We start from the raw sequence: 223,421 nt of genomic DNA on the forward strand, positions 1-223,421 counted from the left end.
TTTTGACTGTTATGCCTTCCTTTAGGGCAGGGTGGGGAACCTTTCTGCTCTCAAGGGTCACTTGGATATTTAAAATATCATTAGCAGGCCAAATGCACCACAGGGCCAAACCATATGATTTTGCAGGCCTTGTTTGGCTATGGGGAGAATGTTTCCCACCAAAGCTTTCGGAGGTCATACTGTCTCTTCTTTCCTTTAGTTAGTAATAAAGATGAGGGAGAATGTACAATCAGTACTATTAAAGAGTTTTGTCATTTAATGACAAACGCTTAATTCTAGGTGACTTTTCCTTTTGCCACTGCTGAGTTACTTGAAAGTAGCATAAGAAAATATCAGTGATGCCCAAGACAAACAACTGGATCACCTGAGACTTTTCATGCGAAGAGAAATATATCATTTGAACCTGTTCAGGGCAAGAAGCCACATTCACCTTCAAATAATAACTTTACAAAAGATTAAAAGCACATAAATTGCAAATATCACATGGTATAATATACACATCTCCTGCCAAAGCATGTAATTACCTGAGAAAATTAGAAATGTTTGTAGAAGTTCCATATCTTCATCTCTCATATCTAGGTGGCACACAAGATAAGTACACATTTTCATTTTCTTTTTTCTGGAAAACCAGGTTTATAATACAGTATACATGGGTTCATATAAATTCAACCTCCAAATGGCCCCAAAGGTTTCACAGATGGGACGGAAGGGGGAGTAAATCACCCGTTGGTTAGGAAATTATGTTAGCTGTCCCTACCTTGGGACTATAACTACTTCTTTCTTGTAGAACCAATGACGAATACACATTAATTTGATCTGTAAAGTATATGACAAAAGCTTTATAATATGATTCATTGTGTACAATTGAAAACATAGATTACTTAGTTGCTCTTCTCTAAGAGAAACATTTCATTAATGTGCTACCCATGGCATATTCGGTATACCAAAAACAGTAACAATAACGGGTCTCATTCCTCTGAACCTGAAAGAGCTTCCAATATGGCAGTGTTGGGAAAGACCAGTAAGGAGAAACTACTAAAATCTAAAATCTTAGGTCTGGGATTAATGGAGATGTTACTGGCGCCCACTCGAATAAATCAATGAACAATGGGATGAGAGTGATACAGTGAATGTGATTTACATAGTTATTTACTCTGAGAATTTTTAATACATTTACTGAATTAGGGCTAGAGAGATATCACAGTGGGTACTGCGTTTGCCTTGCACACAGCCAACCCTGGTTTGATTCCTCCACCTCTCAGAGAGTCTGGCAAGCTACTGAGAGTATCTTGCCTGCACAGCAAAGCCTGGCAAGCTACTCGTGATGTATTTGATATACCAAAAACAGTAACAACAAGTCTCACAATTTGTTGTGAGATGTTACTGGTGCCCGCTCAAGCAAGTTAATGAACAACTGGAGGACAGTGCTACAGTGATTGAATTAATAATAGATTTTTACTTTAAAATCTAGTCTACTAAATGCAACCTGCTTTGAAAAAGTTAAATCAGCATTAGAAACAGTTAAAAATTGTTCATGATAAGGTTTTAGTTATATAATGTTCCAACATCTCCTTCTCCAGTGTACATTTCTCACCACTATTGTGCTCAGTTTCCCTCCCACCACCATCTCCAGTCAGGCTCTGTGCAGGCACTTTTATTCACTCACTCTGACTCTCACTCTCTCTCTCTATCCCTCTCTCTCCCTGACCCTCTCTGTCTCTTTCTCTCATCTCTCTCCTCACTCTCTGTCCTCTCTCTCCTTTTGGGTATTATGGTTTGCAATATAGGTACTGAAAGGTTATCATGTTTGTTCTTTTACCTACTTCCAGCAATCAGTTCTTGACTAGAGTCTTCACTTACTTCTTGAGACAATAGCCTAGATTTGGGACAGTGAACTCAGTCCCAATATGATGGAGTCTGGAGGCATGGCAGTGATTTTGGAGTGTGGGAACAAACAGCTGCCAGGGCTCTGTTTTGCAAAGCATGGGGCTAACCCACTCCTCTCCGGGGTGCCCCAGATGTCTCAGACATAAGTGGGTGTCCTAATACTTTTGGCAGCTGGTTCATCTATTTTGAGATTTATTTCTGAGTCTCTGGAGCAGAGTCAGTAGATGAACTTACATGGTGGTGCCAGAGGTGGTTCATCTCCGGTCCCACATCACTCTCAGTCCTGACAAGCAGAGACTTGCCCTTCAGTTCCTCTACTTAGCCAGATGACACATGGCCAGTGCCCTGTTCGTCCCACTGCCGGTCCTCATTAAGCATGTACATCTTCACTTGCCATCTCAGTCATCCTGTCACCCTGCAGGCCAAGCCCAAGCTCCCCCCTGAGTCACCCAGGAAGGGAAGCCAGGGCCGGGCAGGAGGTCACTTGCAAACCGAGGGGTCCCCCTGCCTCACTGCCAACATTCACCATCTATGAGCCAAGCTGCCACTGCTGGCATGGCCAAGTCCCAGGGCCTACACCACTGCCTCAGGGTATGCCAACTGTAGCCACGTGGTACTCCGCAGCTTGCAACATGGCTTTTGATATGATACATATAAATTGAACCATTCATTTCTCAGAAATAAATCAAATATAATCTCACATCTTCGGCTATTTAGATTGAAATGGAGGAAGGAGAAAATGATGACTGGGAAGAGGGGTCCATGCTATAATTTAAAGCTGGTTTTGGAATATTGGAATCTACATGCAGTCTTCCCTAGTGAACAGTAGCAAGATGGTTTCACTAAGCACTGAAACAGGATAGCAATCCTGAATCTGAAAAAATATAATCTTAAAAATTATCATATGACACAGGACTAATGCTCAAATGAAATTGGCCAGACGGGAGCTCCAACTTAGTAATGTTAATCTTAAGTATTGTCATAAATATTTTTATTCAACAGGAAGAAAAGAATACACTGCCTTGTTTCACATAACAAGAGGTTTAGCCTGTGACCTTTGCTTTGATAGTGCATTCTTTCATTCATATTTTATGAAGGAATTGCTGACACAGAGGTTGTTCTTTAGCATCAGATCTGGTCTACAGTTGTCAGTAAGTAACTGATATCAATATTATTGATAGTGATTGCTTTAATAATAAAAAGGTAAAGGTAAAGGCCCTCCCATTGATCGTCGATTTGCTCGAGCGGGCCCAGTAACGTCTCCATTGGAGACTTTGTTGTTACTGTGTCTGGCATATCGAATACTCTCGGTAGCTTGCCGGGCTCTCCGAGAGGGGCGGAGGAATCGAACTCGGGTCGGCCATGTTGGCCGCTTGTAAGGCGAATGCCCTACCCGCTGTGCTATCGCTCCAGCCGAGCCGGGTTCAATTCCTCTGCTTTAATAATAATAATAATAAACTAGACTACAAAGGATTTTGAGTAATTCATTCAAGGTCACATAGATGATAAAGATGGGACTTGAAACATGGTCTTTCTGATCCAAAAGATTGTATTTTCTCTGCAAAATACTGTCTTATTTTGGGGGCCACATGCAGCTGTGCTCAGGAATTAGGTTTGTCTCTATACTCAGGGGTCACTAGAAGGCTCTAAGGACCACACGTGGAGCAGGAGTCAAACCTGAGTCATTCATTTGCAATGCCTCTGCCTTAATCCTCATACTCTTTCTCCAGTCCCAGACTGCTATACACTATTGCAAAAGCGGAAAGAGTGCGGCATTAACAGTTCGAGATTTTTCAATCTTTTAGCAATGCTGCCTCTATAACTGTCTACTTGTGGTTTTCAAGTACCTAATAATATGCTTTGTCTCCCTTTCTCTCCTCATTCAGATTTTCAAATTGTAATGAAACATGGCCCAACTATACTACAAAAAGGTAAACTACTCACCATATAGAGACCGGATTCCCTTGCAAATTGTGAGGGCCGAGACGGAACTATCTGCAGCAGAGAAGGCCTTTCTCAATGCAGTAGAGAAAGGAGACTATGCCACCGTGAAGCAAGCCCTACAGGAGGCTGAAATTTACTACAATGTCAATATCAACTGCATGGATCCTTTGGGCCGGAGTGCCCTCCTCATTGCCATTGAGAATGAAAACTTGGAGATCATGGAACTATTGCTAAACCACAGTGTTTATGTAGGTGACGCATTGCTCTATGCCATCCGTAAAGAAGTGGTGGGTGCTGTGGAGCTTCTGCTCAGCTACAGGCGGCCCAGTGGAGAGAGGCAGGTAAGAAAAATTTTCATAGGTTAAAATAGAGTCAAGAACAACAGGATTCCAGGGGCAGAAGCCTTGCAGTAGGAAAGTTATATAGGTTGGGGTTGAAAAACTTTATCAGTGAAACTCTTTACCCTCAGAAATTGCATTGGTGATCTCTGGGGTTGTACTTGGAACTACCCTGCATGCTCCACACTGACTTTTACTTACTTTTTCCTTATTACAATTTTACTGTGTTTGGCATATTGAATACATCACGGGTAGCTTGCCAGGCTTTGCTATGCGGGTAAGATACTCTCGGTAACTTGCCAGGCTCTCAGAGAGGGCAGAGGAATCGAACTCGAGTCAGCCATGTTGGCTGCATGCAAGGTAAATGCCCTACCCGCTATACTATCGCTCCAGCCCATATATATATTCTTATAGGGTATTTGCGGGCCATACTCAGAGGTGCTCAGGGCTTATTCCTGTGATGCTAGGGATTGAACTTAGGTCTCTTGCCTGCCAAACACACAAACCAGCTCATTGAGCTATCTCCTCACACCTGTATTCAACTCATGAGAACGCAGAGTATGATCTCTATTTCCAAAGTATTCAAGCTCTGGGCAAGAAAGATAGTAAAGAGGTTAAGATTCTTGCCTTGCATTACCTTATGAATACTCAAGCCTCAGATCAATCCCTGACATGACAAGTTCCCTGAACACCACTAGAAGTGACCTCCGAACACACAAATGGAGGAGATCTTGAACACTGATGGCTATGACACAAAAATATTCAAGCTCCTTCTACTATCCCTATCCTCTGCATTGTTCATTATTAATTTTACTCAAAGGCTATATTCTAGACCAGGAATATCCAGGCATATACCCGATAAAGGGACTCACATATTTTCCTAGGATTTGTTATGAAACTGTGTTATAATACTGGTTTCTTCCCTTCCTGCATTTTTATCATACTTTTCCCTCTCTCAGATCCAATCACTATGCCTGTGTTTTCATAATCTCTCTCCTAGTTGAATGTTTTTCCATACCATCATCATCATCATCATCATCATCATCTAATAAGTTATTAGAAATGCAAATGAAAATTCTCAGTCCCCACAGACTGAATCATAAACTCTGAGACTGAAGTCCATCAAGCAGCCTCTTAGCAATTACTTGATAGGATGTTGAAACACACTCAAGTTTGAGAGTCATAGACTAATGGAAAGTCTTCTAACTGAAATTGATGCCTTTAGTCTCTTCTCTTCATTCATAAGCCATCCTGAACAATGAACCTGGCTTTTTCTTCCTAAAGTAGCGTAACAATCCTGTCATTCCTGTCCATCTTTCATTACCTACAATATATTCTCATTAGAACATATTAGAAGCAAACCCAAAGAGTATTTGATACCCTTTATTAATAGTCATTTCAAGCTCTGTTTCCTCCTATTCTCTTCAAAAATCCTCTCAAGTTGGGCAGGTCACTTCTTTATTTCTTGTTTTTTGTAACATAGCATTGGATACATAGTAGGAGAAAGGGATATATAGAGTAATAAAATCTTCAATATCTCAGTATGTCCCCAAAAAACAGAAATGATGCAAATCAAAACCCAAATTGTAAAGTGCCCTGAATACAATGTATTATAATATTGCAGGGTCACATAGATAACTCAGGAGTCAGAATCATGCCTTATATGTATAAGACCCTAATTTCTATCCCTGGTGTCATAACACCCCCTCCCCCAAACTCCACCAAGTATAGCCCTCAATGCTATTAATCATTGATAGGTGTGGCTCTGGTGACCTCCAGTTCTGCTTGGCCCAAGAAGCACTGTATTTCTCATCCTGTTGGCAAAATATTGCAAGAAGTGTGCCCTGGATCCCTTGAATACTGCTTGTAGACCACTCAATAAATAATAAGAACAAAAATAAATCTTTGGTGCAAACTGGGTTTAAAGGCAATTTATAATTGTAATATTTGTCTAAATAAATAAAAATAATTAAAATAAGCTAAATAGCACCTGTCAGATTAAGAATTGAAATTGATATAGCACATTTGTAAGTCTACAACTGTGCCTCATGGTGTTTCACTAATAAAAATAAAAAATAAATAAATAAAAATAAATAAATAAATAAATATGCTATATTATATAAAAAATAAAAAAGAAATTGATATAGCATGAAGCAAGAGAGTAGACTAAATTTCTTAATTCCCATCAACAGTTAACTCAAGTGCTAAGAGGTAAGATATCTTCTCTGTCTTTTACAACCACAGTAAACTGGCACTGAAAAAAAAGTGCCAACAACATTACAGGCTTATCAATATTTACTTTATAAATTAATAGCATGCCACTGGCACTGCTAAACATCTTACACAGGTTGCTAACTTAATACTTTTAGCAGTTCTTTTAGCTAGACACAATTATTACCATATGTATTTTACCAGTATGAAGCAATTTTTAATATATTTTTATTGAATCACCATGAGATACACAGTTACAAAGTTGTTCATAATTGGGTTTCAGTCATACAATGGTCCATCACCTGTCCCTTCACCAGTGAACAAATGTACCCAGTTTCCCCTCAGCTCCCCTCCTCCCAGTCTACATCTATAGCAGGTACTTCTCTATCTCTTCTCTCTCTCTCTCTCTCTCTCTCTCTCTCTCTCTCTCTCTCTCTCTCGGCATTATGGTTTGCAATACAGGTACTGAAAAGTTATCATGTTTATTCCTTTACCTTCTTTCAGCATTCGGTTCTTGTCCAGAGTTATTATTTCCAATTATCTTTGTCATAGTGATCCCTTCTCTGTCCTAGCCCTCCTCTCACTACCACCACTTGTGGCAAGCTTCCAACTGTAGCCTTCGTTTCCACTGTATTAGTCTCATACTATGATGTGAAACAATTTTTTATTTTTTTGGCTTTTTGCATCACATGATGCTCAGGAGTTATTGCTGCCTCTGCATTCAGGAATTACTCCTGGCAGTGCTCAGGGAACCACATGGGATGTCTGGGATAGATCTCAGGTCGTCTGCATGCAAGGCAAACACCCTATGTGCTGTACTATTGCTCCAGACTACACTATTTTAATTTTAATGAGGATTTGTGGATTTTAATTATCCAAAACCAGTGCGGTTAAGGCATTGTCCAAGTTCATAATAAGTAATAGAGTAAATATTCTAACTCAAGCATCTAACTCTTAAATCCACCCCTTTAAACACTAGGTTATACTGCTTCTCTGGCAATCTGAGTAACTCTTAGATTTACTAGTGTGAGTCCTGAAATAAGAGAGATTATTGAATATGAATAATTTCTCTGGAAATAATAGAACTTCAGGATTCAGATCAAATAGAAAAGCAAAAAGGTATAAGCACATTGCCTACCTTGTTGACACCCCAGTCTCCATCATAACCGGATTTTTTCCCCTATACCTCATTTTCTTCAGAACCCTGCTAAGTGCCTGAGTTTTGTTTGTTTGATTTTATGGGTTGTTTGTTTGTTTGTTTGTTTGTTTTGATTTATCAGAGATTACTCCTGGCTATTTGCTTCAGGAATCACTTCTGGTGGGATTCAGGGGACCTCGTGTGGTGTCAGGGATCGAACCTGGGTGAGCTTAATGCAAGGCAAGCTCCTTACTCATTGTACTCTCTCTCTAGTCCGTGATGAGTATTTTAATATGCTAATCTAAGAATTATCTGTCTATTCTATTCCATGATGATCTTGCTTACCTCTGACATTATGTAGCTATTGGCTCAACCCTTCATTTAAAACTAACAGCACTCAACTTTATACTTTGATCAGTCTTACTCTGTAATTTGATATTTTCTTATATGTGAGGCATAATCTAATGCCTATCAGTTTCCATATTTCCCTATTATGACCTAACTCACTTCCTAGTATGCAATGAGTGGCATATATTCACTGATGAACATAAAGGAGTTAAGTATATCTCCTGAAAAAGTACACATATAATTAAAAATATACCCCATATTTATTCATTTAGCTTCATAAATATTTTGAGAGAGAGGAGATAACAGGGAGGTCCAAAAGAAAGGAGTAACCCCATCTGAGATTTAATAGATAATAGAACTTATTTGATGTTCCCCCGCCCCCATCTTGTCCATCTTTCTAGAATTGTATGGTAAATCTATGGAAGAAAAGTATGAGGTAACCTTCACTGTATCACTGTATCACTGTCATCCCGTTCGTCTTCGAATTACTCAAGCAAGAGCCAGTAACGTCTCTATTTCTCCCAGTCCTGAGATTTTAACAGCCTCTTCTTATTCATCTTTTCCCAACGATTGGAGGCTCTTTTGGGGTCTGACGAATGAGATCTATTGTCGTTACTATATTTGGCATATTGAATACACCACGGGGAGCTTGCCAGTCTCTGCCCATGTGGGCGAGATACTCTCGGTAGCTTGCCGTGCTCTACAAGTGGCATAAATGGGTAGGAAGTGTAATATAATGTGTTGCACAGAGGCTTTGCATTGGCCCAGTCCGGAAAGCAGCCTAGAGCATGGCGGTGGTTGGGCAGTGGAGGTCGACTGCCGGCGCTGGGTCCCTTGGGATGGGGAGTACTCTCACCTCACCTGCCCCACAGCCTGGAGTGGAGTCTGGTGGCATGGTTCTGGGAGTCTCCTTTTATACTCCCATCCGGGAGGAGCATCTGTGAGTTCTGGAGGGTGGTGGATGAGGAGATTATCTGGTGCTGACAGGGTGTGGCTTATGGGAGTGATCCCTTAGTCACCAGAGACTGGGAGAAGCAGGCTGAGGATCTCTGTCCTGGTTCCCGTTGAGCCCAGAGTCCAAGGTCACGAAGTTCCACATTATCTGGGTTCCGTGGGACTTCATTCTTGACTGAGGCTTGGCCTGAGCATCCATAAAGCAGCCTGGAGCATGGCGGTGGTTGGGAAGTGGAGGTGAGAGGCTGGGGCTGGGTCCCTTGGGGTGTGGAGGGTTCTCACCCTCCCCACAGCCTGGCACGGAGTCCCTAACTACTAGTAATGAAATGTCAAGCACAAGGACCTGGCTTACGCTATTTGAGACAGACTCTCTTTTACTTTCCAACAGACTGTTAATAAAAGACACCTTTGTCTATACTCAAATCTTACCATATATACAAACACATAAAGATTTTTACAAAGTTCCAAACTCAAATGTCTTCAGCAGCTTTCTCTTCCCTTTATCCTCTCTCTCTCTAAACCCCAAGCACTAGTCCCTGCTAAGTTTCATCTTATTCATTGCTCTGACAATTGCTGTGATATGTCATACGTCAGTAATTATAACAACAGGGCACCACAGTAGAAGAAATCTGCCATTCTGGGAGGTGGAAATGAGATCTGTTTACCTGAGAACAATCAGGGATATGAGCAAACACAGGCCTCTTGAAATCCACAGGTCTTATTGGGTAGGCTGCTCTCAGAAAGGCTCTTCTCTCACACACAGAATTAAAACAATTGTCCACTTTCACAGAGATTTTCTCCCATCAATCTAAGTGACTGACCACAGTTCACCTCCATTAGCCTTGAGTGAATAAACTAGTGTCATTCTTGGCTTTAGCATTAAATCAAATTTCACCTCAGGTGGCAAACTTTTGCTCCCTCTTTACCCAATTCCCCACTTGATACCTATCAAAACTGCTCACAGAAAATTTGGAGGATAAATAACTAACACTGGCTGCATGTACCAACAATGTCATGGAGATTTACATTTCTAAGAGGGATTAATTACTTTTTGGGAAATCAAAAAGGTTTTTGCACTGTGTGTGAGAGAGAAAGAAAGAGAGAACACAAGATTGTGTTCTTGTTGAACACAAGAGGTTCAAGAGACAACACAAGATTCTCCAAAGTGAAAAGCAGCAAATTTTAAGGTAAATAATGTACCATATCAAATATAATTTCCTATACCAGACAAAAAAATCCAAGGCTGTGTTAGTGTGTGTGTGTGTGTGTGTGTGTGGAATGTTACTCCTTTGTCTTCTTGTGTGAATTACTCTGTAATGTTTTGCTACTCCAGAAATTCAATGTTCTTTGCAGAAACCACTACTTATGATAATGAACCAGTTGCTTAGAAGTAACTAGATTTTTTTGACCCAAGGAATATGTGATTCCTTGAGGTGAACACGCTTAAATTTTTCTCATAATTCAAAAGTCTTGGAGTACCAAGGTTTTAATCCAACCTATTTTGTGTCAGTAAGGCTTATTCCTTTCAACCTTCTGAGTCTGGGAATCACTGAAAGTAGGAGAAGCAACTATAAGCACAACACACAGAGGAGTCCTAAGTGTTTGTATCACCAAAAGTAGCTCAAAAACCGTCTTGTATTTGGAGACCATGTCAAAATGCAGGCTCTTGAGTCCCAGTGTGAACCTAAAGAATCAGAATTTTGTAGTTCAGGCTCACTCCTACCAGTTCATATTAAGTTTACTAACATCTTCAGATTTTTTTTCCTAGGGATACCGTAGCAAGTAAACATTAGCTTGGTGGCCTAGAAGGAATATGGTCTCATAATGCATGAAGCTCAGAAGTTTAAAATAAAGGTTCTATCAGGAATTATTACCTTTGAAGACACTAATCACTAAAATCTTTGCTTAAGTTGATACATAGAACTTCTTATGTCTCTCTTTTTGAATATACATCTCCATTCTTCTAGGAAGACACCAGTCATTTGGGTTTAAGGCCCATACTAGTCCAGAATGACCTTATTTTAACTTTATTACATCTGCAAATAGCTTTTCTTTTTTCAAATAAAGTCATAATCACAGCTTTTAGAGGTTCAGATTTGAATAAATCTTCGGGGGTAATGTAACTAAATACACTTTACACTATGAGATACTGGTGTATGCTAATGGTTTTCAAACATTTTGACCTGTCTACATGTGAAATAGACTAAAATATCCAAGGAGAGTTTCCATAGTTTGGGTAAAAGTTAAGTTCGAAAACCCTGCTTTATTCTCACACACATACACACCCATTTTCATACCTCCTTGGCCCCTAAAGAGAAACAAATTCTAGAAAAAACATTGTTATAAAATACAAGGTAGTAGAGGTAGTAGATTCTTATGTAAAGTTTAAGGTGCTAGCAAATGTGTGACCTTGGTCAAGTTGCACATTTTTAAGTTATGTGCTGTAAATTTCCTCATCTATAAAATGAAACTAAAAAGACTTGTGTCTACCAAATACAGGTACTTAGTATAAATCCTTGGATTAATGAGGTACAGACATTGTTAGCTTAATTTACAAATGTCAAAGTTCTTTGAAAATCGTTTTAATTATAGTCAGAAGTCACTATTATTTTCGGCTTAACACCATTAGTTTGACTTAGCTTGTCATATTGTGAGTGGAGAGACCAGCTGGCAAATGGCACTAACTCATTATAAGACACCACCAGTACAGTGAGAGAAAGAGCCTGGTGAGTGAGCTGGCCTAGTTCACAGATTGCCTCCTTCTGCCTAGCCTTCATGGCAATGGTCTCCCTTATGTTGCCAAACAAAGCGGCATGACCTCAAAATCATGCCTCATTCACTGGAGTCTAAGGATTTGAGCAACAGGGAGCTAAAACTGCTGAACTCTACATCAAAAGCCCACCTAAGTAATTTGTTTTCTTGGTCACTTGCGTCAATGCAGGCAGGCGGAAAGAGGCTAAGCCAACCTTCTCCCCATGGCCCACCCCTCTGGGCTCTGAAATAATTACTCATTTGTCTGTGGCAGATGGCTCCAAATTAAAACTGGTCTCACAGATGAGCTAGTGAGATTAAGGCTCAACAGCACTAATAAGTGCTTGTGTTGGGATTGTAGAAAATCACCAATAAGATATTCTATTTACTCTTTTTCTATTTGAACATTGATCTCTTTGGGAGTTAGTGCATAGTGTTAAAGGGGACATGGAGGGCCCAGGCAAAGGTGACTCAGCAGAGGGAACCTCATAATTCTCAAACTCTCAATATGAGAGTGGAATATGAAGTAGAGAACTGCAAAAGTCGCCCTGTTATTAAAGACTTCCTGCAATGGTAGAAAAAATACATGCTTTGAAATCAGCCAAGTATTAGATGTATTTCCTTGGACAAGTCACTTAATATCTCCAAGATTCTGTGTATCTCTAAGTGTAAATGGTAATAAAGTCAAATTAATAGAATTATACTTAGCATTAAATGAAATAACACATTTATACCACTTTTTGCATTTTTGAAAATTTTTGGTTTACAATACCATTAATAATGATTCCTCATGGACATAATTCCAAAACCATGCCCACCACCAGTGCATTTATTTTATCTCTCCAATAAACCACTCCAGCATTTCTCCCATTATGCTGCCTTTAGATATTTGTTGCTACATTGCTGTGTATCTTTGAGTCTCACATATGAGCGAGATCATTCTGTATCTTTTCCTTTATTTAGAATGACTTCACTAAGCATGGTATCTTCTAGTTCCATCTATGTTGCTGCAAAGTGTATGATTTTCCTTAGAACAAATGCCTAACATATAGTAAATAAATAGTGTCTGGTATGACGTCTAATCCTACTAGATGAAGTCATGCTAATTCACCAGATGGATAACCTCATTTAATATTTTTTTAAATTATCATGTACCCTCTAGAAATTTATAGCTTCTTAGTATATAGATTTATAGCCCCTTAGCTGAAACTATATGACCAAAGGAAGCCATTTAGCCTACTTGAGTATGTTTCCTTACCTATTAGTGTAAGTGAGGATATTACTGACATTATAACTTGTTTTGAGATTTAAATAGACATTTTAAATTTGCATATTTGTAGAATGTAACATCCAATATATTATATTCATATTTGGTATCAAGATTATTAATTTTTACCTGAATTGCCAATAAAACAGTAGGCGTTTACTCTGTAATAATATGACCAGTAACTTTATTTCTATGGTCCTCTTCAATCCCCTAACCAAAGTGAAAATTTTGAGAGAGTTTGTATCAACTAAAAGAATAAATCAGCCACTTTATTCTTTTTGGGGAAAAAGGAAAGTTTAACTTTATGGCATCATATTGACTTAACTACTAAAATAATACTTCGTCTCATGCATCTATGCCGACTTTCTATACAGTCTAACTTGTATAGCAAAATTTTAATTTAGAAACCATTTGGTCAAGTAAATCCAAAGTCATTCAGGTGAGTGTGAACTGCAACAAATTTTTACTACCCAACTCTGTCTCTAAGAAATTATCAGAAGCAGCAATATTTAAAACAAAACTGAAAAATAAATAAAGCATAGGAAAACAATGTCTATCTATACCATGTCTTGAAAAGCTTTGGCAAATGATTAATTCAACTAAATTATATTCAAATTCCCAAGTATTTTTGACTTACTAATCACGCCACACAAAAAACTGAAATACACCGTTTCCTCAAGATATTTATAGCCCTGGGACCAAAGAGTTAATACAATGGTTAAGGTGCTTATCTTGTAAGCAACTACCCCCAGGTTCAATCCCTGGAAACACATATGGTCCTCTGAGCATCACAAGGAGACATTTCTGAGGACAGAGTCAGGAGTAAGTCCTGAGCACAAATGATATAGCCAAAAAAAAGTGAGAAATTTAGTCTTTGGAGAGTAAAAACATGTATGCACCTCTTTTATTAAGCATAGTTTCTGTGTTCCAAAAGACACAAACTATGTAAATAGAGATTTTGATTATAACCTCTCAAAAATAAAAAACAAGTACTTAAGATTGGTCTTAAGTAAATAAGGTATCTGGCTTTATAATATTTCACAAATAAGATGTCGTGAAAATCTCAAAAACAAGCCACTAAATAAAACCGCCATTTTTTTCAACACGAATTCCAGCTCATTCAAGGTTACTATCAACTCACAGATTTCTTGTAACTTCATGATCATGGCTGTTTATAACCTAACCAATGCACACATATAAAATTAGGAAGCTACCTACACTATTCTTGGACAAGCATATCTCATCTGTGTATGATATCATCCATTCATCCTTGAATTTATGTGTACAATTTCCTAGAGGAAATACCATTTTTATTTCCTTTTTGAGCCAGGTTCCTTGTTATTGATTTGTTTCTAGTTTCTTGTGAAAATTTAGTTCCAGTGTGAAATATAAGTGAAAACAGAACTCTCCCTCTATCTCCCCTCCTGGTTGTCCTATGTCAGTGCACCAAACACTTCAGAGAATTGATCTCTTTCTATAGTAAAGTAAAAGTAAAGGCCCTCCCGTTGATCATCGATTTGCTCGAGCGGGCCCAGTAACGTCTCCATTGGAGACTTTGTTGTTACTGTGTCTGGCATATCGAATACTCTCGGTAGCTTGCCGGGCTCTCCGAGAGGGGCGGAGGAATCGAACTCGGGTCGGCCATGTTGGCTGCGTGCAAGGCAAACGCCCTACCTGCTGTGCTATAAACACGGGACAGAAATATAATTCAAGAGGATGTCATTCAGAATTTGAAATGTGTACAAATTATCCACATCATCCGGAATTTGTAATATATGGAATATAGAGGGCCACTCTGTATATAAACAGACAAATTTCAAAGATGGGGTGTGTTTAGAAAAGAAATAGGCTTTATTTCTGGAAATGAATAAAGAAGATAATGGTACACAGGTCAAAAGGAAGTAAATGAGAAATGGTGTGGGAAATAGTGGATTGTCCGTAGCTGGTTCTGGAAAGGGGGGTTGTAGATGAAAGCCACGCTACTTAGGTTTGTATTACCCTCATTAAGACTAGTCTCATAGAGGCTTACACAGTTAGAACAGATACCTTAATAAGTACATTTGTATAGGTGGATCCTTTCTTATCGTGAACGGTAATTATTGGGTCCCTGTGTGCATCTGCTATTTCACTTTTTCTTTCATATAGTTGGGATAAAGGAGAATGAATCTATAGTTCATATTTAAACTTTTTTTCCTCAACTGGGACCTTGTTGAAGTCACTGTGCTCTGGACTGGTGACGTTACAGGTTCTCTGACTCAGAGTGCTGGAGTGAGGTGAAAGAAATAAACTGGACACTGTGATCACTTAGAGTTCTGGTTGAATATGAGTGCCTTTTAACAGATATGGGTGAGTAAAGGTAAAAAAGGTAAAGGCCCTCCCGTTGTTCGTCTATTTGCTCGAGCGGGCCCAGTAACGTCTCCATTGGAGACTTTGTTGTTACTGTGTTTGGCATATCGAATATGTCACAGGGAGCTTGCCAGGCTCTGCCGAGCGGGCGAGATACTCTCGGGAGCTTGCCGGGCTCTCCGAGAGGGGAGGAGGAATTGAACTCGGGTTGGCCATGTTGGCTGCGTGCAAGGCAAACGCCCTTGGCAATATTGATAGTTGATACTTTTCTATTTAATCTGTTTTTCCAAGTGATACTCACTCTCTCCTCTTCTCTAATCCCTCTCAGATACACAGGTACAATGCCTTTGTCCCATTTTAATCTTATTAGTTGATAATGTTATTGTTTTCTATATATCATGTTTATGTGCTAATTACCCTTCTTCTATAATCATGCTTATTAGTGTCATTTTTAGAATCCATATCATTTCCTCAATTAATTATTAGTTTTACCCAGAATTATGTCATTTTCCATTAATAACATAGCATCTTTCATGAGCTCCAGTTTAATGTCTAATTTTAAGTAGATACAACCATGACCTTTGCATTAAGCCAAATATTCACAATTCACTATTTCTAAAAATAAAATAAATAGAATTGACAACACTAATTTAGCACTTACTATGTTCCAGGCACCAATTTTAAATACATAGCATGTATTACCTCATTCAATACTCACATTGATACTGTGATGTAGAATATTATAATCAATTTTTACAAATATAAACAAATATAAACAAAGATCAAATAATTTAAATTACTTTTCTAAGTTTTTGCATCTAAAATGTAGACTAGCTGGGATTCAAATTGAATGCCAGTGTAATTTGGGTGAAAAGTCTGTTCTTAATCCCTTTAATAGCCTTTTTTGGGGCTCTAAATCATCCCATGGTGTACCTACCCTCAACTGGTGCTACTTTATCCTTCTGGTCACCTATACTTTACTTTCATAATTTTTATGAGGTAGCATGGTATATAATGATGTTAATATTTATGCTTTTGGTATACAAATTTACTAAACTACCACCACCAACAACAATGAAGTGCCAGAACTCTTCAATTCTGAACATTCCATTATTTTATCTTTATCATCCTTTAGGCACCCACCTACAGTTGGATGCCAAATCCTAGTGAATACCTTAAATGGGGTGAGGAGACAAATAAACAAATAGTCAATATATAATTCTTACAGAGGTAATAAATGTCACATATGTGGGACCATATAACGCAAATGACCCCAGTTTCTCCCTTTTTCTACAGGGTAAACTCAAAATATAGGCATGGACTGATAAATTTAGGAAGAATCCTAATTAATATTCCCTCAAATCATGCTGAATTTTCATTGATAAACCTTAACCCTAGGATTTGAGAGACAATGAGACCAACTAGATTAGACAGAATAAAGAAAGTAATTCCTAGGGTCATCAGAAGATCTTTAGAGTGAGTGACTCACCTAGTGTGTGTCATCCTAGATTTAGAGACTCGCTGATAAATTCATACTTTGTTGACTCTCTCAAAATTAAGTGACCCCAATCCAGGAGTTATCCATTCTAAGAAGTATTTTAACTCTCTACATTTCTCATAGATGAAAGGTAATCAGCAAAAGATACTAAGAGCTTGCGTGAAGTAAGCTATCCTTTTCTACTTTATTCTCAGTATATTTTCATTGTCTGTCCATTAATAAAATAGGATTGTGAGCCAGATAAGAAAATGGTACTGAAAAAATATTGCAACAGAAGTCAAATTAGAGACAAAGAAGCCAGTAACTGAATCATCTTCACTTCTTCCCCCAGAGAATGGGGTTGTTCATTTAACAAATATCTCAATAGATGGACAGTAGAATTCCTAAAAATCCTGTTTGTCCAAGGGCAACCTGGACTATGTTTCTATCTACAAGTTACATTTTCCATGTGGGAATCCTTAAAGTAAAAAATTAACTCTAGAGTAGAATTTTACATCTAGGGGTCATATAAATCCTGGTGAAGCCCAAGATATTTAAATATAGTCAAAGGTGTAAACGGGGCACATGGCACCCAGGAGCATATGGGGACTACAGGAAATAATGAATTTCAAAAGAGGGCCACAGTAGGAAAAAGGGTAAGAAATGCTGTTATAGAGCCCCAATCTATCCCTTTGTCATCAAATAGTGTTTTGCTACCTTTCAAATGTACCTGCTTAGCAAAGATTTAGTCCTCCATGAGTCATTCATAATTTAGATTAGTTTAGGCATTCTCTACCCAACAAAAAGAAGACATGTGTTGTATTTACTGAAGCAAATTTCTCTAAGAAATAAGGAGGAACCCATATTTCTTTTTTATTAGTGGAACACCATGAGGTACACTTGTAGATTTACAAATTTCTGTGCTTGGGTTTCGATTATACAATGATCAAGTACCCATCCCTACACCAGTGCCCATTTCCACCACCATGGATCCCAGTATCCCTCCCACACACATCCCCCATCCCACAGTGCCTCTGTGGCAGGGCATTCTCTTTTGTTCTCTCTCTCCTTTTGGGTTTTGTGGTCTGCAAAAGAGGCATTGAGTGGCAATCATGTTCAGTCCATAGTCTACTTTCAACATGTATCTCCACTCCTAGAAGGATCCTCCAAACACCCTTCATTTGGTGCTCCCTTCTCTACCTGAGCTGCCCTTTCCCCTAGAGTACACAGCTGGCCTCTAAGCCATGGAGTAATCCTCCTGGTACTGATCTCGGCTGTTCGTGGGTATTAATTTCCTATTTTGTTACTTTATGTACCCCAGATGAATGCAATCTTTTTATGTCTATCCCGCTCATTCTGACTCATTTCGCTTAGCGTGATACTTTCCATGTGGTACCACTTGTATGTAAAAATCATGACAAAAAAATTCTAACAGCTACATAGTACTCCATTGTGTAGATGTACCAAAGTTTCTTTAACCAGTCATCTGTTCTCAGGCACTCAGGTTTTTTCCAGATTCTGGCTATTGTAAAGAGTGCTGCAATGAACAAACAAGTGCAGATGTCACTTCGACCATACATCTTTGCCTCTCTGGGATATATTCCCAGGAGAGGTATTGCTGGGTCAAATGGGGGCTAAATTTCTAATTTCTTGAGAATGCTCTATACTGTTTTCCAAAAGGGCTGAACCAGTCGGCATTCCCACCAACAGTGAAGGAGTGTTCCTTTCTCACCACATCCGTGCCAGCATCGGTTACTTTGGTTCTTTTGGATGTGGGTCAGTCTCTGAGGTGTGAGATGGTATCTCATTGTGGTTTTGACCTGAATCTCCCTGATAATTAATGTTGACGAGCATTTTCTCATGTGCTTTTTTGCCATTATGATTTCTTCTTTGAGAAAATTTCTGTTCATTTCATTGCCCCATTTTTTGATGGGGTTGGATATTTTCTTCTTGTGGAGTTCAACCAATACTTTATATATCCTTGATATCAACCCCTTGTCAGATGTGCATTCAGCGAATATCCTTTCCCATTCTGTAGACTGTCTTTGTATTTTGGTCACTGTTTCTTTGGAGGTGCAACAGCTTCTTAGTTTAAGATAATCCCATTTATCTATCTCTGTTTTCACTTATCTATCTCTGTTTTCACTTGCTCGGCCAGTGGCGTGGCATCTTTGAAGATACCATTAGCTTCAATGTCATGGAGGGTTTTGCCAACTTTGTCTTCAGTGTACCTTATGGTTTCTGGTCTGCTGTTCAGGTCTTTAATCCATTTTGATCTTTCTTACTTTTGTACATGGTGTTAGGTAGAGTTCTGAGCCCATTTTTTGCATGTAGCCATCCAGTTTTGCCAGCACCATTTCTTAAAGAGGCTTTCCTTACTCCAGTTCACATTTCTTGCACCTTTATCAAAGATTAGATGATCATATGACTGAGGGGAGACGTCAGTGTATTCAACCCTGTTCCATTGGTCTGCAACTCTGCCTTTGTTCCAGTACCATGCTGTTTTAATTATTACTGATTTATAGTAGAGTTTGAAGTTAGGGAGGTTGATTCCTCCCATTTTCTTTTTCCCAAGAATTGCTTTAGCTATTCGTGGGGGCTTATTGTTCCATATAAATTTCAGGAGTGTTTGCTCCATTTCTTTGAAGAATGTCATGGGTATCCTTATAGGGATTACATTCAATTTGTACAATGCTTTGGGAAGTATTGCCATTTTGACAATGTTAAGTCTCCCGACCCATGAGCAGGGGATATCTTTCCATTTCCTCATGTCCTCTTTTATTTCCTGAAGTAGCGTTTTGTAGTTTTCTTTGTATAGGTCCTTTACTTCCTTAGTTAAGCTGATTCCTAGGTACTTGATTTTCTGGGGAAAAATTGTGAACGGGATTATTTTTTTCATGTCATTTTCTTCTCTCTCACTGTTTGCGTATAGAAAAGCCATGGACATTTGGGTATTGATTTTGTAGCCAGCAATTTTACTATAAAAGTCTATTGTTTGTAGGAGTTTCTTGGTGGAGGTTATAGGGTTCTCTAAGTATAGTATCATATCATCTGCGAATAGTGAGAGCTTGATTTCTTCCTTTCCTACCTGAATGCCCTTAATATCTTTTTCTTGCCTAATTGCTATTGCTAGTACTTCCAGTACTATATTGAACAGCAGTGGAGAGAGTGGGCATCCTTGTCTCGTCCCTGATCTTAGAGGGAAAGCTCTCAGTTTTTCCCCATTGAGGATGATGCTTGCTGTAGGCCTGTGGTAGATGGCTTTAACTATGTTGAGGAAATTCCCCTTTATACCCATTTTGGCTAGGGTTTTCATCATAAAGGGGTGCTGGATCTTGTCAAATGCTTTCTCTGCATCTATTGATATGATCATATGATTTTTATCTTTTAGTTTGTTGATATGATGGATTATGTTGATTGATTTCCGAACGTTAAACCATCCTTGCATCCCTGGGATGAATCCTACTTGGTCATGGTGTATGATCTTTTTGATGAGTAGTTGGATTCTATTTGCTAGTAGTTTGTTGAGGATCTTTGCATCTGTGTTCATCAGGGATATCGGCCTGTAATTCTCTTTCTTTGTGGTATCTCTGTCTGCTTTTGGTATCAGGGTAATATTTGCTTCGTAGAAACTCTTCAGAAGTGTTTTTGATATTTCAATTTCGTGGAAATGCTTAAAGAGTATTGGAAGTAAGTCCTCTTTAAAGATTTGGAAGAATTCACTAGTGAATCCATCTGGGCCAGGACTTTTGTGCTTGGGGAGACTTTTTATTACCATTTCAATTTCCTTGATGGTGATAGGTCTGTTCAGGTATTCCAGGTCTTCTTGTTTCAGCCTTGGGAGTCTATAGGAGTCTAGAAATTTATCCATTTCCTCGAGGTTTTGATGTTCCGTGGCATAAAGCTTCTCAAAGTATTACTTGAGGATCCTTTGAATTTCTGTAGTTTCTGTTGTAATGACCCCCTTTTCATTTCTGATTCGGTTTATTAAGGTTTTCTCTCTCCCTTTCTTTGTGAGTTTTGCTAGAGGCTTATCAATCTTGTTAATTTTCTAGAAGAACCAGCTCTTGGTTTAATTGATCTTTCAGATTGTTTTTTGGGTTTCCATCTCGTTAATCTCTGCTCTGAGTTTTATTATTTCCTTCCTCCTGTTCGGGGAACCCATTTTTCTTAGCTCTTAGACATATTAAATTATTCAAGTATGAGAGTCCTAAGTCACCACCAACTTTTACCACTTTAATTTGTTTATTTCTGAATATTTTTTGTTATAAAAGGGCTACATGTTGCCTGTAGGAGTTAAAATAGTATAACAATGAGAGAAGAAAAACATTCCATTTACCACTTTTGAAAGGCATAAAAATGTGACTATGAACAATATGCGCCGTCTTAGATATTTTCTATGGATTTCCAACAGAAAAATATCTACACACAAGACTTCTTTTCACACATTCCTGCAACTTATTTTTTCCTTGACGTTACATTGTGGATATCATTTTCTGTGAGAATATCTTAATCATATTCTTATAAATTATACTTTTGTAATATATCAGACATATGTGTCTATATATTTAACAAGTCCTCTATTAATTAACATTTCAATCGTTTCAAGGATATTTAAGTTACCCGGGTTTGCCTTTTTTTAAACAATGCTTAGTAAATATCCTCATAGAGTCGTCTTTGAACACTCGTGTGATTATACCTGTAAAATTAATTCGTAATAATTATATTATGAAATTACAATGCAAGTGTGTTTTAAAACATTGATATACAATACCAAATTTTTCTTACACTAGCAGTGCATAAAATTGTCTATGCCTCACACTACTCAATTATGAACTACAAGAATAAATGAAAGATTTTTTAAATAGTTATCAATTTGACTGATAGAAACTTCTGTCATTATTGTTTCACAGGAGACTTTCTTTTCCTGAGTTTCTATGTCTTTCATATTATAAGTAATTTGTTTTATTCTATGAATTAACTTTTCAAAACCATTTTCTACTATAGTTGCCCTCTTTTGCTAATTTGTCTAAACTCTTTGTTTATTCAGGTCATTAGCACTTCATTTTATTTTGAGGCACACCCAAGCAGTCTCAGTACTTTCTTCTGACCCTGTGCCCAGGGATTACTCATGGCAGTGCTCAGATCATTATTAAAAATTTTACCACAATTCATTAGAGAGCAATCATTTACCCAGGTTAATAAGTCTGAAACACTGAGAAATGTTTGTATTTTAAGTCTTTGGCTATTCTGCTGAAAGGTATTATTTTAAGTGATGCTTAAAGTGTTTCTCTAATATAAGATATCCATGCTTTGTAATTCTTTTGTGCATAATTTTCCAATTTAATTATTGAGTATCTTAGCTTTAAAAATAAATTATATATATATATATATATATATATATATATATCTGTTATAGATACTTGGAAGCACAGAAGAAAACCAAAAGGTCTCCACCACAAGCCCAAGGGAAGTAAAAAAGAGAGAATAGAAGAAGGCTTGGTCTTTATTAGAGCTCTAATATCTAAGTAGTAGCAAAATTTTAATCTGTTCTTTTTCTGACTTTGTTAACAGCATAATTGATACTTTAATGAAGTGACAAAAATACAGGAAATAGTTTTCCTTAATTTTTGTGAGAAAGGCAGAATTTCATGAGAGAAAATATGCAAAATGGCAGGTCTAGACTTTTTCTTATCTAAACATCCAAATTGTCTACATTAGTAAGATGAATAGAATAATTTATAAATTCTTACTTTATTTATATAAATTATTACTTACTTTATTAAATTAAGAATATTATTGGGACTCCAAAACTATCCAAGGGAATAATAGGAATAAATAGGTATAAATCCCTATTTCAAAATACAGTAAACAGGTAGCTATGACTAACATGAAATAAAATAATTAATATTGTAGTGCATTTTAACAACTTCTTTAGGAGTCAATAAAATGGCATTCGTATTTGGAACAGAACAACCTAACTATCTCAAAGAGGAAATCCATCTCTAGATTAATATTACTAGCAACTTAAATTGTCTATTCCCTGGGTTATTTTTTCTAACTTGATTTAAGGACAGCTAGTAAGTTTGAGGATTCAAAAATGAATAAATTTGTATGCATCTTTGAGATATGAGTACTGAAATTGTAGACTCATAATATCTGAAAGTTGCTCTAAGGTTAAAGAAAATCATGAGACTTCTATAACATGACCCCTATAATTTGAATATGACCATTTGCTAAAATCCCTACCACTTTACATAGCCCAAACCATTTTTATATCTTTCTAGTTTGTTTAATTAAAGAACAGTGATTTACAAAGCCATGGATAGTTGAGTTTTAGGCATATAAAATTTTAGCAGCAAATTCACAACCAGTTTCAGCTTGCTCCCGATGTTACCATGTTCCGTCTTGTACCACCCCCGCCTCCACTTGCCACCATGACTGAAGCATTTCAAAATTTGGTGGTTGTAGTTTGGATCTCATATTTTCAGTGCAGTTGAGTCTGTGTTTTGGATATATAACTATACCATTCTCCCACATTACCAGTGTTATCTTCTACCCTGGATTCCTAACTTACTTCCCTGCTTTCTCTTTCAGCATCACTAATCTTTTTTAAAAAGCCAGGGACATCCTCTTTTAAAACGTTAGGCTACATTACTATACCTAAGTCCTCCTATCTAGTAACTACAAGGTCCTACATAATCTGACTTCTAATATCTCTTTACTTTCATTTTCTACTGCTTTCTGTCACACTAGATCATCTCCAGCTATAAACATGTTTTACAAAAAAATATCCAGTCTCAGTACCCTTTCCTGAAATATTCCTCATCAAAGCAACTGCTTGGCTGACTCACATCCTTCCTTTAGATATCTGCTCCAATGGTCCCTTACCAAGGACTTGCTTTTCTTTATCTCCTTATATAAAACTAGCATCACCCTTTATTGCTTCCTTTTTCCTACTTCAGTATTATTTTTTCATCATTTTTATTTTATGTTGGGTGATATACCTCGTGGAATTCAGTGAGTACTCTTGGGGAGTTGCTCAGGGGTCATTCCTTTTGGTGCTTAGAGACATGCGGCATCCTGTGTGCAAACCATGTACATCTCGCTTTGAGCAATTTCCCTGATCCTGCTTTAGGAATCTCAATAGCATTTATTACTACCACAATTTTATATACACATGTTTGACATGCACTCATATGCATAGGTATTTGCTTAATGGCTCCTGTGTCATTGTCCATTAATAAAATAGGATTGTGCGCCAGATAAGAAAATGGTACTGAAAAAAATTTGCAACAAAAGTCAAATTAGAGACAAAGAAGCCAGTAACTGAATCATCTTTACTTCTTCCCCAGAGAATGGAGTTATTCATTTAACAAATATCTCAGTAGATGGATAGTAGAATTCCTAAAAATCCTGTTTGTCCAAGGGCAACCTGGACTATGTTTCTATAGTTTCTAACCTCTCTCTCTAACTCATTTCACTTAGCCTGGTACTCTCATTTCATCATTTCATCGCCCCATCCTCTCTAGAAAAGGCATTTTGCTATTTTATTAACTTTTGAGCCTACTGAGGTGCCTAGGACAGTTTTGTTTTGTTTTTTACTTTTTTTTTATTTTTAGTGAATCACCGTGAGGTGCAGTTACAGACGTACAAACTTTCCCGACTACATTTCAGTCAGACAATGATCCAGTAAGCATCCCTCTACCAGTGCCCATTCTCCACCACCAATGTTCCCAGTAACCCTCCCACCACCACCCATTCCTTACCACACCTCTGTGGCAGGCACATTCCCTTTTACTCTCTCTCCTTTTGGGTGTTACGGTTTGCAACACGGGTACTAAGTGGTCATCATGTTTGGTCCATAGTCTAGTTTCAGCACACATCTCTCATCCTGAGCGATCGTCTGCCATCATTTACTTGATGGTCCCTTCTCTTCTCAGCTGCCTTTTCCCCCACCATGTGAGTCTGGCTTCCAAGCCATGGAGCAATCCTCCTGGCCCTTAGCTCTACTACCCTTGGGTATTAGTCTCCCATTATGTTACTTTATATTCACAAATGAGTATAGTCATTCTATGTCTGTCCCTCTCTCTCTAACTCATTTCACTTAGCCTGGTACTCTCATGTCCATCCACTTATATGCAAATTTCATGACTTCATCTTTGTTACAGCAGCATAGTATTCCATTGTGTAAATATACCAAAGTTTTTTTAACCAGTCATCGGTTCTTGGGCACTTGGGTTTATTGTAAATAGTGCTGCAATAAACATACAAGTGCTGATATCATTTATACGGACTTTCTTGCATCTCTGGGATATATTCCCAGAAGCAGTATTGCTGGGTCAAATGGGAGCTCAATTTCTAATTTTTTGAGAAACGTCAATATTGTTTTCCAAAAGGGCTGAACCAGTCGGCATTACCACCAGCAGTGAAGGAGAGTCCCCTTTTCCCCACATCCACGCCAACACCAGTTGCTTTTGTTCTTTTGAATGTGTGCCAGTCTCTGTAGTGTAAGATATCTCATTGTTGTTTTGATCTTCATCTCCTTGATGATTAGTGATGAAGAGCATTTTTTGATGTGCCTTTTGGTCATTTGGATTTCTTCTTTGAGAAAGTTTCTGATCATTTCATCGCCCCATTTTCTGATGGGATTAGATGTTTTCTTCTTGTAGAATTCAACGAGTGCCTTGTATATCCTTGATATTAACCCCTTACCAGATGGTTATTGGGTAAATATCCTTTTCCATTCTGTAGACTGTCTTTGTATTCTGGTCACTGTTTCCTTTGAGGTACAGAAGCTTCTTAGTTTAAGATAGTCCCATTTGTTTATCTCTGTTTCCCCTTGCTTGTTCAGTGGCATGTCATCTTTGAAATACCTTTAGCTTTAATGTCGTGGAGGGTTTTGCCTAGTTCAGTTTTAAAACAGTTGTTGTAACGTGGTAGTTATCTCATAAATAGTTTTTAATAAGTCAAATTAATACGTCATACTTAAAGAGGTGGTATATTTCATTTTATAGATTGGGACACTGAAATTCACAGAGTGGAAGTTATTTTTCAGGCTCAACAGTGAACTTAATATCTGAACAAATGATGAAAACTCCTACATTACAATTTAACATTACTTATATTGTATTAAAATTAAGGTATTCTATCATGAAAGCTATTTAAAGTGAATTCTATGTCTTATCATGAGCCATTTATGGAATCTTGAACCATGAATTGTCTTCTTTGAATCTAACCTAAATTCTTCTTATTGTAATGCTTTAAACATTGTGTTTTATTTCAGTTCTTGACAAAGAGGAAATATATTCTAAAAACGTACAAATATTCTTTCAATAGAATATTTGTTAAATTAAAGAACTTATATTTGAACCAGGCGATATCTAAATAGTACCATGAATTGTCTTCCTTTAATATAATCTAAATTTTCTGTCTTAATGATTTAAGTATTTTCTTCTATTTTAGCTCTTTTTAAAAAGGAAAGAGTTTAACAATATACAGACATAATTTTAATAAAATGTTTATTGTATTTGAGCCAGAGAAAAAGCTGAATGGGTTGAACACATGATTTATGTGCAGGAGGTTTGGATTTAACTTCAGCACTACATTGTCTTCTGAGATCTGCTCAAAACATCCCTGAGCTCAGATCTGGAAGTATTCCAAAATCGTTACCATATACTTCCCCATAACAAATAAGAAAATACTGATATTTTCTCTAAATAAAAGTCACAGCAAGATTTGAAATCTCCATAGTCCTCCCAAAATACATATAACAACCCCATGAAACAATCGTCAAGAGAGCAGAGATCTAGAGACCCAAGTTAGAAAGATCATTAAAGTACCCATTTAGAAATATCTTTGATTGTTCGTTACTGTGATATAGTCATGAAAGCATCAAAATTAGTTCTCAAAAAATACATTTGTGTCTAAAAATCAAATCAATTCAATTTCTAGCCAATAGCCCTAGGCTTTGTAATTAGAATATTTATCCTTGATACTGATGCAATCATAATTAACAGCTATTTCTGGCCAAATACTTGACCCTTGGACTCTGGAGAAATTACACTATGTGTAATTACTCTTTGTATATAATTACTCTTTGTGTCATTGTTTTTCTGTATTCACTGTTGGAAGCCTGTTTTTTTCTTTTACAACTTAAATCTCCATAATTTTAATCAGAGATAGATATAATTTCTCCGTTACCTAGCTACAATTGCAAAACATGAGGTGGAACAAAGTAGACTTATATTTTCTGCTGCAATTGCTATGATTTTTGTGTTCAAAATTGAGTGGAAGCCTGGAAATCACTTGGGGGTAAATGCTATAGATACTTGGAGAAGCTACTAATATGGAATAAGTCATCTATATGCATAATTCTTTAGGTCATTCCAATTCATTTAGGCTACCTAGGAGAAAGATTCAATTAAAAAGTTCAACTAACTATTTAATAATAGTGTCACTGTCATTTCTCTTGGACTTCAAGATTAGAGAACATAACCAGCAACAAGATAGGACTGAGAGGAACACTGAGCTAACATTTTTTCCTAAACTCTTTCTTTGGAACCAGGCTGAAGTTTTCTTGAAATTCTCTAATCCCAGCACCCATTAGTTCATCGAATAAGCAATGAGCTGCTTTCTGTTGTACCTAGAGAGAAAGAAGAATAACTAAGAAAACCTTCTATTTCACTCTTTTAATTGTCTATCTGGCTTTATTAGATAAAAGGAGTAAACTATTATCACAAAGGGATTAATATAAGCATCCTTCTTGCCAATGGTGAATAGTACATTGATGAAGCTATGTTACAATGCACGTGACTTATCCAATAATTGTTTCCTCTCCTTTTCCCTACCCCACCTTTTTCTTACATTTTTTGGCACTCCAGAAGTCTGTCACCTCACTTTCTCAAAATAGCTACGATATTATGGACTTTACCTCCACACATATGTCTAACTACTTCAAAAATAATCGGGACACTATGCCACATTGGCTTAGAGTATTTTTATTGAATCTCCATGAGCTTCAGATACAAGTCTTTCATATTTGAATTTCAGTCATATAATGACCAAACACCCATCCTTCCACCACTGTACATTTTCTACCACCAATGTTCCCAGTATTACTCCCTCCCCACCCCTCCCCTCCCCCTCACATCTATGGCAGACAATTTCCCTCTCACTCTCTCTATACTTATGGGTATTATGGTTTGCAGTACAGATAGTGAGAGGCCATAATATTTGGTCCTTTATCTACTTTCAGCACACATCACTCAACCAGAGCAATTCCTCCAGCCTTCATTGACTTAGTGATCCCTTCTCTATCCCATCTGCCTTCTCCTCCAGCTCATAAGGCAGGCTTCCAACCCTAGATCAATCTTCCTGTCCCCTGCCCTTACTGTCCTTGGGTGTTAGTCTCAAGTATCCATGAACAGATGACTGGTTAAAGGAACTTTGGTACATCTACACAATGCCTTGCAGCTGTTAGGAAATATGAAGTTATGAAGTTTGCTTATAAGAGTATAGTCATGGAAAGTATTATACCAAGTGGAAAGTGAAATGAGTCAGAAAGAGAGGGACATACATAGAATGTCTGCACTCATTTGTGGCTTAGAGTATTTTTGTCTTCCAAAGTGTGCCGGCCAGGAATACCACTAGATGGTCCATGATAACATCTTCAAGTGAGGGGAACCATAAGCTTTGATCTAAGCAAATGTGTCTATCAATTATAGGTTGTAAAATTCCAGGAATAGAAAAATAAACTTCTGGTGGCTATTCAACCAAACATGGTTATATCTGTCACGACTGAGGATGAATCAAGAAATAGGAAATATTTAATATTCTGTGTTCCATGTCACTACTCAGGAAATCACTCTTAATGAAGAATTCCCTACCAGAGACAGAAGTTTGAGCATGTTAAGAAGTATGAATGCATTTATGGTGAGGAAGTAAATGTAGTCACCTGATTTCAAAACCTAATTTTTGCAGTAGGGAGAAATGTACAAGCATATCACCAGAGGGTATGTCTGAGTAGAAGCACAATGTTCATTGGGCAGGAGAGTTGCCAAATGGATCAAATAAACATCTATTATAAGAATTGACTATGATATTTCCAAAGTTCTTCTAAACCTAAAATTCACAATGTCCTTATCATCGGTGTAAATTCTGAGAAAGGAGTTCTTATGTTGTCTCTATCCCTCAATTATTATGTAGATTTATTGAATAAAACAATGGTTTTATTGATTTAATTCTCACAAAAGGCTTTGTAGTTGAGGGAAAGAATGGTTTCAATGAGTTGAGGGCTCCCTACCCAATTTATGATCCCAGCCATTTTGCAGCCATTTTGTAAATAAGACAGATGACAACTTATCCTGGAGCAAACATTCTTTTATAAATATACAATGGATGTTTTATAAATGTGAAATTATTATACCAAGAATGCATTTTGCTTGTACTGGAAAGCAATCCTGCCCAAGACCCTTAAAGTATAAATGCAGTATTTGATCAGTCAGGATATTAGAAACTACCAGCAGTCCACCAAAAATATAAATACTTTGTCTCTTCTTTATTTCAAATGCAAATTTCTCATCTATTGAAGATAACCTTCTTGTCAAAAGAATAATTACCTTTTTTGAATGGCACAGATTCTGCAGAACGTTGTCTGACTTCTTCTTCCAAGCGTCCCCAGAACTATTAAAGTTTTCATTTTATTCAAATGCAAAAATGATTTTAGTTAACAACTTAGACCAGTTATTTAATGTATCTGTATTTTAACCTCTTACTATTGAAAAGTAAAGGGATAAACACAAAATAAACCTTTAAGATGTTATGCTGAAATCTGTAATGTTTTAAAATTATTTTGAGACTACTGTACAAGCTGAGATTAAAGAGGAACTTTACCTGGCACATAACTCATTCAGTGTAGATGCAAGAATATAAACACCCAATATATGTAAAACCACAGGAGAGTTCACTAACATCTCCACAGGCAATTGGATATTTGAACATTTATAGAATAAAACCTCTGAAATTATGGTGGATATACATTTGGCTATGGTCCACTTAATAATAGAATCAAGAATAAATGAAAGGTAGTGGCATTCTAGTGTAATCTGTTGCCAGTATAATTGATTCAATGGGTATTGATCTCTAGTCTCTAGAAAGAATTAAATACTCCAATGTTAATTTGATGGAACACAACATTGACAGGGTATGAACAAAATCTCAAATCAATTATATGCGAATGCTAGTTACCTTGAATTCTCAAAAGTGTATCTGGGACCTCCGGGTATTAACAAGTTATGAATGAATTGCATAATGAGACCGCAGATGAAGACTACTTTGCTGGGAGATAAGCTTTTTCCTTGCATACAAGATCAAGTATTCTACTCTTTTTGAAAACAGACAAATAATTCCCTTTATCTATGTAGCTCTCAAAGAATTGGGTTCTCCAGTGGCCCAACTAGAATTGGGGATGGAATTACCAAACATCTGGGGACCTTGTCACTACCATTTTAGTAACTTTTATTAACTTTAGTATTGAGTATTCCTATTAACTGAGTATAAGGGAAAAATTTAGCAGTCATGAATTTAATTCAGAAATCCAGTCATAAGGTCTCCTTTCTATTTGTCCTGACCTGTATTCCAAATAAAGATGCTACAGAGTCAAAGACTTCACTGAAATCATCACTTAATCACTTAATCACTTAACTTCCCGTTAGTCGTCGATTTGCTCGAGCGGGCGCCAGTAACGTCTCCATTTGTCCCTGTTGCGTGCTAGTGTAGCCCAATGGCATCTCTTCGCTCCGGGAACATGGAGGGCCTCAAACCGATCGTTCATGATCTTGACAAAGAAGTCTGACCATCTGGTAGGTGGGCGGCCACGCGGTCTCTTGACATCCCGTGGAATCCAATCAGTAACAGCTCTAGTCCAACGGTCGTCTTTAAATCTCATTACGTGACCAGCCCATCTGATTTTCGACACCTTGGCATATGAGACAGCGTCCCTGATCCTTGATCGTCGACGGATGTCAGAACTCCGGATTCGTTCTCTCATTTGAGTGAAACGTGATATTCCAAGCATAGCTCTTTCTATTCTTCTTTGGGAGACCTGAATAGCGTTCTCATCTTGTTTGCGTAGGGCCCAGGTCTCTGAGGCATATGTTAATGCAGGAAGAACAGTGGAATCAAAGACATGTGCCCGGAGCCGGAGGTTCTTCGTCCTCTTAGCTATTTCTTCGACGTTCTTGAAGGCGTTCCAAGCCGCTCTCTTCCTCCTGCGCAGCTCGGGTGCCAGGTCATTTGTCATGTTGACCTCTCGACCTAGGTACACATAGCTGTTGCATTCGGAGATGGTCGTTCCATTGAGAGCGAATGGGGCGTCAGGAACAAGGCTGTTTCTCATAAACATTGTCTTCGTAAGATTCAGCTGTAGTCCTACCTTTCCACACTCACGGTCAAAGTCGGCCAGCATTTGTGCCGCTTGGCTGATGTTTGGTGTTATTAAAACAATGTCATCAGCAAAGCGGAGGTGGTGTAGTTGCCGACCATCTATCTTCACTCCCATTCCTTCCCATTCCAGTCGTCGCATGATGTTCTCGAGGGTGGCACTGAAGAGTTTCGGTGAAATGGTATCACCCTGCCGCACCCCTCTCTTGACATCAACGATCACTTCTTTGTAGAATGGTGAGATCCTGGTAGTGAATCCGCAATACAGCTCAAGGAGGATCCTGATGTATTGGGCTTGAATGCCCTGATTGGCCAGGGCTTCAATGACCGCTTCCGTCTCAACAGAATCAAAGGCCTTCTTTAAATCAATGAACGTTAAGCAGAGCGGCATCTTGAACTCCCGAGAAACCTCAATGAGCTTGGTTACCGTGTGGATATGGTCGATGGTGCTGAATCCTTTGCGGAACCCGGCTTGCTCGCATGGTTGTCCTTCATCTAGTGTTCTGCCAATCCTATTCAGGATGACTCGAGTGAACAACTTGTAAATGACAGACAATAGGCATATCGGGCGATAGTTGCCAATGTCATGGATGTCTCCCTTCTTGAACAGTAGTACGGTCCTGCTGGTTTTCCATTGGGACGGAACCTTGCATTCAGACAGGTAGCGAGTGAAGAGCCGAGCCAGTGTATTGATGAGTACTGACGGCAGGTTCTTCAGGTGTTCAGGTCTGACCTTGTCTGGGCCGGGTGCTGTTTGCTTCTTTACCAACGAAATGGCGTGTCGGATTTCGGAAGGGAGAACGTTAGGAACGACATACCCATCCTGTGGAATTTGGTATGTCGGCAAGTGGACATGGCTATCGAAGAGATTTGAGTAGAAGTCATGGATAATCATAAAGTTTTTAATTACGTGGGTTTTTCAGAGAGTAATCACTTTGTAAGTGATTAAAAAGTCATGCTTATGTTTAAAATATTTTTGCATCTACAAGTTTCAGGTCTGGGGTATATTTCATTTACGTAAATAAGGAAGAGGCAGATGACATTTTCCTGATATCATTACCTAGCTAGTCCTTCTTAGGGAAACAGCATCCCATCCACTTAATCTGAAAGTTTACTGGAAAACAGACCAGAGATAGTGCAATTCAGGTTAGAGGCCCAAAGTATTTCTCCCTTCTCCTGTTTCTAATCACAGACAACCATACTCCTACTCTTCTTTAACACAGAGGTTCCCAAACTTATTTGGCTTACTGTCCTTTTTAAAATAATAACACAATGCTCTCTGGATATCTACTTTCTTTAAGCAAACAAGCATAAATGCCTCTTTCCAGTTGCACCAAAGATCCCTGGACTGTTTCAGTATCTCAAAGGTGTGGTATCATGTACTTTGGAAAACACTGCTCAACACTTAATCTGTTCTGACAAGAACAAAAAAATTTTTTTCTTGAGAAGGCAGTATTGACAAATAAGCTAAGTAATGAAATTTAAAGTAAAGTTCCTGAGTTCCTGCTGGCGATAAAAGGATATGGACAAAATGCCGGAGCGAGATAGTGAGCCGTTTTCCAATCCTTTGGCCCCAGATGGCCACAATGTGGGTGATCCTCACTTCTTCCACCAATCTAAGCTCACCAATGAAGATTTCAAAAAATTTCTCATGACCCCAAGGGCTGCACCTACCTCTGCACCGCCCTCTAAATCACGTCATCATGAGATGCCAAGGGAGGATAACGAGGATGAGGATCCAGCTGCACGGAGGAGAAAAAAGAAAAGTTATTATGCAAAGCTTCGCCAGCAAGAAATTGAGAGAGAGCGAGAGCTACCAGAGAAGTACCGGGACCGGGCCAAGGAATGAAGAGATGGTGTGAACAAAGATTATGAGGAAACTGAGGTGATCAGCACCACGGCAAACTACAGGGCCGTGGGCCCCACTGCTGAGGCAGACAAATCAGCTGCAGAGAAAAAAAGACAGTTGATCCAGGAGTCCAAGTTCTTGGGTGGTGACATGGAACATACTCATTTGGTGAAAGGCTTGGATTTTGCTCTGCTTCAGAAGGTATGAGCTGAGATTGCCAGCAAGGAGAAAGAGGAGGAAGAACTGATGGAAAAGCCCCAGAAGGAAACCAATAAAGATGAGGACCCTGAAAACAAAATTGAATTTAAAACACGTTTAGGCCGCAATGTTTACCGTATGTTCTTCAAGAGCAAAGCATATGAACGGAATGAGCTGTTCCTGCCGGGATGCATGGCCTATGTGGTGGACCTGGATGATGAGTATGCAGACACGGACATACCCACCACTCTTATCCGCAGCAAGGCTGATTGTCCCACCATGGAGGCACAGACCACACTGACAACAAATGACATTGTCATCAGCAAGCTCACACAGATTCTTTCCTATTTGAGGCAGGGTACCCGTAACAAGAAGCTCAAAAAGAAAGCAAAAAAGTAAGCTGGAAGAGAAGAAGCCTCTGAGGCTGACATGAATATATTTGAAGACACTGGGGATTATGTACCTTCTACAACCAAGACACGGTGGGACACGGAGCGGGAAAGATACCGAGAACAGGAGCGTGATCGTGAAAGGGACAGAGACCAGGACAGAGAGCGGGAGAGGGAAAGGGGGCGAGAACAGGAGTGGGGCCGTGAGAGAGAGGAGGAGAAAAAGAGACACAGCTACTTCGAGAAGGCAAAAGTGGATGATGAGCCCATTGATGTTGACACAGGACCTGCATCTGCCAAGGATTTGATCAAGTCCATCAACGAAAAATTTTCTGGTTTCACTGGCTGGGAATGCACTGAATCGCTGAAGAAGCCAGAGGATAAGAAGGAGCTTAGCGATTTCTTGGGGATGTCCAACAGTTATGCCGAGTGCTACCCAGCCACGATGAATGATATGGCTGTGGACAGTGATGAGGAGGTGGATTACAGCAAAATGGACCAGGGTAACAAAAAGGGGCCCTTAGACCAATGGGACTTTGATACCCAAGAGGAATACAGTGAATATATGAACAACAAAGAGGCTTTGCCCAAAGCCGCATTCCAGTATGGCATCAAGATGTCTGAAGGGCGGAAACCAGGCACTTTAAGGAAACCAATGACAAGGCAAAGCTTGATCGTCAGTGGAAGAAGATTAATGCAATCATTGAGAAGAGGAAGTAGATGGAAGCTGATGGGGTTGAGGTCAAAAGACCAAAATACTGATCTCCATTGATGTACAGAAAGAGTCTCTCCAAGGGAAAAAAAAAAAAGAATCTCTCCAAGGATGTGTGTCCCATTGCTCTTTCTTCAGTTCCCAGAAAAGTCGCAAGTTTTTTTGTGAATGTTTATACGTTTTACTGTATAATCATTTGGCTCCATTAAAATTGGTTATCCTGGGCCCCAAGTGGCAGGGCACATGGTGTGCATGTGTGAGGCACAGGGATCAGTCCCTGGCTTCGCATTCCCTGTCTTTTCCCCCAGCATTGCTGGTTGTGGCCTTAATGAACTCTGAACACCTCCAGAAGTAGCCCTCACTATAAATAAATAAATAATAATTAAACCTGAAAAAAAGTAAAGTCAAAAAGAGGAAGATACTATGGCAGGTAAATTCTTCTTGAATTTCTCCTCTTATAATGCATTCCAGTGGAATAGATAAGAAATGCATTCAATAGACTGTAAATGCAGTCTATTGAATGCATTTACCTATCTATTGAATTAGTAAACTTCCATAGTCAAAGATTTTATTTCAAATAAACTTGCGTACAATTGATGATGTCAACATCATATAAATAGGTTCAGTCACAAAATGACTTCTAGTTTTTCCCTTTAACCAAGTGAAATATTTTTTCAAATGAATTTTATTATTTTTATGTGACAACAATGTTACCCCAGCCATTGTATACTGAAAAACTAAACTGCTCATGATGCTATATGCCATCACAGTTGCCAAAGACTTTTGAATTATCTTTTTCTGATAAAGAAAAAATACATATTTTATTTCCAAAATGAATGCTGCAATCTATCTATACTAAATAAACTTGTTTCTTGTCATTGCCCAGGCTTGAAATTTTCTCAAAGGCTCTACAACCCCATCCAATAGAGTGAAGGGGTCTTTGGCAGCATGGGTGTTTCTGAGAGAAACTACTCAGGAATACTAAGTGAGGAGTGCAAGCAGGAAAAAATACCTAAAATATGATAGTCACCCAGAATGCCTCCCAACCACACCCAGCATTATTTCCTGATCTGAATAGTATTGCTGTTTGTCTTGTGCTTTCCTTCAACATACGTAACTCATTCCAATAATTAACAAAATACTTAGCTAGAATGCTGTGAGATGCATATACCCTAATTCAATTTCAGTGTGACTGAAGATAACAGAAAAAGAGAATGCGGTAAAGGTTTTTTTCTATGACCTTCCCCATTCCCTGTCAATATTGGTCTTCACTCCTCCCACCCCGGATGCTCTTGAGGACGCTGTTCCTATTTTGGGGGACTATTGGAGCTAAAGTCCAGCATTTCAGTAGTTTAGCATCTGGTCAGTCAAGCTGCTAGTGCCCCCAAATTGTTTTTGAAGCTTTGCCTGAGACCTTTCCTTGTTGCAATATAATTAAACCTCTGCCTTATACTCTGCTTCAGTGATTCTAAACTGCAATATATTTTTGTCCCCTAGAGGGACATTTGGCAAAATCTAGAGATGGTTCTGTCTGTTACACATTGGAAGGAATTGAAAATATATCAAGTGAACAGAGGCAAGAAATGCTACTAATGAACAAGACCACCCCCCTCATCTTCCCCACAAAAAGTTCTATGAGCCAAATTTTAAAGAATGCAAAGACTGAGATACACTGGACTAATTCTAGAATTAAGTTTCCTTCTTACATACTCTCTAGTAACTCTATTCATTTTGCTTAACCCTCACAAAACCAATCACCTGCCAAACAGGCAACTGCATACCTAATCATTCCCCAGATATAAAGTTTTACATATATACTTAGAAATCTATCACTTCTGACATTTTTTCTATCTCCATAATAATCCACACCTTCTCCTTTAGATTTTTTTAATTTCTGCATAATTTTTACAACTTTTTGATAATTGTCATTACTTAATCACATACAGAATACCCTCACTAAAGAATGGACCCCCACCAAGGACCACCTAAAAGAGTATCCCTTTCCTACTTTGGCTTCTTATTGCTCTTCATTTCTGATATCTACTGCAAAGCTCATCTTACTTTGCATTTTTATCATCATGATTATTCATTAAAATCCACATTTTGCGAAGGAAATGTATGGAATGGTTCATTTAACCATTTTTGACAAGCTATATTTGACAAAATTGCAATTCCAGCTTTCTTTCAAATGGAACCCTGAATTGATAGATGCTTACAACATATTTAATTGTCCATTTGTTACTTTTTTTTGCACAATTAGCTGCTATATTTTTAGTCCCTTAATGAGTTCATATAATGGGAAATCAAATTTTGAGCATGCTATATAGTGCATATATTGATTTAAATTAGAACAATGATTGCAATAAGCATGTATTGCTGCAGTGCATGATACTTTAAATAAGTATGAATTTAAATAATGTGGCTGTGCATGCTTGAGGTGACATTCAGACACTGGAGTAGGTTCCTGGGAACATAGGTGATGGTGGGGTGCAGTAAGTTCTACACTGATAATCATAAGTTTTAACACTATTGTAACAACCTATAATATAAACAAGAAAAAAACTCAGAACACCTCAAAATTTGTGGTTGTGGATTTAATCACACTGATTCAGTAAATCAAACTTTGAATCTTCTGTTTGGTTAGGGGTAAAGTATAGTTGCTAGCAGTACAGCTTTTGAAGCCACACTGCCTGGGTTCAAGTTCTAGATACATTACTTCCTAGCTATGATATTTGGGGAGAGACTTTTAGTTTCACTATGGTTGAGTTCCCTATGCTTTAGAATGGATCTAATTACTGTGCGGTGGTGAGAACTAAGTGAGATACTCTAACATGATGTATCATGTTACATAAAAGGATAAATAACCTAAAAAGTGTGTGTGTGTGTGTGTGTGTGAGAGAGAGAGAGAGAGAGAGAGAGAGAGAGAGAGAGAGAGAGAGGGAGAAGTATATGCCATAGAAACAGTCTGGAGGAGGTAGGTAACTGGAGACATCGGTTATGGAAAATGTGTACTGGTAAAGGGACAGGTGTTAGAACACTGTATGACTGAAACCCAATCATGAACAACTTTGTAATTGTGTATCTTGTGATGATGTAATAAAAAGAGGTAAATAACCAATTATAATTAATATTATCTTTTCAGCTACTCAGGCATTTTACATAGAAATATTGAGTTTTTTTAAAACCTATGTACTTTCTGTGAAATTTTCTCCAAATAATTTTTCCATTGTATTCTTGTAATCTGAATTTTGTATAAACTGAACTTGAAATCAGGTAAAATAATTCAGTCAATCCTGATTCTGATGGCTCTATTTTTCCTCAGAGTCAGAAAAACAGACATTTCCACTATGATAGAAATGGATGCTACAAAATATCTTGTGCTCACTCTTTTTGAGGGTAAAGTAGAGTGGATGGCTAGTGGGGGTGAGATACTCTAGGTAGCTTGCCAGTCTCTCCGAGAGGGGCAAGAGGAATCAAACTCGATTTGGCTGGGTTGGCCGCGTGCAAGGCAAATGCCCTACCTGCTATGCTATTGCTCCGGCCCTACAAAGAAAAATAAAATTTCATCTACAAAAGTCCCATGAAGTGCCAAAAAGTACTGGACAATGATTTTTATCTGCCATGTTAGAATCGGAAGGAAGTGATCCAGCAGGTGAAAAAGAGAATTGCAGTGTTACTAAACTCACAAGATAGAAGAGTCAATTCTATTATGATACAATCAGACTGACAGCCTGAGGAAATGCTCGTCAAAGAGGTTTGGTCTCTGAACAGATGGCATTATGGGTATGAATGAGGTGGCTCCTGATAAGGGGTTGCACATTAATTACAAATGGGGGATTTCATTCCAGAAGGTTACAATTAATAGATCAGGGTATCTATAGCAAGAGTACCTGCTTAATACTGGTATAATAATAAGGTTCAGATAAATTTCAATGAGCAGATTGTGTCCAGTGGTGAGGTTAATGGAAATAATGAATCATTTGGGTCGCTTGCGAACAATAACCTTCAAAAGCTCTATAAACCTTGAGAATGGGGGAATGTGGAACACCATATATTCATCTGTTTTGCTTCCTAGCAATAGAATTTAGCTTAAAATATAAAGAAGCTGGCTTTAGTTAGGTCTGCCACTCTGCTGCAAGTATTTTATGTAATGAGCTCTAAATCAAACAACTCTGTCTCGTACACAATAAAACAAAGGATCCAGGAATGTAATGTTAGCCTTTAAACAAGGAAATTTAAGGTATATCTAGAAACAAACTCATTTGGACCTCAAAGCAAAGCCCCAGGGAAAAGCAGGAAATGAAACCTCTTTACTGTCTATTTCACAAACACAGAGAACACATCATTGCACATTTTAAAATTCAATCAAGTCAATTTATGATCCAGGTATCATTAGAAGTACGGGTATATATAAAAGAAATTAAATCTAATTTCTTGATGCCACTTCCTTCCCTTCTTTCATATCCCACTATTCTTTATTAAAAAAATTAAAAATATTTGCAAAGTTGCCTATAATTAAGTTTGAGACATACTGTGTACCGGCACCTAGATCACCCCAGTGTCTTCTTCCCTCACCCAAGATTCCCAGGTTCCCTCCCAACCACCACAGCATCCCCAGACTGCTCCTTTGGATATTTAGCTATACCACCCCTTTACACGGCTGATGTACTCAGATCCCCTTGACCCGTGCTCCTTATTGCTTCCTGTTTATCTCTTTCCCACCACCTCCACAGTATTTGTTTTCTCTGAACTTCTCCTTGTTATACTCTGGGGCCAAGGGTGATCTATGCATTCCCCCCCTCCTTCAAGCATTTTAATCCCTTGTGCAGTTTTCTATATACCACACAGAAGTGAGATCAACTGTATTTATCATTCTTATTCTGGCTTATTTCATTTAAAATATCTTCCAGTTCCACCAATGTTGCAGCAAATTATATGATTTCATTTATCTTTCTTTATGGCTGCAGGGTATTCCATTTTGAATATATGCCACATATTCATGGTCTGTACTGGAGCGATAGCACAGCAGTAGGGCGTTTGCCTTGCACGCAGCCAACATGGTCGACCCGAGTTCGATTCCTCCGCCCCTCTCGGAGAGCCTGGCAAGCTACCGAGAGTATCTCGCCTGCACGGCAGAGCCTGGCAAGCTGCCCGTGATGTATTCGATATGCCAAACACAGTAACAACAAAATCTCCAATAGGGACGTTACTGGGCCCGCTCGAGCAAATCGATGAACAACGGGAGGGCCTTTACCTTTACCTTTTATTCATGGTCTAAATATATTATTTCAGCTATTCTTTTTTAAAATCTTCACTTAATCACTTAATCACTTAACTTCCCGTTAGTCGTCGATTTGCTCGAGCAGGCGCCAGTAACGTCTCCATTTGTCCCTGTCGCGTGCTACTGTAGCCCAATGGCATCTGTTCTCTCCAGGAACATGAAGGGCCTCAAACCGATCGTTCATGATCTTCACGAAGAAGTCTGACCATCTGGTAGGTGGGCGGCCACGCGGTCTTTTGACATCCCGTGGAATCCAGTCGGTAACAGCTCTAGTCCAGCGGTCGTCTTTAAATCTCATTACGTGACCAGCCCATCTGATTTTCTACACCTTGGCAAATGAGACAGCGTCCCTGATTCTTGATCGTCGACGGATGTCAGAACTCCAGATTCTTTCTCTCATTCGAGTGAAACGTGATATTCCAAGCATAGCTCTTTCTATTCTTCTTTGGGAGACCTGAATAGCGTTCTCATCTTGTTTGCGTAGGGCCCGGGTCTCTGAGGCATATGTTAATGCAGGAAGAACAGTGGAATCAAAGACATGTGCCCGGAGCCGGAGGTTCTTCGTCCTCTTAGCTATTTCTTTGACGTTCTTGAAGGCGTTCCAAGCCGCTCTCTTCCTCCTGCGCAGCTCGGGTGCCAGGTCATTTGTCACATTGACCTCTCGACCTAGGTACACATAGCTGTTGCATTCGGAGATGGTTGTTCCATTGAGAGCGAATGGGGTGTCAGGAACGAGGCTGTTTCTCATAAACATTGTCTTCGTAAGATTCAGCTGTAGTCCTACCTTTCCACACTCACGGTCAAAGTCAGCCAGCATTTGTGCCGCTTGGCTGATGTTTGGTGTTATTAAAACAATGTCATCAGCAAAGCGGAGGTGGTGTAGTTGCCGACCATCTATCTTCACTCCCAATTCCTTCCCATTCTAATTAAAATCTTAATTTTATTATTTAAACATAAGCAAATAAGTTCATGTATTACAATTTTGGAGTTGAAAGAGAAGTCAAAACAAAACACAAAGAATAAAAATTTTTCCATCCTGCTACAGTCTGAATGCAAAATGGTTGTTAAAGGACAATAAAATAACCCAAAAGGTTATTTGATGATCCGCATACAAATTGTAAGTAAATGTATGTGAAAGATTTTATTTAGCTAATTGATTAAAGAGAGAACCAGTAGTATAATTATCTGCAACTGGCCAACAAACCAATCCAGCCTGCAACTTTGTTGCCAATGATAAATTTGGGGAGCTAGGGAAGAAAGAATTAGTAGCCTTGGCAGAGAGGATACTACTACCCTCTTTCTTTAATTAACTTCAATCTTAATAAGGAAGTGCTTGGGGAGCTTAGCAATGATCAAGTGTAGAGGAGGACCTGCACCTGCACAGTGTGGCCATAAATTCCATCATTCCCACAGAATATCACATTGATGTCATTTTGTGACATCAAACTTCAGTTGAGATCTATTTGATGTTCATGTCATGAGAACTTTCCTACCACCTCAGTTTTCAAGGGGTCCTGATTCTCAGGCAGAAGGGAGTCAATCTGCCAGGAAACTGAAAGTCCTGATATTTACCCAGTTTTCCCAGGTTTATTGCCTGCTCTGGTAGAAAAAAATTAGAACAATACAAATGGTAAAGCAAAATATGAAAGAAGCAAGAAAAGGAGACTCCATAAAATATAATAAATTTATTATGAAGCTCAAGCTGGGATATGGGTAATCACAGTAATGCATGCCCAAGCCTGCCCACATACACACAAGAGCTCCTTGCTAGGATGTTATCAAGGGAACAAAGAATGAATTTTTGTGATATTATTTCATATTCTTATTATGACCTTTTGTTCCTGCTGAAGTTTCTCATCTCCTGGGGGGTCCAGCATTCTCTGTGCTGTCATTCAATCTTATGCTTCATATCCAAAGGGACTCCAGCCTTTTTCTTTGGGGTTGGAAAAACAACTAGAAGCAAAGTAACTTCTTTTCTAGATTGTGTCTATTCTATTACTTCCCAAAATCTATTGCCAGTTGCCCCCTTCCTTATCTACCTGCCTTACTGTCTTCTTGTTTTAAAAAGAAAAGGTAAGGAGTGCAATCACACTTGTTCATCAACCTCTTTCCTAATTCTTCTGGCTGTATTCTCTCTAAAACAGCAGAGTTTTTTGATCCACAGAGCCTAACTTATGTGGTATTTTACAGAAAACAAAACCCTGGCCTTTTACAGAAAAAAAATGTTTTCTGGACCCTATGATAGCCTTATCAAGAATGCTAAAACAAATTTACAAATGTCAAAGAAATTACAAATATGCATACACATATATAATACAGGGTAATAACCAATAAATAAGAAAAGAAAATCTGTCCATTTACCAAAAAAAATTGCTGAGCCTTATTGTCCTTATTAAAAATGCTAAAATTAATTTACAAGTATAAAATTACAAATAGATATACAAGAAGGCTATAATCAATTGCCTACACCAGACACAAAATATTTGCATTCCAGTTTACAGAACTGTAAAATAACTCAAAAAAATCAAAGGCATGGTTAATCCAGAAAATATACTATCTTTAGTTATTTGGTCAGTTATATGAACAGAAATTCAGACTAGGGATACAGTTTGTTCCAAGAACTAAAACACAGGTAGGTTAGACACTGGAATTTAGAAACGTTGACAAACGAAAGGTCCTAATGCAAAGTCCCACTAATTATAATTTGAAATGGAAGAAGCTACTTGAGCACTTCCTACATTAAGGCTTAATTGCTCTGAAAACTGGGACAAGATTGAGTCCTAGATCTGTCAGTCCAACTGTAGGAAGGGCCCAGCTGTGGAGGAGACAGGACAAGCAGATGTTCATTCCCATCTGTTTTCTGGATTTCAAGTACTACTACAGGCAAATAACATCTACATTTTCAGCTCTGACCTTTCTTTTGAGGCTTGTTCTAGAGTAATACAATTTCTTGCTACTTTCCTTAAAGGTGACATGTTTAACATCAACATGTCCAAAATGATTTTTTAATTTTCTTTTATTGAGTCACAGTGACATACACAGTTACAAGGCTGTTCATGATTGAGTTTCAGCTATATAATGATCCAACATCCATCCTTTCACCAGTTTATATTTCCCATCACCAATGTCCCCCAGTCCCCCCCACCTGCCTCGATGGCAGTCACCTTTCTTTCTTTCTTTCTTTCTTTCTTTCTTTCTTTCTTTCTTTCTTTCTTTCTTTCTCTCTCTCTCTTTCTTTCTCTTCCTTCCTTCCTTCCTTTCTTTCTTTCTTTCTTCTTTCTTCCTCTCTTTCTCTCTCTCTCACCCCTCCCCCCTTTTGGGCATTATGGATTGCAATACAGATACTGAAAGGTTATCATGTATATACCTATCCACTTGAACACTCAGTTCTTATCTAGAGTGATCATTTCTATGACTGTTATACTGGTCCCTTCTCTGTTCTAACTGTCCATTGTCCAGCACACACTTGTGGAAAGCTTCCAACTATTTGCCAGTCCTTCTGGCTCCTATTTTATATGGCCTTGGAATTTAGTCTCATGAAAATTGACTTTTCAAATCCTAAGCCTGATCTTCCTCCATATTTACTATCTTAATTGGATATGGTATGATGCGTGTGGAGGACAGAAGGGAGGACTTCCAGATACACTAGTTAATACAATTGGTCATTTTAAATATCACCATCGTGTGGGATAGCTAGTCAGTTAATAGAAAGAAAGGGTGTGAATAATAACACTTTTAAGGGGGACACAGGTCAGACATCCTTATCTTTGATCCTATGCTCAGGTCTAGACAGACAATAACTTCTTTTTGACCCCTCATCTCTGTCTAGTTAGATGACAAGAAAGCAACAGTTCTCAGTCACATGACATCAACGTTAAGAAAAGAAAGAGGCAAAGAGCTGCAGGGCTATGGGTCTTGAAAAGCAAGCTGCAAGCCCCAGCAAGAAATCAGGACACTAGTGTACTAAGAAAGAACCAAGAAGACAGCAGAGTGTAAATGGAAGGACAGAATCAATCAAAATCCAGTGTGGACCAAGGCCTACATATAGGGGACCCAGCAAGTAATCAGCGTGAGACACAGACATAGAGCATTAGGGGATCCAAAGACACTTTAACACTATTAAGTAACTAATAACTTCATAAACATCTAGAACTTTACATGCTAATCTTACATATTTAATTCCAGGACCCACTCAGACAGGAAATAAAGCAGTTTCACTGTAATGGTAATATTGATACAGCAGGAGTAGAGGGCGATTGCTTTGGTCAGTTTAATCTCACTCATTGAAAAGGTATCCAATAAGAATAAATAATGGGATGACTGGTGGTAGTAAATAACAGCAAATAAAAGGAATTCTCCAACAAGACTCTTTCTTTCTTCACACACTCACCTGCACCCAGTTGGACTGCAGTATTAGGTATGGTCTGTGTGCCCAGACAGATGGCAGGATACAGACAGGGCTTGTATATCCAGGAAGGTTCCAGAATCAGGCAGGGCTCGAATGCCCAGTCTATGACAAGATATTGCACATGAGAATCTCACCTAGGAGCACTGAGGCCATGGCTAAAGACTAGGAAAGCCAGTAATCTATGATAAAAATCTCTGGGGCACAGTTGTAGAGAGGCCCAGAAACAGTTAATTTGCATAGGAGTATCACCCACATGCACAGTGGCTATAGACAGAGACTAGGAAATCTGGGACAAGAGGAAACTGCTGGAGTTCAGTCCGGAGAGGCCCAGGAACAAGACTTCAGACTAGAGAAGCATACACTGGACGTGAGCAGATGGTAATGGACAGTATTTGGAAGTTATACATTGGGCCAGGAGAGGTCTAGACATTGGAGAGGCACCTAGACCCTTCTACTTGAATTTTAGAATAAACTCTAACTTCTTAATTTTCTGAGTTGTGTATGCAAATCTTTCATACATTCTCAAGAAAACAAAGCACAGTAAACTCCGCTTTGATGGCAACAATATCACCATTCAACTCAATACAATTCAAAAACATGATACACTCATTTCTTTTTTTAACCTTATTTTTGTAATTTATTTATTTTGGTTTAGAAGGGCACCACCCAGCAGTACTCAGAACTTTTTCCTGACTCTGTTCTCAGAAGTCAGTCACTCTTGGCAGTGCCTGTTAAACCATATGCATTGCCAGTGAATCAAACCCAGGTTGACTTATGTGCAAGGCAGAGCCAACCTCGACTGGCTATGTGCAAGGCAAAATTCTTACCTCCTATAATATCTCTCTAGCCCCATATATCTTTATCTCTTACCCATTCAGTACTATCCAATACATCCCCGAAAAGTCTTAAATCTGCTCCTTCCTGTACATATAGAACTAATGCTCAGTTTAAAATGTCTCCATCTCTTCATGGAGTAGTGATATATTTCAATTATCTTTCTGAAAATGATCCAGATAACCTGAGGTGTGCTGCCTGACTTATATCAGTTAGTTACAGCTGATTATAAATATCTCTTTTCAACTCTGCTTCCATGAAGTCAGAGTGTCATCACAAAAGTGGTTTAGCTCCTATGGGTGTCTTTTAATTGTATAAGTAAAATTCTCACATAAGATTCTCTATGTTTATGTTAAAGTTTCTTCATTGTACCTCTTAAATAGTTAGAGATTTTTCTTGATGTCTACGATGTTCTCTCTTTCACCTATGCATGAAATCACTTGTGCTTTATTTTTGCTGACTCTACATTGAATGATTTCACTTACTCTGCCCCTCTCACTGGCCTCTTCTTTCCAGGATACACTGACATTCATCCAATCCCAAACTTCTGAGAAGCTCTGTGTCCTTTTCTGTCCTTTTCTGTCTTGTCTCTGCTACTATATAATCCCTTGCTGTGGATCTACAACATGCCTCTCAAAGCCCATAGTGCAGTGGCTTTATGTGTCTTCTGCTTTTCTTTGTTTTTAGGTCTCATAGATTTAGAATTGGTCTGCATGGACACTGGTGAGGAACCTAAGAGCAAGTTCCTTCTCCTGTGTTCCCTCTAATAAGTGTGCTAATTTCCACCCCCTAGCCATTTGCATTATCTATCATGTTGGCAATATTTTAAATGACTGTCTTTACTAGATTACCTGGCACCCTTATTGTACCCCTTCACTACCACTATAAAGACAGTAGTAGATTTAAATTGGTCACAGTGAGTGTTTACACCAGATAAATTGGTAAGTGCTACAAAGTATTTGTTAAAGTATTGCTCCTGGTTAAACATTTACCACTACATTTACTAGTGCTCATTTCCCATATTTTGAACGAACTAGTCTCCATAAAACATTTGTTCTACTCTGGCATTCTTCTGATTAAAATTCTTCAGTGAAGAACCATGGCCATCAGATAACATTACCTTCTTTAATGTGGCACATGAGGCCTTTTTATCATCCAACTTATTCTCCTGTCCCTTCATAACTTCAAGGTTTATATATTAGTTTAAAGATCACAGAGCAGCTTAATCAAGTTCAATTTGCATCAAATATGTATTTTGTTGTATGTTGGTTTTTTGTTTATATTTATTAAGGCAAATGATTTACAAAGTTATTCATAGTTGAATTTTAGGCATATAATTTTCCAGCACCAGTCGCACTATCAGTGTCAACTTCTCTGTACCAATGTATCCAGATTTCCTTCCATCTCTACTCCCTGCCCAGCATGCTTTCTTGACAGGCATTTAGTTTGTTCCATATACTATCTTTAATTTTTTTGAGTGAGACAACTTTTGTTTGTTTTTGTTTTTTGGCCACACTCTGCTATGCTCAGGGCTTACTTCAAACTCTGCTCCTGGCAGGCATGGGATCATATGGGCTTCTGGTACCTGAACCAGAGTTGAACAAGTAAAAGGCAAGCACCTTCCCAATTGTACTATCTTTCTTGGTTCTAAGTCAAACATTTAAAACTTTAAGACAGTCAACAGTATGATTTATGTTTTTACTTCTTTGAAAATTTTACGTGGTGCCATCATTCCTGGTTATAATAATAATGATTCCTAATTCCTAACAAAATCTGTTGCCCCCTTTGCAAATGCCCCCTTTGAGAGTATCTTAGCTGTATAAATAAGCATTTCCTACCATTCACTCATCAAAATTTTATGTTCTCAAGTACATATTTTTGTTATTTTCATGATTATTGCTGCTGCAGTGTAAGGGAGTTGGGGTCCACTTGCTGCAATGTTAGGGTTCAAGTTAGTAATATGCATTAGTTCCTTCATTGAACCCTGGGTCTCATATATGCAAGGTATGCACTCTACCACTAAACCCCATTCTAACATTGCTTTTTTGGCCCTTATCATTTGCCTTATCACAACTATTATCAAAGATTTTTGAACTCATTATAGAATTTGTTTTTCTTTACCATGTTTGTGCTGTTAGTAATTCATGCCCAAAAGCGGTCCAGAAAACACAGACAGCAGAAAAATGAAAAAAAGAAGCACAGTGTGGAACAGGAATATAAATATATGGTTTTTGAGTCAAAATCTCTGATTTTGAAACAACAGAACTATGAAAAGGACGGATAGGTATTCCCTCCTAGATATTTATGGCCTCATAATAGTCTCATGAGTATCATGATAGTCTTCTAACTCTCCTTGACATATGCTTCCATTTAGCAGAGCAACAGAAGGAAAAGTAAAAAAAATCACATTGTCTCAAATTGTGAGATGTGTATTGACAAATGAGAGTCAATTTCTTATTTAATAATAGCTCAGTTAAAAGGTGATGCTTTAATTCAGTGCTAAAGTACTTGTTTTGTATATACAAGGTCCTAGATTTGATTCCTGGCACCACCACAACAAAAAAATCCAAGAATTGAAAAATTAGTTTTTATTGTTAATTGTTTGCATTTCTCTAGCACTATGCTAGTTGTTATGAAGAAAACAAGAAAACACTGAGACAACTTTCCCTTTAAATAAATTACAACCTTATTGAGGAATCAAGAAATACATATATGAAATAATAAAATAAAAGTGTAAGGCAGCATCAAAAAATATGTTGTATGTAATCTGGTGCCCACAAATATGGGTTAAAAGAAGTAGGATTAGAAGATGGAGAGATACTATAATGGGTAAGGCACTTGCCAACATAGCCAACCCTGGTTCAATCCCCAACATCCTATATGGTCCCCTGAGCACAACCAGGAGTGATTCCTGAGTGCAGAGTCAAGAATAACTCCTGAGCATTGCTGTATTTGGCTCCTAAATAAAAAAAATTACAGTAAATAGGATTGTTAGAATGAAGAGCTATTGAAGAAGTTTGGGCTTGAAATGACCTTTGGTCTGTTCAGAAAAATGAACAAAGGATCCCATAAGGATGTATACACAGAGAATAATTAATGAGGCATATATGGTGGCTTATTTTTAATAAGGTTGACTGGAGGAGAAAAGCAATCTGTTTGGTCCCTGCAAACCAATTTTCCTCTTGAAAATTTTGAAAATTTTTCACTTGAAAATTTTACTCAGGTGTTAAGTGCTCAGAAAGCTAAATAAGGAGTCAGCAGGGCCTTGTTCAGAGCAAAATCAAAGACTCAGGTCATTCTAGAATAAATTTTAAGTTCTATGTATAAACAGCAACTTTTAGCCTCGTGACATGAAAAGCAATACAACATTTATACATACTGTTGTGTTTTAGGTTGGCAGCATTGATAGAAGGATAGAAGAAAGGCAAGGAAGAAGAAAAATAGACCTAGGAAGGAGGGTATAAAGATGACAAGAAGTACCTACTGTATTTAAGAGGATTGAAGAAGCATAAGGCTCAGGGAATTCTGTGTGGCAGGCTACCTATCCATGATCTTCCCTCTACCTCCTGCTTAGACTGATAGAAGTTGATAAATATCCTTGGCCACTCAGAAGGGGAAGACCTTTCTTCTTGATCAGGCTCTGATACACTGCTCATCTATTATCAGTCCAAATCCTAGTGTTGATGTATGTTGTTTTACGTTCATTATCAGGCTCACTCAAAGCTGCTTCTTCCTTAGTCAACAGACTTACATTAATTTCTTATTATTCTTTCCTGTGCCCTATTTGCTTTATCAACTTTTTGTTTGTTCAATTTGTTCAATTTCTGCTGCCTCATTTGTGGCAGATTCCCTCTAAATGTTTCCGCTATGCATCATCTAAGTAATTGATAGCCAAATACATAACTTTTTCTAAACTCTTTCGAGCCCTTTGTAACCTTCCTTCACTCTGTGAAGGAAACAAACTTGATCTTAACTCTACTCCATTGTTTTCCTGTGCCTATCTTCAACTTCCTGTCGCCTGGCTATTTTTCTGTTCTGAAATATTCATTAAGGTGGGGGGGGATAAACGAAATGAAAACACAAAGAATAAACATATCCCTATGTCATTTTGCTAACAACAAAGTTTTATTTATTTGTGTGTGTGTGTGTGTTGGGTCACACCTGGCAATGCTCAAGGCTTACTCCTGGCTCTGTGTTCAGGGATCACTCCTGGTGGGGCTTGGGGAATCATTGGGTTTCCTGCGATGGAACCCCAATTGGCTTCATGCAATTGTAAATATTCACTGTACTATTGCTCTGCCCCTCCAGTAACTGAATTTTTAAATACAAAATATAAGAATTAAAACTACTGACTTCATAATGTTTGTCTATACAATGAGAATCTTAGTTACTCATGTTCTTCTCTTCCAGTTAAAATTAAGTATTTGGAATTATTTATTATAGTAAGTTAATGTTAACCGTCTGGATCTACTTCTAAGGTATGTTAAGATAAATATTTCACAAACTCTGGGATCTTATCCACAAGTTCAATGTTCAGCTCTACTTTACCAGGAAGCCTCCTTGGACTATTTCAGTTCTCATTCTCTAGCTCTAGTTTCTAGCATATTGATACTGTTGTGTGGCTCAGGAAAAGGGACACTCCTTCACTGTTGGTGGGAATGTCCACTGGTTCAGCCCTTCTGGAAAACAGTATGGACGATTCTCAAAAAATTAGAAATTGAGCTCCCATTTGACCCAGCAATACCACTTCTGGGATTATATCCCAGAGAGGCAAAAATGTATAGTCGAAGTGACATCTGCACTTGTTTGTTCATTGCAGCACTCTTTACAATAGCCAGAAACTAGAAGAAACCTGAATGCCCAAGAACAGATGACTGGTTAAAGAAACTTTGGTACATCTACACAATGGAGTACTATGTAGCTGTTAGAAAAGATGAAGTCATGAAATTTACATACAAGTGGTACAATATGGAAAGTATCATGCTAAGCGAAATGAGTCAGAAAGAGAGGGATAGACATAGAAAGATTGCATTCATCTGGGGGATATAAAGTAACAAAGTATGAGATTAATACCCAAGAATAGCTGAGATCAGCACCAGGAGGATTACTCCATAACTTAGAGGCCAGCCGGGTATCCTAGAGGAAAGGGCAGTTCAGATAGAGAAGGGAGCACCAAATAAAGGATGTTTGGAGGATCCTCCCAGGAGGGGAGATGCATGTCGAAAGTAGACTATGGACTGAACATGTTTGCCACTCAATGCCTCTTTTGCAGACCACAACACCCAAAAGGAGAGAGAGAACACAGGGGATTGCCCTGCCACAGAGACAGGGGAGATGGGGGGATGGGGGTGGGGGGATATTATCCATGGTGGTGGAAAATGGGCACTGGTGGAGGGATGGGTATCTGATCATTGTATAATCGAAACCCAAGCACAAAAAATTGTAAATCTACAACTGTAAAAAAAATAAAATAAAGGGAAAAAATAAAAAAATAAAAAAATAAAAAGAGCCTCTGTTTCCTTATTAGACTGAGAAATAACTGGATACAAATAGACTCCAATCAGGTAAAAAGAATAATTAAGTCTTAAATACACACTAGAGAGGTCCTTAAATACCCATATAACCCCATACTTTTCACTTACAGCCATTCTATAGAGCCAAGCTTAACACCACGGATAAAGAAGTTTTATCAAAGATTCTTTTGCCTAAAGGCTCTTATTTGTGAAATATTTACTTCAGTCAGTAACTTTCTCTACATTCCTAGGACTTATAAGTTATTTTTCTACATTTCCAGAAACAGTGTCTTAGTATTTTTCCAGGTCTTTGGTCTTTGGTTCCCTGAAGTCCTATGTACTTATAAAGTCAATGTAATTACTTGAGAGTGGTTTTTTTAGCACACCAAGTTTGATTTGGTGGCATGGGCTTTAAGATTACTACTTCTCTTAGCATTTCAAAAAGTATTCCTAAAATCTGTATTGCTCATTTGGAACTTAACATATGCTATTATGTAGTCATACTTGCCAATTTCATATGTTTTTAATCTGATCTATCCAACTAAGCTCCAGAAAGTGAGGAAATAGTCCTTAACTTTTCTCTATTCCCCATTGTGTCCCAGATAAATTGGACATAGTGCAGTTGCATAATTTAAGATCCAAGCCCTAGATTCCAATTGCCTGGGAATTAAATTTGGCTCTGCTACTAAAAGCTAAGTAACCTTGAGTATGTTCTTTAACCTCTGTACACCTAAATTTGTTCAATTTTGGAAAATAATTAACACATAAGATTGTTGTTGGGAGTAATTGAGTAAACACATAAAAGTACTGCAGATTGGCTATATAATAAGCTACCAAAAATAATATAAGGAGCAGGATTGGTTAAATGGTTGTGACCCCAATCTTTACCACTAATATTGTGATGGCTTCTTTGTTCCTTTTATTACAAGTCTTAATGCCTCCCTCTTCTACTCTTTTCTTTGCTTGTACCCAGGTCCCAACTCTGATGATGGACACCCAGTTCTCTGAGTTCACACCAGATATCACACCCATTATGCTGGCCGCCCACACCAACAACTATGAAATCATCAAATTGCTTGTTCAGAAACGGGTCACTATCCCAAGGCCCCACCAGATCCGCTGTAACTGTGTGGAGTGTGTGTCCAGCTCAGAGGTAGACAGCCTGCGTCACTCCCGCTCCAGACTGAACATCTATAAAGCTCTGGCAAGCCCTTCACTCATTGCTTTGTCAAGTGAGGATCCCATCCTAACCGCCTTCCGCCTAGGCTGGGAGCTCAAGGAGCTAAGCAAAGTGGAAAATGAGTTCAAGACTGAGTATGAGGAGCTCTCCCAGCAATGCAAGCTATTTGCCAAAGACCTACTAGACCAGGCTCGGAGTTCCCGGGAACTAGAGATCATCCTCAATCACAGAGATGACCACAGTGAAGAACTTGACCCTCAAAAGTACCATGACCTGGCAAAACTGAAGGTAGCAATCAAATACCACCAGAAAGAGGTAAGCTGAGTTATCTTCTGCTTTGGGGATACTCAAGGCTTCCTAAATCCAGAATAGTGGAATGGGTAGATTTTCAACTGTTTAGCTCTCTGACAAGCAGGCAAAGTTAGATAGGTCTCAGAAAACTGTAGGTCCACTTTTCCAAGGGGCATAAAGCTTCTACATATTTTCTTTATGCCAGATAAGTAGGGGATAATACTGATAGACTAATTCTTTAAATGAAACTCATTCATTCAGCAAATGCTTCTACAGTACTGTTGGTGACTAAGATTTAGAAAACAGAAACTGACCTTGCCTTCAGAGAGATTTTTTAAATTTTTATTAGTGAGACATCATGAGGTACAGTTGTAGACTTACAAATTTTGTGCTTGGGTTTCAATTATACAATGATCAAATTCCCATCGAGTTGTCATATTAGTACAGAAATAGAAACTGAAGTAAGTGATCAGAAAGAGGGCTTCTTTAACATGTAACAAAAAATCCTATCTTTAGTCTGGGCACATGGTTAGCCATTGTGACAGAAAATTCGTTTTGGGGTTGCTAATAATTGATGACAAAACTAAATCTTCGTCAACCTCTAAACAATAAGGCTGAAATATATTTTTGAAAAATGGAGCCATACTCTGTAGGAGGGTAAAGTGCACCTTCAAACTATTAGGGTAAACTTTGAGTTTAGTTTAAGCAGATTGCAGGTAAGAGTTTGCACTGTAGATTAGCCACACTTAGATTTTAGCAGGTGCTATTCTATGTCATTTTACCAAATAATTTTGGGTATACTTGTAGCAGGTATAATTTAACTGTAAGAAAGCAACATCACTGTCCTGTCCTCCCGTTGTTCATCAATTTGCTCGAGTGGGACCAGTAATGTCTCCATTTTGAGACTTGTTGTTACTGTGTTTGGCATATTGAATACATCATGGGTAGCTTGCCAGGCTTTGCCGTGCGGGCGAGATACTCTCGGTAACTTGCCGGGCTCTCCTAGAGGGGCGGAGGAATCAAACCCGGCTTGGCCAGGCTGGCTGTGCGCAAGGCAAATGCCCTACCACTGTGCTATCGCTCTAGCCCAAGAAAGCAGCATAATATAGTATAAAGAGTAGAAGCTTTGTGACTGTTTTTTTCTCATTAATTTCTTGTAACTATGGTTTCTTGATTTCATGGGGTTATTGTGGGAAATATGTGAAAAAAAACGCTAGTTCAAGTGAAATATAGAATGGGAACTTTAATTTTTTTCCATTATTCTTCCAATGTTATCTGGAGTCATATTCAAACAGCTTGGAAAAAGAGTTGCTTTCTGTCTGAAGAGCAACTTGCAATAACTTCCCTTCATAGATTTAGACTTTGAGGCAAATGATATTGTATGCCCATATGGTCTCTTTCTCTCAAATGAGGGAAAAATAAGCCCTTAAAATGAGGTGAAAATGGGTACCTCAAAAAATTGAAGAGCATGAAAAATGACATAAGAGCAACATGCAGATTGAAAGTGCTAAAAAGGAGATAATGGGGTGACCCAACCATGAATCTCCTTATTCTATTCTTTCCTTTATTTGCTTTAAGTTATTTCATTGAGCTTGAAGAAACTGAACCTCATTTTTCTCTTCTGAAAATTGAGATAATAATAGTACTTCCCTGGAGAAATTTAAAGTTTAAAAAAGTAGAATAGGTAATGTGCTTATGTATAGTACAGTATTCAGCATATATAAGGCATTGAATAAATACTAGTTGCATAATGTTATTGTTATAGTATAAAGAGTAGACAATAGTATATGGTCTGATTCTGTGTACTGAAATTATAATAAATATAGCAAAAGCATCCCTTACCTCTCTCTTCTCCCTCCCATGATCATTCTGTTGATATATACCTTGCTCTTGGTAGCTGGATTAAATGTTCTGTTTTAAGATCTAATAGATTTTGATTTTACTCTTTTCTTATTAAATGTTTGCATTCATAATATATTACAATTTCTGTATATTTTTGTCATTACATAAATTGTAATATTGTGGAAAATTACATGTACTTTCAGAACATGAATTGTTTCCATAAAAAGATAATTAAAGATTATCATAAGATAATCATAAGTGCTGTAAAAATTAGTATTATGGCCTAAAAAAGTCTTAACTTACTATAGAGCATATAACTTCCATCCTGTCTTGAAACTTAAGGTTTATTTTTTAAAAAGTCACTGCAGCTTTTCATCAATTTTGTATTGATAAACCAGCTCCCAACTACATTATAACTTGACCCCTTCTGTTCATAATCTTTATTTGACAGTTTGATACTGCTGAATTTGGAAAATGCTTTGATGACTTCTTCACTTTAATGATACTTTTTTTTGGCATATGACCATGAAATCATCATTGGGCTCTGAATTTATTGCCCTCCATTATGTTCCCCTCACATTTCATCTCCATTCTTTCATGAAAATTTATTCTCTGTGTCTCTTATTTTCCTTATTTTTATTATTATTATTATTATTACAGAATATTCCTAGGATATTTTAGTTTACAAGATATTTTTTTCTCAGTTCTCATTAGACCAACCAGAATGTACCAAGGAGTTATAAGTCTTTTGCTCTCTTAAAAAGCATCAGATTCAACATTTTTTTAAGATTTACAATTTTTTGTGCTTGGGTTTCGATTATACAATGATCAAATACCCATCCCTCCATCAGTGCCCACTTTCCACCACCATGGATAATATCCCTCCCCCCCCACCCCCCATCCCACCCTGCCTCTGTGGCAGGGCATTCCCTTTTGTTCTCTCTCTCCTTTTGGGTGTTGTGGTCTGCAAAAGAGGCATTGAGTGGCAAACATGTTCAGTACATAGTCTACTTTCAACATGCATCTCCCCTCCTGGGAGGATTCTCCAAACACCCTTTATTTGGTGCTCCCTTCTCTATCTGAGCTGCCCTTTCCCCTAGAATGCCCGGCTGGCCTCTAAGCTATGGAGTAATCCTCCTGGTGCTGATCTCAGCTATTCTTGGGTATTAATCTCATATTTTGTTACTTTATATCCCCCAGATGAATGCAATCTTTCTATGTCTATCCCTCTCTTTCTGACTCATTTCGCTTAGCATGATACTTTCCACAGATTCAACATTTTTTCAGTGTCCATTTGCTCTGTACAAAAAGGGCTTTTTGTGGTAAAAAATATACAAAACATAAAAATGTCACATTAACCATATTTAACTTTACAACTTTGTTCGTGGTAATAAATGCATTCATATTATTGTGCATCATTACCTTTAGGAGTCACTTTCTGGGGGTGTCAGTGGGGGTGTCAATTTTTATTTCAATAGTGATTCCATTCAATTAGTTTCATAATTCTCAGACCATATTATTTCTAATCCATAACACTGAGAAATTAGTACATTTTAACTTTTCAAAATTATGGATATTCAGGGGAAAGGCAAAAGTTATCTAAAAACATATTTATGCAGATTGTTAATTTTATACTTGCTAGCATTTACTCATTAAGTAATCAATTAAACAAGGGCAATGATATAATTTAATAGATTGAATTCTCGAAAGAAACCCACGTCAAGTCACGTCGGGATTCTGGAGAGAGCCAAAGAATCCTATTTTCCTCCCCAAGAGCAAACCCTGTCCGCAAAGAGTTGAGTCCAGTCAGCCATCCAGGCTTGGCTCTACTCAGCTCAGCACAGGTCTCTAAGAGCTAGAGAAAGGCTGGGTCGCATCCCATCAGGGTTCTGGACAGAGCTCACGAACACCATTGTTCCTCCCCAGGCCAGGAGTGAACCTCGCCTGCGAACTTCATCTCTCCATAACACACCATCAACATGCTTAATCATCCTAACTGTAGGTTCATAAACACACAAGAACACACAGGGAACAACTCCAAACTACAAGGATCATAATGGCAAAGCAACGTAGGAACCCACAAGGCCTAGTGAGTGCAGACGACCCAACCAGTAATAAAGAGCTCTATAACCTCTCTGCTAAGGAATTTAGAATGGAATATTTGAGAATGCATAAGGATGTACATGCAAACAATGGAATGTACCACAAATAAAATAAAGAGTATATGAGAGTAGAAATGAGGAATTTTAGTTTACTTCAAACTAAGCCACACCAGTTCGCAAGTCAATCTTGAGAATTCTGATATACTTCAAGGTTTACACTTTATAGGTACTGCTTCAATAATGTAAATGATGATTTACACTCATTCGAATCTATAAATCTTTTCCAAATTTGTTTCCAAAAGAGATCTCTACTTTTCCCATTCGGTGAATTTTATGTATTTAAAGACTATGATTTCACTGCATCGCAAATATTTATAGTCTCTAATGGTCCTCTATTCAATCTACAGGTCTGGTTTAAAACTGAATAATCTCATTGTGAACATTAGTAATGCATTATTTTGGAGGTGCTTTTGTCATTTTAAATTTAGTATCTTTTAATAGCAGTGTTGTGGGCTACTGAGGTACCCACATTTCAGGTATCTCTCCTCAACTTCATTCAGATCCTTAATTTCAGTATACGATTAATACATCTTTTCAATAAATATGCATAATATAGTTTTTAAACATGAAACATAGCACTTTAAGTCCAAAATTTTAAAAATGGTTTTAATCCCAATACAGCAAGTCCTGGAATGCTGTCATTTCCTTTAAAGTTGTTGCATTATAGAAAATAAATTTAAGCCCATATCAAACAAAATGCATTATTTGAGAACTTGGATTCCTTATGTTACAACACCACAGTTTCCGAGAACTTATAAACAAAGTTTAGTGAGAATTAATTAATGTTCGGTAAGCCAGGTAGTTATTTTTATCATATGTAAAAGTGTATTACATGATCATCAATTTTCACAGAAAAAACTATTCATGTAGGATGTGATGGAAATAGGAAAGCCAACCTTTTCTTTAGAATACGCACACAAAGAATGAAAACTGACGTTATCTTTCCATTATATTTATGTTAAGTGAACTCAACTTTTATCTGTTAGATAAAAGTCTCCAAATTCCTAGGAGCCATATGTTTTGTGTTTACTTATTTATTAAGGAAAAATAAATATTAACATGATACTGTCCATAAACATCCACTTACAAGCAAAGGTTGGGGGTGGCAGGAGGGATTCAGGGGACATTGGTTGTGGAAATTGTACACTGATGGAATGATAGGTATTCAATAATTTTATGACTGAAACTCGGTTATGAAGGCTTTGTAACTATCTCATGGTGATCCAATAAAAATCAAATAAAAAATAAATAAATAAATAAATAATAAATATTAACATCTTAAATGAGTCACAACACATACTCTGGTGGAAAACATTAAGTTTGAAAGTTGCATCTTGAAATTATTTTTAAGTCAGACACTTTGAGGATGGGGAATGGCAGGTTTCCACAGTTGACTATGGTTGGGATTTACTCCATGTTCTGTGTTCAGGTATTACTTCTGGTACACAGGCTCCTTAACCACTATACTATTTCTCTGGCTAGAAGGCATGATTTTTAAAGGTTATTTTTCCACTTAATCATCAGGTATTAAAGAAAGCAAAAAAAAATGATCGGCCAGTATCAGTATTATTTAAAGAAAAAGACAATTTCGTATGTTCTTGATGGGTGTCAGAAAACTGGTTTAAAAGTTATCTTCTTTTCTACACTTTATTCCTTTTGGGCCATGAGCATTACTTTCAAGGGCAAAGAAGATATTATGTATGGTGAAATAAGTAGAGAGAGAAAGACAAGTGTCATATAATTTTACTCATATGAGATATATAGGGAAAATTAATAGATGAACTAAACTAAACAAAAACATTTAGACTGTAGAACAATGGGTTACATTAAAATTAGGATTGATATTAATACTATTAATATTAATAGTATTTTGGAACAGATTGATAGTACAATGGTAGAGTGCTTGCATATGGATAACCCAGGTTCTATCTCTGGCATCCCAGATGGTCCTCTGAACCCTGCAGAAGTGAGCTCTGAGTGCTGAGCTAGAAGTAAGCTCTGAGCACCACCAGGCATGGTCCCACATAATAGTATTATTAAATACAATAAAATTGCTTTTTATATGCTTTAATACAAATTTTTAAAAGAGCAAATTAAAACAAATTATCAATTACCAGAAATAAAAAAGGACTGGGGGCAGGTAAATAAGATGTCAATTGTACAGTGAAGTATGTCATAGGGCACTTTCATTGCTGTTCTTCCTAATTATTATCTCTACTAGAACTGAAGTATACTCACCAAAATATTTTAATTAGATACCTCAAAAAGCTAGAAGAATGAAACACTAATTAATTCTGGAATCAAAACATTTCAGTTCCGCTGCCACCTAAGAGTCAGTTAATACAGAGATATAGTGTCTAGTAACAAACGACCCTCATTGACAACAACACAGCAGGTTGGAAGATGATGGACTCATGTCCTGAAAGCAACTCTCTTGCCCACACATTCACAAGAAGGGTTTTTATTAAAAAAAAAAGGAGGGGGGAAGGCCAATTTCACCAGGGTACCTCAGACGGGTGCAGATGTTGTCCCTCCACCTGACCCCTAGGAAACGTGGCAGCTACCAATATCCAAAAACCAATGAGAAGCTCAGGTATGCATGATCAGTCACGGCAAATTCCAGACCTCAAGAGATATGGGATGGACTGGTCCTTCTCATCTTCCCATCCCTATGGGACCCTGGAGGTCACACCCACAATCTGCCTCTGGCTGCTATGTAGCACCTTAAAAGCCTCTATCCAGAGACACACAAAAGAATCTTGGAACTGAGCAGCTTGCTGCAGATATTTCACTAGACCCTAGTTATCTAAAATTTTAGAATTCCTGGAGTGCGCATTCTCTCTTGTCACCACGTGACATCTTATGACAGTCGTAACAAGCAATACAAAATAATCTAGCATCTGCCTTTTCGGCAGGTTTGAGTAGTGGCGGGAAATTTCAAAGTAATTGTGGTGGGAAGGTGTAATGGCAGTGGGACTGGTGTCAAAATATTGAATGTAATCCATTACTGTGAACAACTTTATGAAAATAAAAAAAAGAAAAATGGAGGGGGTTTATAAAAGAAAAAAACAAGGGACAAGTGGTGGGTTGCAGATTGGTAGACACAGGCTGGAGCGATAGCACAGCGGTCGAGTGTTTGTCTTGGACACAGCCAACATGGCCGACCTGAGTTCGATTCCTCCGCCCCTCTCGGAGAGCCCGGCAAGCTACCGAGAGTATCTCGCCCGCACAGCAGAGCCTGGCAAGCTCCCCGTGACGTATCCGATATGCCAAACACAGTAACAGTAGACACCAAGGTAATCAATTTATTTCCTCATAGCCTGGATAATCTTTTACATGTTGCATAGACTCAGGCATGTCATGTAATGTCATATAAACGTTTTCATTGCTACTAAAAATTCTGATTCCATATAGAAATCACAGAAATTGACCACAATTTTTTCAAATGTTTAATACATTAAAACACAATATAATGACATGGATCAATAGCTAATAAGGGTTTTATTTCAATAATAATCATAGTGATCACATACAAGTATATAATTATGTTGTTACAATAGCTCATATAGGTTTTCTTTCTGTCAAATGTAATGTGTCAAAGTCATTGAAAACTGCACTATTTTATTTGTTCTTAATTACCATTGAACTTACATAGAAAGATTATTATGTCTAACTTACAAACAAGAAAGAACTATAATGTGAAAGATTTGTTTAGGATTGTATGACGAAGTCAAGAGTATAACTTCAGGTTCTGGTACAATTTGAGCTGAGAGCACTATACCTTCTGCTGAGTAGGGAACTTCTATGTCAGTTTGGAAGGCTCCAAATTCACCACAAGATTACTTAGGACGACCACAATTTCTTTGCTTTTTGAGATGTAGATTTCTTAGTTAAAACATGCTGAAACACATGATAAAATTGTATGTATCAATAGCTAATAAAATTTTATTCCACTAATAAATGGCAGTAATCATCACATATGATGCTATAATTATGCCATCATAGGGCTTACACACTGGACAGAGCACACAGGGTGAAGACTCATGCTTCTTGCAGCTCAGTTTCTTGGTTTTAATACACTTTTCTTTTAAATTTAATCACCGTGAGATTCAATTACAAAGGGGTTCATGATTGGGTTTTAGTCATACAGTGTTCCAACACCCATGCCTCTAACAATGCAATTTCCCAGCACCAGTGTCCCCAATTTCACTCCAAACCCTCCAAACCACCCCTCACCCTCATCTGTCTCTATAGCAGGCACCTATCTTCTCTCCTCTCTCCCTTCCTCCCTCTGTCTCTCTCTTTCTCTTTCTCCTTCTCGTTTTCTCTCATTTTAGGCATTAAGGTTTGCAATACAGATGCTAAAAGGTTATCATGTATATTCCTTTACCTACATGCAACACTTAGTTATTGTCCAGAGTTATCATTTCCAACTAATGTTGTAAAAAAGGATTCTCCCCTATCTTAGCTACCCTCCACCAGTCTCACCTTTGTGGTAATTTCCAATCATTGACCCATCCTCCAGACCCATTTTTCCTGGCCTTAGATATTGGTTTCATACTGTTTGTTGTTTTCCTAATATCCCACAAATAAATGCAGTGATTCTATATCTTTCCCTCTCCTTCTGACTCATCTCACTCAGAATAATACTCTGCAAGTCCATCCATTTATAGGCAAATTTCATGACCTTTCATGACCTCATTTTCCCTAACGACTGAGTAGTGTTCCATTGTGTAGAAGTACCATAGTTTCTTTATCCATTTGTCTGCTCTCAGGAACTCAGGTTGTTACCAGATTCTGACTATTTTAAATAGAGGCGCAATGAACATAGAAGTGGGGGTGGATGGTGTTTACAATGTGTGTTTTTGAACTCCCAGGGTATATTCCCAGAAAGGATATTGTTGGGTCAAATGGGAACTCACGATCATTGAATGACTGAAACTCAAATATAAAAGTTTTGTAACTGTATCTCACGGTCATTCAAAAAGCAATTAATGAGTAAAAAATATTTTTCCTGAAGGAAAAAACAAATGGGAGCTCAATTTCTAGTTTTTGAGATATGCTTCAATTGTTTTCCCCAAAGGCTGGACCAGTTGGTGTTCCCACCAGCAATGAATAAGGGTTCCTTTCTCCTCGCATCCATGCCAGCATGGTTGTTCTTGTTCATTTGGATATGTGCCTGTCTCTGTGGTGGTTTTCACACACAATTATATGTTTCCAAATGATGAACCCATCTCTTCCTAGCCACACAAGAGCTGGTTTTTAGTGTTGATTTTATAAAATCTAGAAAAGAGCTTTTTTTGTACAAAGGACCTGCTACTTCCCCCATTCCACTGAAGGTGAAATGAATGACACCATTCAAAGGTAGTAGACTTTGAATGATATCCCTACTGATAGTACTACCAGTAGACTGGTAGGACCAGTCAGTAGACTGCTAAGTTTGTTGATATAGCTCCCTTTAATTAGGCTTTTATAAAAGAGCATAAGTTGTGTCAAATGTTAACCTTACCTGTTTATATTAACAATCTTAGGGTTAACCAATTTGCTCATGAGAAAACCATAACTTTCACCATAAATAGCTGCATAACTCTTGAAAGAATTATTTCCTTCTGTTTCTTATCCACTACTTCGTATTACTAAATATTTTATTATTTTATACACTTCTCATTACTAACTCTATTTCTATTTTTTTCCATACAGTAACATAATGCAAAACTTTATTGCTTGGATCATGTTTATGTCTTACCAGTTCTTAAACACAATTAACAGTAAAAGTAAATATTGAAATACAGTTTATCTCATCCTGAGGTGTCATTATAGTGCAATCTTTCCAAATGAACCCTATAGCCACAGACTAGCTGTTGCACATGTTGAGACAGTAGCATCTTCTTCCTTTGACACCAAAGTCTTGTGTTAATCACTCATTGTTTCATATGTTGCTTTGATATTTAGTGTGCAATAGTTGCACATATTTCTCTGGATGTACTTTGCCTACTTGTATTAGTATGAGTATTTTCTCACTATTATTTTCAATTTTTAACAGTCTCACATCTCACAGAAACCAACTATGAAACTGTTATATTCCAAATGACTAGTAGGAGGAATAGTTACTCTTCAGTATCTATATTTGAGAGGCATCAAATCTATTTGCCTACAATTAAACTTCTCAGCAAATATAATGTGCAGCAGACTTATAGCCTGTCTTTGGATATGTTTCCTGATCTTGGCCACGTATTGTAGAACTATATGTGTTTCACTATCACAACTGGTTTTTCTGACTTTGCAAAGGGCTCTGCAGGAATTGTTCTTAATCCATAATTATATATCTTAAATTCATTAAATATACTTATCTAAAATTTCAGTGTCAAATTTGAGTTTGGTTTTACCTGTCACTTCTTATTAAAATAATACCTTTTATATTCTATAATCTACCATTTTACCTTTGAAAGTAGCTAATTATCTGTGTAAGCATATCTCACTTAAAATTGCACATATCATCTGTCCTGCTGGTTAGCTCTAAGGTCATATTATTAAATCTTTAATCTTCTTAATGATAATATACTTTATAGCTCTATATTGATTGGTATAGTCTGGGTTCTACCAGTGTGATTTGAGTTTTATTTTAACTCAAAATTATAATCCATTTTCATAAAGTGAAAATTCATAGTAAAAAGTATGAATCAACCATTGCTATTTCTAAACCTTTAATTGAAGAAAAGTTTTCATCTTTTAACTTTTAACTTTCATCCATTTCCTCTGTTATTCTTCTTGGCTGCTGCATGTGTAGAGTCTATATTTAACTGTTATCATTAATTTTCCTTGTAAAACTACTAGAATGGTGAGATAAGATTCTTTCTCTGCCATTGCTCTGCAGATTATTTTAATGTAGTCTTTTTTTGCACTGTATCTATTATTTTCCATTATGACATACTGCATATCTAAAGCTCTCTACATTGAGAAAATTGTATCATTATGCAAAATAAAGTCCCTTAATCAACTATCTGATATGTTTTTAATTACCCATAGGAGTTTCATCATGATGTAACTTTTTTTCCTCCTCTTTGAGTCTATGTTGAACTATGTAAGTCCCCTAGCTCCTCTTCCACTCATCAGTCTCTCCACAGAGAATCTATTGTGAAATTTACTCATAGTAATATTTATAAATAGCTTTGTAAATTATGATTTTCAAAAAGATCTCTGGCTTCTCTTTCTTAAATTTGTTAAATAAGACTGTTCTGAAATTTCTCAGTTAAACTTACATGTGTCTGATGTAACTATTCACCCAAGGAAGACCTGGACTTAAAGTCTACAGTGTCCTTCATTTATTTTTAAAGGTAGATAATTATCAATGCATGCAAACCTTACTTAGCAGTAGATACAGAATCCATCATATTGCTTTGCTTTGAAGCTATCACTATCACTATCACCCCGTTGTTCTTCAATTTGCTCGAGCGGGCCCAGTAACGTCTCCATTCATCCCTGTCACGTGCAAGTGTAGCCCGATGACATACTGGGGGCTCCTTCAGGGTCAGGGGAATGAGGATCATTCACTGTTACTGTTATTGACATATTGAGTATGCCACAGGTAGCTTATCAGTCTCTGCCGTGCTGGCGGGATACTCTAAGTAGCTTGCTGGGCTCTCCGAAATGGATGGAGGCTTTTGGGGCAGCCTATAATCACCTTTACAGGTGTTCCTAGTCAGGCAGATAGGCGGGTATGAAACTCTCAGCAGCCTGCCGGGTTCTCCGAGAGTAAGAACTAGAGAATAAGAGGTCACTTCCAGGAGCTTGGTTTTATAGTCTCTGGATGGCCGTTGATGGGTTACACGGCAGTTGGTGGGTGTAACTGTCTAGCTACAGGTCCCGCACGCCTGAGTTCCTCTGCTGGTTCCTCATCCAAGCGTGTAGAGGGTGGTCTCAGCATGACTTTGGCTGGGTCCCGGAGGTCTTCAGCTATTGGGGCTTTGCTCGAGGCAGAGAGGGGAAACTCAACCCGCCCTCCTCCAAGGGGCCCTGGTGAGGACAGCCAGGTGCGGGGACAGGAGACTCTGCCTTATTCTCTTCTCTTTGAAGCTATATGTGTTAAATGTCTTTTTAAGCCTTTGATTATAAAATGCTAGAGTTGTTCCCTCTTGTCCATGGAGGATAGCTTCGAAGACCCTTGTGGATACTTAAAATACCAATAACACTCCCAAAAACTACCAATAAAATTTAATTTATGAATTAAGCATAGTACAAAACTAATAACAATAACAATAAAATGGTACAACTGTAACAATATAATGTAATAAAAGTTTTGTTAATCAGAATTCTTGCTTTCATTCTCTATCTCTCTTGCTCTCTGAAAATATCTTAGTGAATTTTACATGTTAAGACTGTGGTTGAAAAAAAAGACTATGGTGAATATATGGCATAACAACTTGTGTATGGTGATACCTCATTGTCATTATCACTTTGATTTTTCCCGATACTGAGGGGAACAAATAAGTTGAGTGGCGATAACAAAAGGACAGAGATGGAGGGTCTTAAGTACATGGGTGTGTTAAGGGAGGTAACAGTATGCATCAAACCATAAATGTCAACCAACAAAAAACGAGATAGTTATGAGGGAAGAAAGGTCGTATCAGAGGTGATACTGGAATGAGGGTGGGAGTTATGGGCACTTCAGTGATAGTGGTGGTGAGCGGTAATTTTGTACATCAGTACCATAAACTTGAACACCATTGTAGCGCTATTACTTAAACTACGATAAAATTAATTTTAAAAGAAGAGTAAATTTGAAAAAACTTGTGGGTGTCCACAGGTAACTGAAACTATGGAAAGTGAAATCACAAAGAATGTTGTATGCAAATTGTGAGTCTAGTTTTCACCAATATGCTTTGGATTTTACATGTCATTTCTTCAAGGGTGATTAGAGGTCGCCCCAAAAGCCTCTATCCCTCTCAGAAAGACTGGCAAGCTACTGAGAGTATTCCGCCCGCACAGAAGAGCCTGACAAGCTATCCGTTGTGTATTCGGTATGCCAAAACCAGTAACTACAACGGGTCTCATTCACCTGACCCTGAAGGCTTCACCGACATGGCAGCACTGAGAAGGATGAGAAAGGAGAGGCCGACAAAATCTCAAGGCCGAACTAGGCTGCCACAACGAAGGAAACCAAAAATGATCGTCTGTACTTTCAATGCACGTATGCTAGCATCAGATGCATCCATTGAGGACCTGAAGGTACAAGTGAGAATGATCAAGTACGACATCATTGGTCTGACCGAGACAAGAAGGCACGAATCTCACCATGCCGTTTTCGACACTGGAGAAGAATTGTTCCTCGGAACATGCGATAAAAGAGGTGTCGGAGGCATCAGTGTCCTTGTCAACACAAACTTGGCCATGAGCATTGATTCATTTGAATGCCTAACAACCCGAATCGGACGTTTACATTTGAATAGATGTGGCTCACTGCCTGCAGTTTCTATCTTCGTTGTCTACGCACCAACATCTCATTATGATGAAAGAGAAATCAAGAAGTTCTACATGGAGCTGGAGAAGTTCTATAAAGAAGACCACACCTTCTACAAGATCATTGTGGGTGATTTTAATGCCAAGATAGGACCGAGAAGATCAGCTGAAGAACTTCACATCGGGACCCATGGCCTAGAATGGAACGAACAGGGTGAGAGACTGTCTGAGTTCATCATGTTGACCAAGACCATCCATGGTAACTCACAGTTCCAGAAGGCAGAATCTAAACGTTGGACATGGGAGTCTCCGTTCTTCCACAACGAAATAGACCACATCATATTCAATCAACGGTTTTGCCTGACCGATGTTGCTGTTGTCCCAAAATTTCGAACGGGATCGGACCACCGTCTCCTTCATGCAAAATTCTACTTCACAGAGCGGGAAGAAAGGGCTGCAAATTTCAAAAAGAGAACTCCCAGAACGACCACCAACTGGGAACTCTTTGGCACTATTGTGGCAACATGGGAAGATGCCATTGTTGACAACATTGACGAGGAATACGATCAACTGGTTCAGCACCTCCATGAATGTGCGAGGAACGCCAAGAGAGAGATAGCCACAAAAAAACACCTGTCTTCAAAAACTCTTTTTTTCTCTTTTTTTATTAGTGAAAAACCATGAGGTACAGTTATAGGCTTACAAATTTTGTGCTTGGGTTTTAGTTATACAACGATCAAGTGCCCATCCCTCCACCAGTGCCCATCATCCATCCCCATGGGTCCCAGCATCACCCCCCCACCCTCATCCCCCACCCCTGTCCCATCCTGCCTCTGTGGCAGGGTATTCCCCCTTGTTCTCTCTCTCTTCTTTTGGGTACTGTGTTTTGCAAGAGAGGCTTTGAGTGGCAATCATGTTTGGTCTATCGACTACTTTTAGCATGTTTCTCCCACCCTGGGAGGACCCTCACAACACCCTTCATTTGGTACTCTCTTCTCTATCTGAGCTTCCTTTTCACCTAGAGCCTGTGGCTGGCCTTCCATTCATGGAGCAAAATTCCTGGTACTAATCTCAGCCATTCCTGGGTGTTATTCTCCCTTTTTGTTGCTTTATGTTCCCCAGATGAATGCAATCTTTCTGTGTCTATCCCGCTCTTTCTGACTCATTTCGCTTAACATGATACTTTCCATGTAGTACCACTTGTATGTAACTTCAAAAACTCTTGAGCTAATTCACCAGCGTGGTTTGGCGCATGCCTCAGGCAACCGCAAGCTAACGTCCGAGCTCGCAAAGCAGTGCAGAGATGCGATCAAGGAAGACCTCAAAGAGAGAAGAGCAGAAGTACTGGTAGATGCGGCAGAAGCTGGGAAAAGTATTCGTTACGCCCGCCTGTCCTTCACCAAATACAAGACCAAGATGACTGCCCTCCGACGTCCTGATGGATCCATCACATCGTCCAGAACGGCAATGGAGAAGATTATCCATGACTTATACTCAAATCTCTTCGATAGCCATGTCCACTTGCCGACATACCAAATTCCACAGGATGGATATGTCGTTCCCAAAACAAACAGCACCCGGCCCAGACAAGGTCAGACCTGAACACCTGAAGAACCTGACATCAGTATTCATCAATACACTGGCTCGGCTCTTCACACGCTACGTGTCTGAATGCAAGGTTCCGTCAAAATGGAAAACCAGCAGGACCGTACTACTGTTCAAAAAGGGAGACATCCATGATATTGGCAACTATCACCCGATCTGCCTATTGTCTGTCATCTACAAGTTGTTCACTCGAGTCATCCTAAATAGGATTGGCAGAACACTAGATGAAGGACAACCACGTGAGCAAGCCGGGTTCCGCAAAGGATTCAGCACCATCGACCATATCCACACGATAACCAAGCTCATTGAGGTTTCTCGGGAGTTCAAGATGCTGCTCTGTTTAACGTTCATTGATTTAAAGAAGGCCTTTGATTCTGTTGAGACGGAAGCGGTCATAGAAGTCCTAGCCAATCAGGACATTCAAGCCCAATACATCAAGATCATCCGTGAGATGTATTGCGAATTCACTACCAGGATCTCCCCATTCTACAAAGAAGTGATCGTTGATATCAAGAGAGGGGTTCGGCAGGGTGATACCATTTCACCGAAACTCTTCAGTGCCACCCTCGAGAACATCATGCAACGACTGGAATGGGAAGGAATGGGAGTGAAGATAGATGGTCGGCAATTACACCACCTCCGCTTTGCTGACAACATTGTTTTAATAACACCAAACATCAGCCAAGCGTCACAAATGCTGGCCGACTTTGACCGTGAGTGTGGAAAGGTAGGACTACAGCTGAATCTTACGAAAACAATGTTTATGAGAAACAGCCTCGTTCCTGATGCCCCATTCGCTCTCAACGGAACGACCATCTCCGAATGTAACAGCTATGTGTACCTAGGTCGAGAGGTCAACATGACAAATGACCTGGCACCTGAGCTGCACAGGAGGAAGAGAGCGGCTTGGAACGCCTTCAAGAACGTCGAAGAAATAGGTAAGAGGATGAAGAACCTCCGGCTCCGGGCACATGTCTTTGATTCCACTGTTCTTCCTGCATTAACATATGCCTCAGAGACCTGGGCCCTACGCAAACAGGATGAGAACGCTATTCAGGTCTCCCAAAGAAGAATAGAAAGAGCTATGCTTGGAATATCACATTTCACTCAAATGAGAGAAAGAATCCTGAGTTCCGACATCCGTCGACGATCAAGAATCAGGGACGCTGTCTCATTTGCCAAGGTGTCAAAAATCAGATGGGTTGGTCACGTAATGAGATTTAAAGACGACCACTGGACTAGAGCTGTTACTGACTGGATTCCATGGGATGTCAAAAGACCGCGTGGCTGCCCACCTACCAGATGGTCAGACTTCTTCGTCAAGATCATGAACGATCGGTTTGAGGCTCTTCATGTTCCCAGAGTGAACAGATGCCATTGGGCTACACTAGCACGCGACAGGGACAAATGGAGACGTTACTGGTGCCCGCTCGAGCAAATCGACATCTAACGGGAAGTTAAGTGATTAAGTGATTCTTCACATTTGTATACACTTTGTCCAGAAGTAGAGTTTTAGTCTTCTACCTAGTTTTTGCCTATGCCATGAAATGAAAAATCCATTCTCCAGAAAAGGAGAACCATGCTGTCTCTGGGTTTGTCTTATATAAAAAAGAGTGATTATTTATTTATCTCAGAAAGGTCATCAGAAAAAGAGTAGTTATTCTTTCAAGAAAATGAGTATTTCTGCACAGCATAGAAGAGGATCAGTAAATTCTCAATACATTTATTTAGTTCCTCTGTTTAGATATGGGCTCTTACAATAACTGCATTTCCCCTTGCTGATATATTCAGAATGGTTATAGCTAAATGCCAGTTTCTGTTTGTTTAAATTTATGCTTCCATATCTTAATAGTTAAATTTTCTACATCAAAGTTGCAGCAACTTTAATAAAATAATTTTATCAGCTATCTCCTAGGAATTTTTCTATGACATAAAGGGTATTTATTCACTCCCACTTATGGACCATCATCTCTAACACCATGCCAATACGTGTGTGACTTTCTATTAGTTAATAGTCCTTGTGGGGATTTTAGTCCTCTAGTATTAGTACTCTTCTCATGTTATAATGCCTCATTTACACTAGAGAAAAGTATTGCATAGTAGTTTTTATGTTAACAAGCATTTGAGGGAACAGTCCTTCATTACAACTTCTTGGTTTCAACTTTTTCAAAGGTTTCTCTCAGGAAAACTCTATCTTTAAAGCTTCTTTCACTTAAAAAAATCTGGTAGATACTACTTCTTAGAATCATTTCTCTTCGCTGAATACGGTTTGCTGGATGTTCTCTACTAAAGACCATTTAAGTAGTTATATAAGTAAAAGTGTCCCAATATTGTTTTGTTAATGTGAAAATTTCCTTTCTACAGCTCTCCTTGTATCATAGTGTTTCAATGAACTCTTTCATAAGGTAAAATGGCAGAACACAGAGAAGCAATTGTCATTGTGTTTTTACAGAATTGTAAAGTGTTCCTAGCCACCCCCAAATAGCCTATCAATTGTATAAGTAAAACCTACAATAACATTAATGTATAGTAAAAGTAGAAATGCTGTGATATAGACACAAACTATATAAATTAGTTCCCAGGGAAGGTCTGTGGCATAGCTATCCTCATCACTCTGTACATTGCCTCTAGAACTGCTGCAAAACAAATGCTGAGAACTATTTTTGTCTTTTGTTAAAAAACAAAAGGCAAAATTTATCTTTAGATTCCTTTAGCTTGAAAGGAAATACTAATATAGGAAAGGGAAGTGGCATACACAAATTTATTAAAAGCAAATGATACCTGAAATATCATCTTGGGGGGGGTATGGTGCCGCCAGCAGGTCAATCTGTACCTGTGAGACGAGTGCATCAGCAGCCTGATGGCAACTTCAGACTTCCAGATACCCCAAAATTGCTTCTGTGCCTTTGGCCAGACCCCAAAAACTTGGGGCAAAGTTTACCAAGAAAGTAAACGGCCAAAAGTTAGGTATGTGGGAAACACACCCACAAACCACCTCCGGCTCAGCTATATAATTGTAGGCATGGCCTTTCTGGTTCCTTATTGAACTGCTTAATGGCCATGATCCCAGAGACTCAGAAACAAATCTCAAAACCCAGAAATGCATCACGTCCCTGCAGTAGGTTACTGGTGCTAGGCCAACCCAGGTGGGAATAGGTTTCGTGCTTTGGCCTGTTCCCCCTGGCGGCCCAGTGGACGCTATCCTTCTGAGGCCACTGAACAGTCAGGTTTGGGCCCACAGTGACGAGACATGCAGGGCCTCACGGGATGGGGGTGGAGCCGGTCCTGTCCTCCCCACCCCAATGAGACCCCAAGTCATCGCCCACGAATGGCCTCTCTGGCTCTGGCTCCTGATCAAGCTGCTTAATGGCCATGATCCCACAGACTCAGAAACAAATCTCGAAACCCAGTGGCTTTTGGACAGAAATATGTCCAGACCCCACAGTACATTACTGTTGCTGGGCCACCCAGAGAGGAAAGGATGTTGTCACTCCGCCTGCTCCCCCTTGGAGGCTCGGTGGCTGTCATCCTCCAGAGGCCACTGGACAGTCAGGTCTGGGCCTGCAGTGACGAGACATTTTGGGCCTCATGGGATAGGAGTGGAGCCGGGCCTGTCCTCCCCACCCCAACGAGATCCCAAGTCATCACCCACAAACGGCCTCTCTGGCTCCTGATCAAGCTGCTTAATGGCCATGATCCCAGAGACTCAGAAACAAATCTCGAAACCCAGTGGCTTTTGGCAGAAATGCATCCGGACCCCACAGTACATTACTGTCACTGGGCCACCCCAGGGAGGAAAGAGTGTTGTCACTCTACCTGCTCCCCTTTGGTGGCTCGGTGGCTGTCATCCTCCAGATGCCATTGGACAGTCAGGCTTGGGCTCGCAGTGACGAAACTTGTTGGGCCTCACAGGATGGGGGGGTGGGGAACCGGGCCTGTCCTCCCCACCCCAACGAGACCCCAAGTCATTGCCCATGAATGGCCTCTCTGGCTCCTGATCAAGCTGCTTAATGGCCTTGATCCCAGAGACTCAGAAACAAATCTCGAAACCCAGCGACTTTTGGCAGAAATGCATCTGTACCTTGCAGTAGGTTATTGTCGCTGGGCCACCCCAGGGGAAAAAGGGTGTTGCGCCCCCTCCTGCTCCCCCTTAGCGGATCAGTGGCCGTCATCCTCCAGAGGCCATTGGATAGTCAGGTCTGGGCCCGCAGTGACGAAACTTGTTGGGCCTCGCAGGATGGGGGTGGAACCGATCCTGGTCTCCCCATCCCAACAAGACCCCAAGTCATCGCCCACGAATGGCCTCTCTTGCTCCTGATCAAGCTACTCAACGGCCATAATCCCAGAGACTCAGAAGCAAATCTCGAAACCCAGTGGCTTTTGGCAGAAATCGCTCCAGATTTAAGTGCTAAAATTTCGGAATTTCAAAATCACATGGCCGGAGCGATAGCACAGCGGGTAGGGCGTTCGCCTTACATGCGGCCAACATGGCCGACCCGAGTTCGATTCCTCCGCCCCTCTCGGAGAGCCCGGCAAGCTACCGAGAGTATTCGATATGCCAGACACAGTAATAACAAAGTCTCCAAAGGAGACGTTACTGGGCCCGCTCGAGAAAGAGAGTAATGTGGAAATCATCTGCCCCACAGGTAGTGGGAGGGTGTGGGGTGGGGGTATACCGGGGTTTTTGGTGGTGGATAATGGGCATTGGTGAAAGTATGGGTGTTTCATTTTATGACCGAGACTTAGACTCGAAGCTTTGTAACTGCTCTCATGGTGATTCAATAAATAAAATTATAAAAAATGAAAATAAATAAATAAAATATCATCCTGGGAGATAATTCCCAATTAGTTCCTATCCCTTTTAAATTGGGCCACAAAGTCCCAATAAAATTTATCAGGATTTCACTCCATTTCTAGGTGAGAAGTTTCTTTTCTTTTTTTCTTTTTGCTCATATTATAGAGAGTCCTGCATAGATCAAGTACCAATAATGGAATCCAATAACATTGAATGCAGAACATTTTTTCAGTTGTGGGGCCACACTTAGCAATGCTCATAGGTTGCTCGTAACTCTGAGCAGAGATCACTTCTGGAAGTCTTGGGGATCATACGGAGTGCAAAGGATCAAACCGGGTTCAAACACCCACTGTACTATCTCTCCAGTCCAGAATTAGACTTTTTATTTTATTTTTTCTTTTATATTTTGAAAAAAAACTGGTCTGGGGAAAGGCTCCCGTGTGCTGGCCCGCAGTGCGGGTGCGGCCTTGTACCGGGCAGCACGACCTTGACCTACAGCAAGTGCCAGGGAACAGTGCCTCCCAGCGCATCTGCAGTAACAGGTGAGAGCATCCTAGCAGCAGTTTGATGATCAAAATGATACTGCACACAGAAAAGAGAGAGAGAGAGAAAGAGAAAGAGAGAGAGAGAGACAGAGAAAGAGAGAGAGACCATGTCTTGCTGGAGATACATTAAGTACTACTATTTCTAAAAGATGTTACCAATGAAAATGTATGGGGAAATAAAGTTCTTATTCCTTAATTCACTAAAATCATAATGTATTTAAAACAAAGAAATGATCAGTTCTCACAAATTCTTGGGAAATTTAGGTTCACCAACAATTTTTTTGAGTAGGATCAAATTTTATTTGGAGACTTTTAGGAAGGGGAAGGAGCGAATGAAGGTGAGAGAAATGCACTCAAGAGATAACATGGGTTTCTCTAACCCCAGGACACATCTCAAGAAGCTAGATGCAGGTGACACCTTGCTCAGGCACCACATGTGCTCGACGACTTCTCCCACTTCATAACTCATTGTTTATACCATAGAAAACATTTCAGTGTAATTCTTCATGTAACATAACAAGACCTGTAGTGAGTAATAAGTCTTCATTTTCTGTTGGTACATTGATCCAAAGTCTGAAGATCAACAAGGTCTGGTAGAAGTTTCCTTGAAAGGACATGCATTTGCTTCTGTCTGCCTGTTCACTTTGTTCTACATAAGGTCCTTTTTCTTATGAAAGCTCTGAATATATTCTTAACTGTAGCACTGTAGCACTGTCCTCCCATTGTTCATCGATTTGCTCGAGGGAGCCCAGTAAAGTCTCCATTGACAGACTTGTTGTTACTGTGTTTGGTATATCGAAGACGTCAAAGGTAGCTTGCCAGGCTTTGCCATGCGGGTGAGATACTCTCAGTAGCTTGTCAGGCTCTCCGAGAGGGGCGAAGGAATCGAACCCAGGTCGGCCGCATGCAAGGCAAAGGCCCTACCGCTGTGCTATTGCTCCAGCCCCTAAGACACACAAATCCACCAACTAGAACAGGGCTGACACTAAATCCATTCCACAATGATCTCCTCAGCAGCTAAAATATTACTTATAAGTATGGCAAATGGGTTGTTGGTCATCAAATTCTGTGAGCCTCACAACGGTTCTACGATTATTTGGTAAATAGATTAAGCTGCTGATATATTTTTGATGGTGATGAAGTACAGGATGATGCCAGTAGTTTTGTAATATTTTTAGATAACTTTGGTGAATCTGGCATAAAATTTACATATGGGACTCCTATTTGTACAGACTGTGAACTGTTGTTATAATGACCATTAGACTGTCACAGCCAAGAGAAAAAACAAAGCAGATCTAATAATAGCCAAGCAAAATATAAATATTAGTACCCATTGTACATGTTCTGCCTATAATTTAAACTAGGTAGGGTTTTCTTAACTATTGTTTCTCTTTTGGTTTGACGTTTAGGAGGTGCTACTACTATTTATACTTTCTTCTAGACTTCTCATAGTTTTTCTTCTTAGGACATTTAAAAACAAAATGAGCATAGGTAGTTGTGTTTTCTTGGATACTTTCACTCAGAGGTTTTTAATTTATTCTGTCTTTATTAGCACTTTCGCTGAATTGTCTCTAAATTCTTGCTATGTTTTTAAAAATCACTTCATTAAACATTCCAATTGCCCCCTGAAGCCTGGGAAATCTATGATAAATGAAAGTCTGACTCTCTCTTTTGTCAAATTTTCGTCAACTTCTGCTAGAGAATTTGTCCTTTGGTAATTTGCAACTAGTGCCAGTTTTCTATATCTGGCAGCTAATTTTTCAAACTTTATCTAAAATCATGGCCTTATCACTTTCATCAACATATCTGTTGTGCTCTGCAAACCCACTTTCTAAGTTGATACTTTTATAAGGCAATATGTTGTTTAAATCTGGCAACTGACACAATATAATCTACTTACCACACTGGTCTGACTTACCCTCCTCCTTTGAAAACGAATATGCTTCTAGTAGTTTGACAAATACATTATCAATCTACTTGTTTGTTTAATTCATAAGGCTTTTATTCACCCTTCTCCTCTGTTTATCCAGGACACATGTTCATTCTGCAATCTTAAACAGAAATAACGAGGAAACTGATGGGGGCCTAGGTGGAGGGGCACACAAGCTGTCTGCCATTTTCTCAAGTTGCTAGCACATGAATAAAATTTTTTCTTCATCAAAAATAAAGTATATTAGCCATATTATTTTTTAAAAATAAGTGAAAGGAGATGGAACTTAGAGACTCAAAACTGCTAAAACTGCTAAGTTTATATTAATTTCAGGGTGTCTGACTTGCTCTTCTTTTATGCTAAATAGATTGTTCTGCCTCTCCATTCTGGTAAGCTGGAACATGTCCTACATGAATTGCTAAATTGCTTTCCATTAATTGATTTGTCTTCATATCTCCCTTCACCAGTTTGCTTGCCCTGAAACAGTCAAGTCAGTAACTTTCCATTTATTAGAGCATATATTTCCAGTACACAGCTGAGCAGTGTAGGTCTAGATCTTTAGCCAATTGTTTACTGGGATAATATATATATAGATATATAAATAGTATATATATATATATAGAGAGAGAGAGAGAGAAATTTTGTTTCTAGCTACAAGCCCTTCAAATGTGGGTGGTTTTCTCTCTCAGTCCCAGTGCAGCATTTCCTCTTGGCTTGGAGATGCTTAGGAAACAGCCTTCCATCTCAGTCTGTTAGAACATTGCCAAACCTTTATTGCCCTGTTTCCAGCAGTTCTGACCAGAGTTATATCCAGAGAGTACAGGCTTCACTTCAAGACAAGTTTACTCCCAGGGCTGGAGAGATAGCACAGCTGGTAGGGTGTTTGCCTTGCACGTGGCCAACCTGAGTTTGATCTCCGGCATCCTATATGATCCCCCGAGCAACGCCAGGAGTAATTCCTGAGTGCAGAGCCAGGAATAACCCCTGAGGATCGCCAGGTGTGATCCCCCCCAAAAAAACAAGACAAGTTTACTCCCTAGACCTTTATTGAAATATAGAAAATAATCATCCAAATGGTCTGCAATATCTTACAGAACTTGCTGGACTCCTCAGGACCTGATTTGATCCAATATTATATACTGTCTCTACTTAACTAAAGTTTTGTCAGAACCTTGCAATCTTTGTCCAAAATTTTAATAAACATAAGGCTTGTCCCGATGACCACAAACATGATGACCAAAGGCATCGTTTTGGTTGCACGTCACTCTCCATCTGGATATGGGAAAACTGGTACTAGAGGGAGAGCAGTTTTATCAATTCAAAGGTCTATGCTTTTTTTCTTTTGGCTAGCAATACCCAGCAAGGTGTCTTAGTGCACCTTCCATGCAACCATCTTCTCTGTATTTTTATTAGAAAAAAGAAAGCATTCTAGGGGTTAAAGCAATAGTTCAGTAGATAGGGCATTTGCATTACGTGCTGCAGAACTTTGTTTGATCCTCAGTACCCCATGTGGTCCCTTGAGTCCACCAGGAGTGATCTCTGAGCACAGAACCAGGAGTAAGCACTGAACGTACCTGGCATGTCCAAACCACATCCCCCAGAAACAGTCTAGTACAAGGAAACAATTGAAAGAATTTGTGACATGAACTTGGCATTAATGTGGAGCATGAATAAGCTCATTAGAAAGGAAATACAAATACAAAATAAAATATATGTATCGAGTATTAATGGAAAACACCTTCACATTTTTAAAGGCAACAATAAACTATGATACACATGACTCAGGATCACAAAAAGATAAAAGAAGATATACACAAAATCTATTGAATTTCTGAACTCACATTTTTAAAGGTTTGAAATTGGCTGTGCAATTTTAATCACATGGATATGCTTTAAAATACAGGTGAATAAGACGGTTGATTTTGTTTTCAGTATTTTACCACAGTAATATAAAAAATGTGCCTGAGACAACTATTTATCCGGTACCAAGAACATTCTTCTGTTTTATTTCTGGTCACCCAGGACTACTCAGGTCTACTATCAGATTATTTTATATAAATTTTTAAATTTTTATTGAATATCCATGAGAAAGAACATTACTAAGCATTACTAAGCTGTTCATGATTGGGCAATAGTCATACAATGATCCAACAGCCAACCCTCCACCAGTGTATATTTCCCACCATCAATGCCCCCCATTTCTCTCTCACACTCTCAAGCTGACCTCTATGGTAGGCACTTTTCTTCTTTCTCTCTCTCCTTTTGTGCATTATGGTTTGTAATACAAGTACTTAGAGGTCATTGTGTTTGTTCAGGACATTCAGTATTTTTTATTGGGAAGGTAAGGCTACAGTAGCTTTTTCAACTGGGTGGCATCTTTGGGATCTGGATGTGACTGCTGAGGCTTCCAGGTGTGTCGGAATGTCGGGGGAGGTAGCCCAGGGTTCGTATGAGCTACCTCCCCCGACATTCTGACATGCCTGGAAGCCTCAGCAGTCACATCCAGATCCCAAAGATGCCACCCAGTTGAAAACCCTGGGAAAGCTTGGAGATTTCAGTCAGAAAACCAGCATACCCAAATTTTCAACAGGTTAATATCTCTGTGAGGTTTGTTCTGAGACTGTGGAGTCCAGCCGGAAACATGTTTGCAATTACAGATTATGGGAGATAGCAGCTGCCATGGGCTCTTCTTGGGTGGGCACCGGGCACCCCATTCGGATTTGCCCTGGTCTGTTCAGCCTTTCACGAGTACAAGATAACTGCGGCTTTTGATCTCTTTCAAGACTTATTTATGGGTCTCTAAGGAAAATAAATGAGTTTGTAGAGCTGAACTGGAGGTGTTTGTGGATGTGATTCCCACATACCTAAATTTTGGTGGTTTAGTTTCTCAAGAAACTTGGTACTGTGTTGTTGAGGTCAAGCCAGAGCACAGGGGAAATTTTTGGATATCAGGAAACCCAAATGCACTGTTAGGCTGCTGATGCACTTGCCCCATGGATACAGGTTGACCTGCTGGTGGCACTGTACCCCCCTGGACTTCCTTTTATATGTTTTGTCCTTTAGTTCCTTTATCTCCCTCTAGGACTCTTTTATTCCTCATTTTGTCGAACATGCCTTCATTTATTGACTTATGCTTTTCATTTTATTTCTTTTTCTTTGTATTTCACTGTACCTTTCTGTCATCTTTTCTTTCATCTCTCACATTTAGTGAAAAATTTTAGGGAAAATTTTAGAAAGAAATTATATTACAATTGTCAAATTTATATTGCACTTAGAAAGTCTTATCTAAGCATGAAAAAGTTAAGGGAGTAAAACATTTCACATTTTCTTAGATTATGAAGAAGAATGTAGCTACTTGTTACTTATACAAGCCTTGATTAAGTTTTCCCAATTGCTTGTTCATATCTGATGGGAAAAAATTCTCTGACCTAGGCTTAATCCAGTTCACTATTGTGTTAATTCTATCATCGTTACATCTTGAAATAAGAGCTAAGGAATACAGGAAGTATAAGGATGTTATTAAGAAATTATTAAGTAATGCAGTACCAATTAATGAGTAATAGCATATAGCATCAACATGTTCTAAATAAGGATTTTTCCAAAACAACCTACCCTTGATATCTTAGTTTGTCTAAAAGGGTATTTGGGGTGGTTTCTACCTTGTATGGCTTCAACTCTATTTAAAGGCCTTTTTACTAGGTGCCTGCGATTCCTTTCCTACACACACACACACACACACACACACACACACACACACACACACATACACACACAAACACACAAATTGACTTCTTGTTATATTGATCTCTGCTTAAATATCATATCAGATATCTAACCCTCCAACATAAAAAGCCCTAATCATCCCATTATCATTGCGCATAGAGTACTGTTTTTGCAAATGATATTCATAATAACCTTTTCTATTTTTTTCTGTCTCCCACTCTACTGTCACATACATATAGACTAAAATGAACATGCTACAGGATAAAGAAACTTGTTCGTTTTGTTTTCTCTTTTGTTCTGGAGGCATAGAAGAGTTACTGCAACAGTCGTTTCTGAAAAAGGAAAAAAGGAAAAGCGAATTTTTAATATTTAGATTTAACAAATATTACCAAGTTTCAATAATACATGGACACAGCCTAAGGTAAAAAGATAAACTAATCGATCAAAAACAGGGTGAATAAAATAACCAATCCACAGACTTGCAAAATCATTCATGAATAGCTATCTAATAAAGAACTCGTAGCCAGAATATATAAAGAACGTCTACAGTACAACAATAAAAAAGACCAAAAACACCCTAAATTTTTAATGGTGAAAATTATATTAATTGACATTTCACAAAGAAAAATGAATAGTTATAAAGTTATGGAAATATATGCAACATATAAAATAACATAATATGAGACTGACACCCAAGGACAGTAGACAAAAGGGCCAAGAATACTGCTCCATAGTTGGAAGCCTGTCTTATGAGCTAGGGGAGAAGGCAGCTGGATTAGAGAGGGAATCACTAAGTCAATGATGGTTGGAGGAATCGTTCAAGATGGGAGATGTGTGCTGAAAGTAGATAAAGGACCAAATGTGATAGCCTCTCTATATCTATATTGCAAACCATAGTGCCCCCAAATAGAGAGAGTATGGGGGAAATTGTCTTCCATAGAGACAGGGGGAGGGTTGAAAAGGAGGCATACTGGGGACATTGGTGGTAGAATATGTGCACTGGTGGAGGGATGGGTGTTCGATCATTGTATGACTGAAACTCAAACATTAAAGTTTTGTAACTATCTCACGGTGATTCACTAAAATAAGAAAATATATCCAGCATCATTACCCATTAGGTTAAATGCAAATTAACATCACAATAAGATACCAAGACTATGCTGGTTAAAAGTAAAGATTGACAGCATTGGATGCTGAGAAATATGTGGAGCAATGAGAATTCTTTCGTATTTGCTGTTGGCACCATACAATGATATAACCTGTATGAAAACAATTAACAGGTTTTTGAAACTGAAACAAGGTAGTTTTATTGACTGAAACTTACTTACAAAGATGTGAGAGGAAAGGAGATTAATTTGTTCATGAGAGAAACAGGCTTCTCTGAGTAGAAATAAGCAAGCAAAGAAACAGAGACAAGCAAGCTAAATGCGTGTTCAAGAGAGAACATGTGCTTGAAGAGCAAGAAAAGTTTCTTATAAAACTAATCTTGCACCTATCTATGCCTCAGGATTCCACTCTGAGGTACTTACAAATTTTTTACAAGAATGGCTATTTTAAAAAAGAACGTGTAAATTATATGCTTTGAGAATAAAATATAAATAGAAGTATAAAAGGATGGTTATAGCAGCTTTATACATAATAGCCCACCAAAAAAGAAGAAAGAGTCTGGGTGCCAGTCAAAAGGAGAATATATAAACATACTGTGGTGTATTCATATAGTGTAATACTAATTAGTAATATAAAGAAAGCCACTACTGATAGGAACAACAACATAGGTATGTATCAGAATAATTATTTCTAAAGAAAGGAATCAGAAACAAAAGAATACACGTTCCATAGTTCTAGTCATAAACAATTCCTAAAAATGCAAAAATTATAAACAGAGAAAAATCAAATGTGATTATATCTAAGGGAGTGGGATCCAATTTTGAGCAGGTATAAGAAAAGAAAATTTTCTGAGGTGACAGGATGTTTACATTTTAGTGATATGGGTTACACAGGAGCATGCATTTATCAAAACTCATTCAATGGTACTCTTAAGATTAGTGTACTTTGGTACTCAGATATCACTCAGTGGTACAGTCCCTTGGATGTGTGAACCCCTGGGTTTAATCCCTGACATACAGGAAAAAACAGAAAGATGTGTGTATCACCCTGTATGTAAATTCTATTCCTCCAAGAAAAATACCATCTTAATAAATATATGTTAAAATACTGGCAAGAAACAACAAAATAACCAAAGATTCAGTGAAAAATATCAGAGTTACCAGAAAGCAAGGGGAGAAAGAATGAGAGAAATGAGTGAAAGTGTCTATTAAGTGGTTGGATAGCATTGGAACTTGGTGGTGGGTGAGGAAACAATTACACATATATAAAAGAGGCATGAACTAAACCCCTGAAACCCAATAATAGTCTAACCTAATTGTGTCGGTGAAAAATTAAAACTAAAAAAGAAATACATACTAAATTATATGTTATGCCCATAAAAAGTTTTCTTTTAAATGTATTACCTAGAACATAGAAGCCCCAGTTTTCTTATGAGTACTTTTAGTCCTTACAATAACTTTATGGAGTGATTGGTTGAAAATGTGAGGATTAGAGAGATGTAATACCTTGCTTACAGTCACATGGGGTCACACGGCAAGTAAAGATACAAAACCAGGTCTGATTTCTAAACTCTTCTGCTAGAGATCACAAATTCAGGTGCTTACAGGAACAAAATTTTCTTTATTCAGGCCAGAGCTGACATCTCATTCTAAACAGAAATAAAACTGAGAATGTTAAATCTTATTTGCCACTCCTGGAAACTGGCTGAATTCCATGTTGACTGTGACTCCTAAGGAGAATGACTCATTACTTCCCTCAGGATCCTTAAGGATCCATTCTGTCTGCCCTTCCACTGAATTGGCTCAAACATTCACAAACTGCTTGCCCGTGAGTTAAGATGCATATGAAGGTCAAGTTCTGTCTACTAATGATTTTCTGGATATTCTCTTTCAAGTGAGATTTGAATGTTCCCATCACAGTTGAGAAATCAACCACCAAAAAAAGAGAAAAAAAAACCTCCCTCAAAGATAAACTGGGAAAAGGTTCGTAGGTTTAAAGATACGCATGAATTGTGGAATCAAGGACAAAATGACTAAAATTTCAGAGAGCAAATGAAACTTCCTAAAAAAGCTGAAACAGTTGCTAATTTGGGTCACATGTTGAAGATGAGGTTTGGCCCTACAGCAGGGGAATACTACTTAGGAAAAAGAAAGCCACATACCTATTGCAGATAGCATAATAGATTGCAAATATGAGAGGTTTGAAGTACATTGCTAATCTTTCTCACCTGAAGTTAGTAGATTTCTTGTCTCCCTCCAGCAGGAGGAAACAATAAATCTCCTTCTCCTGTTACATCAGAAACAGATTCTCACTAGAGGGAGGATGTTGCTACACAGTAACAGTTTCTCCTAAAATCATTACTTGGAAGTTTTGAAGTTGGGAAGGCACAGGAAAGTTAATGAGCTAAATTCAGACCATCCCCAAAGGGCACTTCTAAGTGAGTGATCCTAACAAAGTGATTCTAAAATGTATAAGTATGTATAACTTCACATCATCTGCTCCCAAATACAAAAACATTCATTCAAAAATTATGTGCACTCCTATGTTTGTCACAGCACCAAGTGTAATAACCAAAATAGGGAAACAACCATAATGTCCAACAGCAGATGAATGGAAAAAGAAGTTGTGGTTGTATTCTTAACGGACTGCTGCTCATTTATAAGAAAATATGAAACCTTGCAGCTTACTGTAATGTGGATGGAACTGGAAGGTATCATGTAAAACAAAAACATTCAGAGAGAGAAAGACAAATACTGTATTATCTCATACATCTGTGTTATAGAGAGAAACAAAACAAGAAATAGACAGTATTGAATAATGACAAACATTCAGTCTTGGTTTACAAAACTCAGATTACCAAAAAGCAGGGGAAGAAGTGTGAGGGTGATGAAAAGGCAGACTAAAGGTGATTTAAGTATAGTAATGAAACACTTTGGTTGTACTGAAGGTGGAGTAGCTTTGTAAATGAAAACCATAAATGTTAATACTAATATAACCATGCCATTTAACTCTAATAAAAATTTAAAGCTTCACAAAAATTAGTTGATTAAAGCATATAAGCATATATAAAAGGGGTGGTATCACCAAAGCATTTTTCTTTTTTTTAATTTAATTTAATTTATTTTTTATTAATTTTTTATTAGTGAATCACTGCGAGGTACTGTTACATACTTACAAACTTTGGTGTTTACATTTCAGTCATACAATGATCGGGTACCCATCCCTCCACCAGTGCCCATTCTCCACCACCAATGATCCCAGTATTCCTCCCACCCCCCACACCCCATCCTCATCCCCACCTCGCCTCTGTGGCTGGGCATTCCCTTTTGTTATCTCTCTCCTTTTGGTTGTTGTGGTTTGCAATAGAGGTATTTATTGAATGGCCATTGTGTTTGCTCTACAGTCTTTTTGGCAGCTCCCAAACCTAGCAGATTCTGCCAGTACCCTTTACTCACCAAAGCATTTTGAATTGAAACAAAATAAAAGCACATATACTAGCATATATCAAGGTTAAAATACAGCTAGAATAATTATGATAGCATAACATCAAGCACAAGGACAAACAAAATCATGATCATTACCTAATGGGAAAAAAATAAATGGAAATGTATCATATACCTAAATATGAAAAAAATTTCAAGGACAAACCATAGGTAAATGTCTTCATGACACTGGGTAGGTTAATAATTCCTATTCAACAGAAAAAATATCCTCTATTAAAAAAAGATTAATAAATTTGATGGAAGTTAAATTACGGACTTCTATTTATCAAAACATACCTTTTTGGGGGGTCCACATATAGCAGTGCTCAGAGTTTAATCCTGGCTTTGCACCCAAGGATCACTCAATGTGAGATTTGGGGGACTCTATGTAAAGTGGGTACTCTATAGAAAGTGGATATTAAACCCAGGTTGGTGACATGCAAGGCAAATGCGCTACCTGCTGAGGTCCAGTCCTTCAAAACATATCTTAATACAATATTAAGATATTCTCTATTTCATTTGGTTAAAAAGGCCAACTATGGACCAGGAAAAGTATTTAAATACACATATTTAACAAAGGATTTGTACATAGAAGCACCGTCCTCCCCTTGTTAATCGATTTGCTTGAGTGGGCACCAGTAACGACTCACAACAAATTGTGAGACTTGTTGTTACTGTTTTTGTCATATCAAATACGTCACGGGGAACTTGCCAGACTTTGTCGTGCTTGTGAGATACTATCAGTACCTTGCCGGGCTCTCCGAGAGGGGTGGAGGAATTGAACCCGGGTTGGCTGCATGCAAGGCAAACGTCTTACCCGCCGTGTTATCACTCCAGCCCTTGTATATAGTATATACAAATATTTTAATTGCTTCAAATCAATAACAAATCCAGATTTTTAAAAATACTTCATACAGACTGAAATGTAAGCACGAAAATTTGTAAGTCTGTAACTGTACCACACAGTGATCCATAAAAAATAAATAAATAAATGATAATACTTTATACAAAACAACATCCAAACGACATTCAAGTATATGAACAAATGAAAATTATTATTACTCATCTGGGAAATGCAAAGAGGACTTAAATATGGTACAATATCCATAGCCAAATCTGAAAACAAAATAGGATAATGGGCTGGAGGGATAGCACAGCGGACAGGGCGTTTGCCTTGTACGCAGCTGACCCGGGTTAGATTTCTCCATCCCTCTCGGAGAGCCTGGCAAGCTACCAAGAGTGTCCCACCTGCACGGCAGAGTCAGGCAAGCTCCCTGTGGCATATTCGATATGCCAAAAACAGTAACAAGTCTCACAATGGAGACGTTACTGGTGCCTGCTCAAGCAAATCGATGAACAACGGGAGGACAGTACTACAGTGCTACAAGCATTAGGAAGAACATGGAACAACTGGAAGTTTGTACATGGCTGGTGAAAGCTTTAAGTGATTCAACTATTTTGCAAAACTATTTGACAATATCTGCTAAAGCTAAATATACATTTCACATGACACTACAAGAGTACAAATACCCACAAAAACATATATAAGGATATTTAATGAGAAAGACTCATAAGCGTAAATATATAATTTTATTTAAGTAAAATGCAAAAGCATATAAACAAATCTTAGAAGTGACACAGTGGTTACCTCAAGGGTATAAATTCAGCAGGAAAATGAAGCCATCTGGAGTACTGGAAATATTCTGTATCTTGTTATGGTTACATATGTTAGAAATCATTCAGCCATACCCTTAAAATTTGTTCACTTCACTGCGTATATGCCATGTCTCAAGAATTGCTTTATTTTTTAATTTGGAGGTCTCTTTCTAAATAACCCGTATGTACCACAGGACACTGAGTTGAGTCCTACCAGGATTCCTCGAGCCAGCCGTCACAAACAATAGAAATGAAATAAAATATAAAGATTAACAGAAGGATACTTTTAGTCTACACTACTCCACATCTTGGCAGTACTAAGCATCCATCCTTGTAGATAGATTGGTTGTAATTTAACAAAAGATGTGATGACCCACATCTTTTAAGTAGCTCAAAAGACAGCTGAAGCAAGGGTCATGCAATTCATCTTATAACTAGGATCTTTAGCCCCATGGATTTTTATTAATCTCACTCATGACTTTTCTTTTAATGCACTAGTCAAAAGCAACTATTTTCCTTTTAGCTAAAAATCTTGCCCTGCTATTTTGTGATGATTGTAAGTGACAAACTGGAATGGAGAAGAAGAGACTCCTCTGCGTCTAAGTTTATAGTTAATAAGCTTCTGTGCATCAAAAAAAGGTAAAATAGTTTATTACCAAGAAGAACAGAGGCAGTTATGTGGGAAAGAATTTTTTAATTGTGCATTTTATGAGTATAGGTGACCGTTCCTATTTACAAACAGTATTTTTTTCATAATGCTCCTTTCTTTGGTACAACAGTACTATTTGGATATATGATTTCAATACAAATATTTTTTCCAAAATCACTGTAGAAATTATTTTTCATTGCCCTCTGCAGCACTGAGGAAAACACAAAGAGGTCTTATGCCCAAAGGACAAATTTTATCATTCTGATATAACATAAATTCTCAGGATGGGGAGAGGGGAAGAATACAGCAAATAAAGCAATTTAATTTTCCATTAAATTATTTTTTCTATTTTTGGTTTTGGGGAAACACTCAGTGGTTCTTAGGGCTTATTGCTGGTTCTGTCCTCAGAGATCAGTCCTGGTGGGGCTCATTACCCTTAAACTCTTTTTTATCTTTTCTAAAAGCCATAATCTGTTGCCTTAAAAATAAAATTATGTGCAATAAAGCATTTGCCTGTTATAGGATCTGACATTTAAAATCCCCATGAACCATCTTTAATTTATCAAGCAAGACTTGTACAGCTGAGGAGCTAAACATGGTCCCTGGAAAACATATAAAAATCTCAAAACAGAAACTGAAAATGTGGAGAATATGTTCAATTTAAACCAAATTCTGCTGAATTTCTTTCCATCTATTTCAAATTCAATCACTACTGTGGATAAAATTGCATGTTTTTGTTTACTGTTCAAGAAAAAATGAGACAAAAACAACCACTTTAAAGGATATTTCTTAGTTACTTTCCTAATAAATGAATAATCTCCTCAAAACACAACTCAGTCATGAAAAAATCTATCTCATCTTGATATGGTGGAACCCTGCCTGGCTTGCCTCTCATTCTTAACTGTTGTGAGAAGTCCACAGAGAGAAAAACAATAATATTTCCAGAAATATTAATTGTTTTAGCACAGTGGTAGGGTGTTTGCCTTACAAGCGGCCAACATGGCCAATCCGAGTTCGATTCCTCCGCCCCTCTCGGAGAGCCCGGCAAGCTACCGAGAGTATTCGATATGCCAGACACAGTAACAACAAAGTCTCCAATGGAGACGTTACTGGGCCCGCTCGAGCAAATCGACGATCAACGGGAGGGCCTTTACCTTTACCTTTTACCAGTGTAGAATGCAGGGTCTAGTAATGAAAAAATATTTTAAAAATTAATTTGAGCTAACAGGTAAAGAAACTCTATTCCCAAGTCTTCCTAAGATTGGAAAAAAATGTCTTTATGTTTTCTTCAAGAGATACAGTTAAATGATGAAATGATGCTAGTGATTTTAAGAGCAGGATCTTGTGTTAAGCTTATGTTTTAGTTCTAACTTTTCCACTTAGCTGGAAGATTACTGAACTACTCTTTGCTTCAGTTTTTGCATACGTAAGATAAACAAATAGCAGATAAGAGAATCACAAGTGAATAGATGCAATTAATTTAGAAATGCCTAGAACTTAATAGTTCTAGAGAAATTCTAGCATCTAGGACATAATGTATAGGGCATCCTAGCTACTGAGTACTCCTGAATGGCAAGAAGAGAGACAGATACAAGCATTACAAAACTAGAATGAAGTACAAGAAGCACAGTTGATTATAACCAATGTGACTTTAAATTTTGGCAAAGGAATAAGAAACAGGACTTCCTTATAGCTCTAGATCTGGTCCATTTCTTGAGACGTTACACCAATTTTAGCTTTTAGCTTATTTCTTACAGCTCTGGGTTTGATCTCTTTCCTGAAACCTTACACCACTGAAGTAGGGAATCAGTGAGAATTAGTGGCTGCTACTAGTTAATTTCCCTCTCACATTTGAAGCACTTATTCTCTAGATTCTGAGCTCTGGTAGGCAAAAGCTGACTTCATACTACTCATGGACAAGTTCTGCAACACATTGACAGGTGTATGAAGTTCCTATACTTGGTATTATGACAGCAATTATTTCTAAGTCTTAACTAGCTAGAGATCTTGGAAAGTAATTAATTGGCAAGGTCACTGGAGTAAGATAATGAAAGTTACCACCATGTGGTAACTTTTCACAGCTAACATGACTTCAACTAAACCAGGGGGCTTTCATATATTTCTGTGTGAATTCAGTTGGGTAAAAAAAAAAGGAATATCGTGAAAATATCTTTGTACACCTTTCATCATTTATCGCCCAAGTCTGGATTTAGTTCTGAGCTTCAAATATATCTCAAAGAGTAGAAAAAGTGAGACTTCACTTTTCTTCACTTTTTCACTAAACACCACTTGTGGCCTCATCTCCATTTCTGTGGCAAATATCACTTCCTAGAAGATAATAGATTCATTTATTTTTACGACTTGGAAAGAACATCAGAGATTATTTAGTTCTTTTCTATGCCTACAAATGAACTGTTTGTACACCAAACGAACAGTCCTTGTGATTACAGAATCTCAAAGTAAGATTCTATAAACTCCTCTGTAAACTTGTTCCAGTGTTTTATAATTTCCTCCTTCTGCTAGTTATATCCTCAGAATACTTCCATATATATTAACTTATTCTTCTAATTTTCCATGAAGAAAGGTTTATCCCTAATTTGCAAGTGAGGAAGTGAATACCCACAAAATCTAAGTTATTTGTACAGATTGAATCATTATAGTAGCAGAGGGAAAGTAATATCCCAACTCTTCAACTTCTTAACCTTCTTTGTTCTCTTAGACTGTGTAATGCTTTAGTGATACTCTGGGGACATACAAATTACCTGCCAAATAATAAACAATGTTAAGATGTCAAAAAAAAAACACTAAACAGCCTTATACACTATTATCCCTGGAGTACAACTGCAATTAAATCAGAATATCACTAGGCACTCTAGTCAAAAAGCAAAACATATGCAGACCACAACACCCAAAAGGAGAGAGAGAACAAAAGGGAATGCCCTGCCACAGAGGCAGGGTGGGATGGGGGTGATGGGTGTGAGAGGGATGCTGGGATCCATGGTGGTGGAAGATGGGCACTGGTGGAGGGATGGGTATTTGATCATTGTATAATCGAAACCGAAGCACAAAAATTTGTGGATGTACAAATGTACCTCATGGTGTTTCACTAATAAAAATTTTTAAAAAGGAAAACATATTGTAAAAATTAACTAAATATTTAAAACCACATTAGGACTATATACTGATTCATGAACATAAAAATAACACAAGCGTACTTCATCTTGAGCTGAAGACATAGTAGAGTGGGTAGGATCCTTGCCATGAATTCAGTTGCCCCAGATTTGTTCTCTGACTCCTCTTATTGTCTCTGGAGCACCACCAGGAGTCATAGCTTAATGCAGAGCCAGGACTAAGCCTTGAGAACTGCCAGGTTTGGCCAAAAACAAGAACAAACAATAAAGCACTTAAATATTTCCAACTTTTTATTTTTTACTGTGTTTGGCATATCAAACACAGTAACATTTGTCACAATGAAGACGTTACTGGGCCCGCTCGATCAAATCAATGAACAACGGGAGGACAGTGTCAGTGACAGTTATTTTTTTAATTTCTGAGATAGAATAAATTGAGTAAACAGAAAGAAAATAAAACTTTTCCACATGTTTTAATCTTTGGTATGAATTTATTATTTATTTTTTCTTTCATTTTGAAGATTTCATATCTCTAGTTCTCACAGTACATGAATAAAATGAATAAAGAGTGAATCCTACTGCCGATCACCATGGAACTCAGAAAAACACACGAGGGCCACAGCTTTGTCCTCTAGTGAGAGCCCTTACAATATCATAATAGGATGCCATACAGGTAAAAAAAGGTTTAATGTTGCTGTCCTTATATGATTTTTCACAAACATTCCTTTTATTTTTTATTTGGTGGCCACATCCAGTGTAAATAGGGGAGCCATAAAATAATAATCAAGGGGCCATAGAGATGGTACAAGGGTTCATACATTTGCCTTGCATACAGCCACCTTGGTTTAATCCCCATCACTAAGTGGTCTCCTGAATATTTACAGCTGCAGTACTGGGTGTCCCCTGAAGATGACTGGGGTAGACTTCAAACATTTTATGCATGAAACCCTAACAATAAAAGTATTTCGAATTATGGTGCATCAAATGGAGAACTATGTAGCTGTTAGAAAAGACAAAGTCACGAAATTTACAAATGGTACTACATGGAAAGTATCATGTTAAGCGAAATGACTCAGAAAGAAAGGGATAGACATAGAAATATTGCATTCATCTGGGGAGCATAAAGTAACAAAATAGGAGACTAACACCCAAGAATGGCCGAAATTAGTACCAGGAATTTTACTCCATGGCTTGAAGGCCAGACACACATGCTAGGGGAAAAGGGAGCTCAGATAGAGAAGGAAGCACCAAATAAAGGGTGTTGGGAGGATCCTCCCAGGATGGGAGAAGCATGCTGAAAGTAGACTATAGACCAAACATGATTGCCACCCATTGCCTCTTTTGCAAACACAACACCCAAATGGAGAGAGAGAACAAAAGGGAATGCCCTGTCACAGAGGCAAGGTGGGATGGGGGGAATGGGGGGTGGGAGGGATACTGGGATCCGTGGTGGTGGGAAATGGGCACTGGCGGAGGGATGGGTATTTGATCATTGTATAATTGAAACCCAAGCACAAAAATTTCTAAGGCTACAACTGTACCTCATGGTGTCTCACTAATAAAAATTAAAAATAAAAAATAAAAAAATAAAACGTGACAGTAAAACAAAATGTGAAAATAGGGGCTGGAGCGACAGCACAACGGGGAGGACGTTTGCCTTGCACGCAGCCATCCTGGGTTCGATTCCTAGAACCCCATATGGTCCCCTGAGCACAGCTAGGAGCAATTCCTGAGTGTATATCCAGGAGTAACCCCTGAGCATTACCGGTGTGACCCCAAAATAAAAAAATGTGAAAATAAACATGTGTGCATCTGTTTCAAAAAGAGGTGATGAAGCATAGCTCTTATTGAGAAGGTGATATGTAAACAAAAAGTCAGAAGGAAGTGAAGCATTTTAACATTTAGGTATCAAAGTAAAAAAAATTCTGTCAGATCAATAATAGTGCAAAGTGCATCAAGAGGAAGGTGTTTCTACAACAAAGTAACAACAGGTCAAAGGCAACATAACAGACCTAATCCATAGAACTGTATCATTTCACCTAAGACCCTTTCAGAACTTCCAGTGACTTCTATACTACTAAGTCCAATGATCAATTGACAGCCTTTTTCTTGTTTGTCCTTGAAACAATTGATCACTATTAAAATCATCTTCATCTGCTGTCTCTTCCTTGGTGATCTCATACATATAGATAGATAGATAGATAGATAGATATAGATATGGATATGAGGTAATATATAATAAATTATATAGACATTTACACACCCATATAAATGTAAGTGTGTATAAGTACACACATACATCCACACACTTATGTGTATATATGGAGATGACTCCCAGATTAATTTAGCTAGCTAAGACCTTTTCCTGTATTTCCATATCTGTATATCTGATTTCTTTCTCATTGATTTCTGATATCTAAAACTCAGTATATCCAAAACTGGATAATTTTTTCCCTCCAATTCCTGTTCTATCTATACCATTCTCCACCACAAAAAATGGCAAAAAAAACTCTAGAGGCCAGAGGTACAGCAGGAAGGGTGTTTGTCTTGAATGTTGCTGACCTGAGTTCGGTCCCCAGCATTCCATATGGTCCCTCGAGTAACACCAAGCGTAATTACTGAGTGCCAAAACAAGAGTGAGCTCTGGGCATCATCAGATGTGACCTCAAAAGCCAAAAAAAATGACAACTCAAGACTTCTAATTATATAGGATAATAATTATATGAGACCCATTGTATTTACTGGTTTTGGCATATTGAATACGCCACGGATAGCTTGCCAGACTCTGCCGTGTGGGCGAGATACACTCGGTGGCTTGCCAGGCGCATGCCTCAAGCAAATGCAATCGAACGTCCAAGCTCGCAAAGCAGTGCAGAGAAGCAATAAAGGAAGACCTCAAAGAGAGAAGAGCAGCAGTGCTGTTAGATGCGGCAGAAGCCAGGAAAATCATTCGCAATGCCCACCTGTGCTTCACCAACTACAAGACCAAGATAACTGCCCTCTGACATCCTGAAGGATCTATCACATCTTCCAGAAGGGCAATGGAGAAGATTATCCATGACTTCTACTCAGATCTCTTTGATAGCCACATCCACCTGCCCACATACCAAATTCCGCAGGATGGATATGTCGTTCCCAACGTTCTCCCTTCCAAAATCTGACACTCCATTTTGTCGGTGAAGAAACGAACGGCACCTGGCCCAGACAAGGTCAGACCTGAACACCTGAAGAACCTGCCATCAGTACTCATCAATACACTGGTTCAGCTCCTCACAGGCTACCTGTCTGAATACAAGGTTCTGTCCCAATGGAAAACCAGCAGGACCGTACTATTGTACAAGAAGGGAGACATCCTTGACTTTGGCAACTATCGCCTGATCTGCCTATTGTCTGTCATCTATAAGCTGCTCACTCAAGTCACCCTGAATATTATTGGCAGAACACTAGATAAAGGACAACCATGCGAGCAAGCCTGGTTCCACAAAGGATTCAGCACGATCGACCATATCCACACTATAAGCAGGCCCATTGAGGTTTCTCGAGAGTTCAAGGTGCCACTCTGTCTAACGTTCATTGATTAAAAGAAGGCCGTTGATTCTGCTGAGAGTGAAGCAGTCATCAAAGACCTAGTCAATCCGGGCATTCAAACTCAATACATCAGGATCCTCCGTGAGCTGTATATACAGATTGACTACCAGGATCTCACCTTTCTACAAAGAAGTGATCATCGATGTCAAGAGAGGGGTTTGGCAGGGTGATACCGTTTCACCAAAACTCTTCAGTGCCACCCTCAAAAATGTCATGCGTTGACTGGAATGGGAAGAAATGGGAGTGAAGATAGATGGTCGGCAACTACACCACCTCCGCTTTGCTGATGACATTGTTCTAATTACACCAAATATTAGCCAATCGGCACAAATGCTGGCCAACTTCGACCATTAGTGTGGAAAGGTTGGACTACAGCTGAATCTCACGAAGACAATGTTTATGAGAAGCAGTCTCGTTCCTGACGTTCTATTCGCTGTCAGTGGAATGACCATCTCCGAGTGCAACAGTTATGTGTACCTAGGTTGAGAAGTCAACATGATGAATGACCTGGCACCTGAGTTGCACAGGAGGAATAGAGTGGCTTGGAACGCCTTCCAGAGCATCGAAGAAATAGCTAAGAGGATGAAGAACCACCGACTTTGGGCACATCTCTTTGATTCCACTGTTCTTCCTGCATTAACATAAACCTCAGAGACCAGGGCCCTATGAAAGCAGGATGAGAACACTATTCAGATCTCCCAGAGAGGAATCGAAAGAGCTATGCTTGGAGTATCACGTTTCACTCAAATGAGAGAAGGAATCCGGAGTTCCGACCTCTGTCTACAATCAAGAATCAGGGATGCTGTCTCGTTTGCCAAGGTGTCGAAAATCAGATGGGCTGGACACGTAATGAGATTTGGAGACAACTGCTGGACTAGAGCCACTACAGACTGGATTCCATAGAACGTCAAAAGACCACGTGGCCACCCACTTATGAGATGGTCAAACTTCTTTGTTAAGACCCTGAACGATCTGTTTGCACTCTTCATGCTCCTAGAACAAGCAGATGCCATTGGGCTACACTAGCACGCAACAGGGATGAATGGAGACATTACTGGCGTCCGCTCGAGCAAATCGATGAATAATGGGATGTCAAGTGATCAAGTGATCAATAATTATATAGGGTTTTTTATTGCAAGTTTGCCTCTTTCCCATAAGCTACAGCTAATCCACAAGATAGCCTGTTAACTTTGCTATATATATATATATATATATATATATATATATATATATATATATTCCGATTTAAAATATATTCCGATATAAAATAACTTCTTATTTTGAGACACCAACGTTCACATTTCACCTTGATCGTTTCAACAGACTCTTAGCAAGATTTCTTTTGCACATTCTACTCTCCTCTCAACACAAATGTCAAAGTGATCTCCTAAAAATATAAGTAATGTCACTCTTCCTTTAATGGCTCTTTAATTCTTTCAGAGTAAAACCCAGGTCATCATATCCTGTAAGGTTCTTCGTAATAAAATATAGATCATCTTCTCTATGCAATCCTTGTTCCAGCCATGGCCTCTGCTATCCTTCCATTACCAGACACACTTCCTCTTACTCTACTTTTTAAAGCGTTTTCTATTGCTCATGGCACTCCAAAACTCAGTTCTATGAATCAGTTCTCCTGTTGTTATCTTGCTGCAAACACTTCCTCCCAAGGCACTTTGCACTATTATTGATCTGACAGAATTTTCTTTTCTTTGATACCTAAATGTTTAAATGCTTCACCTCCTTCAGATGTTTTGTTTACATCTCACCTTCTCAACAAGAGGTATGCTTCATCTCTTTTTAAAACAGATGCACAAATGTTTATTTTCACATTTTTTGAAGCATCATAATTCTAAATACTTCTACTGTTAGGGTTTCAAGCATAAAATGTTCCAAGTCTAGGGGCTGGAGTGATAGCACAGCAGGTAGAGCGTTTGTCTTGCACGCGGCCAACCCAGGTTCGATTCCCAGCATCCCATATCATCCCCTGAGCACCTCCAGGGATAATTCCTGAGTGCAGAGAAAGCAGTGACCCCTGTGAATCGCCGGGTGTTACCCAAAAAGCAAAAAACATGTTCCAAGTCTACCCCAGTCATCCTCAGGGGACATCCAGGACTGCACTTGAAAATGTTCAGGAGAACACTTAGTGATGGTGATTGAACCAAGGCCGGCTGCATGCAAGACAAACGTATGAATCCCTGTATTATTTCTACAGCACCTTGAGTATTATTTTTCATGGTTCCCTTCTCTACAACACGTCAAGCACATAGTAGTCAAACTTACAGAACGAGTAACAGGACTAATAAATAATTCCTTATAATTGTATAGCCCTTATACTTTTATAAAAGTGCTTTCACACAGTATCCACTTGATCTTTAAAATTAATATATAGCTTATATATGATAACACTGAGTATATATTATCTTCATTTTGGAAATATTGGTATAAAAAGAATCAAAAATAATCTATCCAGAGTAATATAGCTGTAATGTTATAGAACCATGAATTGAGTTCCATGCTTTTATCACATAGCCTCCAATGTTTTACTGCAAAGCTCACAGTTCTTGTGGAAAGGCCTTCCACTTCCTTTGTTAAGACAGAGACATAGCCTGATTATGCCATTAACCTAATGCCTTGAAACCTAATGTCTTGCCAGCTGATGGTAAAATAAACATGAAGTCATTTAGAAGCCTGAGTTTATGTGAGGAATTGCTATGTGAATGTCAGAGAAAATTATGCCATTCCCAAATGATGCTCTCTCCAAGAAGAAAAGCAACATTTGAATACACCAGCTGCTTAGTGTAATATATCATTTGTTTTTTCTTAACAGATTCTGCCTTGTATTAGCTTTACACATGAAACCATTTAGTCCCTCAAAGTAACAAATACCAAGAGGGGAAAATTATAGTCTAAAAAGGCACATGCTACTTAAAGTGTATCCTAGTGGCCTCTTCCACTGTGTTACCAACAAGTCACTAACTATTCATGTTGAGAACTCTCCCACACTTTCACTGCCACTTTCACAGAAGAAAGGTGGAAACTGTTTCCTTAAGCATAGCACCAAAGAGGGAACTGCTGTTTACTTGGCAGGAGAGAACAAGACAGTTCATACTTGGCAATCTTCTACTGTTGGCATCCAATCCAAAAGCTGCTGCATTCGGCAGAGGTGGCAACAATTTTGTACTCAAGATAAGAGTGCAAGATGAATATATATATGCATGCTTTTTAACAGAGATTCCTGTAATCCCTAGTAAGCTTACAGTAGGATAAATAAATGGCATAGCCAGGGGAAAAAAACATGACAAATTCTCAGTAACTTTGACAACTGAATTCACAATACCAGAGATGGTGGCCTCTTTTGCTGATTGCCAGAATTATATTTATATGTGTGTAAAGTTTTAGGAAGGTCGTCCCAGGATGGGAGAAGCATGCTGAAAGTAGAATATGGACAGAACAGGATTGCCACTCAATGCCTCTTTTGCAAACAACAGCACCCAAAAGGAGAGAACAAAAGGGAATGCCCGCTCAAGAGGCAGGGTTAGATGCGGGGATGCGGGGGTGAGAGGGATACTGGGAACCGTGGTGGTGGAAAATGGGCACTGGTGGAGGGATGGTTACTTGATCATTGTATAATTGAAACCTAAGCACAAAAATTTGTTGTTTGTTTTTTAATTTTTATTAGTGAAACACCATGAGGTACAGTTGTAGACTTACAAATTTTTGTGCTTGGGTTTCAATTCTACAATGATCAAATACCCATCCTTCCACCAGTGCCCATTTCCCACCACCAAAGGTCCCAGTATCCCTCCCACCTCCCATCCCCCCATCCCACCCTGCCTCTGTGGCAGGGCATTCCCTTTTGTTCTCTCTCTTCATTTGGGTGTTGTGGTTTGCAGAAGAGGCAATGGGTGGCAATCATGTTTGGTCTATAGTCTACTTTCAGCATGCTTCTCCCACCCTGGGAGGATCCTCCCAACATCCTTTATTTGGTGCTCCCTTCTCTATCTGAGCTGCATTTATCCCTAGCATGTGTGTCTGGCCTCCAAGCCATGGAGTAAAATTCCTGGTACTAATCTCGGCCATTCTTGGGTTTTAGTTTTCTATTTTGTTTCTTTATGCTCCCCAGATGAATGCAATCTTTCTATGTCTAATCCTCTCTTTCTGACTCATTTCGCTTAACATGATACTTTCAATGTAGTACCACTTGTATGTATATTTCATGACTTCATCTTTTCTGACAGCTACATAGTACTCCTTTGTGTAAATGTACCAAAGTTTCTTTAACCAGTCATCTGTTCTCAGGCACTCAGTTTTTTCCAGATTCTGGCTATTGTAAAGAGTGCTGCAATGAACAAACAAGTGCAGATGTCACTTCAACTATACTTTTTTTGCCTCTCTGGAATATATTCCCAGGAGTGGTATTGCTGGGTCAAATGGGAGCTCAATTTCTAATTTTTTGAGAATCATCAATACTGTTTTCCAAAAGGGCTGAACCAGTCTTCATTCCCACCGGCAGTGAAGGAGGGTCCCTTTCTCGCCACATCCGTGCCAGCACCAGTTGCTTTTGTTCTTTTGGATGTGTGCCAGTCTCTGTGGTGTGAAATGATATCTCATTGTTGTTGTCATATGCATCTTCCTGATGATTAATGATGTAGAGCATTTTCTCATGTGTCTTTTAGCCATTCGGATTTCTTTTTTTTTATTTTATTTATTGAATCACTGTGGGAAAGGTTACAAAGCTTTCAGGTTTAGGTCTCAGTCATGCAAATATCAAACACATTTCCCTTTACCAATACTTATTTTTTACCATGAAGAACCCCAATAAAACCCCACCACCCACCCCTCCCCGTCCCTGTGAGGCAGATGAATTCTAGTTAACACTCTATCTGCTTTGATTAGATTCATTGTTTCAATAAAAGATTCACCACTATTATTTAGAGTTTACCCCCCACCCAAATCAGACATGCTGAAAAAACTTTGTGAAGTGATTTGCTTTCTACAGCTGGGTTCAAGAATTAAATGTTGGTTTTGGATTTCTGCTATTTTACCTATTGACCCTGGAAGTATTTCTACTGAAAGTCAGATAGTTAAGAAATTGGTTTCTGTGTTCTGGAGTCGTGGCCGTGCTGGAGAGCCGCTAGTGGGGGGCAACTGGTGGCCTCGGTAGGGCGTGAAGGGCGGACCGAAACGCCCCCCTTCCCATGAGGTTTTAGTCGCCCCCACACTCCCGGCTCATACCTGCTGTCCACAAGGCTCCCATGTGGCCGCCATCTTTCTTTCCAGAGAGGTGAGGGCGAATGGGGCAACACCCTTTCCCCTCCGGCAGACTTGATGGGCTGGATCAACGCATAGTCCGTTCACTTTTCTGCTCCAAGCTGCCAGGCTCTGCATTAAGTCGTTGTGCTTCTGGGGCCGTGGCTGTGCTGGAGAGCCGCTCGCGGGGGGCGACTGGTGACCTCGGTAGGGCGTGAAGGACGGACAAGAACGCCCCCCAACCCATGAGGTTTTAGTCGCCCCCACACCCCCGGCTCATACCTGCTGTCCACAAGGCTCCCATGTGGCCGCCATCTTTCTTTCCAGAGGGAGGAGGGCGGAAGGGAGCAACACCCTTTACCCTCTGGGCAGAAATTATTGCCTGGATTAACGCATAGTCCTTTCACTTTTCTGCTCCAAGCTGCTGGGTTCTGCATTAAGTCCTTATGCTTCTGGGGCTGTGGCCGTGCTAGAGAGCCGCTCGTGGGGGGCAACTGGTGACCTCGGTAGGGCGTGAAGGACGGACCAGAACGCCCCCCTTCCCATGAGGTTCTAGTCACCTCCACACACCCAGCCCATACCTGCTGTCCACAAGGCTCCCATGTGGCCGCCATCCTTCTTTCCAGAGAAGAGAGGGCGAATGGGGCAACACCCTTTCCCCTCCGGCAGACTTGATGGCCTGGATTAACGCATAGTCCGTTCACTTTTCTGCTCCAAGCTGCTGGGTTCTGCATTAAATCCTTGTGCTTCTGGGGCTGTGGCCGTGCTGGGGAGCCGCTCGTGGGGGGCAACTGGTGGCCTCGGTAGGGCGTGAAGGAAGGACCGGAACGCCCCCCTTCCCATGAGGTTTTAGTCGCCCCCACTCCCCCGTCTCATACTTGCTGTCCACAAGGCTCCCATGTGGCCGCCATCTTTCTTTCCAGAGAGGAGAGGGCGAATGGGGCAACACCCTTTCCCCTCCGGACAGACATGATGGCCTGGATCAACGCATAGTCCGTTCACTTTTCTGCTCCAAGCTGCCGGGTTCTGCATTAAGTCCTTGTGCTTCTGGGGCTGTGGCCGTGCTGGGGAGCCGCTCGTGGAGGGCAACTGTTGACCTTGGTAGGGCGTGAAGGACGAACCGGAACGCCCCCCTTCCCATGAGGTTTTAGTCATCCCCACACCCCCGGCTCATACCTGCTGTCCACAAGGCTCCCATGCGGCCGCCATCCTTCTTTCCAGAGAAGAGAGGGCGAATGGGGCAACACCCTTTCCCCTCTGGGCAGAAATGATTGCCTGGTTTAACGCATAGTCCGTTCACTTTTCTGCTCCAAGCTGCTGGGTTCTGCACTAAGTCCTTGTGTTTCTGGGGCTGTGGCCGTGCTCCAAACTTAACTCTGATTTTCAGGGAGAAAGATTGGGTGGTTTACTTCTCATTGGTCACTTTGTATATAGAGAGATGTTGCGCGGCCGCATAAGCGGCTGCACGGTTTTGAGAAAAAGTCCTAGTTCCCGCATACTCGAGCTGTGTTTGTAGAGGCTTCTGGTCACCAGGGTTCCATCTGGGGGAGGCGGGATGCGGCACCTACCCCATCTGGAACTTGCCGGTGATCTCGGCTCTTTTTGGAACCTGTTTTTTTTTTCCCCCTCCGGGATCTGTGGTTCCCGCACCCTCCATGTGGTCCTTCTCTTAGGCTGAATGCTTCAAAGATGGCCGCCATTCGGATTTCTTCTTTGAGAAAGTTTCTGTTCATTTGATTGCCCCATTTTTTGAGGGGGTTGGATGTTTTCTTCTTGTGAAGTTCAACCAGTACCTTGTATGTCCTTGATATCAACCCCTTGTCGGATGTGTATTCAGCGAATATCCTTTCCCATTCTGTAGACTGTCTTCGTATTTTGGTCACTGTTTCTTTTGATGTGCAGAAGCTTCTTAGATTAAGATAGTCCCATTTGTCTATCGCTGTTTTCACTTGTTTGGCCAGTGGTGTGACATCTTTGAAGATACCATTAACTTCAAAGTCATGGAGGGTTTTGCCAACTTTTTCTTCAATGTACCTTATGGATTCCGGTCTGATGTTGAGGTCTTTGATCCATTTTGATCTTCCTTTTGTACATGGTGTTAGGCAGAGTTCAAAGCCTACTTTTTGCCTGTAGCCATCCAGTTTTGCGAGCACAATTTGTTAAACAGGCTTTCCCTGCTCCAGTTCACATTTCTTGCCCCCTTATCAAAGATTAGATGATCAAACGCTTGGGGGGAGATGTCAGTATATTCAACCCTTTTCCATTGGTCTACAGCTCTGCCTTTGGTCCAGTACCATGCTGTTTTAATTAATACTGCTTTGTAGAATAGTTTGAAGTTAGGGAGGTTGATTCCTCCCATTTTCCTTTTCCCGAGAATTGTTTTAGCTATTGGTGAGGGTTTATTGTTATATATAAATTTCAGGAGTGTTTGCTCCATTTCTTTAAAGAATGTCATGGGCATCGTAATAGGGATCGCATTGAATTTTACAGTGCCTTGGGAAATATTGCCATTTTGGCAATGTTATTTCTCCCGATCCATGAACAGGGGATATTTTTTCATTTCCTCGTGTCCTCTTTTATTTCCTGGAGTAGCATTTTGTAGTTTTCTTTGTACAGGTCCTTTACTTTCTTAGTTAAGCTGATTCCTAGGTACTTGATTTTCTGAGGCACAATTGTGAACGGGATTGTTTTCTTCATGTCACTTTCTTCTCTTTCACTATTTGCATATAGGAAAGTCATGGACTTTTGGGTATTGATTTTATAGCCTGAAACTTTACTACACAAGTCTATTGTTTCTAGGAGTTTCTTGGTAGAGGTTTTAGGGTTCTCTAAGTATAGTTTCATAACTTCTGCAAATAGCGAGAGCTTGATTTCTTCCTTTCCTACCTGGATGCCCTTAATATATTTTTCTTGCCTAATCGCTATTGCAAGTACTTCCAGTACTATATTGAACAGTAGTGGAGAGATTGGGCATCCTTGATGTGACTCAAACACCCCCACCTAAAGAAAATGGTGATGAGGGGTCTCCAGGGCATCACCTGAGCATTCACTTTGTCATGCTCAGGGGATCAGATAGTCACAGGAATCAAACTTGAGTCAGCTATGTGTAAGCATGCACCTTAGCCTCTGTGATATCTCCCTGGACTCACAAATATTTATTGATTACCTACTATGTACAAGATATTATAGGTCATGGGACTATGATAGAAAGCACAATTTATCACAGACTTTGCCCTTATGGAGTTTCCATTCTACAAATTAAACGAGGGAAGATCTGTACAGAATTAGGGAGAAATATCTAAGACATGTGGTCAGAAAAAAAGATAAATAGTAGCAACAGTTTAGCATTATCATATATATGTGCAACAATTTCTGTTGCTGGAGATAACTTTTTAGTGATTAGCAAAGTTAGAATTATAACCCTGAACTGAGTGACTCCAGAGTCCACAAGTTTTCTAGAGTTACCACACTACAGGGCTGATATCTGACCCTAAAAATATCAGAAAACAAAGAAAATAACTTTAAGTATCTTTATATTCCTTTACTGAATCAAATTATGACCAATTATATCAGTCCTTCCTCAATTCTGCCTGCTTCCTAATAACCAGAGACATGGTTTTGATGGGGAAAGATATATTAAAATCTGGTTACAGTGTGCAGGAGTGTGGCATAGGAAATAACTAAAAAGGTTATAATTATATAAAAACCTCTGGACTATGACCATGCTCATGAGAAAAGAATAAATCAGAGACAAAATAATAATTCATGAGAATGCTTTTTAGTAAATTGTTGATTGGGGGTGAAAATAACCAGAAAGTTTGTGACCTCCAAGGCAACAAAATTCTGTGTCTATTGACAGTGAATCCCTGGAGTTGTAGGGAATAATAATGGCTACTAGATCACATTCTGCTAATACAGTAACTAATTCTTGGGACAGATAGGTGGATCAAGTGGAGGAGCACATACTTCACATGTGTGAGAGTTCCTGGGTTTAATCCACAGCACTGTGGATTCCAGGCACCACCACCATAATAGCAATAATAAAAACTCTAATTCTTTCATGTACATACACTGTCCATATCAGGCAAAAATAAAATTTAGCCTTCAGCATGCTTGGGTCTGGTGTGACCCTGTGCATTCCTACAGTGCTTGCAGGAAAAAGATGAAAAGATTTGAGGGCTAACCCTGCTCTATACAGAGCAAGGTTACAGAAATTTTAGACTACTGCAAAAGCAAAAAAAAAAACTTAATCGTTTGGAAATAAGAAATTATCCCTGTCCTCTGATTTATTCACCCTGATCTAATTATAGTAGATTGAAGCCAAAGTTGTTCAGGATTTTCAACAATTGCGCAGTTAAATATTGGAAGATGTCAATTGTTTCTTCACCCTTCCTCCTTTCCATTCTCAAATTGATTCAGAAGCACTTTGTTAATACTATTCATAAAGCCACTATTTTTTCTTTTTTTTTTTTTTTTTTTCCCCTTTATTATATTTTATTTTTTTTAAAGTTGTAGATTTACAATTTTTTGTGCTTTGGTTTCAATTATACAATGATCAGATACCCATCCCTCCACCAGTGCCCATTTTCCACCACCATGGATAATATCCCTCCCACCCCCATCCCCCCATCCCCCCGTCTCTGTGGCAGGGCAATCCCCTGTGTTCTCTCTCTCCTTTTGGGTGTTGTGGTCTGCAAAAGAGGCATTGAGTGGCAAACATGTTCAGTCCATAGTCTACTTTCGACATGCATCTCCCCTCCTGGGAGGATCCTCCAAACATCCTTTATTTGGTGCTCCCTTCTCTATCTGAATAGCCCTTTCCTCTAGGATACCCGGCTGGCCTCTAAGTTATGGAGTAATCCTCCTGGTGCTGATCTCAGCTATTCTTGGGTATTAATCTCATACTTTGTTACTTTATATCCCCCAGATGAATGCAATCTTTCTATGTCTATCCCTCTCTTTCTGACTCATTTCGCTTAGCATGATACTTTCCATATTGTACCACTTGTATGTAAATTTCATGACTTCATCTTTTCTAAGAGCTACATAGTACTCCATTGTGTAGATGTACCAAAGTTTCTTTAACCAGTCATCTGTTCTTGGGCATTCAGGTTTCTTCCAGTTTCTGGCTATTGTAAAGAGGGCTGCAATGAACAAACAAGTGCAGATGTCGCTTCGACTATACATTTTTGCCTCTCTGGGATATATTCCCAGGAGTGGTATTGCTGGGTCAAATGGGAGCTCAATTTCTAATTTTTTGAGAATCGTCCATACTGTTTTCCAGAAGGGCTGAACCAGTGGACATTCCCACCAACAGTGAAGGAGTGTCCCTTTCTCGCCACATCCACGCCAGCATCGGTTGCTTTTGTTCTTTTTGATGTGGGCCAGTCTCTGAGGTGTGAGATGGTATCTCATTGTGGTTTTGATCTGCATCTCCCTGATGATTAATGATGTAGAGCATTTTCTCATGTGCTTTTTTGCCATTCGGATTTCTTCTTTGAGAAAGTTTCTGTTCATTTCATTGCCCCATTTTTGGATGGGGTTGGATGTTTTCTTCTTGTGGAGTTTAACCAGTATTTTGTATATCCTGGATATCAACCCCTTGTCAGATGTGTATTCGGTGAATATCCTTTCCCATTCTGTAGACTGTCTTTGTATTTTGGTCACTGTTTCTTTGGAGGTGCAGAAGCTTCTTAGTTTAAGATAGTCCCATTTATCTATCTCTGTTTTCACTTGCTCGGCCAGTGAAAGCCACTATTTTTTCTATGCAGCTATACTCTCTAGCCCATTTCCTGTATCAAAACGTGTGTTATGTTCTTTAGGCTCTTAACTGTCCTTGGAAAATTCTATAGGGACATAATGTACTCCTCGTTCAAAACTTACTGGCTAGTTTATTATACCTAATGACCTGCAATATCCACCGAGAAAGAAAATGGTTTCATCCTTTGACTTATCAGTAGTATAGAATACAGAAATTCAATATCACACAATGTCATGTTTATTTTCTGTTTCTTTATTTTCCAAAATTACTGATATCTTATTACCTAACTAGAAAAAGTATGGCAAATAGAAAATATAAGTATGATAAATAGTAAATATAAAAAAGAATGTGTTTTGTAACTTCTGTTTCTACCATTATCATCATTGATAACACATCATCCTTCACAAGTCCTGCAGAAGACAGAGTTTATTAATCTCAGTTTTCTGTTTTATAAAATGAAATAGCTTACTCATTTGAAAAAGTGGAGGGAAGCTGCACTAGATGAATCAATCAGATCAGCACAATAGACAAGGTATCCAGATTGGGGTTTCAATTTCACCTCTGTGAACATGCAGCAATATTCCCTCGTCATGTGATTTAATCTCACTATGTCTCACATTTCTTTCTCTGTATAAAGCAAATGAATACTAAAAATATTTATTTCATGGGGACGTTGTTAAGCAAAAATCCTCTTGGAAGCTTAGTTTAATAATATTCCATTCAGAACCAGGATAAATGAGCTATAATTTAAATAATCTCAGCCCTTTAATTCAACCATTTCTGGTGTCTTAAGTGATTTTAACAGATATTTTATTTAAAATATATCAAATTATTTATCTTCCCACAGAACAGTAGGAAGATTCATAGGGCTGTAACAAGGAAACTTAGGATCCTGGAAAATTGGCAATATTACAGAGAAAAATATTTGAGGTTTTAAAGGGCAATATTACCTACTAGTTGTACTTTGCAAGCAAATTAATAAATGATCCCTTGAAGAGAGGAGTTTTAGCTGTAGGAACACTACCAAGTCATTTCTCTAATTAGGTATCTCCTTTACTGTGCTTTAATTTTCAGGGTCATAAGGGAAATTTGTTGGCATCAGATAAGTACTTCATTTTCAAATGCAAATACTGAGCCATGTCCTCTCTCCAGAAAGAGGCAGAGAGAGAAAATGAGCTTAGAGTTCATAGCAAATAACCAAGGAAGGTTATACATCTCTTTATGGAGGTTTGGGATTAGACACCGATGCTTCTCCATGGGAGATGACTTTGAATTGCCTAGACTGAAGGACAGGGGAATAAGTAAGATAAACGTAGCTCACCTAGAGCAGTGGGAATCAATTGAGTGGATCACCACCACAACCACCACCCCTGGGAAATTTTGCAATTCCTGGATAGACTACTTGTTATCACAGCTGTGGGATGGGGAGGGAGATGCCATTGGCAATTTTTAGGGAGAGGTCAGGGATACTACAAAACTTCCTACAATGTAGGAAGTCTAATGTACAAGATAGTCTATTTGAATACAGACTTAATCAGCTCCCCAAACGTCAATAATGTTGATATTGAGATCAATCTGACCTAGAGAGTTATTTCATCCTTCCCAGTCTGGCAAGTAGCAAATATTTTTGTAGATCTTTCTCGAGACATTCTGGGAGGCATTGGTCATAGCCTCTACCCTAATAAAGCTTAGAATCTAATAGGGAGACCAACCAACTAACTCTCCTAGAAATATAGACACATATTAGTCTCTGTGTAGTAGGACATAGAGTTCCTTTGTGTAAGAATTTTGAGAAGGTAGGAACTACAGAAATGGAAATTGTTTTGGAAAATTTAAGAAGAACCAATCTTAAGCAGGTCTTTGAAAGATAAAACTTGCTTCCCTTCCTCACTTTCTTCCTAATCTCAATTTAATCTGCATTTTTAAATCTGATTTAGGAACCTCAGGGTCTAGGATTTCACATTCATCCAATGTTCATTTGTATGCTAACGAAAAGTTAGCATACAATGTTCATTTGTATGCTAACGAAAAGTTAGCATACAAATTACTTACCACAGTAATAAACTGTCCTTAATATTAAGCTTTCTCAGCCCTTACCTTTTTTAAGTTATCTTGGTACATGAATTTTTGTCACTGTTTTGAACCACACTCAGCAGTTATCAAGGAATTCTAAAGGTGCACTGATTAGGGAACAGTCCCAGTGGTACTCAGTGTGGCGGTGGGACATGTAGTGTCAGGGATCAAACCCAAGTCCCTCACATAAAGCATGTGTTCAGTTCACTGAGCTGTCTCTCAAGCCTAACTCTTTGACTTTGGTCCTCTTCTAAACATCACCTGTTCAAGCTGCCATTTGCCTCTTGTAGCTCAGTCCGTTTATTTCCACAGCCAGGCTACACATATAGAGGAATCTCAAACTCTGTCTTGATATCATTTTCCCAATCACCTTTTTCTCTTAATTATTTTACCAATTTACTTATATCTGGAACTACATATATTCCACTTTGGATTTGAGGTAGTTATAGCCCCATGTTATGTATACTCCATTAATTGTAAAATTCCAGTCCTTTACTTTCAGGCATCATATCCACATAGGCAATTACCCCAATCCTACCTGAATCTAATGTCCGTTTTTAGAAAACTCTCCTACCTGTTCGATCACCTGTCTCATATCCAAGATATATTAAATTTACAACAAACACTTCACCCATGTTAGTCCAGGACTCTCCTTGTTTTAGCACTGAAAATTCCATGATTAAGAAATGCCCTCAGTAGCATGCAAAATAAACTGTAAGTTATCATACCTAAAATAAAAACATCAAAATCTTATTTAGAATCAATCCTCCTCATGGTTTTCTGATTTGTAATATCACTTAATAGGATATCAACTCCTCTCTATCTTGCAGCTCTTTTCATGTGGTTGTCAAATACTATTAATTCTGTCTCCAAAATACCCTCACTACTTAGAGATGTTTATTATTTCTTTAAACTCTCACTGTTCTAATTCAGGCTTTATCATCTATTACCTGAAAAGTTCCTAATAAGTTCACCTTCCTCCAGTTGCTCCAGTTATCACACCCCCAGTTATCACACCCCCATATCTCAAGTTCTACCAATTATTACATTCCATCCCCTTTACCTAATTGTACTTCTTATAAACAAGACGAATTATTCTGAAACAAATCTCATCATGTGTAAGTATTTTTCTCATCAACATAAATGCTTTGCAGACTGAATTCAAAAAGAATAGTATGAGACTCAGGGTGGTAGCTTTGGGGTGAAGTACACATGTCTAGAATGAACAATGCCCTAAGTTTAATTACCTACATGACACGGCTCCACAAGTAGCACCAAATAATCTCTGAAGGTACCCAAGTGCTACCAACGGTGGTCCTTAAGCACCACTACTAGGATGGCCCTGTCTCCCCAAGCACGGCTGAAGCCAAGAAGGGTTACATTGCTGTCAGGTAATGTTGACATAGCATTGAACTGTCAGGTAATGTTGACATAGCATCCCCAGGAATGGACCCCAAGCCCCCTGAGTACTGCTTGGGAAGCCATCATACCAAACCTAAGAAGAAGACGAATAGTATTAAAGCAATGCTCCATAGTATTAAAGCACAATACCTATACATAAGCAACATTACCATTATGGTATCATTATCACTATCACTATCACCCCATTGTTCATCTATTTGCTCAAGTGGGCGCCAGTAACGTCTCCATTCATCCCTGTCACTTGCTAGTGTAGCCCAATGGCATATTGGGGCTTTTTCAGGGTCAGGGGAATGAGGACCATCATTGTTACTGTTTTTGGCATATCGAGTACGCCATGGGTAGCTTGCCAGGCTCTGCCATGCGGGCGGGATACTCTTGGTAGCTTGCCGGGCTCTCCGAGAGGGATGGAAGCTTTTGGGGCAGCCTCTAAAATACAGTCCTCTAAAATGGACTAAAATACACTAAATAATAATATATGAGTGTTATGTTAAATGGATAATTAAAACAAAATCTAAAAACTTACCTTTGGTATATAGAACATCAGTATGAGGGGATGAAAGATAATAAAGGGGGAATCTTAGGTCACCCTAGAAAGAAGAAAAGAGAAGGAAAAAAATTGAGGGGAGATTGGGCAGATGGGAAAGAGCAAGGGCAGGATGAAGGGCAGCAGGCATAATGATGGAGTACAGCTATGGTGTGTGTACGTGTGTGTATGTGTGTATAGAAGAGTCAACAACACTGAAGTCTAAGTAGAGGGCTTGCCTTGCATGGGGTTTCCCCAGGTTTGATCCCCAGCACCCCAAGTACGCCGAGTGATCTCTGAGTGCAGAGCCAGGAGTAAGCCCTGAGCACGTCCACATATGTCCCCCAAAACAACAATAAGAAATATGCTTATGAAGGAGGTGGATTGTGGGTGTGGGGTTGAAAGAGAGTATTGGGACACTGGTGCGTGGAAGTTGACACATGGTGGAACTCGTGCTGGAACACTGTATGCCTGTAACTCAACTATGAGTTGTAGTTCCTTAATAATATATTTTTTAATGTTTATACCTTGAGGAGCTAGAAATTTGAGTGTTTTGGTAGATCTTTCATTGCCTCATTTCATTGGGAAAGTATATGACAATCACAGTTATGGCAAGCGTTTCAGAGAATACTAGGTAGTACAGACCCAATACAGCATTGATATGCTTATAAAGCATATGTATTTGAAGTGACATTTTGCACAAATTTATATCATTGAGAGAGAATTCATGTGTTCCTCTATATTATTAGGTCTTACATGCAACCTTACTCAGCAATCGCAATGTAAATGCTATAGACTTTCCATCTCAGACTGGCAGAAAATAAAAGAAAACGTGTTTAAATTGTTTGTAGCAGTGAAAGGAAATATGTATTTCATTTCAATAACGAGAGGACTCCAATTATAGATATGAGCGATGAAACTGCCAGATGAAATAAAGGCAAATGCTTTTCCTGGAGGGAAAAGAGAACTCATCCCTTCATTCCTCAGAAAAACATATCTATCTTCTCTCTGCTTGAAAGTGAATTGTTTATGAAGAACCTCACAGATATTGAGGAGAGATGCCTATCTGAATTAACCTGAATTACCTGATAATTGTAGGAATTTTCATAGATAACTTCCTCTTCCATTTGGGAAGTTAAGAGATATTGCCATCTGACCAGCTTCCCAACTGCCTTTAGTTTTAATATTTTATTTGCAATATCTTTTCAATAGCTTTCCTGTCACTTATTAGGACATTGAACTACCAGACATTTCAATTGTCACCCAAAGGTCTTGCTTCAGAAATGTATTTCTACCAGGGACCTCTTGATAGGAACAAACACACAATACACATATGTAAACACATGCACAAAAACACATACACATACAAAAATAATTTCATTGCTTGAGACCAGAAACAGCAGCAAAATACTACTATGCCACCTCAAGTTCAGAGATATAAGCTATAGTCTTTGCCCTACTTGATCACTTGACATCCCATTACTCATCGATTTGCTCAAACGGGCACCTGTAAAGTCTCCATTTGTCCCTGTCGCGTGCTAGTGTAGCCCAATAGCGTATGCTCATTCTAGAAACACGAAGAGCCTCAAACCAATCGTTTAGGGTCTTGACAAAGAAGTCTGACCATCTCATAGGTGGGCGGCTATGCAATCTTTTGACATCCCATGGAATCCAGTCGGTAATGACTTTAGTCCAGCGGTCGTCTCCAAATCTCATTACGTGTCCAGTCCATCTGATTTTCGACACCTTGGCAAATGAGGCAGCATCCCTGATTCTTGAGCGTTGATGGATGTCAGAACTCTGGATTCTTTCTCTCATTTGAGTGAAGCATGATACTCCAAGCATAGCTCTTTTGATTCCTCTTTGGGAGACCCAAATAGTGTTCTTCAAGCATAGCTCTTTCGATTCCTCTTTGGGAGACCCAAATAGTTTTCATAGGGCCCAGGTATTCTGAGGTGTGTGTTAATGCAGGAAGAACCATGGAATCTAAGAGATGTGCCCGGAGCCGAAGGTCCTTCCTCCTCTTAGCTATTTCTTCGATGCGCTTGAAGGCATTGCAAGCCGCTCTCTTCCTCCTGCACAAATCAATTGGCAGGTCATTTGTCATGTTGACTTTTCGATCTAGGTACACATAACTGTTGCATTCAGAGATGTTCATCACGTTGAGAATGAATGGAATGTCAGGAACGAGACTGTTTCTCATAAACATTGTCTTCATGAAATTCAGCTGTAGTCCGACATTTCCACACTCACAGTCGAAGTCGGCCAGCATTTATGCCGCTTGGCTGATGTTTGGTGTTATTAGAATGCTGTTATCAGCTAAGTAGAGGTGGTGTAGTTGCCTACCGTCTATCTTCACTCCCATTCCTTCCCATTCCAGTCGTCTCATGACCTTCTCGAGGGTGGCACTGAAGAGATTTGGTGAAATGATATCACCCTGCCAAAATCCTCTCGATGTCAATGATCACCTCCCTGTAGAATGGTGAGATCCTGGTAGTGAATCCGTAATATAGCTCTCAGAGGATCCTGATGTATTGAGTTTGAACGCCCTGTCTGGCTAGGGCCTCAATGACCGCTTCAGTTTCAACAGAATCAAAGGCCTTCTTTAAATCAATGAACATTAGACAGAGCGGAATCTTAAACTCCCGAGAAACCTCAATGTACTTGGTTATCATGAGGATATGGTCGTTTGTGCTGAATCCTTTTCAGAAACCGGCTTGCTTTCATGGTTGTCCTTCATCTAGTATTCTGCCAATCCTATTCAGGATGACTGGAGTGAACAGCTTGTAGACGACAGACAACAGGCAGATCGGCCAATGGTTGCCAAAGTCAAGGATGTCTCCCTTCTTGTACAATAGTACAGTCCTGCTCGTTTTCCACTCAGACGAAACCGTGCATTCAGACAGGTAGCATGTGAACAGCCGAGCCAGTGTATTGTTGAGTACTGACGGCAGGTTCTTCAGGTGTTTGGGTCTGACATTGTCCAGGCCAGGTGCTGTTCGCTTCTTTACCGACGAAATGGCGTGTCGGATTTTGGAAGGGAGAACATTAGGAACGACATATCCATCTTGCAGAATGGTATGTGGGTGGACATGGCTTTCGAAGAGATCCGAGTAGAAATCATGGATAATCTTCTCCATTGCCCTTCTTGAAGATGTGATAGATACTTCAGGACGCCGGAGGGCATTCATCTTGATCTTGTAGTTGGCGAAGGACAGGCGGGTGTTGCAAATGCTTTTCCCAGCTTCTGCTGCATCTGCCAGCACTGCTACTCTTCTCTCTTTGAGGTCTTCCTTTATCCCTACTCTGCACTGCTTTTCAAGCTCAGACGTTTGCTTGCAGTTGCCTGAGGCTTGCACCAAGCCACGTTGGCCAATGATCTCGAGAATTTTTGGAAACAGGCATCTATTTGTGGCTATTTGCACAGCGGTAGGGCGTTTGCCTTGCATGCAGCCGACATGGCCGACCAGAGTTCGATTCCTCCATTCCTCCACCCCTCTCGGAGAGCCCGGCAAGCTACCGAGAGTATCTCGCCCGCAGGGCAGAGCCTGGCAAGCTCCCCATGACGTATTCAATATGCCAAACACAGTAACAACAAAGTCTCCAATGGAGATGTTACTGGGCCCGCTCGAGCAAATCGATGATCACCGGGAGGGCCTTTACCTTTTACCTTTTACCTCTCTTTTGGTGTTCCTCGCACAATCATGGAGGTGCTGAACCAGTCGATTGTATTTCTTGTCAATACTGTCAACGACAGCATCTTCCCATGTTGCCGCAATAGTGCCAAAGAGCTCCCAGTTGGTGGTCATTCTGGGAGTTCTCTTCTTAAACTTTGCAGCCCTTTCTCCCCGCTCTGTGAAGTAGAATTTTGCACGAAGGAGATGGTGGTCCAATCTTCTTTGGAATTTTGAGACAACAGTGACATCGGTCAGGCAAGACCTTTGATTGAATATGATGTGGTCAACTTCGTGTGAAACCGTCCACCAGAAGACTCCCATGTCTAACGGTTAGATTCGGCCTTCTGGAACTATGAGTTAACATGGATGGTCTTGGTTGACATGATGAGCTCAGACAGTTTCTCACCCTGTTCAATCCATTCTAGGCCATGGGTCCCAATGTGGGAGTACTTCAGCTGATATTCTTGGTCCTATCTTGGCGTTAAGATCACCAACAATGATCTTGTAGAAGGTGTGGTCTTCTTTTTAGAACTTATCCAGCTCCATGTAGAACTTTTCAATTTCTCTTTCATCATAATTGGATGTTGGTGCATAGACAACGAAGATAGAAACTGCCAGCAGTGAGCCACATCTATTCAAGTGTAATTATCTAATTTGGGTTGTTAGGCACTCAAATGAATCAATATTTATGGCCAAGTTCATGTTGACAAGGACACCGACACCACCGTCGCCTCTTTTGTCACATGTTCTGAGGAACAATTCTTCCCCAGTGTCGAAAACAGCATGATGTGATTGATGCCTTCTCATCTTGGTCAGACCAATGATGTTGTACTTGATCTTTTGCGCTTGCACTATCAGGTCCTCGATGGATGCATCCGATGCCAGCATACATGTATTGAAAGCACAGACAGTCATTTTTGTCCTTCTTTGTTTTGGCTTCCTAGTTCAGCCCTGAGATTTTATCAGCCTCTCCTTCCTCATCCTTCTTAACGCTGCCATATTGGTGGCTCTTTCAGGGTCAGGGGATTGAGACCCATTGTATTTAATGTTTTTGGCATATCAAATACACCACGGATAACTTGCCAGGCTCTGATGTGCGAGAGGACACTTTTGGTAGCTTCCCCGGCTCTCCAAGAGGGGTAGAGGCTTGTAGGGCCGCCTCTAATCGTTTTTGCAGGTGTTCCCATCATTCAAACCATATTTGAACCCCATCAAATATGGTGCAGTAATTTTGTATTAAGTGTTTTATGAAGTGTCTGGAAAGTGTCCTGGATCGTGGCAGCGGCTGGGTAGTCGAGGTAGTGGAGGTAGTGGAGGTCTGCCCGGCTGCTGGGAGCAGGTAGAGGTTCTCTGTTCCCGGGTCCATTGAGCCTGAAGTCCAAGGTCAGAGTTCTGCCTCCCTGATTCTGTGGGACTTCACTCATGTGTGAGTCTCGGGCCAAAGGTCCGGAAAGCTTCCTGGAGCGTGGAGGCGGCTGGGTAGTGGAGGAAGTATAGGTACTGGAGGTAGGTCGGGCTGCTGGGAGCAGGCAGAGGATCTTTGATCTTTGCCCTACAAAGTTTGGAATATTAACAAGGAAACCAAGCAAGCACAACTAAGAAAAATAAGAAGTTTAATACATAGTCATTTTTTCTATAGTTGGCATAGAAACTTGGCTGATGGGAGGTAAGCACTGGAATCTTTAAGAAAACCTCAGTACATCTACACAATGGAGTACTATGTAGCTATTAGAAAAAATGAAGTCATGAAATTTACATACGGGTGGTACTACCTGGAAAATATCATGCTAAGCGAAATGAGCCAGAAAGAGAGGGATAGACATAGAAAGATTGCATTCATCTGGGTAACGTAAAGTAACAAATTAAGAGACTAACACCCAAGAACAGCTGTGATAAATACCAGGATGTTCACTCCATGGCTTCGAGGCCAGCCGCACACTCTAGGGGTAAAGGCAGCTCAGATGGAGAAGGGAGAACCAAATAAAGGGTGCTGGGAAGATCCGCCCAGGACGGGAGATTCATGCTGAAAGACTCTAGACCGAACATGATTGCCACCCAGTGCCTCTTCTGCAAACCACAGCACCCAAAAGGAGAGAACAAAAGGGAGTGCCCTGACACAGACGCAGGGTGGAATGGGGGAATGGGGGTGGGAGGGATACTGGGATTGGTGGTGGTGGAGAATGGGCACTGGTGGAGGGATGGGTACTCTATCATTGTATAAGTGAAACCCAAGCACAAAAACTTGTAAGTCTACAACTGTATCTCATGGTGTTTCACAAATAAAAGAAATGATAAAAGTGAAAAAAGTAGAGCAGAGTCAATTTGAATATAAAATAGGAAAGGAATTTTGAAGATTAAAAAAGGAATTATCATAGAATTGAGGTGTGTGCTCTCGCGCGCGCAGAAACACAACCACAAACTATTTCAATTTCACGATATGATATTGTTCAGAATTATTCTGGCTTAAATAATCTGTTGTATTAATATAAATCTTCAGTTCCCTATCCCTCTCTAGACTAGAACAAATATGTTTAGTGCCCTATCAAGGTTCATGCATCTTTAACAAAACCCCTAAATTTTAGCCTTTTTTCTCCAATATCTATAGAATATATGTCAGCAAGAATAGAAATGAGACAAATGTAGGGATTAGAGAGCTAATAAATGGGCTAAGATAATGACCTGAATGTACCAAACTAAGGACCACACATGGTCCCTTGAGCACTGTCACCCATGAGCAGAGAGCCAGAAGTAGTGCCTGAACACTGCTGAGTAAGGCTCAACTAAAAATACAAGTATTTAGTATTTAAGTGAACATTAGATACAAGCATACAGCTATGTTCTATCCATCCTTATTTACTGCAAATAATTTAACTATCACTTTAAAAAGCATTTACTATGTGCTTGTATATTCAGACATGGTGCTAAGAACTTTTAATATGTGGTAACTTAATTCATCTTCACATTTAACCTAGAAGGCAGGCAATTTTATTAGTCCCATTTTCATAGTTAAGGAAATGTGTTTTTGCATATATGTATACTATCAATAAATGGTGAATGATGGAGTTTAGCCTCAGATACAGTGACAACAACTACATCACAAAGACTTTGTAGTATTCTTAGTTTGAACCATGGTATTATTAAATCTTTCTTGCAAGATAACAGACAGCAAATATTTTAATCACGTATTTCATGTGCTCTTTGTTGTAAATATTCAACTCTGCCCCTATAGCTCAAATAATATGTAAACAAATGAGCATGATTGTATTCCAATGAACACACACAAAAAAAAACAGCCTAGATTTGGGTAGTTTTGATCAGAATATTGTAATATATTCAGATAGATCTGAGTTCAAAAACAAGACAACTTCTTTAGAAGTCTATATTTCCTGCATAGTTTAAATAATGTGACACTCAGAGAATCATTAAAGGTTAAAGAAATGCATAAATAAAAACTACCTATCACATAGTTAAATACTCAATGTCATTATTAAAAACCTATCATAAACTGGCCCATGAAAGGACAGAGAAAGGAGAAAGGTACTGGTCCCTTTAAAATCAAGCGATGAAGAAGGACTGCACTATATTCTTGAATGTTGAAAATTAATGAAAAATCAATAAACAAAATATCCCTGAAAATAAAATCAAGCTACTAGAGCCTGAGTGGTTTTATTGGAAAAAAGCAACAATTATTAACTTGAAAGTGCACTGTCACTGTCACTGTCCTCCCGTTGTTCATCGATTTACTTGAGCAGGCCCAGTAACGTTTCCATTGTGACACTTGTTACTGTGTTTGGCATATCAAATAGGTTGCATGTAGCTTGCCAGGCTTTGCTGTGCGGGCAAGATACTCTCGGTAGCTTGCCTGGCTCTCCGAGAGGGATGGAGGAATTGATTCTGGATTGGCCAGGTCGGACGCACACAAGGCAAATGCCCTACCCTCTGTGCTGAGCGATAGCACTGCAATAGGGCAGTATGCCTTGTGCGAAGCCGGCCCGGACGACCTTAAAAGTTCAGCTAAGTTTATTCTCCATTTGCTCGAGGTAAAGGTAAAGGCCCTCCCATTGATCGTCGATTTGCTCGAGCAGGCCCAGTAACGTCTCCATTGGAGATTTTGTTGTTACTGTGTCTGGCATATCCAATACTCTCGAATCGAACTCGGGTCGGCCATGTTGGCCGCGTGTAAGGCGAACGCCCTACCCGCTGTGCTATCGGGCTGGAGCGATAGCACAGCGGGTAGGGCGTTCGCCTTACACGCGGCCAACATGGCCGACCCGAGTTCGATTCCTCCGCCCCTTTCGGAGAGCCCGGCAAGCTACCGAGAGTATTCGATATGCCAGACACAGTAACAACAAAGTCTCCAATGGAGACGTTACTGGGCCCGCAAATTGACGATCAACGGGAGGGCCTTTACCTTTATTCTCCATTTAGCTACATAAAACTTGTTCTTTTGGGAATCAACATCACTGTTTTAGGTGTTAGAGAGTTCCATACTTTCACTGAAATGCTTGTCAGGCCCTGGGATCCACACCATTGGAGGGCAGGGCTACAAGTTTGTCATTATGTTTAGGTGCTTCCTATAGGAATGAGACTTCAACAGAGGCAATCATGCTTATATCCCAGAGCCTAGCACATGGCCTGCACAGAGTACTTGTTCAGTAAATGAAGTGACTTTGGAATGGTCCAGTCTGAGAGAAAGAGATTTCTGAAAAGACCCACACGAAAACATTAAGGATTTCTGTCTTCCAGACAAACATACAAATACAGATACATAGATAGTAAGATTATGTTGGAGTGTGTGGATGGTTCAGAGAGCAGGAGAGTTCAGATGCCCTATGCCTGGGTTACATTAAATACAATGGTGACAAATCACATTGTATGTATAAAGAGAGGAATATTTATTTAGACATCTTCATGGTCCTCTTTATCCACTCTTGGTTGCTAGGTACTTTGGTGGTTTCCATGTCTTGGCTATTGAAAATAGTGTTACAATGTACAAAAATGAGAATATATTTTTTTGAAATGGTGTTTTTGTGTTCCTTGGATAGAAATCTAGAAGTGTAACTGGTGATTATGTGGTAGTTCTATTTTTATTTCTGGGAGCAGGGTGTCTTAATCATGCTTCAGGGTCTACTCCAAAGATACCAGACCTAATATAAAATAGCATAATATGAGACTGATACCCAAGTAACAATAGAGACAGGGACAGGAATATCGCTCCATGGTTAGAAGCCTACCCCATGAGCTGGGGAGGAAAGCAGCTAGAGTAGAGAAGAGATCACTAAGTCAATGATGGTTGGAGGGATAGTTCGGGATGAGAGATATGTGCTGAAAGTAGATAAAGGACCAAATGTGGTAGCCTCTCAATATCTGCATTCCAAACCATAATGCCGAAAAGTAGAGAGAGAGTATGGGAGAAATTGTCTGTCACAGAGGCAGGGGGAGGGGTGTGATGGGGGGAATACTGGGGATATTGGTGGTGGAAAATGTGCATGGGTGGAGGGATGGGTGTTCAATCATTGTATGACTGAAATTCAAACATGAAATCTTTGTAAATATATCTTACAGTGATTCAATAAAACATAAGAATTTTTTTTAAAAACAAGCAAATATACAAGACCTAGCTGTACAGGCTAAATGGTTCAATTCTCTGGTCAATGATGTGGTGCTCTTTGGGCCAGTTATACAGTGCACTATCCAATACATACCTAGTGATTCTGGAAAATAGTGTTCTATTTTTAATTTTTGAGAACTCTTCCTAGTATTTCAATAGAGATTGAAGGAAGTTTCCATTCTCACTAACAGTGAATGACAATTCCTTTCTCTGCACACCCCTGCCAGTTCTTGTTCTTACTGGGTTTTTAAGAAAATAAATAGGTCATTCTCACTGATGTGATTATTTTCTTGTCATTTTAATTTGTATATTAAGAAACATATGCTAAAACATTATTTGAAATTCAAATTTAACTGAACATCTTGCATTTTATTTACTAAATTGTAGCAATGTCCTTCCATTATTCATCGATTTGCCCAAGCGGGCCAAGTAACATCTCCATTGTGAGACTTGTTGTTACTGTGTTTGGCATATTCAATACATCACGAGTAGCTTGCCAGGCTCTCCGAGAGGGGAGGAGAAATTGAACCTGGCTCTGCTGAGCCAGCCACGCTCAAGGCAAATGCCCTACCACTGTGCTGTCACTCCAGCCCATTTACTAAATTAAACATATCTAATTATAGATGATGCCTCAAAACTCATAGGGGGGTTATATAATATAAGGTGAAGACAGCATATTATTCTTCTGAACTATGACAGATTTATGATTTTAAATTATTTCTGGTCCCAAGGTCCTTAGGATAAGGTACTAATCTTTAGTATTTTAGTATCCTCCCAGTATTTGTAATATCCTTCCAATACTGGCTTTGACCACTTAACTCTCAAAGACTTAAAACCATCAAAATTAGTTGAGTTGCCTCCTAGTTTCACTAGATTTCATCCACTCACCACTATATTCCATGTATATTTTTTCAATCACATTTTCCTTTCTGCTTTATTTTTATTCTTTAAGATATTTCCCCCTGTCAGCATCTTTATGTAAACCCATAAGATTACGACTTTTGGCTGACTTGACTATACTTCGTTGACTTCTTATTTGATTATAGTGAATTTTCAGGTTCTTTGCTATCTCCCTGAAATGTTTCTCTCATATAGAAGTTTTTCCACAGAGAAAAGGTAAAGTCATGCTTCCTTATGGAGTTTTTCTTTTTCTTTTTTTTCTTAATTTTTTTATTAGTGAAACACCATGAGGTACAGTTATAGACTTATAAATTTTTGTGCTTGGGTTTCAGTTATACAATGATCAAGTACCCATCCCTCCACCAGTGCCCATCCTCCACCACCATGGGTCCCAGCATCCCCCATGGAGTTTTTCAATGGAAACTCCCTTTTCCTCCTTTGAATTCCACTCTTTGAAATAAGAAGTGAGTTTCCACCATCTTTTGCTGCCATCTCATGGCTAGAAGAAACCATTGCGTTGGACTTAATTGCACTAGTTGTTTTTGTAGCTCACCTCCATTTACCGAACTCTAATTAGGTAATTGCTATGTATAATTGCAATTCAGAAGATATATTTTTAAATACTTATTCTAAAATGTATTTTTCATCATCTAGCTTCACATTCTTCCATTTAGTTCAAATTAATTAGGCTTAGATCTAGCATGAAATAAGAGGTTTGACTGCTAATTGACTTATTTTTTCTTATTTGTCTGCACCTGTGTTGCCACTGAGAGTGAGAATGCAGCTCAGAAACCTAGTCTACAGTATAATTGCCACAATATTAAGCTTGTAACAAAACGTTTTAGCAAATTCAGTCTAAACACGTCTCCTTTATTAAAAATTTAAAATATCAAATACTTTACAAACATAATATTAAATATGTAATTCATCACAGGTTAGTTATCTAACAAATATCAAATTGATATTGATCACTTGATAACTTGATCACTTGACTTCCCGTTAATCATCGATTTGCTCGAGCGGGCGCCAGTAACGTCTCCATTTGTCCCTGTCGCGTGCTAGTGTAGCCCAATGGCGTCTGTTCATTCTAAGAACACGAAGAGCCTCAACTCGATCGTTCATGATCTTGATGAAGAGTCTGACCATCTGGTAGGTGGGCGGCCACGCGGTCTTTTGGCATCCCGTGGAATCCAGTCTGTAACGACTCTAGTCCAGCGGTTGTCTCTAAATCTCATTACGTGACCAGCCCATCTGATTTTTGACGCCTTGGCAAAGGAGACAGCATCTCTAATACTTGATCGTAGATGGAGGTCGAAACTCCGGATTCTTTCATTTGAGTGAAATGTGATACTTCAAGCATAGCTCTTTCAATTCCTCTTTGGGAGACCCAAATTGGGCTGGAGCGATAGCACAGCAGGTAGGGCGTTCGCCTTACAAGCGGCCAACATGGCCGACCCGAGTTCGATTCCTCCGCCCCTCTCGGAGAGCCCGGCAAGCTACCGAGAGTATTCGATATGCCAGACACAGTAACAACAAAGTCTCCAATGGAGACGTTACTGGGCCCGCTCAAGCAAATCGACGATCAACGGGAGGGCCTTTACTGTTTGAGTGGGGCCCAGGTCTCTGAGGCATATGTTAATGCAGGAAGAACAGTGGAATCAAAGAGATGTGCCCGGAGCTGGAGGTTCTTCGTCCTCTTAGCTATTTCTTCGACACTCTTGAAGGCGTCCAAGCCGCTGTCTTCCTCTTGCGCAGCTCGGGTGCCAGGTCATTTATCATGTTGATTCTCGACCTAGGTACACATAACTGTTGCACTCGGAGATGGTCGTTACGTTAAGAGTGAATGGAGCGTCAGGAACGAGGCTGTTTCTCATAAACATTGTCTGCATAAGATTCAGCTGTAGTCCGACCTTTCCACACTCACAGTCGAAGTTGGCCAGTATTTGTGCCACTTGGCTAATGTTTGGTGTTATTAAAACAATGTCATCAGCAAAGCAGAGGTGGTGTAGTTGCCGACCATCTATCTTCACTCCCATTCCTTCCCATTCCAGTCGTGACATGATGTTCTCGAGGGTGGCACTGAAGAGTTTTGGTGAAATGGTATCACCTTGCCGAACCCCTCTCTTGATATCAATGATTACTTCTTTGTAGAATGGTGAGATCCTGGTAGTGAATCCGTAATACAGCTCACGAAGGATCTTGATGTATTGAGTTTGAGTGCCCTGATTGGCTAGGGCTTTAATGACCACTTCAGTCTCAACAGAATCTAAGGCCTTCTTTAAATCAATGAATGTTAGACAGAGTGGCATCTTGAACTCCCGAGAAACCTCAATGAGCTTGGTTATCATGTGGATATGGTCGATGATAACCATATCCAGAACCCAGCTTGCTCTCATGGTTGTCCTTCATCTAGTGTTCTGCCAATCCTATTCAGGATGACTCAAGTGAACAACATGTAGATGGCAGATCGGGCGATAGTTGCTAATGTCATGGATGTCTCCCTTCTTGTACAGTAGTACAGTCCTGCTGGTTTTCCATTGAGACGAAACCTTGCATTCAGACAGGTAGTATGTGAAGAGCCGAATCAGCGTATTGATGAGTACTGACGGCAGGTTCTTCAGGTGTTCAGGTCTGACCTTGTCTGGGCCGGGTGCTGTTCATTTCTTTACCAACGAAATGGTGTGTCGGATTTTGGAAGGGAGAACATTGGGAACGACATATCCATGCTATGGAATTTGGTATGTGGGCAGGTGGACATGGCTATCGAAGAGATTTGAGTAGAAGTCATGGATAATCTTCTCCATTGCCCTTCTGGAAGATGTGATAAATCCATCAGGACATTGGAGGGAAGTCATCTTGGTCTTGTAGTTGGCGAAGGACAACTACAAGATTGATATTACATAGAAAATATAGGGGCTACTTCCAATCATAATCTGCTTACCCAAACTTATTTCCTCATCTCAGATGTCTGCTGCCATGGTGAAAAGCCAAATTGCTTAATGAAAGTAGGGTTCAGAAAACTCATTGCAATAGTAAGTGAAGAAAGTAGTTTTGAGCATGTTCTTGAAAAAAAATTTTTTACCAAGCGTTTCCTCTTTTGAGTATAATTCTTCTCATTAATCCCAGCTTAATTGACAACTACAAAACAGAACTCATTGTGTCAGCAATCATTTCTGCTAATTGACATAAATACATATCCTTCTATCCAACCCATTTTTTTCTGAAGAATTAGCATCTGATGCAATAAAGTTGGGCTTTTCCTCTTTAACAAATTGTGCTGGCATCACTGGATGGCTACATGCAAAAAAATGGGCTCAGAACTCTGCCTAACACCATGTACAAAAGTAAGATCAAAATGGATTAAAGACCTCAACATCAGACCAGAAACCATAAGGTACATTGAAGACAAAGTTGGCAAAACCCTCCCTGACATTCAAGCTAATGGTATCTTCAAAGATGCCACGCCATTGGCCAAGCAAGTGAAAACAGAGATAGATAAATGGGACTATCTTAAACTAAGAAGCTTCTGCACCTCCAAAGAAACAGTGACCAAAATACAAAGACAGTCTACAGAATGGGAAAGGATATTCGCCGAATACACATCTGACAAGGGGTTGATATCCAGGATATACAAAATACTGGTTAAAATCCACAAGAAGAAAACATCCAACCCCATCCAAAAATGGGGCAATGAAATGAACAGAAACTTTCTCAAAGAAGAAATCCGAATGACAAAAAAGCACATGAGAAAATGCTCTACATCATTAATCATCAGGAAGATGCAGATCAAAACCACAATGAGATACCATCTCACACCTCAGAGACTGGCCCACATTCAAAAGAACAAAAGCAACCAATGCTGATGCGGATGTGGCGAGAAAGGGACACTCCTTCACTGTTGGTGGGAATGTCGACTGTTTCAGCCCTTCTGGAAAACAGTATGGACGATTCTCAAAAAATTAGAAATTGAGCTCCCATTTGACCCAGCAATACCACTCCTGGGAATATATCCCAGAGAGGCAAAAATGTATAGTCGAAGTGACATCTGCACTTGTTTGTTCATTGCAGCACTCTTTACAATAGCCAGAAACTGGAAGAAACCTAAATGCCCAAGAACAGATGACTGGTTAAAGAAACTTTGGTACATCTACACAATGGAGTACTATGTAGCTGTTAGAAAAGATGAAGTCATGAAATTTACATACAAGTGGTACAACATGGAAAGTATCATGCTAAGCGAAATGAGTCAGAAAGAGAGGGATAGACATAGAAAGATTGCATTCATCTGGGGGATATAAAGTAACAAAATATGAGATTAATACCCAAGAATATCTGAGATCAGCACCAGGAGGATTACTCTGTAACTTAGAGGCCAGCTGGGTATTCTAGGGGAAAGGGCAGTTCAGATAGAAAAGGGAGCACCAAATAAAGGGTGTTTGGAGGATCCTCCCAGGAGGGGAGATGCATGTCGAAAGTAGACTATGGACTGAACATGTTTGCCACTCAATGCCTCTTTTGCAGACCACAACACCCAAAACGAGAGAGAGAACACAGGTTATTGCCCTGCCACAGAGGCAGGGGCGGATGGGGGGATGGGGGTGGGGAGGATATTATCCATGGTGGTGGAAAATGGGCACTGGTGGAGGGATGGGTACCTGATCATTGTATAATCGAAACCCAAGCACAAAAAATAGTAAATCTACAACTTTAAAAAAAAAGTTGGGCTTTTCACCTACAGAGCAAAGAGACGTTAGTGAAAATTTTCTTGAATCTCTCTCTCCCTCTCTTTCCCTCTCTCTCCCTCTCTCTCCCTCTCTCTCTCCTCTCCTCTCCTTCCTTCCTTCCTTCCTTCCCTCTTAAAAATTATTAAAGCATTATAATTTAAAAAGTTATTCATAGTTGAAATTTAGGCATAAAATGCTCCATCATCAATGCTGCCACCAGTGTCAACTTTCCTCCCCAATGTTCCCAGGTTCCCTCCCATGCCCCTCACAGTCAGCCTGTCATCTTGACAGACCCCTTTTCTTTATTTTCTTTTATTTTTATTGAATCATCATGAATTACAAAGCTACAAATATACAATTGAGTTTAAGGCATGCATTTTCCAACACCAGTGATGTATCAGGGCCCACTGCTCTCCACCAATCTCCCCACGTTCCTTCCCCCCGTCCCAGATTACCTCTGTGTCAGGCACTTACTGCTCCCCCATTGACCTAGTCCTCTCTTCCCTAACTTATTCTCCATCACCCTTGCCCAGTGCCAAGCTTCCTACTAAAGACCGGTTCTGCTCTTCATTTCTATTGTCATTGGTATTTAATATTCCCATACAAAATTTGTTTGTACCACGCATAAAAGAGAGATCATTCTGAGTATGTTCCTCTCCCTCTGGCTGATTTTGTGCAACACAATATTATCCAGATACATCCATATTGCTGCAAATTGCACGACTTTATCTATTTAAGGCTGTATAGTATTCCATTGTTACCAGAGTTGTACCATAGCTTCTTTATCCAATTATTCATTCATGGGTATTTAGGTTATTGCCAAATTTTGGCAATTGTATATTTTAGGATAACACTGGCTTGTCCTTCCTCCCTGGCTGCAGGGAGCTTGGGTTTATTGGGTTACACCTATCACAGTGCTCCCGAGACACTCCTATTCCTTTGTGTTTATGTTTTTTTCATTTTTTTATAATTTTATTTATTGAATCACCGTGAGAGCAGTTACAAAGCTTCGGGTGTAAGTCTCAGTCATACAACGAACACCCGTACCTTCACCAATGCCCATTCTCCACCACCAAAAACCCCAGTATAGCCCCATCCCACACCCTCCCCCTACCTGTGGGGCAGATGATTTCTACATTACTCTCTCTCTACTTTGATCACATTCAATATTAAGACACTAGACCCACCATTATTATTTGAGATTTTACCCCAACACTCAGATCTGCTGAAAAGGCAACAGTAGACAATTTGTGTTCTATTGCTGGTTATGAATAACATATGATGTCACGTGGCTGCAGTGGGGCCATGTGATTTTGAAATTCCAAAATTTTAACACTTAAATCTGGAGGGACCTCTGCCAAAAGCCACTGGGTTTCGAGATTTGCTCCTGAGTCTCTGGGATCATGGCCGTTGAGCAGCTTGATCAGGAGCCAGAGAGGCCGTTCGTGGGTCTCATTGGGGTGGGGAGGACAGGACCGACTCCACCCCCATCCCATGAAGCCCTGCATGTCTCGTCACTGGGGGCCCAAACCTGACTGTCCAGTGGCCTCTGGAGGCCAAGGCACGAAACCTATTTCCACCTGGGTTGGCCCAGCACCAGTAACCTACTTCAGGGACCGGACACATTTCTGCTAAAAGTCGCTGGGTTTTGAGATTTGTTTCTGAGTCTCTGGGATCATGGCCATTAATCAGTTCAATCAGGAACCAGAGAGGCCATGCCTCCAATTATATAGCTGAGCTGGAAGTGGTTTGTGGGTGTGTTTCCCACATACCTAATTTTTGGCCGTTTACTTTCTTGGTAAACTTTGCCCCAAGTTTTTGGGGTCTTGCCAAAGGCACAGCAGTAATTTTGGGGTATCTGGAAGTCTGAAGCCGCCATCAGGCTGCTGATCCACTCGCCTCACAGGTACAGATTGAGCTGCTGGTGGCACCATACCCCCTGTCCTTTGTGTTTATCTTTAATCTCTTCTCTATGCTCTGCTTCCCCAACCTGTCAATCATCTTTATCTCCAAATCAGACTCTGTTGACTTATAAGGTCAGATCCTCCTAAGAATTCTGCATTGTATTTGTAAGTGAAATATTGCTTTTCTCTACTACTTATGTCCTTTTCATGTTTAATTTGGAACAATGTCCTTTTTGTACAGACACAGGAAGACAGCTAATGCTATGCTGTTTTAACTTGGGAGTTAATCGACTCCAAATAATATTTATTCCTGGACATCTATTTACTCAACTTAAGCCTCAGTTGCCCTTAGTTCCTAGCACCCCAAGAGCAGGAGACTGACGAGGGACTGCTGGACTCAGAGGAAGCTGTGAGCTACCCTTGCACCGAAACATATCAGGTTAAGCGCCATAATACTTAACTATAAGTTGAGAGCACGGTCATGGACAAATTCTCTCATGAACCAAAGAGTAACAACTGAACAAGGACCCTGCTTAGGGTTAGAAAGGACTCATCTAGCCGGTACACTATAGTCTGAGATCTATAATGATATGTCCCCAGGAGAGCCAACCTATAAGCTTAATGTATTTCTTACTGTGTCCATGACTAACATTATTAAGAAGTAGAATTAAGATAAATGTTAAAATTGTTGTTGGACTAAGGAAAACAGAAAGATACCCCTAGATGATATTTTGCCCTTAGTTGGATCATCTTGCTGGATTAGAATTTGTCTTAGAGGAATCTTTCTCTGAAGGAAGGATTTTACATCTGTTTATTGTATGACTGACCCTATGTGTAATTGCTACCCCAACACGTCATGATTTGGGAATATAACTAAGGCTGTAATAGTGGGCAGGAACCTCAAAAGAAACAGTGAACAAAATATAGAGAGAGCCCATGGAATGGGAAAGAATATTTACCCAATACTCATCTGATAAGGGGTTAAAATCCAGGATATACAAGATACTAGTATAATGTAGAACCCAAAAAACTCTAACCCCATCCAAAAACGTGGAGAAGAAGTAAACAGAATCTTCCTCAAAAAAGAAATTCAAATGGCCAAAAGGCACATGAAGAAATACTCTACATCCCTAATCATCAGGTAGATGCAGATCAAAACAACAATGATATAATCTCACACCACAGAGACTGGCACACATTCAAAAGAACAAAAACAACCAGTGCTGGCATGGATGTGGGTAGAACGGGACGCTCTTTCCCTGTTGGTGGGAATGCCAACTAGTCCAGCCTATTTGGAAAACAGTATGAACATTCCTTCAAAAACTAGAAATTGAGCTTCAATATGACCCCGCAATTCCACTTCTGGGAATATATCCCAGGGCCCAAAAAACACACAGCAGAAATGCCATCTGTATCTGTATGTTCATTGCAACATTGTTTACAATAGCCAGAATCTGGAAACAACCCAAGTGCCCGAGAACAGACCACTGGTTAAAGAATTGTTGGTACAGAACCTCCGCAATGCTAGGGCTGGTTGTCTCCCTCTCCCAGGTCAGTGAATAATCGAACCTGGGAGGCCACCTTACCTGTGCAAGGGCCCCAGGCATACTCTCGGACACTGGGCTGACCAACCTCCCCGAGAACCTTCCTGTTCGTCCCCAACACAGCGGCCGGTTTTCTTCCTCTCCCAGTAGAATGGCTACAGCCAAAGCAGAATCCGCGAGCTGGAGGATGAGCTGCAAGAAGCCTACAGGCAACAACAAACAATGGGAAGAGACCTCAAAATAGCTCTAGAGCAAATCAGAGTCCTAGGTGATGATTCAAAGAGGAACAACATTAGAATCATTGGAGTACCAGAAAGTTAGTGAAGCAATCCAAGTGAAAAATCCACAGTTAAATAAATCATTGCTGAAAAGTTCCCAGAGCTGGACAATGCAACCATTCAGATTCAAGAGCCCGAAGGGTGCCAGCTGAAAGAGACCCTAACAAAAACACCCCAAGACATATCATAGTTAGAATGATGGATTCCACCAATAGAGACACAATACTGCAAGCAGAAAGGTCAAAGAAGGAGCAACCCTTAGATTCACAGCAGACCTACCAGAGGAAACCATCCAAACCCTAAGGCAATGGTGGGATATACTGAAAAAAACTCAATGAAATGAACGCTTCACCAAGAATACTTTATCCGGCTAAACTCTCACTCAAACTCGAAGAAATGGTACACTATTTTGTAGATAAACAACAGCTCAGGAACTTCATAGACTCAAAACCAAACCTAAAAGAAGGGCTAAAGGGGCTACTGTAAGACAAGACAAACCCCTACAAGTACAACAAACCCTTAAGAAAGATGACACAAAACCCCATGACAATAATCTCTCTCAACATCAATGGTCTAAATTCACCAATTAAGAGACACAGAGTGGCAAAATGGATTCAGAGACAGAACCCAACATTTGGCTGCCTACAAGAAACACATCTGAACAGTCAGAATAAACGTAGACTCGAAGTCAAAGGATGGAATACAATCCTGCAAGCAAACAATCCCATCAAAAAAAGCTGGGGTGGCCTTATTAGTACAGACAACATAGATTTCAGGTTGGAAAAGATTAGAAGAGACAGTGAAGGCCATTTTTATTAATCAAGGGATATATACAGCAGGAAGAAATCACACTCCTAAAAGTATACGCACCCAATGAGGGACCAGCCAAATACCTACAACATCTGCTAACAGACCTTAAGAAGGACATTATGAGCAACATAATAGTACTTGGAAACTTCAACACCGCCTTATCACGTCTGGATAGATCAAGAAGATTAAAACTCAGCAAGAAAATAATGGCTCTAAAGGAAGAAACAGAAGACAGAGGGCTAATAGATCTATACAGGACTTTATTCCCCCCCAAAAGTACACATTCTTTTTCAGTGAACGTGGAACATTTTCTAGAATAGACCATATGCTGGGCCACAAAGCATACCTCAACCGAATCAGGAAGATAGACATTGCATCAACTATCTTTTCAGACGACAATGCACTGAAGATAGAAGTTAATCATTTAGAGATTCAGAAAACCAAATCAAACAACTGGAAATTAAATAACTCAATGTTGAACAACAAGTGGGTCAGGAAAAAAATCCAGAAAGAAATCAAAAGATACCTGGAAACAAATGAGAATTAAGACATGAGCTGACTCCTGATGTGGCGCCCATCTCATCCCAAATCCAGGACCCCAGGTGTCTCCCAAGATGCCTGGAGAGAAGCAGTTTTGAGCGTCTGCCCTGCCCTCTTCACTCCTGACGCGGCGCCCATCTCATCCCAAACCCAGGTTTCCGTAGAGGCGTGGCCTCCTCACAAGTGGGCGTGGCTTATTTTCCGGCGGGCCAACGCTAACGCTGCCACAGGTTGTTTTCCCATACTAAGGAACCTAGTCCCCAAGGAATCTAGTTCCCAACCTACTCAGCAATATGAAGAAACAAAGAAAATCCCCGCCACAAGGGGAGAACAACGAAAACAATCTAGAACATTCTGTCTATACAGCTCACCTAAGGAACCTCTCTGACATAGAATTCAGATACGAAGTCATGAAGATGTTCAATCAACTCAATGAAACAGTCAGACAGACAGCCAGTAAAACCACAGAAAAAATCGACAAATTACGAGAAGAAATGAGAGCAGAAATGTCACGATTAAAAGATTCCGTAGATGAAATGAGAAACTCAGTTTCTTCTCTTAAAAATAGAATGACCGCAGCTGAAGAGAGAATCAGTGAGCTGGAAGATCAGCTGCACCAAGCCAACACGCAACAACGAACAGTGGCAAGGGACCTCAAAATAGCTCTACAGAGAATCAGAGTCCTAGCAGATAATTCCAAGAGGAACAACATTAGAATCATGGGACGACCTGAACCTCAGGGAAACAATCCCAACGAAAAAAACACCGTCAAACAAATCATTGCTGAAAAATTCCCAGAGCTCCACAATGCAGCCATTCAGGTTCAAGGAGCCGGAAGGGTGCCAGCTAAAAGAGACCCGAACAAAAACACTCCAAGACATATCATAGGTAGAATGATCGATGCTGCCGATAGAGACGCAATACTGCAAGAAGCAAGAGCAAAGAAGGAAATCACATACAAAGGAGCACCCCTTAGATTCACAGCAGACTTATTAGAGGAAACCCTACAAGCCCTAAGGCAGTGGCAAGATATAGTCAAAAAACTCACTGAAATAAATGCTTCACCAAGAATACTCTATCCGGCTAAACTCTCCCTCAAAATCGAAGGAACAGTACACTATTTTCTAGATAAACAGCAGCTCAGGAACTTCATAGACTCAAAACCAAACCTAAAGCAAGGCCTAAAGGAGCTACTATAAGACAAGACAAACCCTACAACCACAACGCACCCGCACAGAAACATGACACAAAACCCCATAACCATTCTCTCTCTCAATGTCAATGGTCTAAATTCACCATTTCAGAGACACGGAGTGGCAAAATGGATACAGAGACAGAACCCAACATGCTGCTGCCTACAAGAAACTCATCTCAACAGCCAGAGCAAACACAGACTCAAAGTCAAAGGATGGAAAACAATCCTGCAAGCACACAACTCCCTCAAAAAAGCTGGTGTGGCCATACTAGTATCCGACAACATTCATTTCATGTTGAAAAGGATTAGAAGGGACAGTGAAGGCTATATTCTCTTCATCAAGGGATACGTACAACAGGAAGAAATCACACTCTTAAATGTATACACACCTAATGAGGGAAGAGCTAAATATTTAAAACAACTGCTAACAGATTTTAAGGAGGACATCACTACCAACACAATAGTACTTGGAGACTTCAACATCTCTCGATCATTGTATGACTGAAACTCGAAGATGAAAACTTTGTAACTGTATCTCCCGGGGTACATGACAAGAGCCTGCATTTCAGTCTGTTCATTCATCCATCCGGGCCTTTGGTGCCACCTGGTGGCGCCCGGGTTTGTGAAGTGCCAGTGGCCTGCTGCAAGACAAGTGCCTCAGCTCCTACTGGGCCCTGGGGGCTGGGGTCTGCACAGTGGGCGGGAGACAGCAGGGTTGGCGGGGATGGTGGGGAGGGGGCTGAGGCACGAGGGGCTCCCGGAGAGGCAGGAGGCCTCATCCCACACCCCCCACTTCCTGGGGGCACACGTCCCGCCTGCCTCTCAGCCTTCCCATGCCCGAACTCCACCTGTCCGAGGGCCCGTTTTTCACTGTGCCTTGAGGTCCCCACTGTGCATGCAAACTCATCCTCCTGCAGTACCACCCCCAGCGCGCCACCTCCTCAGCAGGACCCAGGGTTCTTGGGGTGGGGAGGCAGCAAGTCCGTGTAGCCCAGCACCTCGCAGAGCTCCGGGACACAGTCGAATCCTGCAACTGCCTGCTGGCTGAGTGCATCAGTAGAGATGCAGGATGCTCTGACCTGACTCACGGCAGCGGTGGGTGCCAATGCTCAGAATTCCCAAGGCAACGGGAAACAAGACTTTTCCCATTGCACGTTGCTACCTAGGCAGGGATGCTCCACAAACAACACTTTCCCAACGTCCTGAGATCCATTGAAACTACTTTCGGCTCGTCATTGGCGCCACACCTAGCTGTGCTCAGGGTCCACTCCTAGCTGTGCCCCAAGCCCCTTGCAACAGCAGACCACCTGGCCTCCAGCACCCCCAGCACAGGGGCAGCCTCGGGGCCTCGCCCCAGCCTCCACAGACTGCTGTTGGCTTCAGAGCTATACTGGCCATGCTCAGGGCTGACTCCTGGCTCTGTGCTCAGGGATCACTCCTGGTGGGGGCGCTGTCAGGGATCAAACCCAGGTTGGCTACATGCCAGGCAGGCACCTTATCTGCTTTACTATCTCTCTGCCCCCTATATTTACTTTCAGCTTATTTTTACCTTTTTAATTGACTTTGTATAATTGACTTTACTGAATTGACTTTATTTAGTTAAGAATATTAAGAATTTTGGGCTGGAGTGATAGCACAGTGGGTAGGGCGTTTGCCTTGCATGCAGCTGACCTGGCCGACCCAAGTTTGATTCCTCCGCCCCTCTTGGAGAGCCCAGCAAGCTACCTAGATTATCTCGCCTGCACGGCAAAGCCTGGCAAGCTGCCCGTGATGTATTCCATATGCCAAACACAGTAACAACAAAGTCTCACAATGGAAACGTTACTGGGCCTGCTCGAACAACTTGATGAACAACAGGAGAACAGTGCTACAGTGCTACAGTGGATGGTCATGGAGAGTATCATGCTAAGTGAAATGAGTCATAGAGAGACAGACATAGAATAACTGCACTTATTTGTGCAATATAAAATAACTTAATATGAGACTGACAGCCAATGACAGTAAACACAAGGGCCAGGAATATTGCTCCATAATTGGAGAAATTCCCTCGTGATCTGGGGGAGAAGGCAGCTGGAATAGAGAAGGATCACTAAGTCAAAGATGGTTGGAGGAATCTTTCAGGATGGGAGATGTGTGCTGAAAGAGACAAAGGACCAAACATGATGTCCTCTCAGTATCTATATTGCAAACCATAATGCCCCAAAGTAGAGAGAGAGTATGGGAGAAATTATCTCCCAAAGAGGCGGGGGGGGGGGGGGTTAGAAAGAGAGAGTATACCGGGAACATTGATGGTGGAGAATGTGCACTGCTGGAAGAATTGTAGTTCGATCATTGTATGACTGAAACTCGAAGATGAAAACTTTGTAACTGTATCTCATAGTGATTCAATAAAAAGAAAAAAAATTAAAAAGAATGGGCGGGAGGAAGAGAAGGAGAATCCAGCGGGATAGAGGAGGAATATTGGAGTGGGTGAGACTGGAAGGACGCAGAGGGAGATGAGATTAGAATAAACTGCAAGTGGCCCGCTCCTCTCTGGAAAGAAAGATGGCAGCCACACGGGAGCCTTGTGAACAGCAGGTTTGAGCCACGGGGGGGGGGGGGGGGGGGCGGCAGGGACCTCATGGGAAGGGGGGCGTAATGGGCCATCCTTCACGCCCGACCGAGGTCGCCAGCTGCCCCCCATGAGCGGCTCTCCGGCACGGCCACGGCCCCGGAGGCACAAGGACTTAGCACAGAGAGCCACCCGCTTCGAGCAGAAAAGCAAATGGACTATGTGTTAAACCGCACCAGCATGCCTGCCCGGAGGGGAAAGGGTGTTGACCCACTCGCCCGCTCCTCTCTGGAAAGAAAGATGGCGGCCGCACCTGAGCCTTGTGGACAGCAGGTTTGAGCCGCGGGGGGGGGGGGGGCGGCAGGGACCTCATGGGAAGGGGGGCGTAATGGGCCGTCCTTCACGCCCGACCGAGGTCGCCAGCTGCCCCCCACGAGCGGCTCTCCGGCATGGCCACGACTCCAGAGCACAGAAACCAATCTCTTAACTATCTAACTTTTAATAGAAATTCTTCCAGGGTTAATAAGTAAAATAGCTATTGCGGCCGCACGACATCATTTTATTCTTAAACAAAGTTGTAGAAAGCAAATCATTTCACAACGCTGTTTCAGCATGTCTAATTGGGGGGCGGGGGGTCGTAAACCCTAAACAATAATTGTGCATCTTCTATCGAAACAATGTATCTAGTCAAAGTAGATAAGAGTATTAACTAGAACTCAACTGCCTCACAGGAATTGGGAGGGGTGGGAGGTGGGGTTCTATTGGGGTTTGCGGATAAAAATAAGTATTGGTAAAGGGAAATGTGTTTGATATTTACATGACTGAGACCTAAACCCGAAAGCTCTGTAACTTTTCCCACAGTGATTCAATAAAAAAATAAATTATAAAAAAAAATATATTTGGGACTGGAGCGATAGCACAGCAGGTAGGGCGTTTGCCTTGCATGTGGCCAACCTGGCCAATCTGAGCTCCATTCCTCCGCCCTTCTCAGAGAGCCCGGCAAGCTACAGAGAGTATCTCGCCCGCACGGCAGAGCCTGGCAAGCTCCCCGTGGCGCATTCGATATGCCAAACACAGTAACAACTCTCACAATGTTACTGGGCCCGCTAGAGCGAATTGATGAACAACAGGAGGACAGTGACAGTGACAGTAAAATATTTGATTTTATTTAAATATTTTCAAAGACTGTGGCATCATCCTTTTTGGATTGCAGTAGGGAATTAGTATATCAAATAGGTAGCTAAACAGACAAGGCATATATAACATTCTTAGAAATTCTAAAACATTTAACACAGTTTTTTAAATTTTCTGCAGTAAAGATATTCTTCTAGCAAGAACAGTGGTAATAAAATTTGTATGCTTTGTAAAGACCTTATTTTAGCTTTTCATCATACATTAACTCCTATGCATTTATTATGTTGCACACAAATATATGAAGCTTGTTTATTTCAAAAAAAAAAGAATAAACTGCAACTGATCACCAACCAGCCTGGCCCTCGTTTCCTCCTTCTTCCACCCATTGCCATCGGCTGTCCGGGGTACAAGAAGCAGCCTGAGAGCACCAAATGCAGGCGGTGAGAGAGCGCTGAGGTTTCAAATTCATTTTTTGAATACACAGTATATAGTGCTACAATAAACATAGGAGTGTATATGTCTTTTCTGATTTGTACCTTTGGGCCCTTGGAGTATATTCCCAGGAGTAGAATTGCTGGTTCTTATAGAAGTTCAATTCTTAGTTTTGTGAGAAATATTCATATTATCTTCCAAAAGGCTTGAAATTCCCACCACCAGTGAATGAGGATCCCCTTTTCCACACATCCTTGCCAATACTGACTGTTAGTGTTCTTTCTGATGCATGCCAGTCTCTGTGTTGAGAGGTAATATCTCATTGTAGTTTTGAGTTGCATATCCCTGGTGATTAGTGATATAGAGCATTTTTTCCCATATGCCTTATGACCATTTGTATTTCTTCTTTGAAGGAGTTTCTGTTCATCTCTTCTCCCCATTTTTGATAGGATTGAATAGTTTTTTCTTGTAGGGTTCTAACAGTGCTTTATATATCTTGGATATGAACCCTTAGTGGGTAAATACTTTCACCCAGTATGTGGGCTGTCTTTGTCTTTTGGTCATCATTTCCTTTGCGGTACAGACGTTTCTTCATTTAATGTTTTTCTTCGTTTAATGTAGTCCCATTTTTTATCTCTGCTTCTATTTGTTTGGTCAGTTTCATTGCATCCTTAAAGATGGCTCTAGCAGGGTGGGAGCGATAGCACAGGGGGTAGGGCATTTGCTTTGCATACGGCTGACCTGGGTTCATTCTCCAGCATCCCATATGGTCCCCAGAGCAATGCCAGGAGTAGTTCCTGAGTGCAGAGCCAGGAGTATCCCCTGTGCATCTCCGGGTGTGACCCAAAAAGAAAAAAAAAGATGGCTCTAGTTTCGATGTCATGGAGAATTCTGCCTCTATTTCCCACAAAGTACCTTGTGGATTCAGGTCTGATATCTAGATCTTTAATCCATTTTTATTTGCTTTTTTTACATGGTGCTAAAAAGAAGTCTAAGTTCATTTTTTTACATGTGAGCAACCAGTTTTCCCAGAATCATTTTTGAAAAGGCTTTTCTTGCTCCACTTCATATTTTGATACCTCATGAAAGATTAACTTAATATTTGCCTCCCATTCCCCCATCCCCAACCTGCCATATTGAGAAGCACATTTTTAAGTTGGGTTGTTAAAATTCTAGTGTTATTATTTCAGTGTTGTTGACACTGTGGTTTAGATATTTAGCTCTATAATTCCTTAACACTTCGAACATACCTGAATCGTATGGACCCCCATTGCGTCTTCACTCTCTCTTCTTCCCCACCTTTCCACTCTATTATTGTTCACTCTCCTCCCTATACTTTGGGACTAGGGGTGGTCTATTTATTCCCCCTTTAAACCATTAAAGCATTCCCTCATTAAATTATTCTAAATACACATGTAAGTTATGTCATCCCGTGTTTAGCTTTCTTCTTTCTGGAATAATTTAACATAATACCGCCAATTTCCTGCAACAAATTCCATGGTTACATAACTCCTTACAGCTGTATAGTATTCCATTTTGTATATATACCACATCTCTATGAACCACTTACCTGTCCATTGGGCATCTAGGTTGAGTCCATAGCTTAGCTATTGTACTGAGACTGAGTGCTGCAATAAATAATGGTGTGCATTTGTCTTTTTAAATGAACAGTTTTCTGTCCTGATGATAGTCCTCAAAATTGAAACTGCTGGTCATATAGCAGCTCATTTCTGAGTCTACAGAGAACCCTCCATATAGTTTCCATAGAGGTTAGACCAGACAAGATTCTAATAAGCAGTGGGTTAGAGTTCCATTTTTACCACTTCCCCACCAACATAGATAGTTCCCAGTATTTTTGATATGTGCCATTATCACTGGTGTAAGACAATATCTCATTGTTGTCTTGATTTGCATTTCACTAATAATAAATGATTATGAACATTTTTCCTCTGCCTGCTAGTCATTTATTGATCTTTCTTGGAGAAGTGTTTGTTCCTCTACCCATATTTTGATGGGGCTTTTAGCTCTTGTTGTTGTTCTTTGTGAATACTTTACATATACTGGATACCAATCCTTTATCTGAAGTGTTTAATTCATATGTTCCACATACACTAGAGAGAAGAACATATCTTTGGCTTTTTGATGTTTGATGGCAGTGTATAAATATGTTAGTTCCAGATATTGCTTCTCTCGCTAGTTAATCTATCCAGTGGTTAACGTGGCATGTTGAAGTCTCCCACGTTTCCATACACACGTTTTTCTAGGTTTGTGAGTAAAAGCTAACCCAACATTAGGTGCACATATGTTGACTGGAGTTGGTACTTCTTGGTCTATTTTTCCGTTGATCTAAGTAGTGTCAATTTTTTTTTCTTTTTGGATCACACCTGGCAATGCACAGGGGTTACCCCTGGCTCATGCACTCAGGAACCACTACTGGTGGTGCTCGGGGGACCACATGGGATGCTGGGGATTGAACCCAGGTTGGCCGTGTGCAAGGCAAATGCCCTGCCCACTGTGCCCCAGTAGTGCCCATTCTTATCTCTAATTACTTTCTTTAGATTTCATGCAGTTAGGGCTTATATATGGCTGTCCGAAATCTTTTTCTCCTTTGATAAATGTTTTCAAGCTAGCACGAAAGTCCTTTACCTCAGACACTGCATTATCTGGGAACTCTCAATTTTCTTTTTCAAACCTCATTTTTTTCCTTGAGACTGGAGAGATAGTACAGCAGGTGAAGCACTTTCCTTGCACATGCACAAACATAGTTCTATCCCCAGCATCCCACAGTATCTTCCAAGAACTGCCAGGAGTAATTCCTGAGTGCAGAGGCAGAAGTCCCTGAGTGTCATCGTGTGTGGTCCCAAAACCAAAAACAAACCTCACATTTTTTTAGAATGGGGATTGGCAGGTTTTTTTTGAGGCTTTCTTTTCCTTCATTGATGTTGTTATGAGAACCAAGGGTTTCTTTATCTCTTCTCCCCTTCTCTCTCTTTCTCTCACACACACGCACACATTTGGTCTCAAAGTTGTAAATTTGAGTGTTTGCCATGGAGTTACATACTCAGTTTGCAATACTTACAGGGAGTCATATTACTTTAGTTGTAGTGCTGACATGCATGTTCTTTACAGAGTTCTCTACACTCTTTAATTGTAGTACTCCTGCACATTCTCGTCTGCAGCAATCATACACAGACGATCCTCAATGTCACGCCCTTTTATTATGGTGCTTATGCATACCTGACTGTGAAGTAGTTAGTAATCTCTTGAAACATCGGGGATTTCAGACTTGTCATCTTCAAACATTAGAGCTGTTTGGCTCATGCTTGGCGCGTATGGGAATCAAAGTTGTTTTGATGTGGAACCAAAATCTTTCTTGCAAAGTAGGCATCTTAGCCACTGAGCCATCTCTCAGTCCTCTAAGCTTTCTTTTCTTCCAAATGATCTAAAGGAAGACATGTTTTCCTAGCTGTAAAGTTTCGCAGTTTGACGTCAGATGATCTCTTTTAGGAAGCACACAGAGATAACTCATTGCCAATTACTTTAGAGAACAGGCTGGTACTGCTTTACAAATCGCTGAATGTCAAGTTGACATGTCAAGGTGACTTATCTTCCATTCTTGTCTATTACACTTTTAGTACATGCCCAGCAGTGAAAAGAATTAGTTAAGTAATTCAATGTCGTGCTGACTTGATTTCTTAAAATATATAGTTTTTCTTGCTACAAGCTTCCATGCAGGAGAAAGTGTGGAAGAAGGATTTCTCTGATCTGAACTGTAACCCTATTACCTAAACTATAATAAGGTAAAATGAAGAAACACAAAAGATTTTTCTCCTGTGATAGTTTTCTCTACTGATAGAGCCACCATTCACAGCCACTGGCTCTTTTTGTTGACCTCCCATCCCGGCTTACTTTAAAAGAATCCATGACTCATCCCCAGATGCTAGACTCCTATTAGGAATTTGGACTAATTTTCCATTGCCTCCTCAGAGAGTGGGGGCTCAATAACCAGGAAACTTGTTCCTTTAAAATGAGAAATTGCTACATTTCATAATATACAGTGGACATTAAAATATATTTTGTTATTCCTAATACTATTTGGGCTCACTGAACCTCAATTTTATCATTTGTAAAATGCATTTAAATTTATTTTCAACCTTATAGTTCATCAATGCATATAAAGAACTTTTAAAACATCCCAATATGGGAATGCATGGACTTTATTGGTGATTATTATGACTACAATAGAAAAATACCATGAAGAGGCAGAGATTAAATAGATGAGAAGCTGGGGAAGGGTTTGGTTGAAGAAAGAGTTCTCTCTGGGTTATGTTGGTTTGTATTTAAAATGTACCTGAGTAACTAAACATTCAGGTCTGAAATTCAGCAAAGAGGGAAATTTTCTCATTTTAACAGGTGCAATAAATGTCTGCCAAGCTATTTAGTCATAAAATATCATATAACAGTTAAAGTTGTGCCTTACCTTCTGAAGCTTACTATCTCACTAATTAACTTGAATCTACACTATAAATCCATAGTTTTCTTAACAGCATGGTACTAGAATAAAAAAGACTCTCTAACCAATGGATCAGAATATAATATCCAAGGATAAATTTATATATATATAGTTTTTATGTTGGGGGGAGTCACACCCAGCGACGTTCAGGGGTTACTCCTGGATCTGCACTCAGGATTTACTCCTGGAGGTGCTTGGGGGACCATATGGGATGTCAGGTATCAAATGCAGGTCGGCCATGTGTAAGGCAAATGCCCTACCCACTGTACTATCGCTTCAGCCCCTATATACAGCATTTCCAAGAAATGGTATTGGGAGAACTGGATAATCACATGCAAGAAATTAAAGCTGGATCTATATCTCACACCTTACACAAAAGTCAACTCAAAGTGGACCAAAGACCTTGATATCAGAATTAAATCTATAAAGCACTTTGAGGACTATAGAGTCAGAAAAGTCCAAGACCCAGATCTCAAAGGAGTTTTCAATGATACTATGCCATTGGCAAAAGCTATAAAATTCAGACTAAACAAATGGTACTAAATCAGACTTAAAAGTTTCTGTACATCAAAAGGTAAAGGTAAAGGTAAAAGGTAAAGGCCCTCCCGTTGATGGTCGATTTGCTCGAGCGGGCCCAGTAACGTCTCCATTGGAGACTTTGTTGTTACTGTGTCTGGCATATCGAATACTCTCGGTAGCTTGCCGGGCTCTCCGAGAGGGGCGGAGGAATCGAACTCGGGTCGGCCATGTTGGCCGTGTGTAAGGCGAACGCCCTACCCGCTGTGCTATCCGAGAGTATTCGATATGCCAGACACAGTAACAACAAAGTCTCCAATGGAGACGTTACTGGGCCCGCTCGAGCAAATCGACGATCAACGGGAGGGCCTTTACCTTTACCTGTACATCAAAACAGAACTAAAACTAAACAAAAACTAAATGGGAGAAAATATTCACACTCAACAACACATCAGATAAAGGATTGATATTCAGGATCTATAAAGTACTCACAAGGATCAACAACAACATAAAACAATAAAGGCCCCATCAAAATTGGGGAAAGGAAATGAACAAACACATCTCCAATGAGAACAAATGGATGGCCAACAGGCACATGAAAATCTGCTCATCACCACTTATTAGTATGTAAATTCAAATCAAGATGACAATGAAATATCATCTTATACCAGTGAAAATGGCACATATACAAAATACTGGGAACAATCTCTGTTGGAAGATATGTGGTGAAAAAGGAATCCTCATACACTGCTGGTGAGAAAGTAATCTGTATAAACCCTATGGAAAGCAGTATGAAATACACTTAGTAATCTCAAAATTGAGCTCTCATGACTCAGCATTTCCACTTTTGGGTATCTATCCCCAGGACGGAAAAAATGTTCACTTAAAAGGATAGTAGATACATGGGACAGATAGATTGCTCCATAGCTGGAAGCCTGACTCATGAGCAAAGGAATAGAGAAGGGATCACTAAGAAAAAAATGACTGGAGGAATCAGTTGGGATGGGATATATGTGCAGAAAGTAGATAAAGGACCAAACATGATAATCTCTCAGGGTCTGTATTGCAAACCATAATGCCCAAAAGTAGAGAGAGATTATGGAGAATCATGTCTGCCATGGAGGCAGGAGAGGGTGGGAAAGGGGGGTATATCGGGGATATTGGTGGTGGGTTCTTTACCGACAAAATGCATGTCAATTTCGAAGGGAGAACGTTGGGAACAACATATCCATCCTGCAGAATTTGGTATGTGGGCAGGTGGATGTGGCTATGGAAGAGATCCGAGTAGAAGTCATAGATAATCTTCTCCATTGCCCTTCTGAAAGACGTGAGAGATCCTTCCGGAGATCGGAGGACAGTCATCTTGGTCCTGTAGTTGGCGAAGGACAGGCGGGCATTGCAAATGCTTTACCTGGCTTCTGCCACATCTGCCAGCACTGCTGCTCTTCTTTATTTAAGGTCTTTATCGCTTCTCTGCACTGCTTTGTGAGCTCGGATGTTCACTTGCAGTTGCCTGAGGCTTGTGCCAAGCCACGTTGACGAATGAGATCAATAGTTTTCGAAGACAGGCTTCTATTTGTGGCTATCTCTCTCTCTTGGTGTTCCTCACACAATCATGGAGGTGCTGAACCAGTCGAACATTCCTCATCAATGTTGTCAACGATGGCATCTTCCATGTTGCCACAATTGTAACGAAGAGCTCCCAGTTGGTGGTCGTTCTAGGAGTTCTCTTCTTAAACTTTGCAGCCCTTTCTCTCCGCTCCATGAAGTATAATTTTGCACAAAGGAGATGGTGGTCCAATCGCATTTGGAATTTTGGGACAACAGCAACATCGGTCAGGCAAGACCTTCGATTGAATATGATGTGGTCTATTTCGTTGTGGAACCGTCCACGGGGAGACGCCCATGTCCAATGGTTAAATTCGACCTTCTGGAACTGTGAGTTACCATGGATGGTCTTGGTTGACATGATGAACTCAGATAGTCTCTCACCCTGTTCAATCCATTCTAGGCCATGGGTCCCGATATGGAGTTCTTCAGCTGATATTCTTGGTCCAATCTTGGCTTTAAGATTTCCAACAATGATCTTGTAGAAGGTGTGGTCTTCTTTATAGAACTTCTCCAGCTCCATGTAGAACTTCTCAATTTCTCCTTCATCATAATTGGATGTTGGCACATAGACAACGAAGATAGAAACTGCTGGCAGTGAGCCACATCTATTAAAATGTAATTGTCCGATTTGGGTTGTTAGGCATTAGAATGAATCAATGCTCATGGCCAAGTTCGTGTTGACAAGGACACCGATACCACCAATGCCTCTTTTGTCACATGTTCCAAGGAACAGTTCTTCTCCAGTGTCGAAAATGGCGTGATGTGATTGATGCCTTCTGGTCTTGGTCAGACCAATGATATCGTACTTGATCTTTTGCACTGGCACCATCAGGTTCTCGATGGATTCATCCTATGCCAGTGTACATGCATTGAAAGCACAGACAGTCATTTTTGTCCTTCTTTGTTTTGGCAACCTAGTTTGGCCTTGATATTTTACCAACCTCTCCTTCCTCATCCTTCTTAACACTGCCGTATTTGCGTCTCTTTCAGGGTCAAGGGAATGAGACCCGTTGTATATACAGGTTTTGGTATATCAAATACGCCACGGATAGCTTGCCAGGCTCTGCCATGTGGGCAGGATATTTTCGGTAGCTTTCCAGGCTCTCCAAGAGGGATACAGACTTTTAGGGCAGACTCTAATCGCCCTTCATAGGTGTTCCTGTGGTTCAAATCATATTTGAACCCTATCAAATACGGTGCAGTAATCTTGGAAGATGGATGTTAAGTGTCCTATGATGTGTCTGGAGTGTGGCGGTGGCTGGGTAGTGGAGGTAGTGGAGGTAGTGGAGGTCTGCTGATGAGGTATTTATCTGGTACCAGTAGGGTCGTTCTTCTGTGTGTAATCCCTGGGTCACTGGAGGTTGGTGGAAACAGACAGGGCAAGATAGAGTGGTGCTTCTCGTTTTAATTCTTTGGTTTCCAGAGATTGGTGGGAGCAGACAAAAGATCTCTGTTCTCAGGTAAAGAACCGAACAGCACCCGGCCCAGACAAGGTCAGACCCAAACACCTGAAGAACCTGCCAACAGTTCTCATCTATACACTGGCTCGGTTCTTCACACGCTACCTGTCTGAATGCAAGGTTCCATCCCAATGTAAAACCAGCAGGACTGTGAAACTGTACAAGAAGGGAGACATCCACGACATTGGCAACTATTGGTCGATCTGCCTGTTGTCTCTCTTCTACAAGCTGTTCACTCGAGTCATCCTGAATAGGATTGGCAGACAATGGATAAAGGACAACCATGCGAGCAAGCCAGTTTCTGAAAAGGATTCAGCACAGTCGACCAAATCCACCCGATAACCAAGCTCAGTGAGGTATCTCAGGAGTTCAAGATGCCACTTTGTCTAACGTTCATTGATTTAAAGAAGGCCTTTGATTCTGTTGAGATAGAAGCAGTCATCGAAGCCCTAGCCAAACAGGGCATTCAAACTCAATACATCAGGATCGTCAGTGAGCTGTATGACAGACTCACTACCAGGATCTAATCATTCTACAAGGAAGTGATCATCCATGTCAAGAGATGGGTTCAGCAGGGTGATACCATTTCACCTAAACTATTCAGTTCCACCCTCGAGAACACCATGTGATGATTGGAATGTGAAGGAATGGGAGAGAAGATCGGCAACTACACCACCTCCGCTTTGCTGATGACATTGTTCTAATAACACCAAACATTAGCCAAGCGGCACAAATGCTGGTCAACTTAGACCATGAGTGTGGAAAGGTCGGACTGCAGCTGAATCTCACAAAGGCAATGTTTATAAGAAATGGACTCATTCTAAAGCTCCATTCTCTCTCAATGGGACAAACATCTCGAATGCAACCTATGTGTACCTAGGTTGAACAGTCAACATGACGAATGACCTGCCACCTGAGTTGCACAGGAGGAAGAGAGTGGCTTGGAACGCCTTCAAGAACGTTGCAGAAATAGCTAAGAGGACGAAGAACCTCAGGCTCTGAGCACATCTCTTTGATTCCAATGTTCTTCCTGCATACACCTCAGACACCTGGGCCCTACAGAAACAGGATAAGAACGCTATTCGGCTCTCCCAAAGAGGAATCGAAAGAGCTATGCTTAGAATATCAAGCTTCACTCAAACGAGAGAAAGAATCCGGAGTTCTGATCTCGATCGATGGTCAAGAATCAGGGACGCTGTCTCTTTTGCCAAGGCATCCAAAATCAGATAGGCTGGACAACTAATGAGATTTGTAGACGACCACTGGACTAGAGCCATTACGAACTGGATTCCACGAGACATAAAAAAAATAGCGTGGCTGCCCACCTATGAGATGATCAGATTTCTTCTTCAAGACCCTGAACAATAAGTTTGACGCTCTCCATATTCCTGGAGCAAGCAGACGCCATTGGGCTACACTAGCACATTACAGGGATGAATGGAGACGTTACTGGTGCCCGCTCGAGCAAATCAATGAGTAACGGGCTGTCAAATGATCATATATTACCACTTTCTACAAACTTATATGTAACTTCAATGCTTTAACCTAAATCAATATGTTGTTTCTTTTGAAGTATGCATGTAGTTACAGAGCAGGAGGAGATACCAATAGAGTTTTGTCACTCTATTTTGTGATAGAATTTGCCATGTCCTTATCAATGAAATACCCAGAGAGATAAGAAATGGTGAATCTGCATAAGCTTTTTCCAGGAGTAGACATTTAAAATCTATTATTTCACTAATACAGCTGTGAAGATCTACCTGAAACCTACTTGATCTCTGTGACAATATGACATATATCCTTGATTTTCTGCTAAGTGATATGTCAATTCCTTGGACTATGTTTTAAAATAATTGACTATACTCCACCCCCTCTACCCTAGATAAGTTCATTCAGTCAGTATTCAGGGGATACCCAGAGAATTAGATTATTTTTAATGTTCTCTGGATGATCTTTATGCAGAATCTAATTTGGGGGACCATTTATCTGATCTGATTTGGGGAGGGGGGGTTAGGAAGGCAAGCCAAATTACAAACCAAATTATTTTTTAGTGTATGAAACAATCAATCAATTATAAGAAACATTTACTAGTCTTATAGGAAACAATTACTAGTCTTATAGCTTGACAAGTAGAGTTACCTCTGGAGTTAGACCCATTCATAGTAACTGGGAAATCATTCTTTTTCTGAAGATGTGGCATATTTAGGCTATAAACTAGAAGTATTGTGAATGTGCATTTCTCCCAAACATTCCAGATGCCTAACTTTTTTCTTTTTTTTCACAGTTTGTAGCTCAGCCTAATTGCCAACAATTACTTGCCACTCTGTGGTATGATGGATTCCCTGGATGGAGGCGAAAACACTGGGTAGTCAAGCTTCTGACTTGCATGACCATTGGGTTACTGTTTCCCATGCTGTCTATAGCATATCTAATCTCACCCAGGAGTAACCTTGGGTTGTTCATCAAGAAACCCTTTATCAAGTTCATCTGCCACACAGCATCATATTTGACCTTCCTCTTCATGCTTCTACTGGCTTCTCAACACATCGTCAGGACAGACCTCCACGTACAGGGGCCTCCTCCAACTGTTGTGGAATGGATGATATTGCCTTGGGTTCTCGGTGAGTCAAAAGTACCAGAAGCTTTGGCCAAAGGGCCTGATGGACATACCTGAAGAACCATTGTAATATACAAACTGAACCTAAATTAATATACCTTCACTCTGTGTTGTGGGGTAGCACTTTGTTGGGAGCCTCGGAAATGTGGTTCCTTTTTCCTCTCTGCAGTTTCTCTATATGTCATGGTCCACAATGAGATTGGCAGTGAAACCTGCATTTGTGTTTGAAAACACAACATCTTTAAAGACAGACACATTGCCTTTCAGTTGATTTAGAAAAAAAGTCAAGTATCAGTCAGAATGGCCCTCAGGTATACTAGACATGGCAAGTGCTGATTAATGTCCTTTTTCCCAGAACTGGGGGCTCTTGGATGCTGCTTTCTCATAGTTGCTCCACACAGTCTCAACATTTACTTAGGTTTCACGTGCTGTTTTGTACTTATTCCACAAACAGAAGGAGAACCTAGAAAATCTACACAATCCGTGGTAAAAGCAGCGTTACCAGTAGGGTCCAAGAACAATTGCTAACATTGGACCCTACAATAGATTGCCATCCCGCAAATGCTTGCTACGCAAACTATGGCTATCCTAAACAGCAATGTCAGTATTATCTCAGAGCTTTATATGAATACAGAATAACAAGTTTCATTATACATCTCATCTATAGATTCCAAATTATTTTTTTTTTGCTTTTTGTGTAACACCCAGCGATGATCAGGGGTTACTCCTGTCTCTGCATTCAGGAATTACCCCTTGTGGTGCTCAGGGAATCCTATGGGTTGCTGGGAATTGAACCCGGGTCAGCCGCTTGCAAGGCAAATGCCCTACCCGCTGTATTATTGCTCCAGCCTCTAGATTCCAAATTTTAACATGGTCCCCAGGTGACTAAGAAGCACTACAGTTTGAGAAGCACTTCTAAAACTATAGTCATACTTTTTGCTGATTTATATATTCCAAGTCCAAAGAAACACCTATGTCATCATGACCTCGACAATGTATAAAATTGGAGGAAAGTAGTATATTGTAAAGAATATTATAAATTATTTTGATCCCACCATCTAGCTTCAATGCCATCGTTCAATAATTTGGCCCAGACAGTTTACTGACCTCAAAACTCTCCTGAACAATTTTCTCTCTAGCATTTATTTAGATGAAACTGAAGACTATGTTGTAATATCAATCTTATTACTTTATAAATGAAATTATTCCCAATCTCTAATAGGGAGAGGGTAGATAAAGCACCCCAAATTACAATTTAGCAATTATTCGGTGACATCAAAATTGATTGGAAACAATAAATGTAGCACACAGGGATATCTTTAGGTAAAGGTTATCAGGTTTAGCAAGTTAACGACCTGGAGGTGAGGTTGGAAAGAAGACAGATATGTGATTACTTTCTTGAGGACTTTACTACACTTACCTCAGTTCATGTATTGATATCATCTTTATTAATTTTGGGAACATAGTATGATGACTATGATTATCATTTGACCCTGTACAGAAATAAATATTTTCCCTTCGTTCTTCAGGTTTCATTTGGGGGGAGATTAAGGAAATGTGGGATGGAGGATTTACTGAATATATCCATGACTGGTGGAACTTGATGGATTTTGCAATGAACTCACTGTACCTGGCAACTATTTCCTTGAAGATTGTGGCCTATGTCAAGGTAACGTAGAATGCTCATCATTTGACTTATTTAATTATTTTATTAAATTTAATTTTATCTCTAGGAAGATAAAGTGATTAGGCTAAATGTGGTGATGATAGTGTAATGTATATCCCAAATGGTCATATAGATACATATTTTACATATTCTTTGAATAGTTTGTAAGTAGTTTCCATCTAAGTATAGAAAATGGAGAATGAAGTAATTTGTAAATACATCCTTAGTTTATTTAACTCTAAAAAAGTGTCCTTGGCTGTTTATCTAGCCTGCCAATTTTTAAATTTTGTCTTACAATATCTTGGTCAATAAAATTTTTCACCAATGCTTGTATAAGGCAGAGTCAGAAAAGTCACTGAACTTCTTATGATCAAAAACTCTCTTAACCCTTGTCATGTATTTAACAAATGTTAATTTAACTGAACATAGCATTTCAGGGCGAGTTATCACCACCAGGAGTAGACATGGATCCCCAAGCAGCTACTTATTTCTAGAAAGTGAGCTTTTATATTTTTCTAATATCCTCCGTGTGACACACCCATTAATAATTCTTACTTCCTGTTCAGTAAGATATGAAAAGGATTTCTCGTTTTCATAATAGCACTTCTGATGTGAAGTCATCTCCATAACTCTTTAACCCACTGAATTGTCTTTACACAAAGCTAAATATTCAGAAATTCTCAAGTATTCTTCATATGATAGGTAATAGGAACCTAGAAACTTCATGGCAAGCAGCATAGATTTCAAGAGTCTATGACCCTCAACACTGAGTTGGTCAATTAAACTAAAAATCTTGACTCTTTTTGTATCTATATATATGTATATATACATATATATGTATACATGTATGTATGTATGTATAAAAAACTCAAGTAATATACACATACCCACTTGATGCTTTCTCCACACAATATTCAGCCTGTATTAACCTAGAGAAATCAGGTCTGATTTCCTACATTATATCTCACAGGTTCAAGTTTTAAGTTCTATGCACTTTTGAGAATTGAATTGCTGTGCTTCTTATCTCCAGAGTTTAATTTCTCCAGGATGAGGAAAGCCTGACAACTTAGTTAAAAAATTGTCTAGTCACGCTTTATCTTTTTGGCACAAAGTCCTACATTAAGTAGTTTTAGAATGGGTTTATGGCTCTCTCCCAAAATCTCCAACAACTTAGATTATTTTTATATATCTAATATGCATATTGCATAAATTTTAAGAATTTTGGAGTTATAAGGATAATGAATATTGACTGCAGACATAAAACACTTTTTAAAGAAGCCAAAGCATACCTTATATTTGGGGTGGTCATTTAACACATACTTACAACTTCCTTACCAAAAAAACCTGGTGAGTTAAATATTTTAATCTCTTATTAATGTACCTGGATGAAATTCATGTCATTCTGACAGTCTACTGACTAAGTGACATTATATGCCTAAAAATTCTTCCTTTGAAATTGTTATTTACACACTGGAGGAACAATAAATTATTAATATAAAATCTGTGGGGTTTTGTTAAACAAGAATGGTATAATAAATGATCAGGAATAACTTGGGGAATATAAATAAATGTGTTCTATAGCACAAAATTCACTAATAACATAACCTATCCTACTTCCCTATCAAGGTTTTCAAGGAGTTAAGAACTTCCCTTACACAAAATTAGCTTTATTAAACTGGATAAATTCCCCACAAATGACAAACATTTACAGGAGGTATTTGCTAAGGAGTTGGAGTCTTCTTCAAAAAGGGAAACTTTACCACCAAGACATGCTGCAAACACACTTTGGATTTTTCAATGAGATATAATAAGTAGGGATTCTGATCCAATCATCTATAGGCCTCACCAGTATGAGAAATTTTTCCAAGTAGGTTTATGCAACATCTATGTGGCAAATCTGTAAGAGCAAGTACAGAAGCCCCTTGAAATATTTTAGATCACCATTATAATAAATAAATATAGAAGCTAGCTAAATTATAGCAAGCTAGCTTTATAAAAGGTCATCAGATGAGAAAACTAGTAACATACTACCTCACACACTCTATAACAAATCTGTAACAATAGTCTACTACCTCACACAGGCTACAACTAACTAACTGCTATAAAATAACCTACAGTCTACAAATAGTCACTACCTCACATAATATATAATAGGAAACCAAAGGGATACAACAAAATATTCTAAAGGACCAAATGTGTATATATAACATTTAGCTTCAAAACTCCCAAACAATCCTACAAATGGAGAGTAATTATTTTTTCTTCGATTTAGTTCACTACACTTTACCTCATGTGTACAGACTAAATCTGAACTTTGATGCTCACTAAATTGCCCTTTCTTTAACCAACTCTTCTGCAACTTTGTTATTACTGAGTACCCACATTAGCAGTCCATATTTATGTTTTTAAGTTGATAAGATCCTATCCCTTTTAAATATATGGAGATACATTTTTATGCTGAATTATATTTCAATGAATATAGAAAATCACTTTTCTTCTATTATCACTAACTTACGATTTGGGAAATTTGATTGAAAACCCTGCTGTAAGTTATATTACTACAGACAATAAAATTTAACCATGAGCTAGATTACCATCGACAATCCTTCTAATTCTCTGAACTTTAGATTCTCCCTGTAATGAACAATATCAAAGAATATAGGTGGCTTCTAACATTTAATTCCTATCCCACGTAACAGCATATTTAACTGAAAACCATGTAGAACTTTAACACATTATTAAGCTTGAAAGACTGACACTTCATAAGGTTCCCCAAGCGCTGTCAAGAATGATCTCTGTACACAGAGCCAGAATTGAGTATCATTGGAAATAGCTCCAAACACACATATACACATACATACACTTGCATATGTGTATAAAATCTTGTCCTTGAAAAAATACTTTTGATAACAACTATGTTAAATGAGTTCATTAGGTTGTATTCCATAATTTTTGTCTTCAAAGATTTGTATGCAAAACTTAAGCTTCCCAGAAAATTTCTAAGTGTACTATAAATTCATACAAATAATTCCATGGAGAAAGCCTATCTATGTTTATATTTCTGTTTGTGACAAAAGAAATCCTAAATTATTAGTTATATTAGTTATGCATATAACATATTGGTTATATGTTCTAAATGACGATTTATTGCTTTAAGACATAGGTTTATTTTCTTCACAGCAAAGAACCCCCAGATATCACATACACCTATCAATCTTTAAAAGTCTGTTTAACATATATGCTGTTAAATAACTATCATATAAGTAATATTTGACCACTTGGATACTTAAATTTTATTTCTAGCTTTGCCATGAACACCCGTGTAATATTAAATCAATCACTGATTTTTTATTTCACTAAACCAGGTGTAATAATATCTACCCCACACATTAATGCAGAAAGAAAAATGGCTAGACAAATGTAAGAATATATTTTTGGCCAAAAGTGTACAAATTTATTGGCTACCTAAAGTTTATCTGAAACAGAAGCACAAGTAAAGTATATTGGATACACGAAATGATCTTAACAATGCTGGTTTCCTCGGGTTTTTGGAAGTAAATAACATTTTAGAGATGCTTACACAGTCATCTGGCCCTCAATACAGCATTTCTCAGGAAAATTGTTTACACTTAGCCCTAAGAAATTGTGGTATTTAGATTAGAGCTCAAGGCAATATGGTTCGGATTTGATGCCAGACAAAATTCTACATCTGTCTTAGGAAAGTAATAAGCAATTTCTTGTATTTCTATAACATTTTGGCTACGGATTTCAGACTTTTGCATATGTATACATAACTACAAATGTATGTGATGAGTAAATGTAAATATCTTTATGCTATGGTGAAAATGAGAGATATAGTCTGTTTTATATTACAAAGCCAAAATTGAAATTCAGGTTTCATAAGGAATTCATCTTTCTACAAGATTACCTCCAATATTCCAAGAGCTAAAAATACAGAAACGCGATAGAAATGTGCAACCAACCCTAGAAATTAGTGTACTTTCACTTCTTCAATAGTCTGAGCTTGTAACTATCTCATGGTGATTCAGTAAAATTTTTAAAAAATAGTCTGTTTCCTGATTTTCCTAGAGGGACATTCTAACTTTTAAGGTTATCAAAGAAACAATAAAAAGCACCACCTGATGAGATAACACTAAATTTACTACCTGAAAGATTAACATACCATTTGGAACAGCTTGTAGTACATGACATACAGCTAAATATTTCATCATAAAACTCTGGATAATGGCCCTATAGGGATATTCTTTCTTGTTCCCATCTGCAATTATCAGGGAAGTGAGGATTAAAACTTCACTGAAAAGGCTGACTATCCTACAGTAACCTCAAGTTGTCTTAAATTTTCAGATAAAAAATGGGGGGAGATGTTGAGATGTATATCTGATTTTAAATCTCATCTGGAAGCTGAATGATCTGTTTCCATTACCTTGGTTATACCAGTTGAACTATTCTAGTGGCATTCCCCAACAAACTGGTGAATCCAGTTAGAAAATATCTGTTGACAAACCACAGGAGGTTGTTCCAGATTGCTACTTCAAAATTCATTTTTCTATATCTATATTCAGGACACATATTTAGTACGGGAGGAGTGAGAGTAGAGAAAGTAGCATCATATATTGATTGGGTGGGGAAAATAATCCAAAGAGTGACCTACAGTGCATATAATAAAAATGAATGCTTGGTGCATACTTTGTTTGATTCATTTTATCATGTAAGAAAGGGAAGTGGGAAGTTTTATAAATGCTCACTGTAACTTTCCTCTTATGCACTTGTTTCTTTCAGTATAATGGTTCTCGTCCAAGGGAAGAATGGGAAATGTGGCACCCAACTCTGATTGCAGAAGCACTCTTTGCGATATCCAACATTTTAAGTTCCTTGCGTCTCATATCCCTATTCACAGCCAACTCCCACTTAGGGCCTCTGCAGATTTCTTTGGGGCGCATGTTGCTTGATATCCTCAAATTCCTCTTTATCTACTGCCTGGTACTGCTGGCTTTTGCCAATGGATTGAACCAGCTTTACTTTTATTATGAGACCAAAGCGATCGATGAGCCTAACAACTGCAAAGGGATCCGGTGTGAAAAACAGAACAATGCCTTCTCCACGTAAGACTCTCCATCTCTTCTATTGCTTTTATTCTGCCTTGTCTTTCTTTTCCCTACTTTCAGTTCAGAGCTTTGTCACTGCCTTTGACAATTCGTATAAAGCTTACTATAGATGAAATAACAGAGTTTGAAGTGAAAGAAGACCCTATCCATAAAAAAGGGACTATAAGAAGTGGACTTAGGTGTGGAAGAGAAAAAACAAACACAGAGGTTCCCAAGAACTCACTAAAGAGTTCTGAATAATATGCACTCATATCCCATATTTTAGTGGAACTAGTTGGACAGGAACAAATAATTTATCACCCCCAAAGGTATCATTTACCATGAAAATGAAACAGCAGTGATAATCCTCTAAACAAGTGACTATCAGAACTAAACTATTCATTTTAAATTAACTACAAAGTAAAAACAAAGGAGTATGCAAGAGTATTATAATGTACCTGTAAAAATCTCTTGTAATTGCAAAAGATAAATAGTATACCAGGTAGAATGCTTACTTTGTCCACAGACAACCTGGGTTCAATCCCTGGTACTACATACTGATCCCTGAGCATAGAGCCAGGAGCAAGTCCTTAGAACAGCCAGGTTTGGTCCTAAAAACAAATCCGTTGTAAGAACAATGAAGGTGTCTTTTGTTTTATTAGGGAAGTTAATTTTGAGGTCCTACCATAGGAGTGAAACTGGTTGCCAGTACAGCCAACCAAATGATTAGGGGGTTGGAACTTTTAGTCCCAGTCCTGCAGGCTGGGAATAGAGGACAAAGGATACAGTTCAATCACTAATGGTCAATGATTTAATCAACAATGCCTATGTAATCAAGTGCCCATACCAGTGCAAAAGGATAGATTATGGAAATCTTCCAAGTAGATGAATACAACAAACTTCAGAAAAAATGAAACTCGGCAATGGAATTTAGAAATAGTAAGCGTGATTTTTGTGGCATTGACTCATTGTCCATACAAAATGCAATTTAAGAAGCATGTTAATCTCTAATCCATTTTTATTATTATTCATAATAATTAAAATAGACATAAGTGAAAGTATTAGGTTGGGCCTTAATGCTAAACGAAGTTCAGATTTGGGTCGATTGAGGTTGGGCCTCTAGCATCAAAACCACCTCACAAGAGAAATATACTGTGATAGCAGAAACCTCTCATACACTGGAATGTAGGGGAAAGAGAAAATCAAGAAACTACAATATCCAGGAGGTATAGTGTGAAATAGCTGTTTTATTCTGGGGCTCAGCATCATCAGCTTCCAAAATAACTTCTACTAATTGGGTTATGAGGGTAACTAATTTAGGAGCTGTGTCATTATGTTGTGAACAATGTACAATGGACTTGCATGTCTGGGGTTTAGATAAACAGATAATTTTAGAACTATCACAGATAGCCATGCATTATTCATATATAGCATTTTTTCTGTGTTTCTGAACAAATAGCCTGGTGAAGCAACCCAAGATGAAGTGCTAATATGCTTTGTAAGCAAGGCTTATGAAACTAGTTTCCTAATGACTAGTATCCACCCACTGAATATATGTATTACTCAGGGCATGGTAAATGCTGTAGATAAGGGGATCTATTTCACGGGGACACCCAATATGGCCTTATTACAGAAAAACTGAGGGAAAGTTCAGGAAACCTTACTGAACTTGCTTTATAACCTTTCTTCTGGAGTCTCAGAGATGCTAATAAAACATTAAGTTAATTAGAAAAAGTCAAGGGGAGAGTCAAAGGACTCCATACAATAAGTGGAAATTTTTGAGCAATTATTAAGGAATAAATCAAATGAAGCATATACTGATAGAAATGAAAAATAGAGGAAACAGAGGTATTCGCAGAGCTCATCCTAGCAACATGGAACTTTTTTAATGAAACAGTCATTGATGAGGTTAAGAGAAAGGTTTTCAGAACAGTGTGACCAAAGATTGAGTGAACATAAGGGACACCTGATTGGTCTCCAAGACACAATGGCTCCAAACAAGTCCACTTTCAGTTCAGATCAATTTAAAACATCCCGAAGGTCTAAGTTACAGCTATAAACTTGACCGGTGGTGGTGGTTAAGCAGATAAATAAGGCCAAAGTTTAACAAATGGAGAAGGGCCCTTAGGCTTGATTCATGTTTGAGAAGTGAAAGCATTTTTCAAAATCATAGGTAAAATGATCATGACATAGAGAAGTTTACAGGAATTCTATTAACTATTTGTTGATAAAGCTCTATCTTGGGCAGGACTTCAATCTACAGTTAGATTGAGAGAACATAAAAATGTAAAACTTGATAAGATTATACAAACTATTCAACTATTACAGCTGGCTTTATGTAACTAATGTATCTGGATATTTTATGAAAATGGCTATCGTGCCATATTGGAAACTTTTTTTCATAGTATTGTAAAAGCAAAGTCTATTGATAAGTTTCTTATAAAACTCACAGAATCTAAGAGTTGATGAAATTAAAGTAAACGTGCGTACGTAAGAGCGTATGAACAGACTATATGTGAAGTTTTTGTGTCTTATTTAACTGATTTTATTTTATTATGGTGATGGATGTTATATCTGATCAGGAACATGTCACCTACTTAGTACTATTAAAAACAAAACACATGTAATTTCACCTTTCATGTTACATGAACATGCTAAATGGAAATGAGTAATATTGTCTAAATCTGCCCTGAGTTAAATAGAAACTGTATTGCTTACAGGGACAAATTTTCTGTGTTGCAGTCCTGTGTGGAACCTAGACTAGAGATTAAGTTAAAAATCCATTACTGCCTCTTAATGAGAACTATACCATCTTTAGCAGGAGTAAATTACAAAGTGAAGGGGATTAGAGGCAATGTCAGAGATCACTCAGTTTCTGTGATTAATTAAATATTTTATATGTGTCAAAGGGTACCAAATAGGTATTAGAAATGTCTCCTCTGAACACTTGTGACATATGACAGTTCATTATTCTCAGTCCATAAATCCACTGGCTCCAGATTCAGGGAGTTCCTTTTTCTTTTTAAATTCAACATCTGCTTCTTCAGAACCTTCAATCTCAAGAATAGATTTTATTTTCTGAAAAATAGCTGTTGGGGAAAATAGATAAAGAGAAGTATGTATCAGGAAGTTTAAGTTACAAGAGCTGTCCCAGGCTTACTATGGATCCCAGGTTGCAGGTTCCAGTGCCTGTCCTAGGCTTACCATGGAGTGTAATAAGGTACAAGGTACAGATGTTTTGTACCTTGCCCAACCCTACCACAGCTTCTGTACAGAGTAATACTCTCTACTATTTATAGCTATGATACCAAGGTCATGAATAAAATCTTATTTGTTAAATTAAGACAATTTATTCATCTTTAACTCTATAAAGTAAAACAATTCAGTGAACTCATTTTAGAAGTATATACAATAGCAAAAGTCAAGGAAGATAAAAGTATTTGTTTGACCCCAGCTTGCACCGACATAAAGAAAAAAGAACAACACTGCCTAGCTTATCTCTATATATCTCTGGCAATATTTTCTAAAGTTGGTTATTAATAACCATATTTCAATGTGAAGTTAGCAGAAATGAAAACAGGATCTCTGATCAAATTAGTTTTGGAAGTGCTAGGACACATTTTGAAAGGTTCTTTCACTTTAGGACTTCTTAGATTTTCCATTCAGAATTTGAGATTTAGACTGAAAGAGGATGTCTCTGAAATGTGTTCAAGGTGGTATTTCAATAAACAAATTTCAAAAATATTGTTTCTCACTTTACAGCACCCACCTCCTCTATTAGGTCACATCCTTTGCTTTTCTTCTAATAACTCAAGGTAAAATCTTGGAAGGAGGAAAACGGAGTCATGTAAAGGGGAAAAAGACCCGAGTTGTAAAAGAAGCATAAATGTCTATTTTGGTTGTCAACGAGGAGGTCATAGAAACTGGTCACTTTCTCTTTTCTCTTAATGGGAAATATTTCTATAAATTGCTCTATTGATAGGAATCATATCAATGTGTTTTCAGTATAAACACATTTTTAGTGACTTGAGGACCAAGGGGCTGCATTTGTTCACACCAAATAATTTGACAGAACTTTTCACCTGAATTCAAAGTATGTTATTATCATTCTTTTCTTTCTCATTCTATAAAGATTCCATTTTTTCCTTTGTCTCAAAAAGTAAAAAGCTTTAGCATTTCATGAGAAATTCAAAGTTCTTATACATGATATATATAATAGTACTGTTGGTGATTTGGGTTCAGCATTTCAAACTTGGAATATCTTGCCTTTATACTTTGTCCAGAATAGTCATTAGGAAAGCATCATCATTCTTTATTTTTTTTATTTTTATTAGTGAAACACGATGAAGTACAGTTGTGGAAATTACAAGTTTTTATGCCTGGGTTTCAGTTATACAATGATTGAGTACCCATTCCTTCACCAGTACCCATTCTCCACCCCCAATGATCCCAGTATCCCTACCACCCCGCATCCACCCCATCCCACCCTGCCTCTGTGGCAGGGCATTCCCTTTTGTTCTCTCTCCTTTTGGTTGCTGAGGTTTGCAAAAGAGGTATTGACTGGCAATCATGTTTGGTCTATAGTCTACTTTCAGCATGCATCTCCCATCCTGGGAGGATCCTGACAACACCCTTTACTTGGTGTTGCCTTCTCTATCTGAGCTGCCCTTTCCCCTAGCATGTGCAGCTGGCCTTCAAGCCATGGAGTGAACCTCCTGATACTTATCTTGACTATTCTTGGATGTTAGTCTCCTATTTTGTTAATTTATATTCCGCAGATTAATGCAATCTTTCTATGTCTGTCCCTTTCTTTCTGACTCATTTCACTCAGCATGATACTTTCCATGTAGTACCACTTATATGTAAATTTTATGACTTCATCTTTTCTAACAGCTGAATATTACTTCATTGTATAGATGTACCAAAGTTTCTTTTTTTAATTTTATTGAATCACTGTGAGATAGTTATAAGCTTTCATGTTTAGGTTAAAATCACACAATGATCAAACACCCATCCTTCCACCAGGGTACATCCCCCATCACCAATATTCCCGGTATAACCCCCCTTTCCCACCCTCTATCTACCTCCATGGAAGACATGATTCCCCATAATGTCTCTTCACTTTTGGGCACTATGGTTTGCAATACAGACCCTGAGAAGTTATCATGTTTGTTCCTCTATCTACTTTCTGCACACATCCCATCCCGACTGATTCCTCAGCCATCTTTTTTCTAGTGATCCCTTCTCTATTCCAGCTGCCTTCTCCCCTTTGCTCATGAGGCAAGCTTCCAGCTATGGAGCAATCTATCTGTCTCATCTATCTACTGTCCTTAGGTGTCAGCCTCGTGTTATGTGGTTTTATATTCCACAAATGAGTGCAGTCCTTCTATGTCTGTCCCTCTCTTTTAGACTCATTTCACTTAGCATGATACTTTCCATGTTTATCCATTTATAAGCAAAGTTCATGACTTCATCTCTCCTGACAGCTGCATAGTGTTCCATTGTGTAGATGTACCAAAGTTTCTTTTTTTCTTTTTTTTTTTTGGCGGGGGGGAGGGGGGTTCACACCCGGCAATGCACAAGAGTTACTCCTGGTTCATGCACTCAGGAATAACTCCTGGCGGTGCTCGGGGGACCATATTCCTGGAAATCGAATCTAGGTTGGCTGCATGCAACGCAAACGCCCTACCCGCTGTGCTATTGCTCCAGCCCCCTCCCCCCCAAAGTTTCTTTAACCAGTCGTCTGTTCTCAGGCACAGATTTTTTCCAGATTTTGGCTATTGTGAACAGTGCAGCAATGAACATAGAAGTGCAGATGTCACTTCGGCTATACTTTTTTGCCTCTCCAGGATATATTCCCAGGAGTGGAATTGCTGGATCAAATGGGAGTTCAATTTCTAATTTTTTGAGAATCGTCCATACTGTTTTCCAAAAGGGCTAAAACAGTCGGCATTCTCACGAGCAGTGAAGGACAGTCCCTTTCTCGTCACATTCGCACCAATACCGGCTGCCTTTTTTCTTTTGGATGTGGGCCAGTCTCTGTGGTGTGAGATGATATCTCATTGTTGTTTTGATCTGCATCTCCCTGATGATTAGTGATGTAGAGCATTTTCTCATGTGCCTTTTAGCCATTCATATTTTTTCTTTGGGAAAGTTTCTGTTCATTTTATCACACCATTTTTGATGGGGTTGGGTGATTTCTTCTTCTGGAGTTCAACCAGTACTTTGTATAACCTTGATATCAACCCCTTATCAGATGGGTACTGGGTGAATATCCTTTCCCACTCTATATATTGTCTTTGTATTCTGGTCACTGTATCTTTTGAGGTTCAGAAGCTTCTTAATTTAAGATAGTCCCATTTGTTTATCTCTGTTTCCACTTGATTCATACATTTGGGGTTGTTGAACGGATATTCCACCCTGTTTCATTGGTCTGCATCCCTCCCTTTGTTCCAATACCATGCTGTTTTAATTATTACCACTTTATAGTAGAGTTTGAGGTTGAGGATGGTAATGCCTCCCCACGTCTTTTCCCCAAGAATTGCTTTAGCTACTCGTGTCGTTTGCTGTTCCATATGAATTTCAGGATTCTAATACTTCTAATACTTGATCTATTCCTTTGGAGAATTTTATGGGTATCCTTATAGGAATCGCATTGAATCTGTATCATGCCTTGGGGAGTATTGTCATTTTGACAATGTTAATTCTTCCTATCCATGAACACGGGATGTTTCCATTTCCTTGTGTCCTCTTTTATTTCATGGAGTAGCGTTTTGTAGTTTTCATTGTAGAGGTCCTTAACCTCTTTAGTTAGGATGAATCCGAGGTATTTGATTTTCTGGGGCACGGTTTTGAACGACATTGTTTTTTTTCCTGTTACTTTCTTTTGTCTAATTATTTGCATGTAGGAAGGCCATGGATTTTGGAGTATTAGTTTTATAGCCTGCAATTTTACTGTTCAAGTATACTGTTTCTAGGAGTTTCTTTGTGGAGGATTTAGAATTCTCGAGATATAGTATCATATCATCTGCGAATAGAGAGAGTTTGATTTCTTTCTTTCCTATCTAGATGCCTTTTATGCCTTTTTCTTGCATAATCGCTATTTAAGTACTTCCAGTACTATATTGAACAGAAGCGGTGATAGTGGGCATCCTTGCCTTGTCCCTGATCTTAGAGGAAAGGGCCTTAGTTTTTCCCCATTGAGGATAATGCCTGTCATGGGTTTGTCGTAGATGACTTTGGCTATCTTGAGGGAAGTTCCTTCAAAACCCATTTTGGTGAGAGTTTTCATCATAAACGGGAGTTGGATCTTTTCAAATGCTTTCTCTGTGTCTATTGATATGATCATATGAATTTTATCTTTTCTTTTGTTGATATGATGGATTATATTGATTGATTTCTGAATGCTAAACCATCCTTGCATCCCTGGGATGAATTCCACTTGGTCGTGGTGTATGATCATTTTGATAGTTGTTGGATTCAATTTCCTAATATTTTGTTGAGGATCTTCGCATCCGTGTTCATCAGGCATATTGGCCTATAGTTTTCTTTGTTGTTGGTGTCTTTGTTTGCTTTTTGCATTAGGGAGATATGTCTCTCATAGAAGCTGTTTGGGAGAGTTCCTTTTTTTTCAATTTCCTGGAAAAGCTTGAGGAGAACTCGCAAAAGGTCTTTAAATGTTTGAGAGAAATCACTGGTGAATCCTTCTGGGCCTGGTGTTTTGTTTTGGGGAAGACATTTGATTACCGTTTCAATTTCCTTGATATAAATGGGTCTGTTCAGGTATCCCAAGTCTTCTTGGTTCAATCTTGGGAGATTATAGGAATCCAAGAATTTATCTATTTCTTCTAGGTTCTCTTGTTTTGTGGCATATAGACTCTCAAAGTAGTCTCTGATGAACTTTTGAATTTCATTGGTTTCTGTTGTGATGTCCCCTTTTTCATTTCTGATTCAGTTTATTAGTTTTCTCTCTTTCTTTGTGAGACTTACTAGTGGTTTATCACTCTTGTTTATTTTCTCAAAGAACCAGCTCATGGTTTCATTGACCTTTCGGATTATTTTTTGGGTTTCCATGTCGTTAATTTCTGCTCTAAGTTTTATTATTTCTTTCCTTTGGTCAAAATTGCGTTCCTTTTGTAGGTCTTTTTCTAAGATCTTGAGCTGTGTGGTTAGGTTATCTATGTAGGCCCTTTCTTCTTTTCTTAGGAATGCTTGCAACGCTATAAATTTTCCTCTTAGCATGGCTTTATCTGCGCCCCATAAGTTCTGGTAGCTCGTGTCTTCATTCTCATTTGTTTCCAGGTATCTTTTGATTTCGACCTTGACTTCCATTCTGACACACTCATTATTTAACAATGAGTTGTTTAATTTCCAGGTGTTTGATTTGTTTCTCGGTGTCTTTGTGTGATTTACTTCTATCTTAAGCACATCATGGTCTGAAAAGATTGTTGATACTATTTCTATCTTCCTGATTCTATTGAGGTATGTTTTGTGGCTTACCATATGGTCTCTTTTCAAAAATGTTCCTTGTGCACTTGAGAAGAATGTGGATTCTTTATTGTGTGGGTGTAAAGCCCTTATAGGTCTATCAGCCCTCTCTCTTCTATTTCTTCCTTCAAAGCCAATGTTTCCTTGCTGAGTTTTGTTCTTGTTGATCTATCCAGAAGTGATAAGGCGATGTTGAAGTCTCCAACTACTATTTTGTTGCTAGCAATGTCCTCCTTAAAATCTGTTAGCAGTTGTTTTAAGTATCTAGCTGTTCCCTCATTAGGTGCATATACATTAAAGAGTGTGGTTTCTTCCTGTTTTAAGTGTCCCATGATAAATAGAAAATGGCCTTTGCTGTTCCTTCTAATCTTTTTCAACCTGAAATTTATGTTGTCAGATACAGGTGTGGCCACCCCAGCATTTTTGAAAGAGCTGTTTGCTTGCAGGAGTGTTTTCCATCCTTTAAATTTGAGTCTGTGTTTGTTCTGACAGTTCAGATGATTTTCTTGTAGACAGCAGAATGTTGGTTTCAGTTTCTGGATCCATTTTGCACTCTGTGTCTCTTGATTGGTGCATTTGGACCATGGCATTGAGAGAGATTTTTGTCATGGGGTTTTGTACGATCTTTCTGTAGGGGTTGGTTGTGTTTCTAAGTGTTTTCCTTCTTATCTTACAGAAGCCCCTTTAGTCCTTATTTTAGATTTGGTTTTGAGTATATGAAGTTCCTGAGCTGTTGTTTATCTACAAAATGGTGTATCGTTCCATCGACTTTGAGTGATAGTTTACCTGGATAAAGTATTCTTGGTTTGGCGTTCATTTCATTGAGTTTTTTCACTATATCCCACCATTGTCTCCGGGTTTGGAAGGTTTCCTCTAATAGGTCTGCAGTAAATCAAGGGGTACTCCTTTGTATGTGATTTCCTTCTTTGACCTTTCTGCTTGCATTATTGTGTGTCTATCCACATCATCGATCATTCTCACTATGATATGCCTTGGAGTGTTTTTATTTGAGTCTCTTTTAGCTGCCACCCTTCTGGCTCCTTGGATCTGGATGTCTTCATTCTTTAACTCTGGTAACTTTTCAGATAGTATTTCTTTGACTGTGGCTTTTTCATTGGGGTTGCCTCCATGTCCTTCTGGTACTGCAATGATTCTAATATTGTTCCTCTTGGCATCATCCCCTAGTCTGTGATTCTCCTTAGAGCTATTTTGAGGTCTTTTCCCATTGTTTGTTGTTTCCTATGCGGTTTCTGTTGCTCATCTTCAAGCTCATTGAACCTGTCTTCAGCTGTATTAGAAAGCATCATCATTCTGAGGCATATCATTTGTGATGAAAAGGAGACAAAATTGACAAGAAGTAACTTGTTGGTCCGCTGTCCCCTTATAATGTCTTGCCCCGTCTCTATTTTCCAACCACACTGCAAAATTTCTACTGTAAATTTCTATCTCCATAGTCCTATTTATAAACCTATTTATAACCTATTTCCATCCACTTTAGATTGTTATCTTAAAAAATGACATCCACATAATCCAGAGTCATTTGACACTCTCCAGAACCCATTATCTAAAACACTGCATCTTAACACAGAGATCTACTATATATATTTTATACATTTGAATTCATCTCACACACAAATCAGTTCATGTCTAAGTTATCTCACCCTAGAATGACTGAAAGCAAAATTGGTCTCCCAGTTTCCAGTCTTATCTCCCTTCTAAACAATTTCTCATCTTTCACTTAAAAGTTTCTTATGAAATACCATTTCCATCCTGACACCTTCTGGTTTCATGAGCATCAGGTATCTGAGTCATCTTCAGTGAAATATTCAGCCACTTGCCCATAGCATTCAGAACCTTTATAATCCCGATCCCTCCCTTGCTGTTCAGCCTCTCATTCCCTTCCTCCATAATCAAAATTTTCCTCTTGTAACTATAGATGAATATCTTAGTCCTATATACTTTTACATATCACATACATATTCCTTTGCTTGAAATTCACATTTGTCCCCGATTGGCCTAATATACTCTTTTTTTTCCCTTAAATTTTTATTAGTGAAACACCATGAGGTACAGTTGTAGACTTACAAAGTTTTGTGCTTGGGTTTCAGTTATACATTGATCTAATACCCATCACTCCACTAGTGCCCATTCTCCACCACCACCAGTCCCAGTATCCCTCCCACCCCCCTTCCCCCCATCCCACCCTAGCACAGTGGCAGGGCATTTCCTTTTGTTATCTCTCTCCTTTTGAGTGCTGTGGTTTGCAAAAGAGACATTGAGTGGCATTCTTGTTCGGACTATAGTCTACTCTCATCACGCATTTCACACCCTGAGAGGAACCTCCCAACACCCTTTATTTGGTGCTCCCTTCTCTATCTGAGCTGCCTTTTCCTGTAGCGTGTGTGGCTGTCCTCAAAGACATGGAGTAATCCTTCTGGTACTTATCTCGGCTATTCTTGGGTGTTAGTCTCCTATTTTGTTACTTTATGTTCCCCAGATGAATGCAATCTTTCTATGTCTATCCCTCTCTTTCTGACTCATTTCACTTAGCATGATACTTTCCATGTAGTACCACTTGTATTTAAATTTCATGACTTAATCCTTTCTGACAGCTACATAGTATTCCATTGTGTAGATGTACCTAGCTTCTTTAACCAGTCATCTGTTCTTGGGCACTCAGGTTTTTTCCAGATTCTAGCTATTGTAAACAGTGCTGCAATGAACAGACAACTGCAGATGTCGCTTCAACTATACTTTTTTGACTCTCCGGGGTATATTCCCAGGAGTGGAATTGCTGGGTCAAATGGGAGCTCAATTTCTAGTTTTTTGAGAATCGGCCTAATACACTCTTTTTTGAAAAAAAAATTTATTAGTGAAACACCAAGAGGTACAGTTGTAGACTTACAAATTTTTGTGCTTGGGTTTCAATTATACAATAATCGAGTACCCATCCCTCCACCAATGCCCTTTTCCACCACCACTGATCCCAGTATCCCTCCCACCCCCCATTCCCCCATCCCAACCTGCCTCTGTGGCAGGGCATTTCCTTTTGTTCTCTCTCTCCGTTTGGGTGCTCTGGTTTGCAAAAGAGGCAATGGGTGACAATCATGTTTAGTCTATAGTCTACTTTCCTCATGCATCTGCCATCCTGGAAGTATCCTAACACCCTATATTTGGTGCTCCCTTCTCTATCTGTACTGGCTTTTCCCCTAGCATGTGCAGCTGGCCTCGAAACCATGGAGTTAACCTCGTGGTACTTATCTCGGCTACTCTTGGGTGTTAGTCTCCTATTTTGTTACTTTATGTTTCCCAGATGAATGCAATCTTTCTATGTCTGTCCCTTTCCTTCTGACTCATTTCGCTTAGCATGACACTTTCTATGTAGAACCACTTGTATGTAAATTTCATGACTTCATCTTTTCTAACAGCTATATAGTACTCCATTGTGTTCATGTACCAAAGTTTCTTTAACCAGTCATCTGTTCTCTGGCACTCAGGTTTTTTCCAGATTCTAGCTATTGTAAACAGTGCTGCAATGAACAAACAAGTGCAGATATCACTTCGACTATAATTTTTTGCCTCTAGGATATATACCCAGGAGTGGTATTGCTGAGTCAAATGAGAGCTCAATTTCTCATTTGAGAATTTGAGATTCTCGATTTTGAGAATCGTCCATACTGTTTTCCAAACAGGCTGAACCAGATGGTATTCCCACCAGCAATGAATGAGGGTTCCTTTCTCGCCACATCCGCACCAATATCGGTGGCTTTTGTTCTTTTGGATGTGGGCCAGCATCTGTGGTGTGAGATGATATCTCATTGTTGTTTTGATCTGCATCTCCCTGATGATTAATGATGTAGAGCATTTTCTCATTTGCCCTTTTGCCATTCGGATTTCTTCTTTGAGAAAGCTTCTGTTCATTTTGTCGGCCCATATTTTGATGGGGTTGAATGTTTTCTTCTTGTGGAGTTCAAACAGTAATTTGTATATCCTTGATTATCAACCCCTCATCGGATGGGTATTAGGTGAATATCCTTTCCCATTCTGCAGTCTGTCTTTGTATTTTGGTCACTGTTTCTTTTGAGGTGCAGAAGCTTCTTAGTTTAAGATAGTCCCATTTGTCTATCTCTGTTTTCAATTGCTTGGCCAGGGGAGTGACATCTTTGAAAATACCATTAGCTTCAATGTGGTGGAGGGTTTTGCCAACTTTGTCTTCAATTTACCTTATGGATTCCAGTCTGAGGTTGAGGTCTTTAATCCATTTTGATCTTACTTTTGTACTTGGTGTTAGGCAGAGATCTGAGCCCATTTTTATGGTGTCAGGCAGAGATTTGATACCATTTTTTTGCATGTAGCTGTCCAGTTTTGCCAGCACGATTTGTTAAAGAGGCTTTTCTTGCTCCACTTCACTTTTCTTGCTCCCTTATCAAAGATTAGGTGATCACATGTTTGGGGGGAGATGTCAGTATATTCAACCCTGTTCTATTGGTCTACAGCTCTGCCTTCGTTCCAGTACCATGCTGTTTTAATTACTACTGCTTTTAGTAGAGTTTGAAGTTAGGGAGGTTGATTCCTCCCATTTTCTTTTTACCAAGAACTGTTTTCGCTATTCATGGGGGCTTATTATTCCATGGGGCTGGAGCGATAGCACAGCGGGTAGGGCACTTGCCTTGCACGCAGTCAACATGGCCGACCCAAGTTCGATTTCTCCGCCCCTCTCGGAGAGCCCGGCAAGCTACCGAGAGTATCTCGCCCGCACGGCAGAGCCTGGCAAGCTCCCCGTGATGTATTCGATATGCCAGACACAGTAACAACAAAGTCTCCAATGGAGACGTTACTGGGCCCGCTCGAGCAAATCGATGATCAACGGGAGGGGCCTATTATTCCATATGAATTTCGGAGTGTTTGCTCCATTTCTTTGAAGAATATTATGGGCATCGTTATAGGGATTGCACTGTATTTGTATAAATCCTTGGAAATATTGCCATTTTGACAATGTTAATTCTCCTGATCCATGAGCAGGGGATATCTTTCCAGTTTCTCGTGTCCTTTTTTATTTCCTGAAGTAGCGTTTTGTAGTTTTCTTTGTACAGGTCCTTTACTTCCTTAGTTAAGCTGATTCCTAGGTAGTTCATTTTCTGGGCACAACTGTGAATGGGATTTTTTTCAGGTCACTTTGTTCTCTAATTTTTTGCATACAGGAAATTCATGGACTTTTGGGTATTGATTTTATATCCTGCAACTTTACTATATAAAGCTTTTGTTTCTAGGAGTTTCTTGGTAGAGGTTTTAGGGTTCTCTAAGAATAGTATCATATCATCTGCGAATAGTGAGAGCTTTAATTCTTCCTTTCCTACCTGAATGCCCTTAATATCTTTTTCTTGCCTAACTGCCATTGCAAGTACATCCAGTACTATATTGAACAGCAGTGGAGAGAGTGGGCATCCTTGTCTCGTCCCTGATCTCTAGGGGGAAGGCTCTCAGTTTTTCCCCATTGTGGATGATGCTTTCTGTAGGCTTGTGGTAGATTCCTTTAAATATATTGAGGAAAGTCCCCTCTATTCCCAATTTGGCGAGGGTTTTCATCATAAACGGGAGTTGGATCTTTTCGAATGCTTTCTCTGCATCTATTGATATGATCACATGAATTTTATCTTTTCTTTTGTTGATATGATGGATTATGTTGATTGATTTCCGAATGTGAAATCATCCTTGCATCCCGGGGATGAATCCCACTTGGTCATGGTGTATGATCTTTTTGATGAGTTGTTGAATTCTATTTGCTAGTATTTTGTTGCGAATCTTCGCATCCATGTTCATCAGGGATATCAGCCTGTAGTTTTCTTTTCTTGTGATATCTTTCTTTCCTTTTGGTATTAGAGAGTTATGGGCTTCATAGAAACTGTTTTGGAGAGTTTCTTTTTCTTTAATTTCCTGGAAAAGCTTGAAAAGAACTGGCAATAGTTCCTCTTTAAATGTTTGGAAAAATTCGCTAGTCAATCCATCTGGACCTGGGCTTTTGTTTTTGGGAAGACTTTTCATTACAGTTTCAATTTTCTTGATGTTAATAGGTCTATTCATATATTCTAGATGTTCTGGATTCAGCCTTGGGATATTATAGGAATCCAGGAATTTATCCATTTCTTCAGATTCTCTTGTTTCATAGCATACAGACTTTCAAAGTAGTCTCTGATCATCTTTTGAATTTCTTTAGTTTCTGTTGTGAAACTACAACAGAAAAAAACTACCCTTTCTCATTTCTGATTCGGTTTATTAGGGTTCACTCTCTCTTTCTTTGTGAGTCTTGCTAGACGTTTATCTATCTTATTTCCTTTCTCCAAGAACCAGCTCTTGGTTTCACTGATTTTTCGGATTGTTTTTTTTGGTTTTCATGTCGTTGATCTCTTTCCTTCTGCCTAATTTGGGCTCCTTTTGTTGAGCCTTTTCTAAGATCTTGACTGTGAGGTCAAGTTTTTTATGTGGGCCCTTTCGTACTTCCTGAGAAATGATTGCAGAGCTATAAATTTTCCCCTTAACATGGCTTTAGCTGCATCCCAGAGGTCCTGGTAGCTCGTGTCTTCATTTTATTTGCTTCCAGGTATCTTTTGATTTCGTTCTTGACTTACTTCCTGATCCACTCGTTGTTCAACATAGAGTTGTTTAATTTCCAGGTGCTTGATTTGGTTCTCCGTGTCTGTTTGTGATTCACTTCTATTCTCAGTGCATCATCGTCTGAAAAGATTGTTTATATTATTTCTATCTTCCTCATTCTATTGAGGTATGTTTTGTGTCCTAGCACATGGTCTATTTTGAAAAATGATCCGTGTGCACTGGAGAAGAATGTGTATTCTTTCTTTTGGGGCTGTAAAGCCCTGTATAGGTGTATAAGCCCTCTCTCTTCTATTTCTTCTACTTCTTCCTTCAAATCCAATGTTTCCTTTCTGAGTTTTGTTCTCGTTGATCTATCCAGAGGTGATAAGGCCATGTTGAAATCTCTAACTACCATTGTGTTGCTAGCAATGTCTTCCTTAAAATTTGTTAGCAGTTGTTTTAAGTATCTAGCTGTTCCCTCATTAGGTGCGTATACATTTAAGTATACATTTAAGAGTGTGATTTCTTCCTGTTGTACGTATCCCTTGATGAATAGAAAATAGCCTTTGCTGCCCCTTCTAATCTTTTTCAACCTGAAATTTATGTTGTCAGATACTAGTATGGCCACTCCAGCTTTTTTGAGGGAGTTGTTTGCTTGCAGGATTGTTTTCTATCCTTTAACTTTGAGTCTGTGTTTGCTCTGACTGTTTAGATGAGTTTCTTATAGGCAGCAGAATGTTGGATTCTGTCTCTTAGTCCATTTTGCCACTCTGTGTCTCTTAATTGGTGAATTTAGACCGTTGATGTTGAGAGAGATTATTGTTATGGGGTTTTGTGTCATCTTTCTGTAAGGGTCTGTTGTGCTTGTAGGTTTTATCTTGTCTTATAGTAGACCCTTTAGCCCTTCTTTTAGGTTTGGTTTTGAGTCTATGAAGTTCCTGAGCTGCTGTTTATCTAGAAAATAGTGTACTGTTCCTTCGAGTTTGAGTGAGAGTTTAGCCAGATAGAGTAGTTTTGGTGAAGTGATCATTTCAGTGAGTTTTTTTTAACTATATCCTGCCATTGCCTTCTGGCTTTGGAGGGTTTCCTCTGATAGAACTGTTTTGAATCTAAGGGGTGCTCCTTTGTATTTGATTTCCTTCTTTGCCCTTGCTTCTTGCAGTATTGTGTCTCTATCAGCAGCAACGATCACTCTAACTATGGTATGTCTTGGAGTGCTTTTGTTAGGGTCTCTTTCAGCTGGCACCCTTCAGGCTCTTGAATCTGAATGGTTGCATTGTCCAGCTCAGGAAATTTTTCAGCAATGATTTGTTCGACTGTGGCTTTTTTCATTGGGATTGTTTCCCTGACCTTCTGGTAGTCCAATTATTCTAATGTTCTTCCTCTTGGAATTATCCCCTAGGACTCTGATTCGATCTAGAGCTATTTTGAGGTCTCTTGTCATTGTTTGTTGTTGCCTGTTGGCTTGGTGCAGCTGAACTTCCAGGACCCTGATTCTGTCTTCAGCTTGGCCATTATACTGTTGATGGCAGAGACTGAGTTTTTTATTTCATCTACGGAATCTTTTATTCGTGATATTTCTGTGCGTAGCTTTCCAATTTCTGCTCTCATTTCTTCCCAAAATGTCTCGTTTGTCTCTCTCATTTTACTGAATATCTGTTGAACTGTTTCATTGAATTCATTGAACATCTTTATGACTTCATATCTGAATTCTTTGTCAGTGAGGTTACATTAGGTGAGTAGCACCTACAGAGGCTTCTGGACTCTTTTCATCATCCTCCCCATGTGGTGGGGATTTGCATTGTTTCTTCATGTTGGTGTGTAGGTATGGGGACTGAGATGTTACAATAGATTTCTCGGTGTGACTAAACTACCTGCAGCCGGCCATGTGAGCGTCCGCCAGGCTAAAATTAGGCCACGCCCACTTCTACACAAGCCACGCCCACTTTGAAGAAGCCACGCCCCCACAGGTACCTGGTGGGGGAAGTACCAACAGGAAGAGGCTCAGGGATGGTGGGTGACCCAGGGTCCTAGAGGATACCTGGGGCGCTTTCAGGGAGAAAGCCAAGTTCCGGATTCGAATACTGGTGGATTAACTGACCTGGAAGAGGAAGAAGACCAGCACAGCATTGGGGTTGGCCTAATAAACTCTTAAGCCTTACTTTCCTTTTAAGCCTTTTCTTGATCAGCATTGGGGCTGCCATGTGATCTATTTCTGACCTGGGCCTGCTGATTCACTTATCAGACAACCTGATTGGCTCCCACTCTTTGAAGGACACCATAATTATACCAAAATTAGTGTGGACTCTGTATCAGTACAGCACATCACAGACCACAATTAATGGGTGTTAGTGATCCTCCTGACTCAGCCTCCCAAGTAACTACTACTACAAGAATGCACCTTTTTATTACCCATTTCAACCCCATTTTCCATTACAGTCTTCTTTTAGGTTTCTCATGGCATTCTCAAAACATCTCTATATCAATATATAAATTGTATTTTGATCGCTGGCAACCTCACCCATCAAACTGAGAGTCCCACCTTAGCAAGCCTTGTACTGACCACAGAGGGGCCAAGACATAAAATAATCAGCGTGCATATTAAACAATTAAGTGAAAGTCCAATGTCAATCCTATCTGTAATTCTATGAAACCCATTCCTTCTGTTCTCTACATGTGGCTGAAGAGTTTGGCTAACCATCATACTTCTGATCCACTTTGAGCTTGTTGTCAGCATAAACCTTTGGACTGTATCCTAGTTTCCTCATTCAACATTAAGGCCTTGGTCCAAGAGCAGAGTACTACACTTATCCCTATTAAATTCCATCTTTTAGTTATATCCTATGACCCAAGGCTGTTGAAATATTTCTAAATCTTTATCTTGTCATCCAATATATTAACAGTCCCATGTCATCTGAAGATCCAAGAATCTTGCTGTCTATTGTCTGGCCTCATCCAAAGCATAGATAAAAACTGTTAGACAAACTGATATTCACTGAGAATACTGAACAGGTATTAATATGTGAAGTTGCTGTATATGTAACAGTGTCATACCAAAAATGTGCAATTTTTAAAAGCACGTAAAAATGTATGTACTATGACTGCAACCCTGTGCAACTATTTATGAAAATGCATAGCAATTTATAAGTAAATAAATAATTTAAAAGAAATCAAGGTTATATATAGGCATAATAATAAAAGTAATATAAATAAATCATACTTCTTGAGTTGTAGGTCCAGCTTTAAATGAATTAAGTCATTTAAATCTACAACTATGTTATGAATTTAGAAAAGGATAAATCCGGATATAAGTGGCTAAATAGGCTGACCCGGTCACAAAGACTTCGTGGCACTCAGGATTTCAATCTTAGCATCCAATTCCTAGTCATATTTTATCCAGGAGCACCGGATTTTTTAAAATATTTGTTTTATAAAGGTTTATAAAACTTGTTACATAAAATGTCTATAATTATTGACATTGACACTTGACACCCCATTACTCATTGATTTGCTCGAGTAGGCACCAGTAACATCTCCATTAATCCCTGTTGCGTGCTAGTGTAGCCCAATGGTGTCTGCTCATTCTAGAAACATGAAGAGCCTCAAACCGATCGTTCAGGGTCTTGGCGAAGAAGTCTGACCATCTCATAGGTGGGCGGCCCTGTGATCTTTTAACATCCTGTGGAATCCAGTCGGTAATGGCTCTAGTCCAGCAGTCATCTCCAAGTCTCATTACATGTCCAGCCCATCTGATTTTCGATGCCTTGGCAAACAAGACAGCATCCCTGATTCTTGATCGTCGATGGAGGTCAGAATTCCGGATTCTTTCTCTCATCTGAGTGAAGCATGATATTCCAAGCACAGCTCTTTTGATTCCTCTTTGTGAGACCCAAGTAGTGTTCTCATCCTGTTTTCGTAGGACCCAGGTCTCTGAGGCGAATGTTAATGCAGGAAGAACAGTGGAATCAAAGAGGTGTGCCCGGAGCTGAAGGTTCTTAGTCCTCTTAGCTATTTCTTCGACGCTCTTGAAGGTGTTCCAAGCCGCTCTCTTCCTCCTGCGCAACTCAGGTGCCAGGTCATTCGTCATGTTGACTTCTCGACCTAGGTACACATATCTGCTGCATTCGGAGATGTTTATCCTATTGAGAGCGAATGGAGCATCAGGAACAAGACCGTTTCCCATAAACATTGTCTTCCCATAAGATTCAGCTGTAGCTCTTTGGCACTATTGCGTCAACATGTCATCATTGACAACACTGACAAGAAATATGATCGACTGGTCCAGCACCTCCATGATTGTGTGAAGAACATCGAGAGAGTGATAGCCACATAAAGACGCCTGTCTTCGAAAACCCTGGAGCTCATTTGCCAAAGTGGTTTGGCACAAGCCTCAGGCAACCACAAGCGAACATCCGAGCTCGCAAAGCAGTGCAGAGAAGTTATAAATGAAGACCTCAAAGGGAGAAGAGCAGCAGTGCTGGCAGATGCGGCAGAAGCCGGGAAAAGCATTCACAATGCCCGCCTGTCCTTTGCTAACTGCAAGACCAAGATGACTGCCCTCTGATGTCCTGATGGATCTGTCACATCTTCCAGAAGGGCAATGAAGAAGATTATTCATGACTTCTACTCGGATCTCTTCAATAGCCATGTCCACCTGCCCACATACCAAATTCCGTAGTTTGGATATGTGATTCCCAACGTTCTCCCTTCTGAAATCTGACACACCATTTTGTCATTAAAGAAGCAAACAGCACCTGGCCATACAAGGTCAGACCTGAACACCTGAAGAACCTGGCATCATTACTCATCAATACACTGGCTTGGCTCTTCACATGCTACCTGTCTGAATGCAAGGTTTCGTCCCAATGCAAAACCAGCAGGACTGTACTACTGTACAAGAAGGGAGACATCCACGACATTGGCAACTATCCCCTGATCTTCCTGTTGTCTGTCGTCTACAAGCTGTTCACTCGAGTCATCCTGAATAGGATTGGCAGAACACTGGATGAAGAACAACCATGCGAGCAAGCCAGTTTCTAAAAGGATTCAGCACAATCAACCAAATCCACACAATAAACAAGCTCATTGAGGTTTTTCAGGAGTTCAAGATGCCACTCTGCCTAACGTTTATTGATTTAAAGAAGGCCTTTGATTCGGTTGAGACTGAAGCAGTCATCAAAGCCCTGGCCAAATAGGGCATTCAAACTCAATACATCAGGATCCTCCTTGAGCTGTATTGTGGATTCACTACCAGGATCTCACCATTCTACAGGGAGGGGATCATTGATGTCAAGAGAGGAGTATGGCTGGGTTTCACCGAAACTCTTCAGTGCCACCCTCGAGAATGTCATGTGACGACTGGAATGGGAAGGAATGGGAGTGAAGATAGATGGTTGGCAACTACACCACCTCTACTTAGCTTGATGACATTGTTCTAATAACACCAAACATCACCCAAGAGGCACAAATGCTGGCCAACTTCGACTGTGAGTGTGGAAATGTCGGACTACAGCTATAATTATTAATACTAGTTAAACTAAATGTGAGTCATGACCTGAATTTTTACTCCCTATAGACAACCACCATTTATTTATGACTTATCATTGTGTGGTAATATCTATATTACCCCATTTTATTCACCCAAACTTGGACCCCATAGGAAGCTCCTTTTATTTTGACCAAGTTTAAAGGCTATTTTTGGTGGTCTCCAACTTGTCTCCTTAATTATAGTTCATAGCATTACGGTTACTATTAATACTGACCTACCTCTCATTTGTATTTCCCTTGGTTCTAAGATTGTTTTCTTTTATACATATATTTATTCAATATTTATTAAGCAATTTTATATAGCAGATGAGGATACTAAATGAGATGGGCTTTCACTTAATCACTTAACTTCCCGTTAGTCGTCGATTTGATCGAGCGGGCGCCAGTAACGTCTCCATTTGTCCCTGTCGCGTGCTAGTGTAGCCCAATGGCATCTGTTTGCTCCGGGAACATGAAGGGCCTCAAACCGATCGTTCATGATCTTGACGAAGAAGTCTGACCATCTGGTAGGTGGGCGGCCACGTGGTCTTTTGACATCCCGTGGATGGGCTTTATTTCCAAAATATTTATGATTTAATAGAGAACTCAAGTAAGCAACTATTGTTATTAATGTTTACTACCTGCAAAGCACTGTGCTTGGTGCATGTATGTACTAGCATAAGGTTGGTTAATTGTGCGTGGGTTCTGAAGATGTAAAAATTGAGTACAAATGCTAGCTGTGCCGGGACATACCCATATTACCATTGTTCACCCCAGGTTTTCATCTGAAAAGATAGGATATTAGCTACTTTCTACTTTATAGAATTTTTGTGAAACAAATATTACAATACACATTAAATAGTAAATACAAATAATTTAACACATACTAGAGTATAATAAAATGTTATTGGTTAGTATTTATTCTATCAATGAAAATGTTATAAAGTTTAAGCAGTTTACGTAACTTTTCCAAATAATCAGAGGAAACTAAAGTTGTGCTGTTAACCAGTTTCCTTTACTTTCTCTATGGTGGTTTATGTGCTTTCATAATAAGTAAAACAGAAGAGAAGTAAAATATGTTCCCACATTGTAAGAAATGTTGTCAGGGTAAGCTTCTACATGAAACTGAACTTCAGCTGAACAAGATGGGTCAAGTAAGACTTGTGTAAGAAAAGAGACGATCAGGAACTAGAGAGCAGAGTATACATTCCCAAACTTATTTGGCATATCACGCCCCTTTCAGAAAAAAAACCATTCAGTTACCCCCTAGAAATAAATCTTCTTTAAGCAAGCAGAAAGTGTTTTGCAGTTGCATTGGAGGCTCCTACTGCCCCGACGATGGTTCAGTGTCCTCCTGTTGGTAAGTATCACTAACTTTGGGACGAATTAACCTAAAATTTTGGAACATTCCATGCAAAGATATAAGCTTATCAAAGGTATAGCAAAATGAGAAAGCAAAGCACTATAGGACTGCTATAAGAATGTAAAAAAAATGGGGTCCAAAAGATGGTCACAGTTCAGTTTTATTTGGGTTATCAAAGCACAACCTATGAAGTACTCAATGGTGTCTCTTGTTTCTCCTGTGTCCTTTCTATTCCGTTAATTCTATTTCCTGTTCTCTTGGCGAAGTTAGAATCTTGAATACCATGTCTTTCCCAATTTTCAACGCTCCACCTGACTCTGCAATGCACTGTATTGCCTGAATTATACTTAGTCTGCTAGAAATTTAGATCCTATGATGAGACTGACTCCAAGTTTATGTGTCCTTGTCTCTAAACTTTAATCTCTTCTGCGCTGTCTTTAGAGCCCCCAGGGAGCTTGCACGTGGCCCCAGGGGTCAGTCAGCAGCGCAGAGCAAGGGCTCGCGCCTAACTAGGGCCACTAGCCCTCCTTGCCAGTGGCCCATTAAACCGCGAGCGACATGCTAGTCAGGGGGGTGGGAAATAATTCATTCCAAATTCTCCTCTTAATATAAATTTTAAAATCATTCATCACCTGACACTTTCATCAGTTAAGAAATGCATGTGTTGCATCTAGGTGAGTTTACAAGAAACTTGACACCAGGAGGACTGTGAAAGTTAAATATCATTATCAGAGAAGAATTACTTAACAGGTTTACAGGACTATGTGCTGGTTATCCAGGCAACTTTGAAGGAGGGCCCCTGAGAAGTCAGTGCAGAGTACAGCGTTCATTAAAATGAGTTAACCTCTTCTGAGAAGTCTACTTATACAACTGTCAGTGGAACTGGAATTTTCTACATTTACTCTAATGATAATAGGAATAGGGGTAGAGAGAGATAGTTCCATGGGATGGAGCTCATGTTTTGCATACTCGAGGCCAAGGTTCAGTCACTTTCACTGCATGGTTTCTGTAGTACAGTCAGAAGAACAACCTGAGCATCACCGTAGGTCCGCCACAAAAACCAATGCAAATAGCAACAAAAAAGTGATAAAAAATAATTGACATCTATTTATTTGACAAATATTACAAAATGACTATTGTACACCAGGAAAATATTAGTTGTATATTTCAGCTTTCACTGTGCTTACATTCTAGGGGTGAAGAACAGAAAATATACATTTAGGGGGAGCATCAAAGCCAGAAATTCTTAGGCTTACTCTGGATCTGTACTCAAGGATCACTCCTGGTGGTGTCCAGGTGACCAGCAAATAAACATTTAAACAAAACATTATTTTAACATAACTTTATGGAAGTTCAAGGGTTACAGAAATAATTAAACAATATAATAGGCAAAAGAATAGTCAGTGCAACTACTGTAGATAAAGTAAATGACAAGGTAAAACCTCTCTCAGGAAGTAACATTTGAGTTGATAGCTCAATGATATTAAAGCAAACAAAGGTCTAGGAGAAGACTATTCACAGGATAAGGGAATATTTATAACTTTTACCATCTCCTTAAATGAGCCTAAGACAAATCACTAATTATTTCAAACTACATTGGATTTGACACAATTCTCATTGAGCTAAAGTGCATTGATATTAATTTGTCTTTTGGCATGTTCTGTAACCTCTTCCATATGCTTGAGAAAAGGTTGACTTATAATACCCACAATCTGGCTACATTTTATTGTACGCACAGATTTTTTAACATGAGTCAAAAGAAACTCTTGGTATCAAAAACATATCATTGATCCATTTACCTTTGTTTTCTTATCTTGGCTATTTTACTAAGTGCAGTGATGAACATAGGTGTGTGTATGTATACTTTCAAATTAATATTTTTGTGTTTGGGGATAGGCACTCTAGAATACTATACAGTTCTAAGAATTTTTTTAAAAATCATGCAATTTATAGCAACAGGGATGAGGTAGAGGATATCATACTGAATGAAGTCAGTCAATAGGAAAAAGACAGATACAGAGTGATCACTGTCATATGTGGGAGTCAAAGATATACCGCAAGATAGCAACAAAGGTACAAAGGCAATGTAATTAGAAAATGGATTCACACAATTGAGTTGGAAAGGGGGATTGAGAGAGATTGAGATCCTTGGGAAGGGAGATGGGTACACTGGTGATGCATGAGAAACCATTGTTAATAGTATTGTAAAACCACAGAATCTCAATAAAAGTTAAAAAAAACTTTATTGAAAAGTCATATATTTGGATATGAGACAAAAAGAATAAATATTAATTTGTGAAGTTATGAGATATAATATAATGCGGTAGCTTGAGGTGCTAAGATATACCTGGATTTGAACTCTGGTTCCGCACTGACACTGTGGGACAAATCATTCCATTTCAGCAGTAACAATAAAGTTTTAATCAGGATCATAATGTTTATAAAATATTTAATATGTTTATGTGATAAGTTATCAATAATTTTAAATAAATACCTCATTACAAGTAATCTAAGAATGATGTTTATTCAAGAGTCCTTATGTCCCTCTAGAAGTTTAGCATTCACCATTATGGGCTCTGTGAAAGCATAAAGGTATCAGAAAAGTTCACTTTCTCACATCCACTCACCTAGCAAGTTGCAGAGCTGAGATTTTAACTCAATGTAGTATAACCCATCAACCATATTCTTAACCACTGTATTTACTGTAAGTCACAAATCCTGAAGATAAAGAGAAGATATGGTGAAACATGGAGACTTTGAAATAGGTATTAGAGAAATACAGGCTATTTTTGACTTGAGAAAAGGGAAAGATATTCCAGGTGACAGGACAAAACATAAGACACACAAAAAATGGAATAAATTTACCTAACTAGTTTGTTTTAAGAGACTGAAATATGTAAAAATCATCAATCTATGTCTTAAGTGCAAATCTGGCAGCTCCTTCATTAAGATCATCTAACATGTTCTCTCTTGTTCTTAAATTGTCTAGGAGACAATGAACTAACCTGGTCTTTCATCTCTCTTAGGCTCTTTGAAACCCTTCAGTCACTCTTCTGGTCTGTATTTGGCCTTTTAAATCTCTATGTCACCAATGTGAAAGCCAGGCACGAGTTTACAGAGTTTGTGGGAGCTACCATGTTTGGGACATACAATGTCATCTCCCTGGTAGTGCTGCTTAACATGCTGATCGCCATGATGAACAACTCCTACCAGCTTATTGCCGTGAGTATCTTTGTATTATAGGGGTGGCTACTTTGGTTTCAGTAGTCACATTGGCATGGAGCACATTGGCAATTCTGGAGGCTCAATGAATGTCTGCCTCAATTATTTAACATTACCCTTCTCAGACGTTAGACTGAATTAAGTCTTTCACAGGAAACTCATCTTGGGTTCTTAGTCCATTGTCAGTAATCTCTAGGGATGTTCTAGCAGTGTATAAGGGGATTTGTTTTACTTGTTAAATCTCTGGATTTATTTTCTTGCCTTGCCTTTGAAAGGAGAGTTTGGGGATCTGAACACATTTTTGCTATACCATGCTCTCATTAATCTCTGGGATAGACTAAATTGATCTTGTTCTCAAGATAAGGAGGACCATATCTTTCACTTTACTACATACACATTCCTCTCTTCTTTCCACTGCCAAAGACAAGATTCTCAGAAAGTAACATTTCTTGACTGGGATATATGAGTAACAGCTATCCATTTTGAGAGACACTTAACTAGAATCCATCACTGAATCTATTTTTACTCATTTTGATATTTAAATAAATTGTGTTTATTACTCTAAACCAGAAAAGAAAAAACTATAGGATATAGCATTCTAGTTCCAGCTCAGAATTTTTTATGCCAATGAAAATATAAACCTCAGTTTATTTTACAATGTTCTCCTTTTCATTTTTGAAATAGAATACTAACAAAAGATTTCTGACTCCTTGTTTATATGTTAGAAAATTTATAAGTTTAGCTACTGTTAATAAATACCCATGGGTTCGTCTGTTACTATAAGTTTTTTCTCTAGCACAAAGATACAAAATGAAAATCCCTGAGTCTTTCCTTCCTTCAGAGATAGTATTTCTCACATTTGGTTTCACACATCAGAATGATTTAATCTAAAAAAGCTACACTTTTTGTCCTAATTTCCTAAATATTATTGGTGATAGTAAGCATCTGTGATCTATTTGTACTATGCACAGACCAAAAAGAAATGGGTTTATGATGCAACAGGAGACATATGGGTCATATTTTTGGTAAGAAAAATTTTAAGTAGTAAGGGACTGCTTATATAGTTTTAATTTTTATCGTAGTTTTAGCAGCATGGCAACAATAGTGTTAACATTTTGGTTTCAATGCATACCTTCACTATCAGTTAAGTACCCAAGACCCCTTACACTGTCCTTTTATAAAATTTTAACTTCATAATTAATTTTAATTTTTGGTTATTTATATGATATATATCCACAACCATGTTTCTCCTGAGTTTGCCTGAAAATGAGAGCTGCCAAGACCAAATATAGGAGAGTAGAACATGAAGTTTATTCAAAATCCACTGTAGTGTGCCAAGGTCTCCAACCCTTGACAAATGACTCAAAGACTACAATTATATGTATACCCTAAAACTGCACTTCAGTATGTCAATTAATAGCATGCCAGATTAACTGCAATCTGTCGTAAAACAGAACATTACCCCACATCTTAATGAGATATAAAGTGAGCAAAATATGTCTACAGTCATATATTGAAATGAAGAAAATGTTTTATTTTATACTTGAGGGTCAAGTCACTTTTCTGTTACTTATCAGAGAACCTGCATAGATGGCCACCCACAAATTCCAGGGTCTCTCAGGGTGAGCACAGAGTTTCGAAGTCAGCACATAAATTTAGATGCCATAAATTATTTAGGTTCCATAAATTCCTGTGACAAACTTTTTACCATCTGCCCTGCCCAACGGTATGAAGTTTCCTTTACAAGTTCAATATTATAGCAGACTATAATAGTTGGTATATAACATTAGCACAAATATTATCATTTTATACTTGCAGAGCTACTACACCAGAGTGCCAGGATACTTCCACAATTTTCCTAAATCACTTACCTACCACCACCTTAGCACCTACCGATCACTGTTGTTGACTATATATTGGAGTTGTTTCCATTAGGGATTGTCTAATACTTTGTTTTGTTTCTTTGTACCCTGCATATTAGTGAGATCATCTGGTGTTTATCTTTTTTCTTTCTGACTCACTTCATTTTGTAATTGTAAGAGGAAACAAAATGTGTTTTCTAGGTAGGTCAGCAGATTTCTATCAAAAGAAGAGATTTTAGAAGTAGAATATAAATGTATTTAGATAGAAAATAAGGGAATACACTGAAAAATACATATTAGGAGTTAACTTATTTATTCTGGTTCTTTTATTTATAATTCTGTGTCACTGAGTAATTTTTCATTTTGAAACTTCCACTTATTCAACCAAAAATTCATCAATGTTTTGATCATCACATAATTGATGTTTTTGCTGAGGACTTTTAAGATATGATCTCTTGGTGACTTTCAAATATACAACGCTATATTGTTAATTATGGTCACACTGTACATTATTTATCTTCAAACTGGATGTTTATACCCTTTGATATATATTTGCCAATATCCCCATATACATGTGCATGCCTATCCCATTTCTTTCTCTTTTTACTCTTTTTCTTTATTTCTTATTTTTGGCAAAATTTGTTGGTGTTCAGGAGCTACTTGTGGCTCTGTGCTTGAGTATTTTTTCCAGTGGTGCTCAGAGAATCATGCAGTGCTAGAGATTGAACCCATGTCTTTTACATGCAAAGCATGCAGTAATCCTGTTGATCTACCTCTTTAGTTCACTTTTTTTTATCCAGTCATCATCAATAGATAACTTGGTCATTTCGAGGACTTGGCTATTGTGTATAAATATTATCAATAATATCAGGCGTACAAACCTCTTCAAGATAGTGATATCATTACCTTTGTATGTATACCCACAAACATAGTTGCTGGATCACTTGTTAGGTTTACTTTAAATTTTAGTAACCTCTATATTGTTTTCAGTATACTGAAAATTGCCATATCAATTAACATTTCCATCAACAATACTAAAAACATGGTCTTTCCTTACTACTTATTCTAACCAACACATTTTATCTCATCTGTTTGATAATTGTTATTCTAACAAATGGAGAAGTTACCTGTGATTCTGATTTGTAGTTCCCTTGATAATAACTGCTGCTGAACACTTTTTGCATGTCCTATTTGGACATTTGTAGGTCTGAATTAACAGTCTTTAATATCCCTTCTGGCTCTTATGTTCTGTGTGTCAGGATGGCAGTAAATGAACAGGAAAAACTTGTAAGGTTGTTAAAAATTCTGTCCATCTGTTGTTCTGGACAGAAAGGGCAAGATCCCAAATGCTGCTTAGGAGGTATGGAGCCTCCACTGGTGAGTCTCAGGAGTTGAGCACAGAGGTCTGAGGTTGCTGCTTGGGCTCTATAGTGGGATAGAGGATAACTATACCACCTAGCGGTACTATCTGCTGGCCTCATCATCTGTTGCTTTTGAAATGGAATATAATTTAGATTCATCTCTCACTCTCTCTGTTGCTTTTGAAATGGAATATAGTTTAATCTCTCTCACTTTCACTCTCTCTCATACACGCACACACATTAGATCACTGAAATTATCTATATTCACACCTAGTGTATGCTTCCATAGGAATACAGATTTGTTTTTCACCCCTATACCTGGCATCATAATCTCCTATCCCTGCCAGATATGGAAATATCCATGCTGGGGCATTTTCTCCCTGAGAAACTTGTGTTTGATTTTGCTTCTAATGATAGAGGAAAAGGAAAATATTTTCTTGTCACATAATGCAGTGTGCTATGCTGTCTCCTACTGAGCTCAGTGACATTTGTTAGGAAGGGTGAAAATCATCGACACCAGCTCTCTTGTCACTACCTGCTGGTAGTAAATTATGTTTTAATTCCACCTATTGCCACACATGAATAAAGCACTTAGGCTTGGGAAAGACGTGAGTTATGGGGTTTGGGGAGATGGCTTTGATGGGGTCTATATCATATCACACATGTGGAATCATGGTAAATCATTCGTAATACCATCTGCTGCCCTGAGATTCCCTAGTAATGTGTGCTTACCATTTGGAACTAATTATCAGTGAGATTCTGATGTTTCTGGAATGATCAGGTAAACTGATTCCAAAAACATCTCTGGGTATGTTTAAGTAGTAAAGAACAATAATTAACTTTGCTCCTACTCAAAACATCTCAATTTCAGCAGTAAATGCTATTTTAAGAAGAACTCTGATGTGTGATAAAAATCAGAAAAAGGTAGAATATCACTCATTCCTCTGTCAGAAGGTGCCTGATCTGACCTGGTATAAGTAAGGATTCAGGTGTCAATGTGCTGTATTGTTAATCTTTTATGAATACTCTAGAACAAGACTGAAGAATCCCTGGTAATAGCAGTTCTCTGAAAGGTTAAGAAACTCCTCAATACTCTATGCAAGATTCATAACTATATGACTCTGGATCAATTTGTATCTCTAAGCCAGAGTCATGTAGTGTGACTATATGACTCTGGGTCAATTTGTACCTCTAAGCCAAAGAAGACTCCATTGCAGTTGAATTATTGAGTTACTTGGCTGAACAAACAGCAGTACTCCTACATTATTTAAAAAAAGAATTATTGAGTTACTGTCGATATATAAGGAAGCAGAGATCACTTCAATCCACTAGAATCACTCTGTGAACAAAGCCAGAATCAATAGCTGAAGCTTTTTTATACAGTTAGCAAAGACTTGTTTTTTGTTTATAAATATACTAAACCTGATTATTTCCATCACTATAACACTTCTTTAAACATACCATCTTGTGACCACTATTCCTGATATATATGTCCCCAGTTCCAGAAGTAAAGCTGCATCTCGATGACTTCTTAACCAAAATCAACAATATAAAAATATTGAGAGAAAGAGATCAGTTCTACCATGTTCACAGATTAACAAATTTTCCACAAGGGATACCTCTATTGCCTGGGATCTCTGATTCTTTTCCTAAAATATGGAACTCATTAGGACCTGTAATAGAGTCTCATCCAGCAAATTAATAAGACCCTCATATTATTTTGCTGCAATGTAGTCTTCACAGAAACTCAGAAAATAAACAGCAATTACATCATTGAACCATGTCTGCTATATGGCATGGGGAAGGCCCAAATACATAGAATTAGTTGTTTCCTTTGGGTTTGTAACATTTGGAAACTCGAGTGATGGATAGACTCCACCAGTGCAGAAGAGAGTCATGCAAATGAATAAGTTAATCAATTAAGGAAAAAAATGGCACTGAAAACACAGCAGGCAAGGCTGGAAAGGACTGCTACATACCATGGAAATGTCAAAGTGGACAAGTGATCTCCCCATCGTCCCGTCATCTGGGATTAAACTCAGGCTCAAAACAAAAAAGAAGCCAATACTTTACCCACTATACCATGACTATTAATCCTCTAACTGGACAAGTAACCCACTGCTGTGTACTGATATTGTTCCTATTAGCTGTTAAAATATTAAAATATTTTCATATTAGTACGTAAATATATACTATTCCAACTATTCCCTTTGGGGTGCTTTCCAGCTGCCCCACAATCCATAAAATATGGTGTATTATCTGAATAGCTGGTATTTTCCATGACACTACCTAGACTAGTTTTCTTCATACTCTTCCTTCTCCTCCCCCTTCTATTTCCCCTACTCCTCCTTCTCTTTCTCCATTACCAAAAGCTGGGAGTAAGGAGGAGTAGGGAGTTAGGATGTTTGTTGTTTTCTGGTCCCAGAAATCCAACCCAGAGCCTCATTCATTTAACATATGTGCTTTAACACTGAACTTTATTCCCAGACCAGTTATTTCTTAGAAGTCCTAAAATACTTCTCCTGAGATGTTCAACTATAATCATCAAGATTGTGACTGTGAGATAAATGCTGGATATTATGTTGCATTACATGGCAAAAGGAATCTTTCAATGCAATTAAGGTTACAAAACAGGGATTTTATGCAAGTAGACCTAATCTAATGACATAAACACTTCAAAGCTGTTTTTCCGAGCTGGTAGCAGAAGATGGTGTCAGAGACACAGAGCTCAAGGAATATTTGCTGTGTCATTTCTAGCTTGAAAATACAAGTGGACATATAATAAAAAATGCAAGTGGTTTCTAAGTCAGTAGTTTTCAACACCTAGTCTGCGGACCAGTGTAGAGCCACGACATTTCCTGGGGTTCCATGAAAAAGAAATAGCTGTTTAACATAGTGGTTTTCCTTTTTCATTTTTATTTTGGTTTTGAATTATTGTAAGATACACAGTTACAAAGTTATGATTGGGTTTTAGCCACACTACCATCCCTTCACCAGTATACCTTTTCCACTTCCAATGTTCCCAGTTTCCCTCCTTCCCCACACCCCCCAGCCCACTTCTGTGGCAGGCACTTTTCTTTTTTTTTATCATTTTTTTTTATTAGTGAAACACCATGAGGTACAGTTATAGACTTATAAATTTTTGTACTTGGGTTTCAGTTATACAATGATCAAGTACCCATCCCTCCACCAGTGCCCATCCTCCCCCACCACGGGTCCTAGCATCCCTCCCACCCCCATCCCCCCCCCGTCCCACCCTGCCGCTGTGGCAGGGCGTTCCCCCTTGTTCTCTCTCTCTTCTTTTGGGTACTGTGTTTTGCCAGAGAAGCATTGAGTGGCAATCATGTTTGGTCTATAGACTGCTTTTAGCATGTCTCTCCCACCCTGGGAGGGTCTTCACAACACCCTTTATTTGGTGCTCTCTTCTCTATCTGAGCTTCCTTTTCACCTAGCACATGTGGCTGGCCTTCAAGTCATGGAGCAAAATTCCTGGTACTAATCTCAGCCATTCCTGGGTGTTAGTTTCCCGTTTTGTTGCTTTATGTTCCCCAGATGAATGCAATCTTTCTGTGTCTATCCCGCTCTTTCTGACTCATTTCGCTTAACATGATACTTTCCATGTAGTACCACTTGTATGTAAATTTCATAACTTCATCTTTTCTAACAGCTACATAGTACTCCATTGTGTAAATGTACCAAAGTTTCTTTAACCAGTCATCTGTTCTCGGGCACTCAGGTTTTTTCCAGATTCTGGCTATTGTAAAGAGTGCTGCAATGAACAAACAATTGCAGATGTCACTTCGACTATACCTTTTTGCCTCTCTGGGATATATTCCCAGGAGTGCTATAGCTGGGTCAAATGGCAGATCAAATTCTAATTTTTTGAGAATCGTCCATACTGTTTTCCAAAAGGGTTGGACCAGCCTGCATTCCCACCAGCAGTGAAGGAGGGTCCCTTTCTCGCCACATCCGCGCCAGCACCTGTTGCTTTTGTTCTTGTGGATGTGGGCCAGTCTCTGTGGTGTGAAATGATATCTCATTGTTGTTTTTATCTGCATCTCTCTGATGATTAGTGATGTAGAGCATTTTCTCATGTGCCTTTTTGTGTGGCAGGCACTTTTCTTCTTTTTCTCTCTCTTTCTCCTTTTAGACATTATGATTTGTAATACAGGTACTGAAAGGTCATCACATTTGTCTGTTTACCTACTTTCAGCACTCAGTTCTTTCCAGAGTGATCATTTTCAACTATCATTGTCATAGTGGTCCATTCTCTATCCTAGTTAACCTCCCCACCACAACCACCACCACTTGTGACAAGTTTCTAACCTGTACCAATGCTCCTGACACTTGTTTCCACTGTTCTTGAGTATTAGTCTCATACTGTGTATTTTTTAATATCCAACAAATGAGTCCAATAATTCTGTGTCTGTCCCTCTCTTTCTGACTCATTTCACTCACCATCATACTCTCCATGTCCATCCTCTTATACACAAACTTCATGGCATCATTTTTCCTGGTGGATGTGTAGTATTACATTGTGTAGATGTACCATGGTTTCTTTATCTAATCATCTGTTCTTTACAAACAACTCAGGATATTTCCAAATTCTGGCTATTGTGAATAGTGCTGCAATGAACATAGAAGTGCAGATGGGTTTTTGCAGTGTGTTGGGGACGGGGGGCTCCGGGGTATATTCCCAGAAGTGGTATTGCTGGGTCAAACAAAACTTTAAATTTCTAGCTATTTATGGAATGCCCATATTGTTTTCCGAAAAGGCTGGACCAGTTGGCATTCCCATCAACAATGCATGAGAGTACATTTCTCCCTGCATCCATAGCAGAAATGGTTGCTCTTGTTCTTTTTGATATGTGCCAGTCTCTGTGGTGTGAGATAATATCTCAGGTTCTTTAGATTTGCATCTCTACAATGACTAACCATATGGAGCATTTTTGCATGTGTCTTTTGGCCATTTTTGTTTCTTCTCTGAGGAAATGTCTGTTCATTTCTTCTCCCCATTGTTATATGGAATTGGATTTTTTTCTTGTAAAGTTCTACCAGTTAATATTCTGGATATTAACCCCTTATCAGATGGGTATTAGATAAATAATTTTTCCTATTCCATGTGCTGTCTTTGTATCTTTGCTACCATTTCTTTTAAGGTCCAGAAGCTTCTAAATTTAATGTAGTCGCATTTGTTTATCTTTGCTTCCATCATAGTGGTTTTCATCCAGCTCTCTAAAGACCAGTGTTCGTTTTCAGTGGTACAAAGGTTGAAAACCATTGTTTGGGGATACTAAAGTAGCCCGTAGCTATAAGTACAAAAAGATCTCTCTCATATGCAGTACTTAAAGATACACAGCAAGCTAGCAACGAAGGGCCAAAAGCAACACAACAGGAGAACTGGTCTACAAAACTGAGTTGTGTGTGTAAGGTGGGTGGTTGAAAGGGAGGAGCATTGGGGAAGGAAGTGGGTAAACTGGTGATAGATGTGGTGTTGGGTTTGTGTACACAGGAGACCTAACAATACTGTAAATCACAGTACTTTAGTCAACAAAATAGTCCTCAGCTGACGACCTGCAAGAAATGGGGGCCATAGTTCTATGACCACAATAAAATGAATTCTGGCCAACAACATAAGTGAACTTTGAAGCAGATTCTCCACAATTTGCGTGTAGAGCAATAGTACAGTGGGTAGGGTTTTTCCCTTGCACACAGTCAACCTGGGTTCAATCCCCAGTGTCCCATGAGCAGTCCCCTGAGCACCACCAGCAGTAATTCTTGAGAGCAGAGCAAGGAAGAACTCCTAACCATCGCCGGGTGTGATCCAGAAGTGAAAATAATAAGATAATAAAGAATTAAAGCAGAGGACAAAAAAATGGTACAGCATGTAGACTGTTTGCATTACATTAGCCAACCCACGTTTGACCCATGAAAACCCAGATGGGTGATGATTCCCAGGTAGAACAGAATTTATCCCTAAGTACACAGCCAGGACTAATCTCTGAGCATAGAAACAAACAAACAAAAAGTTAAACCATTCTGATACCCAATTTTCAGCCTTGTACAAACCAAACTAACTAAAATGGCATAAAAGTGTCTTGACTGAAAGATCATATGTCCTTTTGAACGATTTCTTGTCGTGAGAGTAAATGCTTAAATGTGGAACTGCTGGGTCATATGGCACCTAATATCAAACTATCAGTAATTTTGTAAATCATGGTTCTTTTTTTTTATTAGTGAAACGCCATGAGGTACAGTTATAGACTTATACATTTTTGTGCTTGGGTTTCAGTTATGCAATGATCAGGTACCCATCCCTCCACCAGTGCTCATCCTCCACCACCACGGGTCCCAGCATCCCTCCCAGCCCCCCAGGCCCCCCATCCCACCCTGCCTCTGTGGCAGGGCATTCCCCCTTGTTCTCTCTCTCTCTTCTTTTGGGTACTGTGTTTTGCAAGATAGGCATTGAGTGACAATCATGTTTGGTCTATAGTCTACTTTCAGCATGCTTCTCCCACCCCGGGAGGATCCTCACAACACCCTTTATTTGGTGCTCTCTTCTCTATCTGAGCTTCCTTTTCCCCTAGCATGTGTGGCTGGCCTCCAAGTCATGGAGCAAAATTCCTGGTACTAATCTCAGCCATTCCTGGGTGTTAGTCTCCCACTTTGTTGCTTTATGTTCCCTAGTAAATCATGGTTCTTTAATTAAATTTAAAAAATTAAAGAAAGATAGGAAATGAGAAAGATAATTATGGTGAGAGATTCTGTATGGCCTGCGAGATGTTAGTGAAAATTTTGGCTTCTATTCTGAATGAAATGGGAATCCAGAGCAGGGTGTGGAGTAGAAGAGATACATAATCTAACATGCATTTTATTTATGTGGGTGTATGAGAGACTTGGACCAGACCCAGCAATGCTTCTAGCTCTGCACTTAGGAATAACTCCTGGTGGACTCAGGGAACCATATGGAATGCTGGGGATTAAACTCGGGTTGGCCACGTGCAAGGCAAATGCCCCACCCACTTAACTATCACTCCAGCCCTCAAGATTTTTAATAAGAATAACAAACTTAGGGAGTATGGTGCTGCCAGTAGGTCAATCTGTACCTGTGAGGTGAGTGCATCAGCAGCCTAATGGCACCTTCAGACTTCGATACCCCAAAATTGCTGCTGTGCCTTTGGTCAGACCCCAAAAACTTGGGGCAAAGTTTACCAAGAAAGTAAATGGCCAAAAGTTAGGTATGTGGGAGACACACCCACAAACCATCTCAGGCTCAGTTGGAGGCATGGCCTCTCTGGTTCCTGATCGAACTGCTTAGCGTCCATGAACCCAGAGACTCAGAAACAAATCTCAAAACCCAACGGCTTTTGGCAGAAATGCATCTGGTCCCTGCAGTAGGTTACTGGCGCTGGGCCAACCCAGGTGGGAATAGGTTTCGTGCCTTGGCCTATTCCCCTTGACAGCCCGGTGGCTGCCATCCTCCAGAGGCCACTGGACAGTCAGGTTTGGGCCCACAGTGACGAGACACACGGGGCCTCACTGGATGGGGGTGGAGCCGGCCTTTTCCTCCACACCCCAATGAGACCCCGAGTCACCGCCCACAAATGGCCTCTCTGGCTCCTGATCAAGTTGCTTAAAGGCCATGATCTCAGAGACTCAGAAACAAATCTCAGAACCCAGTGGCTTTTGGCAGAAATGTACCCAGACCCCGCAGTAGGTTACTGTTGCTGGGCCACCCCAAGGGGGAAAGGGTGTTGTTCCTCCGCCTGCTACCCCCAGGTGGCTCGGTGGCTGCCATGCTCCAGAGGCCACTGGACAGTCAGGTTTTGGCCCTCAGTGACGGCACCATGGGGCCTCACGGGATGGGGGTGGAGCTGGTCCTTTCTTCCCCATCCCAACGAGACCCCGAGTCGCCGCCCATGAATGGCCTTTCTGGCTCCTGATCAAGCTGCTTAACGGCCATGATCCCAGAGACTCAGGAACAAATCTCAGAACCCAGCAAGTTTTGGCAGAAATCCCTGAGATTTAGTGTTAAAATTTTGGAATTTCAAAATTGTGTGGCCACTACTGCAGCCATGCGACATCATATGTTATTCTTAACCAGCAATAGAAAACAAATTGTCTACTGTTGCCTTTTCGGCAGGTCTGAGTGTTGGGGTAAAATCCCAAATAATAATGGTGGATCTGGTGTCAAAATATTGAATGTGATCAAAGTAGAGAGAGAGTAATGTGGAAATCATCTGTCCCACAGGTAGGGGGAAGGTGTGGGATGGGGGTATGCTGGGGTTTTTGGTGGTGGAGAATGGGCACTGGTGAAGGTACGGGTGTTTCATTGTATGATCGAGACTTAAACCCGAAAGTTTTGTAACTGCTCTCACAGTGATTCAATAAATGAAATTATAAAAAATAAAAAATACTAATTCAATCAGCTAATCAGTGGCTGAATAAATAGCAGCACTCCTACATAAAAAAGAATAACAAACTTTCCAATTAGATTACTGTAGCTAATTAAGAAAAGTTGAAAGTCATTCATGGATAAGGCAGAAAGTCCAATTATGAAACCATCACATTCATCAAAACAAGAGTGAATGTAGACTTAGAGCAGGCTAATAATGATGGACATTCTGAGCTGTGTTTGGATATCAGTTATATTGTAAAGACAGAACTATGGTTCAGATGTGGGTGTAAGAAAAGGTGTGAAGTCAAGGGTAACACCAAGATTTGGTAGTGAAATTACTAGAAAATTGTAGAGTTCTTTACTTCATCTGAGGAAGAATGGGAAAGGAGCATATTTCGGAGTCAGAAACAGGTTACAGACTTGATTTTTGCCAACGTAGAGATGGAAATGCCTTTTAAGATCTATAAATGAAGTTAAGTAGGCAATGATCTAAATGTCTGGAGAAGAGATTTAGTCTGGAAATAGAGTTTGAAGATCATCTGCATATGGCAAGTTTTTTTCTTTTAGGTTTCAGGCCACATTCAACTACACTCAGGGCTTACTTCTGGTTCTTCTCTCAGGGATCACTCCTGGCAGGGCTCAGAGGACCATACGGGGTTCCCAGGATCAAACCCAGGTCAGCCACATGCAAGGCAAGCACTGTCTGCTGTTTTATCTCTCTGGCCCCATTTTTTGTTAATTTTCATATATACAACACTCACTCTTATTTAGTGTATGCTGTTAACAATATTTACTCAAACTAAGAATAATGAAAATCTTATTTTTGTTAGGTTGCTGAATAACAGAAAGTTTTGAACTAGTAACATATCAATTTTCTTAAATCAATAACTATTCTAACACCATATTGTAGTTGGAAATAATGTCTTTTATCATTAACAAAGTACCAGAATTAGAATTTCTTTAAATGTATCCACTTGAACACAGCAAATAACTGTAATTACTTTTTATTTTTAGCACCTACTCCCCTCAAGAATTGCAATTACTTTTTTAAAAAATGTATTTTAGTCACCATGATTTACAATACTGTTCATGATATGTTTTATGTATACAGCAATCCAGTTCCACACTCTTCACCATAGTGTCCACATTCCTCTAACGTTGTCTCAGGGTCTCCCACCTCAAGCCCCCTCCACCCCAGAATCTCACTGCCATGGTAAGCTCAGCTCTTTAGATAAGTTATTTAAAACAGAAGCTGGATGAAATCTCTAAGGGAATATGTGTAGACAGAAAACAGAAAAAGTTCAAAAATTAAATCAGACTGGTGAAGGTGTGGATGTTTCATTGTGTGACTGAGACTTAGACCCGAAAGCTTTCACGGTGATTCAATAAATAAAATTATAAAAAATAAAAAAAGTAAGGTGGAGTTCATGCACAATTCAATCAGCTAACCAGTGGCTGAATAAATAGCAGTACTTCTATATTAAAATAAAAATTAAATCAGAGGCATTTCAATATATAGAGGTTTCCCAAAGAGATTAAGAACCACAAAAGCAAGATAAAAATCAGATTACTGTACTATAATATTGTTTAATCTCAAGTATAATAATAAGGTCATATACTACATGGTTCTAGAAACTGTAATTAATTTATTTCTAAATTTTATTCTATTGAATCACTGTGAGATACAATTACAAGCTTTCATGTTTGAGTTACAATTATAAAGTGTACAAACACCCATCCTCCACCAGTGTACATCCCCACCACCAATTTCCCCATTAGACCCCCCCCTTTCCCACCCTCCCCCTGCCTCTCTGGCAGACAATTTCCTCCATAATCTCTCTCTACTTTTGGGCATTATGGTTTGCAACACAGATACCAAGAGGTCATAACTTTTGGTCTTTTATCTACTTTCAGCACACATCTCTCATTCCAACTGATCCTTCCAACCATCATTTTCTTAGTGATCCCCTCTCCGTTCCAGCTGCCTTCTCCCCCCACTCATGAAGCAAGCTTCCAACTATGGAGCAATCTTCCTCGCCTTTTTGTCTACTATCCTTGGGTGTCAGTCTCATGTTATATTATTTTATACTCCACATATATGTGCAGTCCTTTTATGTCTGCTACTCTCTTTCTGACTCAATTCACTTAGCATGATACTCTCCATGTCTGTCCACTTATATGCAAATTTCATTACTTCATCTCTCCTAACAGCTTCATAATATTCCATTGGGTAGATGTACCAAAGTTTCTTTAACCAGCCGTCTGTTCTCGGGCACTCGGGTTGAGAAACTGAATTTAAATTGAGATAGTCTAACTGCAAGACCCATGCACTATGTTAAAACCAAAGATGGACTTAAATACACTTTGATGTATTTCTAGCATGTCTTATATTCTCCCTTTTGTGTAGCATGACTCTGGGCTGTTTATATTCAATAGCCAAACTCTGAAAATTGTTGTCTCCTTGTCATACCAATTCCAAGACTATAGACTTCATTAGGGCAAGAATCACTGGAACTTCATTCAACTCATACATGTGTCTGAATCTTACTTCCAAAGTACTTTTTGTCAGAAGAAAACATAGCAAAGTATTGACTCTGCAAACTTTCAATATCACATAACAGTGCAAATCATTAAAGCTATACGTTTGAAAAATAGAATAGCCTATTTTAGATTACAAAAAAAGGCTTCTCTATTCAGACTGTAGACATTTTATGATATTGAAGCAATCATTTCAAATTTTAATAAATGTCTCTTCCCCTTGGGATTCCCTCAAGAAATCTTGATATTGATTTTTCTCATCGCAGTGTGTGCTTTCACTTTTGTAAAACCCTTGTGCAAAATCTGATCAGATTTTGCTATATCTCACTGCCTAAAAAGTAAATATTAATAGCAGCAGAGGGCTTTTTATTGTAACAATGTGATTTACAAAGTTGTACATAATACAGTTGTTACAGACATTTGATTCAGTGTTCCAACATCAATCCTATCACCAGTGTGACCTTTCCTCTACCAGTGTACCCAGTTTACCATACAGCCCCCAAATACTGCCTTATAAGCAGACAAATTTACTTAATATTGCTTTTTCCAACAAAAAGGTATATGGAATTTTCAAAAGATACTGCAATAACATTCAATTTGTGATAATCATAATATCTCACAATGGTGCTACTAAAATCACTGTCCGAGTATTTACTGAGCTGGTTGGTGGTAGTTAAGCCTTCTGTGTTATTGTTTTCACTTATTAAGCTTGGTGATATTTTATGCAACTTTCCCATCACATCTGCTGTGCAGTCAATATTATGAAATTTGGAGATGTAGAGCTGTAACAATTTGGTGGCTTGGTGGCTTCATGAGTTTCTGTTGCGGTGATGGGCCATTTTTATGCAGGATGATGTTGGGTATGGGTGGCAGCTGCTGGGCCTTCACGCAGAAAACAGAATCTTCCTTCCCCTGTCGTCACAAGGCCGCAGACTTCTCAGCCCAGACCAGTTTATGTAGGGTGATTCAGTGACATCATGTTCTTTTCAAGGTTAGTTGTGGAACTGGCTTGTTTCTGTGCCATAAGTTGGGTGGGAGTGGAGGTTGCTGGGTCTTTCAATGGCAGGGGTTTGGGATGGGAAGTAGTTCCACCCCCATTCCAAGAAGGCCCCAGAGTTCTCAGTCTGGAAAATTGATGTACAAACCAGAGGACATTTTAACTCCTGCTCCTAAGGATGCCCAACTCCTGCTTAGGTCATATGAAACCTTTAAAAAAAACCTGCTGATAATCCTATTTTAATCAAAAATCCAACTTTTCTCATTCTGATCATTTCTGAAAAAAATATGTAAGGCTAAGTACCAGAAATGATACGAAACTAAAGACACAGCTTAAGGTCTAATTTAAAGAAAAGTTTGACATGAATTGAATCAGTGGTCTTCAACCACTGGTCCACAAACTGGTGCAGGTCCAGAGGTGTATCACGAATCACGAATCATGACCATCCCGTTATTCGTCGATTGCCTCAAGCAGGCCCCAGTAACGTCTCCTTCATCCTAGCCCTGAGATTTTTAAGAAAGTGCTATATTCAAGGCTCTTTAGGAGAATGAGACCCATCATTGTTACTGGTATTTGGCATATTGGGTACGCCACGGGGAGTTTGCCAGACTCTGCCGTGTGGGCAGGTTACATTTAGTAGCCTGCCAGTTTGTCCAAAGTAGGAATGAGATAATAAGATGTCATAATAAGATGTGTAGAGGTGTATAAAACCTGAAAACCATTGTTCTACTGCCTTGGTTATCGCACTCTGTGCATGGACCAATGTGCAGGACAGGTGCTAGTACACTGGTGTAAAAGAACCCTTAGTTAAATTACATTAACGGTATTACCATATGCGTATAGTGGCTGTGAAACCAGAGAGTGTGGGCTTAGGAGTAATCGTATTGTCTGAATTTGGACACTGGACTTGCACTTAGTGTGATTTTGATCAACTTTATCTCTTTTTGACTAATTTTATTTCTCTATAAAAGAGCAATGATAATTAGACTTGGTTATTTGGCGGGGGTTGGGAGTGGGGGAGGTCACAGTCAGTAGAGCTCAGGGTCTATGCTAAGGTCTTTGTTCAAGGGTTTCTCTAGGGGTGCTCAGGGAACCAAGTGGTGTGGAGACCCACCCTGGGTTGGATCTTTTTGCATGTAAAACAGGTTTTGCATGTTGTCTGTGCCTTACTCTTAGATCAAGTCCCTGCCCATTTTCTGCTTGGCCCTGTGACAAGGGAATGGCTTTCCCTACAATCTCTCACCTTTTAACTTCTGGGTAGGTTTGGCCAACCAAAATTCAGTAAAACAGGAGAAACTAGAATATATCTTTCCTATCGTCAACTTCACATTTTATGGTGCCTATTGCAGCTGCTGTTGATCCTATAGAGCTCACCTGCAGCTGACCCCAAGTATCACCTCATTTCTTGGCTCCATCTTTTTCAGGGCAGACACATCTTGGTCCCTAGCAGATAGTTTTTGTTAAAACCACTGACTTCTGCTAAAACCCGTCCACTCCAAATCTAAGTGGGGGATCCTGTCACTTATCTTTAAGTTTCGTCACTCTCCTTTGCTTTGCTTCTCAGTTCCTCTGTTGTCTGAGTATCAATCCCTATATTAAATATCTTGTTTGAATGAAGTAATTACTATTTCCTGGCTGCACACCAATCAGTAATACCCTACTGTTTTGTTGTGATATTGGTTTAGGAAGTAGAAATTTGTATGAACTTTGAAGGATCAATCAAATTTGAAAATAATGAAATGGAAGGGAAGTTCAGATCTCATTTCTGGCAGGGAAATTGGTTGCACACAGAAGGTATCAACCTTCTGTTTACTTGAAACAATAATAATGTGGGAGCTGACCTCCCTGCCTTATGATTCTTATCCTTTGATTACCAGCCCAAATAGCTTTAAATTAGAATAAAGCCCTTATTGTGCCATCAGAGTATATTTCCCAACTGTGAGGAGATGTATATAAATCTTTTCTCTAGTATCTAGACAACAAAGTTTTCTACCTAACTAAGGGTCAATTATTATTATTTTTCTAAAAAATAATAAATATATAATGTCTGATTATGTGGCTTTTTATATATCTTTCCTGAGCCCTCTCATTGCTGTCTGTGTAACTCAACACAACATTCCAAGACTGAGTGCCTTATCATACCTGGACCTTACTTAATTAAGCCTCTTGTCTCCACTTTTATAGCTGAGTTCTACTGCAGTTGTCCATGGCTTAGAAACATCTTCAATAACATAAAGGTAAAGGTAAAGGCCCTCCCGTTGATCGTCGATTTGCTCGAACGGGCCCAGTAACATCTCCATTGGAGACTTTTGTTGTTACTGTGTCTGGCATATCAAATACTCTCGGTAGCTTGCCGGGCTCTCCGAGAGGGGCGGAGGAATCGAACTCGGGTCGGCCATGTTGGCCGCTTGTAAGGCGAACGCCCTACCCGCTGTGCTATCGCTCCAGCTTGTGACATCAATAACATAATTAATAAGAATATCTGGCATAAGGCTGTTTCATACAGGGCGCCGTGGAGGGGATCGGGTGAGGCCCCTTCCACCCCGAGACCCAGCATCGGCAGCTGAAAACCTCCATAATTCAACTGCCATCATGCTCACAGCGACACTCCAAATGCTTGGGCCAAGCCTAACCCATGAATGAACCTATTCTGGACTGTATGGCCTCATTTGCAGCAGCGCAACATCTCATACCTCACACAACACATATTCCGAGATTAGTGCATTAGTGCACCATTTTGATGGGGTTTAAAGCAGAAGGAAACCAATCTTAGAGGGACATATATTTTTACAGATATTATATATATATATATATATATATATATATATATATATATATGCACACAAGTCTCAACCTCTAACAACATGTTAGTAATCTCTTACAGAAGGGCTTGATGGCCCTTGGGTGAAATACAACAATCTTCACACACTTAATTTTGGAGCATTTTTAGTGGCTTATTCATAATAATAGCACTGTCTTCCCGTTGTTCATCGATTTGCTCGAGTGGGCACCAGGAACGTCTCCATTGTGAGACTTGTTACTGTGTTTGGCACATCGAATACGTCATGGGTAGTTTGCCAGGCTTTGCTCTGCATGCAGGATACTCTCGGTAGATGGCCGGGCTCTCCGAGAGAGGTGGAGGAATTGAACCAGGATCGGCCACATGCAAGGCAAATGCCCTATCCGCTGTGGTATCGTTCCAGCCCATTTATAACAATCACTGTCACTGTCACTGTCCTCCCATTGTTCATTGCTTTGCTCGAGTGGGCGCAGTAACGTTTCCACTGTGACAATTGTTACTGTGTCTGGCATATCGAATACGTCACGGGTAGCTTGCCAGGATTTGCCGTGCGGGCGAGATACTCTCGGTAGCTTGACAGGCTCTCTGAGAGGGGTGGAGGAAGTGAACTCAGGTCGCCCATATTGGCCGCTTGCAAGGCAAACACCCTACCCACTGTGCTATTGCTCCAGCCCATTTATAACAATAATACAAAATAAATGATTTCAGTTCTGCTTTGGGGAAGGGGTTGGGGTTCAGGATGGAAATATCTGAAATATGGTGATGGGAAGGTGTAATGGTGGTGGGATTGGTGTTCTAATATTAAATGTGATCAAATATTGTGAACCACTTTATATTTTTAAACTTTCTTTTATAAGTTAGTTCCCAATATTTGATTACATTTAATATTCAAACACCAATCCCACCACCATTACACCTTCCCACCACCAAATTCAGCATGTTTTCATCCTAAGCCTAAGCCTGAATTTCTGTCGCAAAATACAACTGAAACAATATATTTTTTTATTTTCTGTTATGAAAAACTGCTGAACATGCTTACAAAAATGTGTTCATATAGGAAACAGTGTGAAGATTGTTCTATTTTGGCAAGAGCCATTAAGACATTCTAACATATTGTTAAAGTTTGGGTGATGTGAGCTTTGGTGCATATATATCTGAAAATATGTAGGGCTGGAGCGATAGCACAGCGGTAGGGTGTTTGCCTTGCACGCAGCCAACATGGCCAACCCGAGTTCGATTCCTCCGCCCCTCTCGAAGAGCCCGGCAAGCTACCGAGAGTATCTCGCCCGCACGGCAGAGCCTGGCAAGCTCCCCGTGACGTATTCGATATGCCAAACACAGTAACAACAAAGTCTCCAATGGAGACATTACTGGGCCCGCTTGAGCAAACTGACGAACAACGGGAGGGCCTTTACCTTTACCTTTATGTATAGATACATATATATATATATATATATATATATATATATTTCCCTCTATATTTTGTTGCCTACTATCTGAACCCCACCAAATGTAGTGTGGTAATTATGGAGAATGGGTAGGGAGTGTCTTATAATGTGAGTCCAGGAATATGTTCACTCATATGTGAGGCTCAGCCTGAGCTTGTGGGGAGTGGCCTGGAGTGTGGTGGCAGTTGGGTTGTGGAGGGTTTTGGCTGCTGGACCTGGGTCCCTTGGGGTGGGGAGGGCTCTCACCCGCTCCCTCTGGGGTGCCCTGGGTGAAACAACCTGGCGCGGAGTCCAGTGGCATGGTTATGGGTGCCTCATGTTATGCTCCCTTCCAGAAGTAGCCATGTGATCTGGATGGTGGCTGATGATGAGATTATCTGGCGCTGCCAGGAGGTGGTTTATAGGTGTGACCCCTGGGTCTCTGGAGACTGGGGAAAACAGGCAGAGGATCTCCTCTCCCAGGTCCTGTTGAACCCAGAGTTCAAGGTCACAAAGTTCCGCATTACCTGGGTTCCATTGGATTTTACTTATGCATCAGGCTTGGCCCGTGTGTGTGGGGAGAGGCCTGGAGTATGGCGGCGATTGGGTTGTGGAGGATTTCAACTGCTGGATCTGGGTCCCTTGAGGCGTCCCGAGTAAAACAGCCTGGCACGGAGACCGGTGGCATGGCTATGTGGGCCTCATGTTATGCTCTGTGAACTACTTTATAAAACTAAAATTAAATTAAAAAAGAATATCTGGCATATAGAAGAGCCTTTATTAAATGCCAGGCACTGAACTAAATACTTTATTTCTATAGTCATACATCATTTAACAACATTATTGTCAACAACAGATCAAATATACAATAGGCAATACCAGAGTCTATAAAGATAGTACAGCAAGTAAGGAGCTTTCCTTGCATGCGGCCTAACTGAGTTTGGTCTCTGGTACCTTGAGCTTTATCAGGAGTCACTGCTGAATGAAGAGCCAGGAGTGAGCTCTGAGCACTTCCTGGTGTGGCCAAAAGCTTAAAAAATAGCTATACCATAAAATTTAGGTGTGTAGGAGGCTATTCAGTGCTTTTTAGTGGCTGATCTGAGAACTATTGCTGATTTGCAGGTGTAAAAATGTTGAAAACCACTGTACTATACAAAATAGATTTGTATAAATACACTGATGTTTACACAATATCAAATCATGTACCATTTCTCAGAACATATTCCTATCTTTAAGTGACCATAGTATCATTACAATTACTCATGATAATAACTATCATTTGCTGAGCATGTATGTGTCAGATACTATATAATGAGTATTTTACACATATTATCTTTTTAACTCCTTACAACAATATTATTGAGGTGCAATAATTAGTTACATTTTATAGGTGAAGAATCTGAAGCAAAAGTGTCTTTACCAAGGATACATTTTTGGGAGGTGTTTGGACTACACCCTGTGTTATTCAAGGCTTACTCCTGGCTCTTTGTTCCTAACTGGGCTTGGGTGACCATACATGGTGCCAGGGATCAAACCTGGGTCTGTTGTAAGCAAGCTCCTTAACCTCTATATTATTTCTCTGTCCTTAATACAAGGGTACATTCTTAATATGAGCACTGACAAGTTATCTTATTAAAAGTAAAAATGATATTAAGCCTCTTCATTTCCTGCCTTCATCCCAAATCCTCAGGCTCTGTTGTATGTCCTCCATTGTTTCCTCAATCCACCTACAACTCCTTATTTTCACCCTTCCACTTGGTTTACTAATTTCCTGACTTTACAGAGTTCTAACCATAGGGTCTTGAAGGAGTCTTTCCATAGTAATGAGACTCAGTGTCATATTCCTCCTTGCCACACCTCCTTGACAGTTTCACGCTTCCTCTTTGAATGTATCTACCAGACTGCAAAGTTCTTTCTTGTTAGCTATACTAATACCCACAACCTCCACAAATGATCAGACAGACTTCCTGACAGCCCTATACTGACACAGAATAAAACATTCAGAACTAACAAGCCCTTTTGTAAGTATAAACTCTTTTCAACTTATATATCTTCCTTCTTTGAATTCTGAACCCTGTTCCATAACAAACACTGAAAGCCTCACTTGATGGACACTAGCAAAATGATTATCCAACCTCCAGCATTTGGTGGGGGGTGGGTGTGGGGAGAACAGTCTCTGCAAAGGGTGCAGGGGGCATCAAAGGCTGACTTGTTAGACCTCCATATTCTGCATAAACCTACTCTGGCCAGATTGCCTAACACAGAAATGGAATATTTGATAATTCTGCATCAGTGCCAACTCATTATACTGAGAAGCTGTCAGTGACCACCACACAATCTTCTGGGAATATGAGCTTTTCACTCAAAATGATGAAATTATATCTTGGCAATTTCTGCTCAACCATAGCCTCTGCTTCCAACATCATCATCAGTCTTTGATGCCTGCTTCTACCTAGTAATGATTCTGGAGAATGACAAAGATCAACAAAGGGAATGGGAAGATAATAAATGAAGAAGTATACTTTCTTTTCCTGCACTAAAAGGCAGCCAAATAGGGCTGACAACTATACTACTCTGCTACAACTGAAACAGAACTGTCCTAGATATTCATCAGTAACATTTATAGTTGTCATGGAGACTGTATCTCCGGTAACATAAAAACAAGATCAACTATTCAAGTGAAGAAAGGACCTAATGACCAAAGAATATTTCTGCGTATTATGTGACTGATGTCCTTTACTCTTTGATACTTCTCTTAGAAATAAATATCTTTTGGCTCAATACAGGTGGCCTGGTTGCTGAGTACCATCTGGAGTGATTCCTGGGGTCCTTGAGCGCTGCTTGGGAGCCCTTGACTCCTTCCAAGAATAAAGGGAAAGTGGAGGTGCAAACATGCACAGAATTCAGCATGACACCTTAAAGGAAATATATTTTTTTCTACTGATATTATACAGTTTGCAAGAAATATGATGTAATATGTTGTGTTATATGTTAGTAGGTCACTTATAATTTAGTGCAAATGAACCTAATGATAACTTACTGACATCAGTGTTACATATGAAGCTAAGTTCTTAAGACATGCCATGGATACACATGAAAAACTTGGATAGGGACCCCCCCAACAAGAAAAAGGGATTGGACTTTCCAGGAAAATGCTGCCATTATAGTTTTGCAATAGAAGCCACAGAGACTGACACATCTAAAAGAACAAGAGAAACCACTTCATAGACATTTTAGCAGGTTATATCATGAGGTTTTTCTTTTTCTTTTAAGAAAATTTTAAATGTAAAGAAACCTGATTTATACCAGTTACGGACAGTTGAGTTTTAGGCATATAATATTTTGACACCAATCCCACCACCAATATGATCTTTCCTCAAACAGTATCCCATGCTCCCTCTACCCCCACCACCTCCCACTCCCCCCATACACTTCACCTGCCACTTTGACAGGACTATTTCAAAGTTCTGTGGTTTTAATTTAGATAGTACGGTTTCCATGTTGTTGAGTCTGTGCTTCAGATATATAGCTATATCATTCTCCCACATCCCCAGTATAACCAAGGCCCCGGATCCTTGTTCCCTCATTACTTCCCATTTTTCCTTCTTCCTCTTCCTTCGTTGGTTTCTTTTCTTCCCTGTCCTCTGCCTCCATATACTCTATCGTCAAAGCTGATCTAGGCATCCCTTATTTGCTAACTTTCCTTGTCCAATTATTTTATATATCGCATATAAGTGACATCATCCTGTGTCTCTTCTGCCTTACTTCACCTAACATATCTTCCAGTTCTAACCAAGTTTCAGTAAATTGCATTATTTGCTGACAGCTGCATAGTGTTACATTTTTTAATATATACCACATCTTTAAAGTCCATTCATCTGTTGTTGGACACCTAGGCTGATTCCATAACTTAGCTATTGTTCTAAGGTGCTGCAATGAATAACTGTGTGCACATCATATATGTATATGTTTTTCTGTCCTGGGGGCAGATGTCCAACAGTGGAATTGCAGAGTCATATGCAGCTCAATTTTCGGTTTGCTGAGGACTCTACTCTTTTCCAAAGGGGCTGATCCAAACAATATTCCCATCAGCAGTGGATGAGAGTTTATCATCACATCCCTGGCAACACAGATTGCCACTATTTTTTTAAGTCTTGTGTTAGTAACTTTTATTTTCAAGTTTTATAATAAAAATTATGGCTAGATATGTTAGACAGGAAAAGGTACAACACAATTTGTACAGCTGTTTTATTGAGAAAAGAAGAAATTTCTCACCGGCCTCCTCTACCCCATTATTTTTGATGTGTTATTCTAACTGGTGTGAGATGATGTACCATTGTTGTCTTGATTTGGATATCCCTAATGATAAGTAATGATGAGCACTTTTTCTTGTGTGTGTTATACATTGTCCTCCTCTGAGAAGTGCCTATTCATTTCGTCTCCCCATTTTTTGTGTTTTATTGGGTAACACCCAGCATTGCAAAGGGTTACTCCTGGCTCATGCACTCAGGAATCGAACCCGGGTCAGCTGCATGCAAGGTAAATGCCCTACCTGCTGTACTATCGCTCCAGCCGCAACCTTTCCCCATTTTTTTAAAAGAAGCCAATTTATTTATTTTCCTTTTTTGGGGGGGGGTCACACCCAGCAATGCTCAGGGGTTACTCCTGGCTTTGCACTCAGGAATTACTCCTGGCGGTGCTTGGCGGACCATATGGGATGCCAGGGATTGAACCCGGGTCGGCTGCGTGCAAGGCAAATGCCCTACCTGCTGTGCTATCGCTCTGGTCCCAACCGTTCCCCATTTTTGATGTTTTTTTTTGGACTATTTTTGTTGTTGCTGATCTCTGTGAGTACTTTATATATCCTCGATATCAACCCTTAACCTGATGTGTTGAATGAGATTAGTTTTGTCCCATTTAGATAGCTGTATTCTGGTTATTGACCATGTTTCTTTCACCATGCAGAAACACAAGATTTTTCTTAATAGTTTCATATGGAAAACTCACCAACAAGGAGATATTTTATTCTGAAGTAGTCTCTCTGTACTTGACTAGGAAATAATGTTCAGCATACAGTAGTCTCTTCTATTTACTAAAAAAATATTTTAAAATATTGCATGCAGACTGAACTTAAGCTATCTGTCCTCTCTTTCAGAAACTGGCAAATTTTTATGCAAGTAGACAGGTAGTGAATATTTTAGGCTATTGCAAACTATGATCGCTCTGTTACAACTATCGAGCTTGGCTCTCATAACAGAAACTCTAGAAATATATAAATGGTGTGTGTGTGTGTGTGTGTACCAATAAAAGATATTTTGTGTACATTTATATTTCAAATTAACACTGATTTTAAGGCGCCAATTTTTAAAATATTTTAACCATTAAAAACAAAACCAATATTCTTCAGTAATGGGATATACAAAATCTGTGGCTCTCCATATTTGACCTATGGGCCAGGATTTCCCCATTCTTGTTCTATTTTTTTTTTGGTTTTGGGTCACACCTGGCGATACACAGGGGTTACTCCTGGCTCTGTACTCAGGAGTTACTCCTGGCAGTGCTCAGGGGGCCATATGGGATGCTGGGAATCGAACCCGGGTCAGCCGTGTGCAAGGCAAACACCCTACCCTCTGTGTTATCTATCCAGACCGCTCTATTTTTCAAAATACTTAATTTCTACCTTTGTAGAATGTAGTTTGGTGAAGACGGGCCCTACATTAGGTTTCCTGTGATCTTTTCACCTCTGGTACCCAATGAAATATAGGACACATAGTAAGCACTCAACACAAATGATTTCACTGATTGATAAAACAAGTTTTAGGAAATCACTGATCTATAGTTTGTAGACGACATTAAATATATAATACAAGTGTTTAATGTTTAGAGATCAAAACATTTCTATGGCAACTGGTAGGGTCATTTTCGGACTACAAGTCTATCTACTTAGGTGATATATTCCATAATGATGGTTAACGTAGTATTTTATAATCTCCAAATCATATTTGTATTATTTGATCCTTAGATCAATTCTATTAAAACAGGCACTATTATCTGAAGACTATAGATGGGAAAACAGTCTAACAAAAGCTAAGACTTGCCTAGGGTTACAAAGCAAGTTTATTCATTCCTCTACTCTTTGACTCTTTCTTTTCACAAAGACGAGTGCTTGCTATGTAAAAAAAATAAGTTAGGGTTAGCAAAGGTCCAGTGATGCTTCATGTGATGTTTAGCACAAATCAGAAAAGCAGAAGTATGGCACAGGTAGTTAAACATAAACTGATAAATGAGGCCAACACTTAGAAGACAAGTATCACGAAAATTCACATGTATGAGAACAGTAGCAATTCAAAATGGAGAAAATACTTGTAGGTATTCTCATGCACAGATGGCGATTCTCTTCCAACCAGAATCAAAAGGGAAGTCCTGATTAACTTGATCTGTTATTTCTGAAAATTGCAAAACTAACTTGGCAAAACACTACTCTCACCACCTTCTGATTACTTTTGTCCTCCCAAAAGAAAATGCCTCCCTCTTATCTCACCAATTGAAACGTACATAGAATAACTTGTGCCTGCATGACTGAAGGGCTCAATTTTCATCTCCAGAGACACCCGAAAAAGATGGCAATCAGTTTACTAGGCTTTGGGACTGCCACTCAAGACTCACATCTGCTACGAACAGTGCTCCTTGAGTTGTGCGGTCTACCACAGCTAAGTGCAGGCACTCTGAATGATAAGTACACTTCTGGAGCAAAAAAGATTGAAAAAAAAAAAGCAAGAGCAAAATATGGGCACTTAGAGGCCTGGCCAAGCGTACATGAAATCTGTTCAATCTCAGAACCTTTCTCAGTGTCTGATCTCTACAGGTACTTTTTTGCAGGTATCTTTCTGACACAATGGAGTGATCATCCTATTTATTGTGAAATCTCACTCATGGTATATATTCATTGCTAAGTGCTTAGGTTCTAGAATCAACCCCATTTAGAGTTTAATTTTGCTCTCTAAATTTCTATTTGTGTGTCCTTAAATGAGTTTCTTCACTACCATAATCAGTATCTGAGTATTTATATCACTGTATCACTGTCATCCTGTTGTTCATCAATTTCAGCGGGCGCCAGTAACGTCTCCATTCCTCCCAGCTCTGACATTTTAGCAGCCTCTCCTTACTCGTCCTTCCCAACAGTATTGGAGGCTCTTTCAGGGCCAGGGGAATAAGACCCGTTATTGTTACTGTTTTTGGCATATCAAATACAGCACAGGGAGCTTGCCAGGCTCTGTCGTGCAGGCGGGATACTCTCGGTAGCTTGCTAGGCTTTCCGAGAGGCATATGTATATATTTATTTCCCTCTATAATTTGTTGGCTACTGTCTGAACCCCATCAAATATGGTGTGATAATTATGGAAAATGGGTAGGGACTGTATTATGATGTGTCCAGGAATATGTTCCCTTATATGTGAGGCTAGGCCCGAGTGTGTGAAAAGTGGCCTGGAGCGTGGCAGCAGTTGGATAGTGGAGGTTGGCTGCCGGGGCTGGGTCCTTGGGGCAGGGAGGGCTCTCACCTACCCCTCTCTGGGGTGCCCTGGGTGAAAACAGCCTCGCATGGAGTCTGGTGTCATGGTTATGGGGGCCTCATTTTAAGCTCCCTTCCGGAAGAAGCAGTCCTGAGTTCTGGAGGGTGACTGATGAGATTATCTCGAGTATTTATATAATGATAATAATAATGATAATGATAATAATATGAGTGCTTCATGAGGTTGTTGTGAAGACTAATTTTATACACTTTAAAAGATACATTAATATCCTTCATACTCTTTTAATTTGAATCTGCCTTTGGATCACTAATTAATTCTTTCTACAGAAACATCTGTATATTTACTCTGTACCAGTCTCTAGAACTTGGCTGTAAGACTGCAACAATGAAAAAACAAAATCTCTAAACTTAATGGACCTTCTTTTTAGTGGGAAGTTGAAAAATTAAAAAAGTAGAAATTCTTGGAAATCATTTGTGATGATTGTTGTAAGAGAAAAACAGGCTTTTGTGACTTGGAATTTCATTCTCATTCAGTTGCTCATGGAAGGACTCTTTGAGGAAACTGTATGTGAGAACAGAAAACCAGTGAGCCATCTATATTTACCTGTCTCAGAAAAATAATGAAAATGCAAAGGCAGCCCTCAATATTTCCCCTTTTCATCCAGATTACTCTGTCTTTAATTCCTTTAAGAAGGCCCTTGGGAAGATTAAATCTTCGTGTTGCAATTTAATCAATGATATTGGAAAGGGCATGAAGAGTATTTACTTAGCAGTTTTTTTGAGCCAGTATCAAATCTGAGAAGGACTGAAAGGAGCATGAGGAGCTAGCACTGAAGTTGGAAGCATGGCAAAAATGGTCAGACTAATTGGAGCTCTGACAGAGAACAGAGGATGAAAGGATGTTAATGAGAGTTTGAGCTCTCCAGGAATTGTCACAGTGAGTTCTGTGAAAACTGCTCCTGTTGGAGTATAATCTCTTAGATAGTAAATGAGGAAGATTTGAGTGGAAGCAAAAGTCAGAAACCGTCTAGCTCTAGACAAGGTTTATATCTGTTTTAGCACTAACTCTATGTGTGATCCGTGACAAGTATTTTCCCTAACCTTAGTTGCAACACTGCACAGATTGAAGATGAGAAACAAATAAGGAAACGTATATCAAAGTTCTAGGAGACTCATAAAGTTCTAGACAAATGGAAGGCATTGGTTTTCTGATATCACTTTCCAGGGGTAAATTGAAAGATAAAACAGAGGCCAGGAGATAGTAAAGTGGCTAGGACATATGCCTGGCATGCACTAGACCTGCACTTGATTCCCAGCACCATCTAGCTCTGGGTTTGATCCCCTGAACTTTGTTGGGTTCATCCCTGGAGACCCCTGAGAACTTCAAGGCATGGCCCTAGAGGCCCCCAGCAGTGCTACAGTGGCCCAAGTAATCCTCAGCACAACTGGATGCAAGCTGCACTGTATCAACATGCCTTCATATTCACCTGCCAGACTGGTTGGTTGATAAACACTGGTGGAGTCCCAAGCTTCCTGAACACCACTTGGGTGGCTTCAAAAATAATTTTTTTAAAAAACATTGAAATTATGGAACTTAATTCTCAGGTTTATTGTATCTGGTCAGTAAGAACCTTCATATAAAGACAGTAGTTCCAAAAAGCACTGAGAAGTCACCAAGAATCCTTAATTGATATCTCCCATTGTCAGGACAGGAAGGCAACTCTTCATGTAAACTCTGTAATTTTGGAATTCAATTATAATTTATTTCCTTCAAGGATATACAGCAATCACAAGAAATTCATTTTTGTGATGATGAACTGGTGACCCAGAGAAAGAAACATGTTTTATTTACAAATCTTAACTATGACACATTTTATATCAATCAGGTTCTCTCTACTGCTGTTCTTCCTGATCTTAAACCAGAATCCTGCTCCTAACTTCTCTCTTCAATTTATACCTCAATCAAGATGGATCCATACTGCTTCTATTCTTTTGTAGTAACTTCCTCATGCAATAGTGAAGAATGTGGAATAGTGGAGAGTGAGGAATGGAGAGAAAGTGTACATTCCTCACATAATACTCACTGCCAGTGACTCCTGGAAAGAACCACATTTTAAATTTCCACCATCTGATTACCGCGAGTCTTTACTTCTTCTCCTCACACCTTACCAAGCATTTTAGGGTTGGGAGAAGAGGAGAAACTTCAAACTTAAATGATGACTACATAGGAGGTAGTGTACTCAAACTGTCCTACCAGTTAATTTCATGAAAAATAAATTAGGGTTGGAGACCTAATTACAAGATTAGGTTGCTAGGTATGCCCCACCAAACATAAAGGGAAATATGTGGCTTAAAGCATAGCCAAATTTTATTCTGACTCTAGAAAAGCAGATAATTTATTTAAGGGTCAAAGTGGGCTATGAAGGAAGGAGGAATCTTGAAATCCCAGTGTTACCCCATTTGTTAGCTACTTTTTATGCCATGTGCCTTGGAATTAGAGATGGAAAGATAAATTCCATTGTTTATGACTTGTATTTATTTTTATGGTTCACTTGTGTTCCATACATGAATGGTCCCTAAATAAAATCCAGTGGTTCCTGAGAAAAGTGCAGAGCCAGGAGTTATATTTGAGCAGTTATATAAATGAGATCATTGTACAACCTGTATTGTGCTTTAGGCTGCTTAGTTCACCAGAGGTCTTGGAGGTATGATGACTATGAAAGTAAATGCATATATGTGTATTATACACATGTACGTTCTATATAAAATGAAATGTATAAACTTTGTTTTAACAGCTATATTTTAAGTCATGTAGATATAAACCTTTTAAAACTAGTCTCCCATTGTTGGATACTTTTGTTATTGCCACTTATTTTGGTGTTACAAGCTACAGTGACAGTCAAGTGTATGTAATTTTTTGAATGTATATTAGATTTTTTATGGCCTACACTCAGCAATACTGAAGTATTACTCCTGGCTCTGCACTCAGGAATTAATCCAGGTGGTGGTTGTGGGATCATATTGGATGCTGGGGATCAAGCCTGGGTCACTCACATGCAAGGCAAGTGCTCTACCCTCTATACTATCTCTCCAGTCCTCTTTCTTAAAAAATTATTAAAGAATTGTGATTGGTAGTTGAGTTATAGTTGATATTTAGACATATCATGTTATAACACCAATCCTACTACTAGTGTCAACTTTCTTCCACGAGAGTGTCCAGGTTCCATCTGGATCCCCAACCTGCCACCTTGACAAACACAAAGATTTTTGTTATTGTTGTTTGGATCGTGTTTTCAGTGCTGTTGACTCTGTGGTTTGAATATAACTATACCACTCCTCCACATTAATGATGTACCTGAAGTCCTTGACCCTACTCCCTTGTAACTATTTGTCCTCATCTTTTTACCTACCTCTAAATTTCTTTCCTTCTCTATCCTTCTGCTTACTCTGGGATCAAGGGTGAACCATGCACCCCCCTTAAATACACACTACATTCTTTATATGGGCAGGATTTCTATTTCGGTCACTTTGGCTGGGACCTTTTGGTCTTATTGAATCTGTGCATCTGTACTCCAGTTCTGGGAATTACTATAATTTCTTTGATTAATCAACATCACACCCCCCACCATCATATTCACCTTCCTCACCATCACCATCACCTTTATCTTCTTCAATTTTTTCTCACGAATTCATCCCACAGTTCTCTTGTATGCTGTTCGTTTATTTTGAGATGTTTTCCATCTTCTGTAGTTTTGGGGAGGTTTCCTCCATCTCATCTTAAAGCTCACTGATTTTATCCTCTACTGCTTTCACTTTGCTGCCCAGACCACTGTGCTTTTTCTTTCACCTACCAGGCTCTCCAGTTCTGTCACATCTGATCAAAGTTTACTCATTTCTGCTCTCATTTTTTCTCTCATAGTTTCTTGTGCTTTGTTGACTGCCTGGACCATTGTTTCTTTGAGGTCTTTAAATATCTGCAGCATGTAATTCCTGACCTCCTTCTCTGGCAGATTATACAGCAGGTTAGTGCAGGAGTTTCTGGGCTACTACTAAAATTCAATGAATTTGGTGGGGTTCGAGGCTGTTTCCCCATTGCTTCTGTTGCATTGTGAATGAGTCTTTCAGCTTTAACATGCTTGCCCTGCTGAAAATAAGCTCTCTAGAGACATGAGGAGTAACTCACCTCCTCCTTGGTTGGAGGAGTCAGAATCAATTTTATTAATACTAACATGATGTCTGGATTTATGAAGACTCCAGAGATATTTTCAATGTCCTTGGCCCTTCTCTTTTGGACATAATTTAGGACTATGATTTTATACTCCAACTACTACCTTCGTGACTTTTTCTGGATGTTATGCTAATATGAATCATTGTGTGTGTGTGTGTGTGTGTGTGTGTGTGTGTGTGTGTGTGTGGTGAAGCACTCTACAAAAATATCTGATTTGCTTCCGGTTCAAATTCGTACTTGCTGTATGTTATAGAGGAGAGGAGATATATGTGGCCACATGCTTCTTGGGGGGAAGCTTGACACAAACCTATCAATGGGTGGGAAGATAGGGGGAACTGCTTGTTCCACTGCTATGGAGCAAGTCCCATGTTGGACAAGATTCCTAGAAGTAGGATGTGGATCATGTGGTATGTGTAATTTGGAATTTATAACAACTGGCAAATTTCCCTCTAAAGAAACAAGTAAAACTTGCAGAATGAATAATGGGTATATTTTTATTTCCCATTCTAAGTTCTTGAAGCTCTCTGTTTCATAGGATCATGCAGATATCGAGTGGAAGTTTGCAAGGACGAAGCTCTGGATGAGTTACTTTGATGAAGGTGGTACCTTGCCACCTCCTTTCAACATTATCCCTAGCCCCAAGTCATTTATATACCTTGGTAACTGGTTCAACAATACATTCTGCCCCAAGAGAGACCCTGATGGTAGACGAAGACGACACAACCTGAGAAGCTTCACAGTAAGGCTTTTAAAACTTTCTTTTAAGGGGCCAGAGTGATAGTACAGCAGGTAGAGTGCTTAACTTGTACATGAATGACCCTGGTTTTGATCCCTGGAACCCCATAAAGTCCCCTGTAATTGCCAGGTCGGATCCCTGAACACAGGCAGGCAGAAGCCCTGAGCATGGCTGGGTCTGGCCCCAATCTCCTCCAAAATAAAACTTAAAAAAATAAAACCATTTCCTGGCTTCCCCCTTCTATGATACTTTCTTTCTTAAATATCATATGTTCATTCCAACATAAATATTCAAGGATGTGGGCCAGAGTGCATCAGGTAGGGCTTTTGCCTTACATGCAGCCAACTCGATTTGATCCCCAGCATCCCTTATGGTCCCTGAGCACTACCAGGAGTAACCATGAGAATTGCCAGGCGTGACCCCAAACCTGTTCCCCATGAAGTTAAAAAGAGTAGATTCATCGAGTTGGGAGGTGTCAAGCAGGAGATTTTGTGTCTTTCTCCAGTTACAATACTCATAGATAAATTCAGGCAAGGTTCTGGGTGACTACAAATGTAACTTCTCTGTTCATTTGCAATGACAGGAACGCCATGCTGACAGCTTCATACAGAATCAACATTACCAGGTAATATTTCCTCATAGAAAGTAAGCCCAATAGTTCTTGGCCAACTGTGTGATATTGGTGAGTGATTAAACCATACTGGCCTCAAAAACCTGATCTGTAAAATGTGGATAACAATTCACAGTCTTGTTGAGTTGTTGGTGTGCATGTGTACGATTTTGTGTATATATTTTGTCTCAATGCCTGAGATATGGCATTACGTTGCAGATAACATTACTAAGACAAAGCGTTCACCAAGCATGTGCTATTTCCTAGGGTCTAAGCAAGAGGAGATCAACCATTAAAGAATTGTAGATTGACTTTGAAAACATATCTTCACTATATGATTAGAGGACATTGAAATCAGCAGGCTTAGTGATACTAAAGAATGACTTAACTTTATAAAATGAGGAAAAACTCATATTATTAGGCGGGTTAAAGTTTAATATAGCCTCAACAGAAGTGACCCATACTATAACCATTCAAGGATTATTCTGCTCTCATTATATATGTGTAAGTGTGAATCCATATTTACCTTTCTTTTTTATTAGAATTTACACAATGTTCCCAGATACAAGATTAGCCTATAAAAATCAACAGCATTTCTCTAACACCATCAATAAATCAACAGGGGAAAAAAGTAACTTTAGGACATATTTTTCCCACATTTTAATGTCTCTGAAATGGCAATGCATCTTACATTCATGGTGTGTAAGTTCTGAATAAATACAGAATTGAAAGTAAGAAGCTGCTCATAATAGTTACAGATATATTAGTGCCTAAATATAAGACCCTGGTCAAGGAAAATTTCAAACTATGCCAAGCATACTCTGCTGACGAGAATAACTGAAGGACTCACTATGCTGTTTATTTTGGGGTCACACCTGGCAATTCTCAGGGTTTACTCCTGGCTCTGCACTCAGGAATTACTACTGGCGATTTACCTTATTCCTGGAAGGAAAACTTTCCTTTCAGGTAAATTTAATTTCAGCACTGCTCCCCCCCCCCCATTTTGAGTACATAAGTTTTCATTTAGCTGATGAACTTACCAGGGCTTTTGCAGAAAATAGTTGGATCTTGTGAGGACTTTCTACTGCAAACATGGTCTAAGCATGTTTTATTTCCTGTGTATATTTCTTATTTTCCTCAAAGCATAAGAAGAAAATTGAATACCTGTTCATTTTTTTTCTAATTCCAGGAGGTTATAAGGAATTTAGTCAAAAGATACGTGGCTGCTATGATAAGAAATTCCAAAACAAATGAAGGACTAACAGAAGAAAATTTTAAGGTAATTTAATCCTAATGTGGCTTCTCATTACACATTTTTAAAGAACCATTTAATTTTTAAATGCTTTAAGTTTCTGATGATGGAATTTTATGTCCATATCATCTCTATAAAAAAGCTACAATTTTATACTCTAAAAGAAATTTTAAGAAATTAGTCTTTCACACAGTAGATAGGATTTTACCAATATCAGCCACAATAATAAAGTTTAACAAAAATAAATGTAATCTGTGCATTCTTTTAATACCCTGTGCTCAGGAGTGACCCCTGGCAGTGCTATGGACACCACATGATGCATCAAGGGATTGAACTGGTATCAGCTGTATACAAAGCCTTCCCTCCTGTACTTTCTCTGGCCCCTAAAATATATTTTTAAAAGGGAAAATAAGGAATTGGAGGGATAGCTCATGGTATGAGTACATGGTCTTGCATACAGGAGAATTTGTTCAACCACCGCATCACATATGGTACTCCAAAGCACTGCAAGGAAAAACTACCAAGCATGGACATTTCACAGGGACTTCTTATTTGAACAGAGCTACCTGTTCTCGGCAGAGCAGTCCTATCACCCGACTTCTCACTTTCCTAGTTAACATCCTAAAAGAACCTTCCACTACTTCTATGTACACATACCTGTGAGCCATTAATCCAATATAATATTGTTACTTAATACTTTGTTGGCATGTTCCTGATGGAGAGGTTCTAAAATCTACTACTGCAGTTTTTCCAATGACCACCCCTGGCCACAGAATTTGTATAATTTAATAGCTTATTAGACACCGTGATTTATTTTTTTTACAATAGGTCCCACCGCCAACCCCAGTGCCTATGACCCCATATTTCCACCAATTATCCCTCCTTGCCTGCAATCTGACTTTCTGACAGGTGCGTTTTTATTTTTGTGTTTTGGAACACACCTCACAATGCTCAGGTGTTACTCCTGGCACTGCAATCAGAAATCACCTTGGTGGTGGTGTAGGGACCATATGGGATGCCAGGGATCAAACCCAGGATGGCCGTTTGCAAGGCAAGTACCTTACCTGCTGCACTATATCTCCAGTCTAACATTTAAAATGTTAAGTATTGGGGCTGGAGTGATACCACAGCGGATAGGGCATTTGCCTTGCACGCAGTTGACCCAGGTTTGATTCCCAGAATCCTATATGGTCCCCTGAGCACCGACAGGAGTAATTCCTGAGTGCAGAGCCAGGAGTAACCCCTGTGCATTGCCAGGAGTGACCCAAAAAGTAATAAATAAATAAATACGGTCACAGTCCTCCCGTTCATCGATTTGCTCGAGCGGGCCCAATAACGTCTCCATTGTGAGACTTTGTTGTTACTGTGTTTGGCATATGGAACACATCACAGGTAGCTTGCCAGGCTTTGCCGTGCAGGCGAGATAATCTTGGTAGCTTGCCGGGCTCTCTGAGAGGGGTGGAAGAATCGAACTCGGGTCGGCCATGTTGGCTGGGTGCAAGGCAAACGCCCTACTGCTGTGCTATCACTCCAGTCCAAATGTCAGATAGACTTAGAATAATAAATAGAACCTGGGCTAAATTTCTAACTCACACTGAAGACACCAAAAAATCACCAAACAAAACAACACATGGCCCTATTTCTGCAAAATAAATAAATAAAATTTTAAATATTATGTTTTGGTTCCCATGCTTTCAGTAATGTTGGGTCTAGTGTTTTTAATATATGTATATATACACATATACGTATATGCATATGACTGTCACTGTCCTCCCATTGTTCACCGATTTGCTCGAGCGGGCCCAGTAACGTCTCCATTGTGAGACTTGGTTGTTACTGTGTTTGGCACATCGAACACGCCATAGGGAGCTTGCCAGGCTTAGCCGTGCGGGCGATTTACTCTCGGTAGCTTGCCGGGCTCTCCAAGAGGGGTGGATGAATCGAACTCGGGTCGGCCATATTGGCTGCGTGCAAGGCAAACGCCCTACCCGCTGTGCTATTGCTCCAGCCCATATATGCATATACACACATATATACATATAGAGCTCACTTACTTGTACTGTGAGATTTTTCTAATTTGTGTACTTGCTTGAAACAAACCTAACACATTCTAAATGATACCTTATCTCGAATTAATAAATGTGCTACACTTAATGCCTTCTTTCATGCCCTAGGAATTAAAACAAGACATCTCCAGCTTTCGATATGAAGTACTTGACCTCCTAGGAAACAGAAAACACCCAAGGAGAAGTTTTTCCACTAGCAGCGCCGAACTCTCTCAGAGGGATGATACCAATGATGGCACTGGTGGCGCACGGGCCAAATCCAAAAGTGTCTCTTTCAATGTGGGCTGCAAGAAAAAGGCCTATCATGGACCACCTCTCATCAGAACCATGCCAAGAACCAGTGGCACGCAAGGGAAATCAAAAGCTGAATCATCAAGCAAACGCTCCTTTATGGGGCCTTCTCTCAAGAAACTAGGTTTCTTATTTAACAGGTTTAATAATGGTCATTCATCTGAACCTAGTTCAGAGCCAATGTACACAATTTCTGATGGAATCGTTCAGCAGCACTATATGTGGCAGGACATCAGATATTCTCAGATGGAGAAAGGGAAAGCAGAGGCATGTTCTCAAAGTGAAATTAACCTCAGTGCTGCAGAATTAGGTGAAGCTCGGGGTACTGCTCAGACCAGTGAATGCCCTCTAGCCTGTTCCAGCTCTCTTCAATGCATATCCAGCATTTGTTCCTCAAATTCTAAACTTTTAGACTCCTCAGAGGATGTATTTGAAACTTGGGGAGAGGCGTGTGACCTGCTCATGCACAAATGGGGTGATGGACAAGAAGAACAAGTTACAACTCGGCTTTAAGTCAAACCCCTATCACCTGTTCTGGAACTCTGCAGAATATTTGTAATTTCTTTGCTCTCAGAGGTGTCACAGAGTTATGATTGCCTCACTGCACCTGCCTATCCCTCCTGCCTCTTAGAAAGGAGAACAACAAAAACTCCTATTATTTTCACTGTCTTTTATAGCCACATTTTCCATTTTTTCCTTTTTTTATTATTGCTTTTTATTATTGTTTGCCTTTTTATACCTATAGACACTAAGTTCATTTCACAACCAATTGAAGGGGTATTTTCCCCTTATCAGGAGAGGTGCAGTCAGGTGCTTAATCCTTTGGCTTTGCTTTTCTTACCCTTGCTTCCTTGAAGCTCCAGGTGCCACTTTGCTACTGTTGCTGCCGCACAGATTCCTGACCTTCCTCAGGATCTCATACCATTTCCCCACAGGGATGAGGGACGTATTCAGCAGTCCCCACCAGCTATCAGATAAGGCAAACTAACCTGCCTATTTTTACCCTTCAGTGCTACACGCTGCCCATCTGGTTCAATGAACAGCATCAAAGACTGAATAGACTCCAAAGAATTGTCAGCTTCTGGTTTCTAGGTATAACTGGCCTTTTGTTGTTTTTAACAGTACAACTTCTCCTTATTGTGAGGGCTGTCAGGTTGTTTCTTAAAGTTGTGTTAGTTTCCTAATGTGTGACAATGAATATATACCCCATAGTATATGTCATAACTAATAAGTTAGTGGATTTCTTTCCTGTGTTTGTGTATTTAAGTTAACTTGCTAAATTTTAAACTTTGATAGTACTGAGATTAGTATTTAGGATGTGTACTGTTTTTAAAAGAACTTCTATTGCACTCTAACGAATAGTCACTACATCTCATACACTTGCAAGTAAAAGTAATTAGCTGGTATATTTACTGGGTCCTATCTACTGTTGATAGTTTTAATCATCATGGCTATCAAAGCATTTCTAAGACTAAAACCTGGATTTGAAAATATTTTTATCAAAATGATATTGAGATATCAAAATATAAAAAGAACATCTTCATTTTAAATAACTGGTTTATGATGAAAAACAACAAAAACATTAGGTCTAGATAACCTGATTCATGTTGCAGTTTTAATATTCATTGGGGGCAGTGAAGTTGCATGTGTAAATTTATTTTAGGTATATAACACTAGTGAATTTGTGTAATTATAAACATTATCCAAATTCTATTCTTTTCAAAGAGAGCTGCATTTATACATCCTAACAAATTCTTTTCCATGGCTTTGAGTAACTCATCAGAATACACAGCTGTAGGTTAAAAAAAAAGACATTTAAGTCCACAATGCATATGGTAATTATGTTAGACCAGTAACCAGTCATAACCTGCTAAATAAGGATAGTCTTGATCATCATTGATCAAAAGGTATCCCCATTTATACTCTACCATATTACCTGAAATGACCCTACGAGGTTAAATTAACAGCCTACCAAAGAAAGTTAGGTGTCCCTGGTTCTTGTAAATGTCAGCAGCAACAGAAATCATTTCAAATTCATGTGTATACCTTTTGGGGTAAAATGAGGGGCTGGAGAGATAGTGTAACACATAAAGCTCTTGCTTTGCATGTGGCCAACATGGGCTGATCCCCGGCATCCCATATGGTACCCTAAGGACCGCCAGCAGTGACTCCTGATTGCAGAGCCAGAAATAATCCCTAAGCATCATTGGGCGTGGACCCTCCAAAAAAAGTGAAATGGAAAAAGGTTCAAATGATGAAAATATGGCTCAAAAATAGCTTGTGAAGTGTAGTTTCTGTTATTTGAATCAGCTATGGGACTGGTAATGATAGTCCATATATCCTATATGAAGAGACAAATGATGAGGGTGGTAGGAACTGGAGCTATTATTGAAGAATAAATTTCAGATCCAGTGAAAAGTGATCTGGAGAACAAAGCTTCATCAAGCCCCATTTGACAAGAGACTGTCAAAAAATAATTCGTTAATTATATTTGATTACTTCAATCCAACTTCTCTAAATGGGATAGTTACTTTCCAAACGAAAAGTTTCTCATTACAGATTCAACTTTCCCAAATGTCAGATCGGTCATGGTCCTCCCGTTGTTCATCAATTTGTTCAAGTGGGCCCAGTAACGTCTCCGTTGTGAGACTTTGTTGTTACTGTGTTTGGCATATAAAACACATCACAGGTAGCTTGCCAGGCTTTGCAGTGCAGGCGAGATACTCTCGGTAGCTTGCCGGGCTCTCCGAGAGGGGCGGAGGAATCGAACTCGGGTCGGCCATGTTGGCTGGGCGCAAGGCAAACGCCCTACCGGCTGTGCTATCGCCCCAGCCCAAATGTCAGATAGACTTAGAATAATAAATAGAACCTGGGCTGAATTTCTAACTCACACTGAAGACACCAAAAAACCACCAAACAAAACAACACATGGCCCTATTTCTGCAAAAGAAAAATTACATTTTTCTCAAAAAAATGGATAAGACCAAGATATAACTATTTTTAGTTACTGTATCAATCTATTAAGAGAACAAAGGGAGAAAAACTGAGAGTAAATAGACATAGAGGTCAAACTGTTACAGAAAGAAACCATTTTTTATTTCATGGTCAGAACATTACTTTTCTGATCTTCTCAGGGTTATTTTATTGTGATTTGGGTTTAAGACTTAATTAACTATGCTGGGAATTGAAAACAGTTGTTAAAGTTAAATCTCTATAGCCTTGATTTCCATGTTGGTGACACCATTTTTACTGACTAATGAAAAGTAGGAAGAAAAAATTATATTCTCTACTACCTGATCAGCTACTATCAAGAAAGGCATTTCAAACTAATGCTTAAATATTCTGATCCTAGAGAAGGTATAAGTCATTTTAAGTTTATAAACATAAAATATTAATATAAGAGAACCTTTGAAAAGGTCTACCTTATTTCAACCTTCTATTTCACAAGCAGAGAAAGAGGTCCACAGAAAGATAATGACTCAAGATAGCAGTGAATCACTATTCCCAAACATTTTAAATCACAGCAAAAGGATAACTGGGACTGGAGCGATATCACAGCAGGTAGGGCGTTTGCCTTGCACGCAGCTGACCCAGGTTCTATTCCCAGCATCCATATGGTCCCCCGAGCACTGCCAGGAGTAATTCCTGAGTGCAGAGCCAGGATTAACCCCCTGTGCATCTCCGGATGTGACCAAAAAAAGAAAAAAAAGGACAATTATTAAGCCTCCACATATACAGGTATGAAAATGGAACAACCACTAAAGTACCTTTTCATTTCCTTATAATGGCATGAACTCTACAACTTTTGGGTTGACATACTTAAAGGCAAAGTAAAAATTGTACTCCAAAGTCAAATGTGATTTAAAATGGAATCATTAACCATGTGTCTAAGTATTTATGGCATAGATCATCTCCATAGATATTTCTTTACACTTTTAGACATCTATGTTCACTGACTTACATCATCCTCTCTTGAGCAAATTATTAAAAATAAAAGATGTGAATTATATTATTAAATAAGCATTGTTGAAGTATCTTTCATTTCAGTTTTAAGTCCGGTGAAGAGCGTAAATATTAGAAACTCATCACTTTGGAATATGTCAAATTTTATAGGGATATATATGTTCCAAGTTATATTTCACTGACATGGAAATACTGGAGCATTTCCAGTTATTTCTGCTTCCAGACATTTTTTCATTACACTATGACTAAATATAGGCTACTTCAGCCAAGTACAAAACATCAAAACATCTGCCTTCAACTTGATTAAAAACTTTGAAATAATGTCACTAGGGTCTCTACATTTAGGATGAGTTAAATAACACTTTTTCAATAGGAACTTTATACTACTTATAGCTCTGCAAATCTCCCTTGCAAATTTTATCAGGAATTGCAGTGAAAATGAGTATCTTACTGATCCAGAAAATGTAACCATTTGATATTTATATTGCCTTCTGGGTGACTCAAGTGGTGCTTTGACTAACACTTCATGTGGCCCAGATCTTGTTAAAGCATCAGGTAAAAAGTACTTGAAGTTAGGCATTCTTTCCTTTTAAAAAATACTTAAGAAAAATTGAGAATATTTTGGTATCATTTTTTAAAATGTGCTAATAAATATTGCTTATATGGACGCAGACATTATAAGTTGATGTAATGGTTCAGATTATTTTAATAACCTCTTCATACCTGTCACCTCTCTCCAACCCAAGGCCTGCAGCTTTGCCTTAAATCTATGGGTATCATACAAAGAAATTTCATGTCTACTGTATTTCCAAAATAACCTTTCCCATCATATATTCAATAGATGTAGATTTACATTTGCACTGCTTTTAGGGATGTTGGTAAAAGTGGGAAAGTTGTCGGTGTGTACACATATACACACAATGAAACTTAATAGTATTTGATAAGCTCTTGCCTCAGAGTCTTCATTCGTGTAACAGCTTTTAGTAATTATAGAATCATTTTTGAAGGAAGAGGGAGCAGGAATAATTTTTCAGTGAAAATAAGCATCTTGATATGTGGAAAAAATTGCTAAAATGAACTGCCAGGACATCTGCTCTAGCACAACCATTAGTATTAGTTTTTTCAGAATTTGGGTTTTTAGTTTGGAGATAAAGCATTTAAATTAAAAAACTTACCTTAAAGATAAAAATAAATTTTGGCAAATGAAGTATGCATATTTAAGTTTTATTACATACTTGAGACATTACTCTTTGTGTGCTGAGAGCTTAACTTTTATAAAATGTTTGTTAATGAGTTAATTATTGGACTGACACAGGCATCAGACCACAGTATGCTAGAATTTTTTTTTAATTTTTATTAGTGAAACACCATGAGGTACAGTTGTAGACTTACAAATTTTTGTGCTTGGGTTTGCTAGAATTCTCAAGCTCCGATTACTCTTACTCTTGAATGGCTTTGTAGCTTCTACTTGTAAGTTTATTGGGCTTGAGCTGTATTTTCTTTTAAAAGACACACTATTTTTGTTTCTGGTACTTGAGTCTTGTATATATTAAGGATTATGTATAAGTAGATAATTAAGTGAAAAGGTCTTATGCCAGGATTTATCTTTATCTGATGTGGAAAGTTATTTGAAGGTTCAGTAGCGTTGTTTACTACAGATACATATCAAACAATTTCTGTGTTAACCAAAGGCCCACAACTTCTGACCACTGAAATCAATCTTCCTAAATTCATACTGTAGTACAGAATTGCCCATCCACTTTCCCCACCCTGAAGTGCTTTTATAAGTCCAAATTACCTGACAGAACACACGCACACTGAATGAGTTATTTTGGCATAAGGTGGCGAACCATATTTAAATACAGATAATAAACTGTGCTTGATAACTGTAAAGCATTTGCCACAAAATGTAGTCTGTCTCCTATTCATCGTTATCAATTTATATCAAACCTAGAAATCTTGACAGTACTCCCATCAAGCTTAGTGAGATGCGTTTGAGGTAACTTAGATGTTGATAATAAAGAGATGGATGCAAAAGGTTTCAAAGTAAGGACATACATGAGCAAATGCTTCAAAACATAAGGCTAAACCACCAAATTATCAAAATTTTTAGATGACATAATCTGGAGTTTCTATGATGTAAAAAATAATTACTCGATTAAAATATCAATACCAGCATTTTCTCCCTCAACTAAATTCAAAAATTTAGTAGTACTGGGAAAGTAGCTGTGAATAGCCTGAAGTCATTTTTAAAGGTTGGGTCATTTAGAGGTTGAAATTCCTGTACCAATCACTGCATTTATAAATTTATAAGTTTATAAGTTTAACATATCAAACTCATAGTAACAATATCATTAACTTTATTAAGTAGGCAGTTAGCCAATTGTTGGAAGAACTGATTTGCCCTTATTTTTATATAAGAAATAAAATGTTGAAACTACACACAAGGTAAATTGGGAGTATGAAAAAAAGATGTATTTGGATTCATATTTTAAGTTATAAATTTTGAATAAACTTCAAGTGAGATTACAAAATGACCATGGCATTTTTTATAAACATGCCAAGAAAGTATGCACCTAAATAAACACTGCCCTTCAATGTAGTGTACTTAACAGGCATTATATACTATCATTATACAAAACACTGTGGACAACTGCTTTTCGGGAAGACTTCGAAAAATGCACAATACAATCTCTAAATCTCAGTGTCAAAGAATCATGAACTTAAAGATGAACTTTTAGAAAGTCAAATGTAAAGTTAGATCAATATTTAATTAAAAAGTTGGATGATTGGGCTCGGAACAATAGGCAGCAGATAAGGCACTTGCCTTGCATGCAGTTGACCAAGGTTCCAACCCAGACACCACATATGGTCCCTGGAGCTCTGCCAGGAATGATCCTTGAGTACCACTGGGTGTGGCCCCACATCCCCCTCAAGAGTTGTACGATCAACTTAAGTTCTACTTTACCAAGCAAAAATAACCAATTTAAATGATATTGCAAAATTTATATACTTTAATTAAGATGAGATAATGTGTGTGATTTTTAGTCACTGGAATTTGGAATCCCATTTTTAAAACTTTACTGAGGAATATTTTGTGTACAGGTACCTCCATCCATTAAAATTGTATTAAACATGAACTGATTTGAGAACAATCATGACTTACCCCTTGAAACATTTGTATTTGAATTAGTAAATCACATTCTGAGTCCTAATAGACTGAGTTTAAATAAACTCAAAATTGGCTTTCCAAGTCTTAAATGACCCAGAAGAAATGACACTCATTAATGCAGAATCTGTTAAAGCTAAATTGTTAGCAGGAAGAAGGGGCAATAAAGGAAAGCCCCAGTCTTCAGAGAAAAAATAAAGGGCTTTTAGACTGAGAAGGAGCTCTGGAAATCGAAGAGGGTGTTGGTTCTAGTTGGGGGATGGCAGTAGCTAGCTGAGATTTCAAGTCATTTAAAAAACCAATGTTCTTATTAGGTATTTTCTATATAATATTTACTCATATTTAAGTTACAGCTTAATTTACTGTAACATTACTTTATGGAACTTCTATTACTTATCAAGTGACCAGTTTAAATGACCAAAGAAATGCAGCCCTTGAATCAAGTAACAGAGTGATACCTGTACTGTATTCAGTATGCTTGGGCATAAGCAGCAGTTAGAATCCCCAAGTGTCTAATAGGATCAAGGGAAATCAACGACACCAAAACGAATCTGGTGTGCATTCATGAGGGAAACTCATAAAATGCTAACTCCAAAGGTTAACACATCAGCCTGTGGTTTTCTTAACATTAGATAATCCAATTTCCTAAATAAAAATTTTAACTGCTGAAATTACTTCTTTACATAGTAAAAGTAAACCCCTATGTTCTCTAAGTATAAAAAACACAGACGGCCTCAAGGACATTTCAGTTCAGATAAGAGTACATCCTTCTCAAGTGAAAACACTTTGTCTGTATCTTGTAATACTCAATACAGACCACCAATTATACTCAAGAAAATATTATTTGAAATTCCGTGCCAGATTTTTTATCAAAATTTCTCAAAAATGGGATTAAAAGTCAAGGATGAACTTTCTCCCTATTCAAAATAGTGGATCTAATTTGGAGCTAGCATTAAACAGTAGAGAAAACACAGGCAGTGTTTAATTCACTACATTAGTTCCATTATTAGCCCTAATTACACATCACCATACAGGAAATGTTTGCATTAAGCTTAAGGTAAAAATTTTATAAAGGGAAAATTCCAAATGTGTTTGTGTAAATGACATTTTGACTTTGCAGACTACTATTTTAAAAGTTCAAACTTCATTGGGAAACTATTACTTTTAAATTATTTCTGTATTTCAAAGTTAGTGTCAATCTTAAATGTGTTGAAAAGAATCTTGTAATATAAAATGATTTTGTGTATTTTTAGATTCAGTATAAGCAAAAATAAAGCCTTCACTTTTCCCCTGAAATGTATAGCTGCTCAGATTTAAGGTGTTTCATTCCTTCCTTTTTCAGTGTAATCCTGTAAAGCATCATTGTTAGTAAATATGATCATCAACAAATTTTATACTATAAATTTAACCAGCAGAGACACTTAAGGAAATGTCTGCAGCCAGATTTGCTTTGAAGTGACTGAGAACAGGAACTTTTAGGTTTCCCAAAAATCACAAAGCTGTAACTATTATTTAAAAATTGAGTATCAGTAGGACCCGTGGTGATGGATAACGGGCACTGGGAGGGATGGGCACTTGATCATTGTATAACTGAAACCCAAGCACAAAATTTGTAAGCCTATAACTGTACCTCATGGTGTTTCACTAATAAAAAAAAAAGAAAAAAAAAGAAAAGGATATAGGACTATGGGAAGGAACAAAAAGAAAAAAATAAGAGCTTTGACAAAATGACCGATTGGTCTATAAAGCTATTCATTGCAATGAATTACTAAGACAACCTTTTAGACTGCATTGTGAAAATTTCTTATTCTTATAATGAGTCCCCAAAGTGTGTTAAATATTGGACAGAAGTTTGAATGGGGAGCACAGTGATAAGAAACATGCTATGAATTGAGGCCAGTCATTACTGAAATAGTATAATCTGAGTATATAGTGAGGCCTTATTCTCTCAGGTATGTTGATGTTTTAAGAGTCTTTCTACTGTAGTAGAATTTTCAGCTACTAGTTTTCCCCTATTTCAGACTCCTGGAGGTTAATTTTCTTTTATCTTAGTAGTTAACATTAATGTTTGTGCACCGGAACACTGGTTAGCTATCCAAACCACTTAATTTTTGGTGAAACTTAACTTGCAATTCCTGGTGAAAGTACTTTCAGTATGACTTGGTATACAATATTTACAGTTAGCAAAATAAGAATAGTATAAAGGCTGTTTTAAAAACAGTTCTACAACCAGCTTATGCAAAGAACTCCTACAACTCAGTGAAAAAAATTACAAGTGATCTTAATATACTTCAAAAAGGAATATACATGACTGGCAAATGAATTAATCATAAGAAAAGGCACTGAAAACAATCTGGGAAATGCAAGTTAAAATCACAATGAAATATCACTTACTACATATCTATCAAAAATAACGATTGATGGCACCAAATGTTGATAGAGATGAAAACTGGGATTCTCATACATTGCTTAGGAGTGTGAAATGGTATGTAATCATTTTGGGAAAATGTCCTGTAGTTCCTTACAAAACTAAACATATAGAAAGGACATTTAAGTAAAGATAAATACATTTCTCCCAAGGGAAAACACGTTGTCAGTATCTTATAATACAGAATGCACAACACCGATAATACTGAAGAAAATATTAGAAACACTTCTACAAAAATGTTCAAGAGAATATTTGTTAGTATAGAAAGCAATAAAAATAAACCATACAAAATATGGATTAATCCCAATGTATATCATGCTGAAAGAAGCACATACAGGAATGTATCATTTTTGAAAGTTCTCATCATAAAAGTTTTTGGGGTTTGTTTTTTTCTTTTTTACAAACTTTCTACATTAGTATGTCTTGCCAAGTGGAAGAAATATAAAGATGTTGTCTGCTTTTATGACAAAAGGCAAAAAAGTAAACTTAAGTCTTGAGCATGTTTTAGGAAGAAGTTGTATAAGCAGTTCCCTGAGTAGTGTGTTGCACCTCTAAACTTAAAGAGGCACCATTTTTTAATGCAGGTAATGGATTTTTCACCTCATACCTATTTTTTATTAGTGTTAGCATGGATTTTGTTATTTGCCATGCTATTTTTGGGTCTGAGAAAGCTCAAAACCTTTTCTACAAATATTAAAGGCAACTGTCTGTTTTTACACCATTAGATTATTAAAGGTTTCAGAAAATGCTGTACTCTCAGATAATGGAGGGAACTGGTACTTGTATTTATAGTTTCAAAAACAAACTAATGGAAGAAAATTAGAAGAGGTTGCCTAAGGATAGGGACTGAAAGCAGAAACTAACTGCAAAGAGTCATGATGAAATTGTCTGGACTAATGATAATAAAATCTCAATGAGGGCGTCAGATTCACAGGATCTGTTAAAATTCATCATATCAAACACATACCTGTGTTTCACTGCATGCAAACTGCACCTCAAAAAAATCCTGTAACATACACTGAATGCTAACATGCATGCTAAAGGCAAAGTCTATTGGAATCCTGCAATTTTTGTTGTAATGCACTAGCAGTAGGGATTTAGAGATGGATACGTAAAAAAGTATAGTAAAATGTTAACTGTAGAGTCTAGGTGATGGATATACAAACATTTATTATGTAATTATTTCAAGATTTCTGTTCTTAAAATGTTTTTGGTAATAAAATGTTGGGAAAGACCAGAGACTAAAGAAAAAGAACTAGGTTAAAAGTCGAGTCTATAGTATGATTCAAACAACAAGGAAAACTTTTTGGCTAATATAACTAAAAGAATGAAAGAAAATGAAAGTTCAACTGTTGAAGCAAGAAAAATTAATAAAAATTGTGTTTGTTTTTAAGGCTATACATGTGGTAAAACTAATTTATTTTTATTTCATTGTGGTATGTATACTTAGTATGAGACACTCCTCATAGCAGATTTTTAAGTATACATTTCAGTTCTATTATCTATAACCACAATGCTGTAATAGGAGATCTCTAACCTTACAAAACTAAAACTAAGTTTAAAAATGAGTCTCTTTGAAAGCTGAAAAAATAGCTCAAAAGAATGCAGTGCATGCTTTGCATGAGAGGCCCAATCTTGATCTCTTACACTGCATGATCTCGAAGAAACAAAGCCTTGAGTGGGTCCCAGCACCACAGAATATGGCTCCAAACATCCCCCCAAAATCACTTTGATCTGGCTAATAAGCTCGGCAAAGAAAAAGTTTCTTTAAACCTATAATGTTAAATTTCTAATAATGGAGTCGAATTTTCCCCTATAATTCTATAAATAAAATTTAAAAATCTGTATTATACAATTTGGTAAAAGGTCTCCAGGAGGAGATATGCTCAGTGATTAGGTGAAGGGAATGGTCACCCATGTAATACCAATAAAGAAGTACTCTTCACTAATAATGCTTGGCTAAAATAAAATTTTAACACTTTAAAGTACTTACCAGTCTAAATAGACAAGAATCGTTTTAGTTTCATCACTACCACCACTAACAGTTTCACAAGAGTCAGCATTTTTCCTGGGGGGAGAGAGGATCAACCACAAAACAAAGTAACTGTTCAAAGGTAAACTTTATGATTCCCAAGTACCGTGTGGCAGTCATAGGAAAAAACTGAACTCAAAAGTGGTAGGTAAGTTTTCTAATAAATGCATGAACATGGAGAATATCATGCTGAGTGAAATGAGTCAGAATGAGAGGGATAGACATAGAATGATTGGACTTATTTGTAGTATATTCTAAAAAGGCATAACATTAGAACGATAATCAAAAAGAGTAGAAACAAGGGCCAGGAGAATTGGAGCATGCTTGGAAGCTGCCTCAAATGCTGGGGGGGAAGGACACTTGGGATAGAGAAGGGATAACCATGACAAAGATAGTTGGAAATGATCACTGTGTATGAGAATTGTGTGTTGAAAACAGATAGAGGAACAAACATGACAACCTCTCAGTACCTGTACTGCAAACAATAATGCCCCCAAAAGAAGGGGGTGTAGAGGAAGAGAGAGAGGAGGGGTCCAGGGAGCAGGAAAGGGAGAGAAGGGAAGGAGGAAGGGGTTGAGAGAGAGAAGGTAAGTGCCTGCCATAGAGGAAGTCTGGGGGGGAGGGGAGTGGCGGGAGGAAAACTAAGGACACTGGCAGTGAGAAATGTACACATGTACACTGGTGGAGGGATGGGTGTTGGATGACTGAAACCTGACCTTGAACAGCTTTGTAAGTCTATATCACGTGAATCAAAAAATAAAAAAATTATTAAATTATAGCCCAGTTGGTAGGGCGTTTGCCTTGCACGCGGCCAACCTGGCAGACCCGGGTTCGATTCCTCCGCCCCTCTCGGAGAGCCTGGCAAGCTACTGAGAGTATCTCGCCCACAGGGCAAAGCCTGGCCAGCTCCCCATGACGTATTCAATATGCTAAACACAGTAACAAGTCTCACATGGAGACGTTCCTGGTGCCCACTCAAGCAAATTGATGAACAACAGGAGGACAGTGCTACTGTTATGGATAAACCACTAAAAATGCTCCAAAATTTTTCTTTAGAGGAAAGTGTGTGAATATTGTACTTCACCCAAGGGCCTTAATTAAGCCCTTCTGTAAGAGATTACTAACATACATACACATACACACACACACACACACACACAGACATATATATGTATCTTTCATATATTGCATTTAATTGTCCTTGATGTCACAGAAGCTATACTATTTTTCTCTGCTGTCAACCAAATGTTATCCACTTAGAATTGTTGAGAGGAGATAAAATGATTTATTCTTGTAT

The 223,421-nt window shown here is 39.3% G+C and overlaps 1 protein-coding gene, 3 non-coding genes and 1 pseudogene across 4 annotated transcripts; all 5 read left to right on the forward strand.

Annotated features, from left to right (window-relative positions):
- The first annotated feature begins 3,794 nt into the window (after positions 1-3,794).
- Positions 3,795-212,513, forward strand: TRPC5 (transient receptor potential cation channel subfamily C member 5). The gene is made up of 10 exons (XM_056125792.1): positions 3,795-4,172; positions 51,261-51,782; positions 142,143-142,479; positions 144,005-144,144; positions 148,942-149,264; positions 174,240-174,435; positions 206,113-206,316; positions 206,897-206,938; positions 208,113-208,202; positions 210,350-212,513. Exons 1-10 carry the CDS (start codon positions 3,795-3,797, stop codon positions 211,043-211,045), a joined length of 2,928 nt encoding a protein of 975 aa, XP_055981767.1. The 3' UTR covers positions 211,046-212,513.
- Positions 32,601-34,301, forward strand: LOC130034224 (protein Red-like; annotated as a pseudogene).
- Positions 72,036-72,212, forward strand: LOC130034311 (small Cajal body-specific RNA 16). The gene has a single exon (XR_008794083.1). It is a non-coding gene; the product is annotated as a small Cajal body-specific RNA 16 (non-coding RNA).
- LOC130034309 (small nucleolar RNA SNORA9) lies at positions 100,774-100,905 on the forward strand. Its single transcript, XR_008794081.1, has one exon. It is a non-coding gene; the product is annotated as a small nucleolar RNA SNORA9 (small nucleolar RNA).
- On the forward strand, positions 171,642-171,775 carry LOC130034317 (small nucleolar RNA SNORA76). Its single transcript, XR_008794088.1, has one exon. It is a non-coding gene; the product is annotated as a small nucleolar RNA SNORA76 (small nucleolar RNA).
- Positions 212,514-223,421: the final 10,908 nt, after the last annotated feature.

The sequence above is a fragment of the Sorex fumeus genome, unplaced genomic scaffold, assembly GCF_029834395.1.
Source record: "Sorex fumeus unplaced genomic scaffold, SorFum_2.1 ptg000058l, whole genome shotgun sequence".
Lineage (NCBI taxonomy): Eukaryota > Metazoa > Chordata > Mammalia > Eulipotyphla > Soricidae > Sorex > Sorex fumeus.

Coding starts and splice junctions, on each gene's coding strand:
- TRPC5 (XM_056125792.1), top strand. CDS start 3,795: ATGGCCCAACTATACTACAAAAAGGTAAACTACTCACCATATAGAGAC. Junction 144,145..148,941: donor AGATTGTGGCCTATGTCAAG/GTAACGTAGAAT, acceptor TGTTTCTTTCAG/TATAATGGTTCTCGTCCAAG. Junction 206,939..208,112: donor TACAGAATCAACATTACCAG/GTAATATTTCCT, acceptor TTCTAATTCCAG/GAGGTTATAAGGAATTTAGT.